We start from the raw sequence: 274884 nt of genomic DNA on the forward strand, positions 1-274884 counted from the left end.
ATTCAGCACACCTTTGAATGAAAATTAAAATTTTTCTTCGAGCACGACGGCCTGTACCTCGTCAAATCGCGAAATGAAATATTGTGGTCGAGAGCCCGAGTGTGTGTGAAACTCGTTCGATGATATGAGCTTGAGTGAGGCTTTTATAAAACTAAACATAAACTTTCTTTAGCTTGACCAACTTCTACTAGTCCAACTATGTAGCCTATATTACTGCCTTTCCTTTCCATGTTTACTGTCTTCACTATCTCTTCTATGACATTTATCACAAAATTCCATTTTGTATTCTTAAACCCTTCTATGTAGCTTTCTTACTTACTGCCTGCCTGTCATTCGCCATTTATATACGAGTACGGGTATAAATAGATTGTGTTGTATATTAGTAGTAGGTGTTGTTGTTTTTGTTGTTGCTGCTGTAGCTGTTATCGCTTTTTGTTCGTACATTCATATTGTTTTTCTGCTTGTCTACTTCTGTCACTTCTAGCTGTTTTGTTCTAATTTGGTTTGTTTATTATTTTTTCTGTTGCGTTTTATTTTTTTGTTGTTTTTTTTTTGTTGTTTTTTTTTTTTTGTTGTGTTTTACTTTCATATTTATCGTTAATTTTCAAATTTCGCTTGTTGTTTGTTTACCTTTTGGTTTTACTTTTTAATTCGTTCTCTTTTTCTGTTTACTTTAATTTAATGGAAGGCAAAACATGTGCTGCAGTAGACTTTTATTATTATTGGAATTATGATTATGATTATTATTGTTACCGTTATGATGATTATTCTGACTATGATGGGGATTCTGGTTTAGCGGCGGCAATTGATGATGCGATTGTTGTTGTTGTTGCTGGTGATGTTGTATATGTTGTTGTTGTTGTTGCTGTTGTTGCATACGAAGATTCGTTATATTATTATTAGCGGTTGTTGGAGGCGGTGCGTGCAATTGTAAAATACTTAAATCATCAGCTACAGAGTCATAATCACTGGAGTCCTCGCCATACAACTGCAAAGAGAGCAAAAATATCAAAGACTTCAAATAATAGAAATACTCGTCTCATGGAGTGTGCACCTACACGCATATTATAGGGATGCAAATCACATGACTCGTGGTGTCAGACGCAGTCCTCCAGCGACATCAGCAGCGGATTCACATACTCGAATCCTTCGAATTCCGATTGATCTATCTTGTCAATGACACGACTGCGTAGATAAATTGATACATTTTTCAAAATATTAGTATGTAAGTTTTATTTATAAACAAAAAATAACAAATACAAAAAATATTATATCAATAAAAGGTGAATGAGATGAAAAAAGTCAAAAGTATCCATAAATAAAATTAATACATATAAAGAAAGTAGTACAGAAAAAGAATAGTAAAGTATTCATAATAAAGTCCGTGATATACACATAATACATACATACAAATCAACTACAAATACTACTTACTCGTCGTCGGGCGTCAGCTGTACAGCTTCCTCTGTGAATTCGGGTGGGAAATTGGCTAGATCTCTATCAGAGTCTAAGCGCGGCTTGAATGGTGGCGAAACTTGTTTGCGTTCGAGCTGAAGTAATTCGTTTTTTTTTTTTTGTAATGGCAAATGCATTTAATGAGTGCCAATTGGTGGTGGGTGGTGGATTGCATTAAGCGATTGAACGATTGAGCGAAGTATGGATAAATCGATGATTTGTAGATAGAGACGATTGTTTCGTGTTCAGTATTTTACGATAAATTGTCGATAGTTTGATGAACGTGTGGCGCAAAGAATGGCGCATTAGCGGCAAGAGAAAATAAAGTTAAGGGCAATTAGTTGCAAAATAATAACATAAAAATAAATGAATTAAATAATAAGTAAATTTTAAATTTGAAGCTTCGTTGCGAATGACTAAGAAAATATTTAAAACAATTTGAGTGACACCTCCCAATGAAAAGTTAAACAAAGTTATGATGCCAAGACAAATGTTCGAGCAAATGCGCGACTTTGCCTGCAAGCAGTAGCCCATACCAATAATCAAAATGAAGTCGATTTTAAAAAAGGCAGTCACATCACTTTCAAAGTCGACTTTTTTGAACCGCCAATTCTTTTTAAATCAGGGCACTATATACAGTCAACGTAAAAAAAAAAGGCGTACAACATAGATAGATTGTCAATTATATTTTACAAAAAATATAGTTCATAGCACAACAGGCACCATATTAAGTAAAGTTTCGAACTTTATACGAAATTTTTAAAAATTCGCAAATTTTCATCAAAATTTCAAAGTTTTTACTCAGAATTTTTAGAAAATTTTCATGTACGCAATTGTATAGCTCATTTTGATATGCTAAAATGCAGGTCAAAAAATCACACTGATTTTTAAGAATTTTTTTCGGTCGCGGCCTGGTGCATTTTCTCTATTTAACACCTACTCCAAATTTTTTTGTATGGAAGAAGTTACCAACAACGTCAGCGGAAAAATTGTAAAAAATCAACGCGAACCACTTGAAACTTGCATTTTATTATACCAAAATTCAATAATCTATAAAACTGCATGCCTGAAATTTTTCTAAATAATCTGAGTAAAAAATTTGAAATTTTGATGAATATTTACCGAATTTTTTAAAGTTTCATACAAAGGTCGAAACTTTGAACTTCTTGAACTATATTTTTATAAAAAAAAATATTGAAATTCAAAATAAATAGTTAAACCATATCAATTGCGGTGTACACTTTCCTTTGAGGTCACCATTTCCTTTTTTTTTTTTTTTTTTCAAGAAGCGAGTAAGAATGCATTTGTGAAAAAGTGATGATTATATTGTAGATTTATGTAGAAAGTTTGATAACAAAAATTATGTACATATGTATGTAGGCGCTGCAGTGAATTTTTGCGCATCAGTAGCTTCGCTTAGCCGTCATCTTCGAAAAGTGCTGCGCCTAAAAGTTGCACCACGAAATGCACCAGCTGGTGATATGACACTAGCTGCTGTAGCATACGTCAAGGCGTGTCACACTATACGTTAACCACTTTTCGAGATGAAAGTTCTGCGAAGTCAATCGCACCACTTAAATGTTGTACTCTTTTAAGGGGCATGAAAATGCAACTCAGCCGTTTATTTTAATAAATACCTCTCTCTCTCTCTCTCCAAAAATCTGCTTTACTGGGTGACTTATGAATATACATAGATATAGTGTGTAGACTTACAACGTACAAGTTATTTGATAAAAAAAATAGTATTTTTAAGGAAAAATATTTTATAAAAAAAAATATTTTAAGCTAAAAATATTTGAAAAAAAAAAGTTATTTTAAGGTAAAGATATTTTATAAAAAAGTGTTATAAGGAAAAAAAATTTCAAGGTAAAATATAAAATATTTTGAAAAAGCTTTTTTGTTTTACTTTTATATAAAAACATGCAGCTATTAAAATTTGTATAGGTAAAATAAATACAATTTTAGTTGCGTGCCTTGCATACTTGGGCGCAAAGATAATAAAGGTATATGCAGCAGAATTTTAAAAACCATTAACGTTTAGAAATAAAAAAAATTTTAATATTTTTAAGTACACTTCTTACAAATAAGAGACGTCTTCAATTCGTCATGCGTTAGTGTGTCGCGAGAAGATGAAGCAATAGACATAAATAAGCATGCGCTGGCAGCACTGGAAGAGAGCTGCCAAAAATGAAATTTGTTTGTAAGCACTTAATCAGTTTTGGTAAAACCGCGACAACAGTAAGACGGGCAACACTCAAAGAGAAGCCGCAAAGTTAAAGCAACAAAATTTGCTCTATATGAACGCGGTCTAATGAAAGTTGCCTAATATCAGAAAAGAGAGTTGGTATCATTAGAAAGTACCAGTTTTATGAGGTATAACTATAAGAATACTCTCTAGTGGCAAATCTTGCGCGATAACTGTGAAGAAGCACATTTTTCAGCAAGGGAGCAGAGCTCAAACATAGGGAGCAAAGAAGTGGCGAGCCAAAGAGCAACTATTCGCCTTCAACAACTATTGCCCAAGCGTTAAGGAGAGTTTGCATATAGAGCCACGAGCAGCCAAAATCACAAATTACTAAATTATATTTAAGGAAAAATTAAAATTCGAATTTAAGTGGAATAAAATCAGTCTTCGAATGCAAATTAAGAAGGCTTGGTGAAAACTACGTGTGACTAGAAAGAGTATAGCACACTAACTAGCGAACTTTTTGAAGAATTTTTACTATTTATATATTCTTTCCGAAAATTTCGATTTGAGAAGGCATTCAAGTATTCCACATTTTCAAACATATCCAACATTTTCAAAGCAAAGGAAGAAATTTCGAAAAGTGTTTTGAAGCTCAGTATTCATGACACAATGAAAGAAAAAGTTTTTTCTAATAACGGTCGCGATCGGCAGGCAATGGAAAGCCTCTGAGTGAATTTCTGCTCCTCATAAATACAATTTACCGTTCGGAATCGACTTACAACTGTAGCGTCCTCCATTTGGGGCGCAACATCAAAACGCACGCCACAAGGAGGAGGAGCTCAGTCAAACACCTAAAAGAACTGTATGCGCCAATTATTCATTTATTTATTTATTTTTTATTCATGACTTTATAAAAATTAATTTTGAAATATGGCACAAACAAAAGTAGCAATGTTGGAGATTTTTCGAATTTCATGAAAAATCGTTGCATATCTTAAGGTGCATAATTTTCGCAAGGGGTGTAATAATGCTTCAGAGGTCAACTAGTAACTAGTTTCAAGTCTCTCAGGTTGTTCAGATTGTTCACTTTGTAGGTCGAAGTATTGCCCCTTCGGTAGCGTTTTCCAAAAAGTGCATAAGGACTGGTTTATGCCGTTACAACTTGTTGCAACAACAACAAATTCAAACGAGGCAAACCGTAGAACTCTATTAGAAGAATTCATTTCACTCACGACATAAAAAAATGTGCTTGGACTCTGGTTCAACAATTCCAAAATTAAAATATATCGAATTTTTAGAAAAGTAAATTCTGTATTTGAAAAAAAAAACACCCAAAAAAAACAGAATTCATGCTATTTCGTTGCAGAAAATTAGAGAACTAAGAGGAACTGAAATTAGTGATTATTATTTTTTTTTTTTCAATTTTTTAATAGCAAAAAAAAAAGTTTTTAGAAAAGTGATAAGTATTGAAATTTCATAAAACTCCATAAAACGAAAACAAAAATGCATTTCAAAATCAAAAACCATTAATTAAGAATACGTAAAAAATGTGAGCTAAGAATGTATGAAAAGCGAAACAACCATTGCATGACCGCTCACACACTTACGAATCATCTGGCGTCAATTCGGCTGTTTCTCTAGTAAATTGCGCGTCAAAATTTGTTGCCATATATGGATCGCCAGGATCAAATGTTGGCTTATATGGTGGTTGTACTTCCTTTTGTGCGATCTTATAATAATAATTGTTCAAAATTGTTTTCGTTGTTTGTTTTTTTGTTTTGGGTTTTTGTTTTTTGTAAACATTTAAATAAAATAAAAACTTTTAATAACACATTAATAAGTTCGTGAGATAAAAATAGGCAAAAGAAAATCTGCTTGTGACCGCCGTAAATGTTGCACCTAAAATAATTCCAATGTCTTGCTTCATGGCGCATTAGAATGTGTAGTAAATTCTAAGACAGAGTAGAGTATTTTTTCAGAAGTATTCAGATTTTTTTTATTTTTTTTTTAATTTTTATATGATTTTAATTAATACAAGAGCTAAATAAATATACATACTCATACATACATACATGGCAATAACGGAACCCATATATATGTATATATATTTACTATAATTTATTATTACTATTGCCAAGGTCAGGCTAAATGAAGGGTCATAAATTAATTTCTTACAGGGAAAGTTAAAAAAAAATTCTTTAAATACCTAATTGAAAAATAATACCGCTGAAATTCTTTAAGAAATAAAAAGAAATAAAAAAATCAATTCGCTATCTTTACAATTTTGATATTAAAATGAAGATCAAAGTAGAGTCGGCAAACTTCAGTATTACGAGTACTCATGACATAAGGCTCGGAAAAATAACGAAATCGATGACGCACGAACGATTTTCTATAATAACTAGTTAAGATTTTTCGTTTCAATGATTTCTATAATTTTACTTTTCATCACCAACTAATAAATATTAATATACCATAAGTGAAAAAAAGAATTATATTTTATATTAACCCTTTGAGTACACATTTATTTGATAGAAACCTTGCGTTTGGAGTGCATTTAATTTTTTGGGCAATTAAAAGTAGTAGATTTAATGCCAGAACTCATTTAACTCATATTATTAGATATAAAAATTTATAAAAACTAAAAATTATAAAGAAAAAATAATTATTAACCCTTTGGGGACGGAGCCGCCCGACGGGCGAGTATATTGAAGTGAGCAGTAAAGAATATAAATACGTTGAATGTTATAAAAACTAAGGCTTTATTTAACACAAGAAAAATTTTTCATAAAATTAAAAAAATAATTATAAACAAATTAAAAAAAAATTTGCCAAAAAGAAGTTTGGTTGTATTTATGTATACGTTTTATATTCTGGTATTGTCCTACAGTCCTACCAAAAAACAAAAAATTTATTTTTGCCATATGTCATCCGCGGACCGTTTTATTGATAACGTCTCGTTCTCGCTCGAAAACTTTAAGGGGTTAGGGATAGTCAGAATTTTCAAAAAATTGGATATTTTTGCATTTTCTTAAAGTATAATCTTAATCTATCTTAAAAATATTGTATGAAAATTTCAAGTGAATCCGACAAATACTTTTCGAGTTATTCAACAATTAACAAAGGGCTCTCGGGCTCTACATAAATCGATAGCAAAACTTTAAATGCGTTTTTCTCAAAACTAATATATGTTTTTTGAATTGGTGATCAATGTAACTTAAAACCGCTTGGTAGATTTCAATAACAATTCAACAATTCATTGAATTCATAAACAATTGATTGTCTGTTTTTTTCTCGAAAATCTGAAAAATATTTCCTGACGCCGCCATATTTTTAATTTTGAAAAAAAAAGCTTCGATCAGGCACAAGATTATCTATTAGTGAAACTGATTTCTCTTTTCCGATTGATTTTAGATGAATCTTCGAGGACTTATGATGATCACCGCCAGGGACTTTCGCATAATTTTTTCACTTATTAATTTTTTTTTGTTTTTGAAATTTTGATAAAGTCAAGTCGGAGTATGTGTTTTAATGCTCTGTTTTTATTTTTGTAAAATAAATTTTTGTAAAAAAAAATTATTAAAAATCATCACTTTTCTGACTTCTGACTACCTCTAACCCCTTAATCGGGATTTTCTCGAAATACGTTTTTTTTTCGCGCTGTCGAATATAACTCAAAAAGTAATCAAGATATCAACTTAAATTTTTAAAGGGATATTCTTTAACATATTGGCTTTTGCAAGTACCTCAAATTTTATATTGATTACCACTAAAAATAATAATTTGATTAATTTGTTTATAAAAAAGTGTATTTTTTTCACTTCAAATTTTAATTTTTTCATTTTTTTTTCGTTCGTTAAAAATAGGAAAGCGCAAAGCGGAATAACTTGTTTTAATGAAACATTTTTGTCTGGTTGATTTTAGTTGATTACAAGAGACTGTACATTCCACGGCGCAAGGAGCACGTTGAGCAGCTGTAGCGCCGCCATTTTTATTTATTTATATATATATATATATTTTTTTTAAATGTTCGTATATTCATTTACACATGAATAATAAATATGTCATTTATTTTAAGATAATAAATACTCTCAGTTTTTCGCAAAAAATTATTGAAAAACTGGTTGTCTAGAGGAGCTGCCCCCCCCAAACATTTCCTCCATTTCAATGTCGTATCAGAAAGTAAAGCGCGAACTTGGCCAAATAAATGCATAACGTTCTGATACGTCAAATATACCCAAAGGGTTAAGGCTATTCTTCCTTTAGGTCTAATTTCTAATAATACTGCCTGTTTTCCGCACCTGTTTGTGTACTCTTCATCATACTAAAGCGAATCGGGTATTCCACACTTGATGATTAAATGCACAAAAAATTGTTAATTCACTTTTTTTCTAATGTAAAAACTATCAGTTCACACTGTCCGCTCTCAAATACTTATACCAAATAACTTAATAAATAAATTTACTTTGCCACTTTTTTGCGTTTCGGCACAAATTTCCTACCTTATCTTCTTCTTCCGCTTGTATTGTCGAAATATTCAATTACTAAATAAATGTATTTCAATATGCCGCACAAATTAATAATCTTTTTAGCTACATACATCGAATATAATCATCACCAATTTTCATTCTCAAAATTTGCTTCATATTTCGTTTTTGCCGATTCTCGAAACTCAATAAATCCAGACGTTTGCTATTTTTTTTTACTCACCATTTCCCAGTCGATGCTCTTGAAGAACGGATGATTCACGATGTCCATGAAAGCGGACTCGCGATGACAACCCAAACGATCAGCTGGATTTTTGTTAAGGAAACCTTTCAATACAGACGCTGCCTTGACGCTCAACGAACGCGGTATACGTATGGTCTTTTCCAAAATCACTTGGAATAGATAATCTTCAGTGTTCTGCGAAAGTGCAAAAATTCAATAATTAAATGGAGAAAAATTAGAAAAACAAAGTATATATATATATAGCACTTACTTGATCGGGATTCTCCGATGCGCCCGCAATATCGAATGGACTGCGACCGGCCAACATCTCGTACAGTAACACGCCCAACGCCCACCAATCCACTGAGAAACCATAGTCTTCGCCGCGCAATATCTCTGGCGCAATATAATTGGGTGTGCCACAGAATGTGGAGGTCGTGTCGCCGGGACGTATACCCTCCTTGCACATGCCATAATCGGTCAACTTAATGTGACCCTCATGATCCAACAGCACATTGTCCAACTTCAAATCGCGATATATAATACCTTTCTCATGCAAAAAGTTCAGTGCCAGACTAATTTCCGCCGCATAGAAGCGTGCATGCTCTTCGGGCAGACGACGTTGTCGTTGCATGTGGAACATAAGATCGCCGCCACGTACGAATTCAATGACGAAAAAGAGACGCGCCGGTGTCTGGAAGCACGAATGCAAGCCCACCAAGAACGGATGATTGGAGGCTGTCTCGAAGACATGCTTCTCCGTTTGCACCCAATCGATATCTTCGTCGTCGGTTACGAGCGCTTTCTTAATCACTTTCATCGCATAAATACGGCCGGTGTTCTTTAGCTCGACCATCAACACCTTGGCATAGCTGCCGCGTCCAATCACGCGTATCAATTCGAAATCGTTAATTGAATATTGCCGTTGTGTGCCCGGCTCCAATTGCTCTTCGATATTCTGATGTTGTTGCTGTTGTTGTAGTTGTCCATCGTGCGGTTGTATTTCTAACGCAGCCAGCGGATCACATGGATCCACCATGCCATGACCGCTGCCACTCGCTTGTGACGCATAATCGGGCAATGGTGGCAACACTTCCGGCAACTGTTCGGCAAAAGCATCATCACGTTCTCGAACTAACGGTTCCACATGTTCGTTGGTGCAGTGCTTCTGTACGAGTTTATGGCATTTTTTGTGCACCAACAATTTGCATTGAATGCACTTGAAACCTTGCCGTCCCAAGCCCCAGATGCGATCCTGACAATAGGCGCAGAAGGCGCGCTGCGAAGAAGAAAGTATTTGAATGAGAAGGGTATTGAATTTGAAGTGAATGCAATAAAGCTTACCCGGTTGAAGCGTTTGGCTTGGAAAATGTGTCCATTAACGCGATATAGTTTGCGCCATCTGCGTGCGCCACGTCTGTAGATGCTGCCTGCAAATGTATGGAAAATGGTGTGGAAAGTGAGAATTCATTTAATACTCGTTGGCAAAAAGTAGGCTAATGCAACTTAGGAGCAGAAATGCAGATGGCTTGGGATTACTTACGATCTTCTCCATCACAGGACATGCCAGGTGCAGAAGGTACATTAGGAAATACTGTAAAACGTGAATAAAACAAAATGGAATTTATTAAAAACGATTTGGATTAGAGATGAAAACTCAGCACTTTTTCTTCAAGTAGAAAAAAGTATATATCATTTACTTCAATAGTGTCATAATCCAAAAAGATGTTTTTTAAATAACCACAAGCACTTCTTGAAAAACTCACTTTACTTAGTGAATTGAAAACTTTGTAGCCGTTTTTCTCAATATTTTGAGTTTTTGGATTATGACGCTTTGGCTGTAAATGAGCGATTTATTCAATAATTAATAAAATAGTAATAAAAATAAAATTTTAAATATTCTTCAAAAATTATATGAATTTTTTTTTTTGTTTAAGAGCACACCATTCCACAGCTTTATTTTATTTTTTGTTTTTTTGTTACTGAATATTAAAATTAAGCAAACAACATTCAACAAGATTCACAGCAACATGTTGCTCACCAGCATTACCAGCGTGTTGCTCAACTTCATTTAGAACTCAATACAAGTTGTAATTCGCCAAATTTGCATTGACTTATATTTCTCCACAAGCTGAGACCACAAAAAGGACATCGATCTAAAAGCAGAATTTTATTTTTGGGTACATCAAACCATGGTCGCCCATTAAGAGAGCAGTTTGTGGTGTTTTTACAACGAAATTCGACTAGTCTGTATAGAGCTGAGCTCTCGCCAGAGTTCGAGGGAATATTCCGCACGTCGAAAGATAGCAAAGCAGCCACATCGGATCAAGTTGTGTATAGAGATGATACACTTGTCGGGAGCTCACTCATCTCCCATCCAAATCCATTGATTGTTCCATAGTTTTGTGAATATTTACTAAACGAAAGTAAAGTTTATTGTCTTTTAAAAACGTCCTAAATGTACCCGGTAACGGTTCAGGGTTCGAAATTCCATGTATCTCGGTGAAATTAAAAAACAGATATACATATTTTAGTGCAATCATAACTCTCTCCAACAGCCAATGTTCAACCGACTCGGAGAGGCTGACCGGTGTGGGGCCGCTGTTTAACGAAGATGATCTCCTCGCTGACATTGAGGGTGGGGAGATCTCGGAAGAGGACGTCGAGGTCACGATGGTGGAGATGAAACGGACAGATTCTCATGAAGCTGATCCAAATTAATCTCCACCACTCCAAACTTGCGTCCGCGCATCTTTCCGTCCGCTTGGCTGCCGGTGGACTTGACATAGCCCTCATTCAAGAGCCGTGGATATACGGCAATAAAATCTGCGGACTCGGAGTGAAGGGCTTTAAACTGATTGCCGTACAACACAGAGGTAAGATCCGTAGCTGCATCCTCGCTAAAAACAATATAAATATCTTCTTGCTCCCACAGCTTAGTAGCGGCGACATGGTAGCGGCAAGCATCGAGCTCGGGAAAACCGGTTTTTGGCTAGCCTCCGCCTATATGGCCTATCACAGGGATGCTCCGCCGGACGAAGTCCGTACTCTGGTGCAAGAGGCAGCCCGGAAGAATAAACATTTGGTTGTCTCCTGCGACGCAAATGCTCACAACATCCTGTGGGGAAGCAGCGACACTAACGCTAGAGGTGAGTCACTACTAGACTTTATCTTAGAAAATAGAATTAGTGTTTTGAATATAGGCTCAGAGCCGACTTTTGTTACCATGAACAGAGAGGAAGTTTTGGACATCACCCTGGCTTCCGACATGTTCTCTAATCACATTAAAAGATGGCGAGTTTCAAACGAAAATTCGTTCTCAGACCATCGGTATATTGAATTCGAAATCGACACTAAGTCTCCCCAAGTTAGTCAGTTCAGGAATATACGGAAAACTGACTGGGGAGTTTACAATAAAAAATTAAGAGCTCTACTGCCAAAGAAAGCCCCCAAAAACCCCACTACTTGTGGGGAGTTGGATAAACTGGTTAATCAGGTAACTAAAGCAATGAATAGCTCGTTAGCAGCCAGCTGTCCGGTTGTCCGACCCAGAGGGAAGTCTACACCACCTTGGTGGTCCAAGCAGCTAACCTCGCTACGACAATCCCATAGAACACTATTTAATCTGGCCAAGGCCACGAGAAGGTCAGAGGACTGGCAAGCCTATAAGGCTGAATTGAAAAACTACAAAAAAGCAGTTAGAACTGCGCAGCGTGAATCATGGCAAAATTATTGCAAAGAAATTGAAGAGACTTCAGAAGCGGCCAGATTAAGAAAAATTCTCTCAAAGACGCCATGCAACCTAGGCTACCTACAAGGTCAAGGGAATACATGGACTACGTCAAGTGAGGAATCATTAGGTCTTCTCCTAGACACACACTTTCCAGGAAACAAGCCGGTGGAACAAAACCATTCCGCCAATAATGAAAGGCAATCCGACCTAGGAAATCTCTTAGTTACACACTCAAAAATCGAATGGGCTATTAATACTTTTGGTCCTTATAAATCGCCAGGAACGGACGGTATCTACCCCGCTGAACTGCAGCAATCACGGGGCATTGTACTACCGTATATCAAAATTGTCATTAGAAGTTGTCTTAACATGGGCCACATTCCGCTAGGATGGAGGGAGGCAAAAGTCTCCTTCATACCCAAGGCAGGTAGGTCCTCACACACTAACCCTAAAGACTTCAGACCCATTAGTCTAACGTCTTTTCTTCTCAAGATCCTGGAGAGAATAATAGATGAATACATACGGGGTGTCGTGCCTTTAAATAGGCTCTCTTCGGCGCAACATGCCTATACTAAAGGGAAGTCCACAGAAACCGCCTTACACTCACTAGTCGGATTGGTGGAAAAAAGCTTATCAGACAAAGAGTTTGCATTGGTTGCTTTCGTAGACATAGAAGGCGCCTTCAACAATATAAATGCAAACGCTATAGTAGATTCATTAGAAGATTTTGGAGTTGAACCACATGTCGTAGCCCTGATAGAAGATATACTCATCAAAAGAAAGGTAACGGCTAAATTAGGAAGCACTACTCTAAGCAGAAAGGTCTGCAGGGGCACACCGCAAGGTGGAGTCCTCTCCCCTCTTCTTTGGACTTTGGCAGTAAGCTCCCTGTTGCTGACCCTGGAAAGAGGGGGTTGCCACGTCACAGCTTACGCAGATGACGTAGCAATCGCCGTTAAGGGCAAATATCCTAACACCCTTATGGATATTCTGCGCTCTAACATGGCCACGCTTAGAAGCTGGACTGAGAGCAGGGGACTCGATATAAACCCCTCAAAAACTCAAATAATTCTCTTTACAAAGAAACACAGGCTCCCTATAATCTCCCCGCTAACTTTTAAGGGTGTGGAGATTCCTTTGAAAGAGAACGTCAAGTACCTAGGACTCATATTAGACAGGAAACTCACGTGGAAATCTAATATTGAGGAAAGAGTAAAGAAGGCCAACGTTGCATTATACACTTGCAAAAAAGCGGTCGGTATCAAATGGGGACTTACACCCCGTATTACGCACTGGCTCTATACTTCGGTAGTTAGGCCAATCTTAATGTACGGAATACTTGTATGGTGGCCATCTGCTCAAAAGGCGACTTACGCTAAAACCATGAGTAAGGTCCAAAGAACAGCTTTTTTGTGCATCTCTGGCGTCTTAAGGACTACTCCAAACAAAGCGCTGGAAGTGCTAATCAACTTACCTGCCCTAAATCTGGTAGGAAAACACGTGGCCGCCGCCTCGGCGCTCAGATTAAAAAGTATGGCGCTATGGAAAGACCGGTGCTTTGGCCACGCTTCCATTTTGCACTCTGTGAATAGTCAAAAACAAGAAATAGACTACTCTATCCCCAGACTCACCTTTGAAAGACTCTTCAAGACGAGTATACCGTCAAGAAGGGAGTGGCATACAAGAAGGCCATGGAGAAGGGGAGAATTAAACTTTTATACAGACGGCTCCAAGCTAGACGATAAGGTTGGCTACGGAGTTTTCTCGAAGGAATTAGGACTGGAACTATCCGTTCGACTACCGGACTACTGCAGCGTCTATCAGGCAGAGGTATTAGCTATAAAAGAAGTGGCTACATACCTAAATACGCACGCCCTAACAAAAACGATTATAAATATATTCTCGGATAGCCAGGCGGCCATCAAATCAATGAATGCGGCATTACTAAGATCGAAGGTTGCACAGGAATGCCGGGCAACTCTAAATGATATTAGTGACGTATTCAAGGTCAGCCTTATTTGGGTTCCGGGACATAGAGATATTGAGGGAAACTGTAAAGCAGATGAGCTAGCCAGAAAGGGTACCGCTCTCCAACTGCTGAGTGATAAAAGTACCATTGGAATACCCATGGCCACGAGTAAACTAATAATAAAAAACCACTTTATCCAAGAGGCCAATAGGTCATGGAGAAATGAAGATACGTGTCTAACAGCTAGGCTACTATGGCCGCAAATAAACAAGAAAAGAACAAAGGAATTGCTTAGTCTCTCAAGAGACAATATCTCGAAGGTCGTGGCTTGCTTAACCGGTCACTGGCTATTTGGCAGGCATTCCTCGAGGCTAGGAGTCTTCTCCCATGAATATTGCAGAAGTTGCAGAGATGAGGAAGAGGAAGAAACAGTTGAGCACTTCCTCTGCAATTGTCCAGCCCTAGCTAAAATCAGAGCAGGTTGTCTAGGTAAATACTTTTTTAATTCTCTTACAGAACTGTCTGGCGTGGGGTTGGCATCAATACTACGCTTCATAAGAGCCACGAAATGGTTCCACGAAGGAAGATAAACGAGGTTCCCGTGTAGCACAGTGGTATCACAACGGACCTGTAAGGTCTAAGTGAGTTGGTCGTGCAGGCCGACTACCACCATAACCTAACCTAACCTAACCATAACTCTTTAGTCAATAAAAATCCCAGTTCGGATCGCAAAATTTTGCTTTCGATTCAATTATTGTAAAAGTACACCTAATGATAGAAAAATTAGTAGCCAATAGCGGTCGCGCCTTGGCAGACAATGGCGAACCTCGAAGTGTATTTCTGCTATCAAAAAGCTCCCAAAAGAAACATCTGAAACAACAAAAAACTGGAGGTCCCTCCATTTGTGGAAAAAACATCAAGACGCACACCGCAAACAGGAACAGAAGCTCGGTAAAATACCTAAAAAAGCGAATAAGGCAATTCGCTTCCATGAGAATAAGACACAAGTCCAGAAAGTATATCAAGCATGGATTCCTATCATAAAATATTTGCGATACTCTCTCAACGGCCCCTCGTTGACTCTAACTCTCACAACCAAGAGCAAAATTTTATTACAGAAATCAAAAGCAAAATTCGTCACAGTTTTTATATCATATTGAGCACAGAAGACGCGTTCACCGCTCAGGAAGAAATGAAAGTACCACATTTAACTACATAAATGACACATTAGCTGCATTATTCATATTTACTTCCCTGCATGTAGACTCTTTTAATTAGATTTAATTGCAATCCATGGGACTTCTTGTACGTCAACAAGTTTTCTTCCGTTTCGCTGACGCAATACTAATTAAACAGTAAAACTACAAACTTACTTTCTTCAATTTCGCGAATAAATCAGGTAAATGACGGCCACTCTATCGATATACTCTTGGAGTATACTGCGGGTGCACTGAAGCAAATGAGCACTTCACAATGGCTTCCACTTCGCCACCAGCTGCGGTGCTTCAAATGATGAGAATATCAAATGTTCACTTTAGGAATCACTTATCTAATTTCTTATATGTAGACAATCGAAAGCTGGTTAAGTAATTTGCAGAACAAAATGCAATTCAACTAAAAAAATGCCTCCCGTTAGTTAGGCACAAGCAAAATATTCTTAACTATTGAATTCGTAAGAAATTGTAAAGGTTTTAGAACTTTGCCTTGAAAGTTTCCGAAAACTTAATTTATTAATAATTAATTATAGAATAGAAATACAAGTTCGGGGAAATTAGTTGGGGAACTGGCAATACTGTAATCTAGAGAGAAAGGTTGAAAGCTATAGCACACATTTGATTTGTGTTTTGCGCACAATTTTCGAAAGTGCCGTCATGAAAATGAATAATTCCCGCATTTAGAGCGACGCCAGAGACATGAAATTTTGCTGGTGACATAAATGACTTGTGTCTTATTGACGAGCACCTGGAACTTGAGGGCAACCATTCATGTGTTCTAAGAGTTCACTTCTAGATTCTTTTTTACTTTTTATATTTTTTTTACTTATTTTTTCCATTTTTACTATATCTGAACGCTTCCCCTTTTTCCTTTGTTCTTTTTATTATATTAAATTTTCTACATATATATTTTTACTATATTTATATTACACAATATTTTTTCTATTATATTTTTTCTACTATATTTTTTCTACTATATTTTTTACTATATTTGTACACTTTTTTTATAATATATATTTTTTATATTGTATTTTTATTTTCTATTAAATTTTTATTTTTTAATTATAGTATTTTTTGTATTATATTTTAATTTTTTATTATAGTTTTTGTTTTTGTAATATATTTTTATTTTTTTATTATCGTATTTTTTGTATTCTATTTTTATTTTTTTATTATTTTATTTTATTTTTTGTTTTTGTATTAAATTTGCCTTTTTTTTTTTTGTATTATAATACTTTTTATTATATTTTTATTATGGTACTTTTTAATATATTATATTTTAATTTTTTATTATAGTATTTTTTGTATTTTATGTTTGCTATTTTATTATAGTATTTTGTATATTATATTTTTATTTTTTTATTATAGAATTTTTATTAAGTACTTTTATTTTTATATTATGTATTTTTATTTTTTATTATAGAATTTGTTTTATTATATTTTTATTATACTATTCTTTGTATTATATTTTTTTCCTTGTTTTTATTATATTCTTATACCATATATAATATATTATAATATTTTTATTTTTATACTTTTTTAATTTTTTTATATTTTTATTATTATTATTTTTTTTTATAATTTTTATTATATTTTATTGTATTATATTTATTTTTTTATAATTTTTTATAATTTTTTTTTATTATTTTTTTATTATATATATTTTTTATATGATATTTTAATTCTCTTAACACGTAATTTTTAATACATTTTTTTAATATAGTTTTTTAAATATTTTTGCACTATTTTTTTATTTTGTTCATTTCACTTTCTCTCACTTTTTATCTTTTTTATTTTTAATATCTTTTTTGCTTTTTTTTTTGTATTTAATTTTTCATTTTTTTACTATTTTTTATTTTTTTCATGTTCATTAAATTTAATTTTTTTTATTTTTTCATTTTCATTTTATTTTATTTTCTATTCCATTTTTTTTCATATTCATTACATTTTATTTTCTATTTCATTTTTTTTTTTTTTCATTTTCTTTTTAATTTTTTTTCATTTTTTTCATTTTCTTTTTAATTTTAGTTAATTTTTTTTTAATTTCCTGTTTCAGTTAATTTTTTACTTTTTATCCTTTTCATTTTATTTTTTATCTGATTTTGTATTTTAATTTTACATTTTTTATTGTTATTTTTTATTATTTTTATTATTATTTTTATTGTTGCTTTTTATCATTGCCCTTTTTTTCTTCATTGAAGTTTTCTTAAATTTTATATTTTCTTAATTTATGTTTTTATAATTTTTTTTTCATTATTTCGCTTTTTTATTTTTTATTCATTACATTACTTTCAAATGATTACATTATTACTATTTTACATTTTTATATTGCATACTTCTACTTTTTATACTACTTTCTAAATTTTCATTATTTAATTTAATTTTAGAATTTGGAATTTTATCTATAATAAAATATTATGTTTAATGGCTGATCATTTATTATTTATATATTTATTATTAATTATTTATTTATTTTAACTATTATTCATTTTTTTCTTGGTATCTGAAATAGTTATAAATCGTTTTTCTGGATACTCGTTAGTCGCAACCAATTTCAAATTAACATAAAAAAATAACATTTCAAGCAAAACATAAAAAAGCAAAATAAGTTTAATCCTGCCGCTTTTGCTCAAATTTCAATATACAACTTTAGTTTGAAAAAGCTTTATTGTAGAGCATTCACTGTCCAAAAACTATTAGATTGCAGTTATTATTATTAGCTTGTAGAAGTTATTCTTAATAAAGTTTATGAAAATGCAAACAAACATAATCCTACGCACCATAGGACGAACCCAAAAATCTATGAGTTCTGTATTAACATGAAGCTTCGCGGAAATAAACTTTGAACTTAGTCAAAATATTGATTCATTCGATGTCGAAGTATGTATGCAATGTAGTAAATATTCGTCAGTTAATACCATAAGAATATTTTCTATTTGGTCACCACTAAACTCATAAATCTATTAGCCAGAAATTTATATTACGCAAAACTTGCAAAAATAATTACCAAATATATCCCAAAGACATTTAGTTCTTATAAGAATTCTAACAAATATTTTAACGTTTTCCATTTCACGAATATACATACATACATACATACATGTAAGTGCATAAATACAAAAATATGAAATTAACAGTAACCGCTCAAAAGTGGAGCATGCCCAACTACCTTATCAACTAACAAACATACTCGCACGCACACACACACAAACTCGATTTATACACATTGGTGTTAGGTACTTATAGTTAAACATTTGCTGCTGTTATTTGGCTGCGTACAGCTGGAGAGGGCTTTAGCACGAGGTATAAAGCAAGCGAATGCGTTTACGGGTTTATTTTAAGAACATTCATATATTATTGTGCAAATGTATGTACGTAAATGCAGCTCAGCCGTTAATGTCGCCAATAACACCAATACAACGATTGTTCAATTTTCAAATGTTCGATTAAGCATTGAAGGCAACTTTTGTTTTCAGTTAGTTTACACTTTTTCACACTTTTCACAAATTTACAACATATGTTCAAACAAAAACTAATTCAGTGTTGTAATCTCTTGAGATGTGTGTGCATATGTATGAACAAACACTTCGATCACAATCACTGCCATTAGGAGCGCACTAACAAACGACCAACGACCAACGACCAACGGACCAACGACCAACGACCAACGACCGACCTTCTCCGAACACAACGCACCGGTCACCGATTTTTGTAACTGAAGTGTGTTTGCAAAACTTTATCAGCATGCACCCAAAGCAAAAAATTGAGAGTTGTAAGTGTTCGACAAATGTTTTAGCAGTCAAAGGAGAGCGAGAGAGTGGGAGTGCGTGAGCACGTATGTATGTGTGAACTGTAGCATTTTCTGAAATAGTTTCCTTTTATTTTGTTTGGCTTTTATTTAAGCGTCTTCACATTTGCCGCAATCGAGTGTCGTTTATTTGTCATTGATTTCCTTATCATTTTTATCAGTCAACGAACGAACACCGCAAACGACGTTACCAAACTCCACCATATGGTTGCTTTTCCCTCAGCGCGCAAGTTGACACATATTTTTGTCTAGTAGGTGTGAAGCTTATGACTTGTGCTGCCAACCGACTCAAAAGTTCGTAGATGCAAATACACAACATTTACAAGGCAGGAGGTAAAGTTGATGAGAGAACGGAAGGGCAATTAATTGATTTTTCATATATGTATGTAAGTATGATTATCAATATATCCTTTGAAATCTCATGCAGTTTCTAGTATCTTAGTTTTAAATATAGGTTAGGTTAGGTTAGGTTGCAATGGTTGCCCAGAAAGTGGCCCCACTTGGACGAAAGAATTTTGCTTCATCCTTTGTGATACCATTGCAGTTTTAAGTATAAATATTGTTAAAAGTTATTAAATAGATCGCAATAAGTAAATGGATAATAAAAAAATCTAATTTTTTTACCTAACTGGAGTTTTTCTATGTATGTAAATACACAAACACGCACAATTTTGAATTTGTGTTTAGCTCAGAAAGATTGGGAATTGGTAGTGAAGGATAGAGACAGGGAGTTAATAGTTTTTGTTTTTGGGTTCTCTTGGTCATTCATTCAACAGTGAATTCAGCCACAAAATGTTTTTTTTTTGGACTTAATGACTAAAGAGGAAGAGATGCTACTAGAGAGAAAGATTATTTCTGCAGAGTGGCGACAAACAAATCTACTGACCAGGAGCTTATTAAAGCAAGTAGTAATCATTCACTTATTTCATACGTCTGTTGAGAATTGCGGAGAGTAGGAAAAACAAATTAAACCTAAACTCTTAACAACACTCCTGTGAAGAACACTGTGACTACGGGGCTTTATAAGGCTAACAATTCAATGAAGCCGATAGCTACAAAGGATTCCGATACATCAATGACAAAGTACATCTAAATTCAAAATACTTCCAAGACTCCTTAGTCTAAAAAATGTTTGAATATACTCGTGTGCTTGGATCTAACTCCTAACGATGCTTGCAGAAAATGTAATGAACCGGGCACAAGAGAAACCCTGGAGCATATTCTATGTCACTGTGCGACTCTCTCGAAAACTAGACTATGCTACCTTTCAGTTTTGAAAGATTAGGATCTATCGCTGAACTGGAGCTTGAGCGACTCCTAAAATACGAGAAAAGCACGCGCATCTTAAATGATGTATATTTTCGCTAGAAAAAAGTAAAAAACGAAGGGCTCTCTTCTGGTATCGCTATGGACCAATATGGTTTCTGTGTGGCTTCCTATAACCTAACCTAACCTGTGTGCTCGGATCGTCCGCCTCAGACGGTATTTCAATATTGTGCATGAAAACTAAAAGATAAGGATAGGTTAAGTTAAAGGAACTGCACCTCTCCGCGAGAATCTAGACGGGTCCACTTAGGCCTGGAGGCTCATTTTAATACCACTAGTTCGGACTCAATGGTCGGCTGCCGTAGCCGAATGGGTTGGTACATGGCTACCATTCGGAATTCACAGAGAGAATTTTGGTTCGAATCTCGGTGAAAACACCAAAATTAAGAAAAACATTGTTCTAATAACGGTCGCCCCTCGGAAGGCAATTGCAAACCTCTGAGTGTATTTCTTCCATGAAAAAGCTCCTCATAAAAATATCTGCCGTTCGGAGTCGGCTTGAAACTGTAGGTCCCTTCAATTGTGGAGTAACATCAAGACGCACACCACAAATAGGAGGAGGAACTCGGCCAAACACCCAAAAAGGGTGTACGCGCCAATTAAATATAAAAGATAGTTCGGACTCAGTTTCCCCTTTTAATTCCCAATGTGGTAAAACCTCTAATAGGTATAGAGTTTAGACAGCGATGACGAGTTCTGGCAGCTAAGAACGGTACTGTGGCAGAGAAAGTGTTCACCTCCTCCTCGTTTCTGCAGCTGCGACAGAAGTTATTAAACGGAAACCCCATACATTTGCCATGAGTTCCCTTTAGGAAATGCTCGGTGATGACACCAACCTCTTTACTAATCTTCAGGTAGACAGGAAGCCCAATTTTGAGCTAAGAGAGCTAAGGCAATTAATAAAAAATAATATAGCTAACGGTTAAAATACGAAAGTCCCACAAACTAGACGCATGATTTTTCAATGTCACACTGGCACGACATCCACCTTGAAATGTTTCCTTAAAAAAGTTTCTGTATTATCTATCTGGGCGCCTGCATTATTACATAGTTGAAATGTGTGCTTGTCTTTCTTTTAAATCAATCAACCAAATCCTGGGATGGGCTGAGAACAGTAACCACAAATAGCAAACCCACGCAGCAGCCTACTTTGTCTTTATATGTCTGAATTTCTTCTTAGCTTCAGCACGAACAGTGATTCGTGGCCAACTAAAAAAAAAAGTAATTCGAATGTTTCTGGGGACTTCCCCAGCGGTATAGCGGATAACAGCACAACTCTTAGATGGCTTTAGAAAAAAAGACTTCATGATGGTGAAAACCCTACGAGAATGCTTCCTGTTGTTTGAAGCCCCTTGGCAGAGGTACGATGATCTTTGAGAACCATGAACATTTATCTTACAGTTTTTTCTAAGCCCAATAAAATAAAATGCCGCAACCTTCCTACAACCTAATCAAACCGCCCAGCTTTAATGCGACCCCTCCCTCGTATTCTTGTCTTATTCTCTGTATCTGTCTCTGCCTGCCCAAATATACATTAGGTTTGCATTAAATTATCGCTTGTTATTGTTGTTTTTTTTTTTTTTTTTGTGTGTGACTACTACCAGCGGTCAATCGGTTCATTATATTTCTCTTTTATTGAAACAAGGTCATTTCAATTGCTCTCCTAACATTGCTTTCGCATAGAATGTGCAAATGTAATAAGAAAAAATTAGAATAAAAAATGATCGATTACGTTGGCATTTTTATGGTTATTCTAATTTATAACTGTTAAAGCTTCTAATGGCATACAAAAGTGCAATGCTTGCAAGCATTTCCGGTTAATAAAACGCGATGTAGGATTTTGTGGGAATTAAATGATTGAACCTTGCGAGTGTGGATGTGGGAGAGTGTGAGGCTAATTTATTTGTAGTGTTTTGCTGGGAAACGTTTGCTGATTGCTTGAGAGTAGAATTACAGAGAAGAAGATATGTTCAGGAAGACTGGCAGTAATTCAAAGAACGATTAAATTGGTTAACGTTGAATAATAAATATTACCTTATTTTTCTTTATTTCCAAATGAAAGTATATTAATACCAAATTTGTAATTGATTAACCATAAAGCACACTAAAATAGAGTAATCGAACATACCAATGATCTGATTTGACCCATTTTTGCTGATCCATCCAAGTTGGAAGGAAAACTTACACCAAGAATGCCACCAGGTTTAGGCCGAGCTTCACTTCAAAGTGAGGAAGAAATTACGGTCCACTGAACCTCTCTCGTGATGCGCCCAAGTTGAAAGTAAGACTGAAGTATTTTAAATACTTCCGCCTACCACTCGCTAGTTCAGACCACTCAATCAATGCAGCATCTTGTGGAAGATTGCGTATATAATCTTCTCAGGTTAAGGCTGGATTTGAAATTCAACTTTAGCCACAAGTACTCTTATTTTTTTCATACAATCGGAGGAAAATGCTGTTTTGCGTGGACGCCAAGTAGCAAATTGGAAATTTCGATTAACGTATTGAAGAGAAAATTCTCTCGCAGATAGGTCATTGATGATAGAATCTGTTGAGAGCCAAACGCGAACTCTCATGACCTTTTTCAAATTTTTTTAATAGTTATGCCATGTTGGGTAAATATGGGATGAGCTGAATAGACAGTGACACAAATGTGAAATGCGTGTAGTCAATTTCCGACTTGAACAGCTTACACTGGTATGATGTTCGTAAGTGACTGCAAGCGGGCCTTCTGGTTTAAGAAAAGGGAGGCAATTTTTATAGGGACACTGCCATATAGAAAATATGTAATCAGACTTAATAAAAGCTGATTGATAGATGAGGTGAAATGAAAGCAATATTTTCTCCTCAGCTGATGAGCTGTCATTACGGTAACTGTGTAAACCTTAGGTATGTTTCACATTTTCGTTCGAAAGGTATCCGATTAATTATTACTCAACTAAAAGAGGAAGTTTATTTTCTTCGCAGATAACAGCACCATCCCTTTCAGCTGTAAATAAAATATTTGAACCTTAGTCTGGGTTTACACTTACTATATCTTTAAGGAGTTTGCGGACAATGGTAATCCTTTGACTAAAGTGATTCGTACCCATTTTTCCATAAATCAAAGTAAAGTATTCTCCTAGACTTACTGGTAGTAAACTAAATACTTAAAACTTAGGAGTGGTTCACACTTTCAGCGGAAGATTTCCCGGACAACAATTTTCGGACTAACAAAGCATTTACTCGTACTAGCGCTTATTTGCAACGTTAATCACAGCAACATCTAATTTAGCTATCACTGGACTAAAAAAATATTTGAATCTTAATCTGGGTTTACACTTTGCGTGGAGTAGTTGCTGACAATTGATTCCTTGACTAAGCAGTTAAACGGCGTTAATTTTCTTTTTGAATTGTAGAACTATTTACAACTCAACTGGCTACAAAATAATAGACTAAATGTTTAAAGCTTAATCTACGTTCACACTTTGTTAATTACCGCCAGTAACTTAAAAACTTCGAATTAGTCAATAGTGAAATTTCCGTATAAAAATTATTTGATGAGGAAAGCATTCGCTGCGGCCTACTTTCCTCGTAAGCATAGCAACATGTACGCTGATGATAAACTGTAGAACATCTCTTGGATCTCACTTCTTCAAAACTTTTCTGAGAAATATTGCAAATGCAAAATTATATAGGCGAGGAGTTTCCGGACAATAATTCTTAGCCTTTCTAGTTCAATGGCTCTCATTTTTGAATCCTAATTTTTCTTATGAAAAGAGAAGGTGGCGCCTACCGAAAGCCGCTACTTTATTTTGCGCGATTTTGACAACCGGTGGCATCAGTACGGCAAATAAGAAATAAACAAACAAAAGAAAGATAAGTTACTGTAAGAAGTTTGAGAATATTCAATGAATGGTTGGGTGAATATTGCGATTTTAAGATAAGTCATTTTTCGTTTCAGCAACAGAGAACCGACAACAAGCACAGACGTTTGAGTGAAACAGTCAATACAGTATCGTAAAGAAGACAAGACGCTAGTGAGTTAAGATAATACTACTGCAAGTTTTCCGACGTCTCCTTTACTTTGGAACCACCTATTAACACAGTGGGAGTAATTGGGACTACCGACGGTGTATAGCCTTTATATGCCTACAGGAGAGGAGCCTGGACGCAGGTACCTGTTGTGTCTTCGGATATAAACGCGGTTCTACCCAGAAGTTATACTTTTGTGGTCCCAGGGTAGAATTAGCCGAGGTGGAGGATTGTTATAGTATTAGTGGGAGCGTGCCCTACATACCATGGGTGTGACGGCACCTTTGCGATGTTTCTGACATTTTGATTTCAACCTCCTTTAGAAAAAAAAAAAAACAAAAAGATATGTCATTTTTAAATTAAAAATAATAATAAAATGAAATGCCGCGTGTCAAATTGTGAAAGCATGAATTAAAAAATACCTCCAAATGAATTTTTTGTTTGCTTTTTTTTACCGATGACGCCGTATAATTTCTTGTGTTTGACAGTTTATATTTGTTTTCGCTTGCTCTTCCTCTTCTTTTTATATGTTTATTCGCTGACGTCACGGCAAATGAAAACACGCAATCTTGTATTCTATCACTCTTGAATCAGGTCGGCTGTCACTAGACTGAATGATTAGCACTCTCTAAACTGCTCGCAAATTGTTATTATTATTATAATTTTCATTATTCTTTGAAAGAAAGTGATAAATCGCCAGCTTACTTTAAAAACAAAAGGAATACTAATGGCAAAGATCTTCGGTTCAGTTCGAAATTAGTTGATTTGAAAGCTTCTGGATTATGAATGTGGTATAGAAAAGCCAATCGGCATCACTTATCTTGATCGTGCGTAACAGCCACTTCAACTTAACCGTACATATTAAAATGTGGCCTCAAAAATTTAATTGAAACATAATTTTTAACAACATTTCTAGCAATTTCAATTTTAATTTTTTTTTTAATTTGAAATTAACAGTTGATAGTCAAAAGTTCTGGTATTCATAAATGTACAATATGAGTTTAACATTTTAATGTCACTTTAATTGATATCTTCCAATGACAACATGCAATATCAATAACAAATAATTATTGTCTGCACAAGTGCCTAAATTAAGGCATCATAAATGGTGATTCGAAAACGACAAATAAGCGAGAATACATACGTATGTTGGCGTATGCGTGCATGCATATGTAGGTATGTAAAAAACCCGTTAGCACTAGTTCAATCTTATTGGGATATTGGGCAAGGAAATGATTAATAATGGATAGAGAAGAAAAGCATAAGTTGCTGAAGCATAAATACAAGACAGCAGAGCAGACGTTGATAAATTGAATGTACTAGGCAAAAGCCAAATAAGAAATATTTACCCCATGGATCGCGCGGTATTTTCGTAAATGAATTGGCTATCGTAAATTTCATGGGAGTTGAATGTATTTTTAAATTGTATCTGGAATTTTGCTTGAATATATCTGTAAATTGTATTAAATAAGGTAGTAGATGTTGTAGTAGAGTGTGTATTGTGAGTGTATGTGGGAAACCGTATAGTAAATATGAAAATAATAGAAAAACTACCACGGCGAGCTCCTTTGCGTTGGAAAAACAGCTTGGTTGTCAATTAGTTGTTGATTGGTGGTATGAATAAACTATTGTAGTTTACAACAAAAAGTCTAAAGAACACACCAAAATTTGAAAGAGAAGACTACAGCTGAAGCTTTTTCAAACGATGTGTGTTATTATTCTATTAAAAGTAGAACAAGATGTATACCTATGAAATCGGAATTTTTTAAGGAGTTTTTGAAACTTTTTATTAAGACTAATTGTTCTGATGATTTAGACTTATTATTACTTAAATGATGGAAAATATACAGTTCAAACTAAAAAAAAGTCCCATTTCGCTTTCAATGTCTGCATGTCTCCCCAAAATATTTTTTATTTTGTTTTAATTTGAAGGGGTTAGGAGTAGTCAGAATTTTCAAAAAGTTGGATTTTTTTTTTTTGCATTTTGTTAAAGTATAATGCCTTTAAAATATTGTGTGAAACTTTGAAGTGGATCCGACAAATTCTTTTCGAGTTATTCAACAAATTCAATATTCAAAATTTCGAATTTTTTTAAACAATTAATTGGCGATTTTTTTTTCTCAAAAAACTGAATCAGGCACAAGATTATCTATTAATAAAACTAATTTCTCTTGCCCGATTGATTTTAGATGAATGTCCAAGGGCTTGTGATGATCATCCAAAGGGACTTCTGGAGAAACGGGCTCCACACAAACAGCGATAACTTTTACAGTTATTATTATTGTTTGTTTTTTATAATTTTGCTAAAGTCAAGTCGAAACATGATGTATTAATGCTTTGTTTTTATTTTTATAAAATAATGCAATTGACTAACCAAAAATTATTATTGAAAATTACAATATAATTTTTTCGGAGCTCTGACCATCAGTAACCCCTTAAGACAAATCAGTCGCCGAACCATGATTTGTTTTTTTTTTTCACATTTTTGTAAGAAACGAGGTACAGCTCTACAAGTGCGTGCATAAGCTTTCGAGCTAAGCGCCTTTATCATTTTCTTGGCACGCGTTGTTCAAAGCAAATCATTTTGTTTTGTTTCTTTTGTTGCAATAGACATTTTTGGAGCAAAGCACATTAGATTAATTGTGGATTTGTAGCCTTTTTTTAGATGTTTAGAAACTGTTTCTCTTTATTACTCCTTCGAGGAGCATAAGACCTCTATAAAGCTTCTTCAACGGACGCGGTTAGATGCTACCGTCGTAGCCATCGTAGGTCCGAGGCTACTTATATGGCCACTATAATCGACGAGAGAATTCTAACAAAGTACGTGATTAACCTGCTGTTGAAGAAGCTTTTATTAAACTCAAAACATAAAAAACAAATGTTGATGGAAAAAAATTCATAAAAACCAAGTGACTTTCAGCGATAGAACAACAAACCAAAAATTTGAGGTGAGGCTCGAAGGATATGTATGCCAATTACATAGCACAACGAGCCGCAAAATTAATCACCCTATCGGAAGATAGGAATAATTTTTGCAAATGACAAACGTCAACCATATTTCACACTAGTAAAAACGTTATTCAAAAACAAAATAGGATGATTAATTTTGTACCATATTTTATATATAAAGGGTGGTTAAATTTCAAGGGCCGATGTTGAATGTGAACCACACCTGAACGTCAAGTTTTTTCTGCATTTGATTTGACATTTTTCAATTTCAGACCAATTCAATTTAAACCATGGAAAGATACACAATCGAGCAACGCGTTAAAGTTATTCAGGCTTATTATGAAAATGGGCGTTCAAATCAAAACGCATATCGCGCACTTCGTGATTCAGAGATGAGGCACATTTTCACCTCAGTGGATTCGTCAATAAGCAGAATTGCCGCATTTGGGCGAATGATAATCCAAGAGTGATTGCCGAAAAACCAATGCAGCCACAAAGAGTGACTGTTTGGTGCGGTTTATGGGCCGGTCAGGCAGTTACTGTGAAAAGTGTTCGCTATCGTGAGATGATAACAAACTTTTTATGGCTCGAATTGAAAGATATGGATGTGGAGGATATGTGGTTTCAACAGGACGGTGCCACTTGTCACACAGCTAACGAAACAATGGCTCTTTTGCGCGAAAAATTTGATGGCCGAATAATCTCACGTCGCGGCGATGTCAATTGGCCGCCAAGATCATGTGATTTGACACCGTTGGACTTCTTTCTTCGGGGCTATTTGAAATAAAAGGTGTACGTCGATAAGCCAGGAACAATTCAAGAGCTAAAGGCTGAGATAATTCGGCACATTAACGGCATAGAACCTCAACTATGCCTCAGTGTCATTGAAAATTTGGAACATCGGATGGAGGTGTGCCGCCAAGGGGCGGCGGCCATTTGGCCGATATTTAGTTCCATACGTGTTTGAGCCATACCAATATTTTCATAATAAAGAGAAATGATAATTATTTCCTAAAAAAATTGTATTTTATTCAAAATCAACACCGGCCCTTGAAACTTAACCATCCTTTATATATACCTATGTATAAACATAGTTTTTGTTGCCGAAATTTCAGTGATGCACTCGTTCGGTTTTTTATAATATTTATATTTTGCTCGATTGTGAAAAATGGCATAATTAGGGCATAAAAAAATATTAAAAAAATTTATTTAAAAAAAATTATTAAAAATAAATTAAAAAAAAAAAATATTCAAAAAAATTATTTATTTATTTATTTTGAAAAATTGACTTAAAGAATAAATCTTATAACCTAATTGTAACATAAAGCGATAGCGTCGAGGCCTTACGCTTGAACTGTGTATATGGAGTACTTTTGTATTGTGTCTTAAATTCTATGGTATAGGTTGGTTATTTTAAGGAATTTGGTTATTAAAGATATTGAATGGGAGGTTAGGGCAGATATATGAGTCATTGGATCAAAAAAATTATTGAAAACCCTTTAATATTGCAAACGCTATATAATAAGCAGCGATTAAAATTGTAAGCAGACACAGGGACAGCTCGCACTTTCATAACTTTTTAGCCAATGGCATCTAAGCGTAAATTCCGGTTTCATAGGTATATAGGTATAGGCGGCCGCCGTAGCCGAATGGGTTGGTGCGTGATTACCATTCGGAATTCACAGAGAGGTTGTTGGTTCGAATCTCGGTGAAAGCAAAATTAATAAAAACATTTTTCTAATAGCGGCCGCCCCTCGGCAGGCAATGGCAAACCTCTGAGTGTATTTCTTCCATGAAAAAGCTCCTCATAAAAATATCTGCCGTTTGTAGTCGGCTTTAAACTGTAGGTCCCTCCATTTGTGGAACAACATCAACACGCACACCACAAATAGGAGGAGGAGCTCGGCCAAACACCTAACAGAAGTGTACGCGCCAATTATTTATTTATTTTAGGTATACACTTTGGAGGCACAGCAATTTGTTCAAAACTACTCAAATTGATTTTCAAACATTCTTAACAATACATTGTGTCATCATTATTTCCAATGGCATTAGAAAGCCAACATTTATTGCAACATTTTATGCCGAATTAGCCGGCAGCTTGAGCTGAGAAGTATGACAATTACTTTTCACTGCTTGCTTGTACAAAAAAATTTATAAAAATAGAATATTGCAACATTTTGCCATACTAACTTCCACCGCCGCCACTCATAAAGAACGTTGAAGCTTGTAGGCCATAGAGCGAAGCTGCCTCACAGATACCACTCCACATGATCATCATTGGCAGCTAGTCGGGTACGTGAACCTTAATCCCATCAGCGGCGCAATGACCGCACAAAAAGAACGCTTTTCTTTAATGTGTACTCGAAGAGCTAATAAATATTTAATTTTTTTTTTTTAATTTTTTTTGTGGTAAATTTTTTTTCACAACACGCAGAAACACATTAAACTAAAAACGCAAAAAACTTGTGTACTTCTACAAATCAACACAACACAAGAGCAGCAGCAAAAGTTACAAATCGATTAACAATTTGATTTCTTAGATATTTGCCTTTATTTTTGTTTTTGTTGCTGTTTGGGCTTCACCCACTTTTTCCTTGAAAATAAGGCTTATCAATCGACACTTTCTTGCTAGTTACCACTTATAGATAAGCGTTTTTTTTTTTTGTTTTTTTTTTTATTATTTGCCTATTTACGATCTTCGATTGGTGAGCGCAAAGCAGTGTAGAAGAATTCTTCAACAACACCTGCTCTTTCTACTCCTTCAACTTGCACAACAGTGGCGGAAGACAGACGACGAAACACGCTTGCGAGTTCTTGCCCGTGAACTATTTTCAAATTGATAGAGTAATCGAGCATAAACCCTCCGAAAAAAAGTAGAAAGAACAAAAGCAGCAACAACAAAAAGGAAACAAACAATGAAACTGTCGCCGTCGTCGTAGTCCGCCGCAAACGCCATCGGCGACTATACGCCCTGCGCAAAGGCAGTTGTGGCATACGTGAAGCAGAAGAGAATGAGCGTTAAGATGAGATGCGAAAATAAATTGAAATTAAATGAAATGTTAATGTGTTAGTACAGTGGTATGCCTGTATAATAAATAAATTGTGAGTACGTTTGTTCTTGTGTGCAGTGAATAAGTCGTGTGATGATTCTATAGACAAAAATTTCACTCCATCAAGTGACCGTACGAAAAGTGGTAGAGCAGTCGTTTTTTTGTGTTGTTCTTTTTTGTTACGGATAAAAAATTATGTTAAAATATTTTAATAACATCGTGAGTACTTTCATAAATAATGCCGATCCAACTAGGAAGCTCGCCGGTGTTTACAAAATCATGTTTATGTGTGATTGGTTTAGCAAAGTTCCAAACCGATTATTTAAACTAAGTCGTGCGGAAAGAGAGAAAGAGGCAGCGTTGTCAGGCAATTAGTTAAGAGAAATCAAGAGAGACAACAAAAAGTGACTTAAAAAGTAGCATAAGTAAAGATTGTAACATTCCTATGAGAAATAAAAAATTCGTTACACACATTTTTAGTTCACAGTGAAAAGTTCTGTGTGAAAATATGCGTCATAAAAGAATAAATATGCATTACCGAAGAGATAAGTATTCTAACATAAAGATAAGCTTCATTTATGTCAAGGTCACTTTCTTTAGAAACATTTCCGATGTGTATGAGATGCTTGTTTGTTTGCCGCTTACTTTTTAATTTTTTTAACCGAGAGTGATGCACAAAAAAAATACAAAATCTTAGTGGAGATTTATTTTAAGAAAAAAATATTAATAAATAAAAAAAATGTTAACAAATAAAAAAATATTTCTAAGTAAAAAAATATTAATAATATTAATAAATAAATAAAAAAATATTAGTAACTAAAAAAATGTTCACAAATAAAAAAATATATATAAATAAAAAAAATTTAAAAATAAAAAAAATATTCATAAATAAAAAAATGTTAATAAATAAAAAATATTAATAAATAAAAATAATTAATAAATAAAAAAATATTAATAAATAAAAAAATACTCATAAATAAAAAAATATTAATAAATAAAAAAAATATCGGTTGGTTGGTTGGTTGGTTTAAGGGTGACCCCGCATCGGAGTGCCACATAGACCGCAAGTTGGGTCCGTTGTGTTGCCCTAGAGCTCATTATGTTATATGATTTCCCCACCTAACCGAGATTTTTATTGTAGATTTTGGTCAAAGATATTAATTCGTTTCGAGAATTTGATGAGAGATTCGATTTTCAGGTTCGAGAGTACTGAAAGATTGTCAATTGTTGGAGAGCCAAGAAGAGCGAGTCGACTTCTGGCTAGACCGGGACAATTGCACAGCAAGTGTCTGCTCGATACTTCCTCATCTTCGTCCTCGCAGTATCTGCACAGGTCGTTTTGAGGAAACCCGAGCCGACGTGCGTGAGTGCCCAAAAGGCAGTGACCGGTGATGAGAAATATTATATGCCTTAGTTCGTGTTTCGAAAGACTTATAAGGGTTTTTGTCTGTTTCAGATTGTAGGATGGCCAGATTTGTCTGGTCGTAACGCAAGTAGTTTCCACTCGCCACCTCCGATCAGCAATGCTGTGAAATTCTCGATCAATGAGCAATTTACATGTTGAGAGCGGAATGTGGATTGTGGGTAAGTTACTAACATTTGATTGCGCAGCTCCAGCTCTTGCGAGCTCATCAGCTTTGCAGTTACCTTCGAATCCACTGTGACCCGGTAGCCAGATAACTTGGACAGAATTCTGAACACTTATCTCGTTAAGAGATAAGAGACAGGATCGAACCACATCTGAGTGGGTATAAGAGGAGCTGAGTGCTCGAACGGCCGCTTGACTGTCGGTGAAAAAGCGGATATCCTCTAGTGTTATTCTATTTTCTAAGAAAGTTTTCGCAGCATACCAGATAGCGCATACTTCCGCTTGGAATACGCTACAGTAGTCGGGTAATCTAAATGATAGATTGATGTGAGGGGAATTGGAAAAGATTCCAAATCCTACTTTGCCGTCTTGTTTTGAACCATCTGTATATATAATCAGAGGGCCATCGATTTCGGTTAGATTTGTCTTCCATTCTTCCCTAGTTGGGAGTGAACAGGAGAATAGCAAGGGTGGTGATGGAAGACTTACATGATAGTCTATGTCGGAAGATACTTATTCCATTTCGATATAGCATTCATGAGTGTCGCTGCTTTCGCTGCAATCGCTTTGCCAGCCAGATCGATAGGGAACAAGTGAAGCAACGTATTTAGAGCCTTAGGTGTTGTACTTAAGCATCCTGTTATCAGGAGGCAGGCTGTTCTTTGGACTCGATCAATTGTGGCTACTCTGCACCGTTTTTCGAGTGCTGTCCACCATACAGCCACACCGTAGAAAAATATTAATAAATAAAAAAAATATTAATAAATAAAAAAATATTAATAAACAAAAAAATATTAATAAATAAAAAAATTAATAAATAAAAAAATATTAATAAACAAAAAATATTAATAAATAAAAATATTAATAAATAAATAAAAAATTAATAAATAAAAAAATATTCATAAATAAAAAGAGTATTCATAAATAAAAAATATTAATAAATAAAAAAATATTAATAAAAAAAAAATACATAATTAATAAATAAAAAAATATTAATAAATAAAAAAATATTAATAAATAAAAAAATATTCATAAATAAAAAAATATTCATAAATAAAAAAATATTAATAAATAAAAAAAATGTTAATAAATAAGAAATATTAATAAATAAATAAAAAATTAATAAATAAAAAAATATTCATAAATAAAAAGAGTATTCATAAATAAAAAATATTAATAAATAAAAAAATATTAATAAATAAAAATAATTAATAAATAAAAAAATATTAATAAATAAAAAAATATTCATAAATAAAAAAAATATTCATAAATAAAAAAATATTAATAAATAAAAAAATATTCATAAATAAAAAAATATTTATAGCAACTCAGTAGTGTTAATAACAATCCTTCTTTTTATTAAGGATGGAATCATATTTAAAAATAGAGTCCATTTTGTTATAATATAGGTATAGTACAAAATGTAAGATCTCATCTCTACACTGCAACTTCAGGGGTCCCAAACATGGGAAATATGGACAGTCCCAAATATGGGCCTCTGATTTTTATTAACTTCATAAATTAAGATGCAGGCTTAACATTTTTTTTAAGAATTACTAACAGATTGGTTGCTCATACGCTTCAATCTGAACTTAACTAAGCGGATTGGTGTACCAAAAGCCTGTTGCTCAAGGCTTTTGCAGCTTGCGCTTTCGTCAAAAAATAGTTCCGAGTTCAGAGACTCGTACACGAAAGAAATGTTTTACTCCTTTTTAATTAGATTTCTTTTAGAAAATGGTTTTTTCATATCGAATGTATTTTATACTGTTAATAATACGAGAATTGCATTTTTTCTTAAATACTGTTTGTATCATCTTATGCTTGAATTACCTCTTCCACCTTACACTTCAACAGGTAAACTTATAAATTTTTACACTCTTTAAAGTAGCTGAATAATCTTGTTGATTACATTTATCTATGATATTCTTAAGGGGGGAAGCTGGTCTAGAGCGCAAAAAATGGGCATATTTTATGAATTTATTTTGACTCAACAAAGGAATCAATCGAAAATCTGTGAAATAGGTTTAATAATATAGCTTTCATGGTACAAATACAAAATTTTTCGTCTGAATTAATTTCAAAATGGCCGCTGTCCAGCAGTTCTCCTAAGGCGCCTTTTTTTCTAGTGGGTCCATTGCCGAAGACGTAAACTCCTTAATTTTTGTCCTGGATCAAAAAATAAAATTTTTTTAGTTTCTATATAACAACAGAAAGAGACGTACGTAGGATTTTTTCGATATTTTGTTTTTTCGCGAAATGGTGCACGTTTGAACAAAAAGTTACAATTTTCACTATAAAGAACGACATAAAATTGTTGATTAAAAAAAAAACTATGTAATATAAATAAAAAATCCTAAGTACGTCTCCGGAGAAAGGTATTTCGAATGTATTGTCAAAATTTCGTAAGAATCGGTAAAGATTTGTTCGAGTTATGTCTTCGGCCAGTTTAAAAAAAGTGATTTCGAGAAAAACGCGTTTAAAGTTGTAAGTAGCGTTCGGGGCATACCTGCGAGGCACTGCCGTCGAATGAAAAATTTGGGCATTTAGACATTTTTGCTGGCATCCCTCATTTGGTATATTATTTCTAAGACCCTAAAGCACCTTTTAAGACAAAAAAATTTTTTTCGATTTTTTCAAAATTCTAGACCAGCTTCCCCCCTTAATACTCGTAGTAACATTGTTTGTCCTCTATTGTTGAAATTAATCAAATTTTATGCACCTATAAAATATACGGTTCACTTTTAGGACCAGTACCATTGAAAACTGGCGATCATTTAATTTACACAAGCCTTGTAATTATACTCCACACTTTTCCAATGGGATTTAGATTCGGACTTCTAGCTGGCCAGTAAAGCAGTGGCACCGATCGGGAAGGAAAAAATTCCTTTGACTATCTGGAAACGTGTATACTGGTATTGTCTTGTTAAGAGGTTAGGGGTAGTCAGAATTTACAAAAAATTGGATTTTATTTTGCATTTTCTTAAAGTATAATATCTTAAAAATATTGTGTGAAAAAGTGAAGTGAATCCGACAAATACTTTTCGAGTAATTCAACAATTAACAAAGGGAGCTCAGGGCTCTACATAAACTTTAAATGCGTTTTTTTTTTTTTTGAAAGCTATGTTTTTTGAACGCGTGATCACTGTAACTTAAAAACCGCTTGATGCACTTCAATAAATTTATAATGCTTTTGAAAAACATAAAAAACTCGTGCCTGATCGAAGGATTTTTTTTCAAAAATTTCGAATTTTTTTAAACAATTAATTGGCGGGTTTTTCTTCTCGAAAATCTGAAAAATATTTCCTGAAGCCGCCATACCGTTAATTTTGAAAAACAAAAAAGATCAGGCACAAGATTATCTATTAATAAAACTAATTTCTCTTGTCCGATTGATTTTAGATGAATATCCAAGGACTTGTGATGATCACCGCAAGCGACTTCTGGAGAAACGGGCTCCCCACAAACAGCGATAACTTTTACAGTTATTATTATTGTTTTTTTTTTTTTTATTTCGCTAAAGTCAAGTCGAAACATGATGTATATATAAATATATAAAGCAATTGACTAGCAAAAAAAATGATTGAAAATCATCATTTTTGCGGGCATCTGACTACCCCTAACCCCTTAATACGACTTTATTTTTAAGAAATACATATTTCTATTTTTAATCTGAAGCTATAAAAAACTTACAACAATAAAAACAACAAACATCATAGAAGAATATTTGTTTTCCATACAGCTATCATTGGTAATTTTGTAACTAGTGCAATTCTAGTCACTCTCGAACTAGGACTCTTGTGACTTCTTCCATCAAATACCAGTTCATGTAAGCACTACGAGCGCATTTATTTATCCATTATGTGTAATTAAGCATAAAAAATATCTTCTCCAGATAATGAAATATCACTTAAAAATAAAATTAGTTGCAATTAACTTCCCTGTTTAGCAGGTTGGAATTCGCATTCAACCAGAAAAATTAAAAATAAATTAAATAGTGAACCATAAAGCCTCTGCTAATAAAACTGATAGAGCTGCATTCAAGTAAAAGCCATAAACAAGCCACTTAAAACAATAATTAAACACAAAACATGAATCACCCACTTTCCTTAGTCCCCCATTTGAGTGGGCGACACTTTGCCTTTAAGACAACAGCATTCACAATAGCCTCACACACATAACAAACCAACGCAGTCACACCACAAATTCTGGCGAGCAATGATAAAATCTTCCACATTGTAAGCACATAAATACCTTTGTATGTATGTACAAACAACTCTGCATATGTATAAGTGCATACTCATCACAATTATACTTGCCGTTACTAGTGCTTAGACCCTTAAGCACACTTGCTTATGAGCATATACACACACACGCTCACACATACATACCTGTTGCATAGGCCGGTTCGATTTCCTCCTCCGAATGCAAGTGTTGCTGCTGTTGTTGTTGTGTTGGCACAGTCGGTATAGGAACAGGTATAGGTAGACGCTCATAGTGTATGCATTCATGGTGATACTGATGATGATGATGCCCATTGTGTATGGTGCCGAGTGTACTACTGCGTCCGCCACCACTACCACCACTGCCACCGCTGCCGCCCATACCGCAAACATTCAAGCCACTGCCTTCGCTGCCATGCAGACTGCCGCGATGTGTAGCCTCCACCATGCCGCCAATCATGCCCATACCAACGTTAATGCCAACACCTGCCCCACCCATGCCGCCCATACCACCGCCACTGGATGGGCCCATGCGACAGCTGCCGACGAAAACACTGCCACCACTACCGCCGCTGCCACCGCCCGAATCATCAGTGGTGGTGGTAGTTGTTGTTGCATTCATTGTACTATGGCAACGACTGGAACAACGTCCCAATGAACCGCTGCCACCGCTATGATGACCAATCATGCCCATGCCCATGGCAACGTTAACGCCAACGCCACCAACACCACCACCACCACCGATCATATGCGTCGACATGTGGCTACCATGGGTGCTGCCAGCGCTCATACCTCCACCGACGATGCCACCGCTAACGCCCATGCCGCCACCGGCACCCATTGTGGAGACGCAGCCTTGACTTGAGTCTGAGCCCGAATCATGACCCGGACAAGCGCCAGCCGAACCGGGTCGTGAACCGATCAAACTCATTGTCGAATGGGGCGGCGTAATCGATGTAGATGTCTGCATATAATGATGCGTATATGGATGCGGATGTGGTACATCATAGTCGCCCGTGTCGATTGCGCCCGACAACATGCCGACACTGCCGCTAGTGCTTGTGCCACCGCCTCCACCGCCGCCGCCGCCGATACCACCAGCGCCCATCAAATGTCCCATACTGCCTTGCAGACAACCCATTGAGCCGTGCGCACTACCCGTTCCGCCACCACCGTAGCTGCTGTGATGGCTACCACCATGAATGCTACCATGAGCGCTACCGCTTCGGCTGTGCAGCGATACGCCACGCGTCAGCGTATTATTTGCCGATTGTATCGATGACACGACAGCTCCGCGACACAAAATATCCGACAGCTGATTAGCCTGTAGACCGAAATATTTCGACTAAATTCCGTAGTATAATTATAAGATAGCGAAATGGTGATGGAGTTGATTATTGGTGAGGTGGAATGGGTTTCCAAAGAATTTGTTTTTTGTTTTTAGCATTTGAATATTTGTCCCCAATTCGTGAAAATATCGATGAGCGCCAGTGAAGGTTGTAAATAAGAAATGATGAGTCCATGCAGCATTCAGTAAAGATTTTATTTCGAATTGAGATTGCATTGAAATTTGTAGTTACTTACTAAAATATATCTAATTGGGTGAATACAAGTTGAGAGCGGATTCGTGATTGTATTTATTAGCAACTATTCTCATATAAAACTTTTTTGTCCAATATTCCAGTAAACTAACTAAAACTTGGTTTAACTTTCGTTATTTTAATTTAAGAGGATTTAATCCCGAGTCAGGCCAGACTGGCTTTTCTGACTTTGGACGTAACCTTTTAAAAAGGGTCCTCTAACAGGACGAAAAAAGCCAGACCCGGGTGACCAATCGAAGGTTTTAAAAAAGGTGTCGTGGTGGCAAACACTGAGGGGGTAATCGGCGCGAAGGTTGTATCGCGCGCCGATAAAAGTGGTTCGAAATGTTAAGCCTCAAACTTCTTGAGTAACAGCTCATGTGGCCTATTTCATTTTTTACACAATCACAAATCCGCTCAAACAACAACACTTATGTATAATTACTATAAAACATTATCACAATAATTTAGTTAAAAATAATTTTAAAAAATTTATTTATGACTGAAATGTCTTAATGGATGTGGTCTAAATATAAACATATTCAAATACTGAATTCATATGCGCGCTATCTGTCTACGTCATCCGCTTACCTGTGGACTATCGAGTCGGTCCAACGATTGTCGGCGCGACGGATAATCATCCAAATTGAGTATCTGCTGTGCGGCTGGACAATTCTTATTCGAATGCTGATGCAAATGCTGTTGCGATGAGGTGAGTTGAGGCGGCGGCGGTGGTGTTATCGAACCGCATGGACTGCCCGGACATGGACTACCCGGACAGGGGCTACTGCAGCGACTGCGACATGTTGGACTGTAGCAGAGATTTGCTTGCGTGCCGGATGGTGTATTCGGGCAAGTATTCGAATTGCCACTGGGACCGGTACCATTGCCAGTATTGGAATTATTTGCTGATGCTGCAGCAGAAGCCGCTGCCGCAACTGCAGTATTTTGTGCATTGTTACAGCCGTTGTCCTCCTCTTGTTGCATTAAATTCACCGGTAGTGGTGTACATTGTGTATTACGGCGCGGTGAACGGCCACGATCCACTGTTGTGGCACTCCAATAACCCCAAGCCATGTTGTGTTGTACAATGCGCACTGATGTTGTAGGATGTGAGGGGCGGACTTTTTAGTTGTTAGTTGGGTAGTTGTTTGTACAAAAGCTAATGTGGGGATACACAGCAGTACGCTCGATGTGTTTTTATGTTGATGTTTTTTTAATTTATTTTTTTTATTTTCAATATAACTTTTCACTTTTTAGCACTGTTTTGGTTTGGTTTTTGTAATAAATATTTTTTTTTTTAATAACTTTTTGCAGCAGCCTTTGAAAAATATATAAAGGTAAAATAGTAAGGCCTGTTTTGCATTTTGATTCGATTTGAATGGCAAAACTATGTTTTTTCAATGCCGAATAATATCGAGCTAAATCGATTATTTTAATTACAACGACTCAGAAATAAACAGTTTCGAAACCATCAAATGCGATCGGAATCGAAGTTTATTTCCAGCCAATTTTTGCGAGTCGGAATGCAGAACAAATCTGACTGTATTTGTATTTTTTATTAGTTGTGTTGATATAAGCAAGCCCACAACTTTAGTAAATATCACTCATACGTTCTGTCGTACATTTATACGCCATTATACTGAGTGACAAAAGTCAACTTTCTTTGTTGTTCAGGAAAAAATTGATATGCACGAGCATTTAAAGGTGTCATATAGTAATGCTGTATACCCAGGTTTTAGTTTTCTGACCTATTTCATTTTTTAAATGGCTTTGAAGTTTCCAAGCGGTAGAGGTAGCGTAAACAGAGGTAGGCATTGCGTATACTTAACTCACTTTATATCATAGGAGCAAGGTTCAAATATTTTCTTTTGTTTTTTACTTTTTTATAAAACAGCCAGAAGAACGAAGATGAGAAATGTATTACTACATATATGTATGCATGTGTATACCTTTAAAATATAGTTTTGTCTAAATGATTCATAAGGAAATTTCAAGAATATTAAAGTATAAATTACTCGAAAAATGTTATTGTACTATATTTGTCTTGTTGAAAATGAAGAAAATTATTTTTTATAGGTGATGTTATATATTTTATTTTCATTTTATATTTGATATATTCTCTTTAGTTTGGGATCCATAATAGTATCCTTAAGCCTGTAGTAGTATTTAAAACTATTTTTTTATTTAATCCTTTGAATCTTTAAAGTTATCTAAAAAATTAAATTGATGAGCGAATTCAAAACTGAGTATGCAGATTTACTATATAAAATCTATAGTTTCGCGTGCATATAAATTTTTTTCTAGAAAGCTTTTACTATCGCGCGATGTTGCATTTTATTTAAAATGTTACTCATGCGGCGTGTTGCACATTTTCATTTCAATCATATTCGAGCGATTTTAGATTCACAAAAATTTTTTTCGCAGCTGCCATAATTGACTATAGCACGACAGTCGGTTCTACGTTACCGGAACGACCCGGATTTATAAACGGCCAAGGACTGTCACTCCAGCAGTGGCAAAATAATAACATAACTACGCACACCAAACTGCGAATTTGTAACGCTTGCGTCAAGTCCGTCCTGCTATATGGCTTTACAACGCCGAAGATCACCGCAGTGATAACAAGAAGTCTCCAAATGTTCATTAATCGCTGCTTGTGCCGATTATGCGAATTTTCTGGCCTCGAATGACTGAGGAAGGCTAATCAATCCGATGTGGCAACTGAAATCCGCAGAAGAAAATGGCAATGTATCGGCCACCCCCTGAAGAAAACTTTCCTAATACTGCATTTTCCTCTACACACAGGTTAAAGATGAATGAGCGATTGGGCAGATACACAAGTAGAAGCACCTGACATCAAAGTCTCCATATGATCAAATGCACTAAAGTACACACCATTTATTATTATTGTTTAGGAAAAAAACAAAAACTCACACGCCTCCTGGCACATATCACAAGTTCGAGCAAATCTCAAAAAAAAAACATATTGCATAAAGACTCAACATCATAGTGAAAAAAGATGCAGTCACACCTCGCTGACATGTAACACCATAAAAAATACTAAATAACAACAAAAAATCTAACAAACAAATAAAAGACAATGTGAAAATTACCGGACAAGCAAAAACAGATGCTATGCTACAGGCCGACAATTGCGGCAACAAAAAGCACGTCGTGGAGAAAAGCAAATAGTGGTGTATAGATAAGCGCCGAACGTAGAAGGGAGAGACACTAACAAGAGAGCAATAAAGTTTTCAAAGGCAACTCAGTAAGGACTACAAGAAGCAAGGGTGGCAGAAGTTTAGAAAGAGCGAAGAGCGTCATGAAAGAGTGAGGGAGAGGAGCAGAGCAAAAGGCCAACAGAGCGCACTAACTTTAGATGAGAACAACTGTGTAGCCGAGCAAAACCGGAGCGAAGGCGAATACCTAAAGTTATTTGTTCAGATGAGACTGAGCAATTGAATAAATGAAATGCGCGTAAAAAACAAATTCACTATGTTCATGCTGTGATTTTCACAATTTTCTGCGAAAAATTAAGAATTTATTTAAAAAAAAATATGTTTTTATATACAACGGGGTTTCAATTTGCTTGGTATATACGGCGATTAAAATGATATGCAAAAACATTGCTGCTACAAACTTATTTCGCGAATAAGCCACGCCCTGCGCAAAATATTTATATACGACATTAAATAAATGGTAGCAATAAAAAACAATAACACGCACACTTCGGACCGCAAATTTGAAAATGATTACTAAGCACTTTGAGCAACTTTTTGTAGTTGTATGCAGCAGCAAATAATTAATTAATTTTGCCAAATCCTTTCACGAATATTAGTAAAACGTATAAAACGTGTGCACACAAGTCAACAACAACAAAAAAAGTATTGCATCACAGGTTATGTGTGTATGTTTTTTTCGCAATTTTTTTTAATTTATGCTAACACATGTTTTGACATTTATTTTTTCATTCCACATTTCCATGTTGGCAGCGCAGGCACGAAAAAAAAATTCCCAGGTTAGCTTTTCTATTGACGTCAACAACGTCAACCGCATAAAGCGCGCAGGAAGGACGCTCAAACACTTAAAACAGATGATGTTTGCCAAAAGGAGTAAAAAAACACACACAGAAACACCCACAACTACAGCTGTCACCATTAGGCAAATGCAAACATAAGCATTGATCATAAATTTCTCTTTGCAAACAAAATACTTTTTTTGTTAGTATTTGGAAGTTAGTTCTATGGACTAGGAATTTCTTCAATTATCTACAGCTTTGGAAGTTAGTTCTATGGACTAGGAATTTCTTCAATTATCTATAGCTGCTACCCCCAATCGACCGTAGTTTCATAGCCTAAACCACTACAAATACGAAACCACTATAAACTACTAAATAAACCCCGTTCCCACGACAGTCGGTTCTACGTTACCGGAATGACCCGGATTTATATCCGACCAAGGACTGTCACTTCAGCAGTAACCCCATGAGGAATGGGGGGGAATGTTTATGCTGCTACAGGAACAACTAAATAAACTGCAAAATTTGACCTGAGAAGCACAAAAATAAGTTCTTCAACTGCAGATCGACTCTTTTCCCCATTGTTTATGATCTGCAGCTGTACGATCCGAGGGAGCATTTTCCAATATTCCCGAACAGATGCCTAAGTTGCAAAGCAACTGGATTTCCTGGCTCAATTTTATTATTATTATTTTTCCTTTACGGCCTAAAGAAGTATAGGGCGTCATTCTTGCTCAATGAGCCAAAATTGTGAAAGAAAAGGTTTGGAAAAACTTTATACCACATATATGTACCTCGGTACATAGACGGGTCAAAGATGAATCAGAGAACGAGTCAGATATATATGGGCCAGGCACTAGAGGCTGCATAAGATGAAACGAATTTGAGCAGTTCTAATGATGGTGAGCAAGAAGCTACGTCGATTGAAACGAGGCAAGAGCTAATAGAGTCTAATAATAGAAAAGCAGACGGAAAATTGAACAGATCTCCCGATAAATAAATAAATGTACACACATATGCATATACATACATATGTATTTGTGTATTATGTAGCTAAATCCACATATGTTTTGACATATTAACAAACACCCACAGAGACACTCAGTTTTCCAACAAAAAAATGTATATCATGTTGTGCTTCCCAAAGGAATATTTCACATCTAAATGATAGAATATTCTCCATATTCGCCAACCCAGTGGGCCTATACTACAATCCACACGAAAAGGTTGGGAGCCGAATATGTAGAGAGCCAATAAATATGGAAGGAAAAAGAGCATCACGAAATGCTAAATAAAACAAATGTCAAAAAAAGATTGAAAAAAAAAAAATAAAACTAGATAAGCAGGAGGAAAAGCCGCCACAACAGCACACCATGAAAACCACGACAGACTATGTTGAAGCAACGTACAATGTATGCGAGTGTATTAGTAAATATTACAAAAAACGATTTGTATATGATTTATGAGAAGAAAAAAGAAAACAACAGCACAAACAGCAACACAGCGATGAAACCGAAACCAGCAAAAAAATGGATATAAATTGAAACAAATAAAAAATAGTCAAAAAGGCATAGGCCTACTACAGCGAGCACTCGAGCGTGCATTCTCAAAAAGTACCCACCATTGAGTTTTAAATTGGAAAAGGAGGTGAAATGAAACACACAAAAACAAAAAAACAAAAAACGAATAAGGTAAAGAGGTTATGTGGTTGGTTGAATTGTGGAAAAATTAATACCTTTTAAATGGAACGAATTGTGGGAAAAAAGGCAAACAGCATGAAAAGAAATGAGAGGTGGTACTTTAAGTGAATTGATTTGCAATTCCCTCAACATCAAAGTGCTTATGTGTATGTGCGTATGTATGTACATACACATATGTGTATATATAGAGCGAATGCACAGGGAAGGGTAAACAAAATAAGTTCTAACGAAATACAATATAAGATGAAAAATAAAATACTATGAAATAAAATAAAATAAAAGGAGGTAAAACAGTAACAAAAATATAATTTAATGAAATAAGTTATAATAAAATTAAATAAAATTAAATGAAATTAAAATAAATTAACCTAAATGAAATCAAGTATATTAAAATAAATGAAATAGCATAAAATAAATGAAATGAGAGAAATTTCAATAAAGTAAATTAAAATAAAATGAAATTGAAAAAAAAATTAATTAATTAACATTAAATAAAAATAAAAAAAAATAAATAATTGGCGTGTACACTTCTGTTAGGTGTTTGGCCGAGCTCCTCTTCCTATTTGTGGTGTGCGTCTTGATGTTGTTCCACAAATGGAGGGACCTACAGTTTCAAGCCGACTCCGAACGGCAGATATTTTTATGAGGAGCTTTTTCATGGGAGAAATACACTCGGAGGTTTGCCATTGCCTGCCGAGGGGCGACTGCTATTAGAAAAATGTTTTTATTAATTTTGCCTTCACCGAGATTCGAACCAACGACCTCTCTGTGAATTCCGAATGGTAATCACGCACCAACCTATTCGGCTACGGCGGCCGCGATTAAATAACTTAAATTAAATCTGAATAAAAATAAAATAAGATACAAATTATTAAAATCAAATACAGCAAAATAAACTAAACCAAAATAACATAATCTAAAATAAAATTTAATTACGTCAATTAAATTAAAAAACAAATTAATAATAATTAAAACACCAAAAGAAAAACAACCAAAAAAAACAAAAAAACCAAAAACAAAAAACACACAAAAGGCTAAAAACACAAAACAACAAAACAAAAAACAAAAAAAAAAACAAAAAACCCAAAAAAACAAATGAAACTTAAAAATAAAATGAAAAAAATTTAAAATTAAATAAATTATAGCAAAGCAAATGAAAATAAAATTACATTAAATTAAGCCATATATGTACAATTGCAAAAAATTAAACCGAAAAATAAAATAAAATAAAATAAAACAGAACAAAATAAATTAAAACAAAATAAGTTAACATAAAATGAATCAAATAAATTAAAACAAATAAAATACAAAATAATAAAATAGTATAAATTGAAATAAAATTAAATAAATTGAAATAAAATAATTTAAATTCAAATAAAATAAAGATTTTCGAAGATTTTTAAATAAGCAATAGCAAACCGCATGGGCGTAGAACTTTGACTACAATCCACCAGAGCACAATCCCTTGAAAATTTTATCGGGGATGTGTAATCTCCGGCAATAGCCGAGATGGATTAAACTCAAATAAAATAAATCATAATAAAGTAAGTTAAAATAAAATATTGTTAAATTAAATCAAATAAAATTGAAAAACAAAAAACTAAAAACTAAGATAAAGTTAATAACGAAAAATAACACAAAATAAATTAAAATTAAAAAAAAATAAATAAAAAAACATAATTTAATAAAGTAAAAAAAATAATATATTAATTTTATAAATTAAAAAAAAAATAATTTTATATATTAAAAAAAAAAATAATTTAATAAATTCAAAAAAAAAAATGTATGTAATAAATTTAAATTCAATAAAAACCAAATAGATAAAATAAAATTATAGCAACACAAGATAAAATAAAATAAAGTTAAATTAAGTCAAATAAAATTGAAAGCGAATGAATTTAAAAAAATTTAAAAACTAAATTTAAAAAATAAAATTAAATAAAGCAGTTAAAAATAAACTAAATCATAATAAAATAAGTTAAAATACAATCAAATTATTTTACGTCCAATCAAATTAAAAAAAAAAATTAAAAAAAAAAATAAAACAATACAATATAAAAAAAAAACAATATAAAAAAAACAATATCAAAAAATTATACAAAAAATATATAATAGAAAAATTAAACTGAAAAATAAAATAAGACTAAAATAAGTAAACTTAATTCCTAAGTAATGAACAATAACAGAGTGCAACACTTGGTTCTTGTTGTTGTTATAACTGCATAAACATTCTCCATACATATACGGGGAATGCTGCTGAAGTGACACTCCTTGGCCGGATCTAAATCCGGGTCGTTCCGGTTACGAAGAACCGATTGTCGGGGAACGAGCGCAACTCTTTGTCTTAGGACCCGGGTACATGAATTCCAGCAATTCGCTGTAAATGTCGAATTATGATTAAATACAAATAAAACTTGATAAATGGAAACAAAATAATTTAAAATAAAAATAAATTTAATATTTTAAAATAAGAAAATTTAATTAAATTAAAATAAACTAAATTAATTAAAAATCAAATACAATGAAATATGTTAAAATAAAATTACATTAAATAAAAAAAAAAAAATTATGGTACATCATTTTTTCGCGGGTAAAGGGATTTGAAATACCACACGCATAATCAAAGCCGCCGTCGCAGCAACTGTACAAGTATGTCTAGCTTCTATGGACTAAAAAACTCCCCTCGTTTGGAAATATTGTATAAAAAAGTCAATTAAAAAAAGTCAAATTAAAATGAATTTAAATTAATAAAAAATAATAATAAAATAAAATGAGGTAATTAGAAATGAAATAAGGCATAATGAAATAAATTAAAATTAAATAACATACAATCACACTGTGCAACAGCCGAAAATCAGCCTGAACTTTGTAATTTTTTCTCAAAGTATGTCTATCCAGTAATAATAAACTTGATGGATTTGCAAAAGTTAGCTCGCAAATTTTTTGTTTTACGCCTACTAAAGTGTTCATGTCCCAGTCTAAGTTGTTCTCAAAACGAAAAAAAAAAAAACAAAGAAAATTAAAAAAATGCGTACAACGAATTTCTGAACGAAATTAAAGGTGATACATATACAGTACAATTTCACGAGAAATATTTTCGTTCCACATTTTTAGCTCATTAGCTCCCACCTAAATGGGTCGTTCTAACCCTTACGTAAAGAAATGCTTCAAAAACGAAATTTAGAAAGTAGTTAGAGGATTAGAGGGTGCTTGAAAATTATTATAAAATATTACATTTAGTAAAAAAAAACTTTTTTTTTTACTTAGAAAATGTTTTCATTTAACGCCGCAAAAGTATACTGCGAATTTTAATATTTTTTATTTCTCTTTGTTTCTTCGTAACCTAATATTTTTTTTATACGAAATGTATTGAAATAATTAAATAAAATATTGTATGAAATAAATAATTCTTTGAACCCTTAGGACCAGTTTTCAATGTGAAAGCAACTAATATTTGCTGGCTAAGTAAGACTCGCTTTGGAAAAGTCGTACCGATGAAATAATCTATCTAACTAAAACTATCTGCCTTTTCACAAAATATTCTCACACATGACAGTGCAACGTAAAAAATAATTTTGAACTTGTATTTTTGTATTCTATTGTAATTTATAGCAATTCACGGTAAGACCGAATGTTCTCAATTATATTCTAAAAAGTAGAGGCTAAGCAAGTAATTCACTTTTAGTATTGCATACTTTTATAACCACAATCGAAATTTTGTTTTTTGCTTGTAATTTCAATTAACTTTCGATCAGTCATTATTTTCACATCTTCAGTGATCGAATTAAAAGAATTATGAATGCATGAAAAATTAAGAAATAGTATCCTAAAAGTATGCTTCGAAATAATAATGCCTGATATACAGGAGTTTAGAATTTAGTTAGCTCATTTTTATCGAATATTTTTCAAATCAGTTCGTACAGAAATAATGTACAAGAAAATCCAAATGTACAATAGTAAGATATTTATGAGCTGACAATTGCAGCAAATGTACAAATACAAATGCATATATGTATGTATATGTGCATGCAATATTCTGGTGTGAATCTGCAGTAGCAAAAACACGATTACAAAGACATTTACCCACACATCCAGTACTAAAGTCAAGGACATCTTTGGTGATAAATTACAACGAAAGAAGGCGGAGGTCAGTCGACAATTCCAAATGCTTTGCTTTGAGGGCGGACAAATGTGCTGCTATTTGGGGGAGGAGTGGACAAAGGTTAGTGTACATACATACAAACATAGATTATACATAAATGAAATATATTTAATACGCTACAACACTCGGTGCATATGGACGCGAGAAGCAAAGAAGCAGATTTCCAAGTAAACGCCCTGTCTTGTGTTACGGCAAGAAGAAAACAATAAAAAATTGTATTTTATATCAGGGAATACTGAATACTGAGGAAATATCAAAGTCTTTCAACAGCTTGCGAATTCATAAGATGTTTAATTTTATTTATTTATTGGTTTTAATTAACTTGCTGCCATGTTTTTGAAATTAATTTCGCTGTGAATTTGTGTTAACCGTTGCAGTTGCACTTCACTTTATACAAGCGGCAGTTAGTTCACATAACCGTTAAGTACGATTAAAGTTGTTTGTTATACGTCTTTCGATTATTCGGTTGCTGGCCAAGTCAGCCCGTCGTTACTTTTTATTTATTTTTTTTTTTTTGTTTTTTTCGTTTCTTTCTTTAACGCGCTTATGCAAAACCGACATCGATTAGCATGAAAATGTAACGAAACGAAAGCCGCCCGGATATCGCCAGACATACAAACACACATACATAACCGAGCGCATATACATACACATGTACATATATGCAATATGTAAGCACAGCTCAACGAACGGTTCACAGCCGAAAAGTATGCAATGCTTTGGTTCTTTCGCTCAATTTTCACCGACTTGCATTTATTGATATTTTTCAAAGTTTCAATGCGTAAATTCCGACACTATTTCATATAAAGAGTTGAACATTTTTTCAATCTGACTGCTTAATTTGCAATCAAGAAAATCACTTAGTACTTTTACTTGGCACTACGACTAAAGGTGTGCAGTCGACTTTAAGTAGAACACACGCACACACATACGCTGGTCGTAGATATATAATTTTCCCATTAATAATTTGGTAAAATTTTTCGTTTTTCTTCAGTCATTTTAAAAGCCACTGCACCAGAAAGAAAAGCACTGTTTGCACAAAAAGATCCAACATAAAAGGTATACCTCATTAAAAAAAATAAAGCCAGTATCGGTATCGCAGTTTGCCCCAAAGCGCTCACGAAACGTCCATTTTCAGCTGAAACCCGTGCGCGAATGTGCGCCGATTCGATACGGAATGCCTAAGAGTGTTTTTCGAATATGGCCGAGAAAAGCCAAAGAAACAGTTAAAGCAACAGCAACACCAGCAGCAGCAGCAGCATCGCGAGCGCATACTACAAATACAACAATTTGGGATATTTCACACAACCAATGCTTTGAATGCTCGTACTCGTTCTCGTACTCAGACTCACTGGCTATGTTTGGCTGTGTGTATGTGCGTTTGTTTGCATGCGAGAATTGCTCTCTTCACCTGCTGAACGTGTATATATAAATACATATGTATGTATTTGTTTCTAAGGACATGCAGGTAACCAAAAACAAACAACAACAGAGCAGCAAGCAGAAAAACATTGAATTATTCAATGTCAGTCAGTCTGAACGAAGTAGCAAAGCAACCAACAAACCCACAACCCGTCCGCTACCACCTAATCCACCCGCCGCCTTGTGCCTTGTAACCATTCAAGCCACAAGTCCAGTCAAAAGTATAAAGCTCCTATAAACCAAGTAAAGCAACCAGCAATCATGCAGTCATTCACGCACAAAGCACTTACGCTGCTACTTCTCAGTTGTGCTCTGGCGTTGTGCAAATTGTGCGCAATCGGCATTTGTCATACATATGCATATACACGTATTTGTCTGTGTATGGCATACACCCGTCGTCAAAACAAACCATTTTTGATAATATAATTTGGCATTTAATTTTTTAAATTAAATTTTAACTAATTTTCAAACGTACGAATGTGAGACATGGACTCTTTAAGTTGCTGATTGCCAGCATGGAAAGAAAAATGTTAAGAAAGATTTTTGGCCCAATAAGAATGGATGATGGTACCTATTGAATGCGGTACAACTCCGAACTAAACGACGTCACTCAGAACGAGACAGCTGTGGGTTTTGTTGAAGCGCAGCGCTTAAGATTCATAGTACGAGTATGCCTGCTGACTATGCCGTCAAGAAAGCCATGACAGGAAAGCTAATGGGCGTAAAGGCCAGAGACACACCGAGAAACCGATGGATAGACGCAGTGTAATACGATCTCAAGAATTTGGAAAAGCGTAACTTCGGATCAAAAGCTCAAGAACGGCCGCATTGGAGGAATATTGTGAAGGAAGCTTTGACGCACCCTGCGTTGTAATGCTGTGAAAGAAGAAGAAGAATTTTCAATAAAAATATAATTCATTCCTTAACCTGCGCCATATGAATCGAAGCCTTAAATTTTGTACCAAATTCTGAAAAATTCGTCACAATATCAGACTTTTGAATAAAAATTTTAGATATGCAGTTTTATAGCTCATTAGATTTTAGTATATGAAAGGAAAGCTTGAAGCGCCTCAAAAATCGTGTTGATTTTTAGCAATTTTTTTATTAATGGTATTTTGCATTTTCTTTCAATATTTCTTCCATATTTTTTATATGGAGGAAAAATTCAACACCGTAAAAAAACTTTTAAAAATTAAAAATAAAGCGTTTTTTGAAGGCCTCAAACTTCAACTTTCCAGTTTTATAACTCATTCCATTTTAGTACATGAAATTAAAAGGCTTGATATGTCTCAAAAATCACCTTGATTTTAGCAATTTTTTATTCTCCCACATAAAACACATTTTTTATATGGAGGTACAATTCAACATCGTAAGCAACAAAAAAGTTTCTAAAAATTAATGCGACTTTGGAGGACTTCAAACTTTTGCTTTGTTGAACTAAAATTTAATAGGGTACGGTAAACTAGACAGGGCTAGTTTCTGGGGCAGCAGCCCTTGGTCGGGAAAACCCCCGAGTCATTGCGGTACGTAGAGCCGGCTGCCGGTTCTGGGCTTTAAACTGCATACTTGAAAGTTTTCTAAAAACTTTTATTAAAAGTTGGAAATTTTTATAAAAATTTCTTGTATTTTTCTGAATTTGGTACAAGGCTTTGAACTTTGAATCATATGGCTTTTGTTAAAACATGAACCCTGCTTTTCTTGAAAATTAATTAAAATTAAATAAAGAAAACTAAATGTCAAAATTTATAATCCCAAAAGATGAGGGGATATTTTTGTCAACGGGTGTGTGTATGTACGTACATAGCTAATGCGCTCTCCGCAAATGGAATAGCGAGCAAACAAAAACTAATATACGTATGTTTGTACATGTAATTCTTATTGTATTTGTTTTAGCTGCCCGCGAAACAGCAACCTCGCCTGGGCGTTTTGTTTAGCATATTGATGATGGGGACGACGGCGACAGAGCCAGTAGTGACGATACAGCCGCCAGGATAACAGAAGGTGTGCCGTGCCGCGGGCGGTAAAAGGTAAATTGTAACCTTCCGTCTGTCGCCGCCTGCCGCCAATGAGAGATGGGGAGAGCTCGTGACACAACCCAACATTGCTCCACAAAACTCAATACAGAAAAGAGCGCAAACAACAACAATATAATGGCGTGCGCCAAGAGAGGTAGAGAGGGAGTGAGAGGAGTGGCAAAATAAACTACAGAAGAACAAATAGACACAAAAACAAAATTAAATACGCGTATAATATCAAAACTGCAGCAAAAGCGATGCGGACGATGAAGTCAGAGCATCAGAGCGCGAGAATATGGCGATGTGTGAGTGTGTGTGTGGGGGAAAAAGGCAGGATTGTGAGAGTTGCAGTCGGTTGCGGAAACTCCGTTTTTACAGTATATTAATGTGTGAATGTAATATGTGAGCATGTATGTGCGCACATATTGGCAGCCATCCAACACAAGTTCAGTATGGCACCTAAAAACCAAAAGCAGGCAGACGCACAGCTGCACATTGAGACACATTTACCAGGTGTTAGGGGTCTTCAGTTTAACCTGCTATTTGCTTTTTAGAGAATTACAAAGTGGGCGCCTATCAGCTGTCCTAGCGCAGGGTTGCATGCAAATAACACGGTGTGAAAGTACTAAAGCCATATGGTGGAACATCTGAAGTTTTTTTACATTCCTAGAGCACTTTTTTAGACTTAATTAAAAAATTCATAATTAATTAAAATAAAAAAAAATTGATTAAAATTAAAAAGAAATTAATTAAAATTAACAAAACATAAATTAAAATTTAAAAAAATTTATTAAAATAAAAAAATATTTATAATAATTAAAATTAAAAAAAATATTAAAACTAAAAAAAAATTATTAAAATTAAAAAAAATTAATTAAAATTAAAAAAAAAATAATTAAAAATAAAAAAGCAAATTAATTAAAAATAAAAAAAAAATTAATTAAAAATAAAAAAAAATTAATTAAAATTAAAAAAATAATAATAAAAAAAACTATTAAAAAATAATAACTTATTACCAAAAAAATAACTAATAAAAGTAATAAAGAAAAATTAATTAAAAAAAAAAAAAATATTTCGAAGTTTATAGCTCATTAAAAATATAAAAAAAATTAATTAAATAGTGAAAACTTTACAATACGACGCCTTGCTATGAAGACATGTGTTCATACTGTCCGCGTCAAAATAAAGTATACACCACATTTTAATAAGTTTTGCCTATTTATTTATTTATTTTGTAACTTCAATTTTCCTTTTCTTAAATATAGTTCATACTACAACAAGGGCAATATAAAGCAAAGTTTCAAACTTTGTAAAAATTCGCCAAATTTTCATAAAAATTTCAAACTTTTTACTAAAAATTTTTAGAACTTATTTCAGGTATGCAGTTTTATAGATCAATTTTGGAAAAAAAAATTGCAAGTTTTAAGTGGTTCAGAAGTCACGTTGATTTTTCACAATTTTTTCTGCTGACGGTTTTGTGAGTTTTCTTCCATATATAAAAATGTGCGGTAGGCGTTAAATGGACAAAATTCACAAGACCGCGTTCGAAAAAAAATCTCAAAAATTAGTGTGATTTTTCATCTACCCCAATCTTGCACTTTATTGTACTAAAATGCATTGAACTATAAAACTGCATGCCCAAAATTTGTCTAACAAAGATTTTTTAACTATATTTCGAACTGGAGCTGGTGTTTTTATTTAGATATTTTTAAAAATCATATTTGCAGTCAAATTTTGCTCTAATTTATAATATTTTTTGATTATATGAAAATGGTGTTGTAAAAAATATACCCGAAATATTTTTAAAATTAGTATTCGCAAACCCATTTGGGCATGACCCAAGAATGAGCGATGAGCGAATGAGTTATAGGAAGATAAATCATTTTTAAGAAGAGTGGACAAATGTTTAGTCTTTAAAAAATATATATACTTAGTTAACATAAAAAAATATTCCAATATGGCACAATTACACAGATTCTTATTTTGTGAATTTCCGGAGCAAACACTATACAACATATTTTACTTAATTTGCAGAAAGTTACTATAGACAATTGACCATTATGCATCAATCAACATTTTTTAGGCAATGCAAACCCTTAGAAAACAATAATAAAAAATATTATGAAGTCTTTTTCTCATTTTGTAACAGAATATTTTCTACTATTTTTGTTTCTTTTTTTTCTTTTTTATGCCGTACAAAGCTCTAGAATAATAATAAATTATAAAATATGTAAATTAATTAAAAATATATTTTTATTTTCTCATTTTGTATTAAAATACCGTCTACATTTCTCTTTTTGTGCAGTACAAAACTCTAGAATACATTATCGAAAATAATAATAAATTGTTAAAAAAAAAAATAAAAAATGTGTAAGCCATTTTGTAACTAGTTTCTCCTAATTTATTCTTTTTTTCCTTTTTCTGCAGTTCAAAGCCTTGGAATGAATTATCGAAAATAATAATAAATTATAAAAAAAAAAATTAATAAAAAATATTTGTTTTTTTCTTTTCTTTTGTATCAAAATATTGTCTACTTTTTCTTTTTCATGCACTACAATGCCTTAGAAGGTATTATCGAAAATAATAAATTAAAAAAATAAAAAATTATTAAGTAATCTTTTCATTTTGTCACAAAATATTTTCTCCTATATATTCTTCTTTTTTCTGCAGTACAAAGCCTTAGAATGTATTATCGAAAATAATAATAAACTATAAAATACATAAATTAATTAAAAATATAATTTTATTTTCTCATTTTGTATTAAAATACCGTCTACATTTCACTTTTAGTGCAGTACAAAGCGTTAGCTTCACAAAATAACTTTTGTTAAAACAAAAAAGAATTATAGAAAACTTTTATTATTATAATTAAAATTTTCTATGAAACAAGATAATTTATATGCCTATGAAATTGTACGTATTAGAAATAAAATAAACCGTCCGCTGGCAACTCCATAAATAATAAACTTTCCTTATTTCGTGCTTTGGCACACACACACATACTCAATTCATGCGCAACTGAGTATAACACAAACAAAAATTGGTCAGCTGAGCAAATGCGAACGCATGCACAGTACAATTCATATATGAGTGTATTTGTGAATGTTATATGTGTATGCGTAGATGGTCTATGCGTAGGAAGGAAACACGAAAGTATGGCTCCAGTTTTCGTTTAAGGAAGGTTTTCGGAAGGCATCCTACTCGTTTTTTTAGGGCATGCGTGTTGAAGGCCAAAAATTTGGCACTCGCTCGTAATTGCTAAACGCTCAATAGACTTGCTCTCTCCCTCTCTTTCACTTTATCTACCTTTGATTCTCTCCACACCAATTCCACTCTGTGCTCCCCTGCTGCTTATCTTTAATCGTTTCTCGCTCACCTGGCAGCTTACGATAGAAATAAAACAAACACTGCGTATAATCTCCACTTTGGAGTGGATTTGTAAGAAATCGAAATAAATTCAATAGGTATTATCGACCACCAACAGTTTGTAAGGCAAAAAGCCAGGGAGTAGTTCGGTGCACAAAAAGTGGCGTGTGGCATGGCTAAGAGACCTACTAAACGAGTCGAATGCGGTTTGCATTTGCACCCAATTACTTTTTTTCTACGTAAAAATGACACCACAAAGAAAGCCAGCCTAGCCCAATCGACACTCAACCCCACACTAGTGACAGATTTTAGTTTCACCTTTTTTTTTTTGCTAAAAACTTTAGTGCCTTCAGTTCAAATATTCTTTTTCCTCTCGCCCCTTACTCCCATACGTAGGAAAGTGCCAGCATTTGAAGACTTCTGCGCGTTGGGGCCCTTCATCATCAGCGGAACCATTAATAATGCAATGACATGACACGAGCGCAATTTCGTTGAGGCAGGCAACGACAATTCAGCTGCGACAGTGACAGGATAATCGGGAGACAAGTGGATGAGATGCTGAACTATAGAAATTGAAACAATTGAGGTTAGTAACAGCAACTTCCAACAGCAGCCGCCAGGAACTTATGCGACAAATATAGGATATGTATCTATGTACACATGTGCATTAATGTGTTTGCCAGGAGTCTCATGTGTGTGTGAGTGATTATGTGCTTACGTGCTTATTCCACTTTCAATGTGCATAGGACTCAAATGGGAATATGGTTTAATGCAGCGTTAAATTTAATCGTATCCCACTTAACTATTCAGTGGAAATAATACAATCAGCTGAGAATTCAGTGAGGAAAAGGATTTAAGAATAGACATGAATGCGAATAATTAAAAAGTTAGAAATTAAAAAATTAATAATTAAAAAATTATAATTAAAAAAATTATTAATTAAAAAAACGAATAATTAAAAAATTAATTACTAAAAAAATTAATAATTAAAAATTAATAATTAAAAAAATGACAGCTAAAAAATCAATAATTAAAAATTGTTAATTAATAAAAATTAATAATTAAAACTTTATTAATTAAAAAGTTAATAATAAAAAAGCTAAAAATTAAAAAATTAATAATTAAAAAAATTAATAATTAAAGATTTAATAATTAAAAAAATTAACAATTAAAAAATTAATAACTAAAAACTTAAAACTTAATAATTAATAATTAAAATGTTTAATAAATAAAAAATTAATAAGTAAAAAATAATAATTAAAAATTAATAATTAAAAAATAATAAGTAAAGAATTACTAATTAAAGAATTAATAACTAAAAAATTACGTAAAAAAATAATAATTAAGAAATTAATAATTAAAAGAAATTGGCAATTTAAAAATTAATAACTAAAAATTAATAATTAAAAATTAATAGCTCAAGAATTAGTAATTAAAAAATTAATAATTAAAAAATTAAAAACTAAAATATTAAATTGAAATTTGTTAATTTAAAAGTCAATAATTAAAAGGCTAATAATTAAAAAATTAATATTTAAAAAATGAATTATGCAAAAATTAGTAATTCAAAAAATAATAATTACAAAAATAAGAATTAAAAAATTAATATTTAAAAAATTAGTAATTAAAATTTAGCTATTAAAAAACTAATTACAAAATTAATAATTAAAAAAAGTAGCAACTAAAAAATCAATAATCAAAAAATTAATAACTAAACAATTTACAATTAAAAAATTAATAACTAAAAATTGAATAACTAAAAAAATTTACAATTAAAAAATCAATAATTAAAAACTTAAAACTAAAAAATTAATATTGAAAAGATCGATAATTAAAAACAAATTTTAAGAAAAGTAAAACTCCTTTTTTCATAAACATTTTTTCTTTTTTTTGGGATGGGTCTGAAGTAATGTTGCCCAAATCAAGATATATTCTTCGCACTACTTTGAATACCCGAACGCACTAGTGTGCGTATACCTGAGTATTATAATTTTGAGGAATAGTAAATTGAAACTTTGAGACCATTTTTATCGATTTTTTTTATATATGAAAATTGGGATATCTGAGCTAAACGCGTTAGGTATTGGGCGTTAGGTAATGGAAATAAGCTAGGCACTGACCATGTCCAACTTTCATATAAAAGTTATTTTCAAGAATGCCAAAAAAAATTTCATTGATGACTAAAAAAAACGCATTTTTCCTCCCAAATCTTGTATTCCTGCTGATGTCAGAGCTGAGAATCGTGATATAGTAGAGGCTGGTATTTGACGCAATGAGATTTAGATCATAAGCAACAATCTAAGTTAGTTACAGAAAGAATCTGAAAACTGAAAGTGTGGAAATGAATTTGAAAGAAAATGCCATATCTTGTACAACCAAATCCAGCTTATCGTTTGCTGGAATATCCCCGCAGTATGAACATTTGGCAGAAGCAGCTTAGAGGTTGAATTGTAATTTTGTACTTCCATAAATTATTTCACACCAGCCATCAACATTGACTCTCGTACGCTCGTCCAAATTTTAGGGAAACATGGGAAATATGTGTATGAAGACCTTAACTGATGGATCAACGGAAGGTTACAGGACAGCAGGCGACATACATCACAAGGAGATGCGGCCTACAAAGTATCTCAGCGAAATGAAAACAAATTATTTATATACTTATTTAAAAATGTACCATAATAAGCTTAAAATATCGTTGGGTGTGTTTTTCGTATGTACCAACCGAACTGACCCCCACAGCACACAAAAATACAAAAATCAGAGACTTTATTAACTGCTCGGGAGTTCAAAGATTTTCGCCACCAACTTTCAGTAGGAATGGGCACACTAACCATCTCAATAAGTTGCTGAGCCCATCTGAAGTCTCAGTCGTGCTTTAGGTAACGCACCCAAATCCACTTCGAACCAATGTGAAAGCTATTAATGTTTTCTTTCATTGCTCTCCATAGGGTATGTCTTGGAGGGAGCGATTAATCGGATCATACAGCCGTGATCAGAGCCATTATCTTTATATATAAAAATGAATGTTTGTCTGTATGTCCTCGATGAACTCAAAAACTACTGGACCGATTATTATAAAAATTGGTATATATATGCATTTTTCCACGGAGAAGGTTTGTAGAATATACTCATTGCTGATACACGTCACCAGGTGGCGTTGCAGAGTAGCAACTTCTGCCCCGTTCAACCGATTTTTTCGAAATAAACGAAATCAATAAAATGGTTTAGAATGAATTGAATATTTGTGTACTGATTTTTTTTAAAGTTATTTTTCTTAAATTTATTTTAGTTGTTGGCGTAGCAACGTGCGCCGGGTAGAGCTAGTTGTATATAAAAAAAGAAAACATCCAAGCCCGAGAGTAATCATCCCAGTATTGCAAGGATCATCTAACCGTAATCAGAGCCGTTATTTTTTTTTAACAAAAAAAATTCAAGCCCGAGAGTAATCATCCCAGTATTGCAAGGATCATCTAACCGTAATCAGAGCCGTTATTTTTTTAACAAAAAAAAAAATTTAACCCCGAGAGTAATCATCCCAATATTGCAAGGATCATCTAACCGTAATCAGAGCCGTTATTTTCTTAACAAAAAAAAAATTTAACCCCGAGAGTAATCATCCCAATATTGCAAGGATCCCCCAACCGTAATTAGAGTCGTTATTTTACAGAAAAAAAAAAAAAAAAAAAATTCAACCTCCAGAGTAATCATCCCAGTATTCCACTTTCATCTCCAAATTCCTCTTACTAGGCTCTTAGCTCTACGGGGATGAACACAATATGTCCAGCTTGATAACACTGATACCTATTGTAACACCCTGTAACCAATATTTAGCGTATTAAAACACCCGTCACTACATAAATAATTCAACGGGGAAAAAGCTGATGACCCCATTTGCAAGCTTTTGGCGTAAACCAAACAAATAAAACCAAAGTAAATGCCGCACAATCCCATACATACATACATGCATGCATACATACATACATATGTTTGTACAATTTATGTGCCAGTATCGAAAAATGCATGTAAGTAGACGGAGAATGGAAAAAGCGCAATATCAGCACTAACACATATATAGTACATACATACGTGCATACTTCCATATTATGATGAGCCTTGAAGCCACGACAAAAGCAGTAGCAATAACAGGCATAAGTACACAAGAAATAGAACACAAGGCAGGCAATAAATTTAAATGCGAGGGCAATTATAAACAAAATAAGACGACTTAAAAAATAGTAAAAAATATGAAATAAGTGAAGGACGAATCGAAGGATACATATGTAGGGATAATATATTTTTGAGCACTTGTGACTGTATTGTCGCAATGAGAAATCATTTAAAATACAACTCATGCATGGCGGCACGCGAGAATAATTTTGCACCAAGTCACCAAGTACTACATGAATATATGTATCATACATTCTACCACATACAAACATACGTACATACATACATAAATATGAATAAACGTGCACACTTAAAATTAAGTTTCTCCTTTCACATATCAACACCCGTGCACACGAACGATCTCCACTCAACGCTAGAGTGGGTGGTAATTGCTCGTAATCTCACTTTCATTTCATCTACATACACAGACGCATGCATAATACATATGCAGGTTAAACTTAGAATGTCAATCACACACATTCACAGGTACACTTAGTAAATTTTCAAAAAATAAAATAAATTACTGAAAGGATGCGTGCAGGCAGCAATTTACCTATGCCCCATTTATGTATATTTCATTGCAATGTTGCTTTTCTTTTAAGCATCACAGGCAGTGCTAAGTACATAAACAACAACAATGCCAACAACTTGCTGCGATAAAAATGAGAACAAAAATTCCAACAAATTTTGTTTATAGCCTAAGGACCTTTTCACTTAAATTTCATGCTGATAAATACATAAAATATAAAGCGATAGGTTACTGCTCTTTGCGTTGAATTTTTTAACTTTCAGAAATTAAGTTTTGAAATTCTGCTATAATTTTTTAAAATTTAATATTCACGCATTTCAAAAATATCTGCATAATTGTCATATGAAATGAGAAAATTGCTCATATAGAGGGTCGCCCAAATACAAGGTCCGAAATAAACAAGACTGAGCTAAAATATAAACGATAGGAGCTTTGTTCTGATAACTTCGAGTTTATTTATTCAAAATAACCCCTTCTGGCCTCGATATACTGTTTTGCGCGATTTACAAGCTTTTCGAAAGAGTGTTTCAGGTGTTCATTGATCTGAATGTCCTTCAGGATGTCGACACAAACTTTTTGGATGGCCTCTATGGACGCAAAACGTTTTTCTTTCATGGCCAAATACAATTTTCCGAAAGATAGAAGTCACAGGGAGCCATATCAGGTGAATGCGGTGAGTGATTGATGGTCAAAATGCGATTTCTAGTCAAAAAATCAGTCACAAAAGTGGATCGATGAGTTGGTGCATTGTCATGCAATAAGCGCCAACTTTCTCTTTCATGGTATTCAGGGCGAATTCGACGAATGCGATGCAATAAACGCTTCAAAACGACAAGATAGAAAATTACATTGACGGTTTGGCCCGTTGGCACGAACTCCTTGTGAACAATTCGCTTGGAATCGTAAAAACAAATGAGCATCGTCTTGATTTTTTACTTCTCCAAACGCGTTTTTTTTGTTTTGTTCGAAACTCATTTTTGTACCGATGACACAAACATACTGACACTTAACACGCAATAACTTCGCTTCCACTTAACCGAATGTTACCAATCTTTCACTGGAAGTTAGCTAGGCATGTAATTTCCAACGCACTAACTCATTTAAAAGATGGTGCCATCAAAAACATTTTTATGACGCCAGTCTTGTCCATTTTGGACTTCACCTTGTACAACAAACTCGAGAGACTCAACAACAGAATATTTTACGCGGAACGATTCAGATTTATAACCGGCCAAGAACTGTCACTCCAGCAGCATTGCCCATAAATGTAAGGGAAGGTTTATGTTGCTACAACAACAAAGCACCAGTCTGATAAGAATTTTATAAAAAAAAAAAAACAGATCGAACATTTCACTTAAAATACCCAATTGACTTAAAAATTGACGCCCAGTGACCACTCGAGTCCTTATTACTTCAGAGTTTAGGTGTTATAGTAGCTCACATTTGACAACGAATGTAGGCAGCATTTCGAATGATGGCCCAGTTAAAAAACAAAAGTCAATGCATTCACAGAAGTAATAATCTAGGACCAATTTTTTTAGTAATGACCATATTGCCATTTGGATACGAAAGTATTTTTATATTTCTTTTTTTAATTATGCTAGAAACCCTATTTTGGTTAATATTGATAGCTACTCAACCATTATTGCCGGCTACTTGTGGCCTAAAATGAAGACATGGGCTGCGTTGGGCATCCCAACAAACAATCAATATTTGGCGCACTAAATGATATTATAAGCCTCTTTAACGATGCCAGTTGGCCGCTATGGAGCTACAATTCGACCCTGCTGGACTTTTCTTTGTTTTGCCAAGCCCTCAACATGATTCGATTGCTCTCTAAAAGCTAGTACTAACTTCACAGCCGTGAAATTTCGTCAGCAACATAGATTGCCAAATGAGAAGAAACGTCAAATTTATGAGCATCACCGCAGATGCAATTGTAAAATTTTGGTAAGAAAAGTGATTTTAAACAAATTCACACACACATACATATGTATATTGACACCTAAAAAATTAAAAAAAAAAAATAAAAAAAAAAATAAAATAAAAAAAAAAAAACCATATCTTCGGAGTATTCGAACTCAGGCACTTGACTCACCAACGAATTGTCAGTTTTCGGTCAATTTTAAATAGGTGTGGAAAAATGTTGTTGGCACTTTGAGCGGTGTTTTCACGACATGAACTGAGTATTACTTTGCCGTGAGATACATATGAAATGTCACGCATATTTCACGGCAATGCAATTTGTATGGATTTTGACAGTCTTTTCAAGTGAAACACGAGCTTAGTACTAAGATTAAGAGGTAAAATCATTAAAATTGCACGAAGCTACAAAAACGGCACTCTGTAATACGGCGCACTTAACAAAGAGGTTACAGGGTTATTTATTTGAGTTTCATAGGTTGGGTGGATTCTAAGCGCCTATCAATTTTATTTGCCTATCATTTATCTACCGATACGGGGACTCCATGAGATTGTAAGAGAGCAGTAACGCTTCCAATTTACCATCTCATAACCCAGTTGAGAGATGCAGACAAGTAATAGGCGATTGAAACAATGAATAAATAGCGCAACTGACTGTCCATAATAGCACATATAGTGATTGGCCGAACTCTTTCTCATGTTTTCCACAAATGAAGGGGCTTCCAGATTTACGCCGCATCTGAACGGCAGATACTTTATATGAATGCTTTTTCATGACAGAAATTCATTCGGAGGTTTAGCATTGCCTGCCAAAGAGCGACCGCTATTAGAAAACATTTCTTCTATCAATTGGGGTTTCGCGCACGGGTTTTCGAATCTGTATACTTCCGACCGCTACGATAATAACATACTACGAGAAAAAATTTAAGCCAAACCATTGACCACATTTTTGTTTTTGCGAAAAAAAATTGTTTCCGTATCTTTTGACGATTTACTTAGGTATAAATGCTTAGTTTTAATCCAGAAGATCATAAACACTGAGCAACCCAGTCAAAGTCTTGCCGTTCGTTAAACTTAGATCTGATGAAATGCAGTTGTTTGGTGACGGAACGTGAATACTTTGTGTTCTCTGTCCGTCTTTGGACGTTGCGTTACCTCATAAAATTAAACGTATACTCGTAAAAGAAAGCTCGTGCTTCAAACATAATTTGCTTCGCTACCTTGCCGAAAATTGCTGAATGTACTCAAATAATTTCTCATTATTTCAATCTATTCCAATTAATCCCTACTCCTAATACTAATATCTTTACCTTACTTTCCTTTTTTTGTTGTAATTGTTGTAATTTCAATTTTAAGTTTGATTTTATTGTTAATCCTTTTACCTACGATTTAATTATGTAAACTATTCTTAAGGCCAATAATTGTAAAAATAACCCATGGTTGTATTCATGAATAAATAAAAAATCGTTTACATACCTATAAACATTTTACGCACAAAAATTTACATCTTTTTCTAACAAAACAACAGTAACAAATAAGTCTATTGGAGTATTCGCTGTGCTCTTTTTTTCACAATCAACTACTCACCATGTATAACAAGTTCCGAATCACGATTTATTTCATACAAGCGTATTGCCTCGTCTAATTCCATTTGAGTAGTTATCGTACAGGGATCGTTTTCTTCGTCCACCCATTTTATGGTGAAAGGCTAAAAATGCATTTCAATTTAATTGAAACTTCATAAAATATTTGAATGGCAAACTTACTTGATCCGATGGGAATCGGCATATACCGCGTATTTCATGGCATAAATTTTCATAAGTGATATTTTCATCTATGTAGGTAATCATAATTTCGCCATTGTAGGCAGTTTTCACTTTGATCTCATTGGTGGCACTGTTGGCGTTGGTGCCGTCCGGAATGATTTGTGAAGGCATTTTCTGCATTTGTAATTGAAGAATAATTTAATTTTGTATTTATTTGTTGGTAGAAAAACGTTGAAGGCACAATACACAAAATTCTCAAGCACGCTTTCGGTTATTTTAACGAAAAGTACAAAATCAAAGTAACTGTAAATAGAAAAAATAGAAATAATTTAAAACATATTCAGTTGGGAGCAGTTGATTAAATTAATGGGGAAAAAGTTGTGTCAACATGGCAACACCGCTGCTGTATCGCACAAAACAAAAAATACACGAGTGGGCGATAAACTCATATGCCCCAGCATCTATCCGCCCCTTTCAACCAATAACAACCAAAAGCATATAACGACGACGGTAATAATGATGTTTCAATACGAAATGTAAACAAATGCGAGCGAGAATCCACAAGTGGTTATGTGCGGAATGAAAATAAATATAACTTGAGTGTGACGACGCGCCAAAAATATACAGCAGTCGGCAATCCAAATGAAATTCGAATATTTTTTACAAAATTTATTGTATTGAAATATGTTTCCGCTCGCTCTTTAAGCACTTTGGAATTGTATGGCAGCACCTTAGTCTGTAATTGAACTGCCCTTTTTTACTATCTTTCGCCAGCCAGCAATGAATCATGCAACAAGTTGGTTTCGCCTAAATGCTTCACTGTGCTGACGTGAAGCACCAACAGATAAAATATTAACACATTCCGCACATATCTAGCACAACCGCTTTTGCCGCAACCAATTAATAACATACACACATGTATGTACGTACGTATGTATTTCACACATTTCACTGCTTAAAAATGGGAGTTAAACCAAAAGCTTCATCGCCTGGTGCGCCTTCCTGGCACCTTTGCCAAGTGAAACTATTCGGCCAGCGTGGTGTTCCACTTAATTGATTGCATATTTTGCCGTGCATTGACCATTAGCTTGATGACGATGTACAACCACAGTCGACAGTCGTAGTGCTTCCGATTCTTTCTGCGATTCCTTCTTCTTAGTTGCTGGCTTTCGGCTTATATTACTTACCTTGTTTTATTAACATGACTGGATTCTTTTTAATAATTTTCTTTCTATTAGTTGTTTTCTGCAACACGTATTGTTCACTCTACTCCTCCCCCCGAGTACGTAGATGCCCACAATGAATATGTACACCCGTATTCGTGTGTATATATGTATGTACTTGATAGACTAGCCGTTTTAGGCCAAGTCTACTGTTATTTCACCTTTTTTTTTGCATTAAATTTACCTTTCTTCACTCTTCGTACGCTTCTTTATCGTTACATTTGCCACTACTTTTCAGTTTTTGGAGTCTTTTTCCTTTTGCATTTCCATAGGCACAAAATTCAAAGTTAATGAATCCGCATTATTTCGATTAAAATAAACACTAAACAAAACCACACAAAACTTAAATAAACAAATAAAAAAATTAATTAGGACTTTAATTTGTTCGTGGCCAACAAATTAATTTAATTCAATTGAGCGAGCGGCAATATAATCGTAAACAAGATAAAACTTCGAGTATGCGAAGAAAAATGGTAGATTGGAAGAGTTGCCATTTCACGAGGGCAAAGTTGCATGCGAATTAGTACATTTTTACAATTACCGGAAAGACGGTCAATGATCAGTAGTATTAAAGGTTTTAGTAAAAATTTATTGTAATTCCACAAAATCTTAAAAAGAAAAGTGTCGAAAGTAATCCAAAATTTTGAATTACATTTTTTATATTGGCAGATTGTTTCATAACTGATACAACCAAAAAAATTGTAGATAAATAGTAGAGCCTCATGCACGAACCAACTGCAATAGTTCATCCATTACGATTATCGTGTAAGAGCGTTTGGAAAAAAACATGGTAACGTTAGATTTTAAACTCGCTTTATTTACATTTTATACTGATGCCACAAAAAACAAATGGATAGACATTAAGCGTTATATTTTTTAATATAAAATAATAATAAAACAATAATAATAAAAAAATAATTTTTTTGCTTGCATTTGGGTTGTTGTTGGTGTAGAAACATTATTATTCTCTATACATTTACGGGAAATGGTGCTAGAATGATAGTCGTTCTTCTTTTTCTTCTTGATTGGTGCGATAACCGCTTACGCGATTTTGGCCGAGGTTAAAAAAGCGCATCAGTCGTTTATTTCTCGTGCTAACCGGCACCAGTTGCTTCTCCGCCTGATGTTTCCTCTGCTACCACCAGCTGATACCGCATCGAATACTTTCAGAGCCAGAGCGTTTAGAGCCGGAGTGATAGTCCTTAGCTGGAAAAAAATCCGGGCAGTTTCGAATATATAAAACCGACTATCATGGGAACGCTCACATTTGGTTATCTATTCTAGTTGGATCAGAATGGATGTGTTATCCTATAGCAACAAATTTCGAATTTCTTTTTTGAATATATGAGGCCGTCTACAACAAAATGTTCGCTTATTCTGCTTTCTTATTCTACAGGTATACGTACCACAGGCTTGATATAGTTGTAATAAAAAATACGTCAGAAATTTCAAATTACTTGCTCTTGAGAGCTGTTGGGCAAACATTTTTCTAATAGCAGTCGCCCCTCGGCAGCCAATGGCAAAGCTCCGACTGTATATCTGCCGTGAAAAAGCTCCTCATAAAAATATCTGCCGTTCAGAGTCGGTTTGAAACTGTAGGTCCCTCCATTTATGAACAACATCAAGACGCACGCCACAAATAGAAGGAGGAGCTCGGCCAAATACCCAAAAAGAGTGTGCGCGCCAATTATATATATCTATATATTTATAATCAACGAACGCATCATGAGTCACGGTGCCACGGTAAGAAAAGTTATTGCTGCTGTTGCAACAGCTCTTGAGCGGGTATCAGTGCGGGTTTTTACATTAAAGTAGTCACGAATTAAGTATTAGAGTAATTTTTGCTTGTAGTTTATTTTGCCTAAAGTTAGCAAAATTTCTTCCGCGTAATTTATTTTACCGTACGATAAACTTGCGGTTTCAATTTTACGTCTTCATGCTCTGAATCCTCATTCTCCGTGGTTGGCAACGCTAACCATATTCACAACTTGGCAGCACTTTAGTCGGATTGTTTGCTTTGCTCTTTTTCTTCGTTACAATTCTCGGATTTTTTCATCAGTCCGAAAAATTGTCTGTCATGAAAAAGTTCACATATGTTTTTATCCTTGTGTAATAAAAGTTTATATTTTGCTACTTTGGAGAAAATATTCATAAAGGTTCTTAATATATCTCTGTGAATTGTAAAAGTAATAAAGTTAGACAAAAAAAAAACAATATTTCGTAATTTTACTCATCGTATGGTGAACAGTGCCACGGTTACTTACTCTGAATCAACGAGTAGATTGCAAATGCGTGCGAGATTTAGATAAATAGCAGAGAACCAACCGCACTTGATTTCTTTCGATTTTCCGGAAGAAAAACCTATACTTGTGGGCGTGTGATATAAATACTTGTAGCAGCAACAATAGCAGTCAATGAAAGCGGCGATTATGACTTGACAATTATGTTAAAGAGCTAAAGCGCGGTACCTTCAAGTTCAGAATTCGCTAAAAAAAAGTGTCAGTGCAGTTGTTTAGCCGCACAATTCCATTTACGCGCATTGCTAACCTTTGTCAACAGCAGAAATCCCAGCGAGTGCATACAAAAATAGACAAAATGATTCGCCTAAAACAGTTTTAAGTAAACGAAAAATAAACTATTAAAATATATAAATAACGCAACTTTGCGTCACAACCACTGTTGCCAGGGCTAGAAAGACGTGTGTGCATTTATATACGTCCGTTGTGTGTAAATTTGGAAGAGTTTGCCAAAAGTTTTGAAACAAGAAAATTAGCGAAAGGGGTAAGTTGTTATAACTCCACCTGCTTAAAATAACTTCTTAGATGCAGACTATCTTCGTGTTTTCCGTAACGTACTTACCTATCATCCACCCCCTATGGGCTTGGTTTTGCACAAATCCATATATACATTCATGTATAACTACATAAATGTGTACATATGTTTCGGCGATTTTCTAGAAATTTTCCACTTGACATGACCGTTCTCTATTTCACATTTCACCATTTCTATTCCTCTATGCAGCGCTCCAGCCAACGAATGGTCTCTTCCTCTTTTTGTTTTGATATTTTTCTTCTATTTTGTTTCTATTATATTTTGCTCCAACCTTCGCCTTTGAAGCTGCGGCAGAGGTTACTATTTACGAAGCAAAGCAGGCAGAGAAATCGATTTTCCTCACAGAGGAAGTCAGATTTCTGTGAATGTACATATATGTGTATTTGTATGAACTATGTATGTGTGCCCGTAAGTGCGGCAAATATGCTGTAATTGCTGCTTAACTCACCCCTTGTGATTTTGAATGGTAACTATTCGCCAAGACTGACGCTTGAAGCTATCCAAGTGTTGGTACATTTCTCTAAGAGTCCTTGAAAAACTTGCAAGCACAGCTTTGAATATTCCCTTACTCAAGTGTTCGAAGTGGCAAACGAGCAGAAAAGAATTTCGTTTGGTTAGCCTCTTGAATTTATGTGGGTGCACACGTCATTGCACATCATATTGCAGTGCATGGCACTGGTTGTTCGCTGGCTCGCCATTCACACATACACACACACTTGCATATGTATGTAACTGAAAAGCTGTAATTCGGCTACGCTTAAGTCACAATCGTCTGCATGCAAGTTCCAGAAGTTTCTGCGTGTTAAAGCTGTGCATAGGAAATCAATAGAGGTGAATGGCTATTTGTTTTCCAAACGACAAAATGCGAAAGGTTATTGGTTTAGAAAAAAACATATAAATTTTTTAATATTAGTGGAAGCATAAGAGCAGGGCAATAAAAAATTTTATTTTACTTGACCTATTACGACAAACCAGTTGATTTAAATATGATCCTGGCTGTGCTAATTATGAGATTGAAAACTTTTATAATAACCTTAAGAATTATATACCGAACTGAAGATGACATTTTGACCAAAATTCAGCATTGCCAAGCTCTCACTACTCCTTGAGTGCAATGAGAAACTTAATCTTCTAGGAATGCGCAATCGCATTCGGCTGATTTAGGACCCAGGGCCCAGGGCGAAATAGCAGAGGCGTTGGCTGCGGTCTCGCCTTTAATAGGACCCGAGCCATTCGTTGCTATGGGACCAACCACCATCAAGGAAAAGCTTGAAGAGGTAGGGCTCACGGGCATGCTCACATGCCACAAGAGACTGCGTAGTCGTCTGGAAATGGTCGAGATTTGGTCTACGGGTTCATGTCGTTTCTGCGACATGAAAGCGTTGGATTTTCCAGCAAGATTTCGCTCTAGCCCATAAGGCAAAAACCATCCAGCGGTGGCTAAAAAACTATATTATTGGGTTCATAGCCACGGAAGATTGGCTACCTGAAAGTCCAAATCTGAATCCATTGGAATACAGTTTGTGGTCAGAATTGGAGAACATGGCCTGTCTTAAGACCTCACAGAAATTTGGAGAGTATGAAACAATATTTGATTCGAGAAGTAACATCAATATCCATAGAAACCGTGAATCTGTAAACGTAACGAAACGGCGACTATTTCAAATGAAAGTTAAACATTTTTCTTTTAATAGTTACATGAAATAAAACTAACTTCATTGAAAAAAAGTATTATAAATAATTTCATATCTATAACGAACTTAACTTGTAACAGAACTTGTGGCAGGACTATGTAGATAGAGAAACTAATATTTAAGATTTCAAGTCGTTGGAGATTCTTGTAAGGAGCATTCAATGAAATTTTATTAAGAACTGAAGGGTACTCATTAATCGCAGAAATGATGACGATCGCATGAATAGTTACATCCTCGGAGAATACTGCAAGATTAAAGACAATCGATTTTTTTTTTACAAGAAAGCATTTTGATTGTATACAAATTGACTAAACCGAAGTTCGTGCTGTTCCATGTGGCGACGTCTTTTATTAGCCTAGGTCCATCTGCCACTTTTTTCGTTAATCCAGCGGTTTTGGATAAGGGAAAGTGGTATCCGGAAGGGAATGTATCAAAGTTTAACCCAGATAGTCGGTTATCTATGTACTAATAAAACCGTGCTTATTATAGCAAATCAAACTCTAATGGAGTAAGTCGACTTTTCTCCAATTAAGCACTCAAAAAGATTACTGATGGACACTCATAGCCAACTACATAAGGAAGCAAAGCAAAGACTTCGCCAAGAAGCTTAAGCCAACTAAATGTACACAAAACGGTATATCAAAACCATGTTAAGAAAACCTGGGCTCTGCATGAGTACTCGTATACAGCCCTCGTCTGCTCGCCGGAGAAGATTAATTTCATCGATTATAGAATTTTATCAAATTAGATTAGATGTTTATGATGCACATTGGCAAATATATTATTTCGTGCAATCTTAATGTTTCGTGTATAAGAGGTTGGAATCAACCCCACTCCGTTCTTATCACCAACCTATTTCCTACGTACACGTACGACCGCTTACGGTAGCCGCTACCGCCAACGAAAAGTATTTAGCAGCATGGAAAAAAACCGAATGCTTACAGTAAGTGGATATGGCATATTGCCAGGTTTCCAATTCTCACTTTAAGAAATCGATCAAATGCAAGTCGAACAAATACCCAACAAATTCAAACAGCAGCGACAATGGCACACCATATGAATCGGTTTGTCACTACCGAACAACTTGCCGGCCGAATGCCTGCCTATTCCACCACTTGTTCGTTCCTCTCTATATAACTACGTGTATGCATGAATACATGCATGCATGTATGGTATGTGTGTATGTATGTTACCTTATCGTCGTTTTGGCACGTTCCATACAATGGCACGTTAGTTAGCCAACCAATCTGCAGATTGAGAGTCTCGCCTGACGACTACCCGGTATGGTCGCCGCTAAATACTGTATTACAATAGTCATAGCCATTGTGACTGCAAATTGAGTACAACTACAATAGTGAAGCGTAAAATTAAAAACGAATACAAAGTGTTGCCGTTTACATTGTTTACTGATACTGAACACAATGCACAATAAGTAATAAATAGAACAATAAGACGACGACCCATTCCTACCTACTATTGGAAATGAAAACACTTGACACGTTCGATATACAAATACAACGTAGGAGTATATAAAGTATACCTTTTTACTGTTAAATAAGGCAACGTGTTTTTTCGCACATATTTTTCATTTGTTTTTTTTTTTTATATACCTGAAGAAGTACACATAATTCACCAGGTATCCCTGGGCGGTTTTTTGTTTTTTTGTAGCTATTTAGGGGCAACATACGTCCTGCCTACTACACTGGGATACTTTAAATAAATATAAGAAATTTTATACATTGTTTATTAGTACTTAAACTTTATACAAAAATTGATTTTCATTTTTCTTTACAAAAATTAGTATATAAAAAATCACGTGACCCAAAGTACAATGAAAAAAAGTTGCTCCACGGTCTGCATCATTTCTCCTTGAAATGTTGATGGATCTTTAAAAAGTAAAAAATTCTTGTAAAATAAAGTTGTAGTTGTAGTTATAGTCTGTTGAGCCAAATTTTTGAATTTCGAAAAGTTTTGCAATTTACGGCATTTTAAAAAAAGTTTTACATCATAAATGTCTCACTTTAATTATGTCCATACATTTTTTTAATAAAAATGTCAAAAATCCGGCTCGACAGACTATAAGACACTTTCGAATATTAAAAACAAAAAACCGCATAAACAAAAAAAGTTCGTTTAGCGTAGTACACATAACAGAAGTGAAACTTTCAAGGCAGACAAAGAAAGAGGGAGAGACCCGAGAGAAAATAAGAGAGAGAGAGAGAGAGAGAGAGAAAGAATATATATCTAAATAAATTCACAACATTCGCAGAGAATACAAATAGATAAAATTTACAAAAAACGGAGAAGGGTCGACCGGTGTAGGTAAACGCCGGACACATACTGTGGCAACAAACGCAGCGATTCCAGGATCGCAACGCAGCAACGGCACAAACTACCGCAAGGCGATACCAATAAATCGGATGCCGGAATGGATAGCACTTTATAGTACCCAAAAGCACAAGCACCAAAAAAAAAACGCCAAAAAAATTGGGCTCAAAAAACGCCCCAAACAGTAGGCACCAAGGAAATATAACGCCAACAAGTAGGCACCAAAAATATATTTCCTACAAGTTTGCACCAACAAACAAGCGCCAAAAAGTAGGCAGTGTTATTTCTCACTAGAAATTAGCAACCACAAGGAAAAACTCATGGAAAATAGCCTAAAGTGTATCTAAGATATATATTATATAAGGTATAACTCTCTCTCTCCTTTTCCTCTACGTTATATCTTTTTTCTATCTCGCGGAACGAAAATGCCCAAAACGTTGCATGGCCTTGAAATTTTACTCTCCATTCTCGCTCGTCCATCGACGCCTAAGAAGTTTCACTTCAAAAAATTAAAAATTGTATGAGTTATCATGCAGACCGTCCCGGAAAAGTAGTTTCGAGAAAAACGAGTTTAAATTTTCAAGTGCCTCAAACGAAGCATAGCTACCTGTGCGCAGATAGCTACCGTCGGGCAGTTACATTTTTTACCATAACTTTGTATCTATGGGGAATTTTTACAATCGATTTCCACAGAAATACGACTAAGAGTATAAAGAATAATAATCTGTAAAAAAAAATCGATGTTTTGAAAATTCTGAACGTATGTAACCCCTTAATCTTACAATAATAAACTAGCCAAGTTTTTTTTTTTTTTTAGCGAAAATCGATTTTTTGGCTTCCAAGTGCTGCGAGAAGTCGAAAAAATGCCCTAAGGAATACTTTGAGAAACATCTCCTTTAGGAAAAGCATTTTCATTTTTTTGTTCAGATGATTGTAAGAGTAAAACAAGTTTAGTTTTTTTTGATGGGCTCCTGAAAGTTCACTGTCACCTGTCAATTTTCAATAGTTTGCATTGAAAAGTTAGGGAAATATATTTCAAATTTTTGTATTATATTATATGGAAATTGATTGAATAAACTATCACACTATTTGTATCATCAAAATAAATTCTTAAAATATACCTTCTCCACCGAATTAACAAAAAAAAAAAATTCGCTACGCCCCTGCCATTAACCGAAGCAAACGGTCTTCTAACGCCACACTCCCCATTTCAAGTTCATTTCACCGAATGATGTAGTTTTTCCTAACGCTTGGCAGTCTAGATAACTGGCTTGCTGGTTGGTCGGTCGGTCTACTGCATCTTTTAGATCGTAACATCCTCAGCAGTTGCTGATATTCTACTTCTCTTTATCCTAATACTCGTTTATTCACATTTTACAGTTTGCATGTAAATGCATCTTGTTCGTCGATTCATTGATTATTACTCATTTTTTAACATTCGTCAATCGTGGCCGTACGCCTCGTTCACTCGTTCGGTTGGTCGTTTGTCAATGATGGCCATGTGAAGCTCATTGCACTCTGTGCAGCAAGAAATGCGTGCAACCTTTTCGCCGGCCAATAACGAATGCAAAAATGCCGCCACAGGCGATAACAGCAGAGCATACACGAATACGCAGTGCAGTCGAACTTGGTCAACGGACATGCGTACAAACATATGTATATATGCGACGGCATTCCTGTGCATCCACCCAGCTGTCTGGCAACGCAAAATGTGCAATAAAGGGTGCTTGGAGTTTCAAGGGAGTATACTGGATAAATTTTTGATAAAAAAAAATTAAATATCTGTTTGTTTTTTTGTTCGAGCTCTCGTCAGTGCGCTACGTATGTATTAAGTTAAGCACAGGTCAAATCGTGGTTGCTTTCCAATTTAGTTTCAGCTAATTGTTGCCCTTAATCCTCCTTACACGCGAAGCATTAGTCAGCTTTGGCGTTCGGGTGTACCCGAAGTTTTGAAGATTCATAAGTTTTAGAAGGAGCTGGCGTAATAACGGACAGGGGAGTAATGTTAGATAAGTACAGTTTGATGTCCAAATAAAATAAAAATCAAGTCGAATACACTGGCAATTTTTAGATTTGTATCCCGTCATTTAAATAATAGCACAAACAAGAAAAAAATCCTTCTGTATTCCCCTTCTCATATAATTGTCCTAAATGAGAATTATACGCCAAGTTTTGAGTCTGTCTCATTGTCGTGAGGCTCGCGTTGTTTTGTCATAATTATTTTTGGGTATACAGCTTTGTGCCAGTTTCAAGTGACTTAAAATGCGCGTTAATTTTTCATAATTTTTTTTCGCATAACAAGCATTTTTTTCCATATAACAAATGTTCGAAAAACCGCCAGGAGTAAAATTCACAAAACCGCCAGCAAAAACAAAAATATTCAAAAGTCAACGCGTCACAATTCAATGGACTATAAAACTGCATACTCACAATTTTTTTATATTAGATTAAAAAGTATTTTTTTCTGATTAGAAAGTTTAAAATTTTGATTAAAATTTGTTGAAATTTTTTACATTTTGTACAAAGTTTGAAAATTAAAGTTATATGGTTTTTATTGTATCATAAACTATATTTTTTAACAAAAAACAAAAAACAAAAATTAGATAAAAATAAATGAATAGTAATGGATTTGCGGCAGGCTAATCACCTACCCTGTCAGAAATCAAAATAGATTAACGAAACCAATGCAAGACTGAGTCTTGTCGAGGCCCTATGCTCCCGAGAGGAGTGAACAAGGAAAAAAAAAAAAGATTTATAATATGAATATAGCCTGCAGGACACTAACCACCACTTCACATTCCCACTTAAACCAACTCATCGAAACACCCCTTTTTCTCTGGTTCCACCCTGTCCAAACCGTATGTACCCGAAGCCTACCGTTAGATGAGATAACGAAGACCAATAACTTCACTACACAGGGTTTTGTAGCCCTCTACAACAACAACAACAACAACAACGGGCATACATACATATGTTTCCTTGCCGCTTAACTGGCCGGTCACACTCGGCTCTATTTCCTCCTCTACTAGTTATGCATATCTGAGTCTCTGGGTTGGCGATGACACATTTTCAGAGGCCCTTTGTGAATGTTCGGTCCAGTCTTAGGGGAAATTTTTTTTTCAAAGACTACTTTTTGAGGGCTGACAACTATTTGAACGAGACTCGTATGGCCAAAAAACAATTTTTGGTTTTTAACAATGGATCAGAAAATAAAATAGTAAAAACAAAAATAAAAAATCTTTTTTCGTTTCCGTTTTACTCGCTTTTAAAAAAACATCCAAAAAACACCATTTCAAATGAGGCGAGGGCCTCAATTCAGATGCCTTTATCATTTGTGCGGATATTTGAACTATAAACGATTTTGAGGGTTACATCGCCAACTCAGCTAAATGGGAAATTAGGGTCTTTCTTAATAAATAATAATAATATATAGACTGCAGTACACATCATTAGAAGTCTTCTCTGATTTATGTTGTTTTTCTGCTGTCTCTGAATGTCACATCATTTTTATAAGCAGCTTTATCGTGACAGAAATACCCTCGAGGTTTGATCGTGTGATCTTTTATGAACGCTATGGGCATCGAAACCAGGTCGTACAAGCAGTGCCGCACCATCGGGTGGAGTACGCCGCCCATCAAAGCTTTTTGCGAAGTGCCTACTTTTATACTTCCACTTGCAGCAGATATTGACGGCCCTGCTTATTTAGCTTTGCATTTGCGGCGACACCCTGTTTGGTCATGCCTTGATGCATATTTTTTAGCAATCCATTTTCGACGCTACTATTGTCAACGGCTACGTGGATGCCACCACAACTACCATGCACATACATATGTACATATGCATATTTTATGCACAACGCGCAATGCTTTTGCATGGCTCATTCATACCAGCTTCGCTCTTATTCGCAGTTCCACACGCTCTCTCACTCTCAAGCGCTTTCTGCAATGGCACTGTATCTGCAACTATGCTCGGGCTATGCAGGCATATTTTCTCTACCAATTTCTGTCTGCACTGTCCACACTACGTGTTTGTTGTTGTCAATAAAATGCAACTTATATAGACTTTTCTTAATTTTAATTCTAGAATTTTCCGACAGCCACTCTACGTTTGAATTCGAAAGCGTACACTACACTAAGCAGCATTTGACGGCGAACATAAATAAATTGGAAAATTGTAACTACTGAACCGAACCAGCGGCCAACGACCAGTAAGTGAATTCAACGACTTCAACCGCAAACAGCAGCGCAACGGCACTAACAACAAAATCAGCAGTATCTTTCCTACACCGCAGTGAAAATCCAGTGCTTGAGTGTGTGCGTGTGTGAAACGTAATTCAAAAAAGTTTTGTGCGAAAAATTGCAATTGCTAAATACAATATTTATTTTAATAGTTTTTCACTTAAAATAATTTTTGACTTTTTATTGCAACTAAAGTTTCACAAAACAATCAACAAAATGTTGCGTTTAAGTAAATCGAATTCGTCTCAGAAACTGTCACTTTTAAAGACTATAAAGTTTATGTGATATTTGTATACGTTTAATAGTCTCAGAAAAACCACAACAACAATAATAGTAATAAAAAGTTTAGGAAAAACTTTTTGCAGTAGAAAAACTGCGTGTTTGCATAAAAGTTGGTAGCAAAACGCTAAAGTCGCTCCAACACTGTGTGGCATTTTTTACATACGGACGCTTTTTAAAAAATTTTCCGCACTAAGTTAAACGGAGCTTAAATCGAAATCGGCTACGAAAGTTCCGGAATCAGAAAGAAAGCAAAAATTTATGTCTAAAACTACTGCGTAATTTTCGCTAGAAAAAGCTCACGAAAAGTAAGCGTTAACGGTGTGCTCCAACGAGAAGTTTAAAAAGTCTGCAAAAACATTTATTACTTAAAGTAATTTGATCTAATCAAAAACTTTCGGTGCAAAAAATTGTGTTTTCCTTGAACTAACCGAGAAAAAAAAACGTCGCAAAAACTCAAAAATCGTTCTCATAAATTAAAAAAAAAAAAAAACAATTTACTCCTTTAAATTATTTTGTGCCCCCATCGACCCTAAACACATTCCATACGTTTTAAGAAAACAGAGTTCAGGCACGCAAATCGTGCTCCCAAACCGCAAATCGCAAAGTGTACTCAGTTTGAGACAACAGAAAAAGCAGCAGCAGAGTCAACGTTTGAGGCAGCAGCAGCAGCAGCTGAAGCAGTTCAAGTGCAAATATCTACGCGTCCGACATTCAATAGACGCCTTACAGTTGTCACACACCAATTACCGTCACTGCCTAATGGCAAGTTCGCTTAATAAAACGAGACACAGGCGCAGATTGACTGCGATCTCGTTTCTATCGAATATTTCATTAGATGGCACACATCGGGATACTAAACTTGGAGCAACAATTGGTATCTGTGGCACCGGGGCTACAACCTACAACGCAACGGCAGCGGGATTACAAAGTGGCGCAACAACTGGAAGCGGCGGCGGCGGCAATATCGGCATCGGAGTTGGTGGCGGCCAATACAACAAGCAGCAACTACATTTCAACAACTACAATCGCAATAATCGACATCCACGGCAACAGCAACAGCATCATCAGCATCAGCATCAATACTATTATACGCAACATCATACGAATGGCGGTTGCAATGTTGGCAACGGCAACGCCGGCACTGGCATTGGCATGCACGCCCCTTCAGCCGTTATGTTTCTCACCAGCTGCGATGACTCGCATATGGAGTACATTGGTGGCGGTGGCGGCGGTGATGGCAGCGGTGGTGCTGGTAGTGATGGTTGTGCCGATAGTACCGGCAGCGCCGATGGTGATGGGCATTTTAGTGAAATTGAAAATATGGGTCAACACTTGATAAATGCACGGCAAGGTAACGCTTACAAGGGCGATGGAGGCATTAAAGCAACAGCAGCAACGGCTGTCACAGCTAAGTCGACAGCAGTTAAGCATTTGGATAAATCCGCAGCGGCTGGATATGGTGACGATTTCGACGTCATCGGCAGTGATGGCGGCAGCATTGTCGGTGGTGGTGGAGCATCTGTGCCAGAGAAGCGCAATGCTAAGCGACCTACATCGAGTAGTCGGCAACAGGGCAATCAAAATTGCAAGCAAACTTCTAAGCAAGGCACAATGGGTATTGCCAGCAAGCAACAGTTGGCTGGCGGTAGCGGCGGCTCGGGCGCTGAGAGCGGCAGTGATTCGGATAGCGTCAAAATACCAATGAAAGTTTCGAGCATGGGTGCTGGCATACTAATGCCATTGCGTGAAAGGTGAGTGCGAAAAATGGTTTTATTTCCAGTTAAATGTGATAACTTGGTTATATTTTTTGTGCATACATGTATGTATGTATGCATGTGCAGGAGTGCTCACACAGTAGCAGCTTTACAGAGATTTGACTATTTATGTATTTTTTATATTTTTTTGTTTTTTTTTTTGTATTTTGCTTATAAAAATATAGTTCATACTACAACAAAACCATATTATCCAAAGTTGCAAACTTTGTAGAAAATTTCAAACTTTCTTGTCCAGAAAAAATCTGGGTATGCCCGTTCAATTTTGGCTTAAAATTATGCGTGCGTATTGCGCATTTGCATCAATGGGAAAAGAAAAAAATCGCGCATTTTTCATGTACATATATAAAGAAAAAGGCATAACAGCGTCAACAAAAGTTATCAAAAATAAATGCTGATTTCGAGCGAGGAAATTGAAAAATCAAAAAAACGCAGTATTAATGGCTATCGTTTGCAGCCCTGTAGGTGCATTTCCGCTGATAAAGTTCGCTAGATAGGGCTAGTTTACTGGGACGGCAGCCCTTGGTCGAGAAAAACCGGAGTAATTCCGGAAACGTAGAACCGGCTGCCATGGGAATGTATTGCCTTTCCGGCATTGGTCTTTGGTTTAAAATAATTTAATTTATTTTTTATAAAATGCAGCAGGTTGAGTTATACAAAATTTTGGTTTTATTAATCAATTTCCAACAGCTTTTTGATAGAATGCATGTTTGAAAAGTGTCAGATATGGGCGTTTGTGAGCTTTTTGTTCTATTTCTTTGGCACAACTTAACCAAATTTGTATGCAACCACAGACTTGATTGCCAATCGCGTTTCCTTGATAATTTAAAAGGATTTCATTTATTGCTTCGAGATAAGGTAAGGAAAACCCATTACTTTACCTACCCACAGACCTACATATTTTGCAATAAATTTATTAAAATTGTCAGAATTTTATTTAAAGCAAAATCACTTAAGCATTAAGTACCGCCAAAAAAGTATAAATCCACAAAATCGCTCTTAAAATTTCCACTTCAATTGTATATTTATGCGATTGTAATGCGAGTATTACGTAAATATATTTATATATATTACAATATATATTTTAAATAATATTTTCGGCGAATCAGACGACATTGCTGTTCATGGGCCACTTGGCGACGACATCAGAATTTTGCTGTTTGCTGATGCACGTACAGATGTGTGTGTGTGATCTATCGCGAATATATTGTAAGCATGCAATATAATTATTGCCATAAATGCATTCACACTCACATACATATAAACATATTTGTAGAAGTATGTTTGCAATAATTTGCTGCCTCGTCGTCTATTGCACTTTTGCAATCGGCGGTGGTGTATTTCTTGTGAAGTTTTTACATTTTTGTAATCAAATTGCAACAAATTCAATAAATCGCTAGATTAGAGGGAAATAACAACTGACCTCAAATGATTGCTTCAGTATACGTGTGTGGTGGTATACTGATACCCGGTAGGGAAAATCCACCTTAGTGAAATTAATTCCGAGAAGTAAATTTTTTCGGTTAAGACCCAATGAGGAAGTATTTGAATTTTCAAGAGTATAAAAGTAATTAAAAACGATATTCCACTTTTTCAATGAATACATTTTTTTATATTTTTTTTGTACAATACGAATATCCTCAAATATATGTTTTTCATATTGTAGAAAACTCAGTTTTTTTCCTTTTGTTGTTGTAGCAGTTAATTTTTTTTTTTTTTGTTTTCTTGTTTTTTTTTTTGAATTTTTTTTTATAAATTTTTTATATTTAAAAACCTATGTAAAATAAATTTCACTTCACGTTTCGTATAAAAAATGTTATGTAATTTTTATAAATTTTTTTTTTTGGTTTTGAAGTTGATTATTTCGAAATGCATTGAAATGTGTTTTAATTTTTTTGTTAATTATTGAACAGAAACAAAAACAAAAAATGCAATATATCGAAAACTCTTTTTCCCTTTTTATAGAATTATAAAAAACTCCATTATAAATTATTTGACAAATATTAAAAAATTAAATTATGTGAATTTTTTATGTGGAAATGTATTGAAACCAACTTAAAAATATTGGTTGTGAATAATAGTATATTTTATAAATCTCAACATTAGAAGAGAGGAGAGCATATTTTGGATCCAGTTTTAAATTTTATAAATTTCACTAATATTATAAAAATATATTTTGTGTTATTGAGATCAAGGCGAATCTATTAAAGTTGGTGCCGGTAAATCAGCTGATTTGTTTTTGTTTTTTCTTTTGCCGTATCCGTGTGGCTTTCAGCGCACAGAATGGAACAAGGCGAATTCATTTTGTTTTCTACTTTGCCAATATTTTTTTTACTTTTGCCGTGGCAATCAAACGTACAAAACATTTTTGTTGGTCTAGTGCCACTACCATCAATGAATGCGCCTTGATTGAAATTCACTCTAAAATATTTCGAAAACGAACAGATACTAAAATGAAAACTTTTGAAAAGAAAGCAAAATCAGAGACTCATTACATTCTATAGAAATCGGCTTCGCCATTGTATCCTTCTGAGATTTGGAAATGTACTCGTATGCGCTTAAAAATTTTTGAATAATAGTATTTTTAAAAATTTGAATGACTCGAAAACTATATAAGTAAAGTATTGAAATTTACTAAAAAAATTTATTAAAAAAATAATGCGAAATAATGTTCTCATTTTACGTGTTGTCTCATCGAATTTCATGAAATCTCTATAAAATTTTCAGTATCATTAAAAAGTTGTTTATAAAAAAAATATATTTTGCATCATAAATTTTTTAATATTATAAATAAGATTTATTTGTAATACATTTTTTTAATATTATTTTTTATAATCGTTTTTTAATTTTTTTTTTTTTAATTTTTTCCCCATATTTTGGGTTGTCTCATCAAATTATATGAAATCTCTATAAAATTTTCAGTATCATTAAAAAAATCATATTTTATTAAAATGTTTTAATATTTTTTTAATATATAAAAATGGAACTGCTTATAAAAAACTTATTTTGCATCAAACATTTTTTAATATTAAATATAAATAAGATTTTTTTTTAATATTATAAATTTTTTTAAATTCTGTTTATATAAATTTTATATTTTGTATAAATTTTTATTTTATATAAATTTTTATTTTATTATTTTTTTTTAATAAATTTTTATTTTATTTTATAAAAACAAACGTCTTTTTTTTATTTCTCACCCATTTTTCGAGTTGTCTGTAATCTTTGTGTATCTCTCCATAAAAATTAATAATTAAATTAATACTTTTGTTATAATTTTTGTTATAATTTTTTTTTTTAAATAAATGTTTTTGTTTTATTTTGTATTTTTAAATTTAATTTGTATTTTTTTATTTTATTTTGTATTTTTTTATTATTTTTTATTTATTTTTATTCTTTTTTATTTATTTTTGTTTTTTAGTTTTATTTTTTTTTTTGTTTAATACAATTTTTTAATCAATCAAAGTAAGTATTACTCATAAATACGAGTTTATATGGAAACAATGATGTTCCCACGAAAATGAGTATCGAAGCAAAAATCCTGCTATAGAAAAAATGATAGTAGTGGCGTGTAAATGATTATTTCTAGGCAAATTTTATGAAAAGCGCGTATGAAAAAATCAGCAAATTTTAGTTCCTCTACCCCAATTGCCTGAAAATGCATTCAAATGGAACGAATAAAAGTTCCTGCTTGGTATGCGCCAATTGTTGTATGTTTGTATGTTCGGATTGAGTATACATATACATACATATATTGATGTTCAATTTGATATGTCAATATGCCCATGCGGCGCCATACTATTTCGCGTGAATCATAATTGACGCCGCAACGCATCGAACGCACGCGACACAACGCGATCTGTGCGAAGTGATTTCCTTATTCAAGTCAGCCGAGTTGCTGGGTGGTCATACTCACAAACAGTATACATACATACTATATTGAAAATGAATATGAATTCATACTCACTCAGGTACATTTGTATATACAAGTACATACATACATACCCATGCACACATATCGGTAAATATTAGCCACAAACATTTTGCCAGTAAATGCGAAAAACATTTGACGCTTTCCAAATGTTTACTTCTGTCTCACATTTTCCACTTCCCACTGCAGCTATTTGCTCTACTGTGCACCAGTGTATGCAGCAATAGTTCACATTTTACGTTGTTGTTTATCTGCTTTAAATGATATATCATGCCTCGTGTTCTAAATTCACTTGCATGCATGTACATACATATGTAAATATTTGTATCTGCACACAGCCTACGAAATGTTCAATTTAGCTGAGTTTGCATGAAAATTTTAATCTAATAAATCAAACACAATAGATATGTGTGGCAACGAACGAGACGTTTATTTTGACTTTCATTTTTATTACGACTAATTGCATTTTACTAAATTACGATTTTAGTATATACCTACATATTTTTGTTTTGGTCATTGCAATTTGCCTTAATTAAGAAAAATTACCATTTGAATGATTCTGCTTGTGGTGTGTGTACGATGAGAGGTCTAACACAACTGCCACAAATGCTGATGATTCTCTCTAAAATGTAAAATTTTTCTTAATGAATTCTTGTTGTTGTTATTGAAGCAGTATAAACATTTCCCATATATGTACGAGAAATGCTTCTGAAAGTAACCTCTTTGACCGGATATGTGTCCGAGTCGTTCCGATATCATAGAACAGACTGATCTTAATGAGTCCCACCTTTTTGCTACGAAGAAAAGTGAATTTTCCATTCCCACGAATAGATCTGAACGAGCTTGTTTTGCTTGCAGGGATATTCCTTGGAAAAGCGTTGAGTAAAAACTACTTAGAAACAGAATTATTAATCGTAACTCCATTCAAACAGTAGCCTTTCCACTAACTTTTTTGTAAGTAACGACTAAGTTCGATGGGCAACGTAACCTGGCTGTTAGATAACACAGGAAACATGGACATACGAGTAGTGTGAATAAATAGCTCGTAGCTTGAACTTGTGCTTTATTCAGCAATGATCTTAAGATTAAAAATTTCAATATAAGCTGAAAACTAAACGAGAGCTTAACATAGGGAAATAACATAGTTAGAGAAAAATAGCAAAGCTGTTAGAGTAACAGAATGTAACTTACGTGATGGAATGTATATTGCAGCTGTTAAGTTCACAAGAGTCACAGCCATTTGTAAAAGGTATAAATTTTTCCGATAGGGTGATTAATTTTGCGCCATTTATAAGTACTTCTGCTGTTAGTTAAGATACTTAAGGTGTATGGCCTAAAAATATCTCATGCCACTAAATTGCCGAAGGTGGCCCTGTCAAAACATAAAATAAAATAAGTAATTCCCAACATTTTCAAAGGTTTGGAATGAGAAAATATTTTCTTAATAGATAAAAACAAAATATAAAAAAGAATTACGTGAACTTTTATGTGTCGAAATATGTTGAAACAAACTTAAACATGTTGGTTTACGAATAATAGTACTCTTTAGAAATCCAAGCATCTTGAAGATTAAGCAATATATTGCAAGATGGTAAACCTATTTCCATTTTCCGATTTTCGAATATAACAAAAATAATTATTTATTTATTTAAATACACGTAAATTTTGGATTTGTTAATATTGTTTTATTATTATTATTATTATTTTTTAATGTTTGTTTATTTTGTTTTGAATACTTACCTACTGTGAATTTGTCTATCATTCCGCAGATCACAATCTGCATTTTTAAATACCAGTAGTATCAGCAATTTGTTGAAATTCCAAGCCTCTGTGATTCGGCAAATATGTGAACGCCTCTCCACTTACTACTTCCAGATTACCTTAAAAATTCCAGACATTGGTTATAATGTCGTCCACACATACACACGGAAAGCTTTCCATAGATGTGTACAAGTAAATTTCGTTTCATTTCCCTTTTTCTAGACAGAAATTCAAGCATTCAACACCTTCAGTTGTGTGTTGCCAAAAAATGTTTGCTATTTAAGTTTCTGCTATGACACTACCGCATAAACCTTTGACGTGGACCATTCACGTTTGTAAAAACCAACAAATACCATATATGTGTTAACGTATGAAGACATATTTGTTCGTGAAAATTTTCATTTGGCGACGTCCAATGCTCTGGCGCTTGACATATTCTCAGGAATTTGGTTTAAAGCCAATTTTCACATAGCTATGCACATGTATGTATAAACACACTTATACATACTTACATAAATATGTAGCTGTTTATCGGTGGACTTATGACTACATTAACTTATTTAACTTCTTAGTTTGTGATTATAGATCGCTAAATCCTGATCTTTTCTGGAAAACTTTAAAGCTGGAATTCCACTTTTATTTACACAGGTTCTTAGTCTACCAGTTGTGAATGATTATTAATTGAAATATTGCATTAAGACAATGCTAAGTCGACTGAAGTTGTTTATATCCCCCAGATATAGCTTTGTGTAAGATTGTTTATAGGTCATTAGAGGCATTGACTCTGCGCTGCGCTACACTTTAGACAATGGCATTCAGCTATTTCAGTAGTCACGTTTTTATTGCAGATTTTTTAATTATAAAGAAACCTTATCAGCGGAAGCAATAATAAATTGCTAGATAAATGTGTAAAAATGTGAGTTTTCTCTGTTTTACATTCTTTGTAATAAATGGAATTTTTCACAACAAAAGCAAATACAATAATTATACAAGGGGCGCAAAATTAATCACCCTATAGCAAGATTTATAATTTCAATCATATTTGAAAGGACAGCTGCAGTGCTCGTATAAAAACAGACAAGCAAAGGTCAAAATAAAGATTTTCATCATTCAAAATCAATTTTTAGTTAATAAAAGAGTTATAAATAAAATCATTGTCTGGTTTTTTTTTTAAGAAATAATGTTAGTGTTATTGGACGTACTTTTTTTTTTTAATTAACTTGAATTTGTTTATATTTTTATAAAAATTTAACTGCTTGAACTGCTTATAAAAAAAATTATTTTGCATCAAACATTTTTAATATTATAAATAAATTTTTCTTTTAATATATATTAAAAAATTTTTTTTAAATAAATTTTTATTTTATAATTTTGTTTTAATACAATTTTTTTTATTTTATAAAAACAACCGTTTCTTTTATTTCTTCCCCATTTTTCGAGTTGTCTGAAATCTTTGTGTATGAAATCTCTCCATAAAAATTAATAATTTTGTTATATTTATATATATATATATATTTATATATGGGGCATTCTTCGCCAACCGGACACCCCCATCTGCCCAGAACAGTTTTTATAAAAAAAATTTTTCCCTATGCCGAAATAAAAGCTTATGTCATGTACTTTAATTTGTCATGTGGCACTTTTTAAATATTCAAGATGGACGACGAATATTGACATGATGCTCGGGGGTTTCTGGGTTCGCTGCTGAATATAAATATTGAAGGAAATTGCTGAAATTGGAATTTTTTTTTCATAATACAGGATTTTTTTCACAGTAAAACTTTTTTTTCTTCTGGAGAATTGGAAAATCTTTTAATAATCACTTCCTTTTTGTTTGAGATTTGGAAGGAATGGCTTTTTAGTATTTCTGGTACTGGTGCTGCAGACTCGAATCTTTTGTTAAGCTTCCAACATATTTGTCAATATTCGTCGTCCATCTTGAATATTTAAAAAGTGCCACATGACAAATTAAAGTACATGACATAAGCTTTTATTTCGGCATAGGGAAAAATTTTTTTTATAAAAACTGTTCTGGGCAGATGGGGGTGTCCGGTTGGCGAAGAATGCCCCATATATATTTATTTTATAGCATTTTTTATTTTATTTGTTTTTTATTTCATTGGTATTTTATTTTATCTCTTTTTATTATAATTCTATGTAATAATTTTTTACTTGATTTAGTTTAAAATTTTTATTTTTTTTATTTCGTTTTGTTATTATTTCTTGTATTTTTTATTTTATTTATTTATTTTATTCTTTGGCATTTTGTTTTATTTTAAATCTTTTTTTGTTATATGTTTGTTTAATAATTTTTTACTTAATTTAATTTAATATTTTTACTTTTTTATTTTGTTTTGTTATTATATCTTATATTTTTTTATTTTATCTTGAGTTTATTATTTATTATTGAAAATAATTTATTGTTACATATTTGGTTTTATTTAATTTAATTTTATTTTAATAATTGCATTCAATTAACTTTTTTATTTGTATAAACAAAATATTTTTCTAATATATTTTACTTTATTTTATTAGCTTATTTTTATTTTATATATAAATAAGTTTCGTATTTATTTTAAATTAAATTTTTTTATAATTTTTAACTTAATGCAATATTTATTAGTTTTTGATCCTATTTAAATCTTATTAAATTTAACTTAATTTCACCTATTTTATTATTTATTATGTTATTATTTTTTGCATATTCATGTGTTTATTTTATCTATTTTTATTTATTATATTGCAATTTTTTATATATTTATTTATTTTGAATTTTTTTATGTTTATATATATGTATATGATTTCCCATGGTTCCGCGAGGCAGCAAAGGCCCACTTTTTACATAGTTACAATTTTTTTATTTCTTACATATTTATTTCATATTTAAAATTTTTTATTTTTATATATTTTATTTATACGTTTATACCTTTTATTTTTGTTTAGTGTTTATTTTTTATTTCAATTTTGTTTTAATTTACTATTTATTTTATTATGCGTTTATATTTAATTTTATTACTCGTATTTTATTTTTAAATTTATTTAGTTTAAATTTTTTACTTTATTTTGTTATATTATTTCTTATTGATTTTATCTTATGTAGTTTAGATTTTTGTGATCTATTAATTTGAATTAAATAAAAAATTTTGCAAATTTTTTTTTTATTCTATTTTTTATATTTATTTTTATGCTATTTTTGTATATTATTTTTATTCTATTTAATTTTATTGCCTACTTATTTTTTTATTTTTTGTTTTCCTTTTTTATTCCTGAATAAAACCTATAAATTTTTTTGACATTTTTAAGAAGAACTAAAGAACTACTACAATAATAATTATCCCTCTGCACATATCGCTCCTAGTCAGAGCATAAGACCGTAAGCGTTTATTTAGCATTTTTTTACTATTTTATTATCATTTTATTTTTTATTATCATTATTTGTATTTATTTATTTTCCTGAATCTCGACTATGCACCTCTCGACTTTGGTATTCCCATTGCAAATGCCTGTTTAGTTTAAAAATAATTTCAGCTGTGTTGTTGTTGTTTTCGTTTTGAGCATTTTAACATTTCCTCTATTCAAGCTTTATTATTCTCTATTATATCGTACTTAATTCTATAAATAAGTAATTCGCTTCAAATGGAAGTGTGCCTGGCGTGTGACTGTGCGAGCGCTTAGGTGGGATAGTAAGTACTCGACGGACAGCAACAACAAAAGCCGTAAATGCCATACAAATGCTGAATTAAACTATTTTATTTATGGCAATTTTCTCTTGAGAACAATGCTGCATAGTAAATTATAAGCGCAATACGCAAATGAACTTGTTTATGAGACTTCGCTTGCGTTGCTTTTGCCACAGAAGAGACGATGCTATTTTTTAACAAATTACTCATAAACAAAAACAAGTGTGTAGTATTTCGAAAAAAAGGCTATATTGATTTATTTCACTTTTCGAGTTTTTTCGTTTTCTTTTTGTTTTGCTAATGGACCGGAGCACTGCACTTTTTACATGCGTGTTTTTCGATGATTTATGAATGTTTTTTAAATTTAAGTTTCAAATTATTTTTAAAAGTACTAATTTAATTCTACCACATCGATATTAAATGTACTATACGAACATGTGTAGCGGCATGTGTGTATGTAGATCAGTCTTTTCACCTTTTGAGTGCTTTACATAATGTATTTATTGGATCTTGCTAGAATGGAATGGCCTCAATTCAACTTTGTGAGAATCGGCTCGAAATCGTTCACTCCCTTAAGAAACCAAAGAAACTACGACCTCGACACCAACATAATCGGAATCCGTTGATCAACAGCCGATAACAGTCATGTCATGCTTCAATAAAAAATGTCAAATAATGTGCCTCTCCTCCGTTTTGAAAGCTGCAGAAAAACACAGTCTTTTCCAGAGTACTTTTCTTAATACTGATTTAGCTTCTTTAGTTTTGTTAGTTGCCACATTCCATGCTCTAAATAATTACGTATACGACACTGGCTCCACGAGGCCTTTCAAATGCTTATTTGTGTTCAAGTTCTTCAATAGGTCAACAAATTTTTCATCTCATTAGTTTCGGCTTTGTTTCAAAATTTAATTTGCGATGCCAAAAATCAACTAGAAAAACAAACGAAAGCAGTGTAAAGGCAAAACTAATTTAAAACATTATTAAATGAGTCCAAGCGAAATGCAGATTAGCACAACCACAGGCAAAACTAACTGCAACATAAAAACAACCACAACAACAACAACAGTAACCAAATACATTAGCATGACAACCTCGTAGCGTCGAGGCGACGAGGGTCTTTAAACTTCCTTGAACTCGTCTGTCTCGCATGCAATGCAATGAAAACAGCAGCACAAATATTCAAAACACCTACCAATATATGCAGCTAGCGCAACAACAATTGCTAGCATGTTGCCGCATTGCATAGGCTATGTGCCAAACAACAGATATACGTATGCACATATGTGTGCATGTGGATAAAAAAATGGAAATTTAAAAAAGCTCACATAGCCTAATGAATTTTTCTAATGCTACATTGGGTGTCGAGAGTGTTAGAGGTGACAGTGAAAGAGCGAGCGAGAGAGAGAGAGAAAAAAGCTGCACACTGCAACTGCAATTCAGCTAACAAAACTAGCATGCACATTTGTTGTTGCTTTTGCTGCACATTCATCTGCATTCGCTGTAAATGCGCATTACCGGCACAGCAGCAGTTGTATTGTTTTTTTCGTCAGGGTTTTTTATGTTTGTTTTTGTGTGGTAGGTCCGGGTTTTTGCAGACGCTACTTTTGTGCAAAGCTCTTGGATACAACAACGTTATACATACATATATCAATATTCTCCTTTGCACTGCATGTTCTCTCTCTCTCTCTCTCCCCACTCTCAATGGTTTAACAGCTGGAAAACATTGAACTCGTTGGAAAATCTATCAGTTTTTGCGGTGAATGTAAGAATATTGGCGTTGATTTCTTTTTGCGACGTAAATTAATACAGATGCTGTTTTTTATGTATTGGGGTTTTACGGCAAAAGGAACTTTTAAACAATAACGAAAAGTTAGGTTAGATTGACGTACACATTGGATGAGATTAGAAAGGAAATCGTATCATATTTTGTATGCTCCCTACATCCGTGATACGGCGTAAGGAACATGAAATTCAATTTAAGTCGACGGCGTGAGCTTGTCTCATAGCGACTACAATATTAATCTACTCAGCACCTAATTACAGTTATTCACTATTGTAGTATTGAAGAATTTCGTTTGACATCTATTCGTGCTACTGTTGAGAGCATACACTTCTTGGTATAGCAATCTCGAGAAGTGTTATCTGTAGCTAGTCAGGGGTAGTGCTACATGTTATATCAGGTTATTTTATTGCTCTTTAAGCAACCTTAAAATGCCAATATGTGCTATTTGCAGTGCTGAAACAATAGGTGTCTGTCACTGTATTGTGTGCTGTTCAAAATCCTCATGTTAGCCACAAGCCAAGTCGTGCTAAGTTATGGAATATTGTTGTTCTGTTAAGTTGTTTTGTCAAAAGTCCACTGAGACGTTTGTATGCATACATGCATTCGGGTATATGTATGTATGTATGAAATATTTTTTAACAGGCAGTGACACTTAGCTATTGAAATATGTAAATAAATATAGTCACGTTTAATGCAGATTTTATAATTATAGGGAAACTTTGTAGTCTATCAATTTTGCATTTTTGTACTGTAAATAAAAGAAATATATATAAATGTGTGCGATTATCATTGGAGAAATTGTTAAATCCTTTTGTTAAAAAAAATATTTCGTTTGCGTACCGTCTTTGTTTGTTATATTTTGTTTAGTGCATAAGATTTCTTTTAAATTTCATATTTACTTTTTTTCAAATGTTTTATACATACTTGTTTCCGAATATTTGATTTTATTTTCTAGTTGGTAGTGTAAAACTGATCATTTCCAAATTTCGAAATTTTCAACTAATAATAAATGCAATATAAATTTAGTGGATGCATAATATTTAAAAAAAGTTTGCATATTTTATTTCCGTGGTGTACTAATTTCATTTTTAAATTTATTTTATTTTTTTTAATTCAATTTATTTAATTTGTTTAATTAAATTTATTTTATTTTTTTTAAATTAAGTTTATTTAATTGTTTTTAATTAAATTCATTTAATTTTATTATTTTGTTTATTAATTAAAACAAAAAAAAATATTTAAAATTTAAGTTTATTTAATTGTTTTTTAATTAAATTCATTTAATTTTATTATTTTGTTTATTAATTAAAACAAAAAAAAATTATTTAAAATTTAAAAACAGTTTGTTTTTTGAAATTTAAGCATTTAATTCTTTAAAAACAAAATTAATTTTTCTTTGAAATTTAAGTATTTAATTCTTTTTGTTATATTATTAGTAAAATGCGTCAAACTTTTTCAAATTTTTTTTATTATTTCCGAATTTATTTTAATTATATATTATCTTACATTATTTTAGTAATTAATAAATTGCAGATTTTTTAACTTTTTATCAATTAATAGGTAATTTATAATTTTAACACACAGTATTTACAAAAACGTTTGCATGCATTTGTTCTTTATCGGTTTTATTATTTTATACATTTTTTTATGTTTTTTGCTTGTTTTAAATATAATTTTTATTTTTATATTTTTTTTTAATTTTATATATTTTTTTATTTTAGTAATTATGTGTGTAAAATTGTGCATTTTAAAAATTTTGAATCTTTTAAGTATTAAAAAATGCCATACAAATTTAATAAAAAATCTTTTAAAAAAGCGTTGGTAAATTTTTTTTGCTTAACTTAACTTTTCAGAATTTTGAGTCTATTTTATTTTTTTATATTGTAAAAAAGAAATTTTATTTGAAAATTCAAATTGATTCGGCAATTTTTATTATTTTTATGCAGATCCATACATCACATTTATTTTTTAAAGATAATCCCCCTTTCAAACGTTACTCGCAATTGCGCCGTAAATCGGCCGTCCGTAAACACCAATTTTGAATGTCTCGCTGGAGGACTTCGTAAAAAAGTAAAAGTAAAACGATGTGATGTCACACGTCTTTGAAGAAATATGGACCGATGATTCCTCCAGCCCAAAAGCCGCACCAAAACGGTTGTTTTCAATGAATGTAATGGCTGTTCTTAAATGGCTTCGGGTTGCTCTTCAGTCCAAACACGGCAATTTTCTCAGCCGAAAATAGGCCTCATGTAACAAAATACGATAGATTTTTGAAGTTTTTTTTTTTTGTTAAATTCTTCCATAAAGTCTTTATAAAAATCCGTCACAATTTTGTTATAGATTGTATTATATTCACATTCAACAAAAATCTAGCAAATGTTCAAATTAGATTATGCAAACACATATCCACACCATCACAGCGTTGCATTTGCTTCGCTGCAGAGTGCCAAATATGTGTTTGCAAAAAGCCAAACAAGTTGAATGCGTACAACAAAAACTGTGTCAATTTAAAACTTAAACTGACCAACCATCACACCACGCCCGTCAACAAATTTACACCTCCACTGAGAAGTACCGCTAATTGCAAGCGTATGGACTTGACAAGCATAGCAACAGCTGAACATAGAACTGTCGACGAGTAATAAAATGTTTAGCAAAATGTACCAGCGAATAGCCATTGGCACAGCTGAAAATGCAACAACTGCTGCGAAGTTGTTGACACCAACCAGCGGTCATATATAAGTACAATTGTTACATATTTATTTTAGCCGACTTCACCAAACATGACAAATCAGCAGTCGTCTGCATTCGCCAATGTTTGCTGTTAAATAGCAAATGGCCATAGAATGACTGACAAGTCGTTTGATTGGAGGTGACAACTCATTTAAAGTGTGTTAGGTCTATAAGCAAATATTTTCCACGCCGCGTCTGTAAAGTAGATTTAGTGGCAAAAGCTTATAGAAATTCACGTCGGCAGCCACAGAAGTGTTGGTTTAAGAACGCATAAGTACTTTCTCAGCTAGCTAGCGCTGAGTTGGAGAGCGGATTTATGGCATATTCTGGTCTTCAAAAGTGGAATGTTATAATTTTATTTCGTTTTCGAAAAGCTTTGGCCGACGTAGCTGCCTGAGTTTGTGCGTGACTAATATTTTGTGGGCTCTGCCTCGCAACCCACTGAGGAACTGAAATTTCGAATTATAGAAAAAAATGTTCTATAAAATCATTAACCATTTAGAGTAGGTTGATCACTTCATTTTTGGAACAACTTCAAGACGCACACCACAAAAGGATGTACGTGCCAATTAAAGGGTGGTTAAGTTTCAAGGGCTGGTGTTGACTTTGAATAAAATACAATTTTTTAGGAAATTATTGTCATTTTTCTTTATTATGATAATATTGGTATGGCTGAATTACGTATGGAACAAAATATCGGCCAAATGGCCGCCGCGGCCTCGGCGGCACACCTCTATCCGATGATCCAAATTTTCGATGACGCTGAGACCTAATTGAGGTTCTATGCTGTTAATGTGCCGAATTATCTCATCCTTTAGCTCTTCAATTGTTGCTGGCTTATCGACGTACACCTTTTCTATCAAATAACCCCAAAGAAAGAAGCCCCACAGTGTCCTGGACGTTTAGGTGTGGTTCACATTCAACATCGGCATTTGAAATTCAACCACCCTTTATATACACTGCGTTAAATAACTATGAAACTAGGAGTTATTGAGAAATTTTGAAAAAAATTTTTGTTTCTTATTTAAGGGGGAAGTCTACTGTGACGAGGGAAAAAACAGGCTTATTTTCCGGATTTTATTTCTAACAAAATATTGCTCGTACATAAAATCTATTTAAACTCTTATCTTTATTATATATTTAAGTTTTTGAAAAAAAAAATTTTAAGTCAAAATATTCAAAATGGCCGCTGTGGCACTTCTGCAAGCGCAGGTCCGCTTTTCTTAGGTGCCTAAACGGTGTACATGAAATCTTACGTTTCGGTGATCTAAAACAAAAAAACAAAATATTGTTATCATATACATAGTATTGACTCTCGCCTGACGTAGGATTATGTCGATAAAAAATTTTGGCGTTGAAAAAAAAATTCTTGAAATTTTTTTCTTTTTTTTTGCCTAAAATTGATGTTACTATTGTTTATAACAATTTAACAAATAACGATATCAAAAAAATCCTATGTCAGACGAGAGACACTATTACAGAGAATATATAATTAAATTTTTAAGCTGATTCATTTATCAGAACTCGAGATATCGTGTACACCGTATACAAAAACTTAGTTTCGAGAAAAATGCGTTTAAAGTTTCAGTATAGCAGGTACGCGCTTTGGAGCGCTTCGGGAAAAGGTCGAAATTTCAACGAAGAAAAATTTAGCCAGCTGTAACACATATTGTACCTTATTTAAGAGGGTTCAAAGTATTTTTTAAGCTAATAAAAAAAAAATCGATTTTTTGAAAAATTCACAGTAGACTTCCCCCTTAATTCCAATAATTTTTTTTTGGAAAATATAGTTGATTATCCTATAAAAATCGGATCAATTCATGCTTTAAGTTTTGTACAAATTAAAAAAAAATCGTTAAAATTTTACACTTTTTAATTAGAATTTTAAGAAATATTTCGAGTATGCAGAGTTTTAGTCCATTGACTTTAAACACAATAAAGTGCAAGTTTCAAGTGGCTCAAAAATCGCGTTGATTTTTGATGATTGTTTTTTTTTTGCTGGTGGACTTGTGCATTTTCCACATATAAGGAATGCTCGGCATTTGTTTTGCTGGTGTGTATTGTTAATAGATATCGTTGTTGTTGCTATTGGTGTTGTTTTGGTAGCTTAAACATTCTCCATACAAGCACAAGGAATGCTCTTGGAGTGGCAGTCCTTGAAATAATATAAATCCGGGTCGTTGCAGCAACGTAGAAGTGTCGTGGGAACAAAGAGGAACGGGAGGTCTTTTCTGTATACTTATTTAATTTAATTTTATTTTTTTGATTATGACACTCTTGCAGCAAAATCTTGTAAGATTAAAAAATCACCGTGACATTCATTAAATGTTTTTCAAACTATTTTCGCGTTCGAGGGTTATGCTTTATAGTTATGGTGTTGCACCAATAAAAAGCCATAAATGTAACAAATATAATAATAGTATAAATTTTTTAATTTCTTCTTTGGCTTGATTGGTGCGTTAACCGCTTACGCGATTTCGGCCGAGTTTATCAAAGCGCGCCAGTTGTTTCTTTCTCGTGCTAACCAGCGCCAGTTGGAAACACCAAGTGAAATCAAGTCCCTTAATTTGCATTCATGAAAAGAAATACCCACATATTTCACTGTCATTAAGTAATTTTTTTCTCCTTATTAACTCCTCTCGGGAGCTAAGGGCCGCGACAAGACTGTTCCATCGAACGCGGTTATGTGCTGTTGCTTTTGCGCCGACCCATAAGATGTCGGCATCTGCTAGTTCGCGCAACATCGACCTTCTCCAAATGTTTGGTCGACCGCGACCTCTGCTCCCTTTCGGGTTGCGCAATTATTAGTCGCAACTTCATCAACACCTACGTCACGGCAGTCTGGTATTTTATATGTACTGTCAAAAAGTTTGGAATATCATTTTTGTTGTTGTTATTATTATACATTTTTTTGTTATTATTATTGTAGCAACATAAACATTCCCCATATATCGATATGTACGGTGAATGCTGCTGTGGTGACAGTCGTTAGCCTGATATAAAACCTGTGTATTCTCGTATTCATTCATGCAAGAGGAGCTGTGAGGAGCTCAAGAATTGTTATAATATATTCGAAGCGTAATTATATCGACTGTATTTTTTTTTTTTATTTTAAATTTGGATTTCCCTAAAAAATAATGTGTTTTTTTTTTGTTTGTTCTAAATAAATCATATCACGCCTAATAAAACACCCTTTAAGTGCGTATGCACACTTTGAAGTTGTTAATATACACATAAATTTATATATATTTGTAAAATGTTTTTACTGACTACATTTACGTTTTCATTCGCTTTTGTTTATAAAATTTATAATACTTGCTTTTTTTTAATTCCATTCATTGTTTACAACGTTCCTTTTGAACTTTTTGACACACATAGCCTACATGCATACTAAATGCAAATCAGATTTAAATTTACTTACCCTACTTTCCGTTTTATTAATTTTAGCATTCGATGTTTCACTTTGCTGCTGTGATGAAAAAAATTAATTTTGTACAGATTCTTCTTCCAGGTGTTCTTTTGCTGATTGCAATTAATGAAACCAGTTGTCAATTTTATTTGATTTACAAAAAAAACTGCAGAACTTCGTTCACTTCATTTTTTATTTCAAATCATACTCAAAGTGACCAGCTGGAACTACGAATTTGATTTTGAGAATTTTTTGTAGAGCAGAAATGCTCAACACCTTAGCGAAAAAAAAATTGTGAAAAATCAACGCGATTTTTGAGCGACTTCAAACTGGCACTTTCTTGTACTAAAATTCAGTGGGCTATAAAACTGCATACCCGGAATTCTTCTTAAAATTCTAAATAAAATGTTGAGAATTTCCTTTTTTAATTTGTTAAAAAAAATTTTGCATCTTATATACATTTTGAAGCTTTGAACTATATAGTTTTTGTTATAAAATGCATTATACATTTACAAAAATATAAAATAATAAAAAATAAATAAATTTAAAAAATATTTGAATCGTGATAATTCGTCGCGTTACTAAGGGTGTTGATATGATATAAATAGGAATATTGTTGGAATGATTTTTTTATTATATGGTAATCTGGTAGATAATTTCCTGACATTTATTTTTTGAATATGATGCCCAGTATATATCCGCTACGGCTACGAGTTACATGATCCATACATCAGTCCAGTTTTTGACTGCTTTTTCCCATAAATCTGAATAATAAATCTAAATAAGCCCAACCAGCAAAATTCCAACGCAAACTATGGTCATTGGGCTTCAATTCTTGCACGAGCCAAGATTTTACTCAAAATTTCCCACGTGGTCGCAGAACAAAGATCAACAAATTGGGAATGACGACGAATCGACATTTCGGTGTCTTCTTCAGCACTTCGCGAACAGTTTTTTTTTTTTTTTCAAAGTAAATTTCCACAATTTGGAGTGTTGTGCTGGTTTTAAACTAATAATGATGAGTTGCCAAGTCTTACTAAACAGAAATGTCAACAGAGTTCGCTACTCTCAGCTGTCAAATCCTAGTTAACGATATCGATCGTTCTCATGCAGCTAAATTAATTTTAACACAGATGCGTATTGTATCATGTGAAGCAACATAAATCATCTAAGTTTGCTCTTGAATAACTAAAATAAAATAAAAATAATAATTTTGAGCAATGGGAATCTTTATTTTGACCTCCATTACTTGCCTGTTTGTATACGTTGACTGTCTAGTGCACAAGTGTCGAATATGCGTCTAGTTCACAATATATGTGCAAAATTTATAAATCTTCCGATAGGCTGATCAATTTTGCCCCATGCTAGGTTAGGTAAAGTGACTGTCTTACGACTCACCTCGGCCAAATAGAGGCCCCTTGTGATACCACCGGAACTACCCATTCCTACCCCACTTGGTCCTCTTTCAACCATCCTCTAGACTTTATAAATCTAGTTAGTCTAGCTAATTTTATATGTATATGCAACATCCGTTATGCTGTCCAGAAAGCGATTTCGAGCAAATTCAACCTTCTTATACACAGAGCTGTCTCTTCCTCTTCTACATTCTGACAGCCTCTGCAAAAGTCAAAATATGGTGCCCGAATTCTACTGGCATACCTTCTTATAAGACAGTACCAAAGACTTCTACTAACATCGGACCGCTTCTTTTCGCCAAGAGTTAGCAAGTGGCGCACAGATGAAGCAACTGGTGGAAATGAACATATGTTGGCAACGCGGGAAGGGAGCTGCCTTAAATTACATGTGTTGGTAGGGCAGTGTGTCTAATGGGCTATAGCCACAATCGCTATCGGCGAATCTTACTCTATAACTCTGTTGTTGCTTTCGCATGCAAAATTTTCGTCAAGTTGATCGAGCATAGAGATAGCGAGCGGGGAAATGGTGGATAGAAAAGGCCTATTCTTGAGGCTTTCGTATTAATTTTGCGCCAACTTGCAAATAATTTGGAAGATGTTTGGTCGAAGTTTGTGGTGTACGTCTTGCTGTTGTTCCATAAATGAAATGGAACTACAGTTTTATGCTGCTGAATGGCAGATTGTGTTTTGTGGCGAGCTTTAAAAAAAGGTCAAATTCAAATGTTATGTATTCAAAGTGGATTGAACTGTTTTTGTTGTTGTACAAATTTTGATACGGTTCAATGGAGTTGGCATTTTTTTGTTGTTTTTGTTTTTTCTTGTTATATTTTTTGTTTTTTTCTTATTTTTTTTATGTTTATTTCGTCTTATTTTATATTTTATTCAATCAATATTTATTTTTGATATTTAATTATAGTGTTAATTTATTTAATAGCTTTTGTTACTTTTTTAATGTTATTTACATTTTTCCATTTAACATTCAAATCTTCATTATAAAATATCTAAGTTTACTTACTGCACTCTTCCTGCCATTGTTTATGCCAATTGTCACATCTATGCAGTTGTTTACAAAACAAAGTTTCATTTCCCACAGTGGTCATATAATATTTTCGATGCCTTTTCGTGCCAGCCAAAGCGGCGTCGTTGCCATACTGGAAGTTGTAAGTTTGTTTTCGATTTTTTGTTTGTTTTCAATGTTCAAAATGCTGCGCAAAGCGCATTCCGGTAAAGTGCTAAATAAAACAACAATTCATTGCAACGGAATACCTTAAAACACACAACTACAGTAAATAAATAAAAAATGCATTTTGTTGACTTCTTTATTTTCGTAGCAATTCAAGTTATTTTCCTGAGCCATTGCCATAAGAATCAAAAGAAGTGACATGAAATACCTAAACGCAAACGCAGCTACTTTGACAAAATCTTTTGAATGAATCTTTTGTTTTTTTTGGTTTTTGTTATTCTTGAATGCTCCCTGGCCGCCAACTTCATTTTCAAGCTTCATAAATAACAATTTTTTTTGCTTACGCAGTTACTTCCTACATACCAGAACTAGTACTAGGTATGCATGACGGTTGTTTTTGTAATTCGATGCTTTGTCGAAAAAGAGAAAAGACAACAGAAGCTGCTGCTGCAAAAATCGCAAAACAGCAAAGCCTCAAGAGCATATCAAAACAGAAACAAGATCTCATGAGGTTTCATTCATGGTTGTGCGCGCAGCTTTTGGGTATCCCAAGGAATTGACGATTGACGCACATCCGCAACGCTTGAAAGAATGCCCTGACCGGTAAAAGAACGTAAACAAAGTTTGCCATTTTTTTCACTCTAACTTCTTATTTATTTTTTCCTAACTCTTTGTGTGCTTATTATTTGTTTTGCAGCATTGAATTTCAAAAGACTATGTGTTTGTGCTTGTGCTTGTGCTTGTGCTTGGGAGTACATTTGACTTTAAATCATGTGATGCCAACACTTTGTTATTATGTTTCATAAGAAATTACGTCATTGCTTTAGATACCGCATTACCTTTGGCCGAAGGTGAAGTAGTGGAAAGCAGAGGAATACCGGCTTTATTGGCATTTTATTGTTGTAGTTTTACACTTAATTTCTTTGTGTACTCTTTTCACGATTCCTTTGCAATTTTAGCAAAACAACATCATAGGAATTATGATCCCTTTTGTGCTTTGACGCACCTGGAATTAATATGCTTGTTATGCTTACTTTTTACTTCGAAATTTTCTTTTATATTTTCATCCCTTTTATTGTGGCGTAATTTGCTTATTTTGCTTCTGCTAATAAAAAAGAACAAAAAATACGAAAAATAATATAAAAAAAAACTTTTTAAATATTCAAGGCCAACGCGGTTTTAAGGCTTCAGCGCCTATCTGCGTTGCATTCAAATTTGACCAAGACCTTGAAAACATAACACGTTATGCGTTATGCAGTGTATTCAAAAAAAAAAAAAACAAATATTTAAATAAGGTTGCCATAATTTGGATAATTCTGGGTACTTGAATGTGTCGCCGTTTTGGAATTCTTGCAAGGTTTATAAAGGAATACTAAATTACTCCGGCCGCCATAATCAAATGGGTTTGTGCATGACTACCATTCGGCAGTGGGTAGGCTCGAATCACCGTGTATGAAAATCAAATACAGTGCACTCGCGGTAACTCGAATAGCCGCTAAGTCGAACGACGTGCTAACTCGAACACATTTTTTCCCCTATTGACTTCTTTGTAACTCGAACAATAAAAAAGCGCTATAACTCGAACAAAAAAACAAATTTATTTGTACACACATTCTTTTCAAACATGTACATTTTGTACATATATACATATGTAATAGTATATGTATATAAATTATATGTATACTAGTGTATTGTCCATATGAATATTTCGGCGTTAATATCCCGTTAGTTTTCTGGGAACAACATCTTGCATTGACCAAATTGCTTTAAATTTGTCATTTGTAGTGTATCAGTGCACGTGAGTAATGGATCGTAAAAGGTTGAAGTGTTTAACATTAAAAGAGAGGGCTGAAGTCCTTAACAAAATTAAACGTGGACGTAGTGTTACTTCTCTAGCGAAGGAATATGGGGTAGCCAAGTCCACCATAAGTCTTATAAAAAAGAAAGATAAGGCAATTTATAGCTTCCACTAACGCTACCGGCAACCATAAGCTTAAACTTCTCGTTATTGACAAATCAAGAAATCCTCGTGTTTTCAAAAATTTTAACTGTCCGGTGGAGTACAAAAATTCCAAATCAGCCTGGATGACTTCGGCGATCTTCAAAGACTGGTTTCATAATTCGTTCGTGCCGCAGGTAAAATCCAGATTCATTAAAACAATTTTTTTAACCAAGTTAAATGCCTTTAATATTTAGGTAAGAAAATATTTGAAAGATGGGGGACTACCTGAGAAGGCTCTTCTTCTAATTGATAATGCCCCATCACATCCCAACGAAATCGAATTAAAGTCCGAGGATGGTTTAATTTTAACTATGTTTATGCCGCCGAATGTGACACCATTGATCCAGCCAATGGACCAAAATGTAATTCGTATAACGAAACTATACTACAGAAATTTTCTACTGGCTTCCATTTTCAACAATCGATCGAAAAATCGATATCGATGACTGTTTTTTTAACATAGCACACTCAATTGATAAGTCGAACAAATTCGATAAATCGAACAGCGCCTGTTTTAATTAGTTCGAGTTATCGCGAGTGCACTGTAATAGAAAAAGTTGTTTCCAATAGCGGCTACCCCCCCTCGGTAGGCAATGGCAAACCTCCGAGTGCATTTCTGCCTTGAAAAAGCTCCTCATAAAACTCATTTGCCGTTGAGAGTCGACTTAAAACTGTAGGTCCCTGCGTTTGTGGAATAACATCAGGACGCATACCACAAATAGGAGGAGGAGCTCGGGCAAACACCCAAAAAGAGTGTACGCGCCAATTATATATCTATTTTTATTTATAAAATCCACCGCTGTATCCCAGCAGTTGAACGACAGAGATTTGTATCCATCCAATGACTCTCACTCCGGCAGCATTCCCCAAAAGTCCAAGAAGCGCAGCTTAACTTTTCTCATTCTCATTAAGCTTAAAAACTAAATTGTTAGCAACACAATGGAATTAACAGTGTTGCGAAACACAACAAAGTTTATTTGTAGCTGTCCGGCGTTCTCTAAATACATAGAAAAAGACTAAGGCTGCTTGGGGTGCGATGTTCTGAGCATGGATAAAGTTCATACTCTTCCCCTTCTGGGTCTCTTGGGATTCATCAATGAATCCAAAAGATTCGCGGAAGAGTGGTCTCTAACCAACTTCTCCGTCTTACCATCCATGCGGTCTATCTATCCTGTCTTTCTATTCCTTCCACTGTAATCTATCCGGGTGTAGTACAATGGTCTTCCCGACTGAGTGCTTGGACTTGTTCAACCCCCCACAAATCTAATCTATCTAATCTAATCTAACACAACAGATTCTTGTGTTCCAAATCTAGTCACAGTCACAGAGACTAGAATTGATACATTGTAGGAAATGCCTATTCTCACTTATTCACATATTAAGAAACCTCGCAAGGTTCTTTCGCACGACGCATTTAGGTCACGTGCTTTTTGGCACGGTAGTCCTAGGATACAAAGCCTTGACCTTGAAAAGCTTCATAGTAACACACTATGCGCTCCACTTCAAACAACCTGTACAATAATGGCCAGTAAGTCCATGTTCGACAATTGTTTCACCACTATGCAGTGACCAGCAAACAGATCTGTGACTTAGCGAACGTTGTTGAGTTAAGGAAGGTTAGGGTTTTTTGCGTTTTCTGACTGATATTTGAATTGTCTGTGAACTTTCGCTCATCCAGTAATGTTGTATTTGCTCATTAATAGTTTTGACATTTCTAAGAAGGGTTTTGGGTGTCCTTAATAATAGATAATAAATTTGGCATTTCTAAGGAGGATTTGGGTCTATAAATCAGAGAGCTGCCATTATCCTGGCACATTGCCTAGGCAACCGCTAACCAATCTTTTTACAAATCAGGCTAACCATCCAAAGAACTTTGACTGAGCTGTTTTTCTAATCGGCCGAGTGAGTTTGAGAACATTAGGCGAAATCAGGATGTCATTTTGCCGCATAGTTTTCGACTTTCTTCTCTGACCAACAGCGTTTTCCTCATTCAATGCATGAATAGCTATAACATTGCTTGTGGCCTGTGCAATGGTCAAACTAAATAACCTGGCTGGCACTAAATTAATTAACTGCGTTTCAATTCCCTAAGCTAGGGCGTCGTTTAAATAAAATAATTTAAAAATTCTTCGGCTTGGCCACTCTGCTGCAAACGCGCTTTTTTTGTTTTTATACCGGCACACAAATCTGTTTACTAACGTTGCACATACTCATTTTCAATGTCAGGGCTTGCAACATCAGCCACAAGACAAACAAGTTGTCGCTTGAAGCGTTTGCTTCGGAGTTGGTTCTTGATTGCACAAGTACAATATGTTTTATTTTTATTTTCGTATTTTTTGTATTTCTTCTTTTTATGCTTTCCTGTTTAGTATGTTTTTCAATTTTATTTATGCATTTATTTTTTTCTTAATTACTTTAGTAACATGCTTCTCATTCCAAGATTTACTGACTGGTACCCGAAAGTGGGTAACCTTGAAATGCTACCCCTGCTGCAACTTTGCAGCAACTTGAGAAATCATTTTCAATGTTTTTTTTTTTTGTTCAAATTTCTTTGCTCCCTGCATCTACTGCTGCTTATATGCATTCCACTCATTGCCTCGTTTCTTACGTGGCTCGTTTCTTGCCCTCAGTTGGCTATTGCGTCGTATTTAGAATTTCCAAGTGAACATGTCCTACTTAATTTATGGTTTAAAAAAGAACTGACAAAGGCAAGGACATAAATGGTGTGACAAAGAAAAGGCCTACAAAATGCAACCAAAGTTTTTTTAACACTTCTGGCTTGGCCTTATCTTGATGTTGTTTGGGATTAGGTAATTCGATATGTGACTATAATTTTTACTGTTTGATTTTTCCTTTTGTAGGAAGGCCTCTTGATTTTAACTTTTTTATATGATTTGATTTTTGAATAAGAAGGTTATTTGCGATTTTCATATATAAAAACAAACCTTTGATAAATATTAATTCTTAGAAATAAAAATAATAAAATTGTAATTCAGAAACGGTAAAATTTATTTCAGATTAATACCTCAGAAACCATATAGAAAAGTCCAATAGACTATTCCGAAATACACTTGACTATTACGAAGTAAAATTGACTATTCTGAAATAAATTTAACGATTTCTGAAGTACATTTAGCACTTTCTAGCGTACATTTTATCGGTTTTTAACACTAAACCTACCATGACGGGTCAAATGACCCATTTTAAACTTTTCTTCAGAAGATTTTGGAAATAACATTATTAAATAGCCGTTTTCTTTCACGACTTTTATTAAAAAAAACATCGAATGTATTTTCAAAATTTACTCCTCTCTTGCTAATTATTTTACCGAGAAATATATGTGATCTGCTCTAACTACCGTAACGGGTCATTTGACCCATGCACAGATTGTGTCTCTTGATTTAGCCGTTTTTCCTATTACGTGATATATTTCGCTCCATTGAGTTATATTTATTGCAGACTGACGGATGAATAGCCAATTTCGTTCTACTACAAGCGAGCGTTACAGTAAAAATTTCAAGTTGTAGTGCTATTTTGTGAATCAAAAATTCTTATTTGATAATTTTACATATAATTCTTATCCCAAAAATGTCAAAACATTCAAGATATTTGAAATCATTGGAAGTTATAAATAACATAGAGTGTTCGGACTTCAGTGAGGAGCAACTCTCTGAAAGTAAAGTAGATAACATATATTAGTACAATACAATAATTAATTTTACAGTATAGATGAATGTGAGTCCTCAGGTAAATAAAGCGAAGACGAGAAAAAGACCGTTATCGAGTTCAGAAAGTGAAAAATATGTGGAAGACCGATGTACTGAAATTGCGCCTGATGGTACAATTTGGCAAGAAATAGAACAAAGCTCAAAACCTGGACGTTCTCCAATTTATAATATTTTTAGGGAGGTTGTAGGCCCGACAGCGTATGCCAAACGAAATATAATGAAGGGCAAAGTAAGAACTGCATTTTCTTTGATTCTTGTCAATCGTGTAATGGAGCACATAAGAAAATGCACAGAAGAAGAAGCCTCTCGAGTATTAGGAGCTCAATGGAATTTTACTCCTGCAAAAGTAAATGTATTTATTGGTCTTCTATGTATATGCACGTGGCTTATATCAGGCAAAAAATTTGAACATTTCATATCTATCACTAAGTGGGGTCTATCCAGGAACGAAGCCAGCGTTTACAAAATGATAAATTCGCTCTAATCTCAGAAGTATGGTACAAATTCATCAAGAATAGCCAAAATTGTTAGAAGCCTGTGTAACATGTAACTATCGATGAACAGCTCTTCGAAAACAAAGTAGATTTACACAATATATGTCGAACAAACCGAATAAGTTTGGTATCAAATTTTGGCTAGCATCTGATGTCAGCACTAAATACATCATAAATGGATTTTCATATTTGGAAAAGGAAGAAAAAAAGAGGTGCTTCAACTCCGCATGCGAAATTCGTTGTTCTCAAACTAATGGAACCGTTCACAGGATGCGAAAGAAGCGTCACTACAGATAATTTCTTTACAAGCGCTTCACTCGCTACGAAACTATTAGAAAAGAGAACCACTCTTTTGGAAACGATTCGCGGAAGCATAAGAGAACTGCCCAAATTAGCCAAGTAGAAGAAAGATGGTGCGCCACGCTTCTCAATAAAACTATATAAATCGAGTCATTATTCACTTACCATTTATAAAAGTAACACAAACAAAAAAGTGCTTTTACTTAGCGCAAAACATAAATCTGAAATAAATTGAAACATATGGCAAGCGTATACCAGAAACGATAAGATTTTACAATAATACTAAGTACGGTGTAGAGATGACGAATCAGATGGCCAGAAAATACTCAGTGAAATCAAAATCGCAAAGATGGCCTGCGCAGATTTTCTTCAATATTCTTGACCTGGCTGGAATCAACTCAAGAGTTTTATATAGAGAAACAATCGGCAAAAACACCTCTATATAACAATTTTTATTTTAATTAGCTGAAGAACTTGCCGAAAGAAGATTTTCAACAGGAGCAAAAACAAAGCAAAGAGTAAACTATTTTTATGTTTTTTAAATTTAATATATAAACTATTTTGAATCATTAATTGAAAACAATTGTTTCATTCATGTACCAAATTGACCTAATTGATATATTTTTCGCTAGACTTAGTAATATATATAACATTTTAAAGGCGGGTCATTTGACCCACTTTGGTAGGAATAGGAATACATAAAGTATCGGTAGGTTTAGTGTTAAACTCAATTTGACACTTTCTGAAATACATTTTATGGTTTTTGAAGTACTATTGACGATTCTGAAGTGCATTTTACTGTTCCTGAAGCCCATTTGACGCTTTCTGAAGTACATTTTACAGTTTATGAAGTCCATTTGACGCTTTCTGAAATATATTTGATATTTTCTGATACACAATTGGCTGTTCTGAAGTACATTTTACTGTTTCGGAAGTCCATTTTACACTTTCTGGAGTACTTTGAACAGTTTCGGAAGTCCATTTAATGCTCTATGAAATACATTTTATGGTTTTTGAAGTATCATTGACTATACTGAAGTGAATTTTACTGTTCCTGAAGTCCATTTGACGCTTTCTGAAATACATTTTTTTTTGTTTGTGAAGTATAACTGACTGTTTTGACATTAAATTTATGCTTTCTGAAGTACATTTTACTGTTTCTTAGGTCCTCTTAACGCTTTCTGAAGTACTCTTGGAAGAATGTGTATTCCAACGGTACAAAAATCGTTTCTTTTCTGTCATAATTCAAATAAATAAAACTGATTTATCTCTCAAAAATTGGGAAATAAATTTTCACCCTTAAAATTTTTCCTGCAAGAATATGCTTAAATTTCCGTATAAATTATCTCATTGCATATGTATGTATTAAATTTCGTGCATTTTTTATAAAGAATGTATAAAAAATTGTATTTACAAATGTTTAAATTCTTAAATTCTTCCATTTTGCGCTGACATTTATTTGTGCATAAATACTTGCTTAATCATCCAGGCATGTCAGTTCTGCCAACTCTTATTATTTCCACATGCTATTAATTACGAAAATTTTGCAAATTTGCCAAACAACCCAATTGGCTTTTGACACAATGTTCCAATAAAAAAAAGAACGTGCAATAATTTGTCGAATAACATGCCAAAAATTGGCAAACAATAGAAAGAAGAAGATGAGAAAATTATAGCAAACCAACTCTGTGTCAAATCGACAACTCGACATTTTTTTTACCATCAACATAGCCGCCTCGCCTACCTACCGATATACCTATCTAACTTTTGTTAATACCGCCACAAACCGATCAGAACCGATTACAACTGGTTACTGGTTTATTTTGTCTCGGACGATGCCATCACATGTGACTACTGCTGAGCATACTCGGTATAAAGAGCTAACAAAAGCAGCAACAAAATGTGCAAAAAATATGGCCAAATCGACAAACAAACAGCGTAATTTACTGACTAATGGACTGACTGAATGGTATGTTGTATATCGCACTGCTGGCTGGCTGGCTGGCTGTCTGATCGACGACAAGCCACAAAGCTCTTAACTTCATATCATGCATACATACATACATATTATATGCATTGACATGAAGCCTTTAGTCAGTGATTTTCTGATTAACTCGAGAGTTGGCTTATTTGCCAGATTTTCGCTATCATTCTGTTATACCAACATCTCTATGTAAATATGTATATTTTCACATACACTCGTACGCAAGTATAAATGTTTGCTTAAATTGTGCGTTTGTTTTTCAACTCAGCTCTCTTTGTTAATCGTGCTTGTGATCACATTGTAAAATGGCGATATTCGCATTGGTAGGCTGATCCAGCTACTTATAAAAAGCGCTTATCAGTGGTGTTGTTTACGAAGTGAAGAAAAAATAAAAATAAAGTCATCAAATAACAATAACAATAAAACAATATAAGGAAGGTCTCTTGCTAGCTAGCAAAGTCTATGCATTGTAGCGTTTTTCTCTGTTCACGTCGGTTGATAAGCTTGTTCCGTTTAAAGTCTACTTGTAATGTATTGTACTAAATCACACTTTATTATTGTTTTCCCAGCTATGCAATTAAAAATTATAACTCTGGACATATAACATATGTATATGTGTACTTATAAACGCCGCCTTGTCGGGGTTGTGCTGGTAAAGAAAATAATATTTATTTTGCTTTTATTTTACAGCTTTTACTGTACAATTATTAATTCAAGTGGATCACAGAAAATCTTGATGGGTCTAGGCTGAGCTTCTACGTCGAACTATTGGGTTGGCAACTAAGTAATTGCGGATTTCACTCATAGATGGCTTCAGTTGAATTTTTAGATTTGCAGGCGTAGTACCCACAAATGTAAAACACATTTTGTTGTTTGATAGTTGGCAATTCAGCTGTCAATTAGTAAAAAACGTTTTTTGATCGGTTGCGTAGTTTTCGTTTGGCGTTCGTTGAAAAAGGGAAAATCAAAAGGAACATTTTCGTGATATTTTGCTTTTTTATTTCCGCAAAGGAAAACCGCATCGCAAGTTCATAAAAAGTCATGTGCTGTTTATGGTGACGAAGCCCTAAAAGAACGGCAGTGTCAAAATGGGTTTGCCAAATTTCGTTCTGGTTATTTTTCACTCAAAACTGAAAAACGCTCTGGTCGTCCAGTTGAAGTTGATGACGCCCTAATCAAAGCAATAATCGATTCGGATCGTCACAGTGCAACACGTGAGATTGCATAGAACTTCACGTATCACATACGTGCTTCACGAACTGAAAGAAACGCATTAACAGCTGCGATTTGCTAAAGAAACGCAATGAAAATGATCCATTTTTAAAATGACTGATAACTGGCGATGAAAATTGGGTTGTTTACAACAATATCAAGCGGAAAAGATCATGGAGCAGGCCAGGTGAACCAACTCAAACAACATCAAAAGCTGATATTCATCAAAAGAAGGTTCTGTTATCATTTTGGTGGGATTACAAAGGAATTGTCTACTTTGAACTCTTACCACCCAACCAAGCGATCAGTTCTGATGTCTACATTGAACAACTAATGAAATTAAACAATGCAGCTGAAGAAAAGTGGCCCGATTTGACAAATCGAAAAAATATTGTATTGGAGCTTGGTTGGGATGTTTTGCTATGTATATAGTCCTGACCTTGCACCCTCTGATTATTTTTTGTTTCGATCTTTACAAAACTCCTTGAATGACAAAAATTTCAATAAATGATGCTGTCGCTGTCAAATCGTATCTGATTCAGTTTTTTGCTAATAAAAACCAGAAGTTTTATGAACGTGGGATTATGATACTGCCTGAAAGATAGCAAAAGGTCATTGATCAAAATGGGGAATACATTACAGAATAAAGTTGTTTAGTTCGACGAAAAAATTGTCTTTGATTTAAAAAAAAAATCCGCAATTACTTAGTTGCTAACCCAATACATTGTCTTAATTTTTTCCCTCAAATGGCCGAAGTGCCATAGTTAAGTGTAGTCTCTGAGCGTGGAGTTTGAGAATCTTGTCATGGCACTCAAATTAAAGCTTATTTTCAATGCACTCAGTTTACCTCTTAGTGAATATCTCCAACTTTTGCCACTATTTTCTTGTTTCATATTTGATGTAGAGTTAAAATCGCTTTACTAATAGGAATGGTATAGGTAGGTCCTCGGTTTACTAGTAGGTATGCAACGAGTAGTGGATATCGTCCGCGGCTGAAAGTGACAAATCTTAGACTGACTTTTTACCACAGGAAAACTGCAGGGCCTACAATTTTTAGGAAAAAAACATAAGTCCAGATTAGCCCTAACCCTGGATTTAACAGCTGGTAAGGATAAGGATGCATGCACCACAAAATCTCTTGTATTTTATTCCTTATTCATAATTTATCATTGAATTTTTGAATTTCGTTATTTAAGCGAATTTGCCTTGCTTGCTCTTCTGTTAAACGGATCCATATTAAATATTTAACAATTGTATAGTAAAGGTTTATTGTACCACTCTAAAGCAGCGTCTATCTTCTTTGACTACCAGTTCTTGACAGCCGGAATGACTCTGGTTTTTCCCGACCAAAGGCTGCCGCCCCTGTAAACTAGCCTTGTCTAGTGCTCCCTTGGTCCACAACACGGTGCAAAATACTCTTCTTTTTGCTAATTTTTGAGTATTGTTCTATTTTCGGGATGCGGAAATTTTTATTTCGTTACAATAACAACATGCGATTGGCCTCAAAATTTAGGAACAGCGAATTGCGATTTCTTTTACATTTATTATTCAAATGAGTTCGAAATTCGGAATCGTGTATGCAATGGCTGATAAACTTTGCCGCCAAATACTATTTCAGTGGCTGAGGACTGCAGTCCGCTTCAATGCGATAATCGCTCATTTGACGCTACGCCACGGCAGAAATGAAAGGGTGACATGGACTAACAACTTCAAGGCCAATGTCGAGATAACAAAGTTATCGTTGATCTAACAGTACCGATTCAATATTTTATTGGAAATCTGCATTAGCTTATAGAAGCTAGATCCTGAAGTATGATATGGTAGATATCAGTATGATTCGCGTATCGGGAACTTCACATTCTCTGTGACATGAAACAATGAAATGAATGAACTTTACGGCGAAATAGACATGGCGTAGCGAATAAAGTAAACGAAGCGGCTTCGTAGTTTAGGTCATGTCGTCCGCATGAATACAAACGCTCCGGCTATGAAAGTATTCGATGCGGTGCCAGCTGGTGGTAGCAGAGGAAGAGTAAAACCTCCTCTACGTTGGAGAGATCAGGTGGAGAAAGACTTGGCCTCACTCGGTGTATTCAACTGGCGCCGATTAGCCCGAGAAAGAAACGACTGGTGCACTTTGTTTAACTCGGCCAAAATCGCGTAAGCGGTTATTGCACGAATCAAGAAGAAGAAGAAGTGGATTTCGAAGTCCGGTGTGAATAGGAAAAGTGTTTTCTAATAACTACCGCCCTCGGCAGGCAATGGCGAACTTTCGACATACATATAACAGCGACATATCTGTCAGAGAAAAATTTCGCATTAAAAGCTTCTGCAAATCTGCATGTCATATGCATGTCTGGCTCGAAGTATTCGAAATGAACTGTATAATTTGGGTATGTGGAATGCTGCTGGAGTGTCAGTCCTTTCCTGGATATAAATCTGTGTTGTTCCGGTAACGTAGAACCGAAGATCTTGCTATGATTGTCCATGCGCATGCTTCAGAAAAAAAAAATAATTTTTTCACTACTTATTTTAATAAATCAAGCTTCAATTTTACAAAACTCTAAAATTTGACTATTGCAATTCTCAGCCACACTGTAAAATCACTTTGAATAATTTTTCTTCACTTGTTTCAACATTGCAAAAGGTTTGAGCTTTCATGTCTTATTGTTAAATACATTGCAGTTAATAGACGAGACAAACATCATTTGTATGACGCAATTATAATCCAGTATTTCATCTTGTATACCTACACATATGTATGTATTTTTATTATGTTTTTTTAAGCTGGAAGTTCAGAATTTTCGACTCATAACTATTTTATTACAAAACATTTCTCAGGTTGAAACGCAAAAGTTTGCATCACGTCGATAAAAAATAATAGTTTTGTAAAAATAAACGCATACATTTACTTATATATCCGTGTGCTTTTAAAAAGCAACTTAAGTCGACTAAGCGCTTTTTTCTGTCAGGCACTAAATTGTTTGCCTTTCTCGATATATTTAATCAATTCATCATTTATAGTCATAGCTCAAGTAATCCTCTTAATAATAGTTCAATAAAACTCTAAAGTTTTCTATAATAAATCAGAATTTTGTGACCTCAAAGCAAAGCCTCTTAAAGTCTTAGTAAGTAATTTAGATGAAAGCCCACAGATATACCTATTCATATTTACGTACAGATGTAAAGTTTCTCAACTACAAATTATTTTTCTACACCATTCAAAGTTGTATGAAATAACTAGAGTTTTTTAACAAACTAGGTTACAATTTTATTCACTGCATACCAGCTATGATGAACCATTTAATAACCTAACCCATACGAGTATATGCCCTTCAAGCAGGCCTGATTAAAAGTTCATGTAGCAAGTTCCGAAACTTTACCTAGGCACGTTTTTCTATAGATCCACCCATTTGGTGTTGCTTAAATGAGTAAACTGAGCTTCTTTTGAGGCTAGTAAAACTACTGAATTTCCAGCTTATTATCATTTCCGTAATATTTTAAGCTTTACAGATTACAAGGAAGAGCTTACGGCTGAGGGCATAAAGAGTTTTTCAAGTGCGCTATGCCTGTACAGTGTTCCAGAGGAATTCTAGTGGAGGCGAATAAAAAGGGAAGCATAAGTTGCGGTTTTAACTATCTACGTGATTTCAGAGGTTTCTGAGTTAGAACTGAGTGCAGCTGTCCCCATACAGTTATCGTCAAAAGAAAGTGTGCACCACATATTGACATGTTTTGACTATTTATTTATTTTTTAATTTGATTTTTTTAACTATAGTTTATACTACAATAAAAACCACATAACACAAGCAAACGCAAATTTCAAACTTTGTACACAATTTATAAAAATTCGGCAAATTTTCTTCAACTTTTTAAGCAGAATTTCTGGAAAAATTTCAATAATGCGGTTTGGTAGTCTATTGAATTTTGTTTCAAAAATTACGTTGATTTTTGACAATTTTTACAACTGATGGTATTGGGTGTTTCCCTCCATATAAAAATTAATTCCGAGCTTTCGTTTCGCGGTAACTCTAAATGAGGCCTTAAATTGAGTTTATGGTAAAATTACGAAATTCCACTGAGAATTGCAAACGTGTAATAAATCAACACAAACTCCAAGCGGATAGTGTTTCTTCAAGGCTGTAAAAGAAAATGTACTGCATTCTTCATTCAGAGCTTAAGACAAGCGCTTTCACAATGAACCAACAGGCTCAAGCAAACCTTTTTCCTGTCTTGAGTGAACTACTTCCTCCACAATAGCACCTAATGTGGCATAATCCTCAAAACTCTTTGTTAGTTTATTACTCAACGAAATTTTATTTATTTATTTCTTACTACATATTTTGTTAAATTTGGCGGCTTACCATAGTCTTTTGTAGGCATACCAACTAATATTTAAAATTTAGAACTTTATCTTTCCATGGCGATATGTGAGCATACCGACCAATGCAATGTACATAGGTATCTCGTAAAATTACACAGATCTGCAAAAAAATGGGTCAGGAATGTTCTATAAAAGTGTAGTGTCATTTCCGAAGTAATTTTTTGCGTAGACTCCGAATCCGGGGTTTAAATTGCTCTATCACGTCAGGACTTTGAGATATCCTAACCTAAAAGTGCAAAAAACGCAGTTTTTGCCCATTTTTGAGGTTATATAGCTACGAAGATTTTGCTCTTCATAAAAAAGTAGACGTGGTATTTTAAATTATAAGTCTTCCTCTTTTAAATGCCGTTGAGTTTGCTCAAATATCTTAATTATTCACTGAGATATCGCATTTTGAAGTCTGAAGTCTGTTTTTGATGGCACCATCTTTTTAATGAGTTATTCCAACGCACTAACTTACGTCCCTAGCTGACTTGCAGTGAAAGCGTGGTGATATTCAGTTCAGTGGAAGCGAAGTTATTGCGTCTAAAGTGTCAGTATGTTTGTGTCATCGGTAGAAAAATGAGTTTCGAACAAAGAGCTAGTATCAAATGTTGTTTTAACATCGGTAAAACGTTTATTGAAAATTTGAATTGATGAAAAAAGTTTATGGCGATGATTGTCTATCTCGTGCCAGAGTTCATGAGTGGTCTTCAAGTTTCAAAGATGGTTGTGAGGACTTAAATGACAATGAACATACGGGCCACCCAAAATCAGTAATCACCGAAAACTCCATAGAAATTGTTCGTAGATTTATCAAAAATGAACCGAAATCATCGTTGAAATTCATGGAATCGAAGTTGCATATCTCCAAAACATTGATTTATCGCATTTTAACTAATCATTTGGGCTTACGAAAGGTCTGTGCCCGTTTCATTCCGCACAAGTTAACTGAGGACCAAAATATGCTCAGAATTCAACATTCGAAAGATCTCATTAAAGAAGCGAGAAAAGACGAGAACTTCCTTTACAACATTGAACTGGTGATGTATGTAGGGTTTCCAACATAAACCTGAAACTAAGCGTCAAAGTGCCGAATGGAAGGCTCCAAACTAGCCACCACCCAAAAAATCGCGTTTGGAGAATTCAATAATCACGTTGATGCTCATTTGTTTCTGTCCATAAGGAATTCGAGCCAAGGGGTCAAACCGTCAATACAATTTTCTATCGTGGCGTTTTGAAGTGTTTGTTGCATCGCATTGGTCGAATTCGCCCTGAATACCACGAAGGACGAAGCTGGCGCTTATTGCATGATAATGCACTATTTCATCGATCCACTCGTGTGACTGATTTTTTGACTAGAAATCGCATTTTAACCATCAATCACTCACCCTATTCGCCTCATTGTGACTTCTACCTATTCGGAAAATTGCTTTTGGCCATGAAAGGAACGTTTTGTGTCCGTAGAGGTCATCCAAAAGACTTGTACCGACATCCTGAAGAACATTCCAGTCAATGACCTGAAACACTCTTTCGAAAAGCTTTTAAATCGCGCAAAACAGTATATCGAGGCCAGAAAGGGCTATTTTGAATAAATAAACTCGAAGTTATCAGAACAAAGCTTCTGTCGTGTATATTTTAGCTCAGTCTTGTTTATTTTGGACTTCACCTCGTATTCATCTTTCGAGCTGCAATTAAGTCAAGTTTACTGTAGACTAATTGAATATATGTCAAGTGGAGTAAAATTAACTGCACGGCGATTTCTCGTCGCGTTTCCTGCGATGTAGATTCTTAAACTACGTAATATTACACATATTATATAATATATTGTCACTTTATTCCCATGATCGATCAGAGTAGTTTGACTTATTATTTATAATGAAACCTAACTTTCTAGTTTTATAAGTGGTTTTGAGAGGTATTGAACCAATCCATAACGATGGGATGTTTTTAGTATCATCTTCATTTTTACATATAGACATAACATAAGATTTTGCAGCTTTCATATAAAGATAATTTTTCTTTCCCCAACACAATGTGGCAGACAGATCACTTTTAACTTTATACACATAGATCTTCGACAAGGCGAAATAAATGCAAATTGTATGGATGGTCGGCGGTAATGGTACTGGCATATAAGGGAAGACGTTTGAATGCATTCTTTTTGAGTTCTGTCACGGCCTGTACTTTCTCTAATAGCGAACCAGATCTAATTTCGCTACAGTGTTTTAATACTAACCACGCTTTGACTACTTTCGTGTGCAGCTTAGCAATTATCTGTTTGATTGATAAGCTGGAAGTAAAACTGCACCATTCATTTCCTGATCCGCATGCTGCTTACTTACATATATACTTAGTGACTTGTGCATTAATTATATGAATTTATTTCCTTGTTTCAAATCTTTTCACTATTAGTAATAAGAAGTAATTAGATGTTGATTATTTGCCACCCTCAACTAACCTCGAACAACGATCGTCAAGGCAAATTGCATAAGAGCATATTTCCGTATCGGAAAAGTAGTTAGTGTGAAGTTCTAAGTAGGATGATGTACTTTTATGTATGTATTCAAACTTTGTTGAAATATCACAGTAGAAATGTACACAAATTTTGTACTGGAAAATACTATACGTTTTGTGGAAGTCAGTTCATTTATTTTTGTCCCATTGGTCACAGCACTTTTATGACTTAAGACAATATTAGATCATAGCAAAGAAGGTTTCGTAATACACGCGTGCATCATTGCATATACATACGTATATAATAGCAACAAAAACAAAAATGTCTGAAAATGGTTTCAGTGCGAATTTGTATGCGTTAATGAATGAAGAATGACAACTATTTTTAACCTGCTTCTACGTAATTTTCTTCGTAAGAACAAAACCAAATTAACAGCTTTGCAAATTCTGAGAATGTAAAAAGTCTGCTTAGGTATTTTTTGCAAAAATGAATGTTCGATTTTTTTTTTTGTTTGTTTGCAGCAGTTGCGTGAGCGCAACCAATTCTTAATTTATCGCCATTCGCGTCAGGTATCGATACATTTTTGTAATATTCGTGGCTGGAGTTTAGTGGCTGGCACTCATTAAAATTTTTGTTCTCTCTTTTTATGCGTCAAAATGCAATAAAATTTTCTTACATTTGAGTCATTCACAATGTTACATCATCGAAATTTCTTCGAAATGGAAGTGATAGGGGAAGAACTACCGAATCGAAATAAATGAAATGCATCGGTGATGTACGGATTGAGAAAATTTATTAATTAATTAAATATAATTTTTCTCATTCATGACTTGAAATAAATGCGATTTGCGAATTTTACTAATTAATTAACTAAATAATAATTATTATTTTTTGATTCTGTAATTTTTTTCAGAAACTAAGAGGGGGAGTCCATTAGCATAGCATCCGTGAACTTAAGGCACCCTTCTGGTCTGAGACGTGAAAATTGAAGGCGTTGAAAATTGAAGAAAACAATCGGTATCAATTGAAAATCGTTTTTATTCATTAAATCAATTCTTTACTTACAAATGGCAATAAAAAAAATTGCTTCCCCTGATGTAACACATGCCACTGCCGTAACTGAGGGCTGCTCAGGTACGACTGAAAAAAAAAATTCGGTCGATTATTCATCAGGAGATATGTCGCTATGGTGGGTAGCAGATTTACAAAAACAAAATTTCTGATATTTTATATGTTAATTGGAAAAACAAAAAAAAGGATTTTTTTCACGTTCTCGCTCTTAAAAAAAATAGAAAAATTTATTATAAAATTAAAATTCTGCTACCTGCGAGAGCCACAAGTCTACTCAATAACCTATTAAAAATTCAAACCAATCGGTTCAGTACTTTTTGAGAATTTACCAACGCCAACTCGGAAAAAATAGTTTCGAGAAAAACACGGTTACGGCCCTAAAACCTGGGTATCGTATTCCAAACCGGTCTCGTTTTAGAGAACTATATCGTCTAAACTACAACGAATTTCAATATAAAAATTTATAATTAATAACATGAAAAAAACCGATTTTTTCGAGATTCTAGACCAGAAAGGTGCCTTAAGGAAATCTTAGGCTGTTTTTTTTCTTAAGGCGAAAAATATATTTAACAGTACACCCACAGCTTACGTCGGTGCTACGTTACCGGAACTACCCGCACTTACAGTCAACGTCAAAAAATAGTGCACACCATATATTGACAAGTTTTTATTTTGCTGTGTTTCTTCAATATAAAAAACTGTGGAGTGGACGTTAAATGGGGGAAATACACAAGACTGTGTCCGAAAAAAATTCTCAAAATCGGTGTGATTTTTGATGTACTTGAGACTTGCACTTTATTGAATCAAAATTCAATGAAATATAAAACTGCATATCCGAAATTATTCCAAAAATGCTGAGCAAAACGTTTGAGATTTTGATGAGAAATTGCTGACGCTTAAAAAATTTTATACAAAATTCGAATCTTTGCTTTACCTACTATTTTTCATTCGTTTTAAATGTAGAAGAAAAAGTGAAATTATTAATAATTTCAAGGATATTAAAGATTTTCAGCAAAAATTGAAGCTCATCAGCTCCAAAAGTCTTTGTTAATACAATAAATTCTTAAAGGGGGCGAGTGCTTAAAAAAAAAGATAGTTAAAATGAGAAAAATGTAAGAAATACATATAAAGAAAAGCTAAATACAAAAAAAGTTAAGAAATAGTTGGTTGGTTGGTTAGAGTGGTGATTCATCCAGAATCCAACTAGCGCTTCCGCACCATTTTGTTGCCACATCCTCGTTACCAAATTGTTTAACAGTTATTTGCAGCAGGACTATATCCAGTCTATGCGGTTTAGGAACCTTATTAGGTTGTTGACGTCTAAGCCAGACAGCTGCTCGAGACTCTCGAACAGCGGTTTGCCCAGGGTTGACATTCTGTCCTTCCATAGGGCAGGGCATTCACAGAGAAAATGGAATATTGTTTCTTTTTTCTCCGGTTGTTTACAACTGTGACAGTATGTGTTGTGAGGGATGCCCATTTTGGCGGCTTGTTCTCCGATAGACCAGAAGCCAGTTATGACTGCCGTAAGTCTACAGGTGTCCCGTCGTTTCATGTTTATTAATGTCGACGATTGCTTGAGGTTGTAGGTGGGCCATAACGTTCTGCTGATTTTGCATTTCGTCTGGTCTCTCCATCTACACTCTGCAATTCGAAGGTATTTTAGGGAAATTGCATTCTTGACCGCACCTAGTGGGGTGAGTACTGGTACTGCAAGAGCGCTATTCATGGCAGATCCCCCTCTTGCCAGTTCATCAGCTTTTTCGTTACCTTCTATGTTCCGGTGTCCCGGGACCCAAATTAAGGTTACTCTATGGTTTTCACTCAAGTTGGTGAGGCTATTCCTACTTTGCTCCACCACTTTAGAGGTTGTTATAGTCGCATCCAGCGCCTGGATTGCAGCTTGGCTATCCGAAAGAATAGCGATATTGCCCTTGAAAGAGAAATCTGCGATTAGTAGCCTACAGGCTTCCCCAATTGCCAGTATTTCCGCCTGGAAGACGCTACTGGTATTAGGGAGACGCACAGATTTTCCAATTCCAAGTCTCTGAGAATATATACCAGCTCCGACACCACAATCCATTTTGCTGCCATCTGTATAGACTGTGGTATCGAAGGTGTTTAGAGAGAATCCCTTATTCCATTCTTTTTTAGATGGAAATAGTGTGGCAAAATTCCTATTGAACGTTACCATCGGGACGATGTAGTCAGTCCTCACCGAGGTTAACTGAGTTTGTCGCAATAATAGACTAGCGTGACCATAAGTTTTTTCTTTCCAGCGACCCGCTTCATTTAACCTAAATGCACTCATGGTTGCCGTCTTCTTTATATGTAGGTCTATTGGAATAACGTGTGTCAGTGCATTGAGAGCCTCTCTAGGACATGATCTGATTGCACCGACCGTTATTGCACAGGCTGATCTTTGTATTCTGCCGAGTAATTTGGTATTGTACTCTCTCTCCAGAGCTTTCCACCAAACTACCGAGCCATACGTTAAAATTGGTCGTATAACCGCCTTATACAGCCATAATGTATGCTTAGGTTGAAGACCCCATCTTCTTCCAAGCATACGTTTGCAGGCATATAAAGCAATTTCTGCTTTCCTTACCCGTTCTTCGACGTTTAACTTCCAGCTAAGTTTGGAGTCCAGAATTACTCCTAAGTACTTTGCACTGGTTGATAGTGACAGAGTTTCTCCGTTGATGTTTGGTAGGGTGAAAGTTGGTACCTTGTATCTGGTGGTGAAAAGCATAAGTTCTGTTTTACGCGGGTTTAAACTTAGCCCACATCCTGTGGCCCAAGAGTTAAGCTCGCCTAACGCCCTTTGGATGATCCCACTGATCGTATTTGGACACAGTCCTGACACCATTAGCTAAGAAATAGTGAAAGCAATTAAATTTTTTTTTAAATTGAGTACTACTTCCGGAAATTTTTGGGTTTTGCAATGTACTAAATTTCGAGACGCAGTCCTTCATTAATGAATCGTGCGGAAGCAATTTAATAAGTCTTGCAAGAAAAAGATTTCATTCTGCCGACCAATCCCTATTTATTATACCAGCACGCAAAAATCTTTTCTTTTTTTATATAATCTGTTGCATTTTTCTCTTCTTTTTTTCAAGCACTTTGTTTTTCTGGTTCTCTTAAGGCGTTTATGCGTTTTTTGTTTTTGTTTTTGATTTGGTTTAGTTTTTTCTTCAAAATAATATCTACCTTTTGTACGCCCATTTGAACAGCGCAGCGATCGTTCGCCTGCCAGCCTGGATCAAATAGCCACTCTAATACTATCGTATTTTGCTTTAACTATTATATTTGTTTACGAAAAATGCACATAAAATGTAAGAGGGAAGAATATACTGCAAATGGAGATAAACAACTTTTTGCTTTATGTTCAACCGGCAGAACTCCAAAAAGGTGTACCACAAAGTATTAGACAAAGTGGAAGTTTTTTTATCTTTTCTTTTTTTGTTGATTTCGGAACAATAAATTGTGGCTTTCTTATTCCCTGCAGCTATTTATGCTCTTAGATAGCTGAATTGAATTTTTAAGTTTACACAAGGTGGCGCAAAATTAATCATCTTATTTTGTTTTTGATTACCTTTTTTAATAAATATAAAAAAAATGATTTTGAGTGATGGAAATCTTATGTTTACCTTCATGCTATCCATTGCATGTCTATTTGTGTGCTTCGCCTGTCTAGTTCACAAGTGTCAAATATCAAAATCTTCGGATGGGGTGACTAATTTTGCGCCACCCATTTTGCTGAATTCGCCGACTTTTGTTTACCTGGTTTCTCCCAGTATGGCGCACTTTTTTACACATTTTTTTTTATCTGCCTTGGTGAATTTTTGCTTTTTATTTCTTCAATTTTTTTTTACGTCCTTACCTTCAAATTGTTTGTACACTTTTTCTTAGATAGTCGGATCTGTATTTGTTGCTATTTCTTGTTTTGTTGCTCTAACGTAAAAGTAATTATATAATAGTTTTGCAAGCGAAGTACTTACATGCCTGGTATCATTCTCGATTGCTTTATTGCTTATAGTGTCTCTGTGTGCGTGTCAAATGCGAACAAATATTATGTTATTGTTGTAGCAGTTCACTAGGCCCTGCTAGTGCGGTGTAGTCACCGATCGGCATCGTCTAACTCATCTAACGATAGATGTGCTGCTTCGACAGGTTGGGAGGAAGAGGGATGTTAGGTGAGTAAGTTTAAGGAGCCTGTGCATAGGTGGTTAGTATCGTGCGTTGTACCTTCACCTGCCGGACATATATTGAGTATGTTGGGGTCGATTCGGGATAAGTAGGAGTTTAACCTGCTACTGTTTCCAGACCGGAACTGAGTCAAAGTTGTGTGGGTCTCATGAGAGAGCTGAAGCTATCTAACTCTTTGTCTGCAATGGGTGGTAGTAGTACTATGTGTTACGTGTCTGTTTTAATGAATTTCTGATTGCTTGAAAGTTGATTTTTGACAATCTTATTATTTCAGATTTTTCGAACATATGACAAAAGTGCTCTTTCCCTACATTTGCTTTTGATATTTTTTCTATTTATTTATTTCCGCAATTTTCAACGTCCACGTCAAAGCAACCTCGACGTGATGTTCGGAAAAGCATCTGATGTTTTTCTTTTTTCATTAATAAAACCAACTAATCGTGAGGCGGCTCAGGGTGGAATGACTTTACTCTATGGTGTACCTGCATGCCTATTAGCCTGCGTCAAAAAAAATGTTTCAAAAGTCCATCCCTCTATTTAAAGCTTATGTTGAGAAGATTTGGGTACCATAAATAAATTTTTGATATCTTTTTAAAAACCGCCGAAATAGGTTTTTCATTACAATTTGGTTATTTCGATTCTCAAAGCCAATATATAATTTTTCTGGTCTCGACGGGAATTTAGCAAAACTTTTTTAAAGCAAACTTTTAAAGAATTTCAAAGCACTTGAGATTGATGAGACTCATATCTTAGGAGGTATATATTTTGTAGCATGTCTTAGGGAGTACAATTCTGCATAACTGGCTCAACTAAAATTAAAAATTACTTCCGTGCTCAAAAGGACATAAAAACGGGAAAACAAAATATAGAACTCCTCAAGACTAAAATACATGATTTTGAAAATCGTTTTAGAAATAACCTAATTCCAATAAAAAATTATCGGCGGGTTAGACGGATAAGCAAAAAAAATTTTTTTAAAAACATGGTGCAGAATTTAATTATTGTACAATTAAATCAATTTATTTTAGTTAACTACAAGGATAATTAATTATAATTACAAATTATAAAATAATTTAATAAATATAAAACATAAAACAATTAAAAACTAATTGTATCAATAAAATTAATAAATATTAATTAATTTTAAAAAATTAAATATATAAATTTAATTATATTAATTTAATTTTTAATAACATTAATTAAAATGAAAAATAATTAATAATTTGTAAAATAATTATAATTATTATTAAAAATAAATCTATAATTAAAATTAAATAATTAACTATAATTAAAAATTTAATAATTAATTATAATTCAAAATTTTCAACTTTTCTTTTGCCCGGCAACCGATCCGGTCTAATGCCCATTCAATTTGTCGATTTTAATATTTCGCTAGTCTGTAAAGAAGTTTAAATTCAAATTATTGTACGAGTACAAGTGCTCAATTCTCTTCAGGAGATACCGATAATTTCTTCATTTATTTCCCACTATCCGAACCCATAAAGCATTCTTATATGATACAAGCTATGACAAACAAATGTGTAGTAACTAAATAAAAGTTTAATAAACAATGAGTAATCGTGCAAACATATCAATATGTATTTATACAAACTCATGTGGTCATAAATGTACAGCTGTACACCAACAAAAGCAGTCTTTAAAAATATTCACAAGTATTGAACAACTGTATTTGTACTATACACGTGACAACGCAATTAATATTCATTTAGCATTTCGAATGCGAAATTTGAGCACAAAGCTGTACACTACACGTTTTTGCCTAACATAAACATGAACTGCCACCCTACCTATCTCCCTCACTGCCCTAAGTAAAATGGACAATAATGCCTGAGTGCTTGGAAAATTTCTGGCCGTACACAATTCCATTTCAAGCGAGAGGCAGCACATATGCCCTGTCGAAACCAGGGCCACCTTAGGTTTCTTAAAAAATAAGTCACAAATGTTAACGATCTTAAGCGTAAAGATGAAAAATTGAGAGTAAGAATAGAAAATGAGATGCAAGGCGTTAGATTTTCACTTTCGTATGCAGAGAGTACCGAGCGGCGTAAGTACCAAGCCTTCTGAAAGAGCAGATCAGTCGCACGATCAGCCATCGAAATATAAGGTGAATACATACTGCAAGCACAATGCACTGCATGCAGAGGGGTGGCTACAATCAGGTCGTTAACCGGCTCTCGCCGATTTTGAAGGAATCAGCTGATCTGCTGACGTAACCGGTGTTATGAGAGTGGTTTGTGAAATTGTGTGTTCGATATACGAAAAAAAAAAAACAACGCAGTCATCGCAGTCATAAATTCCATTACCTAACTATAAGACTTTCAGTAATAACGCGAACATATTTTTAATACCAAGATTTAATGTAATTTTACTCTTTAACATTTCTAAGGGCCAATAAAGGGAGCCTTCACTAAGTGTGCCTAGTTTTGAAATGCCTGTTGTTGTTGTGGTGGTTCTTGTCGTTGTTTATGCAGCATAAGCATAAACATTAGATATACATGTACGAGGAATGCTCGTAGAGTGACAGTCCTTTGGCCGGATATAAATCCCGCACGTCCCGGTAACGTAGAACCGACTGCTGTGGGACAGTGCCTGTAAACTTTTTGGATTTTCTTAACTGCCTGCCAAAGAAGTAATATGTAGATAGGCTTTAGAAAAATCAACTAATATAATTTCTTCAACTATTTTGAAGGCTTCCAATACTGCTAAGCAAAACCAGCTGTTATTGGTAAGCAGCTCCCAAAATAATTTCCCTTCACTTTACTGCACGTTAAACTTAACCACATTTAAATAAATTAGCTGGAGAGTTTAACAAGCATGAAAGAGCATAAAAATACTAGTACTTAAAATATACTAAATAATTTATTAGCCTTATATAGAGAAAGTTGTGCGAGTAATGTTAGTCGCTAGTGGCAAAAAAAGTGCTCAATATTTTATTATTAAAAAAATTCCGTGTGACCTAAGAAACCATCTCCCAAAAATTTCCTCGGTAATCAATTTGCTAATAATTTTATTTGTTTTTACTTTTAACAGTTGACAATCTAGTCACTTCAAGTGTGATTCGCATTTGCACCTGTATTGAACTTTTGTTGTTTTATTTCAACTGTTCCCTGCTGGGTATATCCTTCACAACGTCTGCCTGAATTGTTACAACAACAAACGCCATTTAATTGCTATGCCGACCATTAGACAAACATTTTTTATTTTTTTATAGTCACAAAAGTGTCTTACTTCACATTTTTCTCTTAGTTATCGCAATTCTAATATTGACAATAAATTTCTAAATTGACAATAACAATTGATTGAAGTGAGTGATTTTAATTAAAAACAATTCCATTGTATGTTTAACAAATAACCATTTGGCTGTTCGATTGTTCAATTTTATTTTCATTTATTTAATTTGATTATGAAACTTTCAATGGCATTGATTCTAACAAGTTTTATTTATATTGTAAAAATGTCCATTATTAGAAGAAAAGAAATAATCAAGGTATGTCTGATAGATTTAGTCATGTCACCCGAATGATCAAAAGTGCTGCCACTGAACCTTGCAGGCTCCTAGACAGTTCCTCAATGGGTTATAATTTAAATACAGAGTTCGCGTAAATTCATGTCCAGCAGCTTGAGACAAAAGGTTCTAGCTATTCATCTTTCCTAAACTTCTTTGGAGATCCTATAGCAAATAGCTTTGTCTTTCTTTCCATAAGTGGAAAGATTTATTATTTTTTCTGGAATTTCAATTTCCGGAGACTTCTCATAACCTATGCGTTCTCATTGATCTCTGTTCAGGCAGCTTGTTTTTTACGCACTGAGGTTTACCTTTCATTTTACAAATTTTGTTTTGCTCTTGTTATTTGTTTACGAAAGACCGTCGTAAGCGGGCATGAAATTGACCTTATTTTTTATGAATTGTTGTTTTGCAACTTCGTTTTAGTATTGTTTACCGACAATACCTTTTATATTTACACGATGAGTAACTGTAATATATGCTACGTGTGCGAGACTACTAAATAGTTGATGTTTCTAGTTTTGTCAGAGGTCAGTGACCAATTAATAGACATGTCACAGTTCGTGATCTTGCATTTACTCAAAGAATTATCAAATTCGGTGTTGGATATGCTACTTACATATGTACATACATATGTGGGTATATATGTATATGTGCCCACATATATTTCAACTTTCTTAGCTATGCAACTTCGAAATGAATATCGAAATACGTGGTGAATTCACCTTCAGCTCACTTCTGAGTGCGTAGGGTTTAAATTATGTACAGTCGAATATTTGTTAAAAGGTTCAATGCAGGGCAGAAAAATTGGGTACTTGGATGGGGACCAATAACATTTCGCCGCTTTTATGAATGGCTATAGTTTATGAGTAAAGTTTTTGGCAATCTTTATCCACTATTTTCTTAAAAAGTCGGCTTGGTTATTCCTTAGTTATATTCTTACCCTCATAGTGTATCCACCTCGACATGCAAAACAGGTGCTAGATCTTCAACTAAGTCTTTGGAAAGAGTTCTGCATTGATTTGTCCTCGTTTCTGAAGCTGCGACAGAAGTAATTTGAGGGAATTCCCCCATACCTGCCTCATGTGTTCCCATTAGGCTAAATCCAGAGTGATGGCAGACCTAGTTCTGTGCTCATTCCTTCTATGCCAAACCTGTCTAGTTATCTCACTAGTGGGCTAGTGTCTAGATCAACCTTATCCAGAGCTTGCTGAAGCAAAATGGGATGCCCACATACTAGTCAGAGTTGATAGAGTTGACAGTGTCCGGTGATAAATAATGCAAACAACCGTACTAATGGAAGGCCGGTTTAGATTGATGACGGACCAAGTTCCGTGCTCATTTCTTTTATGTGAATCCTGTCATCCTGTTATCCTGTTATCTCACAAGCAGGGTCCGTAGTTGAGGATTGTGGATGAAGCTAAAGCTCACCCTCAGCTGTAATCGCTACTTGATGATGATGATGATGATGAAGGTCCGTGATTCATTTACTGCTAGTCTGTGCGATATAGACCAACCTGATAAAGAGCTTGCGTGAGGATACATGGATGCCCATATACTGGTCAGAGTTAGGTGATTTTAGATCTTTCTTCCTCTTCTAGCCAGCCTTTTCACGCAGCAATTTCCAAGGACTGAGACAGCATTCGCGGTGAATCATTTAGCTCCTTTAAAATAGTTCTGCATTGAATTGCTACTTTATACTTTATAGGAAGTAATATTTCACTGTAGGTCTTTTTTTTTGGCAGCTTGGCTGTCAGAGTAGACAGTCACCCGTTAAGAACATCCAAGAACTGCACCATCTTTCGGAACATCCTATTTATTTATATTTGTTCATTCTGAGTGTTTCAATAGTTATAGTAAAAATATAGTTGTCTATTGTGACTGATCATCGTCGCATGCGCAATATCGTAGCACAGAATATTTACTACCGCCTCTGATCGTACGTTCTTGGGTGAATAGTTGATTCGTCAGTGCTGCCAAGTGTGCTCGTGCTCTTTGTTATAAATTTAACCAATAGTTGAAAGTTATTCCCGACAGATGGCGTTGTGAGAGTGCAAAATTTAATAAGGACAACAAGGATAGACTGACTCATACATCCTTGAAATTTGTTTAGGCCGAGCTTCTATTTTGGTTTTGTGATATGGATGTTGATTTAATCCCACCGTAAATGGAAAATGCTGCAGTTTTATGCCACCATTAAGGCTTTTTTTGGGCAGCAATACATTTGCCAATGACTGCTGAGCGGTGAGCGATATTAGAGAAAAAGAACAAGATGAAGTGGCGAGCAAAGGTAGCATTTGCATGTATTTTATTTTGCAGTTTGGTGGTTTGAATGTAAAAATGTCAAGAAAAAAAAAAACAGTTCACTGTGACATTCAAACCAGCAAATCGCAAGAAAAACTCAAATCGCCGAGAGAATTCGCTTTGGAAAATACTGTCTGCCATTTTTTGTACACAGAATGACTCGAAGGCGGGACTTATTCCCAGGTGGCCGCTATAAAACAAAATTAAAATAAAAATAAACAAATTTATTACTTTAGCGAAAAGTCAATCTATTCGAAATATAATTTATGTACGCTAGTAAAAAATAAATTTTATATATTCTTAATGATTTTTTTTATTTTTATTACTGCATAGGCACTAATTATCAGAGGTTTAAAGAATTCAAATGAAATACAAAGTCGAAAGGAAATAAAAGCTGTAGGTAAGCTAAAAGTGTAAAAGTAAAAAGGAATAAAATAAAAAAATCGCAGACAGTTTTATCACTTGCAATAAATTCTCGCACATTTAAGATGTTTACTAATAATTTTACAACCTAATGTTAAAATTCATTTTCAATTCACACTCATCCCTTTCCGCTCAAGTAAGTAGTTGTGTGTACTTGACTTATTTCATATAATTGTTTACGTAACTTTTTATGACCAGTTTCAGCTAATTTGCATTGGTAATAACTGATTAGAATTTTTTTTGTATTTTTTTCCAATTTTTTTTTTTATTGACAATCCCTTTTACTCAAAACTCAGCAGATTGCCGCAATTTTTATCACGTTTCACAATGAATAACACATTGCCGCATACTCTTACATCCATGAAAGGTACTTAGGCCGAGTTTCTTATCCAATTCATGGCGTGTGAACAGATGTTGCCCAATAAATAGAGCGCCTAAAACCTTTTTCATAAATGAAAGACTCATAGATCCGCCGTTAACTACGAAGATTCGAATGCTGTTAAAACAAAAATGTTGACATTTTCACTTCACAGTGGCTAACGAACTTAGCACTTACTGCGGATATGTCACGCACTTAGACGCCGCTAGGGTGGCCGCCACAGCACGTTTTGCCATCAGCACATATTTTTTATAATTGAACAGCTGTAATCAGCGGAACGTGTTGTTGTTTGTGCCATTGATATACTTGTATTTATTAAGTGACGATGTGTGCCAATGCAAAAGTGATTAAAAGAGGCTTTTTGCAATGATCGTACCACTAGCCGTTTCAATTAGAGTTATTATTACGGACATATTTTGTATATAAGTATAAGTACATACGTATACATTAGACCAGATGTACACTGATAAGACCCTTTTGTTCGAGTGCTATGAATGACGTACAATGCGCATTTACTTATCACTCTAACTGTGCGCTTGAGCGTTTAAATAAATTTGTTTTGCCACTTTTCGCTAAGTACTAATGTTCATTGTTAAACACACATCTGTGTGTACATACTTAGTTTAGATGGAATAAATTGTCAAGTGAGGTTATGACTGCCAGATTGTAATGCCGACCACTTTTTATATTGGGCAAACTGGAAAGTTTGGTAATGCTAGAACGGGCTTGAAAAGTGACATTTGGTTGATATAAATATAAAAAAAAAAATTTAAAAATCGCACTACTCAATGGAAATGAAATGGGCTATTAGTTTTATTTCCAAAAATTTCGATGTTAGAAGCTGAAGCTCGCTTTAGTCGACCTATCATGAAAAAATTCGATCAAATTATGCCAAAAATTAGAGAAGGCTGCTCCATGAGTAGCCATGACATTGTTAAGGAACTAAATCTCCAATACTGAATAGTTTTGAATCAAGATGAATTGAAAACCACTATCATTCTTGGTTTTGAATTTAAAAAAATATATATATATGTATATAATAATAATTTATTCAAAAAGAAGAATGAATTAAAAGGTAGTGGAAAATTTACTAAAACAGATTTTCAACATAAAATCTCTGTTAAAATGAAACAAAATCGGCGAATTTTTAAAACCAATGTTTAAAAAATTAAAATAAATAATTGGCGCGTATACTTCAGCTAGGTGTTTCGTCGAGCTCCTATACAAATGGAAGGATCTACAATTTTAAGCCGACTCCGAACTGCAAATTTTTTTGTATGAGGAGCTTTTTCATGGTAAAAATAAGCACGGAAGTCTGACATTGCTTGTTGAGGGGTGACCGGTATTAGAAAAAAATTGTCTATTATTTGATATTCATGCACAGAAACTCCCTAATGGTAGCGACGCACCAACCCATTCGACTACGACAGCCGCCTAAATGAATGTTTACTGGCGATGAAAAATGGATAACACAGAGTGCGAAAAAATCATAGACGCAATCATTTCTGTAGCAATGCTGGAATCAATGGCAAGGCAAAGTAATTCTGTTTGTTTGGAGAAGTTGGCGGGAATATGATGAAGAATGAGCGGATATATTCTGGCATAATAATTACTCCAAACTTTACTGTGAACAATTAATGAAATTCTTCAAGCAAGCAATTCAATTGAAGCTACTGGAATTGATCGAGCAGCGAGTTTCCTCATGACTTCACTGTGCAAGCTTGGCTGAGAAATTTTCAATCATCATATATTCATGATCTTGCACAATACCTCCTTGAGGTTGTTTTGCTATATGCAAAGCACTTTTAATGAAGTTAAGTTGAAGTGTTAAATGCACAAGAATCAGTTTTTCGCTAAAAGAAATCAGAGTTCTAATTAAAAAATCCGTGTTCTAATTGAATAGTCGTTAGATCATAGATGGTTTGTGAACACCCATTTTAGGAGTTGCTACCCGTTTAGAAAAAAAGTAATGTATTAAAAAAATAAACACAATTATTACAGCATGGCTATATAGGCAAATATTTGCACGAAATGTCTTTTCCAAAACCATTTCTTTTTTGATAAAGTTGGCATCCTATTTGCAAAAATAGCAGTTTACCACACATTACAGTTAAATATTAATATAGAGGTATCAGATGAAAGGTGTTTAAACAAGCTTTAATAAGAAAAGTGGTTAGCTGTATATATTGTATAAAATTTATATACACATATCAACATAAAAGTAAAGCTTTAATAGTATAACATTTTTGAAAGGTGCTGCCACCTAATTTTGAAGAAAATTTTAAATTAGAAAACTTAGAGGTTGAACAAAATGTGTTCAAGGGAATTAAATTATGTGTTCAAGAGAAGGAAATCAGTTAAAATCATTTGTGTATGGCGTTGCCACCTAGATGCTAAGAGCAAATGGTTAATAATAGTACAGCTGAAAGTATTAGGATTTGGATATCATTGGTGCGAATTGTGATTGGTAACATTTTAATTACAAGGTGTTTTTTAATGGCGTTGCCACTTATTTTTTAATTTAAAAAAGCACTTAAATCGCTTGGTTATATAAAATAGGAACATGAAATCAAAAACAAATTCATATAAAAACAAATATTGTTTGCCTTTCTCTTTAAAAAATTTAATGTGGTTAAGTATTAAATTTTTTTTTTTTTTGAAGTATTAAATACATTAAGTAATTTGTTTTTTAGTTATAAATTGAATTCGCAAAAACTAAAAAAAATCTTTAAAGTTGTTGATATTTTTAACGAACATCTTAGACTTCCCAATATTTATTAGTGATTTCCGCTTTTTAGTTTTTTATTTGCTCTTCTATTGTTTTGCCCTTATCAGTCTTTTGTTGTCACGAGCATTTGCATGTACATATGTAAATAAGTAAATACTTGTAAGCGCAGTATTTTATTAATTTTTTTGGATTTCCTTTGTTATCCATTTCCATATTCTGTTTTAGCTACATTTTTTATTGGCATGACGAACTTATTTCCTTTCTTACCATTTTCGACCTAATATTCATCATGCAGTGCATGTATGTACATATGTACGTGTTTATGTAAATCTTTAAATAATAATAATTGGTTTTTAATCAGAAAATCTGTAATCACGTGCATCAGGTTTGAGCTTTAAACACGTCAGTTGTACCCACTTTGGTAGATTGCCATTTTTCAAGTGCTTGTTTTTTTAATTTTTTTTTTTTTATTAATATTCAACACACGATTACGATCTAATTAATTTTATTTTTAAACAAAATAAAGTGCTTATATTTTTTCTTATTAATTTAAATATTTATTTATTGTGTACTTTCATTGTCTAACATTGTTGCCAAGCATACCGTAAAGTAGTAGATTTTCCTGGGAAGGCAGCACACTGTACGAGTAGTGAGCGGTTCCCTGGTTAAAGTCTTTTCAATTGACATATCGGTGAAGTGAGGACGATCAAGATTTTTTATCGTCTTTACTATAGACAAAATTCTAGAGCTCTCTCGCGGTTATGTCCAGTATATATAATATAATACTATTTCAAATATAATTATAATTTCTTCAGTACCATAGCGAGCTGAAAATGGGTCTAGGTGATGGTATGCCGGGAATTTAGCAATTATAGGACTGCGAGAGGGAAAGCTCTGAGGCAGGATTTAATTTATTATTGGGCTCTAGTACACTTTGATCTCTAATATGCTTGGCTTTTTACGCCGTATTTGCGCAGATATTTGATGATCAGGCTTTTACTTGTATATCCCACTGAAAACAAAGTGTTAGTCAAGGGACATTTCGTTTTTGTTTTTGACTGTGCTAGGTTTCTACTTCCACTGACAATTGTCGTGTATCCTACCAATCCCTGGAGACTTTAATACATCCTCTCCTTGAATGTGGAAAAAGTTGAGACATCTTGGCCAATTGCAGCCAGAAGAAAGACTTATTGCATAGCTCAATCGAGCTCTATCTTAAGTTTAATAAGGAAAATGGGTTTGAATCAGGTACTGTCTCTGATGAGTAGATTACACAAAAGACCGTGAGGTCAAAGTGCAAACCTCAAGTTCATCTATCTACCAATCTTCCATATGAAAGGATTCAAGCAAGGACTTTGTATGAAAGAAAAGGCGTGAGACTTTAGTGAAAAAAATTGTCAAAAATAAACCGTGTAGACAGTTGAAACGTGCACTTTTATACTAAAATTCAATGGGCTATAAAACTGCATATCCAAATCTATAAAGTCTGGTAAAAATGTTGAAAGTTTTGGAGAAATTTTAAAAAATTCTGTGCGGAAAATAATCGCACGAAAATGTTCGCGGGTTAACTAAATTTTTTGCCGAGATGAATATTTAAGGTCAGTATAAAAAGCTTTAATAAGGATCACACATCAAACCTTTCTGAGTGAGTTTGTGGTACAATTGTTTTTTGGGGAAAAAGCCGTACTTATAGTTAAAACTTAATATAATTAGAACAAATATAACATCTAAGCTATGGCTGCGGTGGTCTTAAGTTAAGCAGTTCATAAGAAAGTAGAAAATTTAAATAAGTTGTAGTAAAGGTTTTTGATTAGATTTTGTCATATATATTACAATATTTTAAGTAGCTTAAACAAGTTTTAAGTTATCTGGGGTTGGGTTTTGAAAGGAGGTCCATTGACTTTGTATTGGGTAGAGAGCTTTCATATTTGTTGAAAAACTGATATGGTAAAATATTTCAAAATTTCCAATTGGATCGTCAGATGGCGCCTGAAAACACTAGCAGTGTTCAAGGGCAGAAACGTCAGATGGCGCTGGAAAACAGAGGCAGTGTTCAAGAAAAGAAACAGGTATGCGCAGAAAATTCTAAAAATTCTAGTTAAATATTAAAGGGTTGATTAAATTTGAAAAATAAACAAATTTCAACAAAAAATTAAAAAAATTAAAATTAGTGAAAAACATTAGGAATGCTCAAGAAAAGAAATACGTGTACCCAGAAAAATTCTGGTTAAATATTAAAGTTTTGATTAAAATTTCAAAATTTTGTACGAAGGTTGAAACTTTGCGTTACATGGTTTTTGTTGTTGTACGAACTATATTTTTTATAAAAAAAAATGTGGTGTGTTTATAATTTTGCAACGCGGTATATATGAGAAGAAATCGTATTTGGTTAAGTCAGGTGCATCTTTTCGTGCTATTTAATTTTCTCCAATTGTGTACACTTGGCGCATTAGTATCGTTTTTGTGGGCTAAATATTTTTTATGATATTGCTCTACTACAATACAATAAATATACAATACAAAATATACAATAAATACATATTTTTTCTCAAATCGTATTTTATTAATTCATCATCAATTATGGAAAATTAAGTATGTATTTAAATTTCTTTAAAATTCTAACGGGTAAACAGAATTTTGAAGCAAGCGGTTTTTCAGCAGATTCTCATTTCCACCGCTGCTTTAAAAACTGCTAGATTTGTTTGTATGCATGTTTATGTATGTGGCACTTATTTGAAAACGTATATACATTTTTATGTATATAAAATATCTATGCACAAGTATATACATTCGAAACCAATCGAAAAATCTCAGCAAGGTCATCAAACTTCAAAAGGCAGCCACCAGCTGCCCATGTAACGCTCAAACGCGCATCTAACAACAATAGCAGCAACAAGTTCACTTTCCAATTGCAGCTACCCACTCCGTATACACACACATACATCTATATACATAAGGTGCTTCAATAGGGACGGGCCGTGGTTGGCAGGGTCAGGTGGCTCCGTTCTTTTCGCGCGACGTCTGTCATAGCTCATTTTTATTATTCAGTCAATCACAAACGACCAATGTCCTCAAAGTAACCCCGGCTGCTGCTCAAATTTAGTCGGATCTCTGGGCTAAGTCGTTGAGAGAATTGGTCCTCTCGGCGGAACGTGCTGCCGAGTGTAGTTGAGGCGCACATTTGAACGATGCTGCATTCCATACAAAAAGAAAACCAAAAAAAATATTCTGTTTCTACCTCACACACAACTTTCCTTTATTCCATTCCGACCCGCTTTTATTGGAAAACCCTATATTTATACAAGTCCGAGATTTTCGAACATTTTACAAGTAAATGCTTATATGTGAATGTGAGCAGATCACACACACATACACATATATACACTTGCTATAACGATAACCCAGTTGCTTTCTTTACTCAAAAAGGCAATCTACTGATAAGATTTGCTAGATAACTTTCCAGATAGCGTTTGCTTTAAACTTATAAATATTTAGTTCACCAATCACTTTTAACCTGTTTTTCGTATGTGACTGAAAAAGTGTGGGATTTATGGTGCCATAACACGTCAGCGGTTAGGTCTTTAAATTTCTGAGATCCATTCTCACTTTGCCACCAGGCAATGGCATGCCTCTACGTGTATTTTTCACAAGGAAAATGTTTCGTAAAAAATTTCTAACATACTGAGGCGAAATAAAACAGTAGGTCCCTCACTTTGTGGAAGAGCATTAAGACGCACACCGCAAATTGGAAGAGGAGCTAAACCAAAACTCCCAATAAAGGATGAACGCGCCACTCATATATATATATATATAAGTATATGCATCGTATATTGACCAGTATACTTCCTCACCCACACACACTTATGCGTTGGCGCCCACTCCCAAATGTGAATGAATCCACAATCGTCACGTCTTTCCTTCAGCAAACAATTTTTGGATTTCCCATGTACTTACATATATATTTCTTGTTGCTGCTGCTATTTATACTACAACCATTTGTTGTTGTAAATAGTACACCTCAGCTGCATTTCAGAAATCAAAAAAAAAAAAAAAAAAAAAAAAAAAATCGAAAAGAATAGTGAATTGCGTTCCAGCACGCACGCACCTCAGCTGAAAGAACTATCCCCCTCTCCCTCCTACCCGTAAGCCCTAATTCCCTCTAAACTACTACACACTCATGCTCATTGCATTTCTCATTTCTCGCTTGATTTGCTAAGCGAGTAAGTAACTTACTATTTGCTCATTCATTTGTATGCTCGCATTTCCGCTTTTTGAGAATTTCCTCGCTAACATTTTCCACACACACACACACACACACAATTCGCCTTCACTCTCCCGCCAGCATTCATACACATGCACATATGTATGCACATCCAGAAACATATACATATTCACGCACATCATCGAAACAAAAAGTCGAGTCGAATCGAGTCGTCGAGTTGTTATACGCTGCCACTTGTGCCACATTGCTGGGCGCCTGTTCTTTTACTCCAACTAATTAACGGGTTATAATTGTTACCTCAAATCTATTGCCGACCACTACCGGACCGGCAATGTGGGTGCGTGTGGATGTGTTGCGGCCATTGTTGACACTTGACACTCAGTCTTAATTAATTGTTAAATGGCCAAAAAGACAGCATCGCGGCCCGCAAGCGTCGAAGCGGGGAGGGGGCCAAAAAAGGCAGTCAGCCAACGAAGCAGTCAGTCATTCGTTGGCTCCCTAAAATGTGCTTGTAGGTTTATGAAGAGGCACGCACGCACACATGCAAACAGCGCTCGGCCACCATTAATTGCTTTTGCTCTTTCCTATCTCACGCACACACACACACGCGTACGCCATTTTCCTTTAAGTAAGCAGCTTTTTCGTTGTGCGCACGTCTCTGTTATTTCTGTGTGTGTGTATGCTTCAGTTTGATATGTATGGGGTACCCCCAAAAGTCCGCAGGCAGCGGCGACTTTTAATTATTACACCTTTTGCGCTGGTGACTCATCCCTTCCCTACCAGCCTTACAAGCAAACAAATAGTAGGTAAATCAACTGAATATTTCACCATTTCAGCTAACACCATTCGCTCGTCCAATTAGCCGAGTTTGTTTCCACTTGGCAAAGTCCAAACTCCAATTGGACGTAGTATTTTTTCACGTTAGCTTCCTCATTCGCGGCAGTCATATGTACGTATGTACACTTGTATGTGTGTGCATGTCGATTCCTATTAGTTCTCTTAAACGTTTTTGGCTTCCCCTCCCACCTCTCGGCGTTGCCCATTTCCGTATTGCCGCCATATCATAGTAGTGCCTGTTTCTTCGGCAGCAGCTTTTATATTTGTTCCCCTTCCTCTGGTATTAGCCTGTGTTCGCTTATCGTTGCACGCCATCAACCATGCTCCTCCTATCCAGCCAACCATTTAGTCATTCATTCATTATTTTATCTCTGGCAGTCACACTGCTAGCTGGTGCCCAAAACTAGCCGCATTGCCATTCTCTGTCCCTTCTTTACACGCCACTCTATCCAGCCATGCGTTGGTCTCATGCCCATCAGTTTAGTTTCGCTGTTTGATGCATTAAATTTAGCCTCGACCTAGACCAATTAACTCAGGGTGATTTGATGGGCGCTCAGACTTTTGTGCTGCAGTGTATTTTTTCTTTCTTTGTTTTTTTTTTCTTTTATTTCATGGTGTTTCTTCGCATCGTACAGTTTCCATTGCCAGCAACATTTTTTTCGGCTACCCTAAGCCAAACAACGCCATGCCACTCCACTTCGCCCCATAACACTCCGCTGCACTCTATTCCACACTCCGTTCCATTCGTCTCGCATTGTAATTAAAAACACAACTTTTCTCAATACTGATAACGTCATTTGCGATAGTTTTTTTTCTTTTATTTTCTGTTTCTTTCCGCGTTTGGTTTTTATGTAAAAAAAACCATCTATGTTGCATTTTGTAGAGAAGCATCGGCACGGCGAAGTGGTTTTTAGACAATTTTAATACGTATCTGCTGTTTGCTTTCTGGTTTTTATATTCTGTTGGTGTTTCGGTACGGCTTCATGATCTTGAAGGGCTGTAGAGTGGCGGCATAAAAAGTAGTATTTTGTCAAAAATATATTTTTCATTTTATTATGATGAAGTTATATATTCTAAGAAAAGACCAACCGTGCGGCGGATTATGAATAAAAAATTATTTGGGGTCATATCTGAGCAATAGGTTTCTAGAAGCCTCATGCAAAGTTTTACAACATCTTTATTTTTATTGTACAAAAAACTTTTAAGTCTAGAAAAAATAAAAAAATATGTCCACTTGAAATATGCCACAAATTTTTTATGCGTTCTTTTATATTTTATTCATAAATATAACTCTAGCATATTTCAAGGGAACATATATTTTTTTCATATGCATATAATTAGTTGGTCTTTTACGTTCTTTGTATAAAAATTTTTTCTGAGGAAATCTATAGTGATATTTTCCGGTGAATAATTTTGTGGAACATTTTAGCCTTTTAGTAACCTCTCAAATGCCATACTATTTAGACTTCTCAAAACAAGGGTCTGAATAACCTTTTCCTAAGGGCTAATGAGCTAAAATTTTCTGCGAAATTATTCCTCGTGGAATTGAACTATTGTATATGCACCCAAAGTACAGATTTAACTCCGATATGAATATGAATGCTTTTTCCCACTTATTCTAAAAACGTTTAGAGTTTGCTCTATATGACTAAAAAATCACCTGAGAATACAAAAATATTTGGTGGTTATACTAAAGTATATGGGTTTAGCCCAACCAGTTATTAATAACAAATAAAAATTTTGTAGGGTATCAGACATTTGTAATACTATTTGTACCCAAATTGCTAAGGTCTTTCTCCTTAAAACTATGTTCGCTCTTTAAAGTGCCGATCGCGATTGGTTGATAATGGAATATTGTGAATGGACCCCTAGGATAGATTCTCGAACGCCACTTTCTTGTCGATTTCATTCGAAATTTTTTTCTAGTTTCCTTAAGTTTTTTTTTATATTTCTTTAAATGGCTCTAGAACGAATGTCATCGTCTTTTACTAAAGGTTTGTTTAAGAAGTGAAGGTAGATCTCTGAAGGTACCTATTTTTATGCACTCTCGATTTTTTAGGTCATTTCTGCATACATATCGCACCCTAAATACAAAAGGGTCACAACTCAAAATGTACTTCTGCTCAAATATGAACGAGACGTTATCAATAAAACGGTCCGCGGATGACATATGGCAAAAATAAATTTTTTGTTTTTTGGTAGGACTGTTATAAGCTTACATGGCAAATTTCAGCGTGATATGTCACATAGTTTGTTTTCTGTGCTACTGTAAACAAGTCAAGCTCGAGTGTGAAAAATTTTGAGTTGTGCCCCTTTTGTATTTAGGGTGCGATATGTTCAAATATTCACTAATCATAAGGAAGATTTTATATCAGCGCGCGACTTTACATTTTGAACGGATATTGAAAGCAATTTTATTACGTTCTCAGAAGATTTTCCTCTTCAATAATTAATTAAGATTCCGAAAACTAAATTTTATAATTATATCCCGAATAGTATTTGTTTCATTTGTTGATGAGACTATCGCTATTGCCAAGATGGTCCGGTGCTTCCTTTTTTATTTGTTTTTTAACCACATCCCTTCCTTTAGACCGCAACTGTACCAAAACTGCATCTACTTCATACGCCGCACATTTACTGTATTTTGACGTCAAAAGATGCACAAAAACCTATTTCGTTTTACTTATGTATGTCTCCTCCCTCGAATTTTAAAATTAAAAACGCCCATCAACACCATTTAGTAAGCAGCAACCGTCCAACAACTACCAACCAAGTAAGACTCGCATGATCAATTCACATACCGCCGACTCAGCCAAGTGTTTTCAAAAGCGAAACACCAAATAAGCAAAAGAAACAATAAAGAACAGAAAACAAAGTATTTATATGTTTCATGTGCATAGACCTAAAATAGCAACACGGCCGACTGGGTAAAGGGCCACTGCATCAAATCAATAAAATTTCCACATGCGTACAATTGGTGAAGCGACACAAACAAACGACGAGTCAGCGCGTTTGCTTGTCGACTATTGTGGAACCCTGGTGTGCGACCGTACGACCAACGGCTGCCAAATTCACCATACGCCACGATTAACGGCTGCGCGCGGATCATTTGGTGCCAGTTGGGGTTTTTGGGCTGCACTACTAAACACAAATTACCGGCGTTCGTACGCTCCAAATTGTTGTTGTCGTTCTGTTTAGCCGTTGGCCCACTTGTCGTTCGATTAATCGATCGCTCGATCGTGTGGCCTCAAATGCTATAGCTAATTTTGTTTGATGGAGTGTGTTTACACGATCGCTTTTGAATTCACGCTGCCTGCAATTGCTGTGTGCCTATTCGAAAATCGATCGATTTGGAAGGGGTGTTTTTGTCATTAGCATATCTAAGTGACATTTAATGGGGCATAAACAATTTGAGGAGCTGCCGACGAAACAATTTGTCGTGATCGATAAATGGTCAATAAAGTTTAAGTATAATTGTTTGAAAATTGATTTGAAATTTTGTACACTGGAAGAAAGGATTGGTGTCTTTGCTAATTTTGTGCCTTTAAACATTTTTTGCTTTGAGCTCAATTAATTGTTTTTTAGTTTTTGTTTTATCTTATTTTATTTCAATAAGTTTTCTGTTATTTTATTATGTTTCAACTTTTTATTAATTTTTCAGTAATTAACTTAATTAATATTATTTTTATTTTATTTGTTTGTTGTTTTATTTTTATCTGATTTTACTTTTATTTCAATGAGGTTTCTGCTATTATTTTATTTTATTATTTTTTAATTTTTTTATTAATTTAATTAATAACAATTATACTTTTGCATTTTTTTTTTAAATTAATTTGTTATATTTTCTTCAGAATTAATTTATTTATATAATTTTTTTACTTCATTTTTTTTAAATTTAGTTTTATTTTATTACCGTCTTTTACGTCTTTCGCGTTTTATACGTCTTTAAACATTTTGCAGCTTTCAATTTTTTTGATTTACTTTTTTTCTAATTTTGGTAATTAATTGATTTATTCATTAAGAATTAAAAATTTATAGAGAAATGGAATTTACAACTAAAATATTTAAAATATTATATATTTAAGAAAGCTTCATTCTTCTTTATCTCACTTCATATTTATTTCGATTGGGGAGTTTTTATAATCTTGTTAGTCTTTTTTTATTTTTTATTTTTCATAATTAATATATTAAATTTATTTGTTTAAAAAACTTGTCTTTTTATTTTTATTTTACATATTATAATTCGTTTATTATTTAATTTTTTTATTTTTATTTTTGCTTAATTTATTATTTTATTTTATATATATATTATTATTATATATTATTTAATTTTTTAATTTTGTTTTGCTTAATTTATTATTTTATTTTATATATATATTATTATTATATATTATTGTTATTATTTATTTATTTATTAGGTGCGCTACTAAGTTCTCGCTGTTTTTTTATGAAAATACGACTTTATTCTGAAAAAATGATGGTTACAAGTGTATCATTGAAAGTATTGCCTATCGCTGGCTACTACCTTTTCCCCATCTTTCTGGTAGATCTCGTATACTGTCGCGGTAAAACTGTTCATCTTTGGAGGCTATCCACGGATAAAGCCATTTTTTGATGTCTTCATATGAATGGAACTGCTGGTCAGCTAGACCATGTGCAATCGATCGGAACAGGTGATAATCGGACGGCGCAATATCTAGAGAATATGGCGGGTGGGGTAGGATTTGCCATTTCATTGTTTCCAGGTAGGTTTTAACGGGTTTGGCAACGTGAGCCTGAGCGTTGTCATGCTGTAGAATCACTTTTTCATGCCTCTTCGCAGTGCTCGGCTCAATCGGATCAATTGAAGTCGATACCGATCCCCAGATATGGTTTCGCTTGGTTTTAACAGTTCATAATAAATAACACCAACTTGGTCCCACCAAATACATAGCATAACCTGCGCAACGTGAATATTCGGCCGAGGCGACGACGTAGAAGCATGACCGGGCAATCCCCATAACTTTCTTTTCTTTGGATTGCTGTAATGAATCCATTTTTCATCACCCCTCACGATGTGATGAAGAAAACCCTTCCTTTTTTGCCGCTGGAGCAGTTGTTCACATGCGAAAACGACGTAACGACGTTCAACATCCCTTGGCTTTAACTCATAAGGAACCCAAGTCCCCTGTTTCTGAATCATTCCCAAAGCATGCAATCGCTTGGAAATGGATTGGCGGGTAATTCCTAATACTGAAGCTAGCTCCTCTTGCGTTTCGCAGGGATCCTCATTTAGCAATGCCTCCAATTCAGCGTTTTCGAAGGTTTTTGGCCTTCCTTCACGCAGACGATCGTCAACATTAAAATCACCGTTTTTGAAGCGACGGAACCAATCTCGGCACGTTGTTTCATTTAAAGCAGCGCCTCCATAAATTTTTTTGTAGCTCTCGATGCGCTTCAGCCGACTCCAATGAAATGGAAAATCAACACTTCCCGCAAATGATAATTATTCGGCACAAAATCAGACATTTTCACAATACCAAAAGTATATGATGCCAAAACAAAATCACTAATGTGTCGAAGCAGTTAGTTTACCATATGTCTAAGCTTGGTCTATGACGTTTAGGTTATGCTAGAATCGACTTGCACACACTGCTGGCGACATCTATTTACAAATAGCGGGAACTTAGTTGCGCACCTAATAATTTTTATTTATTTATTCATTAATTTCTAACAAAATTCAGAAGAGTCATTTAAGATATTAATTTATTATTATATATTAATATTATTTATGTTTTTTCATTATTTTTAATTTTTTTATTTATGTTTTCATAATAAATTTTTTCATATTTTCTTTTATTATTTTAAATTAATTATTTTTTTTTTTTTATATTAATCTTACTTTGGGTTTTTTTTGTATTTATTTTACTTTGATTTTTTATATATTTATTTTACTTTGTTTTACTAGGATTGAGTTCTTTAATAATTTTGAGCCTCTTTGGAAAATTTTTGTTTATATTTTTTTAAATTACTTTTTTTTGATATTTTATTGAGGGTTATTTATTTCATCATATCTTTATTTTTAATAACGTTATTTTTCGCTATTTTACTTGTAGACATTTTTTATTTTATTTTTTAAATTTTTTATATTTTATTTTACTTTTCTTATTTTTTATTTTATTTTGCCTTTTTATTTTACTGTGCTTTTTTTATTTTTTTCTTAATTTATTTTGTTGTGTTCCATTTCTTTTAATTTTCTTCTCAATATTTAATTTTACTTTACTTTTTATTATTTCATTTTGGTTATCTATTTTTGCTTCATTATATTAAAGTTTTGTTTGTAACTTTATTTTCTTTGTTAGTTTTCTTTTTATAATTTTTGTATATTTTATTGAATTTGTTTTTAATTATTTCATTAAAGAAACTTGCTATTTTTGTATAATTTGTTTTAATATTTAATATTATGTTTAATATTGCTTCTTGCTTATTTCATTTTATATGCATTGTTTTTATTCTATCATTAATTTTATTTATTAAAAAGATTTTTTTTCTAATTTAAACATTTTTTTTATTTCGTTTTGTTTAATAATTTGGTATTTTTGTAGTATTTGTATTTTTTATTATAGTATTTGAAATTTTATTTTTATGTTTTTTTAATATTTTTTAAATTTTTTAAATTTTTTTAACATTTTTTTATTTCATTTTATATATTACAATTTTTTTATATTCTTATTCTTTTTATATTTTTTGAATATATTTTTATTTATTCATGTATTTTATTTAGTTTTATTTTCTATTAATGTTGCTTTACCAGTTTAATTGATTTATTCGTTTTGTAGTGGTCCTCTTGTGATTTGCCATATCTGCATTTGTATTCATTCACACTCGGCTACGTGTGTGTGGCTTCTGACGATGGCGTTATAGCAAAACCCTATCTGCAGCTAACACTTTACAGCTCGAATATGTTTTTTTTTTTTTATTGCCTTTTCTTCCTCATTCGCGCATTGTATTAACTTGAGTTTCGACTGCACAAACCGAACAAGAAATTTTATAAATATAAAATTCTCAAGGCCCTTTATCATTTAGCGTATGTGGCCTTTTTTTTTTGTTTTTTGCTGATGTGCTCACTAAATGAAAAATTTGTGTCTGCATTGCAGCAGAGGCGTGTACGTACAGTTCGCTTTAGATGTGTAGTTTTGTTTTCGTGTTGTTTTTCTTCAACATTTCTGTATGAAACATAAAAATAAACCTACAACAAAAACTCCGAAAATTTCAACTTCACTAACCTTAAGAAACACACATGAAATTATACAGAAAATGTGGGTATACTTTTTAGTATAGTGTACATGTTTGCTGTTGAATTTTGTGCGCCTGCTGCTTTTAAGATTGTTGCATAAGATTAAATGTTCTTTCTACATAGAACGGAAATCGTCTGCAAAGCCAACAAATACATACTCGTGTTTATGTGCTATGTGTGGGTATGGCTGATGCAGGATCGGTCGAATTTTTGCTCGATCGCAAGCAACTGTCTGCTTGTTGCGCAACTTTGTTCGCCTGGCACGAATTCTTGACCAAACAGATCTGTTTTTCTTTCATTCTGTCTACTGTTGCTTCTTAGTTCGCCTCCAATAAGAAATTGGCTGTTTGCCTCTGAGCGTACATTTTTTATTTCGTTTGTCTTTTTGTGCTACTTCAATCGAGTAATTTTTGTTTATCCAAAGTGCTGATGAGCAACTCGTGCGGAACAACGCAGATGGGCACAATTTTGCTTGATTTGGAAATGAAATAAAGATACGCAGACCTCCGTTAGTAAACGAAAATAAAACAAATACCACAAACCAACGAAATCCGTGCGACCTAGTCCTGTCAAAATTGGATTTCTATTATTTTCGAAAAACATACATATGTATGTATGTACATATTTCCATTGCCAAAAACATTCAAATTAATTTTATATTATTTACGAATAATGTTAGGGCAGTTCCCAATTAAGTGCGAACAACCTATTTTCATGCCGACACAACAAAACGCACAAATATTTGCCATCATAATTTGCAAATGTCGTGGTTCCAGATCATTTGCACTTAGTAATTGTGAGTTATCCTATTTGTGTGGCATTTCTATGTGAAATTATCTTTATCCCTTAGTACTAATTAGCATAATTATTGTCTAGAATTTGTGTTACAAAAATGTTGGTATAAAAATATGACATTCCTATTAAAATGCTGGAAAATTGCTTTACCGTAAATTAGTAGCTCAAGAAATCTTACAAAAAAGAACACACCAATTAAAAAAAAAATTGATTTTATACTAAATGCTTTTGTAGGCTTGTCCCAAACTAACAAAAATGATCTTTTGTCATTGTTCGGCTGTGTTCACTATTCTCGTGTTCTTTGTGTTTCACAAAGATTCACAGTCCCCGACTGACTAACTGATGACATATATAAATATTTAATCGGGTGCTTTTAAAACGGGTATTTTTTAAAACCATACAACTGACCAGGAAATAAATAATTTTTTAAATTAAAACTATTTTATATGATTTTTTTTAGGGCAAGCCTATTTGTATTCTAGTGTAGAAGCAAGAAATTCGCCCGTTTTTTGGAGCGCTGTATAAAGGAAACAAAAAAAGTTTTACCATCCCGTTTTTTTTATCATATATTTATAACAAAATTATGCGCAGTCAAAGTAGGTGGTCCAAAAAAACGAGGGTGTCCTAGCGTGCATGATTCTAACACTCCTAGTGATCTCAAAAATAATTAATTAATTATAGATGTCGCTATCGAATGAGCTCGGACAAGTTAATAAACATTTTTTTCACAATATGGCGGATGTTTGAAGAAAACAAAACTTTTTTGCATATTTTTTGAACAATTCCAATTTTGTTTTAAATATTAAATGAAAAGTTATAGTTTCGAGCTAAGATTATCCGAGAAAGGAATGTATAAAGAACATCCTCCCCAAATTTCAATTAAATCGGTTAATTCGAACTCGAGATATGCTTACCGCCAGCTCGAAAAAAGTAGTTTTGAGAAAAAGGCGTTCAAAGTTTTCTGACAAGACGGATCGGAAGCGATGCCATGTCAGCAAAAAGGCTATAACTCATGAAATAAGAGGAATTTTAAAAAATCCTCTTAATGTCGTATTCTTAAATGTCTTTGTAAATATGCAAAAAAAATTTGGATTTTTTCAAAATTGTGCACTAGAATACCCCCTTAAAGTGGGGATGTATCAAATATCATTAAATAATCATTTATGTTATGATTTGCATATATTTGAATATGAATATGGAAACTGTTAAAAAAATTCCGAATTTTTATTTCATGGCTGCCTTTACCTTATTATGTTTTTCTAAAATATAGAAACGATTTTTCTGCCAACCCAATTTTAAAAAAACTTTAATGTGCACGTCAACGTATTTCTAATTTTAATAATTATTGCGAACATTAAATGATGAAATGATGTGATTCAAATCCCTTCAGTTCATAAAAAAGATTACAAAATAATTATTGTTAAAATATATCAATTTCAAATCAAATATTTTTTATGCAGTGTCGTCAAATTGCAAGAAAATTTTTATATTTCTGACGTACATTATTAGATGGCAACCCTGTTGAAAATGAGAAATTGCAATTTACAAATGTATTAATTCTTTTTTGTCGGAAAGTTTATACCTTAAATTCAGTTGGTAAGAATTATAAAATTACTTTTACTTCGATATATGGCAAGCCCGTGCGTTGGAAAGGTAATTTTTATAGTTTTTATATTTTGAATAATAAACGTTTTGGAAGAAGCACGTCGAGCAGAAGGTCTCTCGAACACTAAAAGTCTTCTGGCACTGTAAGAGAACCTTTGGCAAGACATGTGGTCTAAGACCGCCGCTAGTACACTGACTGTACATCACCCTGATTAGACCCATTATTACATACGCCTCCGTAATATGGTGGAAAGCCACAATGGTTAATTCCAGAGTAAACCCTAAACAAGCTACAGAGAAGTGTGTGCTTGGGTATCACAGGTGCCATGAGTACGACTTCTGGTGATGCCCTTAATGCCATTCTGAATTTGCAACCTCTAGATCTTCAAATTCGAAAGGAAGCAATGAAGACGGAGTCTGGGGAAATTAAGTAAGCACTGGCCACTGTCAGATATACCACCAGTTGTCAGAGCGGTACACACCGTTATCGATGCCGGTGGACAATCGGGTGCCTGTAGTTAGCTTCGGTTTGAAGTATGACGTTTTGATCCCAGATAGAGATCAATGGTTAAGTGCAGAGAACCTATTAACGGGATACCAGCACACTTTCTACACCGACGGATCCAAAACCAGTGATAGAAGCGGATCTGGATGGTATTTAGACGAAGACACTAAGTACTTCTATGTCACAGGACAAATGGCCACAGTATTCCTTACGGAACTCTATGCTATCCTGAATGTGACGTATTGGCTAATTGAGAAAAAGTGGCGGGGCAACAGTATTGGAATTTGTAGTGACAGTCAAGCTGCACTGAAAGCCCTTGCTAACCCACGCTGCTCTTCGAAGTTAGTCAGTGAATGTAAGACAAAACTGAACAGTGTAGCAAAACACAACAAAGTTAGTCTTATTTGGGTGCCTGGACATTGTGGTATTGCAGGCACCGAGTTAGCTGATAAATTGGCAAATGAAGGCTCTGCAAGTATGCCACTAGGTCCTGAACCCTTTCTAGGAGTCAATTCCGCATCGATTCAACTGTGGATTGACGACTTATGAGGTCTACCCAAAGAGGACGTTGGTCTGGATTGAACTCGTGCAGAGTAGCCAAGTGCTTTGTGGAAGAAACAAACAGAAAAGTAGTGAGAGTACTGGTGCGTGTAATCACAGGGCACAACGTCTGCGGTCAGCATATGGCTACCATGGGGGTCGTAGACAGCCCGATATGCCTATCCTGTCTTGAGAATGACGACACTGCAGAACATTTTCTCTGTCGCTGTCCTGCATTTTCCAGAATCAGACTTAGGATATTAGGTTGCGATATACTGAGTGTGGATAAAGTTCATACTCTTCCTCTTCCGGATCTCTTAAAATTCATCAATGAATCCAGAGATTTGAGGAAGAGTGACCACAAACTAATTTATCCGTTTTTACCATCCACCTTTTATCTTTCCTATCTGTATTCTTTCTACTTAAATCTATCCGGGTGTAGTACAATGGTCTACTGACTGAGTGCTTGGACTTGTCCAGCCCCCCACAAATCTAATCTAATCTAAAACGTTTTGCAGTAAACCTCTGAAATAATATTTGTACGAAAAAAAGTTCTCTCTTTGTTTTTTTTTTTCTCTTTTTATGTTCATTCTAAAATATTGGTAACGTCTCGTTGTGCTTGACTAGTTTACTACAAGTTTTCGAGTCATGAATTTATGCTAATTCTTAGTCACCGCTGAAATTTGCAATTCCCACATTATGACAGTCTACTGAGGTTGCTATCATAATCGAGTTTAGCGCGCTCTATCTTTCCCCCTCTCTGTTTACTTTTTTATCAGTTGGATAAAATGTTGACAAGATAAAGTGAATGCCTTGCTTCATAGAACAAAAAAGAAGTCAGTTTAGTGCAGAAATTACGTGAATAAAAGCGCATAAATTTATAGTTATTTTGATTGTTTGAAAATTGTATGTAAAAAAAATATTTATAAAAATAATTAGCAAGTGATGAAAAACTTAGTCGAAAAGTACATACCACAAAAAAAATTATACAAAATTTCTATAGGTCATGTCAATGCCCTTATTCATAACTTTTTCAATATTTGCCAAAAGACAAAATGGAGGTCTCATATTCTAATCATTTTTTCTTCTCTTCTTTTTTTTGTAGAACCTTCAGTAATGGCGCCAATGATGCCAATATCATGCCGGAACGTCGTGCGCGTCTCAATACGGCACCTGGTATGCGGATGGGCGTCAGTAGTGGTAGTGGCAAGCGATCGTGCAACATAATACACGGTTCCACACACATCACTGACGATAGCAGTACGGAGAGCTTGACACCCGGCAGTTTTCCGGGCAGTTTTACTGGACGTGGCAGTATCAGTAAGAGCGTACAAATCAACGATGCAAAAGATTTACGTTTCCTCAATACACAAGCGCACAAACAGCATCAATACAAGGATGAGCGCGTGGTGCTGATGTCACGCAAAGTGCCATTCTTCATTTTCTCGGCATTGCCGTACTATAAGGGTAAAAATGGCAGGTGAGTATTAGGTGGTTAATGAAGGGAAATGTTGAAGTGAACAAATTGTATTTTATTTCAAAATACTGATAATGAAATGTGGTGATTTAATTTAGTTGCCAAAAATCAGAAATTATCAAATTATTTTAACAAAATAATAATTTTTGTAATTTAATAATTAATATTCCTCATATTTATCATACAGAGCCGAATTGCGTAAAGAGGGCCGTCGTCGCAACACATCCGGTTCACGTCCTCTATCAGCAATCAACGATGCACCCTTCGATCCATTCGACTTGTTGGGCATCGAAAAGGGTGAAAGTGGGCAGGTGGGTGGCACTTGAATTTCAATTTCAGCGAAACAAAACAACAACAAAAAACATAAATTAATTGAAATCGTTACAGGAAATCTCCTATGGACATCTACTCATTCCGTCACGTCACTATGGCAAGGAGAGTAAGAGCAAACATGGGGGCGGCACTACAGGCAACACGTCAGTGCTGGATAATCAAATGGAAATTACAAGTACAGCAGCACTTAAAAATCATGGTATCGCCAGGTACGCGAGGAGCTTAGTTAAGGCATAGAAAATAGTTGAACGAAAGTGCTTCTCACACTGCTCTTGCAACAACTCACCCACACAGTTATATAATCACTCACACATATACGGATTCTTCATTGGCATTAGTTAGGCACTTTAGCTTTCCATTTGCATTTCACATTTCAACCAAAAGGAAAGGAATTGAAAAAATACATTCAAACCGCCTCTCATACCGAGCTTATACATACTATTTACTAACCATCTTCAAATTGCTAAAAAAATTTCTCAGTTTAATGTCTATTAAAATTATCAGAAATATTCATCGATGTACATACCACAGTTCGGTTGCCTTTTAGTGCGCAGCAAGAACTTAAAAGCGAAACGCAATATCGAACCAATCTCGCACATATGTATAGTACAATCTATCGATTTTATATTTTTTGTTGCCGGCCACCAACACTGACGGCTTACCAACATTTTGACAAGGTGCAAGCGTATTATTTTAGTTTTACCTTACCGGCTTTTGTATAAAACGAAAATCGGCGTCCTCCCACACAAATTGCGTCGTTTCACCACCGTCTTTAGTAGTGTCAGCGTGCGTTGATTGCATTTGATACCTATTACGTGCATATGTAATTAGGCACGCAATTTTCTAATATTTTTGTGGGTGTGTCAATTTACTTTTTTTGCCCGAAAATAGCCCGGGTGTCTTAGGCCAACCAATGGCATGATCTCACTCGATAGAGATTTTATTGGTAAACACTAGGTTTTCGGCGTATGAGACAATAGTAAAAACTGAGACATCAAGCCGGTTAGTACTCGAAAAAGAGCGTTTTTAATTTAGGTGAAGTGTTGGGGGAGAAATAACTTTGGTACATTATTGTGCGCCTACCTTGGAATTGATATATGAATCCACCAAAAATTGTGCATTTACATATTTTAATCAGTAACTGAAGCATTGTTTACTCAATTAATGTCATTTTATTGACCTCAGCTTGAATTATGATTCAAAAGAAGCCTAATGTGGTACTCTTACACTACCAAATTAAGCTATATGTGACAAATGAAGGTTTTCGAAGAGAATTTCCAAGTTATTCATCAAGTATTCGTTGTTGATGGCGGAGAAAAAAGTGAATGTGTTGAATTAGCAGCAAATATCTGAAAATATTAAAAACATTAAAAAAGTGTAAGCGCTAGTTTTTGTTGTTGTAGCAGCATAAATATTTCCTTCACATGTACGGAAAATACTGCTGGAGTGACAGTCCTTGACCGGATATAAATCCGGCGGGTTCCAGTAAAGTAGAACCAGCTGTCATGGGAGCGTATAACCGCTAGTAGTTGTTGTTGCAGTAACAGCATAAAACATTTCCCAGAAATGCTTAAGGAATGCTGCTGATGTGATAGTTCCTGACCGGCTATAAATCGAGGTCTTTCCGGTAACGTCGAACCGACTGGCGTTGGAACAAAGTAGGAGTACTCGCCTGCAGCTATTACTCATACTGATGCTCACACAAATTTTAATTGCTAAAAAAAGTTGTAATCAGCTTTTGTGGCCATTTCCAGTGGGACACTCTTTTCAGGTAGCCTTGATGTAAGGCGTACATTGACGTTGGCATATACGAAGGGTTATAAAATTAATCATTCAATTATGTTTTTGAATAGTTTTTTTACTAAATAAAAGAAAAATTAATGATTTTAAGTGGTGCGAATCTTTATTTTGACTTTTGCGCGCTCCATTGATTGTCTGCTGTCTAGTTTACAAGTGTCAAATATGTTTGAAATTATGAATCTTCGAATAGGGTGATTAATTTTGCGCCACCTGTATTTGTGTGTGTGTGTTATTGTATTTTATTAATGCTATTAAAATATGATTAACGTACGACGCCACTTGCCAAAATTATAAATTTCCTGATAGTGTGATTAATTTTGCAATTTATTAAAATTATGGATAATAGAGACGTGGTATTGGTATGTTGAGGACTAATTTCCTCGCTTCTTAGCATCAGGCATATCTAACCTGAGATCGGTTCAATTAGCTTGTGAGTAACTAATAACTGCTCACATTTCTTCTGCTCGAAATTTGAATAAAAAATTATAGCTTTACTATTGAAATGGTTGAAGTGCCGGTCTGGCACTCCTCAAGTAGCACTAAAGCGCCGTTTTGATAAGCTTTACTATTACTTTCAAATAAATTTATTTTTCAAATATTTTTTTTAAGTTATAATTACTGTAAAAAAATACTCGTACATAATGTCAAAATAACTTTTATTATGATAAATCACTGTTTTATTTGATTTATTTTTTTATTTTATTTTTTTTATTCCTCTTGCTTTATTTTATTTTTATTAATTTTATTTTACTTGTAGTCTTATTAGGTTTTTTAAATTTCTGTATTATTATTTAATATTTTAATTTTTTATTTCTTTATTATTTATTTTTCTAATTTTATTATTATTATTATTTTTTATTTAATTTTTATTAGGCTTTTTTATTATTATTTAATCTTTTTATTTCTTATTTCCTTTATTTCCTTTTATTTATTTTTATTTTTTTATAAATTTTTTTTTTTTTTAATTTAATATATTTTTTTGTTGTAATTTTTTTAACGGAATTTTTATTATTTTTTATTTTATGCAATTATTACTATTTTTTTCTTTGTTTTTTTTTCTTTTTTTATTTGCTTGTTGTTTTTTTTTAATTTTTAATAATTTTTTGTTTTTAATTTTTAGTATTTTTTTTAATTTTTAGTAATTTTTTTTTAATTTGTTTTATTATTGAATATTTTTATTTTCCTTTTTTTTCTCTTTTTTTAATTTTTTTATTTGTGTTATTTTTTTTAATTTTATTTTTGTTTTATTTGTTTTTTAATTTAAAATTTTCACTTGTCTTCTTTTTATTTTTTGTTATTAATTGTAGTTTATGAGGCCTTTAACTTTTTTATTATTATTTAATATTTGTATTTTGTTATTTGTAATATATTTTTTATTATTACCAAATAATTATATATATATTTTTTTCATTTGTTTTACCATTACTTATTAATTATATTTTTTTATTTTCAATTTAATAACATTTTTTTTATTAATTTTTTTAATTTTATTTGCATTATTTTTTTTTAGTTTTATTAATTTGATTGTTATTTATTTTTATTCATTTATATTTATTTATTTTTATTCATTTATATTTATTTTTTTTTTTTTTTGTTGTTATTTTTTTTTAATTTTTTTGTTTTTATTTTTTTGTTTTTATTTTTTTTTTAATTTTTTTTTCATTTGTTTTAAATTTTTTGTTTTTGTTTTGTAGTAATTTGTTTTTGTTTTTATTAATTACGTTTCAATTGTACACATTTTGTATAGGTATATTATGTAAGTACAAATCGTATGCATCAGCTGAATAAAGGCGATTTTGTAGTTGTTTATTATTTTAATTTTTTCTGCTGTACTTTAGTTCCTGTTCATTTTCTCGCTTAAGAGCGCTTTTTGTTATTCGATCTGATTTAGATTATTAAATATTTCTTGCATTTTGACACTTTCGTCATTTTTTGTACCGCATATTACATGTTTTCTACGCAGTCGAAAAAATATACAGGAAAAACAAAAAAAAACGTTTTCAAAAGAAATTCGAAACCATTTGCTGGGGCATAAATTGCGGATACTAACATAAATTTTATTAATATTTTTGCTGATGGAATTTTTTCGCGTAAGCAAATTTAATATATTTCTTTTGATTCAAGCAAATTGCGTCGCAATTATTTGAAAGTCGAGTGGCAAATATTTACGTTAATTCCTTGTCTTCCTTTGGTGTTTGTTTTGTTTTGAAATTTGAGAACTACGACACTTTTTGGAGTAGGGCGAGAATTTTGTTTCTTTTTTTACCTTAACCAATTGCACACAATTGCAAAATATGTTGTTGTTTTACTATATCCAACTAGAAATTGCACATTTTGCTATCTACTAAACATAACAAAAACTTCCAAGCACAGTTATATACTGCCAATTGCTATCAAATGCAAACCAATTTTAATTTGGAATCTTATTTTTTGCGTATTATATTTACAGGACGAAAGTTATAACCTGGCAAAAGGGAAAATGGTAATTAAAAAAAGAACAAAAAATACTTAAACCAATTTTTGGCGTAAAAACTGTACAATTTAGTTGTTTAATTATAGTTTTGAAAAATCTGTGTTATTTAACGGATGATAATTGGTTTCAAAGTGTTTCTTCAAATTATGAAATTTGTGAAATTATATTTCTTAAGCTATGAAATTCCTAAGTATTTCTAAATAGTCTTTGAACGCAACGAAACCAATTTTCGAATTCGAAAGCTAGTATGCGGGCGCATGTTGAAAATATTGATGTCAAGGCAAAGTAATTTAAACAAAAAAAAACTAACATTGGCAACTGAAAATTAATTTCGTAATGAAAAATTTACTATTAATTGCAAAAATAGCGTATCTCATAATTTCTTAAATGTTGTACATTTTTTTTTAAATTAATAAACAAAACAAATGAAATAATAACCATCAAATTTTGAATAATTTTGTATGGTATATTTTGTAATTTAAATTAAATTAAATTAATTCTTGCTTAAGTAAAGCTAAACTAAAATAAATTAAATTAACCTATCTTTAATTAAAGTCAGAAAGGCAAATTTGTGGTCTGCCTCCTGTTATAAATAATTTGAAAAGCCTAAAAAAGTGCTAACAAAAAAGTCAAAATGATCAAAAGTATGGCTCGAATTACTCGAAAAAGCGCGATATTCTCGATCTCCTCATATTCGAAAATTTTCGAGAAATGCGCATCAAACTGGTGAGCGAGAGTACTCGTGGCTCAATTGCACGATCTCCTCGAAAAGTTTCAAACAAAATCGAGCGATCTAATTTATTTTAGTTTAGTTTAACTAAAAGTCTGTAAGCAAATTAAAAAGAATCAGCTTTCTTTTTGAAAATTGTACCGAGTAGTAATTACGCGCGCAATCATTCGGTTATGGCGGCAACTAAAATTAAATTAAATCATATTTAATAAAATAACGTAAGATTCAAATAAATGGTGCTAAACTAAAATGAACTAGACCAAATGCTATTGAATTAAATTAGAAGAAAAAAAGATTAAATAAAAAAAATAAAATTAAATAAAACTAAATTAAATAATCGCAAATCAATTCGAATTAAATTAAATTTGAACTGAATTGAATTGAAGTAAATTAATTTAAGTTCAATTGAATTAAATGAAGAATTTTAAAGTTTTTTATTATATTCTTTGTTTTGTGATATTAATTAAAAAAAAAAAAATTTAAATTAATTTATTAAAATTAATTTTTTTTTAATTTTTTTTTTATTTTTTTTTTTATTTTTTTTTTTATTTTTATTTTTCTTGGTTTTTTGTATCGCTCGAATCGCTGTTTTTGTATTCATGTAACAACTCTCTTGAGACATTAAGTAATTATGATAATTAAATTGAAAAAGTTAAATGAATTCAACCGACTTCAATAGAAATTCATTTAATATTATATAATTTTTTTGTTTTTTTATTAACGATTCTTATTAATTTTTTAGAAGCGTTGTACAATTGCACCATAAAAAAGAATACTATTAAGTAATTTTCATTTGATAATCCACCGAAATTAATTTAAAATTTTATGAAATTAAATAAAAGTCTAATCAAATTAATTTTAATTTAATTTTAATTGTTTAATATTAATTTAATTTAAATTTTGATGAATTTAATTCACATAAATTAAATAAAAGTCTCATCAATTAAATATAAGTCGAGTCAAATTATTTAAAAATTTAATGAAATTAAATAAAAGTCTTATAAATTAAATAAAGGCTTCCCAAATTAATTTAAAATTTTATGAAATTAAATAAGTCTAATCAAATTAATTTTAATTTAATTTTAATATTAATTTAAATTTTAATGAATTTAATTCTCATGAATTAAATAAAAGTTGAGTCAAATTAATTTAAAATTTAATGAAATTAAATAAAAATCTCTTAAATTAAATAAAAGTCTGCTCAAATTAATTCAAAATTAGATGAAATTAATTCACATAAATTAAATACGAGTCTAATCAAATAAATTTAAATTTTAATGAAATTAATTCTCAATAATTAAATAAAAGTCTGATCAAATTGAATTGAATTAAACTGAATTAATTCAAATTGGCATTCCACTTAAACTATTGCAAAGCTTAAACGATAGTTTAAACTTCTTATAGGCGCGAAATTTCATATTTGATGCAAAGTCAATAAAATGTCGATACATAAAATATCCAAAATAAGATTTACCAAAAATAAAATAAATAAAATACTCAAACTTCCGTTAGGCGCAATCGTTTGAAACAAGAATAAGCGCAGATGTTGTTGTTGTAATAGCATAAAATATTTCCAATAAATGTTTTAAGAATGTTCCTGACCAGATATAAGTTTGGGGTCGTTCTGGCAACCTGAGCCCAACTGCAGTAGGAACGCGGAAAAATGTTCATAAATGTATATTAATACTCGTAAAAAAGTATATTTGAAAAAGAAATAGTAATAATAATTACTGCTATTGTTTATTATTTTGGTATTATTATTATGCGTATTTTTTTTAAATTTATAATATCAAAAATTTATTATTTCGAAAATTGCTATGAATACTCGTAAAGAAAAAATTATGCTTGAAAACACAAACCAAAAAAATTAATTACTGTTGTTTATAAAAAAATGTATTATTTAAAAAAAAAAATCCTAAATACTACTTAAATTGTAATATATGTATTTAAAAAAACATCCTCGGAAATATTTAAAGCCAAAGCAGGTTTAATGTTTCAAAACATCATTGCAGCAACAAAAAATCGTCGCTTATATAAACCAGATCTGTTGCGCCTAACGGAGGGTTAACTAAAATAAATATCAAGTGATTTGTTTAAGTCGTAGTGTGCGTTTTCGCTTATTATTTTAATTTACCGTTAGATACTAAACCACTAACATTTGCATACAAAATATACTAACAACATAAGAACATAATGCGCTGTCATAACTCCCCACATAATACCCCAGCATTACAAAAGCCATAACAAACATAATTTCACTAATTAATTTTGTAACACAAAATACATTTTTTTCCTTTGATTTGCATGTCCGCGTCATAAAATCGTTTGTACTGACTGTTTAATTTAAAAGATTGCGCTTAATTGAAATGTGATTTTTATTTTAATTTTTATTTTTTTCCCCTATTAAGGTGCTTTACTTATGACAACAACAATCGCAATAGCACCGCAAGTCCCACACCGGATATAAAATTGGATTTGGATGATAATTTGATATTGAGCGCCGATGGCACGCGCGGCATGCAGGTGAGTTGTTTTGTTTACAATAAATTTTGTGTAATATTGAATTTCATGCAAATATTTCTCGTTTTTTTCTCTCTGCCTTGCAGTTCCAATATTCTGCAAATATTTTAGATGATCCCGAGCTGATTGCTGGCAAGCATCGCACTTTGCTAACATTCACCTCGTATATGACATCGGTGATCGATTATGTACGTCCATCGGATCTGAAGAAGGAATTGAATGATAAATTTCGTGAGAAATTTCCGCACATACAATTAACGCTGAGCAAGTTAAGAAGGTGAGCGAGACGTATTCAAACACACCTGCCTCAACACTCAACTTAGTGGTTATTTGCCGACGCGCTACTAACCACTCTCGCTCCGCCAAACTGGAAACCCCATAAATTAATCAATATTTTCTTTCTTCTAGCATTAAGCGCGAAATGCGGCGCATCAACAAAATGGACAGTCGCATCGATTTGGTCACCATTTCACAGGCATACGTCTACTTTGAAAAACTCATCTTGGGCAATTTAATTAATAAAAGTAATCGCAAACTATGCGCAGGCGCTTGTATGCTATTAAGCGCCAAAATGAACGACGTTAAAGGTGAAGCGTTGAAAAGTTTAATTGAGGTGAATATGCGTGCATTTGAAATGTGTTTGCCTTTGAGCTATAAAATCTCTGCCTTTCACTTCACAGAAAACCGAAAATGTATTTCGTCTCAATCGTAAAGAGCTAATCGCTTCGGAATTCGCTGTACTTGTGGCATTGGAGTTCAGCTTGCATGTACCCATGCATGAGGTGTTGCCGCATTATCAGCGTTTGCTATACGAATCCTAGAATTGGCCGAAACGCTTCGCCGAAAAACGCCTGGTAGCGGTGACATCTCGTGTCTATTTTCGGCGGCGCCATAGTAGTAAAAAATGAAATGTAGTAAATAAGGAAATGGAATGAGCGTAATTTGTACAGGAAAAAAGGAAATTGTGTAGGCGAAAGAAAGGAACTCTTTTAAGGCAATATTGGCCACGATTGAAATTATAAGTAAGCCAGTTACAAGAGTGAATAAAAAGCAGTTTGCAAATGCAAAAAATTTATTAAGCTATTTTGCAAAGTTTTGAAGTCGAAACCTTTTAAAGTAGTAATCGTAAGGAAATCGTAAATTTAACGCTGAGCAAAATGAATTGCAACGATATTTTGGAAAACAAAAATTTGTACTTAAAGGCTAAGCGAGCAGACAAAAAACATTTTAATAGTGTATAAGAAAATATTTATAAGTAAAATAATTAGTCAGCATTGGCGACTTTTTTTATAGAGGAAATTTAATTTGAACATTGGGCACAGCAACAAACAGAAGAAAGCGTTAAGAGGTGGTTAGGGATAGTCAGAGGCACGAAAAAGTGATGATTTTTAATCTTTTTTTTTTTGCTAGTCAATTGCTGTATTTTACAATAATAAAAACATAGCATTAATACATCCTGTTTCTTGACTTGACTTTAGTAAAATAAAAAAAAAAATTAATAATTGTAAAAATTACCGCTGTTTGTGTGGAGCCCGTTTCTCTAGAAGTCCCGTGCGGTGATCACACAAGTCCTTGGAGATTCTTCTAAAATCAATCGGATAAGAGAAATTAATTTTATTAATAGATAATCTTGTGCCTGATCGAAGCTTTTTTTTCAAAATTAACAATATGGCGGCCTCAGGAAATATTTTTCAGATTTTTGAGAAAAAAAACCGACAATTTATTGTTAAAAAAAATTGAAATTTTTGAAAAAGTTCCTTGGATCAGGCACGAGTTTTTTATTTGTTTCAAAAGTAGTAGACATTCTATTGAAATCTACCAAGCTGTTTTTAAGTTACAGTGATCACCAGTTCAAAAAACATAGTTTTGGGAAAAACGCATTTAAAGTTTTGCTATCGATTTAAGTAGAGTTAAACGAGTTATTTAATTACTTACTCTGTATCATATATTCCTGGGCCATATAATAGTTCTTCAGCCGTCATAGCAGCTCCCAAAATATCGCTTTGCTGTTGCCTGCGTAGCATTCCACCTTCTCGAGTGTTATCGTTAGCGCGCTTATCTGTCACTTTCATACGTGCAGCTGCTAGCTACTTGCTCTCGAACGCTCCGAAGCGCCCTAGCGCCCTTTGCTAATTGTTGAATAACGCGAAAAGTACTTGTCGGACTCACTTCAAATTTTCACACAATATTTTTAACATATTTTACTTTAAGAAAATGCAAAAAACATCAAATTTTTGAAAATTTTGACTACCCCTAACCCCTTAAAGCGTTTCTACACTTCAGTGTAAGTGGAATATGTAAGTGGGGCGCTAAACTTATGCGTTAAACTAATTCCTGTACTTAAAGTGAGAAAAAAATTTTGTATTTAACTGCTGTTTCACTTGTAACAAACGAAAAGAGTTTCTATTTTACCCATAGATAATTGGTCAAATGTACAATGAAATAATTTACACACATACATATATAAATTAAATAATGAATTAGCGGAATATTAACAGATAAGGCTTTTAAAAACTAAACGAAATTTAATTAGAAGTAATGCAATACCAATACAAATACAAACATTGGAAAAAAGTAAACGAAAATTAAATAATTGTCAATCAACCAAATGCTTTGGAAATTTGAACGAAAATCAATGATGACGAAATTAAAAGCAAAAAGAAAGAATTTAACGAAATTTTTTTTGTATAGAAAACATTTTGAAAATGTCTTAAGTAGCATAAAACCGCTACGCGGGCTAAATAGAAAAATTAATAAATAACAAAAAAACAGAAATAGATTCTTTAAACCAAATGTCTTTTTTTTTGGAATTTTTGTTTTTTTTTAATTAATACAAAATCAAAAATGCAAACGAAATTCATTTGATCTGTTATAAATTTATTCAAATTTCGAGTCATCTAGTCGTGATCATATCTCCTAGCTTCACTTAGCGTATTGCTTAGATTTTAAATTAAACCAAAAAAAAAAAAAAAAAAAAAAAAACGGTCGACCAAAATAAGCTTACACACATTTTCTTGACTAAAAATAGTGCAAGAAGCACATAAAGCATACAAATTTCAATAAAAATTTTAATACAAACTTAGTGTTAAGTTTTTGAATTAAATTGAATAACTTACTCACCCACAAAATACAAAATGTTATTGAAAAGAAAAAGAAAGTAAGCACTAAAGTATAGTAGTAAGTAAAATCATATATTGTTCGCAGCTTAAGACTTTCTGAAAACAAAAAAATACATATAATATATATATACATAAAATATTTAATGTGAAATTTTGTTTACTTCTTATGCTTATGCGATGGCGTTTTGATATTTGTATGTATTTAAGAATTATAAAGTTTATGCTGCGCAGTACATATTTGAAGTTTGTGCGTGAGAACGTGAAAATGTATGTATAAGTGTTTGTATGCTTGCCAGAAATATTTATGTACAATAGCTGAGCGTGTTTTTGTAATATTCACAAACAACATTTCTTTGGTCTAGCCACGCATGTATGTATTATATTAAATACATTATATTTATATTTATATATATATATAAGAAGTTTTGCAAAACGTTTTAGTCTAAGTTGAAGTGCGTTGATTACAATTTTTATAAGCTTATAAATGTTTTTGGTTTTGGTTTGAGTTTTTAATATTTAATGTTTTACAATTTTTCAAAGATGTTTTTTCATTCACATGATTATGTATAAAAGTTTCCTTATTTTGCTCAAAGATATTTTACGAAATGTTAACCTTTTTTTATTGGAAGTTATATGTTTGTTTTGAAAACTATATTTTTTTAAATAAAAAGACAAATATGTATGTAACAGAAGTATTTTCTATTCTAGTATTTGATTTCGACTGAAGAACTACAGCCGCTGAAAAATACTTACCAGTTCAGTTTTTCAATAAAATCACTTAAGGCCTTCGCCTCATTTGAAATGGTGTGTTTGTGAGTGTGTCGTTAAGGGGTTATATACAGTTAGGATTTTCAAAAAATTGATTTTTTTATATATTTTTTTCTTCATATACAGGGTGAACGATATGAAGTGTTACCTATTCAAAACACCATAACTTTTTTCTGTGAAATTAGTTTTTATTGATTTCAAAGACAAAATTGTTAAAAATTGATTACAATTTTAACATATATTCACTTTAGCTCGATATGACCACCTTTTGCCTTGACTATAGCTTTCAAATGGTCAAAAAATTAGTTGCATGCTGCACGAATGTAATCTTGAGGTATTTTGGCCCGTTCTCGTATAATTGCTTTTTTCAGCGCATCCATACTGGCATATTTTTTAGTCCTCCCCTTGCTCTCCAAAATGGACCACACGGAATAGTCCATCGGTTTTGCGTCTGGCGAATTCTAAAGCCATTGAGAGGACGACATGAAGTGTGGAACATGATTTTTTAACCATTCTTGGTTCACACGAGCTTTAAGAGATGGTGCCGAGTCCTGTTGGAACGCCCATGGTCTACGACCAAAATGTTTGCGTGCCCACGGCTATAAAGCAGTTTCTAAATCATTTTCCCGATAATAAGTCGCATTCACTTTGACACCAGGCTCGATAAAAACGATTGGAGAGCGTCCATCAGCGGTCACAGCGGCCCAAACCATTACTTGAACTGCTCAATTGGGAATTTTTTTTCATCAGAAAACACAATGTTACTAAATTCGCCACGTTCGCGCAAGCGCAACAACTCCTTTGCTCTTTCGCACAGAATTTTTTTTTGCTGGCGTGAAAGATCGTGTGCTTTTGGAACTTGACCTTGAGCTCATTTTTCAATATGCGTCGAATGCTGTCTTGCGATAATTTCAGTTCCTTGGCCATTTTTCTTCCACTTCGACGTGGATTTCGTTCAAGTCTTCACTTTCCGAACCATTTCTGGCGTTGTTGCGGTTTTTTTTGGTCCACCTCCATAGCGTTTTGCAATACTACCAGTATCATTGTAACGTTTTGTAGTGCGATACACAAACATTTTATTCACTTTGAGGTGACTGAGCTCACGAACAGTGACTGGTTGTGATTTTCCAGCCAAATATAACGCAATCACACTATTACGTTTGAAATCCATCACAGAAATAAAAATTCAACAAAACTGAGACGCAAATGCTTTTGATGGCTTATAAACAATATATTGAACTGTTATTAGAACAATTTTGACGTTGCTGTCATGAGCTGTTTTACAGATACAACAGTGTAACACTTCATATCGTTCGCCCTGTACATATATTTGAATATTTTCGTAGTCACAAGCAAATTTGAAAGGGCGATTCAGAGTGCTTGTAAAGTGCTTTTCAAACTTTGAACCCGTTTTTCTCTCCCGGAGATCAGCTGTAGCTCCTTTCCAAACAAATAATTTTACTAATACAAATTTTTAGATCAATAAATTTAAAAGTTTTCTCAGAAAAAATTCTGGAGAACTAGCTTTTTTCGACCCCTTAAATTAAAAAATAAAAAAATTCTTTTGACCATACGAGGTTCGTTCAAAAAGTTGTCAGCCTTAAAAAAATAGTCTAAGCCGATTTTGATGAAATAAAATTTAAATGACGTAGAAATGATGTCGCTATCGATCATTCGGAAAAAAAAAATTTTTTTTGATTTTTTTCGGACCTTTAAAACAAAAAAACAAGCGTCAAAAACTGTTTTTCATCTTTGAACGTACGCCATTTTGTCAAATTTTATTTGTTTAAAGATCGTGTAAAACGGAAATGAAAAAAAAAAACAATTATTCTCGTTTGCAGTATTTTATGTTTTGATCCATTGTTAAAAAATATAAATGTTTTCTTGGCCAATTTTGGATTTGGCCAAATTTTTTTTCGGACCTTTAAAATCAAAAAGAAAAGGCGTCAAAAAACGGGTTTTCATCTTTGAACGTCCGCCAATTTGTTAAATTTTATTTATTTTAAGATCGCAGTTCTCCCGATAACGCCATGCATACCGAACAAGAACCTTTTTGTCTTTTAGATTTCAAACACCTATGAGTCTCGGAATCCGAGTCACCAGCGACATATCTTTTTTTGGAAGACTGACAACTTTTTGAACGAACCTCGTATGGCGAAAAAAAGTGTTTTTTTTTCAATGGATCAAAAAATAAAATACTGAAAACAAAAGTAAAAAATCTTTTTTCGTTTCCGTTTTACATGCTTTTAAAGAAACACCCAAAACATCATTTCAAATAAGGCGAGAGGGCCTTACATATTTTGCATATTTTAGGTTTTATTTTATAAATTTAAAAGGTTTCCAATCAGCATTAGACTTTTTATCTAAAGAAACCATACATTTTTATACTTCATGCACAAAAGTTAATACAATGCGAAATTCGTTTCAGAAAAATACTTAAGAACGAAGCAAAATATTAGTCAAATCATAAAAAATGCAGGCGAATGGGAAAAGTATACATTAATATATTGTTGAAAATCCTTTTTGCTTTACTACTGCTGCACAGCGCCTTTACATTGACATTATTAAATCTCTACAGCGTGCAACCGGAATGGATTCCCATGCTGCCTTGGTCTTATCAAACAGGTCAGGTTAGGTTGATCTGGCTGGCTGAAAGCCATCACATGAACCTATAGGTACTTAGTGTTACCAGATGGAACTAGTCCTTTAAGTTTCTTTGTAGTAGACATCTTGAAATATGTCTACGTCTTTTGCTAATCTAAGTAAACTCTGAAGCTCTAACCCCGAGAGGCATTCTAACACCTCATACTGTAGAGCTCGTAGGCATTTCGATCTGGTTCTAGTTAACGCAGCCCATTAACTAGGGAGAGAGCGATTCGCGCGCTCCTGTACCTCAAACTTTGAACTCATTTAACTCGAAACTACTTCTTTTCGGCCTGGTGTTGTCAAAAACAAAAAAAAATCTATTCAATCGAATTGTCTGAAATTGTAATATGCTTTCACAACATCAATGGCTATTGCCCACACTATAATCATATTTTGTTTTGTTAGAAAACTGAAAAAACCCGATTTTTAGAGTGTCGAATTCATAACCGCGCCATTTTGTCAATTTTTTTTTATTCTAGTAAGGGGCATAGCTACAGTCATACTGATTAATAACTTTTTTGGTTTTTGTGCTTCAGATAAATAGAGGAGTCAAAATGGACAACACCGTCCAGGTCGAATTTTTCGAGAGGGTCAGCTTCAGCGCCATTTTTAAAATTATTAAAATTAAAAACAAAAAATTTTTTTTTTTCATTTTTCCATTTTTTTTTTATTTCTGTATGGCGGCCGCCGTAGCCGAATTGCTTGGTGCGTGACTACCATTCGGTATTCACAGAGAGAACGTAGGTTCGAATCTCGGTGAAACACCAATATTAAGAAAAACATTTTTCTAATAGCGGTCGCCCCTCGGCAGGTCATGGCAAACCTCCGAGTGTATTTCTACCATGCAAAAGCTCCTCATAAAAAAAATATCTGCCATTCGGAGTCGGCTTGAAACTGTAGGTCCCTCCATTTGTGGAACAACATCAAGACGCACGCCACAAATAGAAAAAAGTCCTGAAAATACACTAAATTCTCGAGCTCTAGACCACCGGGACCCCTTAAACAATCATATCATAAAAGCATATCCACTGGGGCAACTACTCAATTTAAATCCAGTGCAGTACATTCTTTTGATTGCTAGTTTATTTATATAAAATTCATATTGATGAAAGCTGATGATATGAGGAATTGAAAAATATAGCTTTTTTTAGCGGTTTTGTCAAAATAGATTTGCGAGACAGTCAGAAAGCGGCAGTTGAGCATGCTTATTTCCCGCGTGCTGCAGTATGTTCAAAACAGAAGTCTATCCGTAGAGGCTGCATATGTTTATTGTCATGTTATGCTGACTCCCGCTCTGCATGCGGTGTGTATATGCAGATAGTTCCATAAAAAGTGGTGTTAAGTGAGCTTCAAGCTCTTAATTTGTACTTAAAAACCTTAATTTTAAATATTTAAGCCTTTTGCATCACGCTCGAAATGCGTGATGTACTCAAAATACTTTGCGCCCAAAATACTTTGCGTATACAAGACTTTTACTGTTTCCTCTAATGTAAAGGAATGTTTCAGAATTACCAATATTATTTATTTTTCTCAAGCTTTAACAAAACAATAATTTATTACAGATTATTCCGCTCTTGGTGGTAAGAAAGAGTTTTTGTGCGCGAATTATTCCGTGAAATCATGCAAAAGGGTTAAACTTCAACCCAGCTGGCGGATGAATTGAGTACCATAATTCAAGAATTTTTTTCTAATTTAGCACTTTTACTTCTAACAACAAAAATCTATTAGTGTTGCGAGTAATGAAATAAAATTTTCATTGAAAAAATTAAATAAAAATTCAAAAATTAATATAAATAATTTTTTTAAGAGTAATGAAATAAAAATTTCATTAAAAAATTAAATAAAAATTTCATTAAAAAATTAAATAAAAATTCAAAAATTAATATAAATAATTCTTTTACGATTTTTCCTCACAAAATTTCAATAAAATAGTAATTTTTTTTTAATTATTTAAAAAAATTTATGAAAAGTAAAAAATTAAAAATTATTTGAGAGGCTTTTTAATGCAGTTTTGTAAAAACAAACATTTTAAGATTTTTTTAAGAAATATTCTCACAAAATTTTAATAAAAACTTAATTTTTTTTAAATTATTGTATTATATTTTCAAACATTTACGAAAAGTAAAAAATTAAAAATTGTTTGACAGATTTTTTATTGCAGTTTTGCAAAAAAAAGAATTTTTCTCACAAAATTTCAATAAAAATATATGTTTTAAAAATTATTTTCAAAAATTTACGAAAAGTGAACGATTAAAAATTGTTTGAGAGTTTTTTTAGTGCAGTTTTGCAAAAAAAAAGCATTAAGCTGCTATGTATAACAAGCAATTTATAATCTACTTACTGATTTGAAAAGATTTCATAAAGAAAAAAACATTTAAAGCAAGGAATTTCAAAAAATTAATTAATTAATTAATTAATATACATATAGATAATTAAAAACTCCTCTTATAAACCAAACTAGCAATCAGGGCGAAGAGAATTCAACAGGTATGGCCAACATCAGCCCGTTAACCGGCTCTCAGCGATTTTGAAGCAATCAACTGATTTGTAAACGAAGTAGGTGGCCTGGCAGCCAGTTCTAAATTACCTCATCGACCCGGATTTATATTCGGCCAAGGACTGTCACTCCAGCAGCTTTCCCTGTTCATGTACGGGGAATATTTTGTGCTGCTACGGTTGATCTCACAATGGCTTATTACTTCATTCACGTCTGAAGGGTGACGGATTGAAAGAGCTTAAGAATACGTGTGGAATGAGCGGGCACAATTCGCCTGCCGAATTAATTATGACATGGCAGTCCAAGTCACTCGCACAATTTTGCTTCGGAAAGCCAAACCTTGTAAGCTATCATCCTTACCAGCAATGAACTAGTCGAGCTGTGCCAACAAATGTCTACGCGTATTTCATAGCTCAACAAAAATTGTCGTAAATTAGTATGCCTCATAATTAAATATACTGAGATGATATACAGGGTCCGGCACTCGAAGTGTAACCAATTAAAAAGGCCATAAATTTAGTTTGGAAAATTACTTTTATTCAATTCAAAGTAAGGAATGTGTGAAAATAATACAAAATTAAGAACCAATTTCCTTTTGCTCGATATGACCACCTTTTGCCTTGACTATGGCCTTGAAACGGTCCAGAAACGAGCCGAAAGCTGCACGAATGTGACCTGCAGGTTTTTTAGTCCATTCGCGGACAACGGCTTTTTTCAGCGCCTCGAGACTGGTGAATCTTTTAGTTTGGCCTTGCTCTCTAAAATGGCCCAAAAGGAATAATCCATCAGATTCGCGTCTGGTGAATTTGAGAGCCATCGTGTGGACGTTATGAAGTTCGGAACGTTGTTTTTTAGCCATTCTTGCTTCACTCGGGATTTGTGAGACAGTGCCGAGTCCTGTTGAAACGTCCATGGCCTGCCACCGAAATATTTGTCTGCCCACGTTTCCAAAGCAACCTTCAGAATACTTTCCCGATAATATTTCGTATTTACCTTGATCCCAGGAGCGATTGGAGAGCGCCCATCTGCGGTTACAGCGGCCTAAACCATTACCTGTGGCGGGTGCTGCCTCCTGGAGGCCAATCGATGACTCAAATTCTCGTATGCACAGTCGGTCAAATAAATCCTCAATTTGAGAAATTTTCTCGCCTGAAAACACAATGCTCGGTAATTTACCGCTTTCGGCCAAGCGAAGCAACTCCTTCGCTCTCTCAAGTCTGACTTTTTGCTGCTTTGGTGTGAGACCAAGCGCCTTTTGGATCTTGTAAGGCTTGACTTTGAAATCATGTTTTAGTATGCGCCGGATGCATCGGTCAGATATTTCAGTTCTTTCGCCATTTGATGGGCATCTCGCTCAAGTCGCTTCTTCACTTTTTGAACCATCTCACGTGACGTTGCAGTCTTTTGATGACCACCCCCATGACTTTTCGCGATGCTACCAGTATCATTGTAACGAGTAATGGTGCGATAAACAAAAACTTTATTTATTTTAAGATGCCCGAGCTCACGAACAATCGTTGGTTGTAATTTTTCAGCCAACTATTATATAATGGAATCACACAATTACGTTTGAAATTCATTACTGATTTTCTTTTTTTGCGTTTACTCTCGCCAAAATGCTTCCGCGCGCTTGTAAACACTACTCTGAACTGTCATTTAGCCAACTAACGGTCTGAAGTTGGTTACACTTCGAGTGCCGGACCCTGTAATATCAAACGTGAAAGTTCGCTGCCACGGCATCTTTTCCCAAATACTAAGAAATTTGGGGCTTTTTTTGTTTTTTTGCTATGCAAAGCCCCCGATATACCCCATCTACACGCAGAGTTTAAAAAATGACCCAAATGAAAAGCAAGATCCACACATAACTAATAAACTTCAGAGGTAATCCAATGCGCATTTTACGAGAACTAAATAGGTATGTATATGTGTACGTGCGTGTAGATGTGAATATGTGGCTTGTTGCTCCACTGCATTTACATACGCACGGGTTTTGGAGCATATAAAATTAACATGGAAACCAAGTGATGAGCTAATGGACTCCACAACAAGTATGTATATGCAAGAATGCATACATATATACACGCTAACACACATATGTATATACAAACATATACATGTGTACGTATGTAAATATAGTACATAGAAATATTTATGAGCATTTAACAACGAAGAGGGGAATGACCCCGGAACACAGACAGCAAATGCACTATGAAATGTTTGGTAGTCGAATTTTTGTGATTTTGAATATTTTAATATTAAGTTAAAATGTTATTTTTTTCACCCACCTGCTGAGCGTGCTGGGACCCGTGCAGCTAAAGCTAACTAATCCGTTTCATCTGAAAAAAAAAATGAAAAAAGAAAAAAAGAATAAAACCTATGCACACATACATGTTTAGATATACATATTTGTATATAAATAAGTGTCCAGTAACAAAATACCACAAGTTTCAATTTACTTTCAGCCAGCAAAACGTATAAACACAATTTTGCGGTTTCTAGATAACAAAACAAAAAAAATCAACTACTAAAGAAACTCCCTTTGAAAACGTCCAACTTGTCATTTGTATAACAATAAAAAGCTTAAAGCATAGCAGCGTTCAAAGAGTTGCCATAAATATAAAGGGCCACAATGTTGCGCATGCACGTATGTATATGTGTACTTGCCAGTCTTTTCTCCGATTCGACTACTTTTTATGCCAAAAAAACACTCGCTTTTGCCACTCACTTGTATGGGTCCGGGTGTCATCAATCAAAAATCAATAAATTATTTCGATCGATTATTTGTCATTTCATTAGGCGCACAGAAACCAACAACCGCTAGATCGAGTCACTCCATAATATTATATATATGTAAATATATATGTGTATACCTTACTTTACATACGAGTACTTCGCACGGTACCCCGGCGGTCGCCGTGGCGGTAGATTGGTCGAGCGAATGTCGTGCGGCTGAGCAAGCAACTCTTAGCATTCCAACTACAAGCAAACACAGAACACAAGTGGTTCCGTGCATTCCTGTATGGCTTATCGAGCGAGCGAACGCCACCAGCCAAGCTGCTAAGTGGGCACGGTGTTCAACAAACGACTCGATCTGTCCGTCCGGCAGTTGCGTCACACAGTGCATTGACACGTGTAGCTTCGCCTCCTAGCACTGCGTTCAAACACTGCTCCCTACCTTAAAGCAGCCACAAAGCAATAGTCTGTCCAACAGCGCTGTTATTGTACTCATAGCTTATTATTGTACGCGTATGCTCGTTTTCGTTTTCATGTATTAAGTTTTTTTACAGCCCAGTTTTTTATTTCTTTCCCTCTATGGCGGGCTCGTTGCATTCGCTGTTCCCCAATTTCTTAGGTCTTTAACCTTTTCACCGCGCGCGCAGTACTTCTTCTATTGTCGCATTGGTTTTATGTAGCCATGTAATCCAAATCCATTGCATTTATTCGCTTTACTTCGATTGATTTGTTATTGTTCGTGTACGACGTGAGTTTCCCAATCGATATTTCCTCTTATCGCATCGCACTGATAAGCGTTGAAAAGTTAACGATTTGATAGACGATTGCGCATAGCTTTTAGCTCTGCTGCTTGACTAAACCGCTTATTGATTGTACTTATTTGAATGCTCAGAAGCAGAAAAGTAGAAACGTGCACCTCTGCAGTGCTATAGCGGGAAACATTGGCTGCTGCTATTGTGATTTGGGCGCCTGGTAATCTGCGGAAAAAAGTCGGTTGGAATAATATCACATGGCTGACTTAAATTAACTACTAAATCTCTCTCTGAGTAAAGGTAAACGTATGCTTTCATCTAATGAGCTGCTGTTAGTTGATACCGCCATGCATTTTTCCACAGCATAAAAGAAGTGTTGGTGCTTAACTAAGCAATTTTTTCTTTTGTTATGACGTTCATACAACAAAGAAGTGGTTTGCTATCATATTTCATAAAGGAAACGAAAAAGTCAGACAAGTGCAGTTTTATGTTATTTTTATTTTTTAATTTTTCTAAATTTAATTTAATTTCTTATATTTTAATATTTTTTATTTTATTTTTTTTGCTTTCAATTTGTATATTCCCTTAGTTTAAAATTCTACTAAATCTCATTTATTATTTTATAATTTCACATTTATTATACTCTTTTATTTTTAAATTTTTCTAAATTTCATATCTTAAATTTTTTAAATTTCATAATTTCTATTTTTATATTTTTTATTTTTCTAAATTTCCTATCACATATTTTTTAAATTTTATAATTTATTTTATTTATTTCTCAATTTCTTAAATGTCATTTAATTGTTATACTTTCATACATTTTATTTTTTCTCAATTTCATATCTTAATTTTTTTTTAATTTTACAATTTTATAGTTTCAAGTTGTTTTTCTTTTTGTATTTATTTTATTTGTATATTTTTTATTAAAATTTTTTTTTTTTATTTAAAATCAATTTGTTATATATTTTTTTTGTCTAACCTTCATATTGTCATAAAGGAAATGAAACAGTCAGACAAGTACAGTTATATTATTTTAATTTTTTAGTTTTTCTAAATTTCATTTAATTTTTTATAATTTAATATTTTCTTATTTTCTTGCTTTCGATTTGTATATCTCTTTATTTATAAATTTTTCTAAGTTTCATTTAATTTATTATTATTATATTAAATTTTTTATTTTTTTTAATTTAAAATTTTCTAAATGTCATTTATTTGCTTATAATTTCATACATTTTCAATTTTGAAATTTATTTTTTGGAGTTTTTATGTTCTAACGTTACTAAATTTCATTAAATTTTTTATTATTTCATATTTTTTATAATTTTATATTTTTTTATTTTTAAACTTTCTAAATGTTATTTAATTTTTTATTTGTTTTCTCAATGTCATATCTTTTCATTTTTTATTTAAATTTTTTTTTAATTTTCAATTTTCCAAATTTCATTATTTTTTATAATTTCATATTTTTGTTTTTCTACAGCTCATTTTGCATGTATTTTTAATTTAATGAATGTTTTTATTTTATTCGGCAATGTTTTTAAGTTTAATTTAATTTTTTATAATTTCCTATTTTTTATCTCCTTTTAAGTTGGGGTCTCTCCCCATCTATCGTATACTGGCTTTACACGGCAATTGTCAGACCTATCCTAACATACGGCATATTAGTATGGTGGCCAGCTTTAGATAAATTGTACATTAAAAGAACCATGGCACACGTACAAAGAATGGCCAGTCTTTGCATCTGCGGGGCCCTCAGAACCACACCCACAGATGCACTAAATATCATGCTTAACATTTTACCAATAGAGCAGTACGGTAAGCAAACAGCTGCCAAAGCAACTCTCAGACTAAGAGAAATCGGCCTACTCAGAACTAACCAAAGAGGACACTCCTCAATTTTAGAACAATTCCCCTGCATTCCCAACACAACGGATTTCTGTAGGACCAAGGACATCAATTTTAATAAATCCTTCGTCACAGTATTTCCTTCCAAAGAGGAATGGTATAACGGGCTCATTGTTAGGATAAATGACTTAAACATCTACACAGATGGCTCAAAACTGGATAACAAAGTAGGTGGAGGGGTCTACTCCGACAAACTCGGAGTATGCCAATAATTTCGCTTACCTGATCATTGCAGTGTATTTCAGGCGGAAGTCACTGCCATAAAAGAGGGGCTTAAAGAAATAAAAACGAGAGTATTATCCACAAATGAAGTCTTCATTTACTCGGACAGTCAAGCAGCAATAAAAGCGCTGGAATCAAAAACGCACTCGTCAAAAACAGTTCTAGAATGTTTTAAACTACTAGATGACGTATCTAAGTGCTACAAGGTGCACCTTATCTGGGTACCAGGCCACAGGGACATTCCAGGAAATTGTAAGGCGGATGAACTTGCAAGAGCCGGTACAATGCTCGATCTCGAACCGGATAAGGCGCTGATACCCATGCCTATAGCCACTTGTAAATTACTTATAGACAGGGAAACCATCAAAAAGGTAAATACAATCTGGCAAAACCTCACAACATGTGAACTAAGCAGACAGACATGGCCGAACTGGAACAGCGGTCGATCGAAGATCTTGCTAAGATTCAACAGGGAATCTATAAGAAAAATGATAGGTGTATTAACAGGTCATTGTTTAATAGGCAGCCACGCTAGAAGGTTAGGACTACCTTACTTCGATTTCTGTAGAAGCTGTCTAAATACAGAAGAAGAGGAAACAGTCAGACACCTTTTATGTGAGTGTGAAAGCCTAGCTAGGAGAAGGCTGCGCACCCTCGATACAGCATTTCTAACCGATGTAGCGGATATAGCCCATCTAAAACTAACGAAGCTCTGCTCGTTTATTAAAGCAACCGGATGGTTTGAAAGGGAACACGTAGAGTAAGGATAAGCTCCAGTGGTATCACAATGGACCTGCCGAAGGTCTAAGTGTGTCTTACGACAACCACCCTACCTACCTACCTACCTATCTCCTTTTCGTTCAATTTTTATACTCTTTTATTTTTAAATTTCATTAATTTTTTAATTTCATTAGTTTCTTACTTTAATTTTTTATATTTATTTTTCAATATTTCATAATTTCATATTTCATATATTTTTAGATCCTTTTTTTTATTTTTAAATTTTCCTAAATTTACTTCAATATATTTTTATTTTTTTAATTCAATAGCATTAAAATATTTAATGAGGCTCTGAGCTCTGAGCTAGAGAAAACTGAAGTTAGTATCCGAGGGTGCTTATTCAATTTTCGAGTTATACCAATGCAAACATGTCAAACCTGATACTGCAAAGATAATCGATTAATTTTTGCGTTGTTTACAGTTTTTTAAAATATTCATACGTGTATTTATAAAAAAATGGTATTGTGTCGTGATTTTCAAGCGAGGATTTTGCATGACAACAAAAGTCCGCCGCTCAACTTGAATTCACTCGCGGTGCTGAAATGCCAACTCCAGGTTGAGACAAGTTTGGTGATCACATTTAATATTACAATAACATTTGGCAGTCAAAAAAATCTGTTCTTGTTAGTTGCCGCATAATTTGATGATCGCCGCTGAAAAGGGTTAAAATGATTTTTGGAAAAAAAGTTGGCAAAATTCCCTTTCGGTACTTCAAAAAATATCTCCAAGTTCGTGGCAGTCGACGACAAATTATCGATCTTTATATGTAATGCCGAAACTAAACAAAAATTAACAATGTGGGTTAGGGTGTCCCAGGCTACAAGGGGGAATTTTTTTTTTCGGAATTTCAATACGCATACCCTTTATTTTTTTTCCATTTGACTCTAAAAACTTAAATATAAAATATTATTGAGATCGGATGTCATTAACCCGTGCCGACTTGATGTCAAACTTTAAGTTTAAAAGTTAGTATGAAAGCTATAGGCTCACAATAGAGAAAAGTTTAATTGAATTTTTAGATTAATTAAATAAATAAAAATAAAACACATATTTCGTATTTATTTTCTATTTATTATAAAAGAGACATCAATCATCGAATTTTCTTTTCAAAGTTTGCTTTTACAGTCGGGATATACCTGTGTGTGTTCTTGTACGCAACGTAATTAAATAAATAAAAATAAAACACATATTTCGTATTTATTTTCTATTTATTATAAAAGAGACATCAATCATCGAATTTTCTTTTCAAAGTTTGCTTTTTACAGTCGGGATATACCTGTGTGTGTTCTTGTACGCAACGTAATAAAAATTGTTTTTGCTCCTCTTGAACAGTAATCAAACCACGGAAGTCTTGCATTAACTTAACCACTTTTTCTGCCGTATCATTAACTGCTTTCAGTCCTAGCAGCTTCTTTTTAGCCTGTAGAAACGAATCATCATTTGACCACGAAGAGGGGCACTTGTTCAGAAAACTGTCGGCAATCTGGAGTCGATTAAACAGGAACTTGCTTTTGACACAGACGAAGTCATCAATGTTTCTCTCTGAAATTAAAACAGATAGATCAGTTATCAATTATATCTACTAACAAACTTAGTCATAGAACAAAATCCACAGAGTTCTTCTTTGGATGCAATGTAACGTTTATTGTGGGCTGTTCATCGTCATCCTTGTTTGAAATTCTGAATTGAGAGCTAAGTAACGATATTTTTAATGAATAAATGGCTATCGCCATCCATCGAGCCTGGTGCATAGCACCTGGAGGTCGAATTTTATATTTCTTCTCTGAATCGCCGCCAAGAAATATAATTCAAAGCTCAATTAATTCGCGATTGTCATCTCTAACGATTTCTTTGGTTTATTCAGTTTTGTAGAATTCTAGCAGCTTGCCAATTTCCGAAGCATTAAAACAAGATAGCTTTCCTGTATAGCTTTGTTTTTTCTCGGGTTCGATATTTTTCCAGTTTTCTCGGAATTTCTTGAATAATGGGATACCTGGGCTTGTAGTTACTTGACTGATTTTCGCTTCAAACACGCCTTTAGGTACTAATTCGTAAACGTGATGACGGCAAGCAAAAATAAGCACTTCTCTACCCAGTTTTTGTTCGAGAAGTACACATGCTCCATTTATGCGGCCTGTGTTAGAAGCAGTAGTATCACAACAGAGAATCTGCGCTTTGTCTTCAAGGTTCCAGTTCGTAATAGCATCCCAAACTGCGTTTGCCTGTTCCCTTCCTGTCGAGCTATCCAATTTAGGAACAGCAATAATTTGTTCTTTATTATCGTACGTAATAACTACCGGTAGGCGTTCTTTTTTACTTTTACGTGAATCTAAAGCTGGCAACAGTTTTCCGTCCCAGTGGACAGTTACCGTGTCCGGGACCTTGTTTTGAAAATCAGTTTTTATAGCTTCAGCCCGTTCTTTTCGCATTTCCGTACGAACTCTATGGATGGAGGACTTGATTATAGGGAATTCATCCGTATTGTGCCCCAGAGCCTCAATAGTAGCTTCAATTATAAAGACAGAATCCCTCACACTTAACTGACACCTGTCTAATGCGGCAACTAACTTGGGAGTTATGATATTTTTCCGCATAGAAGTTTTATCGGGCTGAGAGGAGGCTTCTCTTGCGCTGGGCCTATTTTCTTCTAATTCTATTATTTCAGAATCAGAAGATGACTTTTCTAGTGGTGGTTCGCAAGATGATGTTGATGATGCTAAGGATGAAAAATGTTTAGCACGTCGCTTTTCTTCCTCGATGATTCTAAGGCGCATCCTTTCCTCTTTTTTTGTTAGTTTTTTGTCCACTCCGGCTAAGTGACCGGGCCGACCTGGTTCTCTTTGGCGCTGCAAGAAGATCTTATCTTCATTTATTTTAATCGATTGAAGAGCATTGGCATGTGCGATGTCAAACAAATTGTTTAAGTTTGAAGCAAACTCCTGTCGACGCTGTTCAAACACTTCTTGAGTTTTTTTTTCCTATTTTTTTGCAATTCTCTCCAAACTTGGTATAAGTTAACTAGTTTCTTAACACAGTTAGATATTGATCTGGTCGGTATACGTGCCTCTTCCCAATAAATAATACACTCACGAATTGTGAGATTTGCACTTTTATTGACACTTAAGTTCACTTCACGAATATTATAGAACAAAACTGCCAGTACTTGCCCGTTAGAGGGAAGTTTAGAACCGGTAATTTGATGTTTTACGTCCCCTATTAAAAATATCTCCTTTTTGGAACTTCGTAACTCCACTAACATGTTGACTACACGAAAAAAACGCGATTACTAATAAAACAAACAAGTAATTACACGCAATCAATCCGACACTTCGTGCGCGCCGTACTATACAAGTACCGTTAGGTTTCCGCGCAACTCGGCACGGGTTGCCGTGATTCTAAATAGACGAAACTTTATTTTTAGATGTTTTGAGACTATTCAAACAAAATAAGAGGGTATGCGTTAAAAAAAACACTTTAATTTTTTTGGGACACCCTAATGTGGGTATCTCAAGACGCGTCAAATCAAACTACAGTTGCTCGTGCACGAAGCGCTTTAAAATATGTGATCGCCTAATTTTTCAGAATAATTGGACAAGTCGCCAGCGTGCCATTGGAGCAATTGCATTTGAATTTACAGAAAATCTCAATAAGTTTATATGAATGGATTATACTAAACCGCAACTCCCCTGATGCCACTATGCCAATGTCTACTAGATAATCTGTTGTCACAGCTCCGTAGAAGAGCAAGTATCCAAAATTGTGTGATTCTAGGTCTCCCAATTCAGACCTCTGAAGTAATTTTTTGCAGTCTGTTGGAGGCTTCAAATGAATTTGAGTACTTTTCCAGGTTTTTTTCCACATGGCCGATGGATTGAGAGTCGCACCACCTAGGTGAGTTTGTCTTCGTCTTGCAAGAGCCGCACGTTCGAAGAAGATGTGTTCTGGCATAACATCGCCCAGCTCAGAAAAAAGGCAGACGCTTAAGACTAGTAGAGTTGCCTGAAATGATAACGAAGACTACAATATATCATATACGAGTAGTACCCAGTGAGAGTTCGTAAATCCACTCTATTTAGGTTTAGCAGCCTATTTAGATTAGATTAGATTAGATCTGTGGGAGGTTGGACAAGTCCAAGCACTTAGTCAGGAGACCATTGTACTACAAAAATAAAAAGTGGGTGGTATGACGGATAGATTAGTTTGAGGTCACTCTTCCACAAATCTCTGGATTCATTGGTGAATCTTATGAGATCTGGAAGAGGAAGAGTATGAACTTTATCCACACTCAGTGTATCGCAACCCAATATCCTAAGTCTGATTCTGGAAAATACAGGACAGCTACAGAGAAATTTATCTGCAGTGTCGTCACCCTCAATACAGGATAGGCATATCGGGTTGTCGACGATCCCCATGGCAGCCATATGCTGACCACAGTTGTTGTGCCCTGTGAGTACACCCACCAGTACTCTCAGGTCCTTTCTGTTGAGTTGTAGGAGAAAGGTTGCTATTTTCCTATTTGGTTCTTTCACAAAGGTTTTGGCTACTCTGCACGAGTTCAACCCAGACCAGCGTCCTCTATGGGTAGACCTCATCAATAGTCGTCAATCAATAGTTGAATCGATGCAGAATTGACACCTAGAAAGGGTTCAGGGTCTAGTGGCACACTTCAGTGGAGCCTTCATTAGCCAGTTTATCAGCTAACTCGTTCCCTTCTAGGAGGAAGGATGAATGGTTTATGCCTGCCTCTATCATCCTGGACTTTTCATCCAGTGTTGTATGCATTTCGTGTTCTTCCATTCGTTGATAACTTCTTTTATGTGGCCGTTGGTAAGCCGGCAGACCGAATCTGATCCTTGGAATTTTGGTGTAGCATCTAATTTCGTTAGGCAGTCCAACTGTTTGTTGCTCTCCTGGCCTTTATGTTCTGGTACCCAGCCCAGCAAAACGGTGTGCCTTGCTCCCAGGGTATTGAAGTATCATACATAATCTTAGGTATGCGAGGGTATAGAATCTACAGTCGATAGAATTAGTATGTAATATATTTCATGTGCTTTCATAAAGCTTTTAAGTATTTGTTTTTATTTAAATTTGGCGGTAGCTACTAAATTTGCATTACTAAACTCAGTACATGAAATACTGGTATCAAATTAACTTTTATTTTGGCGTTCAGAACTTTAGTGGCACAACATTGAAAATTACTATTACAAGGATGTACTAGTCAATGAACTTTCCTATGCACCCAAACTACGTACAAACGTACATACGAACATACACAGCCCAAGCATACTTGACTTATGTGCGCCCAAACACTAACGAGATTACTTTCTTAATTGCCTGTTTTATTATCTAAGAGTACATCCACATATAATATTAAGATGATGACGATGAAGCAGCCGAAACACAAACGCAAACAGAACTTTTGGTATGCGCCGCCATGTGTTCTTAACGCTTCACTTCTGCTGCTGTTGGACATGGTTTCTGCTCAAGTTAGCTGCATCGGCAGCAGCGCCGAGCAGACCAAGTTTTGGATGGCAGAAATGGTAAGTAGCAACGGTAAGTAATGGCAATCTAAGAAGGGGACATAATACGAGAAACGTCCGCTTTAATTAAGCGCCACAAAGTTATGTATGCGAAGCAGATAAGCAAGCAAACGACGCGATGCGGTACAAAGCGAGTGACATGAGCTAATTAAACTCGAGATAAACTAAAAGAAATAATGGCAAATGATGAAGGGGGGACGCTGCAGTGAACCATTGCAACCACCACCAATAGCGTTGGTAAAGGAAAAAGTTAATCGTAGAAACTGTATGTAGAGTACAATAACAAATGTGAAGAGGATGTACTTACAAGCTTACACACATACACTAATTCAGTACAGTAATATTAGTTACATAAATGCATGGGAGGTTGGCAAATACTATCAGCAATGCGAGGCCAAACGGTATAACGTATCAACATCATTTCCTTGATCTCCCATTGGAGCACATGGCCACGTATACTGAATATTAGTATGTGCAAATATGGCATTAGGAATGGCGGATGTGCGAGCGTCACGTGAGTTTATCCGGATGTACTCTTATTTGTCTTCACCTCTCATCCCGTTTTTCTCCCAGTGCAGTTATACGGTCCCCTATGAAATATTCTTCTTCCTGGTATACTACTATACTCAAACGATTTAGGGCGACCCTGCCATTATAGGTCGATATAAAGTAAGTGTCTGAAAGTCATATCAAAGTGGCATTCAGTTATTCTTTGTATTTCTTGTTCTATGGTATAGTCAAGAGATCTTAGCTCTAACTGGGCTTAAAACTAATGATGCAGCTGGATAAACTTCTTGATATCAAAACATAGCTTTAATAACTCGTTGCTTTACCTCAATTCAGTGAGTCCACTCTACTTCAATTTCTCTTTTAGGTCTTGAGTTGAGACAAATTATTGTAATAAAACGCTTTAAAAGGAACATCTAAAGAACAAAGAATATTTATTTCGTTGTCAAAAGCAAGACATTTGTCGCGGCTATACAACAACTTTTAGTAGTAGACGAGAGTAAGTTCGATTTCGTGGCCTCTGAGAGTGCTCATTTAAAAATAAATAAATAAGCTTCTGTTAGGTGCTTGACCGAGCTCTTACTCCTGTTTGTGGCGTGTGCCTTGATGTTGTAACACAAATGGAGGGCCTACAGTTTTATGGAGGGCATATGGTTTTATGAGGAGCTTTTTCATGGGTGAAACACACCCGGCGGCTTACCATTGCCCGTCGAGGGGCGACCACTATTAGAAAAAATCATTTTCATTTCTGTCATTTTGCTGTTCCATGCACGGAGGTTCGCACCTACGTACTCCCGAATGGTAGTCACACACCAACCCATTCAGCTACGCCGGTTACTGCCTTACCATATTTCAATCAGTCCATTTATCTTCAATCTTTCTTTTAGGTTTTGAGTTGAGACAAAATATTAATATAAAGTCCTTCAAAGGAACTAGATCTGACAGCCCATGCATCTTTCAACAAGACTCTGTTCCTTCACATAAAGCGATGGTGATACAAGATTGGAAGGCTGAAAATTTCCATGACCACATAACACCGACTTATGGTCGCCTAACTCCTCAAACCACATCAGAGATTGCAGTGCATTATGGCTTAATAAAGTCAATGTTTCCCTAGAAATGTGTGGATCTAGAGTTTAATGTCGCTTTCGAATGCAGATTTTTTCTTGCTGCCTGCGAATGGCTTTCGCATAACAGAAACGTACTCGGAAATGCCTGCCAAAAACCTACCACTGTTAGAAAAGACCTTTTTTTCTCGTGATGATTCACTTCAGCTGGCACAAAAAGAATGGTTAGGTTAGGTTACGTTGCGGTGGTTGCTACTCTCCGTGAGAATATAGAGGCTTCCACTTAGGCCCTGAGGTCTATTGTGATACCACTTGTGTGGGCACAAGTCCCCCCTCTAATTTCCGGTGTGGTGAAGGCACTTCATTTCCAAGATGAATGATGAAATATTGTGAATAGTTGCAGATTTCTAGTCTGCCAGACATTCACAGCAGTAAGGCTTTAAACAGCGATGTCGCATTCTGGCAAGCGTAGAATTGAAAGTATTCAACATTCTCCACTTCCTCCTTGTTTCTGCAGCTGCGACGGAAGTCATCACATGCTTTTCGTGTGCCCCATTAGGCAGTGCTGGATGAATATGCCAACCACTGTTCCAATAGAAGGCCGGTCTAGATTGCTGAGGGACCTAGTTCTGTGTGCGCTACATCTAGGACAGGCATGTCTCGTTACCTCGATCCGTGATCCATCTACTATTAGCCTGAGCGATGTAGTTTGAACTGATCCAGAACTTGATTGAGGTAGTCACTCACAAGCCCACTCGTTTGCGGCCGTAATCCCACAAGAGTCGGTTCTACATACGAATTTATTTTCCATCAAAGACTGTCGTATTCCAAAAGCGTATGCGGAATGTTTTCTGCTGTTACAGTAACCAGAACTACGGCGGTCGACATCAAGTGGACTTCCTAATATTCGTCAGCTGTTCATTACATCCCTAATGAATATACAAAAATACATATTTATAAGCGAAAAGATATTTAATGCATTAGCACTACCGAGCTTTCTGTTCACTTGTATCCTTAATTGCTACTTTCCCCATTCAGTTGTCCCCTTGAGTGACAATAACTAATTAAAAACGCTTTTAACGACCATACAATTCAATGAGAGCAATGAGAAATCAGCAGTCACTTTAAATTTCAGCGAAAAAGAACTGTAAAAAGTGGGTCCTCCCATACCACACGGAAGTTTTTGCTTATGCCACATCGTGCATTCATTGGCCACCCTTCGTTAGTTGGAACTCATAGGCATTTGCTGGCAGCTTCTATTGCATACATACAGAAAGCAATTAACGCAATGCCGGGTGGACACTTTTCCCTTGCGCCCTCGCGCCGATTCGCGTATACTTAATTTTTCTCCACATCTTCGCTTTCACTTTCACTTTTCTTTTTCCACCTCAACGCGCCACCTTCTAACTGCTACATCATCTGCCCCTTTGGCGCATTGACCCTAGCTGACTGGCGGTTGCTTGCTATTTCTCGATAAGCGGCAACTAGACCAGTTTGTAAGTGTGTATGTACGTTGGTGTGTATGGAGGGTAATCACTTTCTGCGTGTGCGTTTGTATTGTTGGTTGTAGCACTAATTAATCACATGCGAAACCGACCGCGCCGCAATGCATTGAATTTAAGCCACTCAGATTACCGCAATTCTCGGTAACAATCAAACAAACCCCCACACGTCCTATAGTATGTGTGCACTTACACAAAAGCGAGGAGGGGGGTTAAGTATTGGCAAAACTTGGCCAGCCAAAGCACGCAATGCAGTGCCACTGCACATCAACTCGACTGTTGACTGACTCATCCAAGTATCTAGACAAACTATGTGCGCCACTCAGCCGCCCAGCAGTCTAAAACGACCGTTGCTATGACCGCAGTAACGATCGACGCTTGAACTTGACGTTCCTATGCTGAAATCATCGTCATTTTATCATTATTTTCACATACATGCATGCATACATACACACATACACATATGCTAGGTTTAGCGTTGAAGGTGTCAGCGCTATTCAAGTTCATTGCTCATTAGCACGCAGCGTTTGCGTTCTTTTCGTTCGTTTTTCGCTTTGTCGCCGCTGCCGCCGCTGTTTACTCCCTCGACCTTCTGCCAGCAGCACGGCGCGGCTGCAATCTCGACATTTAATTTCATTAAGTCTCACTTTCGTTTGGTTTGGCTATTGCTATCTCCTTCGCTGTGTTGGCCAATATTATAGCAACTTGCTACTGATTTTATTGCTGTCACTGCTACTATGCAGTGCTCTTTGGTTTGTGCTGTTGTTATTGTAGTTGTTTTGGTCTGACGGCACGTCGGCGCCGTCATCTAGTCATGCTGACTGTCCAAAAAACTAACCGCCACGGCCGGTCGGTCTGACTAGCTGACTATTTGCTCGCCTGTTGACCGTCATTCTGTCCTAACCGCCATACGCTAGTCCGTCCGTCCGTTCAATATTTGGTCGTTCGGTCGTCGCGCTGTTGTGCTGTTGCTTTAGCTGTTACTTCTGCCCCGAAACTAACTCGAGTCAGGCCCAGAACCAGCGCTAGCTGTTTATTGCGTCCATCCGTGTCTGTATCGTACCGTCGCATGTCGTGCAGTACTTGGCTGTCTGGTCGACTGGCTGCCTGCCTGCCTGAATTGACTTGGCTGGGTTTGGTTTGGAATGACGTCCCGCGCTACGCCGCATTTCACACGGCAGTGGCAGTGGCAGTGGCAGCAGCAGCAGTAGCAACCACGGCTACAGCTACAGCAACAGGGAGTCGCCTGAATGTGGCCTATTGCGATTTGCTGTGCGCCTGATACTACGCGACGAGTTAATTGGTTTGCAAACAAATTAACGTGGGCGTTGTGCGTCCTAATTAGCAGCTTTTGTAATTAAATATGCCCGCAGCCATATAGTGCTACACACACAAACGCACACTACTCACTGATATGTTTGAAAACTTAATTACTATAACACATATTCACACAAACGCATACGCAACGAGCACAATAACGGCAGTGTAGGTCTTAATGCCGATGGTGGCTACAGACATTCCGACACACAATAATGATTCATGCGAGCACGAAGTTGTTCCATACAACGTGCCCTATGAGGCCATCGCAGGTGCAGCAGCGTACCCACACCACTGCAGTATTACCACCACCAGTGTGATCATATTGCCACTGTTATGGCTGCTGCTGGCGCTGCTGGTACACAAAAGCCCAAAATGAAAATGCATTTTAATTAGGGTTTTTATAAAGTCGGTGTCTAATGTTTCCTTAGAGTTGCCATGTGCGGCTTTTAAGCTGAAAATAACACATATATTTTTTGAAGTATAAAAATTGAGTTTTAGTTGATTCTAAATTGCATACAGCCAAACTTGGATCTGGAATTTGCCAATGAAACACACAATACGAGGTGTAGCTATTAAGTTACAGGACTGATATTGTAAAACATTTTATTTCGTTCCATACATAACTACTTTTTAATGGGCTTCATTATATGAGGTGTTTTCAAAAACTAAGGTGACTTTTTAATTTTCGCGCGCAAGCCTAAGAATCTTTCAAAAGACGCGCGTAGACGTTGAATGAATAAAACATGTAAAATTTTAGATTATTTCAGGTTTTACTATATTTACTCCAAATATGGCTTTTAACTTACGTGAATTAAATGTGAAAAATGAAAAATTCGCCAAACAGTTGATTCACGCATACCTAATAGTTGAGAACGTTGAACGTCGAGATATTCATGTTGCAGGTTGTTCAGCAACACTTTGCGCTACAGCAGCAATATACTCAACAGAACGAGTAAATGTCCTGAAAATAAGTGTACAAATTTCGTAAGATCCTTAATTTCGACAGAGCCGAAATCTTCTGATTCATTAAAGAATTGTTCGCCCAAAAGTGACACAGAAGGTACGGGATCGTCTCTCCCTCGTCTAGACAACTTCTGCAGAAGTCATGTGTTTGCACGCCCATTCCCTGGGCGTGTCAACCGATTAGGCAGTGCCCCGTAATAACTGAAATCAGTGTGTTAAAACTATGCTTACCTCTTCTTAGCATATTTAACTTGTTTTTTGTATTCAGCAAGTCATCTACAGTGACCAAAGGCTTTTTGTTACGTTTTTAATATTTCTGCAATAGAAATTTCCTGTCTCAAATAAAATTTAACGCAACCTCTTACAATATTATAGAAATCACGAGTCTCGCTTTTAGTTGTCATTCTTGTCGGGTCGAAGTAAATTGCTGACAGCTTTGGCATACTGCAAACGTCTACATAATATATATATACTACATAGTACGAACCACAAAAGTAATATAGCACAACTAAATCCTATGAAGACACCAACAAATTGTGGATAAAATGATAGAAGCTATGGCTGGATCGAAGCAAAACTTCATGCCAAGAGTTCCAGGCACTAAGGACTTCAGCTGACAAATCTTATAGTTGAATATGTAAAGCGCTGGACTCAGAAAGTCCTGGGCACTCCACGCCGTTCAATTTCCAAACTCGCTGCTGTGCTTGCCCGTCATTGGACGATCAGCACACACCCGGAAAAGCTAAGTTTACCATTGAATCTCTATTGCAAAAGGTCTGGGGAACTTTCAGAGAAGGGGACTGTTGAGCATCCTCTCCAAATCGTTTTCTCAAACACTTCAAGTGATGCCTCATCGGATATTGTCATCGTCCAAGCTTCTGCGTCACAAGACGGGCATGATAGCGACTTATAAAGTGTTAGTTTAGTTCATCGAGAGAAAACTTTACTACTCAATTGCATACTTAGTCCAAAGTACCACTTGTTGGCAAGCGAGATTATCCGGATTTCAAGTCTGACATTATTACCGGTGTTAATGCTGGTTCCAAGGTATGGAGTTCTAGCTTAGACGTTGATTTGTTGGTTTGATCAGCTTCCACTATTACGAAAGACCAGAAATCAAGAAAATTTTGAATTATGCAAATATTAAACTTTAAATATTATAAACAAACAATTTTTCAAGCCATCGAAATTTTCTCAACTCATCTTTCGCTTTGATGCCAGAACAAAACTAAATATATTGAGGCGGCAACTCTGCCACGAATTCTCATTTGCAAGCTAACTACAACAACACAACAGGACGTAATCCTAGTGAAGACCAGAGCGGGGATGACATTGGGCGGGTGGTAGGCGGTGAGAGCGTCCGCTACATCCAAACATATGTACGCGTGTGCATACGGGTATAGGTGTATGGAGGTATGTAAGGTGCGAGCAGACAGGTAAACAAGCGATGGTATGAGAACGAGCAAAGCGCCACCTCACAATGCGTCGTGAGTTTTCATTTCATTAACGAGGCAACAAAGTTGGAGGAGTCGCCGCTTGGCTTGCGCTATCGACGGACAGACGATGATGGCATGCATACATATGAATGTATGTATGTGTATATGTTTGTTAGCGTACATTTTGGTTGGTCGACCTTTTTTGCAGCTACTACGATTGCTGCTTCGACTAAACCGTAATGAATGTTCGTTGCCTACCTGGCGGCGGCGGCGTGGCGTGTTGTTGCTGCTGCCGCTGTTGCTACTGCGATGCTGGTTGTTATTGTTGGCGCATTGCTGGCGGCTGGCTGTTGTATGGTTATTTATGGTTTTGCTGCCGGTGTTGTTGTTATTGCAATTGTATGTGTGCTGCATGTTGTTATTGTCGTTCGTTCAATTCAATTTGTGAAAAGGGCCCAATTAAAAAGCCACAACAATTAACGAAGTGAGTTAACTTGGCATAAGTGGAAATTTAATTGGCAACAGGAAAATGAGCATTTTGTTGCACTAATGAACACTAATGAATGGAAGACAACGAACGAACATACGAACGAGCGAACGAACGAACGAACGAACAGTCAGTAAGCAATCCAAAGCCACAAATGAATGAAGGCATGGGGGCATGAGCGGCATGAGGGCAGCATGAGCGTACGTGAATGTGTATCACGAGGTACGTTAGATGTGGAGTACGGGGAGTGGGTAGTTAACGAGGGTGGAGGGACGAATTGATATGTGGCATGAATGGCACGGTACTGCACGGCACGGCACGTATAGCAAGCGCATGGAACGGATAATGAACGAATGATGCCAATGTTGTTGGTATATTTATTTGTTGTTGCTGCTACTGTTGCCGCAACTACTCACTGTTGTTCTTGCACTTTTAGTTATTATTATTGCTGTTATTGTTAAGCTTAAATTTGTATCTGGCACTGCAATGCATTGCACCACCTCCCTTTACTTCACTCTATCTATGGTTCATACACCGCTCTTCGTCTCGCCATTCACTCACTCACTCATCTCAACTCTGCACTCGGTGTCAGAGCCATCGCCGCCCGCTCGGATGGGGTGAATGCTGCTGCCACCAATTTTCAGCTCGTTAGTACCGTTCATTCGTTATGTTCCCGGTTGTTGCCGCCGGTGTTGCCGTTGCCGTTGCAGTTTGCTTTGTTATTGTTATTATTGTTGTTGTCGGTGATGTTTTTTGTTAAATAATAATAACAAGTACAATTTGAAGGGGTTAAAAGTAAGCAATTAGTTGGATTTTCGAATAGGCGCACAGCAACATGCAGCCAGGCGACTGGCGTTGACTGGCTTGCTGCCTGCCTGCCTGCCTGGATGGCTGGCTGATATTCAACGACGAACGGACTGCAAACTGTCTGCCAGCTCGCTTGTTGGCTGGCTGGCTGACTGGCTTGCCGTTGGCCGTAAGGCACTGCCGTAGCACACCAACTACAACAAAAAAAGCAACCACAGCCCAGTACCCACACTATAACGCAGGGAGCGACGAAGGAGCAGTGGCGGCGATGTTGCCAGCAGAATGAGGAAGTTCATTAGTGAAAATTCAGTATTTAGTCTTTTGACACATATACCTACATAAAAGCCTATATGCAACAGTTTGTAAGTATGCTTGCATATGCTCTAAAAATGTTACGTGCGTGTGTGTGGCAAGTAAAACGCTTACCTGTTGGCATCCGCCGGCTGCTACATGCCGCTCTCGCTAACTAACTAACCAGCCAACTAACTTCACGCCAGCCAGTCACATTCTCAAACATTCGGGTATTCAAACGGCTAAATAAACAAAGAGATAGCAAACCAATTGGTCGAATAAAGAAGCGGCGTCCATCGCGACGCTCACGGTCTGAACGACCGTCCTCCAGCACAACGCGACGACCAACCAACAAAAGACATACGTACGTATGTATGTATGCAGCAGCACCAAATGTCAATGAGCGTGCGTTTTTCGGCTATTGGAGCCAACGATAGACAACGAGCACATCAACTAGTCGTCGGGCAGCTAAAAAGTCGGCCAACTATGCCGTAAATAAAAAACGATGAAGCAGAGCGTCAGCCAAACAGGCGAGCCGACAGGCGGCAGCAAAGGCATCCCATAGCAATTAATTGCCGTGCAAACACAGCTCCACAAACATAAAAACAGGCGGGCGCACAAATAGCGCTCCAAACAAGCGACACACAAACGTTTGCTGCTCCGCACGTACATATACACTCATAAATACATAGCATGTGTGTATGTATGTACAGACGTACAAAAGCCACCAACCAATCTTTTTAATTGCCCCTAGAAAAAATCTTAAAAGCAAAAGATCTACGCTGCCAATTATATGTAGAAACCACTGCACTGGCATCCTCGTCGTATCTTATGTCAACACACACACACGCACATAGCACACACAAGCGCGCACATTCAAACTGTCTGCTTATCGAAAAAAGCAGTTACAAGCAATCATTTGATATCCTTTTTGATAGCGCAAATTAATTTAATTGACCCTGATTTTTACTAAGCACACAGAATGCAGCAGCAAGTGGCTATCAAAATGACATATAAATTCGAAAGTACAACAACAACAGCAAGGACAACATCTCTTTCATTGCCTATGATTTTGGAGCAATTTGCGAAAATGTCTTCTTCTTTTTATACACTGCAACATTTGCAACATTGGGTACTTATTTTGCAAGGATTAAAATCTAGATGGGCAATAGGCGAACAGCAAAGGCCACATAACAGTGGGTAATTGCAGCGCGAGTTGTTACAGTTTGTGATAATACAGAAGAAAAGCCAAATATGTACAAGCAATGTGTGGAAGATCATTGATTGTTCGTTGTAAAGGTTATTCTATTGTTACCTTTTCAATGGAATCAGAATTTCGAATTTACTTCGGGAGCAATAGTGAGCTGATGCGAAACCTACCCTTGACTGGGGGAGAGATGTGCGCCGCAAGCTAATGCGAAGAGTTTCAATTACATTTACAAGACCGATTAGAAACTAAGGAAAATACGAGAACATAAGCGCATTGAGAACAAGTAAGGGGGTGCTAAATTCGATCCGCATCGAACTTTCGATACCCGTGCACGTTTTAGTAAAATTTCGTTTAGGCTGGCTGTTAATTTTTGGAATCAAACAAAACAAAAACAGACTCATAGGCAATGAGAGTTGTAGGTTGTGGCAAGAGATGGACGGACGGAAATTAGGATTTTTTGTATTTTCATTTATTTGTTATTTATTTATTGAAGTAAAAATGAGTCAACAAAAATAAACTGTCTTGCAGATTTATACAGATCTTTCAAGAAATAAAGTAAATTTCTACATTTCCACAGAGGATCAGCAAATGTCTGTGAAGGGCATGGTGGATACATACAAATTTTAAAGGAAAAAATTAAACACAAAAATAACTAGGGAACGTGCGGCAATGGAAAATGAAGCAGCAAGCGATCATTGCATTGAAGTTTTTTTTCTCCGGACAGACTAGCAAGTGCAACACTCAAACATATTTAAGTCCATTGTACTGCACTCGGGTTCCCTTTTGAATTTTCTTTAAACTTACCCGACCTCTGAAGAAATCCGAGTAGGTCTTGTGCTGCCAAGGAGCCTAGGTGGTCGCTTCTTACCACATCAGTGCCAATTCTCACTCCAATTCAACGATACACTGTTTTGCGCGATCTAAAATTTTTCTAAAGAGTATTTCAGGTCATTGACCTGGATGTCGGTACAAGCCTATTGGATGGCCTCTATGGACGCAAAACTTTTTCCTTTCACAGCCAAATGCAATTTTCAGAATAGGTAAAAGTCACAGGGAGCCATATCAGGCGAATACGGTGAGTGGATGATGGTTAAAATGCGATTTCTAGGCAAAAAATCAGGCACACAAGTGGATCGATGAAATGGTGCATTATCATGCAATAAGCGCAAGTCGCGGTATTCAGGGCGGATTCGACGAATGCGATGCAACAAACTCTTCAAAACGCTGTTGGCACGAACTCCTTGTGAACAATTCCGTTAGAATCGTAAAAACAAATGAGCATCAAGTTGATTTTTGACTTCTCCAAACGCGATTTTTTGGGAGGTGGCTCGTCTGTGGCCTTCCATTCGGTACTTTGGGTTCATGTTGGAAACACCACGTTTCATTACCAGTTTCAATGTTGTATAGGAAGTTCTCGTGTTTTCTCGCCTCTTTAATGAGGCCTTTCGAATGTTGAATTCAGAGCAATTTTTGGTCCTCAGTTAACTTGTGCGGTCCTCAACTTCAAACGTGCACAGACCTTTCATAAGCCCAAATGATCAGTAAAAAATGCGATAAGTCGATGTTTTGGAGATATTCAACTCCGATTCCATGAATTCCAACGATGACTTCGGTTCATTTTTGGTAAATTTACGAACAATTTCGATGGAATTTTCGGTGATTACTGATTTAGGGCGGCCCGTAAGTTCTTTGTCATTTAAGTCCTCACAACCATCTCTGAAACGTGAAAACCACTCATGAATTCTGGCACGAGATAGACAATCATCGCCATACACTTTTTTCATCAATTAAAATGTTTCCGTTAACGTTTTACCGATTTTAAAACAAAATTTGATATTAGCTCTTTGTTCGAAACTCATTTTTGTACCAATGACACAAACATACTGACACTTTAGACGCAATAACTTCGCTTTCACTGAACTGAATTTCACCAAACTTTCACTGGACGCCAGCTAGAGATGTGGCTTCCAACGCACTAACTCATTAAAAAGATGGCGCCATCAAAAACATTTTTATGACCGCACTCTTGTTTATTTTGGACTTCACCTTGTATATAATCCAAACGAAAAAAAACCGGTAAAAGAAATTACAAGTTTCACGAAAAGCGAATAGTGTAAAAAGCTAAACATAAAAACTAAAAAAGCTGGACATAGTGTATTCTCAAGACACATTCCGTAGAGTCCAAGTATAATTACTTACTTCTTCCATGACTAAATTATTTATATTCACACTTTCCAAAGTTAACTTAAATTTTGTGATTTGCTTCAATTGTAACCAGCTGTGCTCGATCAGCTATTCTTCCTGCTGGTAAAAATTATTCCCACAAAAATTGGGTCTGTTCATGAAGCAAATAGTTTGTAACAACAGTTACAAATTATCACGTTTTGGTGTTCATGTACCCAAAAAACTTGCAAAGTAGGTGAAAGTGAGAGAGTAAAATAATGTTTCATTTTGAGGGGAAGTTGCTGCTTTTTACTGGATACATTTTTAGATGTAAGACTTTGCAAGTAAAAAAAACACAAAGTAAAAACGCAAAGTAAAAATTAGCATGAATTGAAATTTCCGAATTCCAAATGCTAATGAAATGTTTTTCATTTGACACCGAGAATGAAATGGAACAAATAATTGTGGAAAAAGTAGAATCTTGCGATCCTAAGCTTGTTATTTTGCATTTTATTTGCTTTATTTATTTAATACGAGATACTCAACTGAATTTTTATTTTTCGTTTTGTGATTTTTCCCGTCAACAATTAAATCAGCTGTTCGTAAAGCTTGCAAATTGTTACTGGTTCATGAGCGTTCATGTAATTTCTTCGATATTTTTTTCTTTGAGAGCGAATTCTGCGAAATTAACTTACTGGCAAAGTACTGGATATTTTTTACATGAACATACATACCTATTCTCTGCATTCCCTTAATGAAATATCGCTTTACTCTCTCAATTTCCTCTACTTCGCCAGAGACTTGCGTACGCGAACGCAACTAAAATTTTTCGAGTTATCGCACGCGATTTATCGTGTCTACGGTATGCGAAATAATTATCGCATATTTTTTTAGGTGTGCATTTCATCGCATAACCTTTTATTCAAACAAATTCCGAACAAAGCAATCATTGCATTTTCGAGCAAAACAAAAAAGTTAATTAATATAAAAATAAAAAGTCTGTAAATCAGTCTATTTACTGCCTTTATGCACTAAAAGTGTTACATAGGCTCATAGAATTTTTGCGCAATGGCTACTAGATCGCGTTCAGTTTCTTCTTTAAGTATCATATCTTTTCTTTTGATATTCTCTCTGACAGTCAAGCATCTCTAAAAACGCTGGATAGCTTCTCATTCCAATCAAGGTTGATCTGGGAAGAAACTCTGTTACCTTGATTTGGGTTCCGTCACATGAGGGGCACGAAGGGAATGAAATTGCGGACACTTTAACGAAAAAGGGGGCAAACAATCCCTTCATAGGTCTTGCACCTTTCTGCAGGGTAAATAACAGCTTCCAAAGTGCCTTTCTGCGCGAGCAGGAACAACGAGGTCTAATCGACTACAGGAGAGCCCAATCGGGCATGCGGCAGTCGAAAAGACTCATAGATCCAGAACGGATAAAGTCAGAAGTAATCCTTAACCTAAGCAGAAAGGACATAAAACTTTACACTGAACTGCAAACAGGACACTGTAAACTTAATTATCACATGAAAAAGATAAGTGCGATAGAAACGATTCCTGTAAACTCTGCAAAGAGGCACAAGAAACAGCAGAACATATTCTATGCGACTGCTCAGCAGTGGCATGACGCCGACTAAATTACCTGGAAAATGGGGCTATAGATCCACAACTCCTGGTAGAAATTAAGCCTGCAGCAGCTTAGGATTTATTAACAGCCTAAAACTGTTTGAGTAGGCTACATGGCTGCACAATAGATCTCTTCAGGTTGCAGTGCACAAACATCCAATCAATGGTAATAAATAATAATCCAAAAAAGAAGTCGTGCGAAATTTGTAAAAAACTTACAAGTCTCTATAGGAGCTGATTGGCGCCTTGTTTAAGCTGCATTTAGTAGTGCCCTAGCCATAACCCCATAGCTGTAGCCATAACCATAGCCGCAACATTACAGCATTTGTCGATTAGTCATATATATGGTATATGTACAATATATAATTGGCGCTTACACCATTTTTGGGTGTTTGGCCGAGCTCCTCCTCCTATTTGTGGTGTGCGTCTTGATGTTGTTCCACAAATGGAGGGACCTACCGTTTTAAGCCGACTCCGAACGGCAGATATTTTTATGAGGAGCTTTTTCATGGCAGAAATACACTCGGAGGTTTGCCATTGCCTGCCGAGGGGCGACCGCTATTAGAAAAATGTTTTTCTTAATATTGGTGGTCGATTAGTCATACCATAACCATAAACAGCTGATATTGAAGTAGAATTAATAAACACATTTGCATTGTGCCATAAAAATACGGATAATTTTCCATTAAGTCAACTAATTTTTCGTCCTTCATTTCTAATACTCAAATTTTTATTGCAAATATCAAAACAAATGCAAAATATTTCACAGCTGCTTGCGGATATGGGGGAAAACCAAAGTTCAATATACATACCTATGTATATGTATGTATAGGGTTTTTCAGTAAGAGCGCTTCAACTTTTGAACTTTTTTGAATAAAACACAAACGGTTTAACTTTATTATCGAGTTTGAACATATAAATTTAAGTATGAAATTCGATTTCTTTTGCATGACCACCGCGTGCACGTTTTACGAAGTTCAATCGTTGAACCCAATTTTCGACCACTCTTTTGCATAAATCGGCCGAAATTCCAGCTATTTCGCGTTCAATATTGGCTCTGAGCTCACAAATCGTCGCCGGCTTGTTACTGTAGACCAATGACTTCACATAACCCCAAAACGGGACGGCTTGTTAAATGGACCGTAAAATGGCCGTAATGCTCTTAAAGTAGCAGCAACAGAACGATTATTTTCATAAAAAATTTGCACGATTTGCAATCGTTGCTCAAGTGTGTAGCGTTCCATGATGAAATGTATTCGAATGAAGTTTACAAATGACAAGCGAAAAATAAAAAATATTGCGTCGTTCGCCCTCCCTATCGGAAAAAAGTTGAAGCGCACCTATTGAATAACCCATTATGTATGTATGTACGGCTATGGCTATGATTACAGCGTTATGGTGCGGCACCTGTAATTGTTTACGATGATGCTTATAAATTTCATCAGAACAGCTGATTTCCATGGTTACGGTTATGGCTAAAGTACGGCACTAATAATCGCAGCTTTACGTTAATCGCATGCAGAACTCACTTCACAAAGATACGATTTTTTGCAGTCACCTTAAAGAAACTTTAATATTCCTTCATTATTATTTTTTACTATGTATTTGAAAATTAGTTTGTCGCTTTGTTTGTTCGTTTAAGTTGCAACTGTCTTTAATCAGCTGGTAATTTGTGATGATTTTCAATAATTATCAGCTTATCGAACAGAATAAAAACAGGAAATGCCAGTTCGCTGCATGCGATAAGCTTCATGTTATAAGCACTGTGATTTATTTAGGTCTGCGATGAACGGTCTCCATTTGCATTATATCGCATGAGACAACATGTATGCTGTTCAAGAAGCGATGAACTTTGTTGTGGAAAACTGTTGGAGAGGCAGATCTGTATGTGTCTGTAGCGACAGCAAAGCTGCGCTCATGGCCTTAGACAGCCCCTCAACCATTTCAAGGGTAATCGAGTCCTGTCAATCCAGGCTGAACTATGTCGGTAGACATAATAGCCTAACAAGGTTCCCGGGACACGTGGGTATCAGGGGTAATGAGATGTCTGACTCTTTAGCCAGAATGGGCTCTGAGGCCAACTTCGTTCTGCCACTCCCTTCTGCAGCCATCAAAGCCACGATTAGCAAACTGGTTATTCTACCCCACAAGCGAGCTTGGCAGGCTGAGACAATACTGGACAATACTGATGTTACCTGTCATGTCCGAACCAATGTCGCAGTTCCTCCTATGACTAAGCAGAGGAGACTGTGGGCAGCTGATGGGGCTGATGACGGGCCACTTTCTATGAACTAAGCACATGGAAAAGGTGGACATCTCAGACAGTCTACTCTGCCCAGCATGTTGAGAGGAGGATGAGACGGCGGACCACTTTCTGTGCGTCTGCCTTCGCCCGAATCAGGCTTGAGGTCTTTGGCACTGATGTGTTAAGAAGCGACCACCTTGACTACTAGGTAGCACAAGATCTACTCGGAGTTCTTCAGAGGTCGGGTAGGTTTAAAGAAAATTAAAAAGGGAACCCGAGTGCAATACAATGGACTTAATTGTGTCTGAGTGCTGAACTTGGTAGTCTGCCCCGCCAAAAGAAAAAAAATGAAACAGGGTTTTTTTTCATTTCATGGAATTACTCTGTCTCATTTCAGCTAAATCCGGTATATCTACTACTGATTAAAATATAAAACCTGTTTTAAAGTGAAAGTGTGATTTTAAGTGAAAGATATTTTATCTTAGGTCCATAACTACATTTACTTTAGTATGTTGAAATAGTCTTTACGTAAAAAATGTATATGCATTCCTTGTATTTTTTTAACGCGTAGACGATATTTAAAACAAATCTAACTACTTAGATACATATATATGCATCGAAATGCTGGCTTGAAAATTTTCTTTCTGTGTAGTCATCGGCACAGTCTATATGAGACTTAAGTGAGCAGCAAGCAGACAGTGAAGGCAGGAAAGACATTAATTTTTCCTGTGCGATGTATTTTTCAAACCATTTATTTCAGTACAAACAGAACTGATTACCCATTCATATGCATGTGAATGTTAGTAATTAACGCATATCCTAATGTGGAAGCTGAAAATAAAATCGAAATGAAAACACACATAAGTATTTTTTGTATCTTCAATTCAATTAAGCGCCCCCATTTTTTCCATTCTTGCTCATTTTTCTTCTATCCTCTTTCTTATACATAAAATTAATTACTTCTCAGCATGTTAATTGGAATTTTCTACCAGGCACACAGCAGAAACAGCACAAGCGCGCTAATTACCAAAGCAAAGAATTAATTTCTTAGTGGACTTAAGGAAGTAATCAGCAACCCCCATTTCCAAAGAGTACGAAATGCTTATTTGAAATTCTAATTTGTTTCAGCCACTTGATAACTAATTGGATGTTTTCATTAGGAGAGAAGAAGAATAAGGAAGGGCTACATGCATGCGAGTTTTGGGTCAGTTGGTCAATGAAGCAGCTCTTATAATGGAAGCAAAGTGTGAAAAATAGAAATTGTAAGAAATAAAAAGAATAACAGAAATTCGGGAAAACCAGCACAGATTCGTTAAATTTTGTTAAAATGAAAAAACAAAAAATGTATATTGTAGTTAAAGAACAACACTGCACACAGGAATAGGGGGCATGAAGCGAAGCATAGAAAATTTGAAATTACAATTTTGTTCCTAGTAATTTTGGATGTCGATATAGCGAGGCTGAGTGCAAGACAAGTTTGAGAAAATTAAAAAACTAAATAAGAATAATTGCAGAAGGTTTCAATTGAAGCTTGGAGGAGACCGATCTTGACTTACAAACAAAATAAATAAACTTCCTCTGTCCATATTTTAGCCTATAATCATTATTTATGAGTTGTTCTAAATAGCAGTAAAAAACGAATGGAAAAGGATTTAATAACACTGTACAACAAAATGGGATGAAAATAAAAATACCATAAATGGACAAGAATGTGGTTTATCAATTATGAAAACGGAAGCGCTGTAGAATATTGGACCACTTGTCGGTTTCTCGCAATTTTTTTTAAATGTATTGATGGGGGAGATTTAGCGCACTAACCAGGACTCGTTTACTGGCGCAGCAGCCCTTGTTCGGGAAAACCCCGAGTCATTCCGGTACGTGGAACCGGCTTCCAAGGGAATGCATTGCAATTGAGGGCATCTGAAAGTACCCCGCACGATACTAACAACCACCTGCTCACATGTCTTCATAAACTTACGTACCTAATACCCCTCTCCGTTTGGGCTCAACCCGTCGAAACAGTACGCTTCCTGGCCCTACCATTAGATGAGGTAGGCCATAACGATCGATGACTACATCGTACTAGCAGGAGTTGATGAACTGCTACAACAACAACAACAATGAATTGAAGATTTTCTAATTGAAAAAGATTGAATTGAATTGAAGATTTTTTAATTCGGCCTAAAATAATTGAAATAAACTCGTACATTAACATTTTAAGAGTACATATATAATAAAATTTAAAGGCGCATTTTTACGGAATATTTTTTTCTTACCCGTGTGGGTAGTCTCTTTGAACCTTTTTTGCTTCTTGTTCGTAATTTCTCCATTACATAAATGTAAATTACATATTTTTAACAAGCGCGCAGTTGAAATAAGCAGCATTTTTTCCTTTTACGAATTGAAGAAGAAATTTTTCTTAGACTCAAAGAAGACTCACAATAAATATAAGAATCTAAACTCATCATCGCAGAAAAAATATACGAAAACAAACAAAAGAGTTTCCTATTGAAAGAACAGGTCGGCAGAAATTTATAAAGTTTGAAGAAGAACCAGAGAACTCTAGCTCACTCCAGAAAGATTAGAATTATAGAATTAAAATGGTAAGAAAATGATCTAGCAAATCCAAAATGCCTTTATAAAACACAAAAGAAATGGAACAAAAGTAGTTGTAATATATATTTGGGCACACAGCCACTATTAGGGGCATCAATGTGCTTATTAGGGATGTCAATGTGTTTATTAGGCATGTCAATGTGCTCATTAGCGACGTCAATACCGGAGTCCCGAGATCACAAAATAAGAGGACGGAAACTCCGATGACAGTAAAATCACGCAATTTTACATCTCTAGTACTTTTACTTAATAGCTAAAGCAGCGCTAGTCAAACCTCACAGATGCTTTCCATTTCAATTCAACCGGGCTATTCGGGTCATGTTCTTCGATTTCGATGTAACTTAAATATGTTGCTCTCTGGTCAAAATAATGAGACACGTATTTTTTTGTTCGCCCGAAAAAAATTTTTTTCTAGAGTTATCGGCAATTTTGTTTTTCGCCTCAAACTCGATTTTTTTTAATTATATAAGAAAATTTTTTTTTTAAATTCCCATAACATAGTCAAAAATGAACCGATTTTAATAATTCTGGGTTCAAAATGATCGTAATTACTTACATCAGCGACTTCATGTAGAAACAATTGCAAAAAAGTAGTTGAAAATTTTTTATTTAGTAAAAAAGAAAAAAAATTGAAATTTTTTCAAAATTCAATATTTCAAAAAGTGTATTTTGTTTTTTTTATAACTTTTTTAAAATCAAAAAAACATCTCAAACTTTAATTGAGCTGAGCTGAAATTGACAAAATACGCCGATTTGAATGATTCTGGGTTCAAAATAATCGTAATTATTTACACGAGCGATTTCATGGAGAAATAGTTGCAAAAAAGTAGTTGAAAATTTTTTATTTTGCAAAAAACAAAAAGTGCGAAACAGGGTGTTTACTCAAAAATTCATTACTCAAAAACAACGCATTTTAGCTACTAAGCATGCAGCTCAATTAAAGTTTGAGATGTTTTCTTGATTTTAAAAAAGTTATAAAAAAAAACAAAATACACTTTTTGAAATATTGAATTTTGAAAAAATTTCAATTTTTTTTCTTTTTTACTAAATAAAAAATTTTCAACTACTTTTTTGCAATTGTTTCTACATGAAGTCGCTGATGTAAGTAATTACGATCATTTTGAACCCAGAATTATTAAAATCGGTTCATTTTTGACTATGTTATGGGAATTTAAAAAAAAAATTTTCTTATATAATTAAAAAAAAATCGAGTTTGAGGCGAAAAACAAAATTGCCGATAACTCTTGAAAAAAATTTTTTTCGGGCGAACAAAAAAATACGTGTCTCATTATTTTGACCAGAGAGCAACATATTTAAGTTACATCGAAATCGAAGAACATGACCCGAATAGCCCGGTTGAATTGAAATGGAAAGCATCCACACAATCACATACTCGTATTTCAATTTTGCAGAACGTTGTGAGAATAAAGAGAACTACTCGCTCACGCGTCTGATATAAACAGTGCGTCAACGAATTTGATTGCAAATTGTACGAAAACGGAATTTTTTTGTTATGTAAATAATGATAAAGGTACAGATTATATTGAAACATTTTCCTTTTGATATACATAGTTATTGTAGTTAAAGTCACTTTAATTTCGTATTTAGATTTTTAATTTATCTTTTTACTAGAATTAAAGCAAAAAGTTAAATTAAAATGTATTCATGTATGAAAATAAGACGAAATATCTACGCAAAATAATCCTACTCCACTCCGTTTTACCACGAAGCAGCAGGCGTCTTCCATTCGATACCTCGCTGCTCTATGTGGGCTCTGTTTGTTTGATGAAAAATTGGCATGTGGAAGCAACAAAAAATTTATCGTCACAAGCGCGTATCAGTGCCTCATCAGAGTACCTCATAAAACTGGTATAAGTAGCTCATTGCATTCAATGCTGCCAAAACTGTCTTTTCTCAACTGCTGCCAAAATTATGATTTCCAAGAAAACTTCATTCATGGCAGCTCTTCTTATCCAGTGTTTATTTATTTATATGCTTATTGTTTCATTTCTTAGCATTCAGCACGGTTAATATAGGGTAGCAATTTAACAGGATAACAGAACACGGAACAAAATTCGGAAAAAATGCTGTCCCAGTATGTTAGTAAACTTCCATTTCGATTTCTATTACACTTTTCCTAACAAAGAAGAAGGAAAACCTAAACAATAATAAAGGCAAAACGAAAAGGATAATATATCCTCTCATCACCGTGGGAAACCTACAATGATTTACTTCGGTTGGCTTGTGCTTGAATTCATGAGAACTTTCTGTTAAACTCATGCAATGCATATCGGATCCTCAATTTTTTCCCAGAAGTGTCATGAGAATTTTTTTAACAACATCCTCCTACTTTTCTTGTCCGTCCACATAACGAAGATATTTTCCCACCAGCATCGTGAGAAATATTTGGTAACATTTTCAAAGTTAGATAACTTAATTAACAGGACATAAGAAAATAGAGAAAGATCGCCAAATGTTGATAAAAATTTTTGAGTTGAATTTGGGAAAACGTGAATAGTTGTTATCCTCTTAAAATTTAAAGAAATTGTTTAGATTACGAGCATTTCCTATCTCTATAGTTGAGTAAGGATGCCGTACATCAACAGAGCCTCGTAGTCAATTACCAGTGAAACATGAAGTAATTCAACCCAAGAAAACGTAACCCGTAACAGGCAAATAGAAAATCCCTGTTGAAATGTGAAGAGACAAAGCATGTTTTTTTTCAAGGTAAAAGAAAACAAGCACTTAGTTTTCCTCTGAGTTAGGTAAGTAAACAAGTATTTTTCAAGGCACTGCGTAGGTTTCAGTGTTGAATAGGGTAGGCAAGTAGATAGGGTAGGTAGGTAGGTAGGCAGTCGATCTTTAAGGGGGAAGTCTACTGTGAATTTTTCAAAAAATCGATTTTTTTTTTATTAGCTTAAAAAATACTTTGAACCCTCTTAAATAAGGTACAATATGTGTTACAGCTGGCTAAATTTTCCTTCGTTGAAATTTCGACCTTTTCCCGAAGCGCTCCAAAGCTTTAAACGCTGAAAACTGAAACTTTAAACGCATTTTTCTCGAAACTAAGTTTTTGTATACGGTGTACACGATATCTCGAGTTCTGATAAATGAATCAGCTTAAAAATTTAATTATATATTCTCTGTAATAGTGTCTCTCGTCTGACATAGGATTTTTTTGATATCGTTATTTGTTAAATTGTTATAAACAATAGTAACATCAATTTTAGGCAAAAAAAAAGAAAAAAATTTCAAGAATTTTTTTTTCAACGCCAAAATTTTTTATCGACATAATCCTACGTCAGGCGAGAGTCAATACTATGTATATGATAACAATATTTTGTTTTTTTGTTTTAGATCACCGAAACGTAAGATTTCATGTACACCGTTTAGGCACCTAAGAAAAGCGGACCTGCGCTTGCAGAAGTGCCACAGCGGCCATTTTGAATATTTTGACTTAAAATTTTTTTTTCAAAAACTTAAATATATAATAAAGATAAGAGTTTAAATAGATTTTATGTACGAGCAATATTTTGTTAGAAATAAAATCCGGAAAATAAGCCTGTTTTTTCCCTTGTCACAGTAGACTTCCCCCTTAAGCCAACTTACTTAGAGCGTTGCCGATCCATTATGATTGAATAGATGCGAGAAAATTTTCTAGTATACTTCAATTGTTCACGTTTTTTTTTCATTTTTCCACGAGTATGGATAGAGTACGACGAGTTCCGTAATGTAAGGAAACGAGTTACTAAATTTAATTAGGCGCACAAATATTTCTGTAGGTTGAAAGGCAAGACAAGATGTAAATATTTATTTCAAAAGGAAATTTCGTTAACAAAAGAAAAAGAAAAGGAACATTTTTCAAAGAGCTGCATTGTCTTTTTAAATCAAAGTCTGCCTGCTTGTGGGTAAGGAAATATTTTCCAAAGGACTACATAGTTTAAGTGACGGTGTGAAAATTTTTGTTCATCTAGTTTTCCACGAGCACGGATGGAGTACGGATTTGCGTAATGTAAAAAACGAGTTTACTAAATTTATTAGGCGCACAAATATGACTGCAAGTCGAAAGAGAAGCAAAAGGTAATCCTTCAATTTCCGATAGATCGTGAAATTTGTTGTGCTCCTTGGATATTGTAAACAATTTTTCACACGCAGCCAGAACATTATTTGTTTGCATTTGGAAAATGAGTCCTGAAAGAAAGAAGGTGAGCGAATAGTAGCGTAGGTTGGGAAAATAATTTCTCAATAGGAAATTGTTTTTGCCGTTACAGTAATAACAAGACGCCACTTAAACTATTTTTTTTTTTTGAAAAGAAAACAAAGTATAATTATTTGCTCTTTGCTCCTAGAATCGCTCCACATTGCATAGTGAGAATTTTCCGCGCCAACAAGTGGAAAGAAAATGTTCGGAAAATTAGTACTATCAACAGGCAAACAGAAAATCTAAAAGGACAACCTTAGAGAAAATCAGAACCAGAATAAACTACAATTTTCCTTTAGGTCATGAATTCCGGAAAACTGTGAGAAATTTAAAATTCATTGCAGGCCAGAAAATGTTTGGCTGGCTTTGTATGTGTTTTTGGAAAATCACAAAGCTGATGAAAAGTGAAGATAAAAGGTCAAAGGGTCTGCCGGTTTTTTTACTATCTACATGAATGTATGCACATTTATCGTAGCATCCCAGGAGCGCATTATTTGTTCATAGAACGTGAGAAAAATTTTCTCATGTGATCGATGTGCCATGGGAAATTTTTGTTTGCTTTGGATACCAGCACCACCAGGCAAACAGAAAATATGATAGGTGCAAATAATGCAAGAGGCTAGAAAAATTACATGAAAACCATTTTACCTGACGACAATTCAAGGAAAATGTCATTCACACTGTTTTTGGCAGTTACGAACTTGCACGAGCGATCACCGTGGGAAATCTGAAAAAAGTTACAAGAAAATCTTAAAAAGGTTACATGTTCCTCGAAATTGTCTGTATCCGCACAATTGCCGTGAGAATTTTCGATGCATTGCTGGAAAAGGAGATACCAAGGCTAACAAGTTGACAGAAAATTTAGTTCAATGCTCAGAAAGATTTAAAAACGGATATGAAAGATTTTCTTCTTCGATTCTCAATAAAATTGTGCTTGTGAGGCTAAATTGCCTGATAATAGTGGAAGTGCTACATTTTATTTTGTCGGTGTTTTTCGTTCATTACATTTTTTGTTCATGTACTCGTATAGGGATGCAGTTGAAATGTACCATGAGAGCATATCGTGGACACCTGCCGACGCCGGTTTTACCCAACGGTGCTCAAAAGCACAGCGGATCAATGACAGGTTTGAATATTCGGCCCTCAAGCAATCGGCTCAAAGCCCAGCTGGGTTAAATTTGTGAATGGAATACTTGAAAAAGGCATGTTGCTTAAAAACTATAGACTGATAAGAAAAAAAAACAACTATGGGGTATTTTTAAATTAAATCCAGTGTCCGCCTTACCTACGTCAGCTTTCCTCAAAGTTTTGTGTATGGAGTATATGACTTTTCACTGGCTAACCAGTGACATACAACTTCATGTGTAAGACTTAAAATCGTGCTCAGTGGAAACTTTTTATCCAGTGATCGTAATGAGCTAGCATTGTGGTATGAAAGTGAGTCACTTATCAATACTCACACACTAATCTTATGTATACAAATTTAGTCGTTTTTCCGCGTGTGTGTGTGACCGATAAACTGAAAAAGTAGTCAACTCAAAGAATAAGTTTGTCTTTAGCCAATTAGAAGAAAATCACAGTATTCTCGGATAGGTGGTGCTGTGGCAGAGATATCTCTTAACATCGTATTTATGGTCTGATTTAACTAAAATTCGAAACACGCGACTAATGTGTTTTAAGTCTTTGGACTTAAATTAAAACACTACAGTTAATTTTTTTTTCACAGTTTTATTTTTAAACAAATTCAACCTTCTTGGTTGTTGTGAATACTAATTAGTTTGAAGTCTTTGGACTTAATTAAAACACCAAAAGTTAATTTGTTGCACAGTTTTTATTTTTAAACAAATTCAACCTTCTTGGTTGCTGTGAATTTAGAGACTAACTTCAAGTAATTTCCTTAATTCTAATAACACCTGTTTTGCGCTCACTTTATGCAGTACTTTATGCTTATTGAGAGCATAATTGCATTGAGCGAAAAACGTGTCGGTGTAATATTGCATACTAAGCCAATCTTTTGGTGGGAACCTTTACTTGTGAAATCTTAGTATCTTAGCATTTAAATAGTTTGGTGTATGATTCCAATTTCATTAAATGTAAGACAATACTCTCACAACTCAAAAAAGAGAAATAAATAGATAGGGTGGTGGAGTGATGGTACGTAACTCGCGTGCTACACAATGGGAATTATTTTGATTCACAATTGACTCGGTAGGTCCAGTGCCACCTAATCGAATCGTATTCATCGAGCGATTCAGTTCAAAATCAAAAAATATATAGGGTTTTTTAATAGAGGTGTTTTTTTGATATTCAAAGAAAAATGCTATTTTTAAATATAAATGATCTGATGTTTATTTCATTATAAAGAGGACGCCGTTAATAGTGGAAAATAACAATATCCTTTTCATGAAATTTTCCATAACCGAATTGCAAAGTGGCTGCCCTATGTCCTCGATAGCCTCCCGAATTCCATATTTGAGGTATTGAATCGACCCTGGGCTGTTGGCGTAGGCCTTCTCCTTCACGTGACCGCAAAGAAAAAAGTCACAAGGTGTTAAATCACAAGATCTCGGTGGCCAATTGTGATCACCTCTTCGAGAGATAACACGGTCCGTAAACTTTTCCCGTAAAAGATCAATGGTTTGGTTGCTTGTGTGACACATAGCGCCGTCTTGTTGAAAATAAACGTTGTCCAGATCAATACCATCCAATTCCGGCTATAAAAAATCGTTAAACATCTCTCGATAGCGCAATCCATTCACCTGTAACACCTGTTATTGGAAAACCCTTTATTAGCCATAATAAATATTTTATCCCAAAATTGATTGAGTTGCAGCGGAGTGCGGCCAGGTTTACTAGCTGGTTATAAATTATTAGCAAGGTAAAGGTAATTACAAAATAATCGTCCAAGCCATTTATTATAGAAAAAATTATTACATTTATTACAGAAAAATCTTAATACCAAACGTTTTTGTTATTTCGAATTATTATTTATTGAATTTATTTAAATTATTTATGAAATTTATTTAAATATTTTTGGTATTAAATAAATCTAAAATTCTATAAAACATTTTTGTTTTAGTTTTATTTTGAATTTTTATTAAATTTATTTTTAAATTTCTTTGAAGTGTTTAAATGGTCTTGCTGCCTACTATACCAAATGTAGAGTGACATTCATTTGTTAGCCCGAAACTCACAGAAGCAAAGGACGTGGGAAAATGCGTTGCCTTTTGGGTGCTAAAAAAAAATAATTCTTAGCTCGCTTTTAACTAATACATTCCCAACCACTTGTTGCACTGATTGCTTGGTAATTTTCTCACAATAAATATTAAAAAGGATCAGCTACGCCCATAAACGAATGCGCATTAATGGTGTGTTGGGCCACTAATTGCGTCGATTTTCCCAGAACTAAAAATACGTTAGAAAATTATAATATTAACGGCCTCAAGAACTGCCTGTCTGTCTGTCTGATTGTGGGAAAAAATCTCTCACCGAGAATTTCATAACCGTCAAAACGGCAAGGGCGTGAGAATTTTGACCAAATTCTGTTGGTTTACTAAAAAATTCCAACAGGCGCGCAGCAAAAAGAGTTGGCTGAACGGTAGGCAGCGAGTGGCGAAAAGAGTCAGCTGCTGTGCACACCACAGGTATCGAATCGAGGTAGGTGATAAACAGTTGCGTATAGGTAAAATTCCCATAATCTGTGATGATCCTTTTCCACAGCGTTCATGCGTGTAGCTGGCTGTGTGCTTGTTTGTGTATGCTGGCTGTGTGGGCAGCGTGTGAAAAAATGCAACTGAAATTTTTGCAGTGGAGCGTGGGAATATTTTTCGGTGTAGAGATAACGACCGACTTGGCTTGAGACAAAAATGATCGCATTTCACGCTTAGGTAAAAAATTTAACTAAGTGTCTGAAAAAAGGGTGTTTGTGGGAAAATTTGGTCGGTTATGTCGGGTGCGTGAGAATTTTGGCTAAATTTAGACAAACTCACGCAGAGAAATAACAGGCAAACAGCGTCAGCAGTTGGTGACTAGAAATGAATACAAGGATATGCCATGGAGTATGTGAGCAGAGTGACATAGCAATTGTGTACACACACACGCACACGTACATGCCGGCATGTGAATAGAAAGACGAGCAGGTACTTGACACATGCATGACTTACCAAGTACGTAGGCTCGTGGGAACTTATTGTAGGCAGGAAAAAAAAGTTTACAAAACAAAAAAACAAAGATCACAGATTGTTAAGAGATTATTGAAACATGAGCATCAGGTTACAAGTAAATATGTGCATATGTATGTGTTCCAAAAAATCTTTCATGCAAATTCATAAAAAACGTTTATCATCAGCAGCTGTGTCTAAAATCGGCTAAAAAATTCTTTATTTCGGAAAATGTGAAAATTTCCTAGTAAATCTTTGTGAGGCTTCCCAAAAAGGCAAGTCATAAAAAACGCACGTGAGAACCGATTTTAAAAAATTACGTAACTTGACTTGTAAACTCACAGGCGAGCAGCGGCCGCGGCAAGCACAGGGCACGTGATGCCAAGCGACAAACGAAAATGAAAGATGCAACTGGCGACAGGATTAAAGGCGTCACAGCTGAAATCGACACTTGTGGCTGCTAGCGAGGCGAGGATCAGCGAGTACAAGAAAAGCCATACAAAAATGAGAACAAAAAAAAAATAAACCAACAAAAAAAGTGTAAAGTGAGAAGAAGATTAAAACCGTGGGAATTTAAGAAGTGCTGCCGAAAACGTGAGAAATTTTATAAAAATGTTAAATCACAGCCTACCAAATAAGTAGGCGCGCAGTAAAAGCAACAGGATATTGCCGGAGTGGCACTTGTTGTTAATTTATTTTCAAACAGTAGACAAAAGTGGCAAAAAATAAATGCAAGCATAAAAACATTACAGCAGGTAAGCTCAACCAGTAAAAATATCAGCTGTAGCGGAAGTGCGCGACGGTTGTACGATCAGCTGCTAGTAGTGAACGGCAGCGGAGCAGCTAGCGCAAAACAACAGCAACTGTGAAAGAGAGCGGAAATGCAGTTTGATGCAGGAAATGAACAAAATAAATTGAGCAAATAAAATGAATTGTTTGCTTATTATACAAAAACTAAAAACGGCTGTCGATGAAATCTCGTTAAGCACCAGAAATGTATTATAAACAATACAAGGATTACTGATGAGGCAACCGGAAATTGCTTGTGTGACGCCAAAGGGCAAAATGTGCATCCTAAAGCAAATAAAACGCTTGTTTGCCACCTTGCCAATGATTGTGCTCGCGCTATCAGTCAGTGTGAGAAAATTGTGAGAACTGTGAGATTTTAATGAAGTGATTTCAACAGGATAACAGAAAGCGCATGCAGAGAGATGGGTTTACTCATTCATATCAGTTTTAACTTGCATTGAAAGTGGGAAAGTAGAAAAAGACTCGTTGGTTGCGTGCTTCAGAGTGTGGGAAAATGGACAAGAATGCATTAATTACTGTTGAAAATTCAACAGGATAACATAAAGCGAAGGACTACTGATTTCTTTAACCTACGAAAAAGGTTCGTAAATTTGGCAGGTAAAAGAACGGGTAGTGACTGAGTCTAACATTGCATATGATTTGGCGGCACTGCGTTGTTATTATTTTGACAGCTCGCAAAGAAAAAAGCAGTTCAAAGCATTTTTATTATTATTTAAAAGTAAGCGAAATACATCTAAAAATACGAAATGCATCAAAAAATATACAAATGGGCAATTAACGTTTAAATTGGTACGAAACTATAATCTTAATATCCATATAAAACGCCCCTGAACCGCGAATCTTCCAGATAAGCGGCAATAGCAACGAAAAAGTAGGAGAACCCTGCTATCTCGAAAACTGGCGGGTAAGCAGCTGATATACGCAATCGAATAGTTAAAGATCGCGCTGTATTTGATAGGTTGGACAAAGTTTGGAGATTTTCATATACATATGTATATGTAAGTATTATATCCAAGCGTACGAAACTATGAGTCTTTGAGTCAAATGTGAAATATGATATGTCGTTCTATATGGATGCGAGACATGGAACATGACAATGTGCGATATACAAACTCTGCAAGCATTCATCAATCGCGGCCTCTACAGAATTGTGCACGTTTTATGGCCAATCATCATATAGTATAGCGAAGCAGGTTCATGTTTATCCCGAAATTCGGCGACGAAAATGGAAATGGCTTTGGCATACACTTCGGAAGATATTACACAAGCAGCCTTAGACTGATGCCCACAAGCAGGTCGCAGACGCGGGAGACCATCCAAAACGTGGAGGCGACTAGTTGAAGCAGAAACGCTACAAGCAGGCCGTTCATGGAGGCAAAAATGATTTATTGCGTTAAATAAACCTAACTTTAACTTGTTTGTATTGGCTCTTTGTTTCTCCTAGGAACCTACGGGAAATATATATTGAGTTGGGGAATAAGTTCAAAGCATTTTTATAATTTCTTTTATTTTACAACGATTTGTTTACTGTTTGGCAAAGCGTAAGTATTCATTCGATAGAAGTCTTTCTGCTCTAAAAAACTATGCTAATTGTCTTTTTGAGTTATTTAATTTTTTATGAGCTTTGAGGCTTAGAAATGGAATCACCATTTTCGAAAACTGCTCTTTTTTGCTTTTCATCAAGGTCAAAAAGCTGCCCAAGTAACGCGGGATATTTACGATGTGTATGTAGAATATGTCTTCGGCACGGAAATGGTTTTCAAAGTTCAAAAATGACAACTTTGACGTCGATGATACGTGCAGCAACAGCGGACGGTCTTCTGAATTCGATGAAGAACGCCTTAAATCACTTTTGAAGGAGATCGGCCACTAAACCAGTTGTGAATTGGCGAAAAAAAAGAACTGCGATCATAAAACGATTCTCAATTATCTTCATTTAATGGGATCTACTGAAAAATTGGGAGCCTGGGTGCCTCAGTAGCTTAACGAAGAAAACAAAGAAAGTCGCTTTGCTTCTCAGCATCCCGCCCGCTCCGCCATAAACAGCGCTTTTTGTACCGAATCGTCACGGGAGATGAGAAATGGTGCCCATACATCAATTTGAAGCAAAGAAAGGAGTGGGTGGTTCCAGGAGATACGCCCAAGCCGAGAGTAAACTGTATCTTCATCCAAAGAAGATCATGATACATATGTGCTTGGTTGGACTAAGAGGGCGTGGTGCACTGGGAAATGCTCGAAAAGAATGCCACGGTCAGCAAGGAGCTCTGTATTGTCCACCCACATCGCGTGAATGAGGCTATTCCACTGAAAATACCTGATCGGAATGGTCAAACCATACTACTCCATGTAGCACAAGTCGTCAAAGCCGAACTCCAGGAGCCCGAATGGGAAGTTCCTTCAGCATCCGCCGTATTCTCCGAACCTTGTACCGGTCGATTATCATCTATTCCGCTCCCTGTCAAACCATATGAAGGGCGTCATCTTCGATAACAAAGAGGTCCTTAAAAACTAGTTCAAACACTTCTTTGGCACCAGACCAGGCGATTTTTGACGGAACAGCTTAAACAAATTGGTCGAGAGGTGGGAAGAGGTTGTACACAGCAACGGCGAATATAAAATTTATTAATTTATAGATAAAATTGATGTTTTTCGTTTACATAAAAGTCTTCGTTATTCATCGCCAAATGCAGTTTCAGAAATAAGTAATAGTCGCAGGGGTGCCAAATCAGGCGAGTGGTGGGTGGAGTAAAGTAATTTGCCTCCGTGTGAGAAATTCAATTGTTACTGATACATTTTTTGGGCGTCTGTCAGCTTGAATAGGACAAATCCTGAATAGAGGCTATGAAGACCAAAATTCTTTCAAGCTACGATACACAGCTGAGTGAAGAGTCTCCAATGCCATTCCAACGTGTTTCGCAAACGGGTTTTCATTATTTTTAACGATCTTAAAGAATCAAATAAAGGCTGCGGAGCAAGAATAGTGAAAACCAGCATAGTATAGCGATAGCGAAAACCTGGATGGAACTTTAAAATAAGCAAATTCCCATAAGAAGAAGAATTTGCAAAACACCTAACAGGATAACAGAAAACAGTGAGAACAGTAAGGCCTCCGAAAACTGGAAAAAATATTGAAAAAAAGAAACCGAGAAATTCTAGGAATTAATGAACCGGCTTCTGCAATGCTTCCTACGATTTTTCAATGCATTTGTATGTATTGTTTATTTTCTATCTTTATGTGCATTTGTTGACATTGAAAATGCACAATGGTTGGGCATTCTTCCATCGACCTTACGCACTTTTTATTTCCTTGTTTGTGATCTGATTTGGGTAGGTAGAAGTAGCAGTCGGTCTTTCACCCAACTCACGCAGTCCGTTGCCAATCCTGAGTTAGCAGGCTGACATCAAATGCAGTGAGCTTGGATAATCCACAAAAATTCGAGCCTTTAACAAATTGCAAAGGATAATAGAAAATGAAAACAAAACTTAAGAAACGTGTCAAAAAATAATCAGCAACGGCAAATATGACACATTCACACATTTCTTTCCATAGAATGTATTGAGACAATCGAAATTTCATGGGCTCAATATGAGGACAGGTAGGCAAATCAAGGTACGCACAGGAAAGACACCCTTAAAGGCAGTTATGTCATTTCTCACTAGAAATCTATAAATGTATGTATGGTGCTATTTTTCTCACCAAATGACTTTTCTATAGTTTGTCCCGTTTTCTGACGAAAATGCTATACTCGTACAACTCCTAATTGACGAAATAATAAAACATTGCAAATCTCTTTTTTTTTGTGGCGAAAATTAAATTTTTATTTATTTAACTCGATTTTGGTGCCCAGTTATCGCGATTTCACTGTCTCATGCTTAACAGAAGATCATAAAATTTAGATGGCGTAAGAAGAAAATTTTGTGAACAAATTTGCAATGAAACGGATAATCTGCAAATGGAAATAAAATAGAAAAAAAAAAGAAAAATATATAGGGGACGAATATTTGGGTAAAAGCATTGAGGTAGCAAATTTTTCTATGAAGGTGAAAACACAAAAAAAAAAAACAAAGTTAGAGCAGAAGGAAAATATGGAAATTTTCGAAAAAGAGCAGCAAAGTAAAGCAATTCTAGAAAGGACAGAAGATTGCTAATACCTGCTTTTTTCGTTAAGAATTGTTTTCTTCTCATTGAACAGTTTTGCGCTAGGCAAGAAGAAATAGAAATAGCGATACAAATTCAAAGCAAAAGTGCAGCTGATTCTGCGTACATTTGCGCCAACGGTTTGTTTATTTTCTAACCTCACCCAGTTGCAGAATTCGCCAAAAATAAATCAGTGGTTTTCGCAAAGCGCCATCTTCTGTATTCTGTACATCGTGTCTTAAACTGACATCACCTTTGATTACTACGCCATGGTTGGTTATAACACATCAAGATTCGAAAATTTAGAAAATTATTCAAGCCATTTCGATTCGTATACTCGTATGCCGTAGGAAATGATTCTAAATAGTTTAGGCTTAGAAATTAAAAGAAAAGACCAGGACACAAATGTCCTGCAAAAATAATGACTAAATAATACGTCCCCCACCACAGAACATGTAACTGTAAAATAAAAATACTATTCATAAGTCACTTAGGTCAAAGGTCGCCATACTTCTAGCACAAAGGTTAAGAATAAGAAGGAAGGAAATTAGTAAAAGATTGGTAATTAGCCAACGTCAAAGGAATAGGCAAACAGGACATTCCAACGTAGTTTGCTACTTTTCATGCTGACCAATATTTCAAATAATAGTAAATCTGGAAAATCTGCAAATTTTTCACCTACCTGCCTTCCTACATTTTCATTTTCAACAGAAGCATGAAAACAAATTGAGTTCCTAAGCCATTATCTTATTTTCCGAAGTGAGTAAAATGTAAAGTCAATTTTAAGGATGACTTCTATGGTTATTCTTTTCTTATATTTCTGTGTTCCTGTTTCTGTGGTCTTTACTAATTTGTCACCAGCTGTGAGATATACCTCATAGTGATCGCAAATCTCCTGATTCTCACTTCCCACCATTCAAATCTTTTCATTCTTTATTTTACAGTAATCCTTACTTAAGGCATTTTTTGAATAGGATCTCAGTATCCTCAAACATATGTAAATCCTTGCAAAATATTTGAACAGGACATACGTTGCGGAATAAAGACACAATACTTGACAATGAGATAACACTTGAGCCCAACTAATGTTAGAACGAATTCGTGAAAAAAATGGGGATGTCTTTACAGTTCTACATTCATTTCTTCTTGAAATGCCAAATATCTATTCATTTCTTTTTCATTGCCTGTTTAAGGAAAGTGTCTACTTAAGGATACAAAAAATTGTTGTTGTCGATTCTTGATGTACATACATACGTACCTTAAATATTCCCATAGTCCATATACCTTCTAATATTTTTTGTATCCTGTTACAAAATCCGTTAAAAAAACACAGGGTTAAAGAAAATTGAATGCAAACAAAATTAAGGAAATATAAATAAAATATAAAAAGGATTAGTAGAAGATTAGTAAAAAGGATTTAGGACTAGTGAAGGATTTGCGATCAAGACTTTCTTAGAAAAAACCTTGCATGTACTAATTTATTTTTGTTGCATTATCATTCTAAACGCTGTGAATGTGTTCCTTTGTCAGGAAATTGTTTGTGTAAACAACTACACTAATGTCCTGTAAAGTATTGTGAAACAAGTAATAATTCGGTCCGGACCGACCTTTAAGGTTAAATTAGAGGTGGCATACCTTAACGCCATGCGGTTAGCCGTAGTCTTAACCGTAAAGATATTTACGGGCATCTATTATTGGTGCCATAGCCTTAAACAGCTGATATTAGCATACGAGTACATTTACATTTATTTGTTAATTTCGAAAGTGCAGAAACTAGAGAAAAGATAACAACATGAGCAGTGATGAGGAAATTAGAAATTTATTCGTTAATTTAATGGCGTTACATACCAGAATGCAGCAAATCAGCAATCAGCTGTTTATGGGTACGACGAAAAACTAAAATTCAATTTTCCAAGAATTTACAAAGAAAAATTGAAATTTATGTACATATATTTTTGGGCGAGTTATGAGGCACGAGGTCGGACGAACCGACATGGCTAAATCCACTGCTACCATCATTCTAAGCATTTTGGTATTTATGTATGTATGTATTTATCTATCTCGATTATTCTGTGTTGTTAAATATGAAAAAAATCACATCACAAGTACACACGGCAATAATATACACAGATGATGGTCGATGCTCAGTGGTCAAAGGTCCGCCTACTTCTTGCAAAAAAGAAGCAATTAGCAAAATATTGGTAATTAGCCAACGTCAAAGAAATAGGCAACCAGGATATAGAAACGTGGTTTGCTACTTTTCATGCTGACCGACATTTGAAATAATAGTAAAATCTGGGAAAACTGCAAACTTTTCACCTACCTGTCTTCCTACATTTTCCCTTTAAACAATTGCATCAAAACATATTTCTGAGTCCTTATGTTATGCTCCGATATAGTTATACTCTATAGTTATTCTCTTCTTATATTTCTGTGTTCCTGTTTCTGTGGTCTTTACTAATTTGTCACCAGCTGTGAAGAATCTCTTGTAGTGGATCGTTAATCTCCTCAATCTTCTTTCCACTTCATTCCCTCTTCAACTATTCATTATTTACTTTATAGAATTCCTTACATAAGGGATTTTTCGCACAGGATTTCAGGCATATTTTCTCAAAACGAACAACAAACAACATCTTTCCTTAAAATTTGTAAGTCCTTGGGAAATATTTGAGCACAACAAATACACATACGCTTCATAATAACGACACAACTATTAACAATGTTCGAAAACGGAATGAATTCGAGAAAAGAACTTGAGTCTGCCTTTATAGTTTTTCTTTTATTTCCTGTTGAAATTCCAAATATCGGCTCATTTCTTTTTCTTTACCTGTTAAGGGCAAGTGTCTAGTTAAGGATATAGAAAATTGTTGGTGTCGATTTTTGATGTACATGCATACATACGTGTCTTAAATAGTCCCAAACACTGTATACCTTCAAATATTTTTGTTATCCTGTTACTAAATCCCTTAAGAAAACAAAGGGTTAAAGAAAATGTAATGCAAAAAAAAATTGAGGAAATATAAATAAATTATAGAAAGGAAAATTAATAGAAGATTTGTGGTCAAGATTTTGTTAGAAAATTCCTTTCATGCATTAACATATTAATATCCTGTGAAATACTAATGAGAAAAAAAAATTAAATACGAAAAGATGTCAATGAACTCCGGTCAAAGGTCAAAAAAGTAGTAATTAGCAAATATTGGTAATTAGCAGGTGCCAAAGGAATAGGCAAACAGGGCATGCAAACGTGGTTGCTACTTTTCTCACTGATTAAAAAAAAATATTAGTGACACTGCAAATTTTTCTTCTACCTGCGATCCTACATTTTCACTTCCAACCAAAGCTTGAAAACACATAGACTTCCTAATTTTCTTAAATGCGTCAAATCAAGAGTCAGTTTTAAGGAGTTTATAGGTATTTTCTTCTTATATTTCTGTATTCCTGTTTCTGTGGCCTTTACTAATTTGTCACCAACTGTGAATGATCTCGCAGTGTATCGCAAATCTGCTTGTAAAATTGTATTTGTTGCATTATCATTCTAAACGCTAGGAATGTGTAAATTTGATCCTAAGCCTGCTAATCCACTTTCGTGTGACCTGCTTCATGCTGAGTCTAATTTCAGAAGATGACAACGTTTCAACTTCGGTAGAAGTAGGGAATACAAAATTATTCCGGGACATTTTAAAACTGGGCATTGGAAGTACATCCATTTGAGTACACAGACGGGGAAGAATTCATAAAACTGATTTTACAAGGGAAACTTAGTAAAAATAGGTAGATTACGTCCTACAAAGTTGTTGTTGTTGTTATGGTTGTTATTTCATGTTCTTTATTTCATATTAAATTCAAATAAAAACAAAGGCGTAATAATAAATAATAGAACGTACGACTGTAACATAAGTTGTCAGTCGGGAGTATAAGAAATAAAAAGATTATTTAGTTATTTGTTTTTTATTTATTTATTCAGTGATTCAATCCTAACACAGCAAAACCTTATAAAATTGTTAGCGCTAGTCACAATAGGTTAGAATTTTCAACGTAAAATTTTTAAGTTTCAAAGAGAAACAAATCAAGTTAACATTTCTTTGGAATTACTTGTGATTAACATTAAAATTATCTCTCTTAGTACTAATATATCTCTGAAGTTCGCATCTAAATGTATTCATGCTACTTATAGATATTAAATTTTGGGGAAGAGTCACATGCGAGTCACATGCGCCAATAAATGTCTTACCGACGTTTGTGTTTTGAGAAGCAGCGAGAAGTTTTGAGTTTCTCACTGACTTCGTGGCAGTTATTCTAAGGGCGAGATACCCATTATTTATAGTTGATTTTTTACTTTTTATTTTTGGTTCTCCAACATTACTTATTCAAAAATGGTTTAGCTAATCCTAAAACGAAGTTTATAAATCAATCAGTACACAACGAAAAATGAAAAGCAGATTGTCCACGGTGAGACACACTCAGGCTCATAGCCCATTGTGATGCCGCGTGGAGAACTTGTCCTTATCTCTCCTAAAACCAATCTGTACTTTTCAAAAATTATAGAGCATCCGTGATTTCCACAGAACTAAGATTTTCCAATTCATTAAAAATCGGGATCGTCTCTTCCTCTTCCTCATCTAGACAACTTCTGCAGAAGCCATGTATTTGTACACCCAACCTCTGGTATGCTAAGACTGTGCTTACCTCGTCTTAGCAGAGATTCTCTGCGTTTAGCATTGAGAGTCGGCCACAGTTGTCGGGCGATTCTGCATGTGATTTTACGTCTGCCGTTCAAAAACGTATTTATTTATATATAAGAGATCCAATGTCTTTTCACCAAATTTTTCACAATAAGAATTTGTATACATAGACATGACAGGTAACAATGTCGTGCTGCATATTTTCTGGGGCAACCAAGTTACAAACTGGACAAGCAGTAGGAGCAACTTATTTAAAAGCCCTCCCCTAGCACGAAAGATCGAACTTATAGCCTAAGCAGACAAGACGTCACTGAAATCGTTGATATTTGTAAGTGATATACCAGAATACAAGTCGTGAGATGGCTGAGTTTAAAAATACCGAGAATTCTTTGGCATTTGTTTTTTTTTCTTTTAAACGGCGGAATATACTCGTATGCCCTCAAGGAAGCAGAAGAAAAGAAACTCCATATTCAAAGTTTGCGAAAAATCTTATCCTGCAAATTCAGCGGACAGAGATTGTTACTCTTGCTAGCAGGCGCAATATCAGGCTTGACAGACAATCTAAAGCCCGTTGATGTACAAAAAGAACATCATAACTCATTGATCTTAATTTATTTGCATAAATATTCTGTGGGAAAGATTTGCGTGCAGAGATTCCATACATACATACGCCGAACACGCAACACCTGATTATGAATGGTTTTAAGATAAAATTTGCTACAAGAGGCAATAAGCATGTGTGTATGTATGTATATACACAAGTATCTACAAGTAGTACAAATATGTACATACGTACACACTGATCTCAAACACGCCCCTTATGCGCATTCTTATGATCGCTTGCTGCCAAAAAGGTCTTCAGGCAATCAAAATGAAACACAATAAACCTGCAGTATGAGCAGGTAAAGATATACTTATGCCTATAGAAGTACATATGATCGTTCTTGTGTGTATGCATGCACATGTATGTGCTGTGCGTCATGTTTTTCATCTTATACACATAATCCTCATGCCACTTGCAGATGCCTAAAATCTTCCCTTCTTCATACACATAATTGTGTATGTATGCACGTATGTGTGTGTCGATATGTGTTTTCTTCAAAAGATCTTGAAAATTCACACAGCTTGCTGTATAAATCTGTACGCCTGTTGTATGCCAAGACACTGATCGTGCTCAAATTACGCAATAACGACCGCTGCAAACAAAGATGGTAAAGAAGGGAAAGAGAGAAAAAGGTAAAACAAAAAACCACAAACAATATAGCTCCTTAGCAAGCATGCAGTGGAGTTTAGGGTTGATCGCGCTGATCCTTCTTTACTGTTGTATAGCAGACGGACATAGCATAAATTATGAGTTCATAAGTGTGCACGCCTTCTAAGGTTTCAGTCGTATTCCTTGCGGTGTTTCTTTTACATTTTTGCAGGCTATCTTCTGCCACTTACTGCACAATTTTGCGCGCCTAACACCAGCCAAGACATATTTGGTTAACAAGCGGTTGTGATCAATTCCGCACATGCCTGCCTGACGACCATTAAAGAAAGGGGGAAAAAATATGTTTCCTTAAAGATGTCTTAAGAAATACGTCTTCGAATACACATGCCTAGATTTCAAATGCTCAAAAGTATAAACGCAAACAACCCTCAAAATATATTCAAGAAGGCAGGCGTCAAATTACCAGTAAAGAAATAAAATGTAAACGATTTCTGTTTGTATGTATGCGCATGGCGTAAATGTGTTGATTACGTATGCTTGGTATTCTTTGGTGGCAACAAAAAATGTTTCTTTGGCGCTTATCGTTTGCTGCTGCCTGCCTATTCCCACTTAAAAAATTTGCTGCACGCCCAAATGTCAATTTTCTACTCTCCCTCTGCTGACACGTGGCGGTCGCGACACGATCGTTTCTTCTTTATAGCATACTTTTATGGGCATGCCTTTTCGGCAACTTCTAAGCGCTCGAACTCGAACATTTTTCCAGCTGCCCGTTGTATCTTTTGACATTTGATACTTTTAAGTGAGTGAGTGGTGAGTGTGGTTAACCGCGCGGCGTCAATCGTTTAAATGTTTTTCGATGTTTGTCACGATAATTTCATGTTTTTTAATAGGCCCACAGCAAAGTAAGAAAGTGACCGCGGTGGTCATACATACTAAAGAAAGATCTGCAACGTGTAGGGTCACTCACTCTACTTAACAGACATTAAAGCGGCCGGGCAAAGGCGACATGCATTCATGTATGTACGAATATGTTTGTATGTACGCATGACAATGTGTGCAGTTTTGAGTTTGAGGTTTTTGTTTGTTCTTTGAAACCATATTCTTTCTTAAGTATATAAATAAGTATTTTCTTGGCATGTGCAATGCCATGGCCTGGGTGGCCATTCGTCGCACTCACTTCCTTTTTGACTGCTTATTCGTATATTCGTACCAGCCATAAATTTTATGGTTATTTTCATCTTTCTGTGTAGTCACGTAGTTCTTGTGCTTCACAAGGATCTTGTCGTTTCTTATTCGCGTTGCTGTTGTCCTGTTCGTTTGCTACAATTTATTCAAATTTTGAATTAGTTTAGCGCCAGCCTCTCTCTCTCCCTTTGAACCTTAAAAAATAAATAAAATTTCCGAGCAACTCAAATTTTTTGTGTTAAAACCCGTTAAATTGCTTGCCTGAAATTATTATGAATTTTTTTATATGATCGAACGTGTGACTCAAACAAATAGTTTTTTTTCTACCTACATTTGAAATCCGAAATCACTAAGCATAACGAACTATTAGGTGAACAGCGACTTTGCGCAGCTTCCATAGCTGCCGATTCGTTTGTTTTTCACATCATCACACACAATCATATGCACATACAAATTTTCGGAACGCGTGCGAGAGATGCTTCACTGACTCAGATTCAATGGCCAAAAAGCGTATAAAGTGCAACCCGCCATGACGTTTCCCACACAGTGAAGCAAATACGAGAGTGATAGTGTCAAAAAAATTTCAAACCAATTTTTTTTAAATTCACTAAAAATTACTAAAACTGTAAAAATGTTAGCAGATAACGTCAAACGTCTCATGACTCAACATAAACTTTTGAGAACTGCCTCAAAAATGTACATATTTCAAAACAAAAAGCAAAAAAACAACAGAAGCATTCAAAATCTAAAGCTAAAAATTTAAACATTTTATTTCAAGTTAATTTTTTTTTAAAACTTTGGAATATAATTTTTAAGTATGTATTCTTATATATTCAAATGTCAATTTTGTTGTTTAATTTTCGAGTTATTTTAAAATTTAAGTTAAGAATTTTTTACTTTAGTTATTTCTTTTATTATATTTTAATATTCTGCCATTTTTCTTGGTTTTTTGAATGCTTAAAATTTTGGACGCTTTGTTTTGAGTTAAAACAAACTTTGTTTTTGAAACTTTGAATATAATTTTTACGGATTTTTATTCTTCAACTTTCAATCTCCTTTTTAATATTTTTGTTGGTTTAATTTTTAAGTTAAGATTATTTTATTTCACTTAATTTTAAATTTTTAAAATTCGGTACAAAAATTTAATTTGGAAACCTTTTTTAAGTTAAGAACTGTGTTTGGGGACTTTGAAAATAATTTTTTAGTAAGCCCCAATTTTTTTTGAATTTTCTAGTTATTTTGAATTGCAGTTTAAGATTTTTTAATATTTTTAAATTTTTTAATTTTCGAGTTTTTTTAATTTTTTTAAATTTTTAAACTTTATTTTAACTTAACTGTTTTAGGTTTTTTTTTTGGAAACTTTGCATATAATTTTTGTGTATTTTTTTATATTTAAGTCCATTCTTTTTCGAATTACTTTGCATTTTATTTTAAAGATTTTCTACTTCACTTATTTCTGTAATTTTAATGCTCGGGCATTTTTTTGGTTTTTTGAATTTTTAAACAATTCGAAACTATGTTTTAAGTTAAAAGAATATTTAAGCGGATTAAATATTTTTAGGGACATTTTTATATTCAGCTCACACTTCTTTTAGTATTTTAGTTATTTTGATTTTTAAATTAAGATTATTTTACTTTACTTATTTTTCGAAATTTAAAGTTCGATAAAAAAATTTAATTTGGCAACCTTTTTTTGAGACTTTGAAAATAATTTTTAAGCATTTTTCAATGAAAGCCCCCAACTTGTTTCAATGTTCGAGTTACTTTGAATTTCAGGTTAAGATTTTTTAGATTTTTTTTTGGGTCAAGAACTTCTTTTGGGGACTTTAAAATAATTTGTGTTCATATTCTCATTCATCATTCACATTATTATTTCATTTAAAATGCCGGCTTAAATATTGACTCTTAAAAAAGAAATTACCAAACAAGAAAACAAGCAAAAATTGAAGTTTTGACCAATCGACTACAAAGAACTTCTAATTGTAGAGTAGTTAAAAGATGTTGAATGTAAATGCTTATAAGTACACAGTTTAAAAATATAAAAAACTAGCAAACCCGGCCCCCCCCGCTGGGCACACTAAAATAGAATAGATATGGTTTAGAACAGAAAATATATGATTTTCATATTATTTAGTTCTTTATTCTTTATTCAAGCGCTTTGGCATAAGCAAAATTTTTTGTTTTTCTATTTGTTTTTGAGTAAATATAAAATATAAATTGAAAATCAGGAAAAAAGAAGATTGTTTTTAAATTTCAAATCAACGCATATGAATAAACAATCGTCTTTTTTCCTGATCATCCATGAATTTTTCGTTTCAATTTATATGTTTTATTAAGCATTGGAGCTTTTTTAACCATTATCCATTTATATTTTTCAAATTGGAGCTTTTTTAACCATTATCCATTTATATTTTTCAAAAAAAAAAAACGAAAAAAAAATTTTTTTTCCACGAACACATATTTCATTCGGATTTCACATTAAATTCTCAAATTTCGTAAGAAATTTTTCACTGTTCCAAAATCCACTCCAAAAAAATTCACAAACAATTTTTACATGTTGCACTTACGTTTTTTCCGTATGGCATCCAAATCAGAAAGAAATATTGACACATTGTAACTCACACTGTCAATTTGACAGTTCAGTTCCGCCCCAAGCGTTAAAAAAGTAAGCGACATTATGGCTGGCTCAAAAGAACGCTGTACCCGTTGCCACTGCTCCGAATTACAACCAAACTTTACGAAACCCATTTTCAATACTTACTTAACAATGTACATAAGTTTGGTTTAATTCGGTGCAAAAACACGGCGGGTCTACGTTTTGGCATATATTTCGAGACCCTAGTCATCAATAGGTATGAAAATTACCCCGTATTAAAGCACTTATCAACAGCTTTCATTTGATACCCATATTGTACATACACAACCAAAGGTTACCCGGGTCCACGTTTTGGTCTTTATCTCGAGACCCTAGTCACGGAGCGGATGGAAATACTCTGAACTAAAGCATTCACCAACAGCTTCCATTTGATACCCATATTGTACATACACATCCGAAGGTTACCCGGGTCCACGTTTTGACCTATATCTCGAGACCCTATCTACCAATAGGTATCCAAACTATACGGAAACCATCTTCAATACCTCCTTAACAATGTGTGTAAGTTTGGTTTAATTCGGTGCAAAGACACGGCGGGTCCACGTTTTGGCATATATTTCCAGACCCTAGTCATCAATAGGTATGAAAATTACCCCGTATTAAAGCACTTATCAACAGCTTTCATTTGATACCCATATTGTACATACACAATCAAAGGTTACCCGGGTCCACGTTTTGGTCTCTATCTCGAGACCCTAGTCACGGAGCGTCATGAAAAATACTCTGGACTAAAGAATTCACCAACAGCTTCCATTTGATACCCATATTGTACATACACATCCGAAGGTTACCCGGGTCCACGTTTTGACCTATATCTCGAGCCCTATTTCCAAAATAAAATATAATCCATGTTACTCGTGGATGACGTAGCTTTCGAATGGTGAAAGAATTTTTAAAATCGGTCCAGTAGTTTTTGAGCCTATTCATTACAACCAAACAAACAAACAAACAAACAAAGTTTTCCTCTTTATATTGTAATATTAGTATAGATAAATTTAATAATTTTCACGCAGAATAAAAAAAAATTACACATTTTTTTATTTTTTTTTTATTTACGAAAAATTCGTACACTATTTCAAGTAGCTCAAAAAAATTTTTTTATGGTTTTTTTATTTACGAAAAATTCAAGTAATAGGACTATGAATAAGTTCGTGCGGTTTTACAACAGATGGCGTAACTTGATTATTATTCCATCGATCCACATTTCCAAACATTCATTGGAGAGCTACTGTCGTAAGGCACAAACGTCAGTATAAGTTTTTTATTTGAAGCGTAAACAACAATATTTTTACCACACTTGAAAATGTCGAATTTCGTGCCAAATAATGTGTTTTTGCGGGGAATTCTTCTTCATTATTTTAATATGAAGAAAAAAGCAGCCGAAAGTCATCGTATCTTGGTGGAAGTTTATGGTGAGCATGCTCTATCTGAGCGAACGTGCCAGAAGTGGTTTGCACGCTTTAAAAGTGGTGATTTTGGCTTGGAAGACGAAGAACGCGAGGGTGCGCCGCCAAAGTTCATGGATACCGAATTGGAGGAATTGCTCGATCAAGATCCGGCTCAAACGCAAGAAGAGGTTGCAAAAACTTTGGGAGTTGATCAATCAACCATTTCCAAACGTTTAAAAGCCATGGGAATGATCCGAAAGGTAGGCCATTGGGTGCCGTATGAATTGAAGCCAAGAGACGTTGAACGCCGTTTTATGGTATGCGAACAACTGCTTCAACGGCACAAAAGAAAGGGTTTTTTGCATCGAATTGTGACTGGCGATGAAAAGTGGGTCCATTACGACAATCCAAAACGTCGGGCAACGTATGGATACCCTGGCCATGCTTCAACATCGACGTCGGCGCAGAATATTCATGGCCTGAAGGTTATGCTGTGTATCTGGTGGGACCAGCTGGGTGTTGTGTATTATGAGCTACTGAAACCGAATGAAACGATTACGGGGGATGTCTACCGACGACAATTGATGCGCTTGAGCCGAGCACTGCGAGAAAAACGGCCGCAATACGCCGATAGACACGACAAAGTTATTTTGCAACATGACAATGCTCGGCCACATGTTGCACAAGTGGTCAAAACATACTTAGAAACGCTCAAATGGGATGTCCTACCCCACCCGCTGTATAGTCCAGACCTTGCGCCATCCGATTACTATCTCTTCCGATCGATGCAACATGGCCTGGCTGACCAGCACTTCCGTAATTACGATGAAGTCAAAAAATGGATCGATTCGTGGATTGCGGCAAAACCGACCGAATTTTTCACAAAGGGAATCCGTGAATTGCCAGAAAGATGGGAAAAAGTAGTAGTAAGCGATGGACAATATTTTGAATATTAAATTTGTAACCATTTTACGTCAATAAAGTTTCAAATTTCGAAAAAAAACCGCACGAACTTATTCATAGTCCTATTAGCTCAAATAGTCCGACCCTTAAAATTTCCTTTCAAAAATCGGCCTAGTTTCCAGACAAATTATTTAATCAATATCACATAAATTAACTTAATAAATAACTTAATTAATTAAATATGGCTAAAGATCGATTCCGAGTCTTCCAAAGGCCTTGAGGGGAATAATCAACTCTTAGCTGAAAGTAATTTGAGGAACTAATCGCTCTCATTCATTTTTCTCGCTTGCCTGTTTGACCTGTCTCTACTTCATATTAAAAACACTGTGATCGATCGTGTGAACTAATTTGAAATCACATAGTGGAACCGGCTACTAGGCACACATGAATATGCTGAATTATATGTTCATATTTACAAAGCATCCTCAGCGATTTGAAAATGCAAATAACAAAAGTAATGCGGCGACCTTTTTGCCTCTCGTGCATAATTGGCACCTTTCACTTTCACATCATTACTACCTGACATTTATTTGTTTTTTGTAAGATTGTAAAATCAAAGAGCGTGACAAAATATTAGGTGCACAGATTCAGCTACAGCATCTATAGGAAAATATGCACCTCCATACACACCTACTTACCTTCCTACACTACATGTACCTTCCTACATAGTGGAAGTAGTTACCTGCAGGCGTTGTTATTGTAATTTTCTAATTCCTAAGTAAATGAATAAGCTTGGATGCTTCAGTGAATTAGCTGTCCAAAAGTGAAGTGCAGCTGCCGTGACATTTTCACACACAGTGTAACTAATTGACTTCGTAAAGGTGCTTCGGACAGGTTTTATTTTATTTCTATACCATGGCCGTGGAACCGTAATGTGGAAAGCAGTTGAGTAGGTAAGGAAAGATATTTTTATACAAAATTGTTGGTAGAGGTAATTGGTGTTTACTAGGATAATTTTGTAGCAGTTTTTTCAAGAAGTCGGCAATTCTTTACCAAGAGTGATGTAGATTTATTTACTTACTTTCAAGACTACCAATTAATTGTTTGTGCTCTGAAAATTAGTTGAGAAAACGCACATTGCAGCACAGCACCCACAAAGTATAACAAACTAACAGGAAAGCAGCTTGTCATAGCGCCTTACAATCTTCAGAAACTGCAGTTCAATTACCCAAAACTCTATTACCTGTTCAAACAATGGCTGAGTGTTCTTGAACTGAGGCAAACAATAAGTTATGGTATTCCAAATCGTTAAGTAAGTCAAATAATAGAATCCCAATAGAATGCCGATCAATGAATGAATGGAAAGCCAAACAATATAGCAAAGAAAGGGAAAGAAACATTCTAGAAAAATCAACGACCTTAAAAGAAAGAGCCGAAGTATCAGTTTTGTCTTCGAAAGAAATATTAAAGAAAAATCAGTGGGTTTCCTCAAATTTTCTTTGCATTTGATAGTAGTACATTGACAATTTTTAAAGAAGGGATAACAAAAGAAAACCACAAAGTGTAACAAACAAATGAGAACAGCACAGAACAGAGAATCCTGACTTCAAAAACATTATTTAGTAACAAAAATTGCAGTAAACTGCCGAAAAGTTCAGATTTATTAATGGTCTTACCTGCGAACGACATGAATGGCTCAGATTCGCATAAGTTCCTTTAGGCGATCTCCAACTGAGATCAACCCGTTCACGAAATATAAGCCCAAAGTATGCTATCATAAAATGCGCAAAACTGTGTTTTCTAAGTTATTTTTACCTACTAAGTCATCCTCCTTTCGAAGAGCTGGTAAGGTGAATGCATCAGCTTCTATGCAAAATATGGTCGGATGAAAGCATGCCTGCCGATTGGAATTTAAGTGGGCTCTGTCCAATCCATAGGAAGGGTGATCTTGCAATCTGTGCCAATTATCGCGGGATTAGTCTTCTAAATATCGCGTATATGGTTCTAGCGAGCGTATTGTGTGAAATGATGAAGCCCACCGTCAACCAACTCATTGGACCTTATCAGTGTGGCTTTAGACCTGGAAAATCCACAATCGACCAAATATTCACCACTCGCCAAATCTTGGAAAAAACCCATGAAAGGAGAATCGACACCCACCATATTTTCGTCGACTTCAAAGCTTCATTCGACAATACGAAAAGAGGTTACCTATGTGCCGCGATGTCTGAATTTGATATCCCCGCAAAACTAATACGGGCGCCGGTTAGCACGAGAAAGGAATGTCGCTTTGTTTAAGCAGTTATCGCGCCAATTAAGAAGAAGAAGAATCCTTTCTCATCACATCAGCTTGAAATTCAAAATAACAAAATGTGACAAGACATAATTTAGTAGGCATGCAGCTACTTACCGACCTAGAGTCAATTCACACGATGACTTTTCACCCTGGGTTTTTGCACAACCTCTATTAAAAAAAGTCTTCGCATATCTTCGTGCACTTTTACACTATTAGTTTTTGTTTGCGGGTTTCCGTGCGTGTTTTTGACGTTTAAGTGGCTAATTTTCTTTGGTCATTAGTTCGTTGAGCGCGAGCCCAAAGTGCAATTGAATAAAAATACGAAAATGAGAATACGATGAAACTAAAATGTCGAAAAAACCCTCGATCTCGAACCCCTCAACCGTGCGTGCATGTTTATGCCGTTTACTTCTCTATACTGTTTACCGTCAAACTCGACACGCATGACTTTCCACACGGGGTGAAACGTCATCGTGCAAATTGGCTTCTACTCACTTTCACAAATCGAAGTAGAATAAGAATAGGGTAGAAACCACAATCAACGAAATACAATTTGATTATTAATTTCTAAATCTTTCTTAAATGAGAATATCTTTTATGTATGAGAAAGTGGAATTAAAATTCTCAAGTGAGCAGGATTTTTAAAGAAAAAGTTGAATAATTAAATTTCCTTTTTTGCCGATGATCCTGTACCATTTTTTTGCGTATTATTGAAAATTCATTGTTTGGAAATGAAATTATAATTAGATTGATTTTTTGAAGAAAACAAGAAAATTTGGAGCTCCTTTTTTGGCTAGCAATTCGAAACCACGAAACAAGGTAGATTACCAGGCTTACAGCATTCTAAACCGGATGCCGATTTGCGAAAACTGCATCCCTCACACACACAAACTTGACTTTTGCATAGTTTGTTGGTGCTAGAAAAATAATAAAAACGGCTTTGCTTTTTTGTCGTCCCTCTTTCAATTTTCCTTGGATTTCTACCTCAGCCTAACATTTCAGTTAACAAAGGACTGCAAACATTCTGCACGAGGGATTTAAAACTAACGCCATTCTAATGATCTTAGAGCCATGGGACTCATTGACATTGCTTCTAAGTGTGAAAAATAAGTAATGATCATCTCTCATTATCCTGCTAATTACCCACAACCGCAAAGTACAACAAACGATCAAGAGAACAGAATTTTTAGCAACATTCATCTTGCTTCAATTCCAAATTTTGCTCGAGTATTTTACTACGAAGCTACGCTGCCTGCAGATAATAAATACCCTTTTCCTTTAAGAAACTATTTTTTTGTTTGTAAGGGATAACCTTTGTCGCCAGTAAAAAATCAAATAATAAAATTTTTTTTGTAACCGTAACAAAAGTCATCATAGAAGCCAAAGGGTGCAACGTTTCGTTAGGTGAGCAGGATTTTAAGCAGCATCCTGAACATATTTCATTTATATGCATATCACAGGCAAAACTGGCTTGCAAACTGCTTGAAAAGCGTAACGAATCACTAAGTAATTAGATGCCGTTCTGGAAATCTGCCTAGGCACACTTGCCTACCTACCTACCATTATAGTTTTTTTGAAGACTGTGGAAACAAAAGGCCCATGCCATGACGGAACGAATTTTCGTATACCCAGAAAAAATTGTTTGTTTACGCTTTGAATTTCTTTTGTATGCAGTAAAATAACAATACAACAATTAATTTTCAAAATCTCAGAGCGTGACGTCCTACTAGGCGCGCAAAAATCCAAACCAGAATCTGAACTACAAAACAGATGCAAAGTTGCAAAAAACTATGACCACAAACATATCCTTCGTGTACTTAGAAAATAATCAAAGCAAACATCTAAAGTGAAGATCAACAATACAATTTTTCCTTGCGCATCACTTTCAAGAATGCGAGCTGTTTATCCTGTTTATATACTTGCGTGTATGTGTGCTGCAGGCTTGCCACATTTTAAAATGCAAAACACTGTGCCGTGCTGCTGAGCCGTGCATAAATATAAATAAAAACTTTAAAAAATTAAAAAAGAACTGAAATTTATAAAACAAAATATACAAAAAAAATTATAAAATAAAAATTAAAAATTATAAATAAAAATAAAAATTTTTGAGGTTTCAAAAGTGTATTCTTCATCCCATCTTTTGCTATACCATACAATTATAAATTTTTTAAAAATTATAAAAAAAAATAAAAATTTTTGGGGTTCCAAAAATGTATTCTTACAATTGCAAAAAATTAATAATAATAAAATAAATAAAAATAAAAAGTTATAAAATAAAAATAAAAAAAATTTGGATTTCAAAAATGTATTATTTATCCCATCTTTTGCTTATAAATATTGTAAAAAAAATTAATTTTACAAAAAATTATAAAATAAAAATAAAAAATTATAAAATAAAAATACAAATTTTTGGGATTTCTAAAATGTATTCTTTATCCCATCGTTTGCTGTGCCATACAATTATAAATAAAAAAAATATTAAATAAAAAATAAAAGTAATAAAATAAAAATTAATTTTTTTAGGATTTCAAAAATGTATTCTTCATCCCTCGTTTGCTATGCCATAAAACTATGGAAAATTAAAAAAGAATAAAAAATTAAAAAAATAAAAAATAAAACAAAAATATACAAAAAAAATTGAAAATTATAAAATAAAAATTAAAAATTATAAAATAAAAATAAAAAATATTTGTTATTTCAAAAATGTATTCTTCATTCCACCTTTTGCTATGCTTTAGAGGGTTTTAATAGCAAATTTTTGAATGAAAATTCAACAGAAGATAACTATGTATTTCATATACAAAAATAAGTAGTGAGCTCTTGAGTATTTCATTGGGTTCTTAAGCCGAAACTGGCTTCATAAAATAGCGCATCTGGCAAGGCTTGTATACCGTGGCATAAAGTGGAAATAAGATTTCATGACGATGGAATACAAACACATTCAAAATGTTAATTTTCTTTAAAGATATATGAAGAAACTTGTTTGGAGTACAAAATGATTGAGCATGACGAATCTATCAACCGAATTGGCTAAACAATAATGCACCGAAACAGGACTTAGTAGGTAAAGTAAGAAAGGAAGAGGAAAAGTAAATAAGCCACACAAAAATCTTTTCTTTTTATCCGCTATTGAAAACACTCTTATAATAAAGAATTTTTTAGCAGTTTTTTAACGAGACAAATTAAAAAATACAAAGCATCCTTCCACTAGGAGAACAGTTTTTGTAGTTGTTAGACGTGCACTGGTTTCATGATAAAAATGTTGAAAATTCAGCAATGGAAAATTTAAATATTAAAATTCATAAAAATGTTTTTTTACCCCTTGCGAGGGTTTTTAACGAAAGAGTTAAAGAGTTAAAAACTAAAAAATGCACGTGCTACTACTAGGCCAACAGTTTCGGTCAGCAACATGAACAAATTTTTAAAAATTCGAGATCCTTTTGAAATTTCAGTTTACCGCCGTCAATAATTTCATAAAAATGTACCCTCCAAATTAATTGTTTGTGTTGTGAAATACAAAATTACAGAGCGTGACGAACTATTAGGTGATCAGCATAAGATATGCCAGATTTTGACAGTGGAAAAAATTCAGGCATGCAAAGAAAACCAGTATGCCACGAGACTGGTTTTTCTCACCCCTCAAGATCAACTCAAAACCAGTCTGAGGCAGGGTTGAATAATAAAACCACAAACTATTAGGCGAGCAGCTTCTTAGTAGCATCGCTCAAAGGATAATTTCCTTCCACTTACTCCTTATTGATAAAGGATATTTTTTACTAAACATTTCACTAATCCAAACAACGTCGCCAAAGAAGGATTTTGTTGTATTTGAATGCATGTGGAGAGGGTTAAAACTAAAAAAAAAGGAAATAATGGCCCCAAACTGAGTCAAATGCTTGGCTAAGCAGATGATCTTCTTACACAAAATCACCAAGCGTGACGAAGGCCTTGGCAGACAGAATCCACTACAAGCGCTCGCGAGCATAAAAAAGATATGTTCTTTCTCTGCATGTGTAGGCGTTGCATCTGTGCATGTAGAGGTGCAGCATCCAAAAAATCTCAAATTGAATGTCTCGTACCTCTTCGTATTTACTTATGCATCACTAAGTTTTTCATACACACACATACACACTTATTAAGAGTTGAGTGCACGTGCACTCGTTAAAAACTAAAATTGAACCTGGTTGCAATTTTCGAAATCGATGACTGTGACGCACTACTAGGCGAACAGCGTTTTTCACACAATTCCAAATGCTAGCATGCGAATTATTTTAGAATTTGTAAAAAATTACATTATTTTCTCACGCCATGGCAGGGATGCTCGAGTGAGTTCAAACGCTTATAAATTTGAGTGCAACTGCCGTAACAGTGTTTTTTTTTTTGCTTTCGCATTTTTGTGTTCATACGCAATGAACCAGAATCAAACAGCAGCTTGCCTACTCTCATGGAACACTTGTTTTTCTTTTTATTTTTTATTTAATTTTTTCAGAATTTTAGCTGCATTTTCTCAACGATGGCCGCCATAGCCGAATGGACTCGTGCGTGACTACCATTCGGTGCGTCCAGGCTCGAAATCCACTGTGGATATGAAAAGTCAAATTTTGGATAAAATGTTTTTTGTAGTAAGCTTCACTATTAAAAAACTTCTCATAAAAATCGTCAGCCGTTCGGGCGTTAAACTGGTAGTCCCTAAATTTGTAGAACTATACTAAGATACATACCACAAATTGGGGTAGATGGTCGGACAAACACCTAATAAGGCATTGTAATTAGTTGTTTTTTTTTCAATTTTTTTTAAGATTTAAAATTTCACTTTTATTTGCATCCATCTTTGTCTTTATTTCTTCTCAGTTCCTCACAGTGGCTCAATAAAGATCTCGGACACCCAAGTGATATGGCTTTAAATCAAAAAATACATATTCAAATGCGTTTATGTTTCACATTTATTTTCGTTCTTCAAGCGTATTTTTCCAAACTACAAAAAACATAAACAAACTTCAACTCATTCGTACATAGAAAATACAAACATCAAAACTTAACAAAATACATGACAAAAAAGAGCTCGGACATTTATATAAAGTAGAGTTAGGCAAATAGTATTTGAGAAAATACAATATAATTAATATTTAGTCGGCAAGTTTTTATTTTTTCTCCCAGCATTCAGTCTTATTGGCATGGATTCGACCGGCTTCTTGCTTGTTAGAGGATCTATTTTCCCTCATTCTTTTTTAATAGCATCTTCTAGATCTTTCTTGTTTCTAATAACAAGCTTTTTCAGTTGGTTTTCCAAATGAGCCTACAGATGTTCAATTACATTGACGTCTGGATATTGTGGTGGTGCTTCAAGCAATTCAGCGCAGTTGTACATAAGCCATAGAAGGACATCAGGTGCCGTATGCTTGAGATCGTTGTCATGATCATCAAAAATTCTTTCATAATTGTTAGGTATTGTTTGTGGTCCATATGCCGTTAATGAAGCACAAATTTCCAGTACCAACAGCGGACATACAACCCCATACCATTACCGATCCACCCCCGTGTTTAACTGTCGAACGTAATTTTTTTTCAGCAACTCTTCATTAGGTCTACTCCACACATATGATTGTCCATCTGACCTAAATATGTTAAACTTGTTTTCATCTGCAAATAAAACGTGCTTCCAAAACTCGAAATCCTTATTCCCATGACGCTTTGCGAATTTTATTCTCTTGCGTCGGTTAGTCTCGTTGATGAAATGTTTTTTTTTTTGTGCAACTCTTCCGTTATAATTCTTCTTTCACATCACTTTTTGCCTGCTTTTGGCGTTGCAGTTAATATTAAGGTGTTGGGCGACTTCTATTGCGAGCTTAGGAGCGCTCAGTTATGGATTTTTCTTAATTTGTTGCTCTATCCACCGTTCATCTGCATCCGAAACAGTTTTTGTCGTCTCGATTTCTTCTTATTTTCCACGGATTTTGTTTCTTTGAAATGTTTTATCCACTATTTCTGCGATTTCCCGAACGGTTTTACCCTTTCCATGATGACTAATAATTAAATTTCTGACTTGAATTGCGCTTTGTCCGAGAGCAAATTAATTGTGGGATTCTCCGTTTTTAAGGGCCAAACAATCGCAGTAATGCCAGATGTTCCACTTCTGTTTTGGCACCAATTTTGCGAATGCTGCATGACAAATATTTTATAACAAGGAGGTAATGCGTTTGCAAACTATTTTTAAAAACGTATTTGAATACCCATTAGACCTACACATTAAGAAGACGGTAACCATGAGTGCATTTAGGCTAAATGAAGCGAGTCGCTGGAAAGAAAAAACGTATGGTCGTGCCAGCTTTTATTGCGACAAACTCAGTTAACCTTGGTGAGGACTGACTACATCGTCCCGACGGTAACATTCAATAGGAATTTTGCCACTCTTTTTCCTTCTAAGGAGGAATGGAATAAGGGATTCTCACTAAACAACTTTGACACTACAGTCTACACAGACGGTTATAAAATGAATTGCGGTGCTGGAGCTGGTATATATTCACACAGACTAAAAATTGTGAAATCTGTAAATCTCCCAAATACCAGCAGTCTCTTCCAGGCGGAAATACTGGCAATTGGGGAAGCCTGTAGGCTACTTAATCGCAGATTTCTCTTTTAAGGGTAACATCGCTATTTTTTCAGATAGCCATGCTGCAATCCAGGCACTCAGCTATAACAAAGTCTATGGTGGTGGAACTAAGTAGGAATGACCTTTCCACCTGAGTGAAAACCATAATGGTACCTTAATCTGGGTCCCAGGACATCAGAATATTGAAAGTAACGAAAAAGCAGATGAACTGGCAAGAGGGGGATCTGCCATGAAAGATGCTCTTGCAGAATCGGTATCACACCATTAGGTGCAGTCAAGAGTACAATTTCTCTAAAATACCTCCGAATCCCGGATTGTAGATGGAGAGACAAGACGAAATGCAAAATCAGCAGAACGTGGCCCACCTACAACATCAAACAATCGTCAATATTGTTAAACATGAAACGACGGGACGTCTGGAGACTAACGGCAGTCTTAACTGGCTTTTGGTCTTTCGGAGAACAAGCAGCCAAAATGGGCATCCCTCACAACACAGACTGAGAGTCTCGAACAACTGTCTGGCTTAGATGTAAACAACCTAATAAGGTTCTTAAACCGCACAGACTGGATATAGTCATGCCGTAAATAACTGGTAAACATGTTGCTAACGAGGATGTGGCAACAAAATGATGTGGAAGCGCTAGTTGGATTCTGGATGAATCACCACTCTAACCAACCAACCAACCCAACAGAAAATTATAAAAAAATAATAAAAAACCCCGACAGTCGGTTCTACGTTACCGGAACGACCCGGATTTATATCCGGCCAAGGACTGTCACTTCAGCACCATACCCCATATATGTATGGGGAATGTTTATGCTGCTACAAAAACAACAAATATATGAAAATAAAAATATTTAACTAGCGTTTCTTAGAAAAATTTTGAATTCGTGTGTCCGAGTTCTTTATTGAGCCAGTGTATATTTATCTTTATCTATATTTTAACTTTTATCTTTATTACAATACATAATTTAGCTATAAACGGGATGTAAAGAAAACTAGATCAGGTAATCATTTATTGTTCTAAAAACTCCGAATAACTATTTTGTAAAACTAGGTATTGAACTGTTATCCCCGGATTCAAAATACCTTCACCATGCGACTCGTGTTTAGCAGAAAAACAAATTCTGGTTCACCTCCTATATCTTTGCTTAAAACTTTCAATCACTTTCGATTAGCGCTTAATATCTCCCCCGTTCTATTCGCTTTCTTGTCGGGCCGAAAGCCAATCTTACCTAAAACTGCCTTTCTGAGATAAAACTTACTTAGTTTTTATAGAACTCGGTACCGAAACACATACGATTTATTTAGCCTAAAAAGGAAAATGGTTGCTAAAGTTTTCCTTCACATTACAATGGGCCCTTCTTATTCACCTAATCTTCAAATTCTGTCAAGAAAATACGGGAATTGGCCATTTCACATTTGTTTAATTGATTTTCGTAAGTCGAAATCAAAGAGCGTGACATAATATTAGGCGAACAGCTACAGCCACAGCATCCAAAGAAAAAATGTTTGCACATTTATATATAACCACCTACTTGCCATCCTACATAATATTATAGTTACCTACTTATACTCGTATACTGAGTATTAATGAGCTTGGATGCTTCAGTTAATTCAGTGTCCAAATGTGAAGTGCAGCTGCCGTGACATTTTCACACACAGTGTATCTAATTGACTTCTTAAAGATACTTCGGACAGGTTTTCTTTTATTTCTGCATATTAGGCACCATTGCCGTGGGACGCTGTAGTTGAAAGCAGTTGAGTAGGTATTGAAAGACATTTTTATACAAAATTGTTTGCAAAGGTTTTTACTGAAATAATTTTCTAGCAGAAGTTTTGAAGTGCAATGATTTTCTCCAAATTGTTCAAGATTTCCCGTAGAGAGCATAGAACAGCCAGAAAACATAAAGGAAGCTGAATTTCAAGAGTTCATTCAATTCCATTTTGATGTCATTTATTTTATTGTCTGAAAAATCAATTACCGTGACGCATAACCAGGCGGGCATCTTTAATGAAAGGATAATTTGCCAAATTCGCGTTATGAGGTCATCAAAAGAAAGGGTTGGAGAATTCAAAGCGTTCCAGTCTGGAATGCCAACAGGGAAGCAGTTTTTTTAACAGCATCCTGGCCTCAACAATCATTCTCCGCCTACGAGAAGAATATTTATGTGCACACACAAGTACATTTGAGGATCATACCATCGCTGCAGCTAAGGAAAATGCACACAAGATGAAATTTAAGAGCAAACTAATGAGGATAAGCAAGGCGACAGGTTACACTGCAAATGCAAATTAACACAAAGTAAAGCAAACTAACAGGATAACAGAGTATCAGACTATCAGACTATTCGCGCAGGATCTCTAAAATTTAAACTAACTCTTGTCGATGATCTTCAGCAGAGAAGAACAACAAACATAAAGATTTATAAGCAAATCAGGAGTTAAGTGAAAGAAAAGATGCAGGCTGATGAACTATTTAATAAGGAAAATAAATGAAAAAGTAAATACAAATTTGTTCTCAAGTTACTGGATTTTGTTTCATGATATCAAATACAAGAAATCTCGAAGGCTTATAGATGATGAAAAATGTAAACGATGCACAAAAATTATATAAACAACTCTAAGTCAAGGCAAACAAATATCAGGAGAGCAGCTAATTTGTGTCCCTTTTGATTTTTGATTTTTGTTTTTTTGTCTTTTGCCTTAAACACAAAGATGTAGCACAAAATAAAATGACGAAAAGCCGTTCTATTTTATCGCTTCAAAGTATGTAGAGTAGTCGTGACATTCTCGGTGTACAAACTGCTGTTATTGGCCTAATGCCTTCTCTGGATATTCAAAGAAAAAATATTTTATTTTATGGTCATCAAGCTGAGAAGGTAGAATTTTTGCATATCTAGACAAACGCAGGTCTGTAGTGCCAAAGCATTTCCTTTCTTTTTTTCTGAAAAATATACCAGCTGCATTCGTGTAGTAAATACGTGCGAGTTCAGGTATTGAATGCAGGCAATGAATATTGGATTTCATGAAGAGCAATCGAAGAAAACAGAAAATCAAGACAAATAAAAAATACCGAAAAAACATTTAAGAAATTAAATGAAATATTAAAATGGAGATATCCACAGCGCGAATTTCCTTAAGAGGTTGCATACGTCCAGCAGCGCCAAAACTGCGCTAAAAGGAAAACTGTTTTTAGAAGGGATAACAATAGAAGTAAATATAAAAAATTTCATACATTGTTTATTAGTACTTAAACTTTATATAAAAAATTTGTTTTAATTTTTTAAATCAGTATATAAAAAAATCACGTGACCCAAAGTACAATGAAAAAAAAGTTGCTCCACGGTCTCCACAATTCTCCTTGAAATATTGATGGATCTGTAAAAAGTAAAAAAATGCTTTTAAATTAAACTTTGAAGTGGATTTCGCTGTGCGCATCAAACTCTCGCCGGGCAGTTACATTTTCTACCGTAACTTTGTATCTGTGGGGAATTTTTATAATCGACTTCCACAGAAATACGCGTAAAACTATAAAGGATAAAAACAGATTAAAGTACGCAAAAATGGTGCAAAATTAGTCACCCTATCGGAAGCTTTATAAATTTTGCAAATGGTAACGTACGTCAATAATTTTGGCACTTGTGAACTATACAGCTCAGTTTCGGTTCCCAAAACGAACCCAATTACTTTGTGCTCTTTAAGGACCTCTGACTCACCAGAAAGCACCGCTGCAATTTCTTTTTCTACCAGCTTAATTTCCGTTTGTTCTGAGAGCACCGAAAATGGGCGTTCCGGCAAATCGGATAAAAATTCGGTTGATGATTCTGCGGAATCTTCTAACAGACGGAGTAAAGGACTTTTACGTCCACTCACATCGAGAAAATCTTGGGGGTAGGGGAGGACGTTCGATACCAAAAACTGGAAACATCTTCGGCTCGAACTCATCCTCGCCTTCACTGCAATGCGAAAGTCATAGAAAATAAATAAATACTACAAACAGGCAAGCAATGGAGCGGGTAAAGGTCAAAATAAAGATTTGCATCACTCAAAATCATTTTTTTTCTAGTAAAGAAGCTATTCCAAAACAAAATTAGCTGATTAATTTTGGCGCCATTTTCCAGATTACTTATAATTAATAATAATTTTTAGTAAAAAAGTTATTCAAAAACAAAATTCGATAATTAACTTTGAGTCACCTTGTATGTATGAGAATTTTTGAATAATTCAAAATAATATTTTTCTATTTCAGTAAAACAGTTATTTAAAAACAAAATTGGTTGAATAATTTTGCACCACCTTGTATGTATGAGATTTTTTGAATAATACAAAATAATTTTTTTCTTCACCCAGAAAAATGGGAAAAAACCACCACCATCAACAAGGAGACTAGAAGTTCAATCAAAATCCTTATCCAAAATTTAAATGCACTACTCCAATCTGTTCTGACTTTCGACACAATAATTAAAATAAAAATAAAATACTTAAAATAAAATTGAAAAACCAATAAAAAATAAATAAAAAACATTACAAATATCCCGCCACGAACATCTTTTTAAATTATATCTGTGTATTTTCAATAAAGTAACTTAAGTCGTCTTAACACTTTTTTGCTGGCAGGCACGAAATAGCGTGGTTTTTTCAAAATATTTAAGCAATTAATCATTTATAGCTGCAACTTAAGTAACCATTTTAATAAAAGTCCTATAAAACACTAAATTTTTCTATGAAAAATTGGAATTTATTGACCTTAAAGTAAAACCTTTAAAAGCCACATAAGTTGTTTTGTCAAAAGTGACAGCCATCTATGACTGTCATATTACAAAAGTGTGGAGTACGAATACAAAATCTTGAGCCTAAGAACTGCATAGACGACGACGATTAAAGAGAAAATGCAAAGTCTCTTTTCACTAGGCGAACAGTTTCTGTTAGGAGCCCCCTCATTTGATCAGGCTGAGAATCCGTCCTTTATATAAATTTGTTTATTTTAAGAAATTTTCCGCTTTGTTGACTGACCACCTGAATTTGAATGCGAAATCACTGAACGTGACGGCATATCAGGTGATCAGCATAAGAAGTACCAGATTATTTAATCTTTAGTAAAGAATGTATCAACGGAAAGAAACTCCTTTGTTGTACTTTAATTTTGAGAACAATAAACATCAAAGGATGCGTGGGCAAATAAAATGTAAGTAAATATTCTAAGCAAATAATCTCTTTTATTCGTCAAACAAAACTAAAAACCACAAAAAACTAAAAACCACAAGATATGCGGTTAACAGCATTCTGTGAACAGCCTTCATTCTAAAACTAACGGCCAAAAACTTATATTTGCTTTTCCGACCGTGTACCTACCTATCTCACTGAATAGGTGATCTTGTGTACACAAAATCACCAAGCGTTACGACGGCATAGGCAGACAGAATCCAAAACAAGTGCCCACATTTATAAAAAAATCTTTCTTCATGTATGTGTGTAGGTGTGATGTCTAAAAGAGGCACAGCATCCAAAAAATTTCAACTTCAATATTTCGATAATTGTTTGTATTTTTTCATTCAGTTGTTCAGGTACGTTTTTGTACGTACACATGCGGCTGGGTACAAATAATTTTAGCGCTCAGGCAAGCAAGTTCGCTAAATATTGAACGTCATTGAAATTTTCGAAATCGACGACTGTGACGAACTGCTAGGTGAACAGCATTTTTCACACAATTCTGAATGTTGCCATGCGAATTATTTTAGAATTTATAGAAGACAAAAACAATTTTCTCATGGCATGACAGGGATGCTCGAGTGAGTTCAAACGCTCATAAATTGGAGTGCAACCGCCGTAACCGTATTTGTTTTTTTTTTTTTAATTTTGCATTTTTGTGTTCATAAGCAATGAACCAGAATCGAATAGCCTGCCTACTCTCATGGAACACTTGTTTCGTTGTTTTTTTGTTTTTGTTTTTTTAATACATAAAATAAATACATTTTTTTTTTACCCCCATAAACTCTTCTAGGTTTTTAATTTAAGTTTCTTAACCCAGTTTTATTAATGCCCAGAAAGTTATGGTTTAAAATTTTTAGGTAGATGCTGAAAATTGCATTCGTTGTTGATATTATTAACCCTCGCAAGATGCATCTTGGTAATAAATAGCGGTAAGTTAAGTTACGGCGTTCACTCTGGGAAGTGAAATGCCAACATAAGCCATTAAATTTCCTGAAGGCTCTTAGTTATGGAGATTTCTTTTTCTTACCACTACCTTGGATGTGGGGTCTCACAGACTCTTAAATCTGCGGGAACGCATTGATAGCAATTATTTAGAGACTTCCACGAAATATCGGCAAGATTCGACATTCTTGAAAAACGTTTTTAATTAATCAATGCCTTGCAAAATTCTATATTTACTTTAATTTATACTTTCAGAGAAGAGAAAGATTTTTGTAGACTTGAAAAGGAAAAATGGGAATTAAAATTTTGTTGCAAAATTTTTGCTGTCCAGAATGAAAGAAATTTGAATTATAAACTTGTTCCGAAACCTTTTAGAAGATATTTGCATTTCCGAAGAAAAGAAATTTGAGTTAGAATTTTGCTTCGATATTTTTTATAAAATTTTTGTAGTGCCGAAAGAAAAAAATATAAATTTAGTTCCGAAATGTTTTAGAAGATGTTTTTAGTCCCGAAAGACAAATATGTATTTGATTTACATTTTGCTCCGAGATTTTTGATTAGATGTTTGCAGTCTCGAAAGAATGAAATTTAGTTAAAATTTTATTTTGAATTTTTTTAGAAGACTATAGGCGGCCGCCGTAGCCGAATGGATGCGTGACTACCATTCGCAATTCACAGAGAGAACGTCGGTTCGAATCTAGGTGAAAACACCAAAATTAAGAAAAACATTTTTCTAATAGCGGTCGCCCCTCGGCAGGCAATGGCAGACCTCCGACTGTATTTCTGCCATGAAAAAGCTCCTCATAAAAATATCTGCCGTTCGGAGTCGGCTTAAAACTGTAGGTCCCTCCATTTGTGGAACAACATCAAGGCACACACCACAAATAGGAGGAGGAGCTCGGCCAAATACCCAAAAAGGGTGTACGCGCCAATTATATATAAATATACATATATATAAATAAAGTCCCAAAAGAGAAAAATCCGAGTTTAAATTTTGATCCGACATTTTTTATAAAATTTTCGCAGTCTCGAAATAAAGAAATTTTAAGTGAAATTTTGCTCCGCACTTTTTCAGACATTTATTTAAGCCCGAAGGAGGAAAAATAGAGCTAAAATTTTGTTTCGACATTTGCTATAAAATTCTTTTTTACTTTTGAAATTTTCAAAAAAAAAATGTTTACAGTTCCGAAAGAAAGAAAAATGAGTTAGAACTTTGCTCCGACATTTTTTATAAGATTTTTGTAGTCCAGAAAGAAAAAAAATTGATTTCTATTTTGGTCCAACATTTTATTAGATTAGATAGTTGAAATTGTTTTTGTTTTGAATTTTTCTAGAAGGCGGTAAATATAGTCCCGAAAGAGAAGAAATTGAAGTTGAAATTTTGCTCGGATAGAAAGAAATTTGAATTGAAATTTTGCTTCGAATGTTTTTTTAAATGTTTCTAGGCCCGAAGAAGAAAAATTCGAGCTAAAATTTTATTTCGACATTTTCTATAACATTTTTTTGACTTTTGAAAGATTAGAAAACATTTTTGCAGCCCAAGGGGAAAGAAATTTGAACTAAAAATTTATTCCGAAACCTTTCAGAACATTTTTGTGGTCCTAAAAGACAAATAATAGGTCTATTTATAAGTTCGTGCGGTTTTACAACAGATGGCGTAACTTGATTATTATTCCATCGATCCACATTTCCAAACATTCATTGGAGAGCTACTGTCGTAAGGCACAAACGTCAGTATAAGTTTTTTATTTGAAGCGTAAACAACAATATTTTTACCACACTTGAAAATGTCGAATTTCGTGCCAAATAATGTGTTTTTGCGGGGAATTCTTCTTCATTATTTTAATATGAAGAAAAAAGCAGCCGAAAGTCATCGTATCTTGGTGGAAGTTTATGGTGAGCATGCTCTATCTGAGCGAACGTGCCAGAAGTGGTTTGCACGCTTTAAAAGTGGTGATTTTGGCTTGGAAGACGAAGAACGCGAGGGTCAAGATCCGGCTCAAACGCAAGAAGAGGTTGCAAAAACTTTGGGAGTTGATCAATCAACCATTTCCAAACGTTTAAAAGCCATGGGAATGATCCGAAAGGTAGGCCATTGGGTGCCGTATGAATTGAAGCCAAGAGACGTTGAACGCCGTTTTATGGCATGCGAACAACTGCTTCAACGGCACAAAAGAAAGGGTTTTTTGCATCGAATTGTGACTGGCGATGAAAAGTGGGTCCATTACGACAATCCAAAACGTCGGGCAACGTATGGATACCCTGGCCATGCTTCAACATCGACGTCGGCGCAGAATATTCATGGCCTGAAGGTTATGCTGTGTATCTGGTGGGACCAGCTGGGTGTTGTGTATTATGAGCTACTGAAACCGAATGAAACGATACGGGGGATGTCTACCGACGACAATTGATGCGTTTGAGCCGAGCACTGCGAGAAAAACGGCCGCAATACGCCGATAGACACGACAAAGTTATTTTGCAACATGACAATGTTCGGCCACATGTTGCACAAGTGGTCAAAACATACTTAGAAACGCTCAAATGGGATGTCCTACCCCACCCGCCGTATAGTCCAGACCTTGCGCCATCCGATTACTATCTCTTCCGATCGATGCAACATGGCCTGGCTGACCAGCACTTCCGTAATTACGATGAAGTCAAAAAATGGATCGATTCGTGGATTGCGGCAAAACCGACCGAATTTTTCACAAAGGGAATCCGTGAATTGCCAGAAAGATGGGAAAAAGTAGTAGTAAGCGATGGACAATATTTTGAATATTAAATTTGTAACCATTTTACGTCAATAAAGTTTCAAATTTCGAAAAAAACCGCACGAACTTATTCATAGTCCTATTATTTGATTTAAATATTGTTCCAACATTTTTTAGTAATTTGTTTTAGTTTCAAAGGAACGAAATTTTAGTAAAAATCTCATAGAAGATTTTTGTTACCTCCAAGGAGCTCGAGCTAAAATTTTGTTTCGACAATTTTTGGAAGAACTTTTTTTTTTAATTATGAAGTTTCTTAAAAAATTTTACAGTCCCAAATGAAACATATTTTGGTTGGAATTTCGTTTCGAAATTTTTTAGAATATTTTTTCAGTCCCGAAAGAAACAAGTTTTAATCAAAATTTTGTCCCGAAATTTTAGCTATTTTATTGTAATATTTTGCACAATCAGACTAATCGAAGCATAAAAATTTCATAGCGGAAAGACATACCAGAAGAACTTTTTATCTCAGGAAATCTGTTAAGTCTTTAGGAAATATCTCACCCCCATCAAGTGTCCTCTCTGGCACGATAAAACAAGGGTTAATATACGCTCGCCACACACCAATGTTTCTCGCTTCAGCAATCGAAACCATAACATGTATGCACACACGCATTTCCCTCCCAGATCGCACGGCTGCACATGCATACTCGCATACATACACGGGTAAGCTGCTGACTGAACGGCTGGCTCGCTCTACCTGTGGTCACGTCAGAATGAGCCCGATTCACACTGAATATTTCTTCAAATGCTTCCTTCACGCTCAATTTAGGTAATCAGCCAGCGAACCTTGGTTTAATATTCGTTTATTTGATTTTTTGTTGTAATTTGTTTGGTCCAGCAAACAGTGTGTAACGCCTATACATCTCAACACCTACTGCCTTAAACTGAGCTCCTATTGGAATGATACACTTGGACACGCGTCAACGATTTTAGTGCCTGCCCGCCAGCAAAATTGATTTGTTTATCGGAGAGTTCGTCTCGTTGATGGTTTTAATTGCTTTAAACTGTTTATTAACATTTTTCATGTGATTTAGAGGGTCGTTTGGTGGCGTTTTGTTAATTGATTTTTTTGTTGACATAATGTGGGCGTTTTCGTTCACTAATTGAATTTCACTAGGCGTGCAGAGATTTTTGTTGGTGATCCAGTCAACGAATCAAGAAAATAACAGCATTAGACTGCAAGAACAACAGCACACAAAGGGATGGATCATCAGAAAGATTGACTAGAAAATATTCTTTACAATACTTCGGCGCTTACTTAGATGCGTTTGACCTGCGCAGCTGGAGATTTCATAGGGAAAAATAAATAATGATTGTGTGCATAGAGAAATGTCACCTGTTCGTTGAAGAGTGAGTGAGATAGTGCAATTGAGCATGAGAAATAAAAATAGCCCAGCACGAGTATAGTACTTTCATTTAACCTGCACGCCTGGTGGTATGCTACAGTTTTCACATTTTAATCCTTTCAAATATTTTGAGATATTTAATTTTTTCACGCTCTGAAATTATACAGAAATTTTGGAACTTTTCTAAGAAAAACTGATAGAAGCAATCATGTCACTTTTCTTTTTCTCTACTTCTCTAGCGCGGTTCAAAGTTCATGAACTCTTCACTTGCTCCTATGGGCGCCTATTATTATGTTACACTTTATTCAAATCGCATTAACCCTTTTTCCCACGCCCTAATGAAAGGTGATCGCGCTTAAGCAGATTAAAATGGCAAAACATGACAAAGATCTTTACTTACAGCACAAAGAAGAACTTGTTTGTTTCACAGAAAATTTATTTTCATTTATTATTCACGCCTCTTTTGTTGTCATGTGAAAAAATTATTACATTTGTTTACATAACTTTGTCTGCGTCCATAGGAACGCAGCGAATACTGAAGGCTCCTAAACACATTTTTTTTTTTGTAATTTTTCTCACAAACACTGCATAGTTTGTCATAATGTATGATACTTTATGTACAGTGAGATCACTGCCAAGAAGTTGTTGTTGTTGTTGCTGTCGTAGCTGCACATTTTCAATGCAACGGAAAATCGTATTCTGACCGCTCAGTGTGAGCGCATAAAAGAAATATTTTCAGTTTCTTAGGAAAACAATGCATCATTCACCGTTTCTTTTAAAATAATCATGCCGCCAGAGGTAGCGCTTGCAACTCAAAGCAACGCATTACCAATACACATACCAAGTTATCTATGTAACCTTGAATGTTCTCCATTACTTGCCTACCTTGCTTCGTAGGCGTAGCATTTGTCTCTTATCCATGCTGTGAAATAAATTTCGTACGCATTTTCTAGTAGCTGCAAGTTTCCGCCTAAATATTTTCATGTGACTGACTTCCCTCAAACACCATTGTTGCATTATTCCCTTCCATCTCCTACTCACCAACTTCCGATTTTGACATTGAAAATTTTTGTTCCACTGAATGCACTCGCAATTTAATATCACAGGCTAGCTGCCGCTATCACAGGGTGCTGGGAAAATCAAAAACCACATCACACGTCCTACTCCTAGCTAAACAAAGAGTAAAACTGAGGCATACGAGTATGTGTAGAGTGGGAGGGGATAAAATTAAAATCGAAATGCTACGCTTCGTATCACTTTTGTTGTCTTGTTGTTCTTGCCGCTGCACGTATTGTCGTTTGGGCCGCTACGAATTCTTAGCATCCATCCATTGGCTTTTCCCTGCCTGCTTGCTGTTATGGCACTTCTCGTATTGTTGTTACTTTTATTGTTGCTGACGTCGCTTCGTCTTCGCATGAGTTGTTAATTCCCACACGCTTGCTTATTTATCTCGGTGTGACCTGTTCCGCATCTGATCATCCAACAAAGCAATCAACCGCTGTCGACGCTGACGCCAAAGCAGCCAGCAGCCAGTCAACCAGCAGCCACTAGCCATTAAGCATCAGTCGAGTCTGCGGTGCAGAACAACAAAAGTATGAATGAATGAGTATAGGCTCGCACATTACGTTTCGTCGGTCGCTTCAGTTGTCGCCATTCGACTTATATTGCTTGCGCCTATTTCTGTGCTCCTATTGAAATGTTACAGTTCGTTTCACATCATTTAACCCGTTCACATAGGGCGGATGCTGGGAAAAATTATCTTAAGTACCTTAACAATGGAGAAATCACAGACCGCTAGATGTGCCAGCAAGCCAGCAGCGCAAGAAATTCCGCCGCCTACAGTCAGCAGTGGTGACTGTGGAGATTCGGGTTCATACCCTATAATCAAAAAGTACCAGGAATGTTTAATTTAAACGAACCGCGCACGTGGGAACCGGTCCATATTTTTTTCTTTTGTCGGTAGGACTGTAAGACACACAACTGTCACTATTTATCCGTTTTGAAGCGTTTGAGAGATGCTGTACGTCGCAAACGACCGGAAATGTGGGCAAACAGTTCTTGGATTTTGCATGATGATAACGCGCCATCGCACCGAGGTCAAATTGTGCTGGATTATTTGACCAAACACCAAGTAAATACCATCGTGCAAGCACCGTATTCACCTGATATGGCCCCGTGCGACATCTTTTTGTTTCCCAAGATGAAGTTACCACTTCGTGGAAGGAGATTTCAGTCGATAGAGGAAATCAAAGAGAATGCGACGACGGAGCTGAAGGCCATCCCTTAGTCGGCTTACCAGGCGTGAATGGAGGACTAGGTTAAACGTTGGCATATGTGTGTTGCTTCAGACGGGTCATATTTTGAAGGAGATAAAATAAATTTGCCTGAAATTTAACTTGTTGTGTGTTATTTAAACATTCCTGGTACTTTCTGATCACAAGGTATAACAATCAACATTCCGCGAGGATTTAAACTGTCTAGAGAGGGTTGACTGGACTCGCAAGAAGAACGGAATAGTTTAGTTTAAATGTAGAATTGCAGAGTTGATCTTTGCTTTGCACCACAATAATTTTTTGTTGACCGCGAGTAACATCTTTGAGAGCAGTTCTTCTGATTGACCAACGCCGAGTTCGCTACATTTAATTTTATGTATTCTCTTCACTCACCTTAAGGGGTCCCAGTGGTGTAGAGCTCGAAAATTTAGGGTATTTTTAAGATTTTTTCTTACAATAAAAAATGAAAAACCATATGTAAGTTTTTTAAGCCTTTTATTTAACTTCTTTTACATACAAAAATTAAAAAAAAATGTATTTTTTTAATTTGAATAATATTAAAAATGGCACTGAAGTTGACCATCCATTTTGGCTCTTCTATTTATTTGAAACACAAAAACCAAAACAAATATTAATCAGTATGACTGTAGCTATGCCCCGTATTAGAATAAAAACAAAAAAGGACAAAATGGCGCGGTTTTGAATTTGACACTCTAAAAATCGATTTTTTTCAGTTTTTTAATAAAAAAAATACGAAATAATCAAATTAATAATAGGATTCTAGTACGGCCGATAGCCATTGATGTTGTGAACAATATATTTTTTTTTTTTTACAATACCAGGCCGAAACGGTAAATGGCTTAAGGTAAATAAGTTTGAAGTTTGAGGTACAGGAGCGCGCGAACCGCTCTCTACCTAGTTAATGGGCTGTAGAAGCTATAATATTTGGAATTTCCGCATGAAAATTTTACAGTATATTCTTAAGATACAATACTTTCGAAATATCGAAAAGAAAATCAATTTTTTGTAATTTCTAGATTAGCGGCTGCATAGCTGCATGCTAAATTTTTCAAGATCTGATAAGTATTTGTGGCTATTGCTGTACAAATTCACTCCTGATTTGCACCTATTCTACTTAGCGACGGGCTCAGACAACTTTTGAATTGTAATCGTGTACTTAGGTTTCAGTAAAGATTGGTACCATTGCTAAATATAGGTCCTATTCCCCATCGGAGCAGTATCAAAATCATGTGGATACCTGGGCATTCCGGCATCCAGGGTAACACATTGGCAGATACAATTGCCAAGGACATTTCCGTTACACCAACAACCACATCCGAAAAACCTTGCCCAGAACTTGCTTCTCAAACGCATTATCACTTCAGCAACAGAGATCCCCTTCAACTTTTAAAAGATGCCACTGAAGATAACATTAAAAAAATGTACACATTTCTAAAGGACACCGACCTACTCCGTCGTTTCTGATCCAATACACATCACCGGTCAGCCGAAAGCCTCTGTTGCTAGCGCTGCGTTTGCTTGAGTTTACTAATAATTTTATTATCATGTAAGCTTTTAAAAATAAAAGAATAAATGAATGAAACCCTTATCCAAACACCTTTCTGGATTTTAACTACAATGTGAAAATAAAATGAGATCATTTAAAGTGTGGCTTGATCCAAAAAATTATATTCCATTTCGCTCTGAAAATTGTATGCTTTGATATCTCTCAAAGTTTCTTTAATCTTTAAAACTCTACCATCTGATTGTAGGTTGAGGTTTTCAATTTCCTAACGTAAATATCACTTCTGGACTGGAAAAGACTGTAAGAAGCTTCGCATGGACCTGACTTGGATTTTCTCAATATTAAGGTCTTAAAAACTTATCAAAAAATATCGAATTCTTAACTTTCGAACTGCAGAATATTTTCTGAAAAATTTAACTAACAAAATTACATCGGACTTCCCTTTAAAATCCTTCCTTAGCTTCGAGCACTTTTATCCGAAAAGTTGAATTGATATGAACTGAAATTGAAGTTATGAAGAACTACAGACGCTGTTTGTTGTTGTTGTTGTAGCATCAAAAACATTTTCCATACATATAGCGGAGTGTTGCTAGAGTGACAGTCCTTGGCCGGATATGTAGTGAATCCGGGTCGTTCCGGTAACGTAAACTGACTGTCGGGGGGAAAGTACTGTTTTTTGTACTTCTTATGGAGTTAGAGCTGTTATTGTTGTAGCGGTGCATCAAGCCAGTACAGTGTTGTCACCGATCGTCGTCTTCTATCTCATCCAAATGGAGTTATCTCTGTGTCTCATGAGAGAATCCACTCATATTCTACGCGCATGGAAAATGCATAGGATAATTCAATCTGAACTTCAGCTCAGTGCAACAAGAAAAATTATACTGAGATCTTGCCGCTTAGAGTTTAAGGGGTTAGGGGTAGTCAGAATTTTCAAAAAATGTTAATGAATTTTTTTTACATTTTTTTAATGTATAATATCTCAAAAATATTGTGTGAAAATTTGAAGTGAATCTGACAAATACCTTTCGAGTTATTCAGCAACTAACAAAGGGCGCTCGCGGGCTCCAGAGCTTTCAAGAGCAAGTAGCTAACTTTAAATGCGTTTTTCTCATAACTTGTGTTTTTTGAACTGGTAATCACTGTAACTTAAAAACCGCTTGGTAGATTTTAATAAAATGTATACTGCTTTTAAAAACATAAAAAACTCGTACCTGGCGAAGGATTTTTTTTTTCAAAAATTTCGATATTTTTTGTCGGTTTTTTTCGCGAAAATCTGAAAAATATTTCCCGAACCGCCATATTGTTAATTTTGAAAAAAATCTTCGATCAGGCACAAGATTATCTATTAATAAAATTAATTTCTCTTACCCGATTGATTTTAAATGAATCTCCAAGGGCTTGTGATGATCACCGCAAGGGACTTCTAGAGAAACAAGCTCCACACAAACAGCGAGAACTTTTACTATTATTGATTTTTTTTTTAATTTTGCTAAAGTCAAATCGAAACATGATGTATCAATGCTATGTTTTTATTTTTGTAAAGTAAAGTAATTGACTAACAAAAAAAAATTATTGGAAATAATCTTTTTTTCGTGCCTCTGACTACCCCTAACTCCTTAACGGCGCGATCCCTGCTTTTTTGGAAATGTAACGTTCAACCGAGATTATTTATCGACTTCGCTCAGATAAATTTCTTTACAACCTAATCCAGACTTTATTGAAGAATAATCAACTGTAAACATTGAATGGAAACGTCAACCTTGTGAGCGCCTGAACTACCTTAAAAGCAGACGGTAGCGCACCGTAAGACCGCTGCTCAAAGCAGTCTGCCTGCTGCGGTTTCTTTGACAATATCAGCTCCATGTAAATACACTGCAAAGCAGATCTGTTTATTTATATGCATCTACCCTCTCTATTTATGAAGCAAAATCATCTTAAATGCGCCGAAGGTCACGGTCACAGGTCAAAAATAAACTGGAACAAAATGGAATGTTTATTTAAGGAAATCATTGTCTTCGAAAGAAATAGGCAAACATACCAAAAAGTAAGCAATTGAAGAGGGAGAAAACGCAGCCCAGAAGACAGCGTCAAGAAGACAATTTAAATCTTGTAGAAGTTACGGTGGACAGACATACAAAGAAATACTACGTGGTAGGCATTAAATGGCCAAGGTATGTATGTGTGTTTGTAGTACTCATTGCTACCCATGGCATTAAAAAATATACTCAAGTATGTATGTATGCCTGCGATCTTACATATGCTCCACACTGTATACTTTCAAGTGTTTGTTGGCGCACGGTGATGCTGGTGTGAAGCAACTTCGTAACAATGCAGTTGTGATGCGCTTGTTTATATTATATTTTCTTCCAGTATTACTGGCCCATTGCATTGCTTGCTGGCCGCCGAGTGTAGCAGAAGACACACCAGCTCCAGCTGAGCGAATAAATGCGCAAACTCTACAAAGACATTCAATAAAAATAAACTGTCTTTGCTGTTTTCTTCAAGAACTCCGAAGAGCGGAGCACCTGTCAAAGTGACGCATAAAACTAAATTTCCATAATTCAATGGTTAAGGAAAAGTTAATGAGGCGGAACAAAGTGTAACATTCGAATAGGCATACAGCATTTTAGTTGGTTGACCGCCTAGACAAGTGTCAAAAGGCAGGCAGTTCGCAGCAGATGAGATACCACAAGAAGAAAACAAAAATCAGCGTTGGAGTATAAAAGAAAAAGAAGTGAAGAGAAAATATACATACCTACATACATACGTACATATGTATGTATGTATGTATATGCTTGCGCTTGTGTCATAGAAATCATTTGGAAATCATTGCCGAGCACGTATTAACTGTTAATGTGTACCTAAACAGGTATGTATGTGTGTATGTACTTATAGGCGCGTGGAAGTGATTTCTATCACTGCACACAGCGATCGGCGGAGGCCCTTACATTACAACTGATGAACGCAGAATTTATACGTAAGCGCTATGTGTGCCCGTAGAAATTTGTTAATGGCTGACACAGTTGAGTGAAAAGTTGTGTGATTGTACGCCACTGTTTGTTAAACTAATATAGTAGACAGCTGCAGTACACAAACAGACAAGCACTGGAGTGCGTAAAAATCAAAATAGAGATTTTCATCACTGAAACTATTTTTTTTTTATTGAGCAAATAAGTTATTCAAAAAATGTTTATGATTACAGGGTCCGGCACTCGATTGTTCGTGAGCTCGAGCACCTTAAAGTAAATAAAGTTTTTGTTTATCGCACCATTACTCGTTACTATGATACTGGTAGCATCGCGAAACGTCATGGAGGTGGTCATCAAAAGGCTGCAACGTCACGTGAAATGGTTCAAAAATGGAAGAAGCGACTTGAGTGAAATCCCCGACGAAGTGCAATTAATGGTGAATGAACTGAAAATAGCTGACCTTAGCATCCACCGGGTCTCCAATAGTTTTCATTGAGCCTGGCGTCAAGGTAAATGCGACATATTATCGGGAAAGTAGCCTGGAGGTTACTTTGCAGCCGTGGGCAGACATACATTTCGGTGGCAGACCATGAACGTTTCAACAGGACTCGGCACCGTCTCACAAATCCCGAGTGAAGCAAGAATGGCTAAAAAACAACGTTCCGAACTTCATAACGTCCACACAATGGCTCTCAAATTCATCAGACGCGAATCCGAAGGATTATTCTCTTTGGGCGATTTTGGAGAGCAAAGTCCGAACTAAAAGATTTAGTCTCACGGCGCTGAATAAAGCCATTGTCCGCGAATGGGCCAAAATACCTGAAAGGGAAGGAGAAATGGAGAGCGCCAAGTGACATTTCATGTTTAGAGGACCGCTGCTAGACGACGGCCCGGCAGCCAGTGCTTTAGATTTAAGTGTAGCAATTATTTATTATTGTTTCTCTTTAAATAAATAAAAATAAAATAAATGAATTTTCACTTGTAACATTTTGTTACTTAGCAAAAAATCTGATTTTTACAAGTCTGTGCCCATAAAATAATCAAATAAGCAGCTAAATTTTGGAAAATCTGTTGTGAACAAATTTAAATAAAAACAAGGTAACATTAAAAATAACGCTATAATTTGCAGTTTTCATTTTTTCAGTGCTTTTTTTTTGTGTTTGCGCGCCATGCAAGTTGTCATGTTCTTACAAGTTTTGCGTTCTTGTCCTCTTTCGGATGTTTGACTTTCACAGAGCGAATGTTGCCATACTCAAGGTAACATTAAAAATAGCGGTATAATTTGCAATTTTCGTTTATTTCACTTTTTTTTTATTTCGCGCCATTTAAACATGTTAGTTCTTACAAGTTTTGCGTTCTCTTCTTGGGTACTCTCTCAGCGTAAATGCTGTCAAATTCTTAAAAATTTCTTTATTGGCTAAGTTTTACTGGAAAAGTACAAAAACAAACTTAAGGGGGGAAGCTGGTCTAGAATTTTGAAAAAATCGAAAAATTTTTTTTTGTCTTAAAAGGTGCTTTAGGGTCTTAGAAATAATATACCAAATGAGGGATGCCAGCAAAAATGTCTAAATGCCCAAATTTTTCATTCGACGGCAGTGCCTCGCAGGTATGCCCCGAACGCTACTTACAACTTTAAACGCGTTTTTCTCGAAATCACTTTTTTTAAACTGGCCGAAGACATAACTCGAACAAATCTTTACCGATTCTTACGAAATTTTGACAATACATTCGAAATACCTTTCTTCGGAGACGTACGTAGGATTTTTTATTTATATTACATAGTTTTTTTTTAATCAACAATTTTATGTCGTTCTTTATAGTGAAAATTGTAACTTTTTGTTCAAACGTGCACCATTTCGCGGAAAAACAAAATATCGAAAAAATCCTACGTACGTCTCTTTCTGTTGTTATATAGAAACTAAAAAAATTTTATTTTTTGATCCAGGACAAAAATTAAGGAGTTTACGTCTTCGGCAATGGACCCACTAGAAAAAAAGGCGCCTTAGGAGAACTGCTGGACAGCGGCCATTTTGAAATTAATTCAGACGAACAATTTTGTATTTGTACCATGAAAGCTATATTATTAAACCTATTTCACAGATTTTCGATTGATTCCTTTGTTGAGTCAAAATAAATTCATAAAATATGCCCATTTTTTGCGCTCTAGACCAGCTTCCCCCCTTAATATAGAAAGTTGTGCTGGTCACGGTACCGCTATTCGGCTCTCAGTGAATTTGACAGAATCAGCTGTTGAGCAGACGTACATGGCACTCTCATAAATGAGCTGAAACCTTCTACGAGTTCACGTTGATGGGTAACCGCACTATGAGACAATCTACGTGTAAACGTTGGCCACTAACTGCACCATTAGCAGAGTGCACGCACTGTGAGCGAGCCCTATTCATTTGTGGAAGTATGATACATATTTAAGTAGCGGCGGCCCTTTAAGCATTTGCCCAAATTAACATTGATATTAGATGCATTTTTGTTGCTGTAATGCCTTACAGCTGCTTGCTGTTCGCCCGGTGGAAGATATGAAACGATCGTCCCGCATATGAATTTTTGATGAATTTCGTAGAAAATTAGGGGAAATTTATGATTTATGCAATCTCGCCTAGTTTTCAGTAGTTTTTTTGTAGAAATAGCACGCACGCTGTGGCGGTGAAAATGTGGATGTGAGTGCGAGCAAATTCAAGCACAAACCTGTCTAAAGTCTTCATTAGGCTCGCAGACTGCATAAACAGCACACGCTCGCGCTTTTATTTTTTTTAGAAAATTTGGAGATAGTATTTTTTGTTTACAAAGTCTAAACACGTACAAAACACTGCTGCTCACCTAATATTTTTTCATAATTTGTTAATATTCAAAATCAAAAAAAAAAAGAAATTTACTTCATGGGCACCACCACGCTGAAATTAATGCGTGAAACTTGAATTCACTTGCATTTTTAACACAAATTTTTTAAATCACATGCAAATGCGTATTTATCGTATGTATGTATGTGTACAGTTAGTTGTACGCACATTTTGTGTTTAACCGTCCGTTGTGTGAAAGTTTTATATTCTTTCATTGTTTAAAATGGCCTGGCCAGGCCACCTATGAGAACACGTGCTTTATTTATAGGCTGGTACGAAAATTATGTCTGTAATCAATTTATACTGATTAATGAAAAAACAGATTGCTTAGTGTTAAAAGAAATTTATTTATCAAGGTTCATCCTTCTTACTGTTTTTTAAAAATTATTTGAAAAATTTAATTTATAAATAAATAAATTAAAATATAAAATTTTAAAAGTTGCTTATGAAGTTGACGTAGTTACTGCAGCTAGACATATGCTGCAAGTGTAGGTTTTGGTTTCTAAACCATGAGTTAAGCACATTGCATCTTTGCAAATGTGGCAAGTAAATCGGGTTTTTCTTTTAAATTTATCCAGTTTGGTACATAGCTTGCACAATGGCCGGTACTGTGAGATTACGGGCTTTGATGCAGTTTTTTGTGCTGGGGCCGTTGAAGTTGATGGTGGATCCTGTGAGAGATACATTACTTAAATTAATTATATATTTCAGTACGAATTCGGATGTTTGTATAAATACTTACATAAAATACATTGAACTTTTGCATTGCTATTTTAATTCCTGGTCTACCATATACCCTGGGATTTGCTGCACGTGTTTCCATAAGGGGGATTGTCAGTTGTTCAACCAATTCTAATATATTTAAAATCCCTTCGTTGGTCTGACTTCTTGCTTGCTCGCAAATGCTTGTATATAATGTAAGAAGCCAAGCCAGTAATGTCAAGCATATTAAAAAAGAATGGCAAATGGCCACCGGTGTGTTGCGCGTTTGCAACTGTAGCCAGAAAGCATTTTGAAGCAACATTTTGAATCGATCTAACGACATTGTTGCATTATAAATATCAAAATGCCGAGAATGCCATAGATACTTTGCTTGCATATTATTACAGTGGAACATACCGGAAAATAATAGCAATCCAAACCAAGCATACATTTCCATTTCGTCTGTGGGCTTCCACTCTTTTGGTTTACATGTTGGATTAGCCTCGTTCCAGGCCTTGATCATTTCTCCTGCTTTCCGATTCGTCTGACGAACAATTATATTGACTATTTCAGGTGACATTATGTCACGAAAAATAGACACTGGATTTGGCAGAAATCGATGAGCAGGTCTCACTGGTCTGGTGCTGGTACTGGTAAATCGGTTCCAATGGCGTGCTCTAGGTGCTGGCGGTTCCTTTTTTCAAAACATTTTGTCAATCTTGCACTCGTAACATTGCTCTTTTTCACCTAGTAATTGATTCACTCCACTGGCAAGATTTGAGACACTAGGCTCTGATTCGATTACTTCATCCCATTCAACTTCATAAATTTCTCCGTTTTCAAGCAATTTTTCTTCAACCTCAAGCTCATTCTCAATATCAGACACCTTTCCGTCATTAACAGGAACATAATCCTCATCATTATCGTCGTCGGTGACAAACGGATCATCTTCCTCATCCTCCGCTGCAATAAATTTGCTCAACACTTCCTCGTGATGGCGCATTTGCTCACTTGATAGATTACTTCTTTTACCGATAGCTAATACCTAGAGCCCTATCTACTTCGTTTGAAAGTGCCATTTCTGTTCCGGCACAAAACACTTTATGAATAATACAGATCACTATTTCAATTGTTAATAAATACTTACTTTTCTCCACTCAAACAAAAATGATTGCAAAAAGCAAAATCAATCATACACAATAAAATGTGCACCTGTAATAAATAGAACCAAATTCAATTTTAACGGCATATATGTGGCGCCTGTTCTCGTGTTTTTTTTTTTACTAAAACTAGTAAAACTGTCGAAAATGCGGTGAGAGCGACTACAGTTTCAACTTCTGAGTGAGAGAGAACCGTATTCACTCTTTCTTGTACTCTAATTAGTCAGAAGACCAAGTACGGTGCATGACTATACTAAAATTGCAGTGGTGGCCTGTGCAGGCCATTTACCCTAACATATGAAGTTTTTGTGTAAAATGTATTTTTTTTTCATAATCACTTCGCTGGAAATGGTTATAAAATTTTCAGAAGATTCATCTAACAGACCTGTATGGTATATTTTCGCCGTTTTTTGAAAACTTAACGAAACAAATTGATATATCCCTCTAAAATTCGGAATGGCCTGCGTAGGCCACATCACACAACGGACGGTTAAGTTGTTGAATATCTTGGTTTTCGGTTTGTTTATTGTTGTAGATGTTAAGAATTTTTTTTTTGTTTTTATTTTTTTTATTTTTTTCCCTATTTGGTTAGCTTATTTTTAGCTTTATTTACTTAACTCTTGCTTTTGTCAGAATATTTTGTTCGCCTATTGTTTTGTGGCATTTCACCTAAAAAAGTATGGCCTATAAGCCAAAAAATCCACAACAAAATACTCCAGACTCGAATGCTCTATCATTTTAGATCAGCAGAAACACAAAAAAAGCTCCACAAATAGGTAATTCATAGCCAAAACTTGTCTACATACATACATATATTCAACCTTGTAAATGCAGGTTAAAATGAACACGCGTAAAAAATGTTAATATTAAAGCTTATTGATCCGTGAATCGCCGCTATATAACACAAGGACTGAAAGGTCCCGCGCCTAACAGAGGAAACTTGTTTGTGTTTTTGTTCAAAATGAGCTTTATTCATCAACTTATTTCCTCAGTTTCAGCGATAATATCTTCATTTTTTACTGACGAGCATTTTTTAATGAATTAGATTCTCGAAGGCTTTCAAGACCTTTACTGAAGTCCATGAGAGCAGTTTTGATACACATACAAGGGTCGTTTGAAAAGTCCGTGCAAAGTCGGAGATATGGCATCACTGGCGCGTATAGAGATTATAAGCAATACTAATTGAAAAAACAAAAACAATAGTAAAAACAAACACTCAGGTCGTCCTTGCCAACATAAGATCAATTATAAGCGATCATGCGACTACGATTAGGGCATTCAAGCAAATGAAGAGACCAACAATTTCTATCGAAAAGCGGAGTACCATAGATTTGGTTCAGGGAAATTTATTTCCTGCGAGACAAAATTCTAGGAAGGTCAAGTTAACAGGAGTGCAATATATGGAAAAAGTGTTGTCTGGAGATTGTTCGTGTAAATACCCATACTAATGTCCTAAGTATTGTTCATGAGAAAAAATAACGACTAAATAATACATCCAACATCATAGAACATGTAACTGTAAAACTAAATAAACATAAGTCACTTAGGTCAAAGGTCGCCATACTTCTAGCACAATAGTTAAGAAGGAAGTAATTAGCAAAAGATTGGTAATTAGCAAAGGTCAAAGAAATAGGCAAACTGGGCAATTCGAACGTGGTTTGCTACTTTACATGCTGACCAATATTTCAAATAATAGTAAAATCTGTAAAAACTGCAAATGTTTCACCTACCTACCTTCCCTCATTTTCACTTCCAACAAAAACATGAAAGCACATTGAATTTCTAAGCCAGCCATTCTATAGTTATGCTCTTCTTATAATTCTGTATTCCTATTCCTGTGGCCTTTACTAATTTGTCACCAGCTGTGAAGGATCTCACGCAGTGTATTGCTAATCCCCTTAATTTCCTTTCCACTTCATTCACTCTTCAACTATTATTATTTACTTTACAGAATTCCTTACATAAGGGATTTTTCGCACAGGATTGCGGGCATATTTTCTCAAAGCAAACAACTTAACATCCTTTCTTAAACATTTGCAAGTTCTTGGAAAATATTTGAACAGAAATATACTTCCATACGCTTCATAACAAAGACACAACTCTTGACAATGACATAACACTTGAGCCCAACTAACGTTAGAACGAATTCGAGAAAGTCAGTCTGTATAGTTTTTCTTTTATTTCTTGTTAAAATTCCAAATATCTACTCATTTCTTTTTCTTTACCTGTTAAAGGCAAGTGGCTACTTAAGGATACAGAAAATTTTTTTTTTTTTTTTTTTATTGACAATTGTATTTATAGTTAACTATAAAATACAAAAATAGCTATAGCTATGGCTACTGCGGCCTTAAGCTAATATACTGGGTGTGTATATATGTGTATGTAGGGTGTTAGCTAAATTTCATTTAAGATATTACAATATTTTAAATAGTTTATAAGTTTAATAATGTTCTCTGTAGAATTGTTTAAAAGTAGATCAGTAGGTTTTGTGTTGTTTAGTGATTTTCTGTGGTTTGTAAAATGTGTGCAGTCGTCTAGGATGTGTTTGATGTTTGGAGCTGAGGTATTGCAGTATTTGCAGATATTTAGGTCTTTTTTTATTAAATATTCGTGTGTTAGTCGTGTGTGCCCAAGTCGTAGTCTAATTATTTTTGTTATTTCCCTTCTAGTTATGTTAGTATTATGTGTAAATGTGTGTTCATTGATCGCTTGCTTCTTTGGGTTAACAAATTTGTACCAGCTTGTTGTTTGTTCGAATGTGGAGTGTTGTGTATTTTTGAATATTTTTTTTATATGTTTTTTAATATCTGTGTGTAGGAGGTTCAGAGACATAGTTAGGGGGCGGTTTTGTGCTTCTTTTGCTGCTAAATCTGCTAGTTCGTTGCCCTTGATTTTAGCGTGTCCTGGTATCCATATGAGTTCGATTTTATTTTTGAATTTTAGTAAGCAGTTTCTTATGTAGTCTGTATAATAATTATTATTGTTTATATTTTTTATCATTTCTAATGAGGGCTGTCGTTTATTGATTTGCATAAATACGTTTCTGAAATAGTCCCATAGACCGTATACCTTCAAATATTTTTGTTATCCTGTTACAAAATCCCTGAAGAAAACAAAGGGTTAAAGAAAATTTAATGCAAAAAGACTTACGAAATATAAATAAAATATAAAAAGGATTAGTAGAAGATCAGTAAAAAGGATTTGACTTCCTTAGAAAAATCCTTTCATGTCAAATATATATTTGTTGCATGATCATATCCAATATACTGTAAAGTATTAATGGAAAATTAAATAATAACTAAATAAGAAGAATGATAGTTAGTCAATAAACTGTGGTCATGGATCAAAAATACAGTAATTAGCAAATATTGGTATTTAGCAGGTGCCAAAGGAATAGGCAAACAGGGCATGCATACGTGGTTGCTACTTTTCACACTAATTTAAAAAAAATATTAGCGACACTACAAATTTTTCTCCTACCTGCGATCCTACATTTTCACTTCCAACCAAACATTTTGAATTCCTAATTTTCCTCAATGCGTCAAATGAAGAGTCAGTTTTAAGGATGCCTTCGTAGTTATTTTCTTCTTATATTTCTGTGTTCCTGTTCGTGAGGCCTTTACTAATTTGTCACCAGCTGTGAACGATCTGTGTGGATCACTTATTTTGCAACTGTATTTGTTTGAGGAAAGATGTTTATAATCAATGAATAGTGCCAAGAAAAACAAGAATGATTGATTACAAGATTGCGACACGGGTGAAAGTATTTCTGGCCGTAATGTAACAATTGGCAACAGGAAAAAGAACGGCGTAGTACAACCACTTTTGAATAACAATAAAAATGAAAAGCAATGCAATAATAAATGGAAAATAGATATCCAATTATTTTACATGTGGTTGTTGTCTGAACAATCAACGGAAACTGATCGGAAGGCGTAATGAGCGAGCACAATTCTGCTGCCGAATTCCCTATGACGTGGTAGCCGAAGTTACTCTCACAATTTTGCTTCGGATGGCCAAACCTTGTAATCTATAATTCTTGTAATTCATCAAGTAACAAATCAGCTGATTCTGTAAATTCCCTAAGACGGCCACAGCAACAGAAATGCAGAAATATGAGAAGGAAATAACGATAAAAGTCATTCTTAAAAATGGCTCTTCCTTTGACAAATATCGGAAAATAAGATAATGGCTTAAGAAGAACGGCAGGTAGGAGAAAAATTTGCAGAGCCACTAATATTTTTTTAAATCAGTATGAAAAATTGGAAACCACGTTTCTATATCCTGTTTGCCTATTCCTTTGGCACTTACTAATTACCTATATTTGCTGATACTTATGTTTTGAGCGTGACTTATGCATATTTTGTTTCACAGTTATTAAGAAGGCGTAATTTTTAGCTATTATTTTTTCCATTAATACTGTACAGGATATTAATGTGGGTGTTTACACAAATTATCTCCAGACAACAATTCGAACAACAAAAGTGATCCAAACATTATATACAATAGAAAGTGATTTTCGCAGTTGAAACAACGAAGAAGGAAATTTATAGCAGCAGTCTGAAATGCTATCATCGTCTGAAAGTAGACTCAGCATGAAGGTCACACGGAAATAGATTAGCAGAATTAATAGAAAAAGTTACAGATATACATATTCATAGAATTTAGAATGATAATGCAACAAATACGTTATTTATATACAAGGAATTTTCTAAGTCTTAGTCACAAATCTTTTTTACTACATCGTTTACTAATCCTTTTTATAGTTTATTTGTATTTCGTAAATATTTTTGCAATCACTTTTCCTTAACCCTTTGTTTTCTTAACGAATTTTGTAACAGGACAACAAAAATATTCGAAGGTATACACTCTATGGGATTAATTCAGATACGTATTTATGCAAATCAACACGACAGCAACAATTTTCTATATCCTTAACTAGGCACTTGCCTTTAGCAGGTAAAGAAAAATGAGTAGATATTTGGAGTTTAAAGATGAAGTGAAAGAAAAACTATAAAGAAAGACTCAAGTTTTTCTCTCGAATTCGTTTCGTTTTCGAACATTAGTTAGGACTACCATAAGTGTTATGCCATTGTCAAGTGATGTTTGTGTCTTTATTCTGCAACGTATGTCCCGTTCTAATATTTTGCAAGGATTTACATATGTTTGAGGATCCTGAGTTCCTATTTGAAAAATCCTTTACGTAAGGATTTATGTAAAATAAAGAATGACAAGATTTGAATGATGGATGGGAAATGGGATTCAGGAGATTTGCGATCACTAACTACAAGGGATATTTCACAGCTGGCGACAAAATTAGTAGAGGCCACAGAAACAGGAACACAGATATATAAGAAGAGAATAACTATAGAAGTCGTCTTTTAAAATGAAAATATCGGAGCATAACATAATGACTCAGAAATATGATTTCATGCAATTGTTTAAAGGGAAAATGTAGGAAGACAGGTAGGTGAAAAATTTGCAGTTTCTCCAGATTTTACTATTATTTCAAATGCCGGTCAGTATGAAAAGTAGCAAATCATGCTTGAATGTCCTATTTGCCTATTCGTTTGACCTTTGCTAATTACCAATCTTTTGCTAATTACTTCCTTCTTAACCTTTGTGCTAGAAGTATGGCGACCTTTGACCTAAGTGACTTATGAATAATATTTTTATTTTACAGTTACCTGTTCTGTGATGTTGGATGTATTATTTAGCCATTATTTTTGAAGGAAATTTGTGTGGGCATTTATTTATTTACACAAACAATTTTCAGACAACGCGATTTCCAAATCTTGCACTCCTGTTAGCTGGACCTTGACCGGGTTCATATAAGGGTATCTATAAAACAGCTGATTGATTGTTTGCTGATTTCTTGCAATTTGATAATTTGAATGTCTTTTTTTCATTGTCGAAACGAGTACGTAGCCAATCGAATACGTTGCTTAGTTATTTGTATGACATCAAGTCTTTTCTTTTAATTTCTTAGCCTAAACGCCATGGCGTAGTAATCAAAGGTGATGTCAGTATAAGCCACGATAGCATTTTCCGAAAACCACTAACTACTTTATTTTTGGCGAATTGGGACAGAAAATAAGCAAACCGTTGGTGCAAATATAAGCAGGCGCAGATGCACTTTTCTCAGCATTTTGCTTTGAATTTGTATCGCTATTTCTATTTCTTCTTGTCTAGCGCAAAACTGTTCAATGAGAAGAAAACAATTCTTAACGAAAAAGCAGGTATCAGCAAATCTTCTATACTTTCTAGAATTGTTTTGCTTTGCTGCTCTTTTTCAAAAATTTCCATATTTTCCTTTTGCTCTAACTTTGTTTTTTTTTTTTGTGTTTTCACCTTTATTGAAAAATTTTCTACCTCAATGCTTTTACCCAAATATTCGTCCCCTATATATTTCTTTTTTTCTATTTTATTTCCATTTGCAGTTTATCCGTTTCATTGCAAATTTGTTCACCAATTTTTTTCCTACGCCATCTAAATTTTCTGATTTTCTATTAAGGATGGGACAGTGAAATCGCGATAACTGGACACCAAAATATTACTTAGTAATTTTCGAGTAAGCGAAATTGCAAACGGTTAAAAGCGATTTGCAATGTTTTGCTATTTCGTCAATTACAGGTTTCCGAACATTTTGTCAGACACACAAACAGGGAAATAAAAAAACCATTGCGCTGTTTGAATTGTTCAGAAGGATTAAGAATAAAAAATACATATAGATGACCTCAAAAATCTATATATTAGAAACATTTCAGGTATTAATTCCTAGGATTTCTCTGTTTAGTTTTTTTAATTTTGTTTTCAGTTTTTCCGAGAGTTTACTGTTTCTACTGCTTTCTGTTGTCCTGTTAAGTGTTGTGCAAAATATTTGTCTTGCCACTTTTGTTTATTTTCATCCCATTTTTTATTTCTCTCAGTTATTTCATTCATCTCAGTTCATTTTGTTTTCACCGTGTTTCCTGGTTCTTCCTTGGCAGCCTGTTTTTGAGCAACCGGGAGCGTATAACCATGAGATCGTGTGGCAAATGCTTTCTCCACTTCTGTCTTTATGTTACTTTTTCACCTTCATACCTTAGTGGATTCGAATGCAAGTACATACATACATTTACATATATATACGAATGCATGCACCCTGCAGAGCCGTGAAAATGTGTACCTGTTTTTCCCATGCACAAATCCGGAGTTTCTCGCGCTGCATGGATGTCGTGGCACGATGATTAAATTTTCAGAAAAATCCAGAAAGTCTTTCAATGGTTGGGTACTTCTATACCCAGTACCGCCTTAAGCATGTCGAGAGTCATGGGCAATGCAATTCTTAGGATCTCTTTACACTTTGAAATATGGCATTGTGCTTAACTTAGCGTAATTGCCTGCTCTATGGATAATTTGGACCTGCCTACACCCAGTCACATTACATACGAAGGGTTTTACAATTGAAATGTTTTGTTGTGAATATTTTCGTAAAAAAATTAAATCAGAATAAATATTACGTGCGTAGCTAAATGTGTGGCCCGACGGTGTCTGAGTATTCCAGAATAATGCTGCAGAATTATTAAGAAAATAGCAGAAATCTTAGTTGTCGCTTACTGAGTAAATGCGAAAAGGGATTTTCAAGAAATTTATCACCTCTCCTCAACAACTGTTTAATAACTTTTGGAATCACAACGGTAGAATCTAAGAACTCTTACTAGTTAAATGGCAGAACATTGAAAGTTCGGATACCCACTTACTATAGAAAGATATGATTTTCAGAAAAAATTTACTGCATGTGAGTTTGTTTAAGGAAATTTAGAACATATCTCATGAGATTTCCATGGACTTACCCACTTTCGAGAATACACCTTCTGTGCCTATACAAAGTATTAAATCTTCTAAATATTTTTTTTCGATCTTGTTAATGGACTAATTGACTGCCCGTTTCTTCTTGAAAGAATACATTTTAATGTTCCTTGCAGGAATTTTCGCCGTGTCAAAATTTTTCATGTTGGCGTTAGGAGGACATTATATAGTTCCAAAGCACCTCTTGTTAGAACGCTGTCTGACATTAACTATCTCGCCTCATTTTTGGATGTAGACTTTTCCAGAGCGAAACATGTATTTAATACCCAATTAAAAAATTTCTTCCTTTGTAAGAATTCTAAATAACAACCTAATATATTTTGTTAATTTAGTTTAATAAGCTTTAATTTTGTCAACTACTTCTATATAAATACTCTTAGTTCTATTGTAGTCAGTAAGAAACTTTGTATTTCTTGATTTTCTAAAATGAATTAATCCTCTCTGTAAGTTATAAGAAATTTTATTTTTTTCTTTTTACTCATTAAAATTGAAGCTAGTTAACTATAAGTTTAATTTTACTTTGATTAATTAATTTAGCATTAATCTGTTTTCATAGTCTGTAAGAAATACTGTATTTTTAGACTATTAATTGAATTAAATAAATTAAATGAATTAAATAGCAGAATTTTAGTCTGTCTTGTCAATTTCCTGCAGGAAATATATTATATGCATTATGTATAAGCACATTGCGTACCCATCACTAGCTATTATGATCTGTACTATTCAGACTATCTTTTTCTGCCAACAAGGACAATTTTCCGACTACTTTCATATTTTCATTACTTTTCTCTAGCAGCTGCTTATTTTTATGTTTTCCTGATGAAAAACTTTTCTCTGACTTTCTTTTCTTTCCTTCTTTCTCGCCATACTCTGCACTCACTCTCTCTCCCTCTCTTTCCTTTCTTTTAACTTGAGCCTGTGTTTATCATTCTTTGCCTTATATTCTCAAGCATAACGTATAGAAAACAATATTTTTCATTAGTCTAGTTTTCTTCACTTGTCCTTACTTCCTCGGAAATTAATATCTTTCATATTTGAAAGGATTTCCCTTTTGAAGGATTCATAATTTACTGCATATATTGAGCACATGTACGTCCTACTGTGACTGCATAGAAATGTCATTTTTGCTTATAAAGCCAAGCCTACAAGTGTTGTAATATAATAAGTCTTGTGAACACTTTCTTGAAACGCAATCTACTACCACTTGTGAACTGAGCGCTGGCAACTTGCAGTTTGTGACATGTCAAATTATATTTAGTTTTGCGAGGATGGCAATTGCAAATATGCTAGAATCGGAGTTTCTGACTGATATTAATTAGATCACTTTGATGATCGCTAAAATCTGCTAAGAAAATTAACCAAGAATGGAGATATTTTAAGCTAGAAGCGGAAATATCGTTGAGTTTCATCGTCTGCTGGTAATGAAAAATGTTTAGAATTTTCTCTTTTGTAACTCTATTTTGGAACGCGGTAGCCCACAACAGTCCACATCAGTCCCAAAATTAAAAAAAAAAATTTTTTTGATGCTTATTGTGATCTTAAAATCACTATGTAGCAGTCTGGAATCTGCCGGAAAATATTCAGAAATTTTTACTTCACCTTAATATATTAAAAAAATTCTCTTGAAACAGTTTCTTTAACTGGATTCATATCATTTAGCTATCTATTGAGATCAACACACACAGATGACGGTGTGTGTGTGTGTATATACTAGAATTTTAGAATTTTAGGACAAGAATAGCAATAGTGCACATATCAGTGAAAAGTGATTGCGGCAAGATATCCGCAACATTTTCTAAATAGGACTTTTTTGTACAATATTTTAAATCTTTAAACTATAAACATTGGTAATTAATATAAAAAAACCCTGAATAATCATTGCCCACATGATTGCCAATTATGAGATTTAATGCGTCTACGACGACGGCATTCAATAAAATGAAGAACAACGAAAAACGGGTAGATGAAAAATTTATTATTTCATTCCATGCGAGACAAAAGGAAGGTCAAGCTAACAGGAGTGCAAAATTTGCGTTGTCTGGAAATTGTTTGTGTAAATAAATAAATGCCCACACAAATTTTCTCCAAAAATAATGACTAAATAATACATCCAACATCACAGAACATGTAACTGTTAAATAAAATAAACATAAGTCACTTAGGTCAAAGATCGCCATACTTCTAGCATAAAAGCTAAGAAGAAAGCAATTAGCGAAAAATTGGTAATTAGCAAAGGTCAAAGGAATAGGCAAACAGGACATTCAAACGTGGTTTGCTACTTTTCTCGCTGACCGGTATTACGAATAATAGTAAAATCTGGAAAATCTGCAAATTTTTCACCTACCTGCCTTCCTACATTTTCATTTTCAACAGAAGCATGAAAACAAATTATCTTATTTTCTGGCATGAAGGATAATTTTTATGGATGACTTCTATAATTATTCTTTTCTTGTACATATATCTGTGTTCCTGTTCCTGTGGCCTTTGCTAATTTATCACCAGCTGTGAAATATGGTAGTGATCGTAAATCTCCTGAATCTCATTTCCCATCATCTTCGTTCTTTATTTTAGAGAAATCCTTACGTAAGGGATTTTTCAAATAGGAACTCAGGATCCTCAAAGGGATTTTTCAAATATATGTAAATCATTGCAAAATATTTTAACAGGACATACGTTGCAGAATAAAGACACAAACATCACTTGACAATGGCATAACACTTATGGTAGTCCTAACTAATGTTCGAAAACGAAACGAATTCGAGAGAAAAACATGAGTCTTTCTTTATAGTTTTCCTTTCATTTCTTCTTGAAATTCCAAATATCTATTCATTTCTTCTTCATTGCCTGTTAAAGGCAAGTGTCTACTTAAGGATACAGAAAATTGTTGTTCTCGTTTATTGATTTGCATAAATACGTATCTGAAATAATCCCATAGACCGTATACCTTCAAATATTTTTGTTATCCTGTTACAAAATCCGTTGAGAAAACAAAGGGTTAAACAAAATTTAATGCAAAAGAAATTAAGGAAATGTAAATAAAATATAAAAAGGATTAGTAGAAGATTAGTAAAAAGGATTTAGGACTAATGAAGTATTTGCGATCATGACTTCCCTAGAAAATTCCTTGCATGTATTTATAAATTGTTTTTGTTGCATTAGCATTCTAAATCTATTTGCTAATCTATTTTCTTGTTACCTGGTTCATGCTAAGTCTACTTTCAGACGATGAATAGCATTTCAGACTGCTGCTATAAATTTCCTTCTTCGTTGTTTCAACTGCGAAAATCACTATGCAATGTTTGGATCACTTTTGTTGTTCCAATTGTTGTCTGAAGATAGTTTGTGCAAACACCTACCGACATTAATATCCTGTAAAGTATTGTTAATGGAAAAATAATACCTAAATATTGCATTCAACTTTTGGTAACTGTAAAAAAAATATCAATAAGTCACGAAGATGGTCAATGAACTCGGGTCAAAGGTCAAAAAAGAAGTAATTAGCAAACATTGGCAATTAGCAAGTGCTAAAGGAATAGGCGAACAGGATACTGAAACGTGGTTTGCTACTTTTCACATTGGTTTAAAAAAAATATTAGTGACTCTGCAAAATTTTCTCCTACCTGCCATTCTTCATTTTCAGTTTAAGCAAATGCATGAAAACAATAGAATTCCTAATTTCTCTATATGCGTCAAATGCAGAGTCAATTTTAAGGATGCCTTCGTGGTTATTCTTTTCTTATATTTCTGTATTCCTGTTTCTGCGGCCTTTACTAATTTGTCACCAGCTGTGAAAGATCTTGGGTGGGATCGTAAATCTACTAAATCTCCTTTCCCCTCCGTTCAAATCTCTTCATTCTTTATTTTACAGCAATCCTTACATCCATACATACATAAGTTTGACAATAATGACAATGACATAACACTTGAAAATAACTAATGTTAGAACGAATTCGAGAAAAAAAAAACCTTCAGTACGTCTTAACAGTTTGCTTTCATTTCTTTTTAACTTCTCTTTTCTTCTTCATTGCCTCCTAAAGGCAAGTGTTCACTTAAGAATACAGAGAATTGTTGTTGTCGAGTTTTTATCTACATACATTCGTATCTTAAATAATCCAATAGACCTTATAATATTATTTGTATCCTGTTACAAAATCCGTTAAGAGAACAAAAAATTAACGAAATAAAAATGAAATTTGCTTATTTGTGCGTATTTTATAAGCAGCCAAACCAAATTATTGGATTGCAATACAACTTCGTCAACTTATTGCCCGAAGGAATATAGGGGGCATGACACCTCCCATACAAACCAATTTTTAAATATTGCATTATTTCTAAACCATTGAATATCAATGCCTTGATATTGCCGAAAAGTGAATTTTAAATGGAGCACAGAAAACAAAAAGTAAGTACTGAAAGAATATAATCCAACAATATTTAATTTCGACCTGCACACTAATATCACGGGCTTTCCAAATTTCATGGCATATAATTTTTCGTTAGCGCAATGAGCGGAAAAGAGACACAAATATATCTATCGTCACAGCCCGGAAGTCGCTGTCAATCCTAGGTATTTTCATAACCGCTTGATCAGAATTGCACAGGACAGCGGGTAATGGGTTGGCGGGTACTCGCTGTCAAAATTTGAACCCATTTAATACCATGAAATTGCACAAAATTGCGGCGTGAGCGGATTTCTAGCCGTCGGTTATTCTTGTGGTGGCAAAATGATTAGATTCATTTCTATTTTCTTTGACAGCTTGAAGACTCAGGGCTGCTTTTCTGATGACTTCCTGTCAATTTATTAGTTTACAAGCAATGACAGACCAATAAGAAGAAAATAATAATAGGCGAATTGCACAAGAAACCCTGCAAATTATCAATAATTTAGAAAAAGTTTTTTTTTTGTAACAAACGAAAATATTTTTTTAGTGTGATATGTCCCCTTGAAAACGAGCATAAATTTTAAATTGTTTGATCGATACTTTACGAGATATCGATCACTACAGCCATCTACCGCGAAAAATAATGGATTTATTTATCCCCAAATAAATATTTAAAAATAAATAATTTCCTTCTTTAACTGACATTTAAGCATGCTAATTCCATCGCTTTCTGAACACTTCCCAATAACATATGCCGGATGTGCTGCTGCAGCGCCATCAACGTTTTGACATTCGAACTTCACTTTCCTATTGCACGTTGTTGCTAAAGAATTCATTATTTCTTTGGCATTTGGTGCAGATAGTTGGCTATAATTTGTGGTTTTTAACTAACACAATTGTGTAAAATTTTGCTGTCCAATGCACGCTCATTTGTCGACGTTTACCAGGACATTCGAGTGCTATTTTCGGACAAAGATAAAAATTTAACATATTTACATGTAGGGTTGCTGGTCGTGCAATGGCGATGTAACCAAATGCAAATTGTTAAGACAATTTCAATGAAGAAGTACCTCGACTGATTTTGTACAAGAAATAATTTTACTGTCCTATGCACGCTCATTTGCCGACATTTATTTGGGTATTTGAGTGCTATTTGCGGACAAAGAGAAACATTTAACATATTTACCATTGGGCAGCTGTCTGTTTAATTGCGCTTTCCAACTGAAAATTGTTAAAACAAATAAAATGTAGTAATGATTAGTGCTTTAATGCAACTAATTGGATATGCATTAGCGGCACTAAAGTAGTCTGTTTTGGATTTATATTTGGAAAAAATGAATTTGAGAGCAGCCGTATTCCACGTACATGTACTATGTATGTGGAAATTTTATGCCGCTACACCAACACGAAGCTGCAAATGGTAGTTTAGTAGTTACCGGTAACCGTAATGTACCAACAGCCAATTTCCACCACGTGATTGACCATAACCTTTTATGTAATGTACTCGGCCCTTTTTATTAATTTAAAATATTGAGCTACATGGGCGCAGAAATAGCACATCGGTATGGCCGGAATATAATTTCTCCGAAAGTATTAAAATTGTAGCAAAAGCAGAATATGCTGTATACATAAGTATGTATGTATGTACATACATCTACATAAGTTCTTACCACATTTTTGTTAAACTAGAATTCAAATTCATACATGAAATAAAATTTATATCTACTTTGTAAATTAAGTTAAATATTCAGCACACATACATATTCTCGCACTGGACTATCGCGTGCATTCAAATGTAGAATCATTGTCGAGTAGATACTTCAGCTTATTGTACACCGACATATGCTTATATGTACGTACATACATACATATACAATATATTTTTTCTAACAAAAATCCACATATTCAGGCATACGTAGCTCACGTGCGGAAACATGCGCCTTGTGTGTACATACATACATATACCCATACACGTGCATATGCATCTCTGCTGCCTTGCCCTAACACAATCCATGCACATTTCCTTATGATATATTAAACAACGTTTGGCTTAAGTTGAAACAAAATAAGACCATTGCCTATGGACCATTTTTGTCAGTTTTCATGGCAGTCGCGTGGACACTACCAGAACATTGATTTAAATCCGGTCGAGGACACACTACAATAACATCCCTCAAAGTAGTTGAAGAGTATTTTATGCTGTTATAACAACAACCATTCTTGACGTGATCCATGTATGTACATATGTATGTAAGTGAGCTCTACTGCCTCGCGACTGTATGTAGTATTGTTCCGCAAAATGTTAATATGAGAGGATCAAAGCACGTTTCGAACTAAATAATGATATATGAAATTAAAAAAAGGCCCAAAAACTTGGTGAGATGATCAAAGCAAGTTTCGAACTAAATAATGGTAAAAAAAAATGAAAAAACCAAGAATATTTTACTTGATGAGATGATCAGAGCAATTTTCGAACTAAATAATCGTGAAAGAAATTTAAAAAATACTCCCTTCTTTTACTTGATGAGATGATCAAATCAAATTTCGTACTAAATAATGAAGAAAGAAATTAAAAAAACCAAGTATATTTTACCATGAATTGTACACTTCCTTTCGACGCTCACTGTATGGACATATACATATATACTTGCTTTGCAGTCATCAACACTTTTGTTAACACAATGGAATATGCCATTCAAAAGGGCGCTGTAAAATGCTCTTCGTAGAATATTGATTGTTCGTTAGAGTGGAATCATAAAACCAACCATTAACTGACCCACGCAGTGCAACGGTCGTAGGTAGAATTGCCATTAGACGAATCATTTCACCCACATTTACAATGCGATCACGCACAAGGCCATCAGTTAAAAGCAAATAAAAAAAGGCAGGTAGATAGATGTGGAACATTTTCAAATGCTTGCTACATATTTGTTTTGAGCACATACACCAGCTCAAAATTCGGTAGAATCCATGTTTTGTGCATTTGTGCAACGAGTTGCAAGTAGAATTTCTTCGTTTTGAAATGATTCAGTTTATGAGGTTGGCTAGTAGTAAGCAGGCAAGTGAATTGGACAGGGCATGCGACTGGGAAACTGTTAAAAAAAAATTTATATATTTTTAATGCTTGCATGGTTTCAATAGAATCTATGAACATGGATTATAGAGTAAGTACATATTCTCAGTTATAAAAATCAACATTAACATATTCCTAATCCTAATTTTTATGCGCAGATCATTTGCTGGTTGATTATCATGAAGTTTGCCTTCGCACATCAGGATTTATCACCATCGGCGAAGCGTCAAGAAGCGCTTTATATCCATTCATTGCTTTACTATCCAGCGCATCAGCACTTAAGGGCACAGAAAGCGGCAACGAGCAAGCCGAATAGCAGCATCACGGAATTGCCAACGAGTGTAACGTCTACGAATAGCACGACCACACCACCGATAAGCAGTTTCCACGTAGTTTCCAACAACAAACATAACTCCAACAAGGCCTATGATTCCAACAAGCAAGCCAACGAAAACATCACATCGAATCTAACGGTACATGCGCTTGAAGTTTCTACGGACAACACAAAATACACACCTGTTGAGTTTCCACATGAGTTGCTAGAGATTGCGCGCTCAAAGCTGGGCCTCAAGACACTCGATGAAGTGCCTAGCATAAGTGAGTTGGCTGAATTTCTCGGGACTGTTAATACAGAGGAAACCCTCAAATATATACGCCGGTTGACGAGCACAGAGGACGGTGTCACGCTGATAAAAAAATACCTCGAGTCGGCAGACTTCACCAATCGCACCGAGGAAACACGTCGACGCCAGCAACAACCGGAAACGAACGTAAAACTGGCGGTTGTAGAGTCCAAAAAAGCGAAAAGCAATCTGCTGCAGCGTGTGGCTGCATATTTTCACATTTACAACCTTTGGCCCCAGAGAGATGGAGAAACTGATGAAGCTGACATACGCAAGCAGGTGCAACAACAGCTAACTAAGTATATTAAACCACAATTGGAGTATAGAAAACGTATGCAAGTGACAGCCGCTCATAAAGCAGGTAGTTACGCTGCAGCTACACCGCATCAAATACCGTTACTAGTGCGCAATCCGTTGCCCTATCACTATCCCATACCCTTGCGTCCCCTTCTGAGCGCGCGTCTGCCACAAAATAATAATGACGCAGACAATACACTGCTACAGCCAGCCGCCTTCTCACCAGTCCATTTGAATACGCCAAAATTCTATGTGCCGTCGCATATACAACTAGCGCGCGCTACCAATATACCACCACAACAATTGCAAACGCTGCTGCAAAGCAAACCCAAGCTTGCTGAATTGGCCGCCAAGGTGAGCCATTTACCGCTGACCAACGATCGCTCGGCACTCATTGATGCACAGCTGCTGGCGGCGGTGAAACGTGCTGTGGAGCAGGATGATGACTTGCGCAAACTGCTACAGACAACCGCAGAAACACTTAAGTAGTAGGAGTAAGATGAGAGTTAATTTTTATACAATATTTTAGTATTAATGAAAACTGCCTTGAAATAAATAAGAAAATAAAAATTTTAAATTTAGTAAGGAGTTTTATTTTCTACAAACATACATATATTTTTAATTTTATTTGTAATTAACATAGAATCCTAATACAATAGCAAGCATGTTTTACATACTTCGGTAACGCTGTGCATTTAGTCTTTAAGGAAAACAAGTTAAACTTTTAAAGCACTCACACAAACGCTCGCATACAATGAAAATCGCATTGGTCTGCTACAAAGGACGGCAAGCATTTACATAGATTTATGGTATTTTATGCATATGCGTGCAGCCTATCTACATTCCACCGGCTAACTCAACAATTTAAAAAATATTTTAAGTTTTTTGTTAATTTCGCTGCTCAGTCACTAAGGAGTCAATTCACAAATTAAGTTAAATTTCATTTCATTTTTCTTTTAGAAAATACACAAAATTCAGTTGCGGAAAGAGAACATAGTAGACCAAGGAACGTAAATATTGCAATTGCGGAAATGTATAAATTCTATAGCCACGGCATTCTTGGTAACAGCTGGTTAAAATGTCACCTTTTGGTTGCTTTGCTATTTAACGTTTATACACCCTTTATAATTCGTTATGAAAATTCTTGTTTTAGCGCAAGAACAATTTTATAATCACACATACAAAAATAAACGGGGATAGATTTGTCCTTGCGCCACACAAGTTATACTAAAAAATGTTTTTGTTTTCTCCATATTAAGCTCAGGAACTGAGAAGATTACCGAAAATCTGCTTTCTTATATAGTATTTAAATTTGTAATGTCAGCATAGCAAATAACTCATGACTTGGAAACACCAACAAGCGCAGGCCGTATACAACGTTCATGCAATTTATAACCCAATTTGGTGACCACAACGACGGTACTGGGTTCGACATCAGGTTCATCCTGCAAAACAGAATTTAAAACATTATTTTAACGCTATACAGTGATGCAAATATCGAATTGATATTAGGTATGTTCATGAAGCAAATCGTTTGTAACAATAATTAAAACTATAACGTTTTGGTGTGCATGTATCCAAAAAAATTGGTAAAGTAGGGGAAAGTGAGAGAGTAAATGATATTTCATTTTGAGGGGAAGTTGCACGTTTTTACTGGATAAATTTTTGCTCTGATTGACTTGAAACTTCGGTACGTAATTGCGGAAGCGTCAAACTTTCTAAATATGCAAAAATCATGAAAATCAGTTGTAAAAGAACAAAACTGTCAAATCTCCTCGGTAAAGATTTTGCTCTGATTGGCCTGATACTTTGACATATAACCCTTCAGTAAAAATGCTATAACTTTGTACATTTGCAAAGTAAAAAAAAACACAAATTAAAATTTCCAAATTGCAAATGCTAATGGAATGTTCTTCATCTGACACCGATGATTTACATTTTATTTGCTTTATTATTATTATTTTTTTTTTTATTTTAATACAAAGTAGATCAAGCGAAAAAGTTTCTGTCATTTTTTCTGCCAATATATTTATCAGCTATTCGTAAAACTTGCAAATTGTTACTGGTTTTGCGTTCATTTACATTTCTTTAATATACAGTAGGTTCTGTTTTTATGCGGTAGATACGTTCCGCAAGAAACAGCATACAAAAAAAACAGCATAAAAAAAGCTACTAGTTCTATAGTAAAACTATAGATACGTTTCAAATGCTAAAACCGCATAAATCTGAAATAATGTAATAAAATCGCATAAAAAAGGGCACTAGTCCCATATTATAACTATAGATACGTTCCATAGACCGCATGAATCTGTGATGATGTGTGATCTGATTTTGCTTAGCTGGTTTAGAATCTTGTTTATATGTACAATTCCCGATAGGTCGACATGCATTTTGTAATTTAAAAAAAAACCGCACTATTTCAAAACCGCATAAAAAAAAGCCGCATAAAAACAGAACCTACTGTATTTCTTTTTGCGAGAGAATTCTCAGAAATTAAGTTACTGGATAATTTTTACATGAGCAGACCTATTAACCCATGCACATTTTTTGTAGTAAAATTAAATATTGAATGTTTGTGGAGTCATTACTTCCTTTTCTAAAGTCAATTCCAGTCTTATTGAATTCAAATTAATCTATACTAATATTATAAAGAGGAAAACTTTGTTTGTTTGGTTGTAATGAATAGGCTCAAAAACTACTGGACCGATTTTAAAAATTCTTTCACCATTCGAAAGCTACATCATCCACGAGTAACATGGATTATATTTTATTTTGGAAATAGGGCTCGAGATATAGGTCAATACGTGGACCCGGGTAACCTTCGGATGTGTATGTACAATATGGGTATCAAATGGAAGCTGTTGGTGAATGCTTTAGTCCGGAGTATTTTTCATGCCGCTCCGTGACTAGGGTCTCGAGATAGACACCAAAACGTGGACCCTAGAATGTGTTTGTACAATATGGATATCAAATTGAAGCTGTTGGTGAATGCTTTAGTCCAGAGTATTTTTCATGCCGCTCCGTGACTGGGGTCTCGAGATATAGGTCAAAACGTGGACCCGGGTAACCTTTGGTTGTGTATGTACAATATGGGTATCAAATGAAAGCTGTTGATAAGTGCTTTAATACGGGGTAATTTTCATACCTATTGATGACTAGGGTCTGGAAATATATGCCAAAACGTGGACCCGCCGTGTCTTTGCACCGAATTAAACCAAACTTACACACATTGTTAAGGAGGTATTGAAGATGGTTTCCGTATAGTTTGGATACCTATTGGTAGATAGGGTCTCGTGATATAGGTCAAAACGTGGACCCGGGTAACCTTCGGATGTGTATGTACAATATGGGTATCAAATGGAAGCTGTTGGTGAATGCTCTAGTTCAGAGTATTTCCATCCGCTCCGTGACTAGGGTCTCGAGATAGAGACCAAAACGTGGACCCTAGAATGTGTTTGTACAATATGGATATCAAATGAAAGCTGTTGATAAGTGCTTTAATACGGGGTAATTTTCATACCTATTGATGACTAGGGTCTCGAAATATATGCCAAAACGTGGACCCGCCGTGTTAAACCAAACTTACGCACATTGTTAAGTAAGTATTGAAAATGGGTTTCGTAAAGTTTGGTTGTAATTCGGAGCACTGGCAACGGGTACAGCGTTCTTTTGAACCAGCCATAATGTCGCTTACTTTTTTAACGCTTGGGGCGGAACTGAACTGTCAAGTTGACAGTGTGAGTTACAATGTGTCAATATTTCTTTCTGATTTGGATGCCATAAGGAAAAAACGTAAGTGCAACATGTAAAAATTGTTTGTGAATTTTTTTGGAGAGGATTTTGGAACAGTGAATAATTTCTTACGAAATTTGAGAATTTAATGTGAAATCCGAATGAAATTATGTGTTCGTGGAAAAAACAATTTTTTTCGTTTTTTTTTTTTTTGAAAAATATTAATGGATAATGGTTAAAAAAAGTTCCAATGCTTAATAAAACATATAAATTGAAACGAAAAATTCATGGATGATCAGGAAAAAAGACGATTGTTTATTCATATGCGTTGATTTGAAATTTAAAAACAATCTTCTTTTTTCCTCATTTTCAATTTATATTTTAGATTTACTCAAAAACAAATAGAAAAACAAAAAATATTGTTTATGCCAAAGCGCTTGAATAAAGAATAAAGAAATAAATAATATGAAAATCATATATTTTCTGTTCTAAACCATATCTATTCTATTTTAGTGTGCCCAGCGAAGGGGGCCGGGTTTGCTAGTAATTAATAAATATATTATATACTCGCGATGCTTTAAGTAGTTTATTAAGGGGTGAGGGGTAGTCAGAATTTTCAAAAAATTTGATTTTTTTTGCATTTTCTTAAAGTAGTTATAATACCTTAAAAATATTGTGAGAGAATTTGAAGTGAATCCGACAAATACTTTTCCAGTTATTCAACAATTAACAAAGGGCGCACCGGAGCGTTGGAGAGCAAGTAGCTGTAGCAGTACTGCTACAAAAACAACAACAACGGAACAAGTAGCTCGGTAGAATGCTACGTAGACACCAGCAAATCGATATTTTGGAAGCTGCTATGACGGCTGAAGAAATATTATATGGCCCAGGAATAGATGACACAGTGTAAGTAATTAAATAATTCGTACAACTCTACTTAAATCGATAGCAAAACTTTAAATGCGTTTTTTCAAAACTAAGTTTTTTGAACTGGTGATCATTGTAACTTAAAAACAGCTTGGTAGATTTCAATAAAATGTCTACTACTTTTGAAACACATAAAACACTCGTGTCTGATCGAAAGAATTTTTTTCAAAAATTTAAATTTTTTTTAACAATTAATTGTCCGTTTTTTTCTCGAAAATCTGAAAAATATTTCCTAAGGCCGGCGTTAATTTAAAAAATAGATCATGCACAAGATGATCTATTAATAAAACTAATTTCTTTTGTCCGATTGATTTTAGTGGGACTTGATTTTCCAAGGACTTGTGATGATCACCGCAAGGAACTTCTGGAGAAACGGGTTCCACACAAATAGCGATAACTTTTATAATTATTAATTTTTTTATCTGAAGGGGGGAATGAAATGGCTGATGACCTCGCAAAACAAGGAGCAAATATGCAACTTACTGGTCCTGAGCCTTTCTGTGGACTCACGAAAAGCCACATTAATGAATTCCTCAGGAAATGGGAAGAAAGGAAATTTGCTGCACACTGGCTAAATTGTGCCGGTCAGCGTCAAGCCAAACAATTTCTTAGTCCCAACAAAGGAATATCAGACAAGCTACTCTCGCTAAACAGAGTAGATCTGCGTCTTTTAACAGGATACCTCACAGGTCACTGCAGCCTGAGGTATCATTTAAATAACATTGGTCTATCAGAGACCAATGTCTGCCACTTTTGCGAAATGGATATAGAAAGCTCAGAACATGTGCTTTGTGAATGTCCTGCGCTGGGCAGACAAAGACTTCACCACCTTGGTGGTATCGTAGTATCTCCATGTAATCTTTGGAACAACAAACCCACAATAGTGCTAAAATTTATAAAAAGCCTTAAACTCTAGGGTTACAAAAATAGGTCTTGCACAATAGATCAACTCTGGTCGCAGTGCGTAATGGCCTTCTAATAATAATAATAATCTGAAATTTTGCTTAAGTTTAGTCGAAACATGATGTATTAATGCTTTGTTCTTATTTTTGTAAAATAAAGCAATTGACTACCAAAAAAAAATTATTGAAAATCATCATTTTTTCGGGCTTTTGATTACCCCTAACCCCTTAAACTACCAGCGAATCATTTCGAGAAAACACACACTCACCTTTTCAAATAAGGCCTCATGCATATTTGGATTAAATTTCTCGTTGATTGGATTGATTGGCTCCAGACCATGACGCTTGAAAACCTGCAGCAGTGAGGCTTTGGTCATCACCAGACCTTCGTACAGACTTTTCAAATGTGGATTACTACTGTTGATCTATAAAAGAAAGCGTAGTGAATATTTCATAAGAAAAATTACACGCATTATATAATCGTTAATACGATTTTATGTGCCAAAAGGCAATAGATATTGTTGAAATTAGAAAAGCAACAATAATTCGAAGCCCAATAAGTTCCGCGTATTTCCCAGATCATGTCATTTCCACATTAGACTTTATACTTTCCAGAACTTGGTGTACATAAGTCACACAAGCACTAGTCTGCGTTATAAGTTAATGCGCTGCACAATGATGCAACGAGTTGACTATTGTTGCTTTTACATACCACTTTTCCAACCAATATGACTAACTATTTTGTTTAATTAATTGTTTTAAATTATTAGGCCATTATTATATAATACACATATCAACAAATTGAGTCTCAAATGAAAATGTACCTGATCTTTCGGCACTGATTCGGTGGCATGTCCCAATGTATCGGCCACCTCAAGCAGATCTTTGCAAAAGCTCTGTATGCCGAAAACTTTGGCATCAGCTATCTGTTTGGTGAGACGTGTGCGTAGATTTTCGCTGTCTGCCAATGAACGTTTGTACTTGTCTACTAATTCTTCATTTTTTTCCTTCAATTCATTCACCTCCTTTGAAAGCGCCTCAATTTCCTGTGTAAGCTTCTTTGTCGCCTCGGCGGCAGCATTTTCCAACTGCCCACTGGAGCCGTCTGAATCCGATTGTTGCGGTTTTTGTGCCGAGTTTTCCGAATAATAGCGCAAGGCTGGACTGTTGAAAGAAAAGGCGTAATCAATTTTGAAATTCAAGTAGCATCAAAAGCTGTGCGCAAGAAACACAAATTATTACTTAATTACGTCACAACATTCTTATCATGTTAACTTCGCACCGCTATTGCTGCTTCTAGCACAGCCATCTACCCAACAACAATGCTGTTGCTGGACCGGCGATAGTGTGCTGCTTACCTTGTCGCCAACACGTTTCGGTTCTTCCATGCAGTCACATAACGATTTGTACGCGCCAGCAGCGAAATTGTTCTCGTTGACATTTTGTTACTCTTTTCTAAAAGTTCTACTGATATTCACTTGATTTGTTTCGCCTTTGCGTTTTTAAACACCACAAAATTTTTCCAATTTTCACAGAATATTTCTTGTGCAATCCGAACCTGGTATTAAACGGTAACCTTCGACTGCTACAGCTGTTACTGTCACATTTTCTGATTACTGTGTCTTGCGGCACCTATTGACTGTGAGCGGTAATAATTTATAGGAGTGGCACTCAAACTGTTACAGTTGTAATGAGAAAATGATGATGATAAATAAAATATTTGAAAATATAAGACAGAATAAAATAACACTAAATTAAGTCAAAATTATGATTACATTAAAAAGTAAAATTAAACAAACGAAAATGTAATAAAATATCACCATTATCATCGTTTCCTTTATCACCAATTGGAGCATACCGCAGAGAACGTTAATGCATTAACGCATGCGTACATGCGTAAATATAATGGAATGAAATGAAATGAAATAAAATAAAAGAAGAGAAAAAAAAAAAAATAAATGGCCCCCGCAAGGGCATCTCTCATTAGAGAGTTGACGGGCATGACAACGCCGCGGCCCCTAGTCACGACCCCGCACGGACATCCCTCACCGAGGGGTGCTGGAAGTAACGACTCCACGGCTCCGAAGTTTCAGCGAAGAAGAAAACATACCGCTAAAATGCCTAACATGCCGGCTGTGTGAATGCATGTCTGAAGGACACAGTTAACCCAGAAGGAAATCTGTAAACCACCTGGCAGAAGGTTTAAAATGCAAGAGGAATCTAATGATTGCAGCCGAGCGAGGATATTCGCTCAAGTGTCGGCAGAAGCCACGGCTGCCATCGAGGGCTCTGCTCATCGACATCAGATAGCGGAGTCGCCAGTGGCACAACAACACGAAAACCCCAACACTGCGACAAGTGTTTCTCAAGTTAATCTTGGGACCACAAGAGCAGGCCGTGTTAGACAGCGTATTCAATGGACAACGGAAATGAATGAAAAGAAAAGAAAAGAAAAGAAAAGAAAAGAAAAGAAAAGAAAAGAAAAGAAAAGAAAAGAAAAGAAAAGAAAAGAAAAGAAAAGAAAAGAAAAGAAAAGAAAAGAAAAGAAAAGAAAAGAAAAGAAAAGAAAAGAAAAGAAAAGAAAAGAAAAGAAAAGAAAAGAAAAGAAAAGAAAAGAAAAGAAAAAAAAAGAGAAGAAAAGAAAATGAAATGAAATGAAATAAAAGAAAATAAAATAAAATAAAACGAAATAAAATAAAATGAAATAAAATAAAATAAAATAAAATAAAACAAAATATAATAAAATAAATTGAAATCAAATAGAATAAAAAAATAAATTAAATAAATTAAAATAAAATAAAATAAAACAAAGTAAAATAAAATGAAACAAACCAAACAAGATAGAAAGAAATTGATAATAAATTAAATTAGTAGAAAATCATTCAAAAACAAAATTGAATGATTAATTTTGTGCCACCCTGTATGTATAATTGGCGCTTACCCCCTTTTGGGTGTTTGGCCGAGCTCCTCCTTCTAGTAGTGCCCTGCGTCTTGAAGTTTTCCACCAATGGTGGTACCTCCAGGCCACCTCCGAACGGCAGATAGTTTTTTATGCGAAGCTTCTTCATGGCAGAAATACACTCGGGCAGGTTTGCTATTGCCTGCCGAATTCTCTGCTGACGTAGAGCGACCACTATTAGAAAAGACCTTTTCTATTATTTAATGTTTCATGTGCGAGGTTTCGAACCCGGGCACTACCGAATATAATATAATACTATATAAAGAATCAATATTTCTTTTAAATATGAATATTTTTTGACTGTATTCAAAAATTGCAAATGCATACGTAAAGTATGTACCAAACAATCTAAAAAATTATAAAAAACATATCTTACGAGTATAAACCAATAGATGTTGCTCACCTTGTTGTTGCTGTTCTCGCAATTGTTGCACACTGAAATGATTCATACGTACTCGTACATAGACCACACCAAAAAATAGTTTTTAGTCATTACAAACATCATTATGTACATAATATAAGCACAGTTAATCCTACTGAAATTTGTTGTTGTAGCTGCATAATACCAATATTTTCTGGATATGTTTTAGTGTGACAATCCATTAAAACGCCATTGTTATCGTTCAGGGGATGCGCCAGAGAAGATTTACAGAGCGTGAATTGTTTTAGCAAAGAGGAAACTAAATGTTCCGTTCGTCCTCTCATCTCTTCCCCTCCTTATAAAACACATTTGTAAATTAATTGTAAATGAACACTGGTAAGTTACATTACAGAGCACACATACAGGTACTTATATATATGTATGCAAGCACATGCATATAAATACTTATTGTATCATTTTTACTGTGTAGATTCAAGTTTTTCGAAACAATTGCACTATTTAAATGGCTTATTCAATAAAAATAATTCCTATATTAAAAACAAATAAACAAAAGCTTGTATACAGCGACTTTGCTGAACAAAGCGGAACTACTGCTCATTTGAATAAATTTAATAAGTATGCAAACACGACTAAGAATAATTATGCAGGCATACTTACATTAAATATTCATACATACATACATGCATACATACATACATATAGATACATACGTACACATGCACATTAGATGCTATGCTACATAAATATGCATTAAATACTTGAGTATAAATTTTACTTTCATTGCGAATATAATTGCTAAGCTGTGTACTATTCAACTTGCCGCAGGTCGTTGCCAGTTGCCTTGAATTCATATTGCACGAAATATACGAGTTAATCCACGCCCAATCTATGTATTATTATATACCTACTTACATACATACATGCATATGAATAGGTATATTGACACTTTCAAGTGAATGGTTTAAAATTGAGAAATATTTTTTCTCAGGCTTAAGTGTGTAATAACAACGTTTTCAAGTGTAAAGTACTTTTGAAGCAGTGTGGCATTGCCCGCCAACCGATTCGTGACGCCCACTTTAGACTTACCAGTGGTGCGCAATAGTAAACGTTTTG

The 274884-nt window shown here is 34.7% G+C and overlaps 4 protein-coding genes and 1 long non-coding RNA gene across 11 annotated transcripts; 3 read left to right on the forward strand and 2 right to left on the reverse strand.

The window, feature by feature from the left end:
• Window positions 1-919: 919 nt before the first annotated feature.
• On the reverse strand, window positions 920-64594 carry LOC128865871 (atypical protein kinase C). Of its 5 annotated transcripts, none has more exons than XM_054106257.1 (12): window positions 64289-64594; window positions 62882-63184; window positions 62703-62823; window positions 38399-39128; window positions 36396-37551; window positions 9897-9947; window positions 9698-9783; window positions 8625-9632; window positions 8354-8548; window positions 5251-5372; window positions 1059-1185; window positions 920-988 (listed from the first exon to the last, which is right to left on the reverse strand). In XM_054106257.1, the coding sequence occupies exons 4-11, from the start codon at window positions 38882-38884 to the stop codon at window positions 1098-1100; spliced, it is 3192 nt and encodes a 1063-aa protein (XP_053962232.1). In that variant the 5' UTR covers window positions 38885-39128; window positions 62703-62823; window positions 62882-63184; window positions 64289-64594; the 3' UTR covers window positions 920-988; window positions 1059-1097. The 5 variants fall into 5 exon arrangements, with proteins under 5 accessions (XP_053962232.1, XP_053962230.1, XP_053962231.1 ...); XM_054106255.1 differs by having other exon boundaries at window positions 36396-37572; XM_054106256.1 differs by lacking the exon at window positions 5251-5372 and adding an exon at window positions 1435-1550 and having other exon boundaries at window positions 36396-37572; window positions 64289-64593.
• Window positions 54847-57529, forward strand: LOC128865873 (uncharacterized). The gene is made up of 3 exons (XR_008454903.1): window positions 54847-55079; window positions 57018-57375; window positions 57445-57529. It is a non-coding gene; the product is annotated as an uncharacterized LOC128865873 (long non-coding RNA).
• A 1577-nt stretch (window positions 64595-66171) lies between the features above and the next one.
• LOC128865872 (CDK5 and ABL1 enzyme substrate 1) lies at window positions 66172-157250 on the forward strand. Of its 3 annotated transcripts, none has more exons than XM_054106261.1 (10): window positions 66172-66260; window positions 75042-77229; window positions 145212-145586; window positions 145771-145894; window positions 145971-146125; window positions 150166-150198; window positions 153328-153442; window positions 153526-153716; window positions 153848-154052; window positions 154120-157250. In XM_054106261.1, the coding sequence occupies exons 2-10, from the start codon at window positions 76238-76240 to the stop codon at window positions 154258-154260; spliced, it is 2331 nt and encodes a 776-aa protein (XP_053962236.1). In that variant the 5' UTR covers window positions 66172-66260; window positions 75042-76237; the 3' UTR covers window positions 154261-157250. The 3 variants fall into 3 exon arrangements, with proteins under 3 accessions (XP_053962236.1, XP_053962235.1, XP_053962237.1); XM_054106260.1 differs by having other exon boundaries at window positions 66180-66885; XM_054106262.1 differs by lacking the exon at window positions 150166-150198 and having other exon boundaries at window positions 66180-66885.
• Window positions 157251-261706: 104456 nt separating this feature from the next.
• On the forward strand, window positions 261707-265446 carry LOC128866444 (uncharacterized). Its single transcript, XM_054107199.1, has 2 exons — window positions 261707-264040; window positions 264108-265446. The coding sequence occupies exons 1-2, from the start codon at window positions 264005-264007 to the stop codon at window positions 265356-265358; spliced, it is 1287 nt and encodes a 428-aa protein (XP_053963174.1). The 5' UTR covers window positions 261707-264004; the 3' UTR covers window positions 265359-265446.
• Window positions 265440-272027, reverse strand: LOC128866445 (grpE protein homolog, mitochondrial). Its single transcript, XM_054107201.1, has 4 exons — window positions 271789-272027; window positions 271255-271594; window positions 270700-270855; window positions 265440-266314 (listed from the first exon to the last, which is right to left on the reverse strand). The coding sequence occupies exons 1-4, from the start codon at window positions 271869-271871 to the stop codon at window positions 266207-266209; spliced, it is 687 nt and encodes a 228-aa protein (XP_053963176.1). The 5' UTR covers window positions 271872-272027; the 3' UTR covers window positions 265440-266206.
• Window positions 272028-274884: the final 2857 nt, after the last annotated feature.

The sequence above is a fragment of the Anastrepha ludens genome, chromosome 6 (assembly GCF_028408465.1).
Source record: "Anastrepha ludens isolate Willacy chromosome 6, idAnaLude1.1, whole genome shotgun sequence".
Lineage (NCBI taxonomy): Eukaryota > Metazoa > Arthropoda > Insecta > Diptera > Tephritidae > Anastrepha > Anastrepha ludens.

Coding starts and splice junctions, on each gene's coding strand:
- LOC128866445 (XM_054107201.1), bottom strand. CDS start 271,871: ATGTCAACGAGAACAATTTCGCTGCTGGCGCGTACAAATCGTTATGTG. Junction 271,595..271,788: donor CGAAACGTGTTGGCGACAAG/GTAAGCAGCACA, acceptor TTCTTTCAACAG/TCCAGCCTTGCGCTATTATT. Junction 270,856..271,254: donor AATCAGTGCCGAAAGATCAG/GTACATTTTCAT, acceptor TTTCTTTTATAG/ATCAACAGTAGTAATCCACA.
- LOC128866444 (XM_054107199.1), top strand. CDS start 264,005: ATGGTTTCAATAGAATCTATGAACATGGATTATAGA. Junction 264,041..264,107: donor CTATGAACATGGATTATAGA/GTAAGTACATAT, acceptor TTTTATGCGCAG/ATCATTTGCTGGTTGATTAT.
- LOC128865872 (XM_054106261.1), top strand. CDS start 76,238: ATGGCAAGTTCGCTTAATAAAACGAGACACAGGCGCAGATTGACTGCG. Junction 77,230..145,211: donor CTAATGCCATTGCGTGAAAG/GTGAGTGCGAAA, acceptor TTTTTTTTGTAG/AACCTTCAGTAATGGCGCCA. Junction 153,443..153,525: donor ATGGCACGCGCGGCATGCAG/GTGAGTTGTTTT, acceptor TCTGCCTTGCAG/TTCCAATATTCTGCAAATAT.
- LOC128865871 (XM_054106255.1), bottom strand. CDS start 38,884: ATGGCTTGGGGTTATTGGAGTGCCACAACAGTGGATCGTGGCCGTTCA. Junction 9,633..9,697: donor AAGCCAAACGCTTCAACCGG/GTAAGCTTTATT, acceptor TCTTCTTCGCAG/CGCGCCTTCTGCGCCTATTG. Junction 8,549..8,624: donor CATCGGAGAATCCCGATCAA/GTAAGTGCTATA, acceptor GCACTTTCGCAG/AACACTGAAGATTATCTATT.